At 43.7% G+C, this 276834-nt stretch overlaps 2 protein-coding genes across 2 annotated transcripts; both read right to left on the bottom strand.

Annotated features, from left to right (window-relative positions):
* Window positions 1-7555: 7555 nt before the first annotated feature.
* IL7R (interleukin 7 receptor) lies at window positions 7556-35039 on the bottom strand. The gene is made up of 8 exons (XM_090037936.1): window positions 34908-35039; window positions 26318-26456; window positions 23105-23259; window positions 22211-22365; window positions 16733-16907; window positions 15952-16042; window positions 12304-12379; window positions 7556-11422 (listed from the first exon to the last, which is right to left on the bottom strand). Exons 1-8 carry the CDS (start codon window positions 35005-35007, stop codon window positions 10919-10921), a joined length of 1395 nt encoding a protein of 464 aa, XP_089894062.1. The 5' UTR covers window positions 35008-35039; the 3' UTR covers window positions 7556-10918.
* A 104736-nt stretch (window positions 35040-139775) lies between these two features.
* On the bottom strand, window positions 139776-250410 carry SPEF2 (sperm flagellar and cilia associated 2). The gene is made up of 33 exons (XM_090037935.1): window positions 250278-250410; window positions 249095-249197; window positions 247685-247937; window positions 245710-245880; window positions 230582-230722; window positions 228039-228121; window positions 220510-220726; window positions 216223-216411; window positions 213370-213557; window positions 208808-208976; window positions 203693-203912; window positions 202984-203114; window positions 198650-198753; window positions 196998-197254; window positions 195226-195325; window positions 194415-194572; window positions 193409-193558; window positions 192737-192823; window positions 191010-191122; window positions 188924-189051; window positions 188681-188819; window positions 185005-185142; window positions 179547-179707; window positions 178675-178861; window positions 178094-178265; window positions 174647-174769; window positions 173171-173309; window positions 171920-172149; window positions 142741-143933; window positions 142420-142637; window positions 142120-142328; window positions 141900-142023; window positions 139776-141776 (listed from the first exon to the last, which is right to left on the bottom strand). Exons 1-33 carry the CDS (start codon window positions 250333-250335, stop codon window positions 141401-141403), a joined length of 6429 nt encoding a protein of 2142 aa, XP_089894061.1. The 5' UTR covers window positions 250336-250410; the 3' UTR covers window positions 139776-141400.
* Window positions 250411-276834: the final 26424 nt, after the last annotated feature.

Raw genomic sequence — 276834 nt, 5'->3', positions numbered from 1 at the left:
TACCACTTTGTTGCCCTTTATCTACTGATCACAATACTAAGAGGTTTGCTTCACCATGAAATAATTTTAAATAACTATTTTAAGTCTCCTTTGTGCTACATTTTAACACATTCAGAATGGAAACCTTGAAAGCCTACAACCAGGTTCTAAATATTTTCAACACAAAAATATATATGCTATAAATACAGACTTGTTTTGACAATGTAGACCCAAATGCTGGAAGTACTCTTACATGTCCATAACTTTGCTAAAAAAACATTCATCTGTACTAATGTGCAGTAATACGCTGATTACAACACATTAAGTTAGTACCTGTCATTACAGGTATTAAACTTAATATGCTGTAATTACAATGCATTAATGAATGTGTAGTTGTGCCCAGTGTCTCCTTGGCCTTAGAGCCTTGTTACACCTTATGCTGCAAGCCACAAAAGCATTGATCAGTGTTAGTGCTAGCTTTAGTTTGGAGCAGTCACAGCCTTAGTCCAGAAACCTTCTCTGACTGTCCCCCACCCACACAACTGTGACCTGCCACTAGAGGCCTGTTGAGCAGGGGGGTGACTAGGAGCTGTAGCTCTGAGGTGCCACGAGAAGGCTGGTGAGCCAGGACAAGCTTCTATTCCTGCTCTGTGGGCAGGGGGGTGAGATCTTGGGATACTGGAGGATTTCAACTGGGCAGCACATCTGTGGGGAGTGGCCACACCTCAGTGGAGCAGGAGCTGGGTAGAGCAAATCAGAGGTAATCCTGCCCTGGAGTGGAATCATGTTGAACTCCATAACGAGAGCTTAAAGCCACTTTAAGGTGTTAATGTGCAGACAAGGACCCTTAGGGCCTCATTACATGGTAATTTTGGGCAGCTCCTGGAGCGCTTAACCTCTGGATTGTCCTCACATTAACATCTTAAAATAGTTTTAAACTCTCTTATATGGCTCACAGTGTAAGGTATAACAAGGTCCTTAGATGCCTAACCTGCATAGGTATGCAAAAATCTGGAACTCTTGGTTCCAAAATGATACCTTGTATTAGACCAACCATAATAAAAGGTATCATTTTGGAACCAAGAGTTCTAGATTTTTGCATTTCTTTTTGTCTCAGACTAACACAGCTACCATATACAACCCTGTAGCCTGCATAGGCACTTTTAAGAATCCCCTTATGGCTAAGTACAGACAGTCAAAAAGCCTGAGACTGAATCAATTCAACCTTTGCGAGTTCGTTTAATTGCAGAGATTAAACTGAGAAACAGCTGGACACACATTTACTTTTGCTTCAGAAAATCAGGCCAGAAGCTGCGGGTGCTAGACCACAGCTCTCTGGCATGTTGCCAGCCTGGGATTTGTGTGTTTGCTTCCTCTTCCTGCTGCCCCCAAGGTCTCTGGGATTTGTAGTCCAGACTCACAACAGCAGAACTCTTCCTGCCTCCAGGTGCCTCTGGGATTTGTAGTCCACAGTCACAGCCAGCAGTAAGTTTGAGATGGGGAAGGGAAGTTTAACTGCCATCCCTGGCCCTAGACCTCAGCTGGGGTTTGCCTGTGGGGAGCAGTCCTTGTCTTCTGGCCCTCCCCCTCAATCCTGCTCTGTGAAGCAGACAGCACTGCCCAGGGCTGGAAAGCATTCTGGGGGACTTTAACTTAAACCAGGAAGGGGTCTGGGACAGACATTACATAAACCGGTTTGACCTAAATCAGTTAAGTCTGATACTACGTTAAACTAGGTTTATCTTAAACCCATTTCAGCCATTTTGAAACTAGTTTATGTGCACTGAACTTCTGTTCTGTAACAAGTTTAAGCCAGTTTCTGATCACTTAAACCGATCTGTGTGTATCTTCTGGCCCTAGCCAAGGTGCCTACCTGCATCCTTAGGCATTGACATGCCCCCACAGTTCCCTGCTGGATCTGGGGAGCTTCTGCAGGATTGAGACTTTACTTCACTGCGCGTTCTGCATCCCACCCACTTAAGCACCACTTGGTAACCTGCTAGGGTGAGATTCTCTCTCATACATAGCACCAAAATTAGAAGCCATTTCATCTTCCTAATGGCCCCTGCAGGCAAAAGTTTATTTCCCTCCTTTCTCATGAACAAGTACCAGAGGAGCAGGTTTGGTAAACAAACTAACAACACCCACAGGGAACAAAGAGCCTGGGGAGGCCGTTAACATTTCTGTCTCAGCAGCCTAACCACAGCCTCTCATTCATTATTGATCTCCTCTTGGCAGGAGGCATTGCTTGTTTCGGACAGGGGCAGGTGTGCCCTTAGAGGTTGTTCACATAATGCAAAGGACCTGTAGATAAATGGGAACATCATTTAGCAGGGACAGATGTGTATTGTTAGCAGAAGCAGCTGCCTGATGGATCTGACATGTACATGTCAGCATAACAGCAGTCTTCTGCCTGAGGCAGGTGGCATGAACCTGCTACATGCCTGTCAATGAGGGAAACCAAAATCTGCTGACAAGACCATGGCTAGAACAGCTTCATTGGCCATGTGTATATGGCATAGGGAAAAAGAGCATGTAATAGGTTGGATGCATCAAAGAAAATGTTTGTGTGTGGCATATCCAGGTATTTGTTTCCTGGGTCTGAGTAATGCCCTATGGAAAGCACCTGAGCTTCTGTTTTTCAGGTGCAATAAGGAAATGGCACATGTCTGCGTAATGGCCGCATGACACCTGTGGCCCCTTTGGCTGTGCAGCGACACATCTTCCTCTCATTGCTAGTGGCAGTGTATTTTTTGCATGATGTCAGCTAGAATTTGACCATGCAGTGCTACTACTAACAGCTACTGTAGAAGCTGCTATGGAGTGACTTTCCCCTTCTGCAAAGAGAAACTGAACATTTATCAGAAAACTGATCTGTTCTCTTGTTTTATTGTACTGAGGCTATTCTGCAAGGCCCTCAAAAGCACAAATACCAGATGATAAAACATTTTCAAATGGGAAATGAAGGATAGTTGCAGGAGCTTGGCACACCTGAAAACACATTCATTTAGGAGCCCAACCTATGGCATATGGCCAGGTTTTTTCAAAGGTTCAGCTTCTACAGTGGAGGCCAGATTTTTAAAAGCACCATGACAGCTGTTAGGTCCTGAGCTATCTGACCAGTGTGCACATTCCTAGACAGTAGCTGGGCTGTTTAGAAAAACTGTCCAGCTAGGGCCTGAAGCAATTGCAATTGTAATCAGTGGCCCATTTTCACTGACTTCAATTTGTTTTGGATCGTATACATATTGAGGTACTGAAATGGGAATTGTTTGGTACCCAAGCTCTTTTGCAATCCTTACTTTCTTGTGCTAATCTCAAAACCATCACATTTAAAAGTGATGGTCACTGCTTCCCGTATACAGGTTTTATCATGTTTCACCTGCCTGCCTTACAAAGATAGCCCAGTGTTTCTAATGAACAACGTTATACTATAGTTTGTATAATTAGCAGCAGTTAGGAACTACTCTTCACCTACATCAACCCTTCAGTTGCATTCATTCAACAACAAATCTCTGTTTTCCTTATTAGTGTATTGTTTAGGTTAAAGGTAGTACATATCTGACACATTAACTACATAGGCATGATTCAGTATATCTGTACATCAAAGAGCACCTCCCAAAGACACTTCCATGGACCAGAGGAATAGACTTCCACCTCTGTGAAAAAAGAAGTTTCTACCTATGGGGCCTTTTTACCACCTTTAATTTTCCCAGAGCCTGAGGAAGGGTGTGCGTGCCCTAATCTTTCAGCAAAAGATATTTTTTTTTGCGAGTTCTTAGTTGGTGAAATAGAAGGTATCATCTCTAAATCAGGTGTTATAGAGTTTCACATTTCCAATTCAGTGAAATGCATAGATATATTGCAGTTTGCAGGGGGGAGGGTGGGGGTTATAACCCTTTCGGTTCATTTTGATCCAGATTCACCACCGCCATTGCTGGGCTGTTGAGCTCCAGGGTTCTCCACTGCAGAAGAGACATGAAAGTACAAAAGGGGCAGGCCAATTCCAGGTAATAGTTTGCAGCTAGAAGGTTCCTGTTATGCTGCTCAATGGGCTGTTACACAGCAATTGCCATACAGAACTGGAGGGTGAAAAGGTGAACTCTTCTGCCCTGACTACCTTTCAGTCGATCCTAGTTTCTGCTGAAAGTGTTACAGATTCTATAGGGAGGCTTCTTTCAGACATGGCATTCAACCCCATTCCAGATCTCCTTGCTTTGTGAGGACCTGACTAAACGCACAGACAATATGTCATATCTGCTTGGACTTTTCAGATTTTGAGTACATGCAAAGCCATCCCTTAGTAACAATATCTTCATTTAAATAAATCAAGCATTAAAATGGAAACGAGTAGTCATTTGTTTTCCATGTCACTGGAGGACTCCACGAGCAGAGCCATTTTATTTATCTGCCTCATTTTAATGCCACATTCCTCCAACATGACAGGGGTTCTAGAGGGAGCAAATGGTTTCCCTTGGCAATAAAGGAAGGGTAACATCTAGAGGAGGAAAGGCTGATCACAAGCAGCCATCATGGATTTGTGAAAAACAAATTGCATCAAACAAACCTGATCCCCTCCTTTGATAAAGCACCTTCTTGGGTGGATATGAAAGGAATGCCATGGAGATTGTATCTGGACTTCAGCAAAGATTTTGACAAGGTCTGTGCGACAGGGGGCCATCCTGAGGCTGACCTCTGTGTCAGCCTACCCACCTGTCTTGGGCAGTCCTCCCACCTATCTAGCCTGCCACACCTTATTAGTAAATAATTAAGTTGTTCATTAGGCAGGCACCTGTCCTTCGTGCACCCAGCTATACCAAGTGGAATATACACACTCTGACCTTCCTTACATATGTCCCATGTCTTGCAAGTGTTACTACCAACATCAACTCTATACACGCCTGGCACTGAGACCTCGGGCTCCTGTCTCTCTGCAACATGCAGGAACCAAGTTCTCTAGTGACTGGTTTTCTGTGCCTTTCTCTTGGGTGCCCGATTCTGTGCCTCTCTCTTCCCTATTCTGGGAGACTCCTTGTAGTCAGGTAACACCTAGACAGCAGAGTAGGCAGTACTGGAAGAGCTAAGCAGGCAGCACCAGGTCTCAAGTAGCTTCAACAGACAGGACCTCCTTCTCCATCAGCTGCCAGAGAGAGAGTACATTGTATGCTGGCTACAGCCAGGGCTTATATATCCCAGAACCCACCTTCTGATGGTCAGGTGACATCGGCAGGTGTGGTCAATTACTTCCTTAGGCTGTTACCCTGGCAACGTGCAGCTGGGGAGCTCTGCTTGGCCTGCCAAGCTCCCTGGCCAGGCTTCTTCAGCCTCAAGGAGCAGGCACATCTTAGTGCCCTGCTACAGTCTGGCATGACCTTCTCATACACAAATTGGAAAAATATAGGTTAGATAAAACTACCACAAAGTGGATAGATAACTGACTCAATAACTGCAAGCAAAAGGTAATAATTAATAGGTCTATGTCAGAATGGCAGGTTTCAAGTGGAGTCCCACAGGGGTCTGTCCTTTATATACTGGCATAGAAAACTCCTTGAGCAACTTTGCAGATGACACCAAACTGGGAAGCATTTTGAACACGTTGGAGGATGTAAGTGCAATTCAAAATGATCTTGATAGATTGGAAAGCTGGGCCAGAGCTAACAGAGTGAAGTTCAATGTGGGCAAATGCAAGTTGCTACACCTTGGGAAGTAATCAAAAACAAAAATACAAAAGGAGTTGCACCTGGCTGGATGGCAGCACTCTGGAAAAGGACTTGGGAGTCTTGTCTGATCACAGTCTCAGTATGAGTCTGCAGTGTGATGCAGCTGAACAAAAGGTGTATATAGTTTTGGGATGCATCAATAGAAGCATAGATACAAGATATGAGGTGATGATGCCTCTCTACTTGGTACTGGTTAGGCCACATCTGCAGTTGTGTGTGCAGTTCTGGGCTCCACAATTAAAAAAAGACATGGAGAAGTTAAAGAGGGTCCAGAGGCAGGCAACAAAGTTGATCAAGGGCTTGAAAAGCAAGTCCTACAAGGAGAGGCTGAAGGAGCTAGGCATGTTCAGCTTGTGGGGGGAACATAAGAGGGGACATGACAATAGTCTTCAAATACTTAATGAGCAGCCATAAAGAAGAGCTTTAAGTTGCAGCAAAGTACGTTTAGATTGGATATCCGGAAAAACTTCTGCACTGTTAGAACAGTGAAGCAGTGGAATAGACTGCCAAGGAAAGCTGTGGACTCTCCATCCTGGAGGTGTTAAGGAAGAAGTTGTACAGCCATCAGTTGGGGATGATCAAGGTTGAGCTATGCCTATGTTCTCCTATGGGTATTTCTCATGCTTCTGAGCTTTTCCAGTTGCCCTGACCCCTTTCTGCTACATGTGTCAGGGTGTTTTTAAATCTTTCTTAGAAGTGTTGGGTATTGGCTACAGACATGGCTGACCTTGACTGAGGTGTGCCAAGCCTCCTGCTGGGATCAAAGCCAGAGGTTCCTGACTAGGAGGTCTTGCCTGGCCCCTCTACTCAAGGTCATATCAATCTCCATATCTGGGGCCAGGAAATTTTGTTACCCCATGGTCAGACTGGAATGGGCTCTGTGTATTTTTGCCTTCCTTTATAGTGGGCTGCATGGCCCTCTACCCCTCTATATCTCTAGAGAATATATTGGCAACATTTCATAGTTGGATGTTGGCTGCCATGGGTCAGGCAGCTGCTGACTATGCTATGGCTGCAGCCTGAACCCATAGCCAGAGCTGAGCCACCATCTGCCCTGAGCTGGGGTGGCTTGTGTGGCGGGGCGGGGGGGGGGGGGACACATGGCAGAAGAAGACCACACAGGAAGGTGGGGGGCACAAGGGGAGACTGTGCAATGGGGAATGGGTGTTGGGGAGACCTGAGTGCGTAGCTTGGGGAGTGTGTGGGGGAGACAACACAGCCTGTCCCACCCCAGCTACCTGCACCCCGCACATCTACTATTTACCTTTGGCTCCAACTCTGTCCCTGGCTCTGGCCCTAGCTCTAGCTCCCACAGAGCTGGTCCTGGAGCAGCTGTTGCTGCTTCTGGCTGTCCAGGCTGAGCCAAGGATGTTGCCACCCCTCACTGCCCTGGAGCTAGAGTCCCCACAAAAGGTAAGTGGAGGGGAGGCCAGAGGCCGTGAGGAAGCAGGTAGCAGGGGGAACCGTGGGAGCAGGGAGTAAGGGGACAGGGGTAGGCATGGGGGGGCAAGGAGTAGGGGGACAGGCAGAGAGACAGAGTGTGGGGGCCTGGCTATCTGCTCCCCGCCTCCTCTCCCCCCCGACCTCTGCTTTCCATTCCACAGCAGTGGAAGGGACAAATTTAAGACAACCTTCCACCATTGGATTCTATATATTGAAAATTATAACAAATTTATCATTTTCCATATGTAGAATCTAATTATTAGGTATTCATCTTAAATTTGAATTTGCCTTGGATTCAGCTACAATGGTAGCTTCTGTGACAGCAGAATCAGACCTTTCATTTCTAATAGTAACAGGTGGTTATACCACAACAAAGATAAGTTTAAGAGATGTGAATATGAAATGCAGTTACATTCTTTAATATGGTAAAAACATAAAAAGCATGGTTACATGCTATTCAATTAAATAAGACAAAAGTATAATGAGTATTTAAACAATAGCAGCAATGCAAAAATATACCTACTGCATATGAAGATAATGTCTGTGTCTGTATATACACACACCCATGTAGATAGTTTGTTGGTATTAAAATAATTAGATAAATGTTTACAAAAAGCCTCCTTTGTAAAAGAGCAACCACATTTTGTCTGGCATGCACAGTAGGGCTGTTCTTTCATAAATGCCTTATTTTTTGAAAGTGCAGATGCTTGTGTCTCCTTAAAACAATGTGTGTGAATTTAAAATATGTATAGCAGGCTACATGAGTTGTGTAGTATTAGGTTTTTACATGTTCTTGCTTCCTCTTTGTATTTGGTGTTGTGTTCCCAGGACCAGATACTGTATGTTCCCGACACAATGTCTACGTTCGCACTATGCTTATATCCAAGCATTAGCAGCAGCTTTTTTAATTAAACAGAAGCATTATCAAGCAAACCAATTCACATCCAGTTTGATCAGATGATATTGTCTTACCACTTGGCAAGAAACAGGAATGAAAAACAATACTGAAAAACACCATGAATGTTTGGAGCCACATTCCCAGCACTTCTGCAGAGACTACAACACTGTTCCTGGCGGAGGATCCCCACAGGACGAGGTGTCTGCCAGGGTGTGGCCAGCTGGGGTCCTGATGCACTGTAGCCGTCTCTGTTAACGCAGTGGTTTTTCACAAGTCCTTGCTAGCTGTTTAGAGACCATCTGAGCAGCCCAGAGGCTGACAGCCACTTTTCCATGTTCTAAGCTTCTGTGCTTAGCAGAGTTCATCCAAACACACGTATATACATGTAAGTGGGTGTTTTTCTTCATTTACTTTGGAAAGGAAAAGGCATATAACACATATAGACATCTAGACTCCAGTGTGACTGGGATAGCATGATGACTGCTTTCTCTCTCTTTAATATGAGAATGAATAAAAGAAGGATTTGTGTTCAGTACTGTCTGTGGCATATAATACATAAATTGCCCGTAGGAACTACTTTGTATTGCACATAGATAGACATCCCTGAAAAAGACCTTAAAGCAGCTATGGGAACTGATACATTGGAAAGAGAACTGATACACAGTAAAGCAGCTGGGATCTCCCAAGGCCCTACTCATTGGCTGTCATGCAACCATGAGGCTATAGCAGCTCCTGCAACTCCCATGCACCTTCGCCAGGCTGACTGTGATCCCAGTGGGTGCGCATAATTGATATGTCTGTGTTGTAGCATATAGGTACCCCATGTTCGGATGCTACAGTAGGGCAAGTAGGCAGGGGCAGGTTTCCCCCTTCAGTAGTAAATACTGAGTACTCCTTGGCCATTGGCACTGGACAGATTATGAGATGTGCAGAATGCCCCTTGAAAAACAGACCCTACAGCCAATAGCAGAATCCATTAATTTATTTTCCATTTACTAACCCAACTTTTGCAAAGCAGTCATGAACAATTACCAGCCCAGGCACACAGTCTACAAGACCTAAATCAAAGAGCCTGGTGATAATGAATGAATCATGATAATTCAGTCCCACCCACCTGAGAAATGCTCACAGGCTGCACTAATACATCATCAGAGGTCAAAGAAAACAGATGTCACACATCTCCTATATACACATCTCACTGCAGCTAGGCCAGTTTGCACCCACCAGGGATTCACCATATTATTTTAATATATAATTAATATTAATTCATCTTTACCTGTGTTATGTGGTTTTTATGTGTATTTCCTGTTTAGACCAGTGGTGCTTTTGGTCCTGCGGTGCAGGTCTGCAGGATGAATTGGGCCCCCCATGCCAGGATTGGTCCCTGCACTGCCTCTGCTGGGCCTGCACACCTGGATCAGGTCCTGTGCAGTCTTGGCTGGCCCCCCCAGTGCCAAGATCAGGTCCTACAAGCTGAGATCAGGAGCTGGGAGCCGGCATTGCCCCTACCTGACCCCAGACACTGGTATCAGGCCCCATGCCACCCTGTGTGCCCAATCTAGTGTGTGGGGCCACACTATATGGCCCAAGGGGCTTATCACAAGTCTGTAAATTTGGCAGCAGAGGAGTGGAGACAAATAACTTGGTGCTGGGGGTCAGCTCTGGCCTGCAGGCCAGGGATTGAGAACCCCTGGCTTAAACTAATAAAAATGGGTTAGTTGATCTGTAATGTTGTTTCTCTGTAACTGTTTCAATTGACACTAAAGGACTCAAGTATACAGCAAGAAGCAGCTATCCTTCACACAGATCATTGGAAGTTAACAAAACCAGTTGAGAATCGGCTCATTATTTTTGCCCTTCAGTAAATAAATAATAAAGCTCCAGGGTACCTAAAACAAGAGGATAGTCCTAAATTTGTATCCCAGAGTTGAGGCGTGGTTCCACCAAAGGGGTTCTTTTATGTCCATCTCTACATAAAACCAACATGAGAAAATTTACATGTATTAGACTTGTTCCTTCCTCACCACTTTCCACATCTTCCCCATGGGCTCCAGGCATATTTACGCTTTTTTTGGACATCAAGAAATAGGATTTTTTTTGTCTCAAGCACTATGCATCTGAAAAGCCCTTCCCACGGCTATGGGAGGATGGTTCTAGGTATCTTAGCAGTATGTCAGCATTACGTATGAAGTTATCAAAGATGTTGTTAGAAAGTAATTCCATGTCCTCCCTTTCCTGCTGGAGCAGAGCTGCCTCCATCCACATTTTGCTGAGTGGGCAATGATCAGACTCAGATTCTGAAACCCAAACTAATCCAGCCAGAGTCTGGTCTCAATTACAATTGTTGTAAAGCAGTGTAACTTCACAGACTTTACCTGAGTTACTCCTGAGTTACCCCAGCATAAGAGAGATCAGACTCTACTTAACCAAGTTAGATTCTGTAGCATTTTTTCTGCCAGGGATTTTATGACCATCAATAAACTGGTCATAAATTATAACTCTGAAGACTGAGAGCTTACTAACATGTGAGAACTACCTTCTAATCCTCTGATGAGATCACTAAACAAGTGCAAAGTTGCTATTATGGATTAATCAAACTTCATTAAAGCTATCAGTGATTGGGACAAATCTGTTTGGTTTGGGGTTTTTTTGCTACAATGGATTTGCTACAGATCATCAATGGTATGACTGAGACATTAATTAACCATGGAATCCTAAAGATGTCCACTGTCTAATGAGTCTGGCATTGCACAAGATAAGTACATTGTTGAGTTTTGTTGTTTACTGAGACAATCATCCACAGGTAGGAGACCCAAACAAAAAGGTTCCTTAGTCTGCTGTATGACATCACATCCTATGTTGCTATATTTTTTGCGGTTTACTGATTTTTGTAGAAGCTGGACATTGTGACATAGGCTTCTTCTTTATTTGATGACCTAATTTCATTATTGGACTGTGTCTGGGACTCTATGCTCATATTTAGGGGTCCAGACCTGTGCTGAGCAATGGCACCCATTGCAGAACTGGAGTGGGTCCTGAGATCATCGTTATGCCAGTGCTTGCCTGAGCTGCTGCCCTCTGGATATGTGATGGCATTGCTGAATCCAACACCATTGGGAAGCAGAGTTGGACATGAGCACCTGTTCAAAGCATCAGATGGCCAGATTCCTCCGTAAGTGAACAGCAGCTTTAGGTTACGTGTACCTGTTCCAATGGGGCTGCTCTTCAGCTCTGATCCACTCTTAACCTTTTCAGAAACATCTGCATCTGGAGGAACTGAAGGCTGCAGGAAACATTCTGTTTCTGTTTTGGCTTGAATGTCGTCAACTTTATGGATATCAACATATCCAAAACTTTCCGGGTTAAAGCTGGTATCAAATTGCTGCATGACAAGGAGAATAATAGCAGGAACTCATTTTGGGAAAGGTATTCCTATAACTCACCAGATTTTAGGAGAATACTTGTTTATTTTAAAACTTTTATAGTGAAAAAGATTATTCTAAAAGCTATTTAAGATCTGAAATCAAAAGCAACTCCAGGTATAGCAAATAATGGCATGACCAGCAGTTATAAGAGAATCAGCTACAGAACTGACTCCAAAGCTTTTCCATACTAGAACTAGCCAGGATCTACACAAGGGCAAACTCTGATGTAGCAAGAGTCAGATGGTCATGCCTCCAACACCTATTTGTCATAGCTATCAGGTAGGGTAAAAATGAGACAGGAGACCAAAGACTAAGTATCGTGGACACGTCAGAAGTGGCATATTCTCAAACAATGCTCCATGTGAAGAGAGGTATTCCATTTACAAAACACCACTTCCTCAGTTAAAAAACCAACAGCCTAGACTGGAGAATAGTTCAAAACCAATAAGCTAATCACTCTGGTACCTTAGTCAATGCTCTGTCTGCCAAAGAAACATGTACATGCTTACCTTTATACACTGAGAATTGTCCTACTGGCTACATAAGAACAACTGGCCCCATCATGGGACATATTTTGAAGACCCTTAACCCCAGCTCTAAGTCCAGCCTATCATTTGTTTTTTTTACAGATCAAATATGACATCTCAATTTGCCAATTAGGTAGTTAAGTTGTCTGAGTTTCCCATCTGCCCTTGTTAGTGCTAGTTCCTGTGAATGAGAATTTAGAAGTTATTTTGGAATATCTGGTCCACTATCTACAGAGTGCACTATACTTTATGAGAATTATTCATATTCATTATGCATATACTCATGCCATAAAAGCAGTGGAAGAACATACATTTTTTGGCTTTTTGCACAGCTGTTCCAAGGTTTTCTTGTGGTCAGGAAGATTTGGCCACACAAGGGGCTTGATTCTGAAATAAGATATAAGAATAATAGTATTCAAAAGAGATTGCTACAACAACTATTGTGGAAGATGCTGAGCTGTACCAGTCATCCTTTGAATCATCATACCAATCATTAGAGCACTTGGGTCATTCATACTACCCAGCATGAAATACTGGTTCAAGGATGGCCTCCTTAGAACTCTTACTCCAAGGATGGAGATTAAAGATGAGATGTAGAGTGAAAATAGCAGTCACTGTTCTTTTGAATGTATTGAGTGGTATGGAGTATATCTTACTACTTCTTAATGATAGTAATATTGTATTGCTACACAGCTAGACCACTTCATCCATACTAGGCGCATCTACACAAGACATAACAGTGCTGTAGCGATGCACTATGGTGCCATAGCATATGTTGGCAAAAACTATAAAGCCACCGCTACATCACTATAGCAATGCGTTATCTCATTATAGTGCATTGCTATGGAGATGTAGAAGCCAAAAATAACCATGTGAGGCTGGAACGGAGCAGTACAGGCTGTTACCAAGAAGTCTTTTACTACTTCCAAAAGGAAGTACTAAACGACAGCGATGACAAAGGTGCCATATGGCCATGAGTAGACATGCCCAATAGGGGTGTGCCAAATGGGCCCTATTTGATTTAGATTCAAATTCAGCCCAAATCAGGGACAGTGATTCAATTCGTTGATTTGGATCACTGTCCCCGATTTGATTTGGCCAAATCTGAATCTGAAGATTCGATGCTGATCAGAGATTCGGCTATAGACACACCCTTAAATGTTTTTTCTACATACCTTGAGGTACCAGGTGTGGCTTGTGAATGCTGCGATGGTGGGATGGATGGAGCATCCCACAGGAGTGCAGGGGAGCCCCCACGTACTCGGTGGTGAACTGAAAAGTGGACTGGAAGTACTGCCGGTCCACTTCCAGGTCCACTGGGGAGCATGCTGGAGGGGCCCCCGTGTGCCCTCCTGGCTTGGCAGTTGGCTGCGGGGGGACCCTGGGTGCTTTGCAGACCCAGGAGGCACCAGTCACCAAGCCAAGGGGGCATGGGGGGCCCTCCTGAATGCTCTCCGGCAGACCCGGAGTGGACCGGAAGTGCTTCTGGTCCACTTCCAGGTCTGCTGCTGAGCATGCTGGGGAGCTCCCTGCACTCCTGTTGGACACTCCATCCACCGCAGCATCACAGCATTCACAAGCTGTCTGGTACCTGGAAATATGTAGAAAAAAACATTTAAAGCTGTGTCTATGTCTGAATCACTGCATCTTTCTGAATCTCTCCGAAACGATTTGGAGGGTTCCAATTCGAATCAGAGAGATTAAAGGGTCCTCTGATTTGATTCAGATTCAGAGATTTGGCCACAAAATTGGGCCTAATCTCTGCTGAATTGAATCAGGGACTGAAGCGTCACACAGCCCTAGTGCCCAATGTATATAAAAAATCATTGGTTTGCAACATTGAACTAAGACAAATAACTTAGGTGCACAGTACCCTCATTTTCTAATTGTGATATTGAGGTAGGGGTGCTAAGCTCTAAATTCATCAAAATAGCCACAAAATCTGGGTACCTAATTTATCACAGGGACAACATGATACATCTAAGAAGAAATTCAGAAATTAAAGGGAAATTAATCTAAGCCTTAATGGAGCACTGCTGAAAACTGCATTTTAGGTTTCCCATGTTGAGTATCCATAAATAGCACGACAACTTTTGAACATGTGGAATTCCATGATTTGTCCAAGCTCACAGAAGGAATCAATATCAGAGTAAAGATTATATTTCAAAAGTTGTTCATTCATACTTCTGTGTTCCGATTATCTCTAAAATTTATTCAAATTTTTAATAACGTCTATAAACCCCCAACCAGTGCTCTGAGCAGGTATTCTTGAAATTAAAAATATCAGTACAGACAATGGGCTACCCATCAGTGTATACTCCTCAAACAACAACCTTTGTAGCCTTAAAAGTGTACATGGATTTTTTAGCATCATTAACTAATCTGATTTTCCAGTAGCAAGGACCACTTAGTGGAGAATATCCTGTCAGCAGGTTCCACCTGAGAAATCCCATTTGAGCATCTCTGCCCAATGTGGCAATACACCATGGAAAAAGGCAATCTCTTAGGCAACCAGCTCCCTAATAATTTAGAATATTTATTGGTAAAAACATACATTTTCATTTAATCTCAAAAGCTTATTGGAAGCCATAGTAGATCATGCCCCTAATTTTCAGTTTTTCTTTTTAAGTGAGCGTCAGTATTCTGCACTGGCTTAAATTTCTGAATGTTCCCAAGCCATAGAGAATATGACTGCAATCTAATCTTGAGGAGACAATGGAGCTAGACTATCTCCTTTGCCCTACTTATGGTCTTGCCCACAAACGACTGGTGCCTCCTGCTACTAGAGGGGCACCATGGCAGCAAGCGGGAACTGCCCACAGCCAGCGGTGGCTGTATTGATGGCAAGGCAGGGTGCTGACTAGGGCTGTGTGAAGCTTCGGCTCCTGATTCAATTCAGAAGCGGTTCAGCCCAATTCTGTGGCTGACTCTCCAAATCTGAATCGAATCAGAGGACCCTTTAATTTTTCTGAATCAAATCAGAACCCTCTGAATCAATTTGGAGAAATTCGGAAAGATTCAGAGATTTGGACATAGACACAGCTTTAAATGTTTTTTCTGCATACCTTGAGGTACCAAGCGACTCATGAATGCTGCGGTGCTGGGGCACATGGAGTGTCCCATAGAAGCACGGGGGGCTCCCCAGCATGCTTGGCAGCAGACCCAGAAGTGGGCCAGAAGCACTTCAGTCCACTTCCAGATCCACTGGAGAGTATGCTGGGGAGCCCCCTGCACCCTCCTGGCTTGGCAACTCGTGCCTCCTGGGTCTGGGGGGCACCCAGGGTCCCCCGTGGCTGATTGCTGAGCCGGGGGTGCGGGGAGGGCCCCCCCGTGTACTCCCCAGTGGACCTGGAAGTGGACTGGAAGTACTTCTGGTCCGCTTCCAGGTTCACTGCCAAACACGCGGGGGGCCCCCCACGCTTCTGTGGGATGCTCCATTTGCCCCACCATTGCAGTGTTTACAAGCTGTGCCTGGTACCTCGAGGTATGTAGAAAAAACTTTTAAAGCTATGTCTATGGCCAAATTGCTGATTCTCTGAATCAGCATCGAATCTTCAGATTCAGAGTCAGCTGAATCGAATCAGGAACAGTGATCCAAATCTATGGATTGAACCACTGTCCCCAGTTCGGGTCAAATCTGAATCCGAATTGAATAGGGCCTGTTTCACACACCCCTAGTGGCAACCATCCGCAGAAGCCAGTGGCAGCTTTGGCAGTGGCCAATCTCAAGGCGGACACTTGACCTCCTGTGCCCCCGCTATGTGTTGTCTATGGTCTTGCCTGCCTTCCTGCCTGCCTCCCTTCTTCCCGCCTCCCTCAATTTGTTCTGCAATGTGTTTGTTTATTTTGAAAGGGAAGCTGGGGAGGGGAGAGAATTATTGGCTAGTGAAAGAGCGGAAGGGGAACTTTGCAACGGGACTGTCTTAAGGATCTTTTTGACTAAAAGACATTAAAATTACCTGTTTTTCCAAAATGTTAGGATCAGAACAATCACGATGACTGAAAAGATGAAGCCCACAGTGCACAGGGTAACCATTATCATGTCACTGTCTAGCAAAAAAATAAAGAATAAATACCGTAAGTTTACTCCTTCTGTATACAGTATTGTTGTGAGCTCTTGGAATATATACTTTCATGAAAGAACCAATTTATGATTAAAAATAGTAGACAATATTGCCAAATGGTACAGTCCCCTGCTCTGGATTACGCACCCACTCAAATTCTTTTTTTCTATCTGTCTGGAGGTGACCAGACCTCACCTTCAGCCCTTGGATGGCCAAGCAAGAAGAGAGCTTTCTAGTTCAGGCTAAGGGCTGTTCAAATATGCCTCACCAGCTCATGTAGGTTATAGTAACTCGGAAGGTGCTCTGAGTTATGTCCAAGGCCAAACTAGCCCTTTGGGATTGGAGGCCCTATGGCGAAGTATAGGAACCTTCTGCCTTTTGCATTTTATCGAGCACACTTCAGTTTTTAGCCTCCGATTTCTAAGACATCGGTCTGAATCTGGCCTGGCTTTGGAGTGACACAACAATCCATGCTTACAAATGAAATGGTGACATTTCAACCACAATCTTGTTTGTGATTAATTATAAGCTGATTTCAGCTGTAATGTGTCTGGCACTCGACAGAAAAAGAGGGAGCAATGAGCATCGGCCTGACCCCCAACCTCTCTTGTATCAAGTATCTTAGTCAGGTTTTAAACTTTTTACAAATGTAAGACTCTGGAGACTCTCTGCTTACTTTTCTCCAAGGAAAGTTTCGTCTCTGTGGTGAAGAACTCAGAGGTGCTCCAGTCACTCCATGTGCCATTGAAAAATATTCCATTGGGCTTTGAGCGCACCTTCAGTTCATACACTGCACCCATTTCAAGGTTTCTCCCCAGTAATTTTACCTGAAGATACTGAGAATCTATGTTCTAAACAGGGAAAGATGCAATTGCTTTTCTCAGATAAAAAATTATAGTTTTAGATTCAGTAAAATAAAACAATCAATCAATCAATTCAATTTGTACACCAAACATGTTCAGAAACATCAAAGTCCTACCTAACAGAGACAGGTCCCCTGCTTTTTATGGATGTGTATCCTAGCAGTAACTTAATGAAATACAGCTGATAGAGGAGCCACAGTCAATCACCTAGTCAAAAGGCCAAGAACTTCCTGCAAATACTGTCCAACATGAGAAGGTCAGACAGGCAGCACAACACACTGTAATTTGCAAGAGAGCTGAAAAACAGACTCTATTCCTTCATGACAAATCTATGAAATATTAGATTTCTGCTGCAATAATCTATGAAAATATTAGCTTGCTGCAATAATCTGTGAATTTATTATATGGTCTAGGTAGCGTTGAAGTGATGTTGTAGCTGCAATGGCCCAGGAAATATGCAAGAGGCAAGGATTTTTGTGGATGCTATCTTTTATTGGACCCACTGCATGGTTGAGATAGATTCAGACAAACTTTTATTGCATGGTATGCTTCAAGTCTGAGAGAAATTTGGGAATAGCTTGAGCTAAGTCTATACCAGGGGTAAGCAAAGCTGTGATCAGCTTCAGGGATGTGCAGGCACTGGATTGCAGCTCTTCCCTGGCTCTGGTCCACACTATCACTGCTACAAGATCCCAGCCCTGGCTGTAGAGCAGCTCTCTGCCCAGCCATGTGCCCTGCTAGAGTTGCTGGGGCTAGTTTCCATGGAAACCCCAGCCCTGCACTGTCATGGTGCTGCTGCTGCTGGGGTCTTCAAGTGCACCAGTGCACCCCCATCCTGGATCCACCCCTGATTATGTACATATCTTGGGTTAGTTCAATATAAACTGCCTAGGAAGACAGACAATAGCCCAGATAAGAGCTCTTCAGCAAACACTCTGGACTTTTAGCTCTGATATGCTAACTCAAGTTTCCTGATGGGGCATATGTTACTGGGTGACAGCGACCATGAGCTGAACACCTTCACCATCCACCGTAAAGCTGGCAAGTCAGTCAGTAACATGGGAGTCCTTGACTTCAGAAAAGCCGACTTTGACAAGCTCAGGAGGCTTGTCAGTCAAGCCCTAAGGGACCATGACCCCAGGGAGAGGGGAATTCAGGAAGGGTGGTTGCTCCTCAAGGGAGCGATCCTCAATGCACAAGCTAAGTCTATTCCATCTCAGAGGAAAGGCAGCAAAAGGGCACAGCAGCCCCCCTTGCTCTCGAGGGACCTAGAAGACCTCCTAAGGCTAAAAAGCCTGCAAAGGATGGAGGATGGGATTCATCTCTAAGGAGGATTATTCTGCTCTGGTCCGGTCCTGCAGGGAGCAAACCAGGAAAGCCAAAGCTGCAACTGAACTCCAACTAGCTTCATGCATCAAGGACAATAAAAAGTCCTTTTTCAGATATGTGGGGAGCCAGAGGAAAAGCAAGGGCAACATTGGATCCCTGCTGAACCAGATGGGGCAACTGACAACTGATGCCCAGGAAAAAGCCAACCTATTAAATGGGTATGTGCCCGCTGGGCTTTCTCTATCCACGTGGACATGGCTCTGATGTTCAGCCAGGTGTTACTCCGCGTCTGGGCCCTTAGAAGCGTCGAGGTAACTCTCCCTCCTGCATCGACGACCCCGCCCTCGCCTGCCACGTCTTGATGTTCCGCAATGGGCGGGTCGCCTGGCAGGTCCTTCAATGTCCGGGTCCGACCCAGCAGTTGTACATGGAGCTCCACCACCCCTGCACTCCGGCCCCATGCCACCTCTGTCAGGCCATCTTAGCAATGCCTTGTGGCCTACCAAGCAGATCCAGCTTCTCCCGCCCTCGTACTGTTACCTGATGGGGTTGGGTCGTGCCCACTCCTGGCAAGGCTCGCTGCTAACCCTGCTCCCTTAAAGGGTCCCTGCAGGACCAGTCCTCTGATCTCTCTATGCCTAGTATCCCAGGTGCCTTCCCCAGACTTCCCCGACGTGGGGACAATCACCTTCAGCCCCGACAACAGTGCTACTCCCAGCTTCCTGTGTGATTCACTCCTCCTAGCCCCCTAAGCCTGAGCCCGTTCTTGCTTAGCCTCTGGGACTTGGACGGCGACCCCGCCCCAGTCACAACGCTTCGTCCAGATCCTCCCGAGCTCTTGCTACCCCGTGGGCCGTTCTCCACTCCCCACCAGTCCAACCTTTGACCTGGGTCTTGTGAGGTCCTTGTGGCTGCCTCTGCTCCCAGATATCCAGCGCTCACTCCCTTGACATTCGATATCGGAGACCGACGGGGTATTTCTCTCTCTGGTGCTCCTCGCTCCAGCTCTCCAATCCCCTCAGATGCTTCCCTGGGACCTGCCTCTCCCACGGCGCCTGGAGCAGCTCCTCTCCGGAGCCATCTGCCCCTTCTGCCACAGCTGCCGCCATTTTTATCTTTGCCAGCGGCATCTGGTGCTGACGTCACTGGCCGGCCGCAGCTGCCTGTAGAGTTGGCTCACAAGTCGCGCAGATTCCCTGGGAGCATTGTTCTGGGCTGCGGGTAAGTAGTCGGCATCACCCTGCTCCCTGGGACAGGGCACTTTGCATCGGTCTTTCATCAGTCCCATGGGATGCCCATGCCTACCATGGGACAGGGAGGTCCGGGTGGGGGAGATCCCCTGCCTTCCATGAATGCTGACCTCGTGAAGGAACATCTTGAGAAGCTGGATACCTTCAAGTCAGCCAGCCCTGACAATCTACACCCCAGGGTACTCAAGGAGCTGGCGAGTGTTATAGCCCAGCCCCTGGCACGGATCTTTGAAAACTCCTGGTGCTCTGGTGTAGTGCCTGAAGACTGGAAGAAGGCCAATGTGGTGCCGATCTTCAAGAAAGGGAGGAAAGTGACTTATATCCGGGGGAAGATCTTAGAAAAATTTATTAAAGAGGCCATCCTTAATGGACTGGCCAACACCAACATCATAAGGGATAGCCAGCACAGTTTTGTTTTGGGTAGGTCTTGCTTGACCAACCTCATTTCCTTCTACAACCACATGACCTATCACCTGGACAAGGGAGAAGAGATTGATGTCATATATCTTGACTTCAAAAAAACCTTCAATCTGGTATCCCATGATCACCTCTTGGCGAAACTGGCCAATTGTGGCCTTGGGTCCACCATGATCCGCTGGCTGGGAAATTGGCTCCATGGTTGGACCCAGAGGGTTGTAATCGATGGCAGTCACTCATCATGGTGTCCCATGACCAGTGGGGTCCCCCAAGGCTCTGTCCTTGAACCCATATTGTTTAACATCTTCATTAATGATGTGGACATTGGAGTCAGGAGTGGACTGGCCAAGTTCACCGATGACACCAAATTTTGGGGCAAAGCATCCACGCCAGAGGACAGGTGGGTGATCCAGGCTGACCTGGACAAGCTCAGCAAATGGGCAGATGAGAACCTCATGGTGTTTAACACCGAAAAATGCAAGGTTCTCCACCTTGGGAGGAAAAACCTGCAGCACCCTTATAGGCTCGGCAGTGCTACGTTGGTTAGCACTACAGAAGAAAGAGACTTGGGGGTCATCATTGACCACAAGATGAACATGAGCCTGCAATGCGATGCTGCGGCTAGTAAAGCGACCAAAATGCTGGCTTGCATCCATAGATGCTTCTCGAGCAAATCCTGGGACGTCATTCTCCCCTTGTACTTGGCCTTGGTGAGGCCGCAGCTGGAGTACTGCATCCAGTTTTGAGCTCCACAATTCAAAAAGGATATGGAGACACTTGAGAGAGTCCAGAGAAGAGCCACACGCATGATCAGAGGTCAGGAAAACAGACCTTATGACGACAGGCTGAGAGCCATGGGGCTCTTTAGCCTGGAAAAGCGTAGGCTCAGGGGTGATCTGGTGGCCACCTATAAGTTTATCAGGGGTGACCACCAGGATCTGGGGGAACTTTTGTTCACCAGAGCACCCCAAGGGATGATGAGGTCCAACGGTCATAAACTACTGTGAGACCATTTCAGGCTGGACTTAAGGAAGAATTTCTTTACTGTCTCAGCCCCCAAGGTCTGGAACAGCCTGCCATTGGATGTGGTTCAAGCACCTACACTGAACACCTTCAAGAGTAAATTGGATGCTTATCTTGCTGGGATCCTATGACCCCAGCTGACTTCCTGCCCTTTGGGCGGGGGGGCTGGACTCGATGATCTCCTGAGGTCCCTTCCAGCCCTAATGTCTATGAAATCTATATACATTGATTGGACTACAGGCAGTCCTTGGACTTACAACACAATTGGTTCTTGAAAACCACATCTTAAGTCAAAATGTTGTAACTTGGAACCAATTTTCTCATAAGAAACAATGTTATAAACGGGATATTGGTTCCCCAAGGCCTGATACCCTATTTTCACTAAAAATACCCCAGAATTTTGTACTCGATCAATTATAGATGAGTAACATAGCTAAATTAATGTATTTATACTGTAAATAGCAATCATATTGATTTGGAAGGACTTCTTTGAGGTGACTTTGCTGGACTTTTTGAAAGGCTCTTGGTTGGACTTTTTGAAGGGTTGTTGGCTGGGCTCTTCTCAGGTGTCTTGGCTACAGGTTTTTCTGGAGTCTTGTCTGCTTTCTTCAAGAAAGTGTCCAAGGAAGTTTGGACTGATGTTCTCCAGGGAGATGGGTGATGCAGCAAATTTGTTCGCTGGCAAGGCGTGGCATCGGATCAAGTGTTGTAAAGTCAAAACTGACGTCATAAAGTTGAAACAGGGTGTCAATTTAGAAATGTTGTAAGTGTGAAATGTTGTAACTTGAAATATTGTAAGTTGAGGACTACCTGTACGCTCAAGGGATAATAGGAGAACAAAGAATTTTGGGGTGGGTAAAAGGAAGAGGAAGGATGAGAGAGTCACTAGCTCAGTTGTATTGCCAAGTGGACTCAGAGAATCTGTGAAGTACTGCACAGGCATTTCTTTTGCCCCTTACTTCTTTGATAAGGTATTTAATCTGAATCACAGTCCAGTCTACCATAGTTGTACTCATTTAAACATGTAATGCACATTTCTAATAATACTAATGCTGATATATATAAAGCAATACAAAGTAATTCTAACAATCCAGAATAACTCCAGAATGGACTGGAACTGACGATTGAGAACTGAAATGATCTAAAGACATTTATTTTAGTTTCTTAAATTTTCAGCTCAATAAAAGCAAATTCGATCTTTTTGTGTGTGTTTTAGTATTTTAAATAATGCGAACTTTAGTAACTAGCACGTCACTACAAATTTTTACTTACAGTCCAACTCCCTTTTTGCCACCGATAGGATATTTGGTGTATTAATTTATCACGTAGATACCTCTTTGTTGAATGTGGCGTCTTGTATTGAATAAGGTACTCATTTGCAGCCTCTTGGAATGTGATTGTTACATTAAATGGTTTTTCAGGTTTTACTGTAAAAGACAGTAACAGAAAGACAAGTTGCTGTGTCATACATTCATGCTGATCTTAATGCAGAACTTCTTAATAAATTCAATCCATTCTTTAAAAAGACTTACTAAAATAAAACCACCTCCAGAGTGACCTAATTTGCTCCAGGAACCATTCTAGCTCACAGCCCTCCTCTCAGTATTTCCTACTTAAGTATTTCCTAACTTAAGTGACTCCCTGCTCAATATGTTGGCTACTGTGAATCCCATGCTTAGGCATCTATCTGACTATGCGAGAAGTAAGGTTTGGTGTAGATGATAGCTTTTATAGTATGCATTGTTTAGGTGGATTAGGATATTGATATAACCCTTGCTCACTATGGCCATACTAGACTTTAGGAGAAAATGGTCATCTACTATCAGCTCTGTACTAAACAATTCCTTGGCAAATTTTTATCAAAGCTACTTGCCAAATCCATTTAATGCCCTCTACATCTAGGGTTGGATTAGAAATACACATAGGTAGATAAATAAGCTGCCTACTATAAATGTAGTTTCATTATATCTAGTTTTGAGGCAGGGGGACTTCACATTTTTTCTCTGTCTAGGGCCATAAATTATCTTAACTCAGCCTTGTCTCGAACTTCCCCTCAAACAGTCATCATTTCCTCCAGCTTATCTGGATTGAACCTTGGGCTTTGCAGTTAATTTTTCTTCAGTCATTTACATTGCCTAATACCGTGCAAGGTGTTTAGCATCTTACCAATACTGGTTACTTTCAGATTATTGCAGTACTTTCTTTTTGACTCAAGGATGACACAAACACGTCTAGGTGGGATGACTTGGGAAAACTCCAAAGAATATGTGCTTTCCTGCTTCTTCATTTGTGAACACTTCTCTATTCCTTCTTCATTGATACTGTTGAGCCAACATGACACAAATTTACTTTCTTATTAGTCTTAATGTAAAACATTTTAGTAAAGGTAACTCCCTATCTCTATGTGAGGTTGGATTTTCAAGTTCTTTTCCAGTACATCTCGCAAACATTAACTAATGGATGAAGCACTCACTAAGACACAGTCCTTTTGAAACCAGTGCATTGACTCACAACAGTGAGTAATGTTATGATTCCTGTTTGAATAATCAGTTCCTTTGATACACGGACAATTCTTATGAAAGGCCAGATTCTAATATCTTTGCTTATATTGACTTCGGCGAAATGGCATGTGGAGCAAAGTACCATATAAATAATAAAAAACCTAGTTGTAGTTTAGTAACAATCATGTGTAGGAACCTACAGAAATTTTGCAAGCCAATCACAGGGCTGACTGCCATGTTTGCGGGATTATCCTGGTGGGGGCCCCCCATGCCTCTGACTGGCCAAGGGGCCCCCATCGCCCTGCCCCTCAATGCTGATTGGCTGAGAAGGCTGCCCATTATATGGCCCTGTCCCTTGGCCCCCTCCCAACAGGCTGCAAGGCTGGGCCATAGCAATGGTGAGGACTGCTAGCTCTCACTGTGGAGCCAGCATTTTATTTTTAGTAAGCTTTTTTTTTTAATTTTGCAGATTTTTGTGGTTTCTGTGAAATCTGTGAAATAACAAATTTAATAGTTGCTAATCATGTAGTATCAGTATTAAAGCATGGTAGGAATTATAAAGCTGAGTAAGAAAATGGAAGAGAGATTTTGTATGCTAATAAGAGATATTTGGGCTAAAGTAGCTGTGTGTTTTTAAACTTGATCTTAGTATTACAGTTTTCAAGTGCAGTACAAATGTATCCCAAAAGGGTATGCTCTGGGCACCACTGCAACCAAGACAAAACTTTCACTAGTTTCAGCAGAGGCAGATGAATGAATGAATAAATGAATGGAGAGAGGGAGAAAAATTCAACAGCAATATTTCAAGGACCAAGGAACTTCCCTATATTCCTCCCTCCAATTCACCCATGTTCAATGAATTCTAGAACAGTTTTAATCTAAAACCCAAAAAGGCACCAGCTTTCTAACTAAAATAAGGTGGAAAAGCTATCAGGATAGCTGGATGCTAAACCCCGCTTATAGCTGGCTGTTGCTGCACTTTTGGTTTTGGGAAAAACAAGGCAAAGGACAAAGCAAAAGTAGGCCATGGAATTAAAATCTGAACCTATTCAGAGAGGTGCCTTTGTGATAAAACAGAATTGAAAATGTTACCGGTCCCTGTCTCTTGATCAGCAATTTGTTTGATAACTGTACAGGTCTTTATAAACAATATTCATTCTAATGCATGTTTTCATGGAATGGAGATGACTAATTAATATATATCTTGATTTAAATAATGGAGCATCCAGGGCACCCTTTTTAGCCTCACATACCCTATTTTAGTAAGTGAATTATATTCTGAGTAAACGGCAAAGCTCACAGTCATTTTAGTGGGCCGAGCTGCAGTGGGCTCAGCTGCAAGCCTCCATCAGGACAATGCAGAGTGACTGCAGTTCACAGTACTCATTGGGAGGCATTCAATGCTATGCACCAATGGCCACACACTTGGTGGGGTATGCTTACATGCCTCTAGGTCTAACTAAATATTTCCTGTCAAAACCTTTTGCTGTGGAAAACTGTCTTTGATGCATTGCAATGTGCAGAAGGTATCTGCTTGCTTTGGCAAATGTTAACTTTTCAGCAGAAAAAAATGTTTTTTAATCCTAAACATTTGGGGAAATCCTTTCCTTTTTGTCTACTTTTTCTGTAGAAAAGAAAAAACATTTTCCAGCAAGCTCTACGTCCTGCACAGGTGGACAGCTCTGCTGGATGATGCATAGGACAGAGGAGGGCACAGAGATATATCTCCCAGTACTCCCCTCTTTGAGCTACCTGTGCCCTTCGGCCATAGGGAGGGAGTACTACAGGGGTGGGTAAAGTCTAGCCCACAGTCCAGATAGGGCCTATATAGACTTCATTTCCCAGCAGACCCTGCCCATGTCACTGTGGTCAGTTTCCATGGAGACTCCAGAAGTGGTGGTGCCATCACAGCATGGGGCCAGGGTTTCGTTGGAGACCAGTCCCAGCAATGCTGGCAGGGCATGCAGCTGAGAGGGGAGCTGCTCTGGGGCTGGGATCTTGCAGTGGTGATAGTGTGGTCCAGAGGCAAGGCAGAGCTTCAATCCACACACCCTGGGCAGGGGCACGTGAGCAACGGATTGCGGCTCTGCCCCAGCTCCAGACCACACTGTCACAACTGCAAAATCCCGGGTCCAGCCCCAAAACAGCTCCCTGCCCAGCCACATGCCCTGCCAGTGCTGCTGGGGCTGGTCTCCATGGAAACCCTAGCCCTGTGTTGTCATGGCACTGCCGCTCCTGGGATCTCCATGGTAACCAGCCTCAGCAACGAAGGCAGGGGCTGCTGGTAGATGGAGTCTGACCACTGAACCAGGGCTCCCATCAGTACAGGGACTGTAGGTGTGGCCGGCAAAGGAAAAGGAAACTCTGTCTGGGAAGTCCCATCCTTGCAACTCAGAACTGGAACAGCAGAAATGCCAGCTGTCCGTCTGCAGGGAGCAAAATGAGATCCATTGTGTACATCACCAGTGATTTGCTTGCTTTTATACTTCCTTTCCATTCTGATTGTTCCTATTTGGGGCGTGGCTTCCGCCCAAAACCAGCCCTATTATTTTTGGAATAATATGTTAAAAATTGGAATGAAAGTGACAATTTTGACCACTTCCTGTTAAATGCTGTAGGAAACCTACAGTGTTTGTGAAATCTCCATCACTTGAAGTTTTTAAGGGAAAGTTAGACAAACACTCATCTGGGATAGTTCTGGCAGAAATAAGCCAGGGTTTGGTCTACATGACACCCTGACGTCCCCTTCTAGCCTCCCACCCCCCCTTTTTTTGATTCTATAACTCCATCCATGTTCCCTAACCTGTGACAAAACAATCGCTTACTGATGTAATGCCTGACTATTAATGTGGCAACTGATATGCACATAGCCGCTTACCATGAAACAATTTGAAAGTTAGTGTTATTAAGACTTGGCTCTGAAAAGCTACAAATTAAGGCATGAAGGGACGAGATAATTTCCAGCTGGCTGAAACAATCAATCTCAGGGTTGTCTGGTTCATCATCTCCAAAGGTCCCTAAGGAAAGATATACAGAATATTAATGAAGGGAATTAATGTGTTCACACAGGCCCACTATAAGAGGATTTTCCCACAGAAGCTGATTAGAAGAAAGATCACCAAAATTTCAGTTAGGTCCATGGTTTTGAAGAAAAGAATCTGTATTTTTAATGGTATCCTCCTGCACCTGGATGGTTTCCATTCCCTGTCAGACTCATGGAATTAAATGCATTTATGGTAGTTTATATGAGAACTAAAAAGTATCCTCTAAGAGTTAACTTATTTTTTTAGATAGAGTAAGTGTCCCGGTGAAAGTATAAGACATGGACCCCAAAGGGTCAAGGGGCGACCCTGGGGGACATCACATCCCAGGAAAAACATAGCAAAAGAGAAAACAAACAAAAACACCCTACCTGCTGCAGGAACCGCGGCGGGACCGGAAGCGGCGGTGGGACCCGCATGGCTCATTAGCCACGGTTTTTTTAAAATGCAGACAGCTGGAGAGAAGGGGGAGGAGAGGCTGAGAAGGGGCACGGGGGAATTATCCCCAGGACCCACCATAGAGGAGGGAGTGTATAAGAACGCTTCCCACAGGGCAGGAGATTGCCCTGGGAAGCTTCAATATAAAGACACCGTTGCCGGACCAAGGAAGACGGAGGTGACCAGGCTGCATATTACCATAAAGCCATGGGGAGAGACTACAGAAGGATCCCTACAGGCAGAGCCTGGCTCCTGAGATCCATCCAAAGGAGAGGTGAATGTCCAAGGGACAAACGAAGACTGAGAAGTACAGGATTGATGACCCGGGAGAGTCTGTCAGAGGAAGGTTTTTATTCCAAGTCGGAAGGGACGTCAAGGGTCGGTCCCATACATTCCACACTAGGGGGAGGGAATAGGTGGCACCAAGGGAGTAGTCGGTGGAGGGACTGCACGATTGTGGGGCACGCAGTAACTAAGCTGCCCAAGAATAGTAATTAGAGGATCACGGGAGTTGTAGGCGGTTTTGTTGTTAGCTTCTTTTTCTTTGTCTCTGTTGCCTGTTTCGCTTTATAAAAATAAGGCAGAGGACAACGTAAAGCCTAGAGCATTCCCGGTGGTCAGGAAGGTCCAGCAGGGCATAGGACCTAGATGGGCAAGTAAGCCCTTGCCATATAGCCTAGGCTCGAGCAAAACCCAGGTATAGGATCTCATAGAGGGAGGGCAGGCCGCAAAAGTAACATCAGCACTCTGTCATGGCTGGGTGTACGGCAAGGTATAGGGGAGGTTGGAGCCTCGCGAAGACCACCACCCTTAGGCCTGGGATAGTCAAACCCCTGGTGGTTGGACCCCACCACTTAGAGGGTCATCAAAGTCATGGCAGGCGGGACTGGGGATAAGACTGCCCAGGGTGAGACATCAACACCCTAAGACCATTGGGACGGAGCAGAGAACCATCATCCAAATCCAGAGCCGAGTGGCGAGGGACTGGATGATCGAGGCCCAGAGGGTGTGGTAAGTTTCTAGTGTTGATGTGTTTGCTGTCAGTCATGATATAAAGGAATATTTATGTGAACTTGGAGGTCCTGTAAGTATAGACTTTCCATAGACTAATACAATGCAGACATTTTGTGTGACTGCAGTATATAGTTTTACTTACCATGAATTAGAGGTGACCATATTACTCAGAGGTAGATGAATATTGGCTTTAAGAAGCATGTGTGAACCTTATATCAAGAGAAGAATAGTAACTAATTTAGGATGAATTAATCTACGAATGGGAACTAGGAATAGAAACTAAGTTAAGAAAGGGATCTAAACACTCAAGAGTTTTCCAAAATAGATATTTCCAGTAGAAATACTACTTCTAGATTCAAAGGTCTGCTATTTCATGGTCTGTTAGGGATAGAAGAAAGAGATACTGCTGGCAAATCAGAACCCAGTATCAACCTCTAGGCCTAAATCATACATGAAAAGGAATTTGATTGGCATCCTATAAATTGACTCAGATATTCATAGCACAATATTGTTTAAGAAGGTTACAACTGCAATAAAAGAGGAGTTTCTGGTCAAGACCACAGGCTTGTCTACTACAGTTATTGTTACTCATGCTTCAAATTGCAATACTTAGCACTGGAAGTAACCCCTTTCTATTTTGGTATAGCACATCAAAACTGGAGGACCACACCACTGCCACTGACTGTAGCTGCATGGGTACAAATAGCACCTGTATGCAAACACTTCTACATAGCTGAGAATTTCAGTGCAGCAGCTCTCTGCTCAGTGCCTTCTGCTCCCCCAAACTCCTCATCCCCTCACACCTCTAATGTCAAATGGAACCAATGCTTGTGCTCTGCTCTCTGATTCTTGACAAGGGATAGAAAATGAAGGTAACATTTTTGGAGTTCTCATTTAGCACTTCTTTGCCCTGTTGCACATTTCTGTCAAATGTCATAAATGAGGCTTAGCAGGGAAAGCTGAATTTTTTTTGCCATACTACAGTTTCCTGCAAGTTGTGTCTTGATGATTCATTCTACCAACTGCATTTTGACCACAAGGGATAGCAACTCATATCCAAAGCTCCTGTAGGCAAGACCAATGATAGCAAAATAAGAGGAGGATGTCACTTTACCCCAGCTTCATGAAATCCCACTTGTCATGGCAAACTGGCGGTGAAGGGTGAGATCGTGACAGGCTCTTCAGTAGGTCTGCAAGCGAAGAATCCCAGGAGCTTCTTACCCTCATCCCCTGCTAATGAACTAGCTACAAAGTGGGTAGGAAGAACAGACCCTGTTCTGTGAGTATCAGTTTAATAGCAAGTATGTATGACCTGCTGGTTCCCTACTATATTCTGGAAGAGATGGGCATGATTAATTGCGCATGGATGTCAGGAAGCTACTAACAGCTTCTCCAAGTCCTGTAGCTGATCCCGCCTTTTTGATTCTCAGCCATTCCTCTCTGCTTGTCTTGGGGAACTTGTAAAGAGCCATGATTCCTGCCCAAGCAATGTGGGGTATATGCCTGTCATCCCTCTACCCAGGGGCAAATAACACAGGACTGTGTCATTATCACTGATTTGCCATTGCTAGAATTGACTCACTGATTATGGTTAAATTGTTTGGATTAAAGCTGATCTCATAACATTCCTTGTCACAGTCAAATTATGCTAGATATAATATAAACCAATTCCCATCCAACAGAGAATACATTCTGAGGAAATCAAGACTCAGCCACTGGTTTCAGAGTGAGGGAATGTGCGGGAGGAAACATAGAGATAAGAGGATTTAAGGTTATTTTAAAATAGAGATAAGTAACAGCAATACCCATCAATGATTTTCCTAGCCATTGTGAGTTGTGGGCATCAAGGCAGAAGTGCATCTTGAAGGGAGATTAGAGGGAGAACCTGGCCGAAGTTTAAGAAGGACACTGATAACAAGGGGACCTGCATCCATGGAAGCAGCAGCCTGGAGAAAAGCTGCAGCTGCACTCCCAGCAGAGCTCAGGAAGTACGGGTGTTTGTATTCGATATGGCATCAAACACTCAGTGGTTTGAGTCTGTTTTTGTGACGGTTCAGATTTACACCTAAAGCTAAGGCTGTAGAAGCTTGTTCTTGTGGGTATCTGGGTGCCAGGAAACTATGAATTGCTTCTTTATCATAGTAAAAACCAGTTTCAACTTTGTGTTGTGTTTCATACAGAATAAACTAACTTCCTGTATCAGGAGGAGAAAAATGGGATCTGAGGACAGCCAGTGCCCACTCTTTATCTTGCATTTAAAGTGGGATGCAGGATACAGGGAATTTTCTTTTAAGGGGGAGAGAGGAGCTATTTTTTTTACTAAAGATGAAATATTCTGCCCAACAGTTCTAACAGGCAAGTGAGTTCAATGCAGGTGAACAATGTGGAGCTGGAGCCCTTGAAGAATGATGCTCTCTTTAATCTATAGGAAAGGTACAGCATGAAGAGCAGCAGTTCAGACTTCCCCCAGGCTGCTCTGCTTCAACTGTGAACGGTGAGGACCACTGCTAGAGGTGAGAGGCATGCTACTGTGTTGTGATTTGTGTTATACGGTGCCCTAGAAGCCTTGATTCAAGATAAGAGCTCTATGGCTCTAGATGAGTGGTTTTCAATCTGTGGTGCAGGGACCTATGGGGGTCCACAGACAATATCTAAGGGGCCCACAAAAGATGACTTTGATCAATCAAAAGTATGTGAATACCCACACTTACAATTCAAAGGGGTCCACACCTCTTATTTGAAAATGTTTAGAGGTCTGCAAATGAAAAAAGGTTGCAAACCACTGTTCCGGATAGTCCATAAACATAATGAGAGAACTATGCGCTGATGAACTTGCAGTGTAAATAAAACAGGTAGGTGAAACAAACCACCAGGTATAGAGGAGAGAAGGAAAGTTAACAGCAAGAAATAGCACAGACTTTAGGACAGATTGCTACATTCAACAGAGGAACCAAGAATTGACTGGGCATAGAAAACATCTGCTATGGACTGAACTATTCCAGCTACAGATTAGGGTGGCAATGGTGAGACTGTCGATGAAGTCTGCCTATTAGGAACTGAATTAATGCCATCACATTTATTTCACATAAACAATTTCAATCAGTATTGCTTCAGAGTTGATACTGGAGTAAAATCATAGACTCATAGAAAAGTAGGGCTGGAAGGGACTTTCACATGTCATCTAGACCAACCCCCCTGCCTGAAGCAGGATCATATCTATTTAAACTATCCTATACAAATCCATTGTCTAACCTATTAGCAAACTACACTAGTCAACACCCAAAAGTTCTGAGGGAGGTGAAACTTGCCCTTCACACACAGACGCAGCAGCAGGAGGGGAAACTTTTTCTTCCCAGTCCTTGCCACAGGCATGTGAAGTCATATATGGCTAGAGACTATGCAGAATGTCATATAGTAAGCACTCTCAAGATTTCCAATTCAATTATTCATAAATTTTCCTATCCACAATTCTGGTTACATAGAATTAGCATTCAAACTGTTATAGATTAATACTGCTGTTTTTTTACTTATATAGTGACACTGCCAGATGCCTTATGTCTATAAAGATGTTGTCATATTATACATGAATCCACAGACTGCACTTGATTCATAAATATTTTTCTTATGTAAGCATTCTCTTGCCATCTGCTAACCATTTACTCATGGAAAGAGGCTCATAAACAGAGGAGTCAAATGCCAGAAAACTTGTAAATCAAAACCCATCCTGCTGTCCTTGAGAAATCAAGCTTCTTTGTTTACCGTTTGAACAGACTGTTTAATGTTTAACTAGCAAAGAAGCTCCTTGGTTGTTAAACGAGTATTAAAGTTGAAACAGGTCTCTTGCACTGTCTGGCATTGAACTTCTCACACTGTGAGTATGTTTCATGACTCAGGACAAACAGTATTCTACCAGTAAAAATACAATTAAAATAACCTAGGATTATCATTACATGTGCAATTTTAAAAGCATTTGCAAGTACCATATTATACATATTAACATTGTGTTTTGGTATCTGGTATGGGCTTTTATTTGTGTGTGTGTGTGTGTGTGTGTGTGTGTGTGTGTGTGTGTGTGTGTGTGTGTGTGTGTGTGTGTGTGTGTGGTTATTTGCATCTTTCTATCTAACCAGAATGGTATATCCTTCTTTGTTCGCCCTGGATTTTCCACCCCTTTTAAATAGCTCACAAAAAAGAAGTGGTTGCAGGGACTCCAACATGGTTTCTTCCATGAGTAACAACTGTTTTGGGGAAGTAAAACTTGGAAGGATCACAACTCTTTTTCTAGATCTTAGGTATTGCAAACTAATGGGTTTATCCTTATTTCCCTGAACTCAGTCAATGGGCAACTCAGACACTCAGATCTATTTATACTGTATGCTCTTCAGGGCACAGGGTTTTTTACTCTCTCTTGTTTGCATGGTGCCCAGCACAAGGGGGTTCCAGTCCTGATAGGGCCTTTTGGCATTACCATGGTATAAATATTTGCAGAGCCTCACACACAGTTTAACTTCCTACATTAAAATCAATGGGATTATCTACAAAACACAATCAAGCAAAGACAGAATGGTTTGACAGGATCAGGGATTAAAATTGCCTTGGAAGCCATCTTCATTGCCCCAGATAAGGACAGCTATTTTGTGTAGTCTTTTTGGTATTACTGCTACTTGAGAATGGATGATGTATTGAGAGATTATCTGGAGAAATCTGTAATCAAAATAATGTTGATGTGGGTTGGTCCAGTCTCATAGAAAGAGGGCCACTCAAGTCACCAGTTCTGTCCAACCATCACTGGTACCCCCACATCAGTGCTACTTTCCTGCCAACCTCATATCTGTTCTCTTCTTCATGTACCACATCAATCCTATTCCCTCCCTCAAGCAAAACCTCTGTTTCTCCTGCAGCTTCTGGGTTCTTCATCCCTCTCTCAGGCTGGGTGTTGCAAGGAGAGAAAGTTGGGGGTGGAGGGGAGAGCAGGGGAAGGAGCCATCTTATTGCTCATTGGGGTGATGGGGAAGACCTTCTTGAGCTGCTCCTTCCTCCCCTCCCCTGTCTCAGGACAAGGGTATTGGTTCCTCAGGAGGAGAGAAGAGTTTCGTTTGCTCTGTTTGCTTTCTGAAGTAGCTCAGATTGGCTGCTCTTCCTCAGGAGATGGAGGAAGTGGAGGGTGGTCAATTGTGGTAAATATTCCTCAGGCAGGGCTAAAATTCACGAGGGTGGAGCTGTTAGTACCATGACAGACCAGTGCCAGCCCTGGCCAGACTTCCTGACTTAAAGAATCGAGAAAACTGGCAACACTGAGTAAGGGTTGCAAGGAACTGTTTCTCCAGCTAAAGAGGTGCTCCACCTTGCTTTTCTCAAAGTCAATGGCAATAAAGAGTTCAATAATGTGTCAGAGATGAGTGGTCCCAATGATTTCAAATTCATTGACTTTAACTTTAAAAGATTAATGTTGACTTCAGAGGAACCTTTCACCTAAATAAGGTTTGCAGGTTCTTTGCTCATTCGCAAGTCTAAAAACAGAAGAAAATAGAACATATGCATCAGACTTTGTTTGAGGTTCTGGAAACCATCGTGTCCTCTATATTCTTCTGGCTTGCAAACCTGCCACACACTACATCTTTGCTCTAGTATTATAAATATAATTCTTTCAAGCCAGAGAGAAGGAGAAGGAGCTAACAGAATTATAACTGAAAGATAATGTAGGTACAAGGTAACTGCCTAATTATTAAAAACAAAACTGTACCCTCTAAGTGTTACTCACATTATAATAAATATCTATTACCCTAAATGACTGATTATTAAAAGAACAGCTATGTGTCAGTAGTCTTTTAATATGACTTCTTATATGAGTAAAGATTATGGCATATGTGACTTCTTATAGGGTAAAGATTATGAGACAGGTATTCAGGATTCGGCTCCAGGGGTTACCAAAAGGACCTAATTTTGGAGTTCTACATATGGCAAAATTCTTGGTGTCAAGGGAATTTTTTCCTGAATGGAGATATAGAGTGAGGCACATTTCTGCTGTCAAGGGAATTTTTAAATAAAAATGTGAGCATTCATCTCCTATCAAACACTTCAAAGTGTGTAGACCTGAGGAAGAGAGTTTGTGCCTAAAATGTCTCTAACTTCTTTCCCAACGATACAGTTGGTCCAATTAAAGACATACAAAAGAACCTCGTGTACATTTTGTGGACCATCATGACTATACTGAAACTCTAATCTCACTACAAATAAAGTAATGCAGTTCACAGGAATTTATGGACTTGGAGTTGTTATGGAGTCTACTGTCTATGAGTGAGAAACAGCCAAACATTTGTGGTCCTCTCCTGCTGATTTCTAGGAGTCCCTTATTTAAATGTTATTGTGACCACACGAAGAGTGGAAGAGAGAGTGCCCCTTGTACTGTGGAGTCACTCCCAGCCAGAGATAACTCAGTCTGGGCGTTCAGAAATATCTTTCTAGAAAGGAAACTGCTTATGCTGGAGCTGAGCAGGTTGGACTGCATATGTACGTAATAGGTTGGCTCTGTTGCTTCATACCCAAACTACAGCAAATCATTTTCTCTTGACAAGGTTGCCTACAGAGATTATAAAACAAAACATAATATAAAATATACTGGAACCAAACGATTCTTCACTTACAAGCCTTAAATAATCACCATTCTTTTCACAAGAGATAAATACAGTGCTAAAGGTGAAATGGGTCCTGTGTTCCTTCCTCATGCCACATTTTCAGTGATTTAATAAGATTTGGGCATATGTAGGAAAGGCAAGTTTGAAAATAAGAGCAGATCCATATCTGTATAAATAACACATCGGCATCACACACGTCCCATGACCTGGGAAGAGGACAGGCAAACCTAAGGGCTAAAATTCTAATAACTCCCATGTAAAACAATCCCAGTAAAGGCACTTCCAAAAACTGTGCTTTCAAGATTATTCATGATTGTAAACACAAACATAAATGACTCACCATCCCCATCTGCCGAGGTACAACAACTCTCTCCAGAAGCAGTATGAAGTAAAAAGAGTAAAATATTAAATGCTGCACTTGTCCGTGTCATCCTGAGCATACTTCATGCATGCTCTGTGTGAGTGTGCATTCCCTCAATGTGCTTGCTCTCTTACTTTATACTCAGCCTACAGCAGAAACCCACTGCTCTGATAAAGCAACCACAGACGGGGGAAGTGTAAACACGTTGAGAAGGATGACAAGTGGCAAAGAGCAAACCAGGAAGCCAGAGTGTAAGTATTTGTGGAACTTATATTTCAAAATGTGGCAAACAAAAAGCTCCTGAATTCATTGGAAGGACTCCTACTGACTTCAGTGGATTCAAGGTCAGGTCCTAAGAGCCCATTTCTGTTCCCACAAATATCAATGGAATTTTTGCTAGTGTTTTCAGTGAAAGCAAGATACAGCTCTTATGGAAAATGGCTTAAAACCTAGGAAGACCACAAAGCTGCGAACTAAATTCTATGCTCAATTATAGCTGTGCGACTTTCACAGAATCCTAGAAAATCAGGGCTGGAAGGGACCTCAGGAGGTCATCTAGTCCAAGCCCCTGCTTAAAGCAGGACCAGCCCCAACTAGATCATCCCAGCCAAAGCTTCGTCTAGCCAGGCCTTAAAAACCTCCAAGGATGGAGATTACACCACCTCTCCAGGGTAATCTGTTCCAGTGCTTCAGCACCCTGCTAGTGAGAAAATCCTTCCTAATATCTAACCTAAGCCTCCCTTGCTGCAACTTGAGAACATTGCTCCTTGTTCTGTTATTTGCCATCACTGAGAACAGTCCAGCTCCATCCTCTTTGAAAACACTCTTCAGGGGATTGAAGGGTATATCAAATCCCCCCTCAGTCTTCTCCTCTGGGCTAAATAAGCCCCGTTCCCTCAGCTGGACACAGTACTCCAGATGTGGCCTCACCAGTGCTGAAGAGGGGAATAATTACTTCCCTCAATCTGCTGGCAACACTTCTACTAATGCAGCCCAGTATGCTGTTAGCCTTTTTGGCAACACGGGCATGACTCATATCCATCTTATTTCCCACTGTAACCCCCAGGCCCCTTTCTGCAGAGCTGCTGCTTGGCCAGTTGATCCCAAGCCATTAGTGGTGCCTGGGTGCCCCTGTGCTGATATATGGGAGGGAGAATATACAAAATGCCTTGAGATCTTCCAGATGAAAAATGTTATATATGACTGCCATTATTCATTATTTAATCACTAATAGTATCCTTAGCACTATACTAGAAGCAGATAAAGAGACTACGCTCCAAAGAAATTACAACATAAAAGGCAAATCCTGCAACCAATGACTCACACTATCAATTTGTGAGCAACCGGAGCTTCTTGCAGTTTGCAAGATCAAGACCTAGAAGACAGATACAAATAAAGCAAAATGAAGGGAGATGCAGAGGAGGTGTTACACATTTCCTCTCTCTTTTTTTGTATCTCCAACCCCCACTGCACCAACACACACCAAAATTGCATAGGGCTATATCAGTATCGACTGATGTGGGCTAGTGTTCGTGAGCAGGAGTTTGAAAAGAAGAGTGAAGTCCTGCCACAATGAGATTGGAAGCAGTTAGATGGCTCTCAGCTGGTAGTGGTGGAAGGAAACAAACTGTGTGGAGCAACTGACATCACTGGCAGAGCAAAAGGGACAAGAAGACAAAGTAAAAAACAAAATCCAGTGGTAGGCTTGGCTGGAGCTGTCCAGGGGCCCCTGAAGCTGCAAGAAAGGAGATAAAATTAGTGCCAAATGTCCACGACCAGAGACATAATGATGAGGCAGGTGCCTGGGGCACCTGCCACACATGGGACAGAGGTGATTTCTGGTTACCATCACTCTACCAGCGCAATAATGTTGCTGTGATAAAGCTGTTATTTTCCAACCCTCCTGCCACAAAGTTGGTGCCTGGGGCGGCTGCCCTGGTTGTCCTGCCGTGGTTACTGCTGTTCACAAGGAATGCTTCTGTCTCAATTCTGTTGCACGGAGACGTGGGCTTAGCACTCAGATCAGCAGTGAAGCGAATACACATTTGGCCTTTGGTGGGGGACAGGGGAACAAAACTTAGACTGGTTCCACCATTTTTTAACCAGTCTATGTGTGCCTAACTTCTGTTCTGTTACAGGTATCAACCAGTTTCCAATCACTTATACTGGTAAAAGTGTAATGTCTGTACCTAGCCTCAGACTCCTAGTTTGGGCTCCAGTCTCCCTTGCTTTAGAGGAAAGTATTTTCCTTTACCAAACACAAATTACTTCACTCTTCAGGTCACCTCAGCTGTTTTGACTAGTACCTGGTGGAGCAAATATAAGGCCTCATCACTTGTTTCTTCTCCTCTTGCACAGGAAGGGGAGCAGCAGTTGTGTGGAAGCAGCTGTCGGCCTGTGCTCTGACCCATGACAGGACAGACGTGGAGAGGAGCAATGGGGCAGGCACCTCTAGATAAAACTCATTTCTTTTAACTGTGTCCTAACAGTTGATCAGGTATGTGTGTGTGTGTTCACACACGTACATGCTTACCTGCTGAGATTTAACCCTTGCTTATGTGTAACTTGTTCCTTTTTTGGATTTTGGATTTTTACACTTATTTGTGTTTTGTTCTAATCCTTTGCTATTTCATGCTATTTCATGTTTTTTTGTGCAATTATTAGCACTAGCATTTTTGCCTCAGACCTGGTGCCCCTCTTTGACAGCAGTGATTCGTAACCAAGGTCCTGCAGCACCCTGGGGTGTCATGAAATATTTTTAAGGATGCCACACAATATGGACACTGTTAGGTGTGCAAACACCTGCACATGATTCACAAGATAAACCCAGAGATTTCAAAAAGGAATCAATAGGGCTCATCTACATGAGATGCTACGTTGCCATAGCAATGAGCTACAGTGACATAGCTTGTCACTACACTGACATGGCATCAGTGGGCACAAACTATGACACTGTTACCGCGCAGTAGCAACAAGCTCATTGCTAATGTGCAGTAGGGTCAGAAACAATAGACGCGCTGCTGGGACTGCACAGTAATGGTGGTTAGTGCACAGTCGGGGGCATGTGTAGATTTCATAGATTCATAGACACTAGGGCTGGAAGGGACCTTGGAAGATCATCAAGTCCAGCCCCCCGCCCCAGGGGCAGGAAGTCAGCTGGGGTCAGCAAGATAAACGTCCAAATGTCTCTTGAAGGTGTTCAAGGTAGGCACTTGAACCATCTCTGGTGACAGTCTATTCCAAACCTTGGGGGCTCGGACAGTAAAGAAGTTCTTCCTTATGTCCAGCCTGAAACGGTCTTGCAGGAGTTTATAGCCATTCAACCTTGTCATCTCTTGGGGCGCTCTAGTGAACAAATGTCCCCCCAGGTCCTGGTGAACACCCCTTGTAAACTTTTAGGTGGCCTTCAGATCGCCCCGAGCCTGCACTTTTCCAGGCTGAAGAGTCCCATGGCCTCTCATCGTAAGGTCTGTTTTCCTGACCTCTGAACATGAGCGTGGCTCTCCTCTGGACTCTCTCAAGCTTCTCCACATCCTTTTTGAATTGTGGAGCCCAAAACTGGATGCAGTACTCCAGCTGCGGCCTCACCAAGGCTGAGTACAAGGGGAGAATGACGTCCCGGGATTTGCTTGAGAAGTATCTATGGATGCAAGCCAGAGTTTTGGTTGCTTTAGTAGCTGCAGCATCACATTGCAGTCTCATGTTCATCTTGTGGTAAATCCTGACCCCCAAGTCCATCTCATCTGACCCCCAAGTCTATCTGTAGTGCTAGTCAGTGTAGCACTGCCGAGCCTATAAGGATGCTGCAGATTTTTCCTCCCAAGGTGGAGAACCTTGCATTTTTTGGTGGTAAACACCATCAGGTTCTCATCTGCCCATTTGCTGAGCCTGTCAAGGTCAGCCTGGATTGCCCTCCTGTCCTCAGGTGTGGATGCTTTACCCCAGAGTTTGGTATCATTGATGAATTTCACCAGTCTGCTTCTGACTCCAATGTCTAAATCATTAATGAAGAGATTAAATAAAATATGTCCAAGGACAGAGTCTTGAGGGACCCCGCTGGTCACAGGGCACAATGACAATTGACTTCCATCAACCACCACCCTCTGGGTCTGACCGCGGAGCCGATTCCCCAGCCAGTGGATCGTGGTGGACTCAAGGCTGCAGTTGACCAGTTTTGCCAAAAGGTGATCATGGGATACCAGATCAAAGGCTTTTTTAAAGTCAAGTTATATGACATCAATCTCTTTCCCCTTGTCCAAGTGATAGGTCACTTGGTCATAAAAGGAAATGAGATTGGTCAAACACGACCTACCCACAACAAACCCGTGCTGGCTGTCCTTCACGGTGTTGCCATTGGCCAGTCCATTAAGAATGGCCCCTTTGATGATTTTTTCTAAGACCTTCCCCAGGATAGAGGTCAGGCTGATGGGCCTGTAGTTTGCTGAATCCACTTTCCTCCCTTTCTTGAAGATATGCACCACATTGGCCTTTTTCAGGCACTTCACCAGAGCACCAGAATCTCTCGGAGATCTGTGCCAGGGGCTGAGCTATGATGGAGGCCAGCTCCTTGAGTGGTCTGGGGTGTAAATTGTCAGGGCCAAATGACTTGAAGGTGTCCAGCCTCCCAAGCTGTTCCTTCATGAGGTCAGCATTGATGGAAGGCAAGGAACCACCCTTACTTAGACATCCCTGTCCCATAATGGGCAGGGGCTTCCCATGCGACATGTGAAAGACTGATGCAAAGTACCCATTTAGCAAGTTGGCTTTTTCCTGGGCTTTGGTCGTCATGGGCTCCATCTGGGTGGAGGTCTCTGAGGTGCCAGAGGGGAGGGGGCTGCAGACCCCAAGGGGACCCTCAGGGTGCGGCTTGTGCCCATCTGCATCATGCCGCTGGTGGGCTGGCTACAGCTGGGACTGCTTACCCAAAGGGGATCACAGGCAGGGCCTTGGGCCCTCCCGCTCACCCTCCTGCATGAACTCCATGCTAACTCACGTGCTGGACAGACAAGCACACCTGTTTGCGCTGCCTGTTCGTGTGGCTCCCTGGGGGGCTAGGGAGAAGTAGGGGTCGGGGCCGGGGCTGGGTGAGACCCTCCCCAGTTCCCACTTAGCTGCATCCTGCAGCTGAGCTGGGCTAGTCCCCTCCCCCACGGGCCCTGCTTACCTCTGGCTGCTGCTGGGGGTCAGTGGGGGGGCTCCATGGCAGTTGGGGGTAGCTGAGGGGCTTTAGGGCATGGGGGCATGACGGACTTTCACCCATGCATCTTGCACCACTCCCTAAACCTCTCTGGGGCTTTTTTCCTTTGGTATGCCCTTTTAAACTATGCGTATGTGCAGTGGGCCCGCTTCCAGCACCTGTCCACTCCTGGGCAAGGGGGAGCCCTGCCCGGGATTTGTGGGATCCTGCCTGCCTGGAGAGGGGTCAGTCAGTACCCCCTTACCACCCATAGAGTTAAAAACAGTCTGACTTGTTGTGGTCTGGGTTCTTTGCAACAGAAGAATTGCTCTATTTTTTTCCTCTGGTCAAAGAATGAGTGAAAGCTAAGAGCTGACATTTTCCAAGGGGTTCCTTGAGTCTAAAAAGGACTGAGAACCACTGCAGTTCAGCATTGTCTTATGAGCATTCTCCCCTTGATTTTCCAAGGACCTGATTGAAACCCGTTGCAGTCAGACAGGTCTTCAGTCAGGCACAACAGCAGGACTCAGCGGGGTGTCCTGCTACATTTCCACCCCCCTCTAATTCCCACTCCATTCAAAGTTGAAAACCCCTAGTGTAGTAGTAAAACTTCTAATTTATTTTTAATTGAAGAAAAATATGTGTTGTTTTCAGATGTGATGATGCACCTCACCATCTGAACTCCCCTTTTCAAAGCTCTAGATCTACCAGTGATGGGGCAGGTTGGGGCTATGAAACATTCCTGTCACAAGACCTTTGGATAAAGGCAGCCTCCCCTATCCTTAACCTGCTCCCAGCTCAAAGGTCATTCTGCCTTAAAGAGACTGGGAGGATTTCAGGATCTGGCTTACTAAAATTATGTACAAATATAAAGGACAAGAACTGTTTCACTAAATACAATTTCTACTGCATTTTCCCCTGTTAACAAAATATTGGATCGCTCCAATTAATAGTATTTGTACTGTGAATCATACAAAGTTATATCACTGCTCTTTAAATTTTTATTGTTTATCATTTCAGTGTGTAGCAGAGCACTGGAGTGCTCACTACTAGCAACAGTAATAAGGATAGCTGCCAATTAATAGGGCAGCACAGGTGAGGGTTGCCAGGGCAACTAATGTTGGTCAGCTGGCTAGAAGTGGGCTGGGCCAGGCCTTTATAAACAGCCGAGGCCGGAGCCTAGCTAGCAGTTCCCCTCTGGCAGCTGCAGGAGCAGGAGCACTGCGGGCGAGCTGAGCAGCCCGGGTCGATGGTTGCGGCCTGACCACTCTGACCGGCTGCAATGATGCAGGGGTAAAGGGAACTCTGATGGAGGTAAGAAAGGGCCAGCATAGAGCGGAGCTGGGTTTATGAGCTTGGGAGCTCATGATTGTGTTATGAGCCGGTAGGCTTCTTGTTTATGTTGCAGCTGCTTGGCTCATGGTTTCGTTATCGTTACACCGGAGGACCGGGTGAGGCTGTAGGGGAGTGAGGAGGCCTCACGGGAGCTCCCCAGTAATCTGGGGGTTCCCGGTGCCCAGTGTGGCACAGCGAGCGGTGCCAGTGGAGCACAGCTGTTTGCTCCAGAGAGGTGCAGTGTGCGGGGTTTTGGACCCCAGCCCGTGAGGGCGGTACTTTGCCCAGTGGGGCAAGCGACCCAGGAAAGGGTCAAGGGGCCAGGCACAGCTGCGGCCACCTGAGCCCCAAGCGCGGGAAACACGCGAGCGAGACCCCTGAGGGGGCAACGAGCACGAGAGGCGCGGTATAGGCCCCAGAGGGGGGGCAACAAGCATGAGAGGTGCGGCACAGACCCCAGAGAGGGCGAGGCTGAGGGCAGCTTTGTTTGGGGGCGCATTGGCCCAACCCTGGAGCTAAAAGGGGGCAGCGAAGACCCCTGGAGCTAGTGGAGTATCCCGACCCCAGCCCAGCGGGGCAGTATCGGGAGTAAAGCCCAAGTAGGGTGTAAGACCCCAAAGGAGGGTCAGGGGGCCAGGCACGGCTACGGCCACCTGAGCCCCGACTGTGGGAAGCGCGGCATAGGCCCCAGACAGGGGGCGCTGGTGGTGAAACCAGCTCGGGGGCGCCAGGTAGGGCACTGAAGTGTAAGGGTTTGATAACGCCCGGGAATAGCTGCGAGGCTTGGGGAGTGCTAAAGGGGAGGTTGGAGGCACGCATCGCCCATAAGGCAGGGGTGCACTGGGGCACCCCATTCGGAACGGGGCATAGTGCAGAGTAGTGTCCAAGGCAAGACAAGGCAGCCTCCCTTACTGAACTTAGAACATCAAAGACGTGGCGGGCGGGTTGAGGGTGCTGAATCACCTAACTGGACATGGCAGGGGGCGCTAGCGGGATCACGGCCGCCCCTGCACCCACTCCATGACACAGTGGACCATCACTTTTGATCATTCTTTTTTTTTCTCAAGCAAAGCAAACTGAAAGAACAAGGCTTTTTAGACATAATATTTTGGCTGAGCCCATGCAATCTTATTATCAGAACAATGTCATTTAGGGGATTTCCAACTTGTCACTTTATCACAGTTGCATTTTCTCTGGGTGGGAAAACAAGGAACCACAAAAAAAAATAAAATAAAATAAACCAAAGCAAAAGTATATTTTGTTTTTACTTCTGAACTTTGCTTCAAAAAAACAATTGCTCTGTGAAAGGCATTTGTTGTCTGGTTCAGCTTGTTGCCCATAACTAAGGTCCTTATTTAGTAACGTATTTTAATACCTGCTTAAATCTATCCCTGATCCATTTAGCACTTAAGTATGGACTTAATTCTAAGCATGTAAATCTTCAAAATAATGCCAAAAAATATCAAGAAACAGGAGTATTTGCATCCTAGAGACAAACTGTAGGGCTTGGGTCCTGGAGGGCTCAAAGTTTGAACTAAAACTCAGGGAAATTAATGGAGCTCTGAGATAGGATCCAGGAACCATACTAGAATCAGTTTTTCACAACAGGGTGATCATCTTCTCATGCACATGCACATGACAGGGCAACCGTCCTGACTGGGACCTACAATTACTATAACTGTTAAATGATAATATTAACATTAACACGACAGGGAGATCCGGGTGAGGGAGATCCCCTGCCCTCCATAAATACTGACCTTGTGAAGGAACACCTTGAGAAGCTGGATACCTTCAAGTCAGCTGGCCCTGACAATCTGCACCCCAGGGTACTCAAGGAGCTGGCGAGCGTCATAGCCCAGCCCCTGGCACGGATCTTTGAAAACTCCTGGTGCTCTGGTGAAGTGCCCGAAGACTGGAAGAAGGCCAATGTGGTGCCGATCTTCAAGAAAGGGAGCAGAGTGGATCCGGCTAACAACAGGCCCATTAGCCTGACTTTTATCCTGGGGAAGATCTTAAAAAAGTTTATTAAGGAGCCCATCCTTAATGGACTGGCCCAGGCTAACATTCTAAGGGACAGCCAGCATGGGTTTGTTGCGGGTAGGTCTTGTTTGACCAATCTCATTTCCTTCTACGACCAGGTGACCTATCACCTGGACGAGGGAGAAGAGATTGATGTCATATATCTTGACTTCAAAAAAGCTTTTGATCTGGTATCCCATGATCACCTCTTGGCCAAACTGGCCAGTTGTGGCCTTGGCTCCACCACGATCCGCTGGCTGGGAAATTGGCTCCGTGGTCAGACCCAGAGGGTTGTAATCGATGGCAGTCACTCATCGTGGTGCCCTGTGACCAGTGGGGTCCCTCAAGGCTCTGTCCTGGGACCCATACTGTTCAACATCTTCATTAATGATGTGGACATTGGAGTCAGAAGAGGACTGGCCAAGTTCGCCGATGACACCAAACTTTGCGGCAAAGCACCCACGCCAGAAGATAGGCGGGTGATCCAGGCTGACCTGGACAAGCTTAGCAAATGGGCAGACGAGAACCTCATGGTGTTTAACACCGAAAAATGAAAGGTTCTCCACCTTGGGAGGAAAAACCTGCAGCATCCTTATAGGCTCGGCAGTGTTATGCTGGCTAGCACTACAGAAGAAAGAAACTTGGGGGTCATCATTGACCACAAGATGAACATGAGCCTGCAATGCGATGCTGCGGCTAGTAAAGCGACCAAAACGCTGGCTTGCATCCATAGATGCTTCTTGAGCAAATCGCGGGACGTCGTTCTCCCCTTGTACTCGGCCTTGGTGAGGCCGCAGCTGGAGTACTGCGTCCAGTTTTGGGCCCCACAATTCAAAAAGGTTGTGGAGAAGCTTGAGAGAGTCCAGAGGAGAGCCACGCGCATGATCAGAGGTCAGGAAAACAGACCTTACAATGACAGGCTGAGAGCATGGGGCTCTTTAGCCTGGAAAAGCTCAGGCTCAGGGGTGATCTGATGGCCACCTGTAAGTTTATCAGGGGTGACCACCAGGATCTGGGGGAACTTTTGTTCACCAGAGCGCCCCAAGGGATGACTAGGTCGAACGGTCACAAACTCCTGCAAGACTGTTTCAGGCTGGACATAAGGAAGAATTTCTTGACTTCCTGCCCTTTGGGCAGGGGGCTGGACTCGATGATCTCCCGAGGTCCCTTCCAGCCCTGATGTCTATGAAATCTATGAAATCTATTAAGAGTAACTGTTAAATCAGTAACAAGAAAGAATGAGTCAGGTATAAATTACATACCTGTGTAGCCCAGGTAACTTGGGTATATACTCCTCTTCTCCAACTGAAGGGAACTGTTACCTGGCAGGTGTGCCATGTGGGAACAAGTACCGTAAGGTCCTTTCAGCACGCCGCACGCGTGCGCCAGCCCTGCCTCCATGTTTTGATATATACATGATATCTAAACAAATAGATATCTACACTCCAAAATAAACATAGATGGCCAACAGATAAACTATAGATAAGTATGGGTGAACAGTAAACAAGCCACCAGTAAATATAAATAAACAACAGATGAAATAATAACAACAGATTGTTAATATAGGGATGGGGCAAGTCATGCTTTGTCATGTACAATATTGACAGCCCCAAGCATTCAAATGTTTTGAGTTAAGCCCCCAAATACATGTAACTCATTTAAAAAATACTTTTTTTAAAAAGAATAATTTTAGAGCACCTTTTATTTGCATTCTGCTTTTCTAGATCTATAGGACATGATCAGGAAACACTTTCAATCTATTCTCCATAGCCATGAAGGATAAAAATGTGTTTAAACATTAAATCTAGATCCTCTTAACATCACTTATACTGGGGTTTTCTGAAAATATAAATATCATTAAGCTTATCAGGACATCCCTACAGCTACATTAGCACTTCCAGAACCAGTCCCCCTAAGACTCCTAAATAAGTCTACCAGAGCTGAGCAACATGTTTGAACCAAAACATGTTTGATTAAAATTGCAGATTTAGCCACATGGAAACTTCTGTGATTCAAAAAAAAAAATGCTGCTCAGATGTTTGCTTTGAACGTACCCAATTCTGACATAGAAAAAAATGTTTTGTTTCTTTTCATTTTAAATACAATGCTTTGATTTTTTTAATTAAAAAGCTACTTTTAGTTATGAAATGTTCTCTACACCTATTTTAAAAAATAAAATAGTAAAATATGGTCCAAATTAAATATTTTGTTTTGGTTTGAGAGAAATGTTTTGACTCAAATTAACTTATTTTGGTATTCTCAATTTACCAAAAAATGTCTTTTTGTACTTTTTACCAAAGTACTTTTGGTTTGACCTCAAATTAATTTTAAAAAATCAGTTTTTAGCTATCAAACCAAACAGTTGGTCATTCCTGTTGTCCTGGTTGTCACCTTTTCATTATTTTTCTTTTCAAGAGAAGTGGAAGTTTTCACTTTAACTTAGAAAGCAGAAATGTTGGAGCAAAGGGGCCAAGAATGCTCTTAGAAAGAGTCTATCTGCTTGTCTCCTTTTCTTCTTCTTTGTTAGATTAAGCTGTTTCAAATGAAAATGCAAAAAACTGAATCACCGGGGGTGGAAACCCCCCTGCTCTCACCATAAATAGTGAACTGCCCAGCCAGTCTATCACCATGGCCACTTGTGGATGTCACTGCTAGTGAAAGTAAAGTTTGTACTGCTGCTGGAGCCAGTAGGAATCCAGTACAAGTGCTGCTATTTGCAGGGTTCAGAAGAGTTCTGCAGCATTTCCTCCAACATCTGTACTGCTGTCAAAAGTGAAAATAAAAGGTTCAGGCCCTCAGTAGGCAGATGTAACACTTACTAGACCAGCAGGGGCCAACTTTTTGTGGCAGGCATGGCATAAATTAAGCTCCTTGCGCTTCTCCATGCCACTCTAATCTCCTTCCCCTGCCTAATCTGATGCTCTGCTTTCTGCTCCCTGCCACACTCCCAGTTTGCTGCATGCCATGCACATGACACATGCCTCAGGTTGACCACCCATGTAATACACACTAGTGCAGGATTAATCATTATAATCCCTTCTGCTTAGATTCCAACTGAAAAGTAAAAGGTGTGCCTAAGAGAATAGTAGAAGGGAAGAAAACTGTGAAAGGAATAAAAAATGTCCTCTACACGCTATACGGTTGCAAAAGGGCCAGCAGAAAGAAAAATGGTGATATTGACTTAATCTACAAAGAATTAATGCTGGTCTAATGCTACAAGAGCATGGAGGTCAGTTTAAAAATTGGCCTGTATTATTTATAGCTGGTAATAATTTGGGATGGTGCTTGGCTATCTTATTACTGGATGTATTTGGAACGTTGACATTGGTTTTTTGCTAATAGCCACCGAAATGGTATATATAGAGACATGAAGGATGCTGTTTTACAAAAAGAGTTGGGCACTTGGGTCTTTGTGGCTTCACTGGGTAATCAACTTGCAGCTGAGGTCTGGGGAGGAGACCACCTGAAAGCAGCCAAGAAAAGTAAGAATTTGAAGGAGGAAAAGTTGTGCCTCAAAAGCCAACTTGTGTCACTCAGCGTGTTACCTTGATGGATGAGGAAACCTCCATCAGCATTGTAAGATGGTCTACATGATAAGGCACTAAGGGATTATTTCCCAGGTACCTTTCTTGCTCTCTGCCTCTTCATTCAAGGAAGGAGACCTGTAAGACAATTCCATACTGCAACCACGCCACGCCTGGGAGCACTGCCATGACATACTTACATTCCTTGTGCATCTACTCCTAAAAACAATGTAATGTGGCCACCTAACAGCATGGCTGAGTGCCCTCTAACTTCCCTTTCCAGGAGTGCTCCTTGGCATTCACTCAGTGCCCCTCAAAGGAGGCTACACTACTTTATTTCTGGGATTTGGTGTGCATGGAAAAAGAGCAAGTGGCCAGCACCAATTTTAAAAGCAGGGGAACAGTAGTAGTATAGGCATGCCCATAGGTTTGGTTCCACGATAGTTGCAAACCTTTTTACTCAGCAGTTTTACAGTATCTAGGTGAATTTGAATGACAATAAACCATAACCACATTTTGAATAATTTTGGTAACACAGCTTACTGTTTCAAGTGACCATAGTTTGAGCATAGTTTAATCAACCTGGCTGAAGTGTGATAAAACTGTTTTTTAAATAAAAGAAAGATTTGCTTGTCATTAAAAATATTTTTAAGGGCATAAGCAAATGGGAATGCAATAAAAATGACACAATTGTAGTTAAAAAGACAATTTCATGTTCTTAGTTATTGATTGCTTCAATTTAAATCACATCAGTGTCATCTAAATTATAAAAATAGGACTGGCTTTTGAGGTGTCCCTAAATTTAAATATCTGACAAGAGAAAACCACAGTAATGTAAATATGATTAACGGAAAAGGTCATCCCTCCTTATAAATACAAGTGTGGTGGTGGAGGCAGCCCTCAATGAGAAGTGCAAAGAAAAGAATCACATTTCTTCTCCCTATTTCTCTTTCAGAAAACAAAAATAGATGCATAGCAATAACACACACATTAACTTATTGGGTCCAAATGGCTTGCTTTGATATTGGCCAGCACAAATGCTTCTGAGGGACTGGTCCCATGCCTTTCACATTCACCCACAGACTGGTCCCATGCCACTTATCTGGTCCTCAGGGGTATAGACTCATTGGCTGTGTTTTCAGTGCCTAATTCAGTTCAAAATTAGGCTATCCCAATATTGTGTTTAGATAGACATTTAGCTAAGTCTTGTGGTTGAGCTTGCCTCCAGCCAATCATAGTTGCAACTTTAGTAATTTGTTGTTTATGCTAACATGGCTGTTAAACATCCTGTTTATAAGTCTGGAATCACAGTTAAATGCCTGGTTCATATATCTCCCCTACCTAAAGAAGTCAGTGTAATGAATAGTCATGTAGTAGATCTAAAAGCATTCAAGCAATATTGACTGAGCTATTGCTAATGCTAAAAGAGGAGCGTGGAGGAATTACTTGCCTAAGGAATCTGTGGAGACCCTAAAATTTCACTGATACTGGGAGCATGCAGTTTACTATTATGCATGTGAGTTGTTAGTATGTGTGGTGTGTGGTGCATAGGGTGTACCCAAGATGGTGGGGGAGTCCCGTTAGCTTTGACTTTTCCTCTGAAACACAATATTTTCCTTTTTATGGTTCTTCTTCCCTCTCCCTTTCTTCTTCACTGTGTGATTTCTCTCTCTCTCTTTTTAGTGGGTTTGTATAATGGCAGTGGCATTCAGTTTATCAAAACCACATTTGATAATTTTCTTAAAGGGACAGTGCCAACCATTTCATGGCCTAACAGAAAGAACCAACTTAAGTAAAAGGGCTGACTCACAGGTGCCTCAACAGGAAGGAATGGGATAGCATCTACTCTAACAGTTAGTTTATGGAGCAGTAACAGAGCTTGCAGCTCCTATCCCTTTATGCCACTGGTGCAGGAGTTTTGCTATATCCTGGATCCTCTGTGCCCATAAGTGTGGGAAGATTTCATAGATTTCATTGACATTAGGGCTGGAAGGGACCTCGGGAGATCATCGAGTCCAGCCCCCTGCCCAAAGGGCAGGAAGTCAGCTGGGGTCATAGGATCCCAGCAAGATAAGCATCCAATTTACTCTTGAAAGTGTTCAATGTAGGTGCTTGAACCACCTCCGCTGGCAGACTGTTCCAGACCTTGGGGGCTCGGACAGTAAAGAAATTCTTCCTTATGTCCAGCCTGAAACGGTCTTGCAGGAGTTTGTGACCATTCGACCTCGTCATCCCTTGGGGTGCTCTGGTGAACAAACGTTCCCCCACATCCTGGTGGTCACCCCGATAAACTTATAGGTGGCCATCAGACCACCACTGAGCCTGCGCTTTTCCAGGCTAAAGAGTCCCGTGGCTCTCAGCCTGTCATCGTAAGATCTGTTTTCCTGACCTCTGATCATGCGCGTGGCTCTCCTCTGGACTCTCTCAAGCTTCTCCACATCCTTTTGGAATTGTGGAGCCCAAAGCTGGACGCAGTACTCCAGCTGCGGCCTCACCAAGGCCGAGTACAAGGGGAGAATGACGTCCCAGGATTTGCTCGAGAAGCATCTATGGATGCAAGCCAGCATTTTGGTCGCTTTACTAGCCGCAGCATCGCATTGCAGGCTCATGTTCATCTTGTGGTCAATGATGACCCCCAAGTCTTTTTCTTCTGTAGTGCTAACCAACGTAGCACTGCCGAGCCTATAAGGGTGCTGCAGGTTTTTCCTCCCAAGGTGGAGAACCTTGCATTTTTCGGTGTTAAACACCATGAGGTTCTCGTCTGCCCATTTGCTGAGCTTGTCCAGGTCAGCCTGGATCACCCGCCTATCTTCTGGCGTGGATGCTTTGCCGCAAAGTTTGGTGTCATCGACGAACTTGGCCAGTCCACTCCTAACTCCAATGTCCACATCATTAATGAAGATGTTGAATAGTATGGGTCCCAGGACAGAGCCTTGAGGGACCCCACTAGTTACAGGGCACCATGATGAGTGAATCACAACCCTCTGGGTCCGACCACGGAGCCAATTTCCCAGCCAGCGGATCGTGGTGGAGCCAAAGCCACAACCGGCCAGTTTGGCCAAGAGGTGATCATGGGATACCAGATCAAAAGCTTTTTTGAAGTCAAGATATATGACATCAATCTCTTCTCCCTTGTCCAGGTGATAGGTCACCTGGTCATAGAAGGAAATGAGATTGGTCAAACAAGACCTACCTGCAACAAACCCGTGCTGGCTATCCCTTAGAATGTTAGCCTGGGCCAGTCCATTAAGGATGGGCTCCTTAATAAACTTTTCTAAGATCTTCCCCAGGATAGAAGCCAGGCTAACGGGCCTGTCGTTAGCTGGATCCACTCTGCTCCCTTTCTTGAAGATCGGCACCACATTGGCCTTCTTCCAGTCTTCGGGCACTACACCAGAGCGCCAGGAGTTTTCAAAGATCCGTGCCAGGGGCTGGGCTATGACGCTCGCCAGCTCCTTGAGTACCCTGGGGTGCAGGTTGTCAGGGCAAGCTGACTTGAAGGTATTCAGCTTCTCAAGGTGTTCCTTCACGAGGTCAGCATTGATGGAGGGTAGGGGATTCCCCTCACCCAGATTTCCCTGTCCCATAGCAGGCATGGGCATCCCGTGTGACTGAAAGACTGATGCAAAGTTTGTCCTTTATACATTTCAGAGTCAGATTCCTGTTTCCTAAGGATTAGCAGATGCCCTTTTGCCACCTATGTGCTAGTCATCCTATAGTCTACTGGTGAATATGTCTTAGGGGGGTCTTTCCTCTGAGTCACAGATATGGATTATTACAGAAGCCTAAGGGGGAACTTGATAACAGACTCAAATGTACAAAATGTTGTTATAAAGAGGGCATTGGTCAAATGCTATTCCTGTCCACTAACTGTAGGTAAAAAAGTAATTGGCTTAATTTGCAGTGGAGAAGGTTTTGGTTGTATATTAAGAAAAACATCCCTAGTTATAGCACCAGTGAAACTCTGGAGCAGGCTGGCTACCCATTTAGGTATGCTATCATTATCATTATGAGCTCCAGTTTTTGAGAATAAATGAAGCAAACTTCTGTCACAGATAGTGTTGTTGTACTTCATACTGGCTCAGAGGAAGAGGGGTAGACTACCTGACCTCTTGAGGGCTCTCCCAGCCCTACATTTCTATGATTTTCTATAAGTCCTACACAATTGTTCCTGATTCTCTACTTTTGACCAGTTGCCCTTACCTGGGCTTTACTCCAGTTAGTCTACCATCTGGCACCATCTGTTACCACACCTGCAACTTTGCTGGATTCTTTCTATGAAAGGACATTCAAAATGGGGCATCACGACAGTTTCAGATCTGAACTGGAGGGTGTTTACGTCTAAGCTGCCACTTCACAAATAGCTTCATTTCTATATAACGTACTAGTTCCTCACTTCTTCTGTGCCCCCAATTACTGGATAATCCAGCAGGTCAAACTGTTCCCTGGAACAATTTAGACACACCTTAAGGCTGCTCAAAATTGTGATGGCTGCAATAGCTCCCAATGGGCCATGCTAGCAAAAGGGTATTGTCGAAGCTCTGCAGCCTGGCCTTCTCACAGTAGCCTATAAGCAAGGATTGAAATTACAAAGATGTTGGGCGACCTGAGCATTAAAAGAGGAAAAGATCATGGCTTGGTGGACAATGGTAAGGAGATCATGCAAAGAGGTTGACATGAAAAATGATATGGAGTCTCTTAATGGCAAAACAAACAAAGTAGGTATGGAAGGGTATGAGTTACTATTGATCTGTTCTGTTTCATTTTGTTGGCACACAGATATTCGTTTTTAGAATACTGTGATAGTTTAATACTTTCATAGTTGTTAGGAACTGGAAGGGACCTTACAGATCATCCGGTCCAGCCCCACTGCACTTGGGCAGGAAAGACTGTGGGGGTCAGGTGACCCCAGCAAGATGGGCATCAAGATACTTTTGGAAGATCGTCAGGATGGGTGACTGTACCACCTGTGGGGAGAGCCTCTTTCAAACCCTCAGCACTTGACATGTGAAGAAGTTATAAGAGAAGATGTACATACCTGTGTGTTCAGTATGTAATGATGCTGTTGTGATTTAGGTGCTACTTTCATGATTATCCCATGTTTTTTTATGTTTAGAACAGGGCTGCCCAACTAGTGGCTCATGGGCCAAATGGTTAAATTGAGGCCTGCGGGGCCTCACAGTGCAGCCTATACATTGGTGCAGCTCCGGAACCCACTGCTGCCACTCACCTGCTACCCACACACTTCCCCTCCACCAACGTCAGGGGTTTTGGTCACTGTTGGCAAGTCAAACCAGTGGCAGGGGAAAGGTGGGGGTGAGCAGCAGCGATGCTCACTGACTTTTGGAGCCACACTGACACAATGGCTCTGGCAGCTCCTCCTTTTATTTAACCATGGCCCCCCTCCTCCCCATCCTCTCTGTGACAATGCCTATCCTGACAGACACATGGAAGAAATGCTGCTTATGCTCCTCTAAGCAGAGCTTTTCCCCCTTACACACAACAGGTGCTTTTGTTTCCGTTTTACCCATACACCTGCAGGAGGGTTGAGGGTGACCTGGCTGATAGTCTTCTGTGTCTCCTTATCAACACAGACCATATCAGCATTGGACTATATAACTCCCATTAGAACATCTGAGGTTCCTTCACCTGCTCCTCTACCAAAGTCATAAAGTCCATCACCTGTTTACAATGCCCTTCTGCTGTCTATGTTGGACAGACAGGGTGATCTCTACATGAACAAACACAGGGACACCGATGTGACATCATTTCCAGAAGGACACACAAGTCTGTGGCAGAAACTTTAACCTCCCTGGACATTCCACTGTTGATCTCATAGTAGCTGTTCCTAGACAAGGAAACTTTACAAACTAACTTTAACAGGACATTGCAGAGCAAGAACTCATCCATGCACTGTGCGGTGTTACAAATGGTCTAAACAGAGACTACAGATTCTTATCCAATTACTTGGATTACTCTTATGTCCCTCAGTGGGTTAACTGTTTTGTTTTTGTCTCTTCTACCCATCTTGCTTCTCTCAGCAGTGTCCCCTCCTTTTTCCTCCTCCTTCCCTACCCTTTGTATTCTAATCACTGCTTTCTATTTAGAAGCTCTGCTTTATGCAATCCCTTCTTAGCATCTATGAAATAAGTTGTACTTTTGACAGTTTATGTATCTCTGCTTTAGTCAGTTTACAAAGTGCAAAATATCTAGCTTTTTTATCCACATTCTCTTGCAGTACTGCACAGACTGTTCAGTTTTCTACGTGAACATTGATGGGTTTTGTATATCAAGAACAAATATTATCTGTGCTTTTAATCTATGGTAGTTCAAAGGCCAGGAGTGTTGCTTTAAATTTCATGCCCACATTAAAGGTCCATGCTATTCAAATCTGTGTCAAAAGTCATTTAAAAGCAGGATAATATTCATGCAAAACAATAAGCACAGCTTCGCTCAGAGAGCTTGGCCAACACTTCAGCAACCTCAGTCTGAGCTGGAGTTTGTAACAAAGCATGACAATAGGCAAGTATCCACAGGTTTCAGGTTTTTTTAATACCAACGTTGCGCATGGTACAAGTACTGTCACTGTGGCCAAGTTATAGTTGCTCCAGGAGCTATCGTTTTGTATGTGTTTATATTTACAGCCATCATGTCACATCAGCCTGAACTGAATTATGTTAGTTCAAAGAGACAGAGAGAAAGAAAATATAAAATGCAAGCAAATAAAGAGAAAAAACAAACCACAAAAAACAGCAGGTTGTTGAACCATGCATATTTGTTGCAGCATGAGAGTCAGCTGAGAGAGTGCACAAGAAGTAAAATGCAAACACAGAAAGACCAAGAACAGAAATGTTTCCCTGTGCAGGGGATATGGAAGGCATAAGGGACCTACTGATTTTCCTGAGTGACTACTCACTTGGTGGAGTGAAGAGCAGAATTCAGGGTGCTGCTACTTCCTTTTCAGGTAGGTGATCACATAGTAAGAGCAGGACCTCAGTTTTCTCCCTCTCCAAAGCATGCTGGTAATCAGAACAGAGGCAGCTCAGAGTGGGAAATAATCTGCATCAGCTGTGGAATAATAATAGGTTACGTCTGCCGTTGGGAATAGGAAAAGTCAGGGAATAAATTGTGACTCGGCAGGTTCTTGCAGATATTACCTTTATGGCACAATCAATGTTTCAATTGCACCAGAAATGGCAACATGTCACGTGTTCAGTCAATTTATGGCACCATAAATAGCAAACCAGCTACAAAAATATTCCACATATAATGTATGCATGTAAACCACCCGTGCGGCTCCTTTGTTTGGAGCCTTAAATTGAAGGTGTGGCATGCCCGGGTCCCTATAGTTTGTCAATATTGCAAGGGGCAACCCTGGCCTGGTTGGAGATCCCAGGCTGCCAGGTTCCCATGATAACAATCAGTTGTCCTGCACATGTGGCATGGCAGGAGACGCAATTATTTGGATCAAGCATCAGATTCCATCATGCCTTTAAATTAATGTTTGGCAGATGTTAGAGTTACATGGCTGTCCCCTGCTGCAGTTGTTGGGCAATTCATGACAATCTAACCAAAGGAAAAGTGGCAGGGTATGTGTATTTGGGTCTTTACATCTTTGCAACATGGAGATAACATTGTATATACAGTCCTAAAGAAGGAGGGCTGTAAGGCACCTCTAGAGGTCATCTAGCCCAACCCCCTGCCTGAGGCAGGATCATCCCTATCCAAACCATCCCACAACTATAGATTCATAGATTCATAGATGCTAGGGTCGGAAGGGACCTCAATAGATCATCGAGTCCGACCCCCTGCATAAGCAGGAAAGAGTGCTGGGCCTACATTACCCCAGCTAGATACACATCCAACCTTCTCTTGAATACCCCCAGGGTAGGGGAGAGCACCACCTCCCTTGGGAGCCCGTTCCAGACCTTGGCCACTCGAACTGTGAAGAAGTTCCTCCTAATATCCAATCTAAATCTGCTCTCTTCTAGCTTGTGGCCATTATTTCTTGTAACCCCCGGGGGCGCCTTGGTGAATAAATACTCACCAATTCCCTTCTGTGCCCCCCTGACGAACTTATAGGCAGCCACCAGGTCGCCTCTCAACCTTCTCTTGCGGAGGCTGAAAAGGTCCAGTTTCTCTAATCTCTCCTCGTAGGGCTTGGCCTGCAGGCCCTTAACCATACGAGTGGCCCTTCTCTGGACCCTCTCCAGATTATCCGCATCCTTCGTGAAGTGCGGCGCCCAGAATTGCACGCAGTACTCCAGCTGCGGTCTGACCAGCGCCCGATAGAGGGGAAGTATCACCTCCTTGGACCTATTTGTCATGCATCTGCTGATGCACGATAAAGTGCCATTGGCTTTTCTGATGGTTTCGTCACACTGCCGACTCATGTTCATCTTGGAGTCCACTAGGACTCCAAGATCCCTTTCCACTTCCGTGCCACCCAGCAGGTCATTTCCTAGGCTGTAGGTGTGCTGGACATTTTTCCTCCCTAGATGCAGCACTTTGCATTTCTCCTTGTTGAACTGCATTCTGTTGTTTTCTGCCCACTTGTCTAACCTGTCCAGGTCTGCTTGCAGCTGTTCCCTGCCCTCCGGCGTGTCCACTTCGCCCCATAGCTTAGTGTCATCTGCAAACTTGGACAGAGTACATTTCACCCCCTCGTCCAAGTCGCTGATGAAGACATTAAAGAGTATCGGTCCAAGGACCGAGCCCTGCGGGACCCCACTGCCCACACCCCTCCAGGTCGAAACCGACCCATCCACCACGACTCTCTGGGTGCGACCCTCCAGCCAATTCTCCACCCACCGGACTGTGCAGTCATCCAAGTCACAGGCCCTTAACTTGTTCACCAGTATGGGGTGGGATACCGTATCAAAGGCCTTCCTGAAGTCCAAGTATACGACATCCACCCCTCCTCCTGCGTCGAGGCGTTTTGTGACCTGGTCATAAAAAGAGACTAGATTGGTCAGGCACGATCTACCTGCCACGAACCCGTGCTGGTTTCCCCTCAGCATAATTTGTCCTGCCGGGCTCTCACAAATGTGAGCCTTGATGATTTTCTCAAAGATTTTGCCAAGGATGGAGGTGAGACTGACTGGCCTATAGTTACCCGGGTCCTCCTTCCTCCCCTTCTTGAAAATGGGAACCACATTGGCCCTTTTCCAGTCCTCCGGGACTTGACCCGTGCGTCACGAGCGTTCAAATATTCCCGCCAGTGGCTCTGCAATGATGTCGGCCAGTGCCTTCAGTACCCTCGGATGGAGCTCATCCGGGCCTGCCGACTTAAAGGCATCCAGTTCTTCCAAGTGACCCTGCCCCACCTCAGGGTCCACGCATGGAAGTCTGGTGCCTTGCTGCTGCCTCCCTACACTCCCAGTGAGAGACTTGTCATGCCTCTCGCTTAGGAACACTGAGGCGAAGAACTCGTTGAGGAGTTCAGCCTTGTCCCCTCTGTCCATCACCAATTGTTTCTGCCCATTTAGCAGGGGTCCTATTCCTCCCTGGGCCTTCCTTTTACTCCCTATATATCTAAAAAACAATTTCTTATTGTCTTTTACTTGGGTTGCCATCCTCAGCTCCATGGTAGCTTTGGCCTGTCTAACTGCCTCCCTACAAGCACGAGCAGAAGAGGTATATTCCTCTTTGGTGATCTCTCCCTGTTTCCACTTTTTATGTGCTCCCCTTTTGGCCCTTAGTCTGCCCTGGATTTCTCTGGTCAGCCAGGGAAGCCTCCTGGCCCCTTTCCCTCTTTTACCTCGCACGGGGATCGTCTCGCTTTGTGCTCGAAGGATAGCTTCCTTAAGGCACAGCCACCCTTCTTGGGCTCCCATCATTTCAAAACTACTACTCTGCAGTGCATCCTTCACTAATCGCCTGAGTTTGCTGAAATCAGCTTTCCTAAAGTCCAGCGCGTTCACCCTACTGGTTACCTTACCCACTCGACGCCTTATGTTGAATTGTACTTTTAGGTGATCACTGTCCCCCAGATGGCTACCGATCTGTAGGTCCCCTACTATGTCATCCCCCGTTGCCAATACCAGATCCAGTAAGGCATTCCCCCTAGTGGGACCATGTACCTCCTGCGTCAGGTGGAGGTCCTGTACACAGGTTAGAAACCTGCGTGAGCGGTGGGACTTTGCTGTCTGTGTCTCCCAGCAGATGTCCGGGTAGTTTAGGTCCCCCATGACCACCGCCTCTTTAGCTTTTATGGTCTCTGAGAGTTGCCTCAGGAGCCCCAAATCTATTTCTTCTCCTTGATGTGGGGGTCTGTAGCAGACCCCTACCACCAAATCCTTTTCTCCTTGCCCCCCATGTAGCCTAACCCACAGTCCTTCTACTTCCTCATCCTTTGATTCTGTCTTGATGAGGGTTGATGTATATTGCTCCTTAACATAGAGCGCAACCCCTCCCCCCCTTTTCCCCACTCTGTCCTTTCTGTACAATCTATAGCCCTCAATATGTACCGCCCAGTCGTGGGATGGATCCCACCAGGTTTCCGTCAGCCCCACTAAGTCGTAGTCGTTTAGTGCAACCAGGAGCGCTAGTTCATCCTGCTTGTTCCCCATGCTCCTAGCATTAGTATATAGGCACTTGAGCCCTGTGACTGGTGCTTTTGCTACCCCCTGACTGGTGCTTTTGCTACCCCCTAATCTAAACACTAAATAAAACTACCATTAACCCTGGCACAACATAGACCTAACACTGTAACCTACAGGGGAACCACAACAGCCAGTTTCCTGCTTCTATAAAATACTGTCAATATACACTCAAGAGGTCCCCTGTAGAGGACCACCCCTCCCCTCCCCCCCTTCCCCTGCAGAAGAAGACAAAAACCTCCATAGTCCATAGCAATTTGACCATGGGGTAAAATTTCTTCTTGTCCCCAAATATGGTGATAAATCTGACCTCTAGCCAGGAACCTCCAGTTTTGCTCCCAGCAGAAGCATTAATATGCCTGCACACAGGGAAGGCCTAATGGTATGTTAGATTTCAGGCATTCCCACTTGATGAATCACATTCATCCTCTGCCCCTTTCCAGAAAGATATAAGGATTTCCCCTTTTATTAGAGAAAAACACAGATTTTTCATTTTAACAGAGAAACACATAGATTTTTCACTTTTGCAAAGAGTTCCAGCCTGCAAAGGGCTGGGGGGAGCAGGAGGAGGGCGGTCAGGCAGGGGGTGCCGTGTACATGTATATGCACATGGCTGCCAGGCATTCTGGGCAGGTAAGTCTGGCAGAGGGAGGAGTGGGGATTGAGGCGCCTATAGGAAGGGAGGGAGGGAGTTGGGCAGGGCTGGGCTGGGGCTGCTGCCCAGTTGGGGTGGGCTTGCGGCCCAAGACCAGAATGCATGGCCACAGGGCCCCAGTAGGGAGTGGGCTGGAGCCACAGGTGGCTTGTTTGGGGCATGGGGGGCTAGGATTGGCTTCCTGCCACTGCATGTACTCCTGAGGGTGATGCGGGGGGCATGTGCCACCCAGATCTGTGCATGGGGTAGGGGTGGGTGCAGGATGCACACTGTGGGCTTGAACCCCCACACCCTGCTGTCCTCACCTGGAGCCTCTGCAGCCTGGCAGATGGGACCTGGTGCAGCAGGGAAGAACAGGGCTGGGAGGGGAAGTTCCTTGCTGCTGCAATCCGTGAGCTGCCCTGGCAAGGCACCCCCTGCCTGCCCAGCAGCAGCAAGGGTGATGGCGTGGAGTTGTGCCCTTCACTGGTTCTGGGTGGGCAGGAGGCATGTCACCAGGGCAGCACAGGGCTTGCAGCAGCGAGGAGCTCCCTGCCCTGCCCCAATCTGCTCTGCCATGCTGGGTCCCACCCCCTGGGCTGTGGTGGCAAGAAGCCTAAGTCCGCAGCAGGCAGTCTGCAGCCGTTCCCTCTCCCCACCACCGCCCTGGGCTCCACTTGGGCCATCCATCCATGGGGGAGGGAGAGCTGGGCTCTGTGCTCTACTCAGCCACAGCAGCCGCTGCCTCCTATGGGCGGCAGCTGGGACTTGTGTGCTGCTGCTGAGGGCAGGGGGCTGTGGACCCCAGTCCCTGGCAGCTGCAGGGGACAGGTGACTGTGGGTAGGGAGTGAGGGATACCAACAGGGCCAGGGGGGCTGTGGTTGGGGAGTGAAGGGTACTAGCAGGGCTGGGGGGGCTGTGGCTTGGGAATGAGGGACCTCGACCTGCATCCTGGAGTGAAGGGGGCAGAGGGAACTCTGATTTTCCATGAAAACCCAAAATCAAATACCAAAATTTATAGGCATTTAGAATGTAGTTTATTATAGTGATTGAGGCACTGGGAGGCTTCCAAATTGCTTTAAAATTGTAAATAGATCAATAAAACATGGTGTTCAGTTGATACCTATATATATAGTGGTATTTCATTTTAATCGTGGATTTTGGAGTTTTATCAGATAATTTGTGATTTCTTTATCAGAGAATCTGTGATTTTTTTTATTAGAGAAAACCAGGATCCCTGCCAATGATCAATGACCAACACTATTGTAATTTTCATCACTGTTTTGACTTTTTTTCAATTAAAATAAATAATTGTGTGTGAAGCATTGTTGCAAAATGCACAGGACTGGTAGAAGTTTTGTTTGGAATTACTGAGAATCAGACCATGAATGATGATAGTTTCCTTAGACAGAGAAGTCACAACGTGGGTGTCAAAAGAGATACATGGAAATTAATTTTAGTTTTTAAGACCAAATGGAACAAAATGGAAATAGATATCACCATAAAAATACTTTACACACACATATAAATAATTGAAATGGCCCTATGTTACACTGGCTCTGAATTTGACTCGCTGATTAAATAATCTATACTACATCCCTTATAAGATAGCTAAGTATTATTATCCCATTTTGCTTTGGAGGAGAGAAGGGAAGGATGGAGTTGGAGCTAACCTTTGAAACCAGAGGTGGGTCCAATGTCCCAGCTCTCCATCTCCCCTTTTAACCACTAGTTTTACTTTATATTTAGAAGTAAGATGTGAATACTCAGAATGATCACTATCCAAAAACATGGATAAGGTCTGGAAAGATTCTGAATATCCTTGATCTAAAAAGCAGAATGGAAATGCCAGAGACAGAGTTTATATAAAACATAGGGTATGTGATACTTTTTACTTCTATTCAGGCTGGATACTTCATGGAAACAGTATTTTTAGTAGGAAACCATTTAATGCAGGGACCAATAATGTTTAATAAAAACTAGTGGAAAAATAATAGCCTTCCTTCTCATCCTTGGCTGAAACAAGAAAGTTCAGAGATTCGTGTTCAAAGATTCATGGCAAAAAAATAACGCTTGCTTCTGGACTTTTTCATTTTAGGAAAACATGGGTTGCTTATTTATGTAAGTTTCACACTTCTGTTCTGTCTCAACAGGTTCATCCATATCTAACATCACAGCATTTAAATATATATGAATGTACGGTGATAGTGGGTGCAACGTGAAAAAATGCATCTAAAAAGACTTTTTCATTCCACCAACATTGAGCTTTTTGTCTTACACAGACAGGTCTGCTGAAACTCTTCCAGTCATCATCCACTTATCTTGCAGTGGTTTACACTGTTATAGAAGTGGTATTTTAACCAACACAGTCAGCATCTTGAAGTTTCCTGATGATTTTTTCACATGTACATGCACATGAGAAAATGGCATTCAGGTAGGAGGCTACAGAGAAATCATGTTTTCCTGTCTACATAATTGAACCAACACTTATGTCTTGAAAACTCTGTTTAAGTTTTAAGGTTGTACACATAAGATTTCTTGCTTCAGTAATCATTGACCATACAGAAAGTCAAAGAACCTCAGCTCGTATAAATTGATGGAGGGAGCCATCTTAACTTAAACCAACCATAGATCTGGTCCAGCGCATTGGGAAAAGATTTGACAAAGATTGAGAGAAATAAAGGTTGCTTCATTTATATTTAGAGCTGGTTGAATATTTCACACACAATGCATGAAACCCTAACCCCATAGAAATAAATGGGAATTTGCTAATGACTTGAGTGAGGTCAGATTTCATTCAGTGTGAGCAAGCTTCCATTCAAATCTGCAGTAGCTATTTGAATTATGTTAATTTCTTACTTTAATATACAGGCAACCTCCCACCTAGCGCTCTTAATTGGTTCCTGGAAAACAGAGTGTTAAGCAAAATGAGCGTTAAGTGAAACTGAAAGTATTTGACCACCCAAGATGGTGACCACAATTGTTTTTAATGACCCAAGATGGTGACTGCGAGAGTTATAATGAAACTCAATGAACGCTGAGTGAATCAGCTATCAATTTCAAATGACCGTTATAGCAAAATAGAGCTAAGTAAAACAGTGTCAAGCGGGGGTTGCCTGTATTCATAAATATTGGTAATAGTAGGCTTTATTTATGAATGAGGAATAGCTTGACATAAATGTTTGAGGACATATTGTTTTCTTGTTGGTAAGTAGTACCTGTTTGTAAGTGAAGAATGGTACTCATATTCATGCATAAACTAAGGTATTTCTGTTTGGAAATCTTTTGTTATCTAAACAGGAAGACTATTTGTGATTTACATGATCATAGAATCATAGAAAATGAGGGTTGGAAAGGACCTCAGGAGGTCATCTAGTCCGACTCCCTGCTCAAAGCAGGACCAGCCCAACTAGATCATCCCAGCCAAGATGAATGTTATACCACAGATTGTATGTGATCAATATATGCAAACCAAAACTTTTTTATCTAAATTTTCAGATTAAGTCTTCTGAAATACAAGCATATTTGGTGATAGCTGAGATCAGCTTGTGAATAATTTGTAAACAGGAGATGGACTGAAATTTGTTTGACTATTTATTTGCAATGAATAGCTTTACTTGTGCAATGTATTTGAGTGCTCTGATTATACTGTTAGCACGTAATTGTTTTGTCAGTACTTCAGCCGATAAAAAAAGATAGCTCCATTGACTTCAAAGTAGCTAAACCATTTTATGGTTGCAGAGATTATATTTAGTTTAGATGTTTCAGTTCTTATTACAAGATCAAGGTTCCCTGAATCAATAAAAAAAACAAATTTCACTTATATACTGTTTTCTCATCTTCAAAGGTTTGTACAGGTATGAATTTTTGCCCATTTTCTTCCCCTTCTCTTTCAAGGTCATCACCTGCTAGATTGTTTTGTTGTGTAGACACGTATAAAGATAATTTTGAGAAAACATTGACCAATGTAGATTTTACCTACCCTCAAGGATGCGTGAGTGGTTCCATTTAGGTGTGGGTGCGACGTGACACTTTTGCCTGTGGTTTGATGTGTTAAAAAAGCTTCATCTATTAAGCTACTGGTATGCAGTCAGCATACTGTTGGTTGAACAGGTTTAGAATGAACGATTGTGGTCTGTATGTTTCTCATGTAGTTTAGCTCTTAATTGCATAAGAAAAATAGTTAATGTTTCTTGAAGTTTCAAATGTCACAGGTAAGAAGGTAGAGCACTTTTGTTCATCAGGCTGTGAAAACTCCCTCTTTTATCTTTAATTTCAATAAAAAGAAAAAGACACCCACTGGGGAGTTTTAGATTATCTAGGGGTTTTTTTTTAATTCTGTGTCACAGAAGAAAATTTCTAAATTAAAAAGACTTGACATTTTTTCTGTACTAGATTCCTAGAACTCTAATTTGAAATTGCAAGTACAAATTTCAACTATTGTAAAATGTTAAAGGGTGAATTATAGAAGCATCAAGGTTTCTCTTACATCCATAGAGAATGGGCAAGAAAGTTATATAAAGTTATATAACATATAATTTATATCTCTATATATCTCCCTCTATATATTATATATCTATATATAGATACACATTTGATCTGAGCCTTCAAAAGGCCGAGAAGCAAGAAGTGATTGGTGTTTGGTGAGAAAGGAAAGTAGAATCAGTTGTCATGGGATATTGAAGAAAGGGAAGTAGTTGTGATTGTGTTTTGAGGTTTAATTACTAGAAATTAGGCATTTCCAGTAAGCAAGCAAATCATCTGTTAGTTTTCATAAAGCTGGCTAATACATCTTATTTCTCAGGGTTTTTTGGTTGTTCTGGCACCCAAAATGCAGTTGATTCCTGTTCTATTTTCAGTAAGTTTGAAATCTCCTGATCAGTACTGAAAAATGCAGTGTGTTCAGTGATCACAGTTACCTTGTGAGGAGAGGAGACTGGAGGGTTACCTTGCTGGGGTCGCCTGACCCCAACTGTGATTCCTGCCTAGTGCAGGGGACTCGGCCCCATGATCTTCGAAAGTCCCTTCCAGCTTTACAATCTATGAATCACCAATATCATTAATATTATTATTTAGATTTATATCTCACTCTACGGAAAAAGGCTTGGAGTGATTTACAATACATGACAAACAATAACAGTAAATTCTGTATATAACACTCCTAGATTGGTTTGGATTGCTCAGTTGTTTACTTCGCAGACAACATGGCACATGAATTTATCTAATTCAGTATGCCCAAAGTTGAAGGAGATGGTGTGAAACCAAAAGCTGCATAGAATGAAATAATAAAAATGTTCTTATAAGTTAAAAATTCATTATTGTCAAACATGTTAAGTAATACAAACCAAAAAGACTTGTGCTTATCTCAAAAAATGCAGAAAATCTTTTCCTTTGGAGTCTTCAGCACCAGTGTATCATTTCATTAAGTGTTTTCCAGGATTTTCTTCAACAGGAGTAAAAAATTAGGCTCCTAGATTCTTTTCAAGGCAATTTATTTTTCCTAACCTGAGCATCCAAAATCCTGCTTACTTCAATAAGACTTTGGATGTCCAGCCCCTTTGAAAACAAGGCTAGTTATTTTAGTGTTTCAGCTGGAATGTAGGTGATCCTGTGATTTTAAAATGAGGCTTACACTTCACTTAAATCTTGTTCTTCAGAAAAATTTAAAGCACCAGGCCCACTATTAGGTGATGATGTTGAAGTAAAGAAAAAATATGCATTTGTTTTAAACATGAGAAATCATTCAATAATAGCTACAGATGTCCAAGAAAATAAATGGTCCTAATTAATGCTATTGCTTCTACAACTGAAAAATATCACCAAGATGGTACGAAAGACTGAAGATGCCCTCCAGCACTGAAGAGGCAAGTGTCACACAGGAAGTCTGCCATTTGTTCAGACCATAGAACAAAATAGAAAAGAGGTGAGAATTTTTTAGGTGAAATCCCTAGGTGTTTATTCTGCATACTTTTAAAATCAAATGAAGTAACTAGCACCAAACAGTCTTGATGCACATTGTAGTAGCTCAAATATTCAAATGATTATATCTGAGTCATTGTTCATGCTGATATGCATGAGTCATTGCTGCTACTGAATCTCTATGGTAATAACTGAGGCAAGACTTTTTAAATTCGTTGTCCTCCTTCTGTATGTTTGAAAAACTACATGAGAAATTTCCAAACCTAGCTACATTGAGGTAAACACAGAACAGAATTTAATGTACCGACAGTGTTGTTATAGTAATGCATGATATGAATTAGGTCAGCTTTCATGTGTGTCTGATACCTGCCACCTGCTCCCTTCAAAGTAGGTTAGCTTGCAATGTCCAGTTTACTGACATACATTTCTATAACAGGGGGTACGGACTGTAAAGCAGCAACAACTGAGGAAGCCAGAATGAAACAGATCAAAATAAAATTCAAGAGTAAATTCTCCCCTCCTTATCAATCAGTGGCAGTCGTACAACTATATCTCAGCTTAGTTTAGTGATGGAAAGACACATAAGTAATAAAACATCCTCTGGCAATTCAGGATTATTCTTGACCTTCACACTAATACTATCTACCTATATCACCATTCTGCAATGGTATTGTATCCCTTCCTCTCTTGTATTTGTGGACTACTAAAGCATGCAGTTCTCAACAGGAACTCATATTAATAACAACAGTAGCTTGAAAATCTCAGTAATAAATCAAGTCAGAAAAGAGTGTGCACTACTTCAGCTCCTGTTAATCTAATCTAATCTAATCTAATCTAATCTAATCTAATCTAATCTAATGCGTGAATTTGTTATGCTATGATCTGTGGGGAGGTGATTTTAGTTCTATAACAGAATTAGTAAATTACAGGAATCCTGTGTAGAGGCCTGGAAGAGATACTGAAAAATTTCAGGAGGTTTCAGAAAAGAAATGCAAATGGGAAGTCAAGTCTAAAAAAACCTGCTTTACAAGGTCACTCTATTTTATCAAAAAGAAGGTAAAGAAATCACTTGGTCACAATCTATATACACTGGTACAGTTAGAAGAGGGCTTTTGTTAATGTACCTAATAAAGGCATGATAAAACTCAATAGCTGAAAGTGGAAGATAGAATTAATACTGGAAAAGTGTAGATTTTTAACCATAAGGGCAATTAACTTTTGGAATAACTAAATATCGTACCAAATCCCTTTCACTTGAAGTCTGCAAATCAAGAATGGATGTTTTTCTAAAAATGCTGTTTTGATTCCAGTGGAAGTTCTGGGCGTTGTGGGGAATCGCTCCATCAATTCCATTCCAGCCCCTGGGCAGGAGACGACTTGAATGAAATCTGGACTGAACTGAGGTCAATATGAGAACTCATATTGACTCCAGTGGGGCCAGGATTTCACTCTGGGTATATACAATCCCCAAAGTGGATTATTGATAGAAAACAATCTTTGATTATATCTAATCTGCAAATCTTAAAAAAAAGGTTTGCCCTTATTTTGTTCCACAGCTGACTATTGTTTTGCTTTCAGAGAGTTCAGATGTGGGTAATGGTAGTAGAGAGGAAATTTGCTTTTTAAATCTAATTCAGCTGTTTCTGAGAAAATTCATTTTGATTTAATCTGGAGAAGAGAAGACTGAGAGGGATTTGATAACAGCCTTCAAATACCTGAGCAATGATTATTAAGAAGACAGAGATGAGTTTTTCCCTGTGGAAAAGGGCTAAGAGCAATGACCTCAAACTGCACCAAAGGAAATTTATGTTGGAGATTAGGAAAAATTTTATGGGAGTGACTAAGCACTAGAACAGACTATCTAGAGACATTGTGGAATCTCCATCAAGAGCAGTTTAGATATTTACTTCGCTGGGATGGTGGAGTCAGGGATGATCCTGCCTTGAGCATGAGGCTAGATTAGATGACCTTGTGAGGTCCCTTCCAGCCCTACTTTCCTGTGATCCTATACCAGGCCAGATATCTGTGTGGGTGTGTGAACATGCAACACACACATGCACACATGTGATTTTAAAGTATGCAAGGCCACCATCTTTTAGTAGCATTGCTGCCTCACTAACCTATTGACCCTGTGGAACTTGTCCACTTTTTACTATATTCTGTGATTTAAGACTATTCTAACTTTTCTGGTGAAGCCTAAGGAGTGTGGAAGTAGTGAGAGGGAAGTGTTACCTATAGATGACACAGAGAAAAAGAAAGGGAAAAAAAGAGAAGTGAAATGCAAAAAAAATTAGTATTCACAGATAACTAAAGTTATGAATAGGACACTCACTTCAGGGAAGTGCTAAAGTGTTGGCTTTGCATAGATTTAATAGATTTTTAGGGTCAGAAGGACCTCAGTAGATCATCAAAGAGCGCTGGGTTCAGATGACGCCAGCCAGGTGTTTGTGCAGCCTCCTCTTAAAGACCTCCAAGGTAGGGAAGAGCACCAGCTCCCTTGGCAGTCCATTCCAGATTTTGGTAACCCTTACTGTGAAGAAGTTGCAGTATTAACTCTGTTATAATGAATGCACTTGTTTATTCCTGTTCCTTTTAGTAAAACTGTATTGAATCAGCTATTGTGATATGTTACTAATGTATCCATAAAACATACAGGCTATATAATATAGCCATGCTAACATTGTTGGGTGCCTATAAATGTGATAGGCCAACCAGTGCTGTTTATAGAGAGACATTTTCAGAGTTGAACTACACTGTATTCTTTGGAATCTCCCAATTTTTTGTAATGTTACAATAATGCTTGTGGATTACACCTCATTTTAAGTTTTAGTTAACATGCTGTGTTCTTTTACAGCTTAGAGAGTTTGCTCTTTCTTCACTGATTAGCAAAATTAAACAGAACCAGGAGGTTTTTAACAAGATGACTTCCTTCTCTTGTGAACAGGATGAAAAAAGGCAGTGGTTGAACCTTGTGCTCAATGGAAATTTTGAGGTATGGACCACAGAGCAGGCTGAGGAACTCAGCTTGCTATTATAGCAACAGCATGATGTCATCCAGCCACATTTTAAGTTGAGAAAAAGAACTGAGTGTTTTGAAGCTTAGTCCAGATATCACCTCTCAAGTGTTCTGCCTTTCACTAGGCCATATTGAGGGTATGGAAGGGGTGCATCATAGAGACTAACTGGGTCAAAGAGGCATATGCTTTTGTAGGCAACTACTTTGTCAGATGCTGTGAATGGAGTAGCAGAAAGAAAGAGTTTCAAATAGAGAGGAATTTACATACAAAAGAAGGGAAAGGGAGAGGGAACACTGTTAAGCAAGGCAAAAGGCGGGTTAAACAGGTCAATATGGATAAACAGGGTTGTTAACACGTTAAGGTTAGGAACAGATGTTGCATTTCTCCCTGGATAAATTGTGCCTGTGTTTGTCCTGGAACAAATATATCTCAGGACTGGCATGTAAATACATTGCCTTCTTAATCAAGAATTAGTGAGGAGGGGCTGAATGCAGTGCTATTTTTCTGCCATTGATTCAATGATATGATGCAATCCAAGGTTAACTGTACATACATACTTTGCAATATTTGGGGATAAACTGTTACCACCTTTTATCCAGGAAATGTTTTTAGGATTTACCCCAGGACAACAGGCATGGACATCTGTGCGATTGTACCTTGTCACAGAATAAAATGGTTTATCCTGGGATAAATGTGATGTCTGTTTGCAGCCTGAGGGGCATAGGAATAAAGAGCTGAAGTTCATAGCCAGTCCAGGTAACACAATAAGATCCTAGAATTTCTGGTGTGACCATGTATAATAACACAATCCAAACTATGTATGATTTCTGGTTCCATAAATTCATGTTCAAGTTGGTCTTTAAAGTTATTTTTATTGAAGCATAGGTTACACTGAGGCCTGTGATTGAATGTCCAGGGAGGTTAAAAGATTCTGACAGAAGCTTTTGCATGTTTCTGGAATTGATATAAAATTATATCAATCATTCTTTCATGTAGGGATTGTCCTGTCTGGTCATTGTAGACAGCAGAGGGCACTGTTAGAAGATGATGGCATACATAATGTTGGTAGAGGAGCAAGTAAATGAACCCCCAATGTTATATTTCATGTGGTTCGGTCTAGTGATAATGATGGGGCACAGCTGGCATCTGGGCAACAAGGCTTGATAGCTTGGAGAGCATTGGAATTAGGTAGACTGTTGCTTGAGAGATGCTTGAAGTTGGGGATGCTACCTACAAGCCAGGACAGGCTTGTCTTCCAAGGCTATCTTGAGAAGATCATCATTTTCTGGATGGAGTTGGAGGGTCATTAAATGATGTGTTGAAGTTGGGAGCTGTAAGTGACAACCAGAGGGATTCTGTTGTCCTTGTTGCAGTGTTGGTATTGTAGTAGGTTAGTGACCATGGTAGTTGCCCCGAGCACCCCACCCTCATTATGCCACTGCTGCCATCTGCCAACTTATCAGACGCCTCAATACAAGTTTAGTGTAACAGATGGGCAACAGTAAGCAACAATGAGCAAAGGTGATTGTAGTCAAACATGACTGGACCTAAAACAAAACATGAATGCAATATTGAAAAGAATAGTTTAAGTTGTTTAATCTTGAGAGTCCTGCAACTCATCATGAACACCCTTGGTTTGTATTCCCAGTTGTCCACAGACTAGGAGGATGCTGAAGCCACGTTATACACTATGCAACTATTATACTACCTTTGTTCTTGCATCTTTGCATAGTTCTCTGCTGAAGGACAAGCCATCACTGCATCTTCCAAGACTTTTCAGAAACAATTCAACAGGGTGCAAACAGTGTCAGTACATAAAAGAATAAGTAAACAGTGATAGTTCCCAATTAACAACCCAGGAGGGTGTAATATAAAAAACACTAATGCACACTGTAAGGAGGTGCTTAGCCTGCAAAGGCTGAGACCCAGGCACAGGTAATCAGCAGTTAGGGTCTCCCTGGCTAGAAGCCTGGGGCTGAGCTGTGATTGATCAGGAAATGAGGGAGAAGCACAGAGCCTGTCTCACTCCTCCCAAGGTACGAAGTAAGACAACAAATTTGGGGTTTGTTGGTTTATTTGCTTGCTGTTGCACACTTGCTTGGTTTGTTGTTTGCTTTTATTGTGTATTCCCTGTAGATAAACTGCCTGGAAACCTTGGACACAGTGATCACTGGCCTTAAGGCAGCTGGGTAGGTCACCCACATACACACACACAAAACACTGTAAAAGTATAAAACACAGTAACCAGTATTTGGGATACTTATAAATGACTTTCAAACAAGAGGCATTAGGCTGCAAATTTAACTGTTGCTGAACTTTTCAGAACTGCCAGCAGCATTTCAGACTTTATGTTAATAACTGACCGGCCCTCAGCTGGTGATGGAGCAGAAAAGTATTATCTTGCATTCCAAGGGAAATGAATATTGGGACCTAGCCCTCCAGCAGACATGTCTCTTGGTGCTGCCCTGGTCAGTGATTGAGGGTATGGACATACGCACATTTTATCCACTTTAAAAGTGTAGGGAGAGCTGCCACTCAGGAACTCCAGCTGTTATATCTGTGTACTCCTGCAGCAATACAAAGTGAGCTAAATCTTCCCAACTACAACACTGAACAAAGCAGGGATTAAAAGAGTAGCAAATTTGCTATAGTTGTACCACTAAACAATATTGATGTCAACTCACGGGAAACTATCACCCAGGACCACCCAAAATGAAGGAAAAGTCGGCTGCAGGGATCTCAGTTCTTTGAAACCTCATGACAACAACAGGAGATGGAAAAGTGGGAGCCACAGAAACAGCACGTCACAGACCAAATCAAGAATCCAGTGCCACTTTCCCCACATGGAAACACATGTCCAAGCTGCAGTAGAGTCTGTTGATCCTGGATAGGCCTCATCAGCCCTCTTTGGACATACAGATAAGACAACCATGAAAGACAACCATCCTCGACTGCAAGGGATTGCCAAAGAACCACTAAATAAAAATGCCACTATACCAGTTGCATCCTAACAACTTATATGGGCATCCTTTGATATTGATATAGTTATTATATCAGTCTATACCTTGAATCTACAGACTTGTCCTTTACTCTACATTTTGTCTCCCCTGCCTAGATTCTGTCTTATCCCTGAGTTATTCTGAACTTCCTTGCTAAGGTGCCTGCTACTTGAAAAGCAGCAGTATGGGCTCAGGGGCAACTAGGAGGAGCTAAAGGCCCACACCTGGTGAGTCAGCTGACCGGAAGGGGCAGGGCCGACTACTATAAGACCGAGACTGGAGGCTACGAGTGCTTTCTCTTCGCTGGCAGCCAGGAAGAAGGAGTACTGCCTGACTAAGGGAAAGATATCGGCCCTGAATGTGGGAAAGAGAAAAAGGCCGGGATGTGTAAGCTGCTAGTTACATGGGTGAGAGATGTGGTGTGGTTTGGAGAACGTTTAGCCATGAGGTTTAGTTTTGTGTTATAGCCCAGGGGCTTGTGTTATTGTTTTTATTGTTGTTACACCGGAGGACCGGGTGAGGCTATAAGGGTTGGAGGAGGCCTCATAGGGGCTCCACGGTAGCGTGGGGACCCCGGTGCCAGAGAGGGCACAACATTCAGGGGTGCACTGACCCCAGCCCTGAGAAGGGGAGCAGAGGATTGGGGGGCCAGGCAAGGCCGAGGCTGCCTGAGCTCCACAGGAGATTAAGACCCGAGGAGGAGATTTGGGGGCCAGGCACAGCTACGGCCACCTGAGCCCCAAGGCAAGAAGCCCCAGAGCGGGGACAGAGATTGACGAGTGCCAGGGAGCACGGTTGCGAGGCAAGCCAGAAGCACTGGTGAGGCGCCAGAGAGTGAAATCAACCAAATAACATCCGGTACATCTGCGAGGCTTGGGGCGTGGTACAGGGGTGGTTGGAGCCACGCATAGTCCATAAGGCTGGGGTGCACCAAGTCACCCAAGACAGAACAGGGACTGAGATGCATCAGAGCATTGTGTCAGAGAGCACAAAAGGCAGCCTCCCTTATACATTGTTGACATCAAAGACGTGGCGAGCAAGATGTGAGGGTGCTTTAATACCACATTGGCATGGTAGGGTGCGCTAGAGGAACTCATGGCCACCCCTAGGACCCCGCACTGCTACACCCCCCTTTTATGCTTTTCTTCAGCTTTACTCCTTCGATGACTCCTTGCTTCTGGATTGGTCTCTCTGCGGTCAGCATGCCGCCCATCTTTTATCCTGCCAGCATATTCCTTTGTCTAACAGACCCATCACAAGCACATCACTTAATTTGACCTTTTTCCAGTGTCTTACTTTGGGTATTGTCCATTGGTCTCCCTTATCAACTTCCATTAATATATCTAATCCTTTCATCCCTCTGATTCAGCTGGTTAGTCTCATGTTCAGTTAACTGGAGCTGGTAACAAGGCCATTGCTATGTTATGTTAAAAAAACTTCTCACAATGTTAAAAATAAAAAGTTAATAAAGACAAAACTTAAGCAATGATTAAATAAGGCTAAATATAAACAATACTGTAAGCAGGTGCAACTTCAAAGCATTAAACATATCAAGCTACCCTAACAACAGGGTACTTCAAGCTACATTCCACATCATTTCCCCCGTGTTTCTCCTTTCTTTGGCCCACAATAACGTATCAGATGCTGAAGTATATATAAAGCATGTGGGTTACATTTCCATTCCTACTTATAACTATTAGAAAGTGGAGGTTTTTCAAGATTTATTGTCATATATGCATTTCACATCTCACCATTCAGCCTCCCTTCTTTGGATCCTTAATACTTTTTGGATACAGTGATAGAGAGAAAAGGGTCTAAGAGGCATGCACTGCTCTTTATGCCTCCTGAGTATGAGAAGAAGCAGGGCTCATGTGCACCGTATAGGGATTGTAATAACAAAAAGTCTCGGAGCTCAAGTCCTTGAGGCACATGCTTCCCTGCAGTGGAATGTGGAGTGGACAACACATCATGAGGAAGTCCAGTTGTCTTTGATAAAACTTGTTTCTGTAAACTGTAGACCAGGGATAGCCAACTTCTAGTGGCTGGGGACCAAACACCCACCAAGTTGCATGCCGCCCCCCTTCCCTGCACTGCAGGTGCACATGCCTCCCCCATGCTTTATGGTCTCAGTGTCCCTGAACCCTGTATGCATATGGGTTTCTCCTACTGCACCATGGAACAGGCACACTGCTCTACCTTGCCAGTGTCCAACAATGTGCCACACAGGGTCCCTAGATCTCCCTGGACCATCTGGTGGCAGACTCCCTTGGTCCCATCCCCAGGGGTCAGGTTAGGGAGTGGAAGTCACAGAAAGGAGCCCCAAGCCTCCAGCAGTAGCTACTGAAGTAATGAGGGGAGCAGCACGCAGCCCGGGAGTGTCAGGGGCTGCATGCAGCCTGTGGGCTGTTAGTTGGACAGTACTTCTGTAGATCACTTTGTGAGCAGCTTCCCTGGAATTCCCTAGTAAGAAAACATTCTTTAGCTTTCCAGTGATGCTCATTTTAATGGGATCTGTAGTTTTTAAGCCACCTTAGTAACACCCATAACACATAGATACAGGTGACTATCAAACTTACAGAGACTAATATGCTTATTTTTTTAGGACCTGACAGAGAGAACTTTTGCTAATGATGCATCTTTCTTTCTCGTTGGTTTATTAATCTGGCAGCACACTCAAGAAGTAACCACTTCCAAGAAGTCTGCTTCTGGCCACCGTGCTATTGTGTTGGTTTGTTCTCTGCACTTGACCAGTGTTGTGAATCCAGTGATAACCAGTAAGTGTTTTATTCAAAACTTCCCCTTTTCGGGAGTGATTCAGCAATCTCCTCAAAGTGTTTAATTGTAAGAATATGAGTAGGCATATTAACTGCTCATGTGGAATTACTCATGCTTAAAGAGAAACACATGCTTAAATAGTTTGCTGAATCAGAGCCTCGAAGCTAAGGAGATGAATATGTTACTAACTAGAGTAAACAAACCTAACATCTTGTTTTTTAAATTTCCTTATATAATAGCACTTTTTGTTTCTTAGCTCAAGACGATCAAAAGCTGAAAAAAAAAGTTATAGACATGTGATATGATCAAACTGTCTGCATGTGATATACAAAGCTAAGAGCAGAACACAGTAAGCACATCACTTCAAGCAAATTATGTATCTATACTCTGCATACATTATACTAACCACACTGGCATACTATAACTAAGTACTAGCTTAGAAACAACTTTGTTGTGCCCCCACAAACTATGGTGAAACCTCAACACCCTCATTTTACTTTGCCAACTGAGTTTACAGATTAATCTGTTCTATTAACACCTTTTCTTCTTCTAACAAAATACAGCTCAGTCAAAATCTCCTTTTATTTCATCCAATATTTTAACAGTCTATTCTTATAGAAGTTGCAACAGACATTCCACCTTTTTCACGACATGAGGCATCTCCATGTATTACTTTTCATTCCAATTTAGCTTCTTGTGCTTCAAGCAAGCTGTAATTCCAAGAGTAAAGATGTTATTTTACCAAAAATGGTAAATCTTCATTCTCAGGTTCTTTCCATAAACGTGAATAGCCTTAACTTCAGCTGCTGGAAATCAGAATCCAATAAGCTTGTTTCTAGGTCTGCAGTGATTGGTTTTTAGTTGTCTGCAATTAACCAATTTTATCAATAATCTGGAAAAAAAATTTCTAGGATAATTAAAAAAGAAACAGCTGGGATGGTTTAGACAGGGATGTTGCTGCCTTGAATAGGGGGTTGGACAAGGTGACCTCTGCTGTCACATTCTGCCCTATTTTTCTAAGATTCCATGATAAATGCCTGCAAATGCCACACAGACTGGTGGTGGTGGGGTGCTTAAATAATAAAGGGGGCAGGACATTGATTCACAGTGCTCAGGATTACTTGGTCAACCGGATGCAAAACACTGTGGTAGTAAAGGGCTAATGTGATCCTTGCATTAATAAAAAGGGGGAACATAAAGTAGGAGTAGAAATCTTGTTACCTTTGATTTGGCAATGGCACTACTGGTGTGTTCTCAGGGTTTGAATTATAGGGGGAGTTTGGGGGGGACTGAGACCCCTCTTACGAGATAGGAGCCCCCCCTGTAAGATTTGAAAATCATAACCTGAGGGGGTCTCTGATTTTATTAAGGTGTTGTGATGGGCAGTCCAATGTATTTTACATACCTGCCCCTCCCCCCTCCCCCACAAAGTCACAGTGTAATTCGAACCCTGCCTGTTCTGTCCAATTCTGGTCTTTACACTTCAGGAAGGATATCTAAAAATCAGACAAGGTTCAGAGAAGAGTCATAAAAAAGAGTAAAGGATTGGAAAACATGTGCAGTAAGCAATCTTGGTGTTGACATGTGCAGGGACTAGGCAGCAAATTTGCTGCCAGGTCCCCACAGCCCTGCAATGCATCCCTGTGGCCACCAGGGGGAGCCTTGCAGCCCTTTTTAAAAGGCAGACCTGCTCTGTGCTCTCTGGACAGCCTCTTCCTACACACAGAAGCTGTGTGGGAAGTGCAGCGGCAGCACGCGGCACCTCTGTCTGTGCCCACCCTGCCTCCCTGCACTGTGGCTACCCCAGTCCCTGGCCCTAGCAATAATGAGCAGCATCCCAGGTTCCTGCTGGCTGCTGCACTGACCAATGGCTGGCCCATGGCCGTCTCGCCCCACCCAGCTCCCCCATGACCAGCCATTACCTTCCTAAATGCAGTGCGCCCTCCCAGGACTGCTACCATCATGCAGCTGCCACTGCCAAGGATGTTGACAATTGGCTCCATGAGGCCACCGCCAGGGCTGCTGTCACCCTCCTGGACCTCCAGCCCCACCGCCTCCGGGCCCACCGCACCAGCCAGCACTGGTGGCAGCACCCAGTCCGTCAAACCTAGGATGACAAACCTAGGATGACAACTTCCAGCTCACCCAGGCCATGTTTGGGGACTTGCTCCAGCAGCTCCAGCCCCACCTGGAGTACCAGGACACTTGTATGCACCCAGCCCTCCCTGCTGACACTCACCTGACCCTGGTGCTGCCAAAGCTGGCTATGGCCACAACTTCCAGTATGTGGGCCTCCTGTTTGGCGTGGGCAAGGCCACAACTGGGGAGGCCGTTCCATAAGGCCTGAGGAGAGGAGGCACAGTGCGCAGAGGTGGTCTGTTAGCAGGAGCACCAGAATTAGCAGGTCCCTCCCACCAAGGCCCCAAGACAGCCAGACACTTAACAGCGGGGATCAGGGCACTGAGTGCAAGAAGCTCTAGTAGACCACCTGCAGCACTCCCCACTGTAGCCCACCTACTCCACTGGCCACATACCCCTTTGCCCCCACCAGCACCACTTTTATGCCAGACACATGTCCAAAGGAGAAATCTTTATTCCCCTCACAGCACACACCCCCATTCCTCCCTCCCCCTGAACACACAGAGCCTCCTGCCCCCTCCCTCCCCAACAAACAGAGCCCCTCCACCACCCTCCCCATCCACCAACAATAAACCCTCTTCCCAGTGTGAAAGCTATATACAAAGTCTGTGTTTTGCTACCCCAGAGTGGTGGTGGGGGATTGTGGGGGGGGCACCTAGGGTATAGCCCAGGGGAACACATCCAGCACCCTGGCCTTGGGGTGTTCTGCTGTGGGTGTGCACATCTCAGTGCATGTGGTGAGTGGAGGGCTCGCCCAGGGTTGATGGCGCCTGGTGCTCCTCTGGGGAGGGTTCCCCTCTGGCTGGTGGAATCCAGGCCATGCAGGGCTGATGTCCAGTGCCAGCGCTACTCCAGGCAGCTCCGGCTCCATGTCCACATGAAGCCGGGGTGAGTGGTGAGGCTGGGATCAGGCAGGTGATGGTGGACCTGGGGTTCTTGTGAATGGGAGGCAGCAGAGGACCTCCTCCCTGGCCCAGGCACTGGCCTGCTGCAACACAGTGGATGGCTGCTAGGGGAACTTCCAAGGCTAGAGATGGGGGCCAGGCATCAGCAGGCATGCATGAGACCACTAGGCCCAGGATGGTGTCTAGGGTCCAATGGTAATCGTCTGTGGCCTCCAAAGCCCAGCCCAGAATCCTATTCTGATTCTGGAGGATCTGGAGCTACTCTCGCTCCAGGGCCAGGAGGTTGGCTCAGAATGCCTCTTCCTGGGCGATGTCGTCCACCCAGCACCTCTCCTGGTGGGCCAGGTTCTCCTCCTGCCTTGTCTTCTCCCATGCCAAGTCCTCTTCGTGGGAGGCCTGCTCAGTCTCTTCCCACTCCTCAGCCACTGCCACCAGCTGCTGGAGGAGTAGGGTCCAATCTGTGTGTGCCTCCGGTGCAGCTGTTTCATCTGCAGGGATCTGGCCCTGGGTGGTACTGTCCACAACCTGGCATCCCTACTGGGCTCTGTGGCCTTTCCCCCACCTCCAGATGCTGGATCTGAAGAGGCAGGAGACAGAAGCCTTTTGTGAGATTTTGTGACATTTCATAGATAAATTGCCCTGCTCCAGGGGCCATGAGCAGCCCAGCCACATATTGAGCATCAGGTGTGCTTGGATGACCAGGGACCATGGTAAATTAGCCAGGGAGGCCCAGGCTCAGGGTATGTGTAGCTCTTGGACAATTGGGACGAGGAGCTGGTCATGTTCCCACCCTCCCGGCAGGGGGCCTCTCTGGGGAGGTGCCCCAGGGCCAGCCACCCACCATGCCTCCACTGCACCCCAAATTTGCCCCCTCTGCGTGTGCTATGGGCAGTGTGCCTGAAAGATGATGGGAGGCAATGCTACATGTCCCTTCCCCCCACTGCTGAGGGCCAACCTCCTGGCCCTGGAGCAGGAGACACCTGGCTGGGGCCCCCCAAGGGAGAAATTGGTGATGCTGACAGCTGGTGGTGACATGGCTGGCAATTCTGTGTGGCAGGGTTGGGGCTATGCAGCTGCCAAGGCAGGTGCTGGACAGGGTTCTCCATGCTGTTGGTAGACTGCACAGCCAGGGAGCTGGGTAGGATGGGATGCTCAATGTCAGAGGGCCCCTTCTCCAATAAAGTGTCACTGAAGGGAGTTAGGGTGGGGCAGGGGTTTGGGCAGGCAACCTGTGCTGGTAAAAATCACATAGTTGCAGCCTGGGTCCTGGGGTATGAGAATGCTGGTCAGCTGCTGCATAAAGGGCATAGTCTTACAGTCATGGCTGGACTGACGGTTGTGGTTAGTCATGGCCACCCACTGTACTTGCAGGACCTTGACCTTTATGTGGCACTACTGTGTCAACCAGGAGTGCCCTCACTCCCACATCCCACCTGACAGAGCCTTATAAACGTTGGAGCGCCCAGCCTGCTCAAATTTGTGTTGCACCTCTGCATCGCCCCAGAACACAAGCAGGTCATCAACCTCCTCCGGGCTCCAGCTGGGGCCCTGGGTGGAGGGCATGGGCATGCACACATGGGTGGGGGCAGGTCTAGGCGGGGAAGAGGAGGCCATCTTGGGTGCCAAGCTGGCTCTCTGGGTGCCTGCATGGCTGTCCCTCTGTTGCCAGACTTGGAAGCTGCCAGCAGTGCCCAATGCAGGGGTACAGCAAGGGACTGGCAGCTGCACAGCAGAGGCTATGCCCTGCAGCAGCTGCAGGTGCAGGGCAGGATGCTGGGGCTGATCAGCCTGCAGGCAGTCCTGGGGTGCTGACAGGCTGGCTAGGGGCTGCAGAAGCCTGAAGCAACTCTTATGTGCCCACTTGGCCTTACAGGAGTGTCCTGGCAGACACAAGGCTGTGCAGGGCCAAGCAGCAGTGTAGGTCTCTAGAGAGGCAGGCACAGCCTCAAGGATACATGGGGCCTGCAAAACCCTCAGGCTGCCTGTAATGTGTACCCCCAGGCACAAAATATCTGCAGGCTTTTATAGCCTGCAGGCAGGGGCTGTGAAGAAGCCCAGCCTTGGATCGAGAGGCTCCCAGATAAGAGCCCTGGGGCTGGCCTCAGACCAACCCTTTAATGGCTGGACAGACCTGGCAGCAAATTTGCTGCTGGGTCACATCTGCATGTCCATTACTGCGCAGTTATTAATTGTGATTAAATTTGCTACCTGCATTTGGAGGTAGGAAATGTAATTGTGATTAGGGATTTTTACTGTGTAGTAAGTATGCGCACATGTAGATGCGCATGCTTACTGTGCAGTAAATAGGCAATAGCACAATAAAGCATTTTGTATAAACATGCCCACTGAGTAGATTTAAAAAGGGGAATGCAAAGTCGTTTGTTAAACCAGTTGTACAAAATGTCTAAAACCTGAGTTAACAATCAGACCATTTTTCAGGTTTGTACCTCCAAATCCATGTTAAAATAATTTCTGTCAAGATGGAGTATATGTCTTATTGTGGCTGTTAGATGATACTTCTTACTGGGGGTCATGCCTTGGGATTTTGTTTAGGCAGGATTGTGCTGATTGTGCTGCCCAGCAGTGTAGCAACACAGCTGGGTGCCTGCGGTATAGGGGCACTGGTGTGAAGATTTTTTTGATGCTTGTTCGAAGGAAGTACAGAGAAGGGACAACATCCTTCTCTGGAGAGTAGAAGAAAAGTGGGTTGGTTTCAGGTAAATACCCCTTCCTGGATCCTGAGGATAAACATCTTCAAGGTGTGGTAGGCCAAGTCTAGTCTGGGTAGGTTAGAGGAAACATGTCATTTCAAGTCAACAGATTAAGCAGAACAAAAAAGGAAGAAACTCATTCAGCTCCTTATGGCACTGGGTAGCACTATGAAAAGAGGCAAGGGTGATGCTACGTAGGTCCTGGTAGGAGAAAGTCTCTGAGTTCAGAGTGTTCTATGAGTAGGGAGAGACACTATGGGAATGTGCATATAGAGAAGCTCCAAAGGAGAGGAAATAGTTCCTGTCAAGTCATCATTATTTCTCATTACCCATCAGAGAATGGAGAAGCAGAATGAAACTATTAGGCCTGTGCAAAGCTGTGCAAAGCAGCAAGTATTTGCTTCAGATTTGGATTTGGCTGATTTGGAGGAACAGTGATTCGACTTGGTGATGCGAATCACTGTCCTGCTTCAATTCGGTCAATTCAGATTTGGAGATTTGGTGCTAATTCGGAGATTCAGTCATAGACTATAATGGGGAATCACTAAAATACCCATAATGTTGTCATTTATTTGCATATTCAGATGAAAACAGCAGGGGTGATAGCCCCTTCTGAGGGCATGAAGCCTGCCACGTTTCAAGGAGATAGGTGCAGGGTTTTCTGTGAAAGTGTACCTCAAACTGTTGAAAGCAAAACTCATATCACTTGTGGGTGTTAAGGCAGAGTGGGATGAAAACTGCAGGGATGGTAGCCCCTCATGCAGGCATGAGGACTACCAGGTTTCAGACATAGTGGTGCAGGGGTTTCTGTGAAAGTGCACCTCAAGGTTCTGAAAGCAAATTAAAAAAGCAAATAGGGATGGATTGAGGAGGGTGGCACTCACTCCATCTGCACGTGGAGCTTGGGGAACCCCAGCCACGGGAGGTTCACCTTGAGGAATACCAGCTGCTCCACCAAACCAGGATACAAGGAGGTGCAATGGGGTGTTTGGTACAAGCCTTCCGACTCCAAATCAATTCAGAGGCTTCTGATTCAATTCAGACCTTTTAATGGATCTCTTGATTCGATTTGGATCGGTGGCCAAATCTCCTCTGAATCGAATCAGCTACTGAAGTTTCACACATCCCTAGAAACTATACAGAAATATAGAAATCCTACTGACAAGCAAAAATACTTAATACTTAATTACTTCTGTTTGGAAAAGGATTTTGGTTCAGTGTTTCCATTCTCATCCCAACTATCACATGAAAGGTCACTTAAACGTCACTATCCCTGACAATTTGCTGCACTTGAAAATGAACTTGGAAATATTCTAACAGGCTGCAATCAGATCTTAGTTTAGAAATGAAAAGTTAGGAGCAGAAGGGCAAGAGTGGAGTCTCCACAGTGATCTGTGCTGAGCCCGGTTTTATTCAATATTTTCATAAATGACACAGAAAAGAGATGCACAGTGAAATCATAAATTTTGCATAGGATATTAACTTATTTAATATGGTCAAAATCCAAAATATGGGTAAGGCATTGCAGACAAAAGTGAAGTTCATCAGCCACTTCATTACCCGCTCAACAAAACCGAGTGAGCGGGCAATGAAATGGCCAATGAACTTCAACACTGACAAGTGTAGTGATGTACACAAGGAAAAATAACCTGAACTATACATATACAATGCTGAGTTCTGAACTAGTTGTTATGACTCAGAAATGAGACCATAGAGTAATTGTAGATATTTCTCAATGTGCATTGGCTCTATGTACAGCAGTGATGGAAAAAGCCAATAAAAAAGTTGGGCATCATTAAAAAGAGAACTGAAAACAAAGCAAAGAACATTATGTGACTTCATAAATCAATGGTGCACCCATTTCTGGAATACTGTATGTAGTTTTGGTTTCTACATTTTAGAAAGGCTGTACTGGAAATGGAAAAGGTACGCAAAGGACAATAAAGATGATGAGAGGTATGCAGTAGTTGCTGTACTAGGAGAACATAAAAAAGCTCTCTTGAAAACTCTTCAGTTTTGAAACTCTTGAGCTGACTGCTCAGTGATTGATGATTGTTGAGGGATTGCTGATTGCTGAGTGATTGCTGAGTGATTGCTGCCTGGGCCTGACAGAAGCTCTAACAAGGCGGATGAGTCAGCCCAGGCCCAGAAGGTATAAAAGAAGACTGCCCAGGTGACCAGGGAGCTTGTGACCAGGAAGCCAGTGAAGAGGGACTGAAAACAGGGGAAGCAGTTTGTAGGCCAATTCCTAGGCCAGTTCATGGGTAGTAGCATAGCCTATTACCACGCAATGGTGGGGACGCATCATGCCTCATGACTTGCCACCTCAGCCTCGACTGGTGCTCCCTTCCTTTGCACCACTGATGCCTCCACCCAAACAGAACCCATGGTTCTGGCCTCTACCCAGACGCAGCCCCTGACTGGGCTGTGGGGGTTGCCTGGCATGGCTGTCAGCAACTGGGAATGGGAGCAAAGTCACCTCCACCTGTGGTGTATGCTCCTTAGCGAGGTCCCTGGATTCCCACATAAATGAGCTCCAGGCCCAAGTAGGCGGACTTTGTGCCATCAGGGCCCACAAGCAGGAGATTGATGACTACTACAGTCAGCCTCTCATCCTGAAGAATGAAGAGAGAAGAGCACAGATGCCCCACTACATGAAGATGGACAACAGACTGGCTGACCTGCTCCACTGGGCTTTAAACTAAGCCCGCCGGGAGACAGAGGGACTACCGCCACTGCTGGCCCACTGAGCAACCCTTGCAAAGCCAGCAGGCCAAGGTGCTTATGGGGGCCCACCCCTGCCCCAGCCCTGGAACAACCGGTAGACAAGGCAAGGGCCCCCAAGGGGACACTTCCTTGTCTGTACACAAATGCCAGGAGCTTGGGGAATAAAAAAGAGAAACTTGTCCTCCTGCTTAACGCAAATAATTACAATGTCATAGGGATAATGGAGACCTGGTGGGACTCCACCCATGACTGGACCATGGGTATAAATGGCTATACCCTGTACAGGAGAGGCCGAGTAGACAAAAGGGGCAGGGACGTAGCTCTCTATGTCAAGGGGAGCTACGTGTCCCTGCTAGCTGACACTGGTGACCAGGTTGGATGCCTGGAGACCCTCTGGGTTAAAATCCCTGGGGAACATGGCACAGGGGAATTGGCTGAGGTCTCATGCTCTAGGTCCATGGTTGTCATGGGAGACATCAACTACTCAGACATCTCGTGGGATGAGCACTCAGCTAAATCCAAGCAGTTGTAAGGCTTCCTTTCATGGGTGGATGACTCTATCTGACACAAGAGGTCTATGGGCCAATGACAGTTAAAGCACTGCTCAACCTGGTACTGGGAACTGGGGACAACCAAATCGGCGACCTAACAATTGATGGGAAGCTGGGTGACAGTGACCATGAGCTGATTACCTTCACCATCTGCCATAAAGCTGGCAAGACAGTCAGCAATACAGAAGTTCTTGACTTCAGGAAAGCTGACTTTGACAAGCTCACGAGGCTTGTCGGTAAGCCCCTAAAGGACCATGACCCAAAGGGGAGGGAAGTTCAGGAAGAATGGTTGCTCCTCAAGGGAGCGATCCTTGATGCACAAGTTAATGCCATTCTGTCTCGGAGGAAAAGCAGCAAAAGGGCACAGCAGCCCCTTTGGCTCTCCAGGGAACTAGCAGACCTCCTGCGGCACAAAGAATGGAGGATAGGATCCACCTCCAAGGAGGAATATTCCACAATGGTCTGGACCAGCAGGGAGAGAATAAGGAAAGCTAAGGCTGCAACTGAATTCCAACTAGGTACAAGTATCAAGGATAATAAAAAGTCCTTTTTTAGATACGTGGGGAGCCAGAGGAAAAGCAAGGGCAACATTGGACACCTGCTAAACCAGAAGGGACACCTGACAACCGATGGCCAGGAAAAAGCCAACCTACTAAATGTGTACTTTGCATCAGTTTTTCATCAGTCCCATGGATTGCCCCTGCCCATTACGGGACAGTGAGGCCCAGGAGGGGGAGATTCCTTGCCCTCCATCAATGCTGACCTCATGAAGGAACACCTTGAGAGGCTGGACACCTTCAAGTCAGTCAGCCCTGACTGTTTACACCCCAGGGTACTTAAGCAACTGGCTAGCATCATAGCTCAGCCCCTGGCACAGACCTTCAAGTGTTCCTGGCACTCTGGAGAAATGCCTGAAGATTGGAAGAAGGCCAATGTGGTGCTTATCTTCAAGAAAGGGAGGAAAGTGGATCTGGCAAACTTCAGGCCCATCAGCCTGACCTCTATCCTGGGGAAAGTCTTAGAAAAAATCATCAAAGAGGCCATCCTCAATGGACTAGCCAATGGCAACATCCTGAGGGATAGCTAGCCTGGGTTTCTTGCAGGTAGGTCTTGCTTGACCAATCTCATTTCCTTTTATGACCAGGTGACCTATCACCTGGATAAGGGAGAGGAGATTAATGTATATCTTGACTTCAAAAAACCCTTTGATCTGGTATCCTATGATCACCTCTTGGCAAAACTGGCCAACTGCGGCCTCGGGTCCACCACAATCCATTGGCTGGGGAATTGGCTCCGTGATTGGACCCAGAGGGTGGTGGTTGTCGGAAATCAATCGTCATGGTGCCCTGTAACAAGTGGGGTCCCTCAAGGCTCTGTCCTTGGACCTATATTGTTCAACCTCTTCATTAATGATGTGGACATTGGAGTCAGAAGTGGACTGGCCAAGTTCACTGACGATACCAAACTTTGGAGTAAAGCATCTACACCTGAGGACAGGAGGGTGATCCAGGCTGACCTTGATAGGCTCAGGAAATGGGTGGATGAGAACCTGGTGGTGTTTAACACCAAAAAATACAAGGTTCTCCACCTTGGGGAAAAAAAACCTACAGCATCCTTATAAGCTCAGTAGTGGCTAGCACAATGGATGAAAGGGACTTGGGGGTCATGACTGACCACAAGATGAACATGAGCCTTGAATGTGATGCTGCAGCTAGTAAAGTGATCAAAACGCTGGCTTGCAACCATAGATGCTTCTCAAGCAAATCCCAGAACGTCATTCTCCTATTGTATTCAGCCTTGGTGAGGCTGCAGCTGGAGTACTGCATCCAGTTTTGGGCTCCACAATTCAAAAAGGAAGAGAAGAGCCACACGCGTGATCAGAGGTCAGAAAAACAGATCTTACGACGACAGGATGAGAGCGATGGGCTACCTGATGGCCACCTGTAAGTTTTTCAGGGGTGTTCACCAGGATCTGGGGGAACGATTGTTCACCAGAGCCCCCCAAGGGATGACAAGTTTGAATGATTATAAACTCCTGCAAGACCATTTCAGGCTGGACAGAAGAAAGAATTTCTTTACTGTCTGAGCCCCCATGGTCTGGAATAGCCTGCCATCAGTTGTTCAAGCACCTACTCTGAACTCCTTCAAGAAAAAATTGGATGTTTTTCTTGCTGGGATCCTGTGACCCCAGATGACTTCCTGCCCCTGGGGTGGGGGCTGGACTTGATCTTCTGAGGTCCCTTTAGGCCTTAATGTCTGTGTGAAATCTGTGTGAACAGGAAGATCAACCAGGAGCTGCACCTGGGGGATGCTTGAAAGATGGTCACCTCGTGTCCCAAGACATGCAGTAACAGGGCCACTCCACCCTTGGAACTGAGCAACAGGTATGCACCTCTCACACCACAGAAACATTAGCAGAAGCACTGGCTTTGGATAAGGGGAGGCAGCTACCTGTGAGGGTGGGCGAGTCCCTTCTGAGAGGGACAGAAGGAGTGATCTGCTGTCCTGACCCCCGGCTCATGAGGTCTGCTGCCACCCAGGGGCCCACATCCAGGATGTGGCAGAGAAAATTCCTAAATCTGTCTGGCCCTCTGATCACTACCCCATGCTCATCCCTATGGGCACGAATGACCTGGCTTAGAGCAAGCCTGGCCAGGTCATAAGTGACTATGGGGCTCTTGGGGCTGGGCTCAGAGGGTTGGGGGCGCAAGTAGTTTTCTTCTTGATTCTTCTGGTTACAGGTCACGGGCACAGGAGGGAGAGATGTACTGAAGAAGTCAACAGAAGACTGTGGTGTTGGTGCCATCACAAAGTCTTTGGTTTCTTTGATCACAGTCCACACTTCAGAGAGAGGCAGCAGTTTGTGGGGAAGGGATGGCTTGCACCTTATTCCAATGGGAAAGAAGCTCTTGTAGGACAGAATGGCTGACCTGATTGACAGGGCTTTAAACTAAGATTGCTGGGGGATGGGTGGACAATCACTAGTGCAAGCCTTGGAAGAGACAACCACAGAATCAGCAGGTCAGATAATACAGGGAACTCACTCCTTCCCTGGTCCAAAGACAGGACTCTTCTAAGACGACAGGGAAGCCCAAGGCTTGTGATGGCAGGTTTAGCTGCCTGTACACAAATGCCAGGAGCATGGGAAACAAACAGGAGGAACTGGCCCTTCTGCTAAGTCAAAATGAATATGATCTCATAGGGATAATAGGGACCTGGTGGGATTCCACCTATGACTGGACCACAGAACACAGGTATTGTTGACTATACCTTGTACAGGAGGGATTATGGCAATTCAGGCCAACCTGGATGGGCTCGCAAGGTGGGCAGATTAAAACCTGATGACAGTCAATATGGAGAAATGCAAGATGCTCCACCTCGGGAGAAAAAACCCACACCATATTTATAGGTTTGGCAGTGCTACACTCAGTAGCGCCATGACTGAAAGGGACTTGGGGATCATGACTGACCACAAGATGAACATGAACCACCAATGTGATGCTGTAGCTGGCAAAGCAAATAAAACACTGGCTTGCATCTACTGATGCATCTCAAAGAAGACCCAAGGTCAAGAGAACAGGCCTTATTAGGAGAGGCTGAGAGGCATGGGATTCTTCAGTTTGGAGAAGCAAAGGCTCAGGGGTGACTTATACCTACAAGTATAGAAGGGGTATAGAAGGGGCAGCCTATAAGTATAGAAGGGGTGTGCATCAGGAACTAGTAGAACATCTGTTCACCAGGGAACCCCAAGGGAAGACAAGGTCTAATGGTCACAAACCACTGGAATACTGTTTTAGACTGGACGTAAGGAAAAACTTCTTTACTGTCTGAGTCTCCAGAGTCTGGAATAGACTCCCTCCAGAAGTGGTGCAAGCACCTACTCTAGATACCTTTAAGAAATGCTTGGGTGCTTATCTTGGTGGGGTGATTGATCCCAGTTGACTTCCTGCCCCTTGGGCAGGGGGCTGGACCTGATGATCTCACAGGGTTCCTTCCAGCCCTAATGTCTATGAAATCTATGAAATGTATTAAAAGAGAAGGCTCAGGGGGAATTTGATAGAAATGTATAAAACCATAAAGGGTATGAATAAAGTAATAGGGAACTGTTATTTATGAAGTTCCAGAAAACAAGAATTAGGGGCTCCCACTGAGGCTGTTTACAGCAAACAAAAGAAATTACTTATTTACACAGTTGGTGCATCTACACGTGCTATTAAGGCAATGCGATAAAGTCCAGAACAGTTTGTGCCTGGAACCGCAGTAATTAATGCTGGGACAGAGCTGCCCTGGACTGGCAGGGGACACCGGGGGTCAACCCCAGGCCCTGACCTCAGGTGGCAAAGGGGTTGGCAGGAGCTAGGGGTCACCATACACACAAGCATTTGACAGCAGTTAATTACTCTGCCATCAGACAGTACTATTGCTGACAGTAGTATCTTATGGTGCAGTTAATTAATTTACTGTGTGCTTATACCAGCACATATGATGCTTTACTATGGAGCTAATTAGTCATCTCTGTAGTAAAGCATGTGTGTAGATGCGCCCAGTGGCCGCATCTACGTGAGACACTGACTGCACAGTCATTACTTGTATAAACAAGTGCTAACAAGATGCTGATTGTGCACTAGCTCATGACCACTGCACAGTAGTGTCCCATCATGCTTCCTGCCATGCAATGCTACTGTGCAGTAGTCATGGGCTACTGTGCAGTTAGTGTCTCATGTAGATGTGGTCAGTGTGTAGTTAAGTTGTGAAACTTGTTACCACAAGAGGCAGATGGTATGACCAGTTGAAAAAGGGTTAGACAAATTAATGGAGAATAGGACCCTTGGAAGCTGTAAAATAGATCAGTCAGGGATATATCCGCTAACATTCTTAAACCAATGATAGTTGATGCCATGGAGGGATGACAGGGGATGTATCACTCTAGATACTCTAGATGGGTCCTGTTAATGTGGTCTCCCTCCTGAGCATCTACAATTGCCATTGTCAGACCTAGATGGACCATTGTTGGGCTAGATGGACCATTGGTCTGACCAAATTCAGCACTAATGATTTTATGCACATTTAAGTAACAAGGGTTCATCATCTCAGCTAGTACCAATAAACTGTATTTTCAAATACACTTTGTATTCATCCATCAAGTTTAACTGAGAATATATATTTATTTACATTATCAGTTTATTAACTAGCAATTGCAAAATATATTTTATATTATGTTAATAAATATCAGCATGTTTGTGTTATAATACTATAAATACTAACAAAAGTTATTATTTTGCATACAAAAATGGCATGTGCTATCCCCTCTACAGTGGACTCTACTGTCCCATGTATTAATATGCATTTTTCCCCTAAAAAGCATAATAATGGAAAATAAATGAAATAATTGCAATAGAAGTTGCCCAAAATCAATCAAACTTCTGTTAAAACTTTCCCCACACAGTTTAATCCTTTTGAGGAGTGTTTATACACTGGAAAACACAGTATTAAAAATTGCTATTGATTCAACTAAAAAATCAGCTCCACTTTATTTAGAAGTATTATCAAATATCTAAGTAGAAATAGACAAAATCCTTAATCAAAAAAGTATTTATTAAAAGCACAGTATATATAGCATACGATACATTTAATTATTTTAGTGTTTTATCTTGCAACCCTCAAGTGAATAGTCCTTTCTATGTGAGTAAGATTTGAAGGACTGATTCTTACAAAAACCTTTGGAATATTTACTTAATAGTAAAAAACCCCTTTTATTCATATTTTAATATCTTTAGATGTTGTGGTCTCTCTATCTGTAGATTGCTTTTGTTCAGCCCTTTGTAGAATCAGTTTAATATTCTATGGAAAAGAAAAGGAAAAGGCAGTTAGAAAAATAGGTCAGATAAGTTAGGTTACAATTTGATGCAACTTAAAACTGCTGTAAATTAATCAGTAATCATCCTTGCCTTTCCAGGAGCTTAAACTACAATGAAGGGACAGAAGGTTTATGAATATCACCTCCATTTTTATGGGGATTCATTCATATAATTCTCTCTTTCCATTTATTAAACTAAATACTAAATTATTTAAATTGAAGATACTGGCACTGTCACTAGAGCTCAATATAGGGCTCAGTGGAATATTTCATAAAAAGCAAGCACAAAAACTATTTATATAACATGCTTAACGCCAGTACAATACAAAGTTCATAATACTGGGCATGTTTATATGTGCATTTGATCTGAGGTCAGTTTGCTTGCAAGTGAACTACTTGCGAGTAAACGCTCCTGGGCAGGCGTCTTAAATGTGCAGGGACTTGGCAGCAGATTTGCTGCTTTTAGCATTTTTCTCTTCACTGCACTTTTGTCAGCACAGCTCAAAAAGACACTCTCATGGACAGCCAGAGGGACAGCATTCCATCTTCAGCTTCCTCTGTGCAAAAATAAAGTTTATCGCCTACCTATGGGGACTTTTTACCGTCTTGTCCCATCTATACCAGAGGCAGGCAACATTTTTTGGCTGGAGTGCTGAAAAAACCACAATGTCTATTTGGAAGGTGCAGGAGTGCCAACATGCGGAGCCCGGGGTAGCTGTTTGCAGACTCCTGTCTGCAGCTGGCCCACAGAGCCCAGTCTGTTTGCAGCAGGGCTTGCAGCCTCCCAGCTGTCTGTTGGGAGCAGCCTGGGCTCTGTGGCTGGCAGCAGCTGCTTAGAGCGTGGACTGGCAGCATTGTGCCATGCTCGGCACGTGTGCCGGGGGTTGCTGACCCTTGATCTATACTTTTCCCAGAGCCCGACAAAGGGAATTTGATCCCAAAAGCTTGAAGGAAAGGACAATTTTCTTGTGATTTTTCAGTTGGTCTAATAAAAGGTATCATTTTGGAACCAAGAGTTCCCATTTTTTGTATAACTTTAACATGTCATTTGAGTTGAAAGGTATGACTCAGAACACACAACACCAATTTCTTGAGTAAGAAGATTTCTTTTTAATAAATCAAATATCAGATTAAAACACTTTGAAGAAATGGAGAAAAGATAAGGAATAAGAAAAACTAACTATGTTTTGAGTAGTATATACCTACATCCAGACAGTATGAAATTATATTTTTGTGTCACACTTTGTACTTATAATTCATAGAATAACTTAATTAATCTTATTAGTCTGACACTTTTATTGAGTGATAAGACACAAAATATTTAATTTCCATAATATTAGTAGTTCTACCAAATGAACAGTTAATTAAAATATGTATTTTTGTTTAACTATAAACACAAGTAGCATTTTGTTGGTTTCATCATGGAAGTCAGTGATTACTTATTATGTTTTACTATCACCAGCGAAAATAAATGCAAAATATTTTCCAGATTATAGAATATAACCAAAGACTTGATAAAATAAATAAGATAATGTACAAATACTTCTTTCAGACCTACTTTATTTTGTCTAAATTTTTCAAGGTTGCCTTTACTTTTGTTAGGCAGACAATCACCCTGAACTTTGAAATTTCATTTACTTTGAAAAAAAGCAGCATTGAAAAGAATAAAGGAAAAGCAGTAAAAGGAAAAAGATTCAATTTATTGAAATTTTGTTTTAGAAGTTAGTGTTAACACATTAGGCTTAACTGGAAAAGTTCTTCAGATTTAGAGAGAGGCATCTTCAGTACATTGAGTCAGAAAAAGAAGCTTCATTTCCGGCTATATAAAAGCAAAATGTTAGCAAATGGAACCTTGAGCAAGTTCATTATCAGTACTTATCACCACCACATGAAGCAGATACTGGTATCAGTTAATTGTAGTCTCCTGACATGTTAGAATGTGCATTTCATGACTTGATTTTTTTACATTCCAATATATTGTGTATATAGATGTAAAAACCAAAATCAAAAAATGGCATTTATCTAAATGGAATAAATGCTATGCAGAGGGGCATGTCTGATGTGTTCAGCATGGGAAGTGGGAATTTTATATACTAGACAATACTGCACCACTACATCTTAAATAGCCTTGTAAAATAAGCAATAATAATAATAATAACTACTAAAAATTCCAGTTTTTTCAGGTCACTTAAATATTCTTCTTTCCTTTGAATATGTACAGATAAATTAATAATTATTATTATTAATTTTAAAATTATTATAATTATTATTATTATTTTATCTGTACATATACAAAGGAAAGCAAAACCTTTAAATGACTTGAAAAAAACTGGAGAAGTAATATTCTCCTAAGATTTACAGAAAGTAACTCCTTTAACATGTCCAATACACAAAATATTTTCCTTCAATTTCAGACGAACCTATTTCTTCATCTGGTTCTTTCATCTGAACAAATGTTTGCTTGATTAGAAATGCAAGAAACATACTATTAAGTCATGCTTATGTCCTTGATGAAGCAGATAACACACTGAGACCACATATAGGTAGCATTTTAAGAAAATGTACTTAAAGGCCCTTTTAGGCACCAAGTTAAATTTACCTTTCCTTGTCTACTGGAACATACAACATACCACATGAAAAAGGTTTCACAAGTTTCAGAAGTATCATATGAATTATCTAGGAGTAGACAGTGATTCAGCAATGCTCTTTCTGCCCTTAGTATTAGGTAATTTATTTAATAGGTGCTCTGGGCCCCGTTTGCAGTTCTTACCAAGTAAAAACTCTCCCTATGTATTGATGCAGTATACTCCTCCATTGTTAATTGTCAATTGTTAATTCTGTGACTCGGATGGAAAAATATACTGGAAAACTACCAAATGAGATAGTAATTATCATACTCTACATATTGTTCTCACTAACAATAAGCAAAGTATTGTACTGGAAATACTGAATATTCTAAACATTATGGAGGTAAAAAAAAATTAAAAGGTTTATTGTTGACTGTTGAAGTTAAAGACTTAATTTTAGCTTCTTTCGTGATGCATTGAAAATGCATTCAGTGAAAATATCTGAATTTACTTAAATTAACACACACAGGCGCACACAAATAAGAGTGTGTGTTTCAGGCACATATGCATGTGTGCTTCCATGTGCATAATGATGAAAGACAGCCCTGAAGAATGATGTTTGCTGTTAAACCAGAAGTGTGTCAGCAGTGACAGAGAGAGATGGAAGTTTACCCCACAGTTCTATTGTGGACAGAAGAGACAAGGTAAAACAGAAAGTATAATCTTCACACCCTTATTGCTGAGGCTAATAAAAACAGCACCAGCAAAAGTGGTTGCTTTTGATGTCATCGCTGGTCCTTTAGTACTGGATTATAACAACAAATTCATTTAAAATAGATCAGCAAACTTCCCATCAGAGCCTGTTTACTTTTTGTTCAAAGGTGACACGGATAGATTTAGACTGATGATCATAAAGTGAAAGCTTTTCAATTCATGACCAAGAGAAACTACTTTATCTACACATAACCAAATACTTTTCAGCACCCTGTTATATCTCCCACTGTTTACGATAACAGTAGTAGAAACATTTTAACCTTAGAAACCACACCCAAGCTTTGCTATGCTTATCTTGCAAAAGATCTCAAAATAACAGCACTGTGGTTCAACATCATTTTTATAGAGATTTTTATATTCACTTAAGAATTTTTGGGAAAATCTTTCATATTAAAAGTACTATATTATTAATTTTGTTGTTTTGGAAAAGGAAAATTTCCCTAGCTAGCTCTTTGAACAGATTGTCAGCATAAACTGTGTTCCTGGAAGTGCATGCGTTTTTGATACTGAGGTCAGAATTCTATGGAAATAAATACTGGCCACTAAGGCCACAAGTATGTTTCTTGATGACTATGCAAACTTCATGCAAATGGTACTAGCTCTTCCCAATTAAATCAGAAAATGGAGATTATGGGCAGAGAACATGGCTTCATACTTTTAAGAGCAGTTACTGACTATATACTTCCTTTCTTTATGGGTGTAATTTTGTTTCTTTATCGACAGTCAGGACAGATGCCCACATTTAAGAGACTACTTAGCTGTAAACTGCTTGTAAAGGGAAAAGTTAAAGGATAATAGTCAAAGATAGATGGTCTGCATCAGTTCTGACTGCCAAAGCAAGAGATATATGCATTATCTTTAACTGCAAGATGAAGAGATAAATGTATTTAATTGAGCACAAGACTGCTTGACATATTTTTAATAGTAAAAGTTTTTCTTAGACATACTTTGGAAGCTGCTTTGGACTAGGGAATGAGTTCTAATGACCTGAGCTACTGTGCAGGTTGGCATACCAAATCTGATCTTCTGAGGCAGGGCTGTCCAACTGGTAGCCCATGGACTTAAGTTGCAGCCTCAGGGCTTCTACCTGGCTTCTGCTTTCCCTATTGCTCTAACTGCAGCAACAGCTGGAGTCTCCAGACTCCCTTCCCTCCGTTGGCTTTCACTGCCTGCACTTGCCCCAGGGGGCAGGCACTGCAGTATGTGCCATAGAACAGCTGGGGGAGCTGAGAGCAAGTCTGGGGCCACAAGGAAGTGCAGTGCAGCAGAGAGAGGCATGGCATAGCGATGAGGGTTGGAGAGGGCCAGTGTAGGTGGGCAGTGCAGCAGCGTTGGGAGGCATGAGTTGGTGGTGCAGCAGGATGGGGGTTATACATGTGACTTGCAGTCTGGGTAGCCTGTCTCTTGCCCTGGTGTGGACCTTGGACATGCAACGCCCAATGGTGTGGCCAAAGGGGTGTTCTGTTTGGCTCCCCACTGCTTAGAACCTGGACAGCTCTCTTATTAGGTACATTTTGGAGATTATGTCCCCACACACTGATCCTATATGTCACAATGTAGGTGTCTTGTATATGTAAGTTTGGTTATATTTAGATAATAGTTAAGAACTCTTTTAACATGTATTAAATTCCAGACTTTAAGCTATGTATTGCAGCTTTTCTGAGAAATGAGTGAGGGCTAGTTTAGACTACTGGAGGTTAACTATTTGGTAAGATCAGAATCAGAAATTATACTGATTAGGGGTTTACTGTGCTTAAAATATGCTCAGCTCTATGATACCCCTGAACTACTATGTTTTGCCTCTTAATATTTATCTTTGCATGGATATTTCAACACTGGGGGAAAGACGGTCTCTTAGAAATAACATCTCATCAGTGATATGTGACAATTGGCAGGGCACAATTGTACATCTGCTGACGACTTGCTTTGTAATACTTACGTATACTTTACATTTCTTTTGATAGAGAGCTGACAGTATTTGGTTTTTGGGTTTGTTTGTTTGTTTTAAATTATGGCTGCACATGATCCAAAAGTAGGACATCAACAAAGAGGCTTAAATTTGTCAGGGAACCTTGATACTTTTTATTTTCCCTCAGTGAGAAAATTAGTCGAAATGCAGGTATGAGATGTGGGTCTTAAGCTGGTTCTAGGAGACCTTTGTAGCTCAGCTGCAAGATTTTAAGTAATCAATAGATCTCTCCCTGTCTCTCCATAATTCCATGTCCGGAGCTTCTACCTTATACCCACATAATTTATCAAATTCTAGAAATCATACAATCATGAATTTGAAGGGCCCTTAAGGGTCATGTGGTTCAACACCTGTAAGAAATGCCGGAATGCTATTCCTAAACTATTCCTATCAAATGCTTATCCAGTCCCCTCTTCAAAATGTCCAGGTTAAAAACAGATTGTGATGGTGAGATACCCTCACAGGCTCCCAAAGGGGAGGGAGTAGTCCTCACAGGCCCCAAGCAGCCCCACCCCCGCACTGGGGAAACTCACCTCCAGAGGCACAGCCAGAGCCAGAGCAGGAGCTGTGGCCACAGCTACAGCTGCATGAGCCAGCATTATGCCAGCTAATTAATCAGCTGTTCCCTATGTGGAGAAAAGCTAGACCAATCGCAGCAGCCGGAACAGCTGCCGTGGGAAGATTTAAAAGCCCTGCTGGGACCTGGGGGGAGGGGAGTCAGGGAGCGCACTGGCGCTGAGCATGCCAGGTGCGCTGAGGCTCTTGTGGGAGCAGGAGCAGTGCAGCCGGCATCCAGAGCAGGAGAGCTGAGCCCGGCTGAGAAGGGAGAAGGCAGTTCCAAATGCCTCTCCTCTCCAGCGATCTAATTTTTTTCTGGCAAGGAACAAAGTAGAGGCATGCCATCCAAAGGCAGCGAGGAGTACACCAACCTATGGAAGCCCAGCTCATCAGCATCCAAGGCGGAGATGCTAGCTGTCAGGACAGCCAGACTAGCTCACCAGGACCCATGCTGATGCTGGTCCCCCTGGCAAAAAAGGGTTGACTGAGCACGATCAAACCATGCAGGTGGCATCCATCTGGTTGGCAAGTGGACAGGGTGTAGGGGAGGCAGAGCCCCGCGGAACATCACGACCAGACAGTGCATACTACTGTCCCCGGGTTCCCCCCAGAAAGATCTCCACTGAACCCCTCCCTTTCATTCAATGACACCAAATCGTGGCAGGCGAGTTGAGGGGAGGGGCCCTGCACCAGACGGAAAGTACGTCACCCGACGCAAACCCTACCTAAGACACCTTTTATCACACCAATGTTGGGTTCATCCCTCAGTTTATTGTTCTGGGCTTTGACTATGCAACAGACATGGGACAGCCATTTAGCCATGCAATTTGAATAATTAACTTGAATTAGGCATTATTGCCCTGGCAAAAAGTGTTATCTCAGTACTTCATAGGTATTTAAACTGGGATCCCAGTCAAGAAAATCCTGAAAATTTATGTGGTTTTTGCTCAGGATGCTTCACCATTGATATGATAGCTTCAGTCAAGCAACTATAAGAGAAGCATAGAGAAAAATGAATACCCCTGTACATAGGGGTGTAGGTTGTAGCTGTGTTGGTTTAAGGATATAGGCAGACAAGGTTCTTTGGGTAAATCTGATATCTTTTATTAGACCAACTAAATAGTTGGAAATCTTTTTCTTAGCAAACTTTCAGGTTTAAAAACCTTTGTCAGGCTGAGGAAGTATCTGCAGTTGGTGTGTGCCCTTCCTGGATGGAATGAATAGTAAAGAAGCCAGAGGCTAGGTTGGTGTGCATGCAAGAAAGCCTGTCAGTGAAGATGTAAACTGAGGAGTCAATGGGTGAGAGACAGGCTGGGGGATGAATGTAGCAGGTAAATAGTGGAGAGGTACCTGGGGGTCAGATGTCAGGCAGGTTATAATGTGTTATAAATTCAATGAATATGTCATACTACATGGATATCGCATTCAATTAATATGCCTTAAATCAAATAAATCATAAAACTCCACTTCATCAACCTGCTGGATAAAACAAAATTATGGACTAAATTTAGACATTGGATTTATGACACATTATAACTTGGGGGAAAAGGGAAGAGTGGGGAGGGGGGTTGTAGCCAGGCTGCTTGGCACGTCTTGGCATCCCCATCTCAGGGCAGGGGGTGTCAGAAGCCTCTCCTCCTCTTCCCTCTAGCCCGCGCTAGGGCTGGACACACTCCGCTGCTGCCTGCATGAATTGGAGCCAATGTGCTCTGGCCTGGTCAGGATGGGGACAGCTACGGCCCCTTTGGCAGGGCTGGGGGGGGCAGGGAGCCGTGGGTCAGGCGTGAGGGGCACTGGCAGTGCCAAGGGGCTGTGATTTGGGAGTGAAGGGCACTAGCAGGGATGGGGGGGAAATTGAGGGTTGGGAGTGAGGGGCACCATCATAGCCCTGGGGATCAGGGTGCTGCAGTTTGGGAGTGAGGGGCACTGGCAGGCCTGGGGTCAGTGGGTCAGGAGTGAGAGACAGCAGCAGGGCTAGGGTGGGGGCTGTGGCTTGGCAGTGAAAGGCAACAGCAGGGGCAGGGCATCAGCATGTTACTGCCCCCACCCCCACTGTCATATTCCCTCCACTCCTTGGCACATAACAGGTGTCCTCTTTTTAAACCTGGATATATGGTAACCCTACTTCTATACAGTCAACAGACAAGGCCTTTTTACAGTTCCAAAGGAACTGGGTGGCCTCCAAGATGATAGACATCATTCATTTGTAATATCAAGGTATGAAGGCAACTGAAGTATATGGAAACAAAGAATCAAATGCCTGTCATCAACAATGGGTGAAACAGGGGTGTGTCTTAGCCCCATTCTCTTTAACATTTACTTTTCATTCTGCCTCTTCATGTATTCAAGGGCAGCAAAGATGGCATTTATCTTCAAACCAGACTAGAGGCCTGGAGGCTTGTTCAAGATCACAAGGTTTAGAGCAAAATTGAAAGTGCAAGAGCTGGTTCTCAGAGATTTCCTCTTTACGGATGACACAGCCTTGCATCGATGACACAGTTGCCCAGAGTGAATTTACCGTGTAAAATCTTTTTGGCAGATTTTCTGTCATGCATGAACTTTGGGCTAACAATTAATCTCAAGAAGACTATGATAATATACCAAGGTACAGAAGAACCAGTGTCTCACATGACTTGGCAGAATAAATCTCTTGGCATCTCTTGACAGCTTTTGCTACTTGGGTTCTACAATCAGCAAGAATCTTGACTTTCAGACTGAACTGATTCACAGAACTGGAAAAGCAACTAAGAATTTCAGGCTGTTACAGAAATGTGCATGGAATAACAACAATCTATCAACTAAGGTGAAGATGCAAATCTATGAGACTTGGGTGCTGTCGTCTCTGCTTCATGGTTCAGAAATGTGGACTACGTATGCTAGGTAGATCAGGAGGCTGAACAGCTTCCACGTGAGATGCCTGTGCAAAATCCTGAAAATAAAGTGAGAAGACAAAATGCCAAACACAATTGATGGAGCAAGCAGGACTGACACATTTAGAAACCACCAGTAAGAAGAGAAGGTCATGATGGTTCAGCCATGTCAGGAGAATGGGTGGAGATCGTATCCCCAAGAATATTTTGTACAATGAGATTCCAGATGGCTCTAGAAAGTGGCATTGCCCTCTATGATGGTACCATGACGTACACAAATGATATGAAGCTGGGAGAAGTGCACAGAATCCCATTCAACCTGAAAGGAACATCTGGCACTGGGTGCAGCTCAGCATGAAGTGACTTTGATCCGGAGGATGGAAGCAAAGTGAGAAAGAAGAAAGCAGCATGCTGTAAACTTGGACTCCAATTCAGACAACACATAGTTTGTGAAACTTGCAACAAGCTGTGTCACTCAAATTGGGCTTGTCAGCCACAAGTGGATTCATCAGGCACCTGACTAGACCTTTTACACATACACCATGATACAGAGGATTGATGGTTGCCTACTGGGAGATCTGACATCTGTTTTTAGCCCCTATGCAGGAGACTCAAAACTTCCCTCGGCAATCTCTTCTACTATTCTATTAGTAACCTTACTTACCTTTGTCTGCATTGAACTTTCTGTTGTCTTGAACCCAGCCTTTGCAATTGATCACAACCTTTTGAAATCTCTTACTATCCCTCCCAGTTTCATGCCATCTGCAAACTTGATTAGGAAGCTCTCTGTTCTGCCATCCAGATAATTAATAAACATGTTAAGCACTACTGGATTTAGAACACACCCCTGTGGAACTCCATCTGAAATGTCCTGCTATTCTGACATTGATTCATTTATAATTACCTTTGACTGTGCTTATTAAGCCAATTACATACCCACCTAATAGCAATTTAATCTAGCCCACACTTCTCCAATTTATGTAGATTTACATCAAAAGGTCATCAGATGAACAGAAAAACCCTAGATTTGCATGTAGAAAGAAAGACTCTGTTCTTGCTCTTAATCGTCTCAGAATTCTTATTATTTCCATTTTCATTTCCATCTCAAGAATCAAAATGTTTATGGGCATAGTATAAATCATAATCTTTTCATTTGTTGCGCAGGACCAAAAAACATTGAAAGAGCAGGACTCTTAGAAGTCTTGAAAGAAGACTTTTCTTTCAGTAACTGACCCCCAAAAAGGCAGACCTATGAAATCTAACCCAGAGGGACAATAATCTTGTACCACCCATCATAAAATGCAAGACAAGGTCAAACCAAAAGCACTCCTGAGTCACTGAGAGCAGGTTTCAGATCTGAAAATGCACACGTGTCACAGTTCAATGCAACCCCATCCAGGGTGCTTGTGCTAATAACATTTTCACACACAATTGCCTTTTAAACCAGGTTTCTAATTCTTGCCTTGTTTCTTTTAGTTCTTCTTGTTCTTGTCTTCCTCTTGCAGCTCCCTTTAACAGCTCCTGCATCTTTATTTGTAGTGCTCTTAGCTCTTTTGTTCTTTTCCCTGTGCATCTTTGGCCTTCCTTTCTGAAAAATTCTTCCATCTTCTTCTTCACCATCATCCAGCATTCTCTGGTACTCCCAAAATATTTCTACAGTGTTTGTCACACCTCATACTGTCTCGTGTAAGTTTGACACTTCTATTCATCCTGTAACAACTGCCCATTTAACTTCCACAGTCCTTTCTCTTTCATGGGGCTCTTCCCAGAAGTGATGCATATGGGTTACATGCGGGTGCGTGTGTACCCCCTGAATGTGGTGGTACACCCCCTAAAAAAAGGTGCTGCCAGCCTGTGGGCAGTTACTGCTCACCACCCTGCCGCCAACACCACCGGCAGTGTGTGCGGCTGGTCCGCAATCGCTGCCACTGACACTGCTGGTGGCATCTTGAGGATGGTCACCGACCCCTGGTTGATGCTCTCCCCCTCTTCCTCCCCCCCTGCCAACACTGTCAGTGGCATTTTCAGGAGCTCCCCCACTTACTGCCACCACGCTCACGCTGTTGCTGTGCCCCCACAGCTGCCCGGGACATGCAACATTCATGGCTCTTCCCAAGACTCATTTCCACCTTCAGCATCCAGTGATCACTAAAAGCCATATGTATGGGTTTTTTTTCTTTATCCTTATTTCTTTTGATACAAGCACAAAGTCAATTCTTGATTTTTTTCTTTCCATTGGGGTCTGTTTTAGTGGAAACGATCTCCTCTGCCCACATATCTCCTAGAGACTCTTCTTTTATTATATTTGTTAACAGTCTGGATGAGCTGTTTAAATCTCTGTTTCCTCCTTCCCCAGTTCTGTCACACGCTTCAGTTATACAATTGAAATCTCCCACTATTATGCACGGTCTCCCTCTGACCACATAAACCACTAGCTTTCTACACAATGCAGTCCTTTCCTCCCTCTCAGGTGGTGCACATACATGGAAAATTCCAATTCTGTTCCCCCGACTGATAGTATCATTCGTTGCAATCTGCCACTCATGACTTCTTCTTCTTGCTATGCTCTCAGTTCTGGGTTCTTGAATAATATTGCTACCTCTGCTGCTTTGTTCTTATTTATCCCTCACCACCAGGATGGTCCCAGCTCCACCTTTTCTCAAAGTATGTATGATCCCTCTCCCCTGGTATACCACATTTTTGTAGGCAGATTATGTCTGCCCTTACTTGGCTCAACAGTGGTTCAATCTGTTCCCATCTTTTCCTTGTTAAGATACCTCTGACGTTAAGCAAAACTATTGTCAATGCCATTTATGTTTGTTTTAAAATGAGTGCGCCTATCCCTTTAAGGTTCATTTGTGCTACTGGTTGCGGGGGTCAACTCCTCCCCCTTCCTCACTCACATTCCTGTAGCCTTTGAAGCTGCCAGATCGCTTTTGCACTTAGGAAGGCTTGCATATTCCTGCCTTCCTACCTCTTTCTGACTTCAGGTCTCCGTTCTAGGTTGGAACCCAGCAGTGTTAGCAGCAGGAAACTGCTCTCTGGCGCTTCCTCTGATTCACCTCCCTCAGTATCACGTTTCCTTTTCCTGGTCTTCCGCCCCTGCATTTTCTTTTTTTTCCTGGCTTGTCTCTCTGGTTCTTTCTCTTGCTCCATCTCCAATTCTGTTATCTGTAAGGTGTCATATTTCTTCCCCACCCCTACCTCCATGTCCGAGCTGTTTGCTGTTTCTGCTTTCCCTTCCATTTTGTCTCCTATCTCATCCTGCACTGCCTCAATCACAGACATTTTGCCTCCTTCCTTCTCTGTTTCACCTTCCTGCAGGGCTTCTTCAACCATGTCTACATCAGTGGTCCCAAACCCTCCTCTCCTCTGCTCTTTTGCTCTGGGTTTTGCTGTTCCTCAGCCAGTCTGATCATACTTGCAAAGGTTTGGGACACTATGATACAAGTGTCTCTCTCCCTTACAAATAGTGCATTTTAGAGACCCTTGGCACTCTGCTGCTGTATGCCCCATCCCCTCACATTTGTAGCACATTGTGAGGGGGCAGGGTGTGGACAGGTGCATGACCTTTCTGCATTTGCTGCATTGCTTTGGTTGGCTGTGGTACATTATAAAACCACAGTGCATCCCAATTTGGATCACTGCTGGGAGGTGTAGCACGCCACCTGGGCTCCACTCATCTGCTTGTAACACTACTTGTGCCCTCCAAGACCCCACCCAGGTACCATATTTGTCCCTTACTTTCTCTACCAACATGGCCCTTTCGACCTACTTTTCCATCCATCTTTATATGTCTTCTACCTTTAGTAAATCCATGTACATTTGAACTCTTGACTACCCCTGCTATGAACATTATGCCTCTTAATTCCTCTTTCCTATGTTTCTCTGCATATGCAGTGTTCATCAGTGGCAGGTCCTGTCAGACCAACCTGGTGGCCTTCTATGATTAGATGCAGGGGTAGCAGTGGACATAGTCTTCCTGAACTTCCAGAAGGCTTTTGACACTGTCTTTCACCCCGTTCTCATTAAGAAACTGGGAGACTGTGGTGTCGACGCCCACACAGTCAATTGGGTCGCCAACTGGCTGGAGGGCCGCACCCAGAGAGTGGTAGTGGATGGGTCCTTCTTATCCTGGAAGGACGTGGGCAGTGGGGCTCCGCAGGGCTCAGTCCTCGGGCCCGCACTTTTCAACATTTTCATCAGTGATTTGGACGAGGGGGTAAAAAGCACCCTGTTCAAATTTGCTGATGACACTAAGATATGGGAGGATGTGGGCACGCTAGAAGGGAGGAACAGGCTGCAATCGGACCTAGACAGGTTACAGGGGTGGGTGGATGAGAACAGGATGGGATTCAACACTGACAAGTACAAGGTAATGCACCTGGGGAAGAACAACCGGCACCATACCTACAGGTTGGGGAACTCCCTTCTCGTCAGTACAGAGGCAGAAAAGGATCTTGGAGTCATCATTGATGCCAAGATGAACATGGGCCGGCAGTGTGGGGATGTAGTCAGGAAGGCCAACTGCACTTTGTCACGCATCCACAGATGCATCTCAAGCAGGTCCAGGGAGGTGATCCTCCCCTTCTATGTGGCACTGGTCAGGCCACAGCTGGAGTACTGAGTCCAGTTCTGGGTGCCGCACTTCAAGAGGGATGTGGACAGTATGGAGAGGGTCCAGAGGAGGGCCACTCGCATGATCAGGGGGCAGCAGGGCAGGCCCTACGAGGAGAGGCTACGGGACCTGAACCTGTTCAGCCTCCAAAAGAGAAGGCTGAGGAGGGATCTAGTGGCCTGTTATAAATTAGTCAGGGGGGATCAGCGGGCACTGGGGGAGTCACTGTTCCCCCGTGCACTGCCAGGAGTGACCAGGAATAACAGTCACAAGCTGGCAGAGGGCAGGTTTAGGCTAGATATCAGGAAGCGCTACTTCATTGTTAGGGTGGCTAGGATCTGGAACCAACTTCCAAGAGAGGTGGTCCTGGCTCCTACCCTTGGGGTTTTTAAGAGGAGGTTGGATGAACATCTTTCTGGGGTCTTTTGACCCCAGTATTATTTCCTGCCATGGCCGGGGGTCGGACTAGATGATCTACTCAGGTCCCTTCCAACCCTAGAAACTATGAAACTATGAAAAAAAGAGATAAAATGTGTCAATTCATCCATCAGTGTTTTCAAATGTACCCCTACAGGTTCTAACAGTAAGAGGGTGGAAGGGGAAGTTGCAGGGGGAAGAAGTTGGGGGGAGCAGATGACAACGGGTCTATCTGACCCGCTCCCCAGATCTATTTTCTCTGCTGTAGCAGTGAAAAGGGGACAAAATCAAGGCAAACCTCCAATAAGTAGATTCTATACCTGGAAAATTATAACAAATTTATAATTTTTCCATATACAATAAAATCTCTGCTATCTGGTACTTGACCAACCGGAATACCAGAATACTCCATTAACCAGCTTTGCCGGCTGGATGCAGGGTGGAAGGCGGGGTGGGGGAAAGCTCACAGGTGCCCACAGCTGCCACACACCACCCTGTGCTGCTGCTGCTCTTCCCCGGTTATTTCAGATAACCAGAGTTTTTATGTAATCAGCAATCCCCTCACCCTGGGGACGCCAGATAACAGCAATTTTACTGTATAGAATCTAGTTATTGGGGGAGGCATCTTATAGTCAAGTAAATATGGTAGCTACCAAACACCACAGAAATAATTCTAATTTGGGAGAATATTGTGCATACCACATGGTGAACCCCTAAGGCAATTTGGTTTTGGGGTGAATCCATGAAAGAGCTAAAAAGCATTACAGCTGATGAAAATCTTATAGAATAGGAAGAAATGGGCACATGAGGAAAATAAAAATAAAATTTATTCTAATTGAAAACTACAAACAAAGTGGGTGTGTCTGCTTTTCAAAGGGTGGGCTGCCCTCTCTAGACCTCCCTATCAGTACAGTGACAATCTTGTCATGATGTGAATGTCGGAAGCTGTATATTTCATTACTGATAGGAAGAAGCAGCCTTGCCTCCTGAAGCTGTCTTACCCAAAATGGTATTTATCAAAGTAAAAGCCTTGGTTACATTAAAATCTGTCTATGTAGGTGTTGTGCACTGATGTTACTACTGAGATGGGAGGTGTACTAATGAAAGATACTTTTAGAGTGCTGCAGCACATCTATGCCAGGAATTAGCACCAGATCAATGAGGGCTTCGCTACTTTTGAAAGTTAATCCATTTTAAGGGGAGGCAGCGATTAAAAGTAATAACTATTCCTGAACAATTCAAAGTTAATTTAGCTAGAGAAGTGGTGCCCAAACTTTTTGCCCCATGAATCAGATGAGTGGTGCCAGGCACCTCTGCAGGCTGGACCTGACTGGTGGGCCCAATCCAGGTGTGTCTGTGGCGGGGAGGGGTGCACATCCCAACAACCTGCATAGACTGAATTGAGAAGCAAGTGAATAAACATTCACTTTTGATTCCAGAAATGCAGGCACATGCCTGCAGTGGCTAAGGCTAGAAGCCAGAGGGCACTAGAATGAGCCCTCCCTTCCCTTTTGCAGCAGCCTAAGGCTGGAGGGAAACTGGCTGGGGAGGGCAGGGGGTGGTGGGGGGGTGGGGGTGGGGATGGCCAGGCCCTGGCAAGCTGCTGAATATAACTAGGGATGGGTTTAAACCCCAACACTGGCCTGCAGGGTCCACAGCTAGGGCCTGCCTGACTATTCCTGCTCAAGCAGCTGTGGCAGGGGAGCCTTGTGTCAGGGCTGCTGGTCATCTTAAGTAGAGCTTAGAGTATGGGTGTGTACAGGATGGTCTGGACATGAATGCTCCTGCCTCAGGCAGGGGCTGGGCTAGATGTGACAGGACAGGTCTCTCCCAGCCTCACTCCTCTAGGATTCCGTGACCTGATCTAGAGAGGAGCCCCCTGTGCTGTTCCTCCAAGAATGGAATGTTTCAGGCCCCTGTTCTACTGCAGAAAGAAAAGTGGGAAAGGCCTGGAGCCTGTTTCCCTCCCAGGACAGTTACCTCTGCACTGGGACATGCACAAGGAGCTGCATGAAGCTGATGCTCCCACCACCCATGAAGTGAACCAGGACCCAGTGGAGCGCACTGCGCCTGCTCTCTGCCTTCTCTGCCCCATTGGCTTCCGGCAACCATCAGCAGGGGTTGGGACCCTTCCCCTCAGGGCCCTTCCCCTATGCAGGCTGCCAAGGTCGGGTGGTCTGAGAGAGAAGGCTGCAATCTGGTAGCTGCAGTGCCTGATAACTCTGCGGTGAATGCTGGCTACTTCCCCAGTGACAGCTGTGGCTCTGCAGAAGTGGGTGAGAGTGACTCAGGCAGAGTCAGCAGCAGGAGTTTGGGAAGAAGGATCCCAGCTTGTCTCCTGATCTGTGCCACTGCTTTCCCCTGTCCCTTTCCCCTGTCCCAGGGACACCTGCCCTGCACTGGGCCTGGGCCCAGGAATGGCCCCGGTGGGAAGAGAAGCCACTCAGCAAGTGCCCCCAGGTCCAGTGCCCGCTTCTGAACACCCCACATTCTCCCCATTGCTGTGTCACAGAGGGGAGACAGAGCTGGGATCCCTCCATGGGCATCTCTGCCCCTTCCTGCCTCCCCTCTGCTTCTACCCATGACAACACTAGCCAGACCCTCCTCTTCCCTCCTTTGCCTCCAGTCTATCTGGCCACACCCCCTGTGACTTTTCCCCATCCCCTTTCTCAGCCATCCAGAGCAGTGATAGTGCTTTGCCTAGGGAGGAGAGGGGTGGGGCCAACCCTGCTCTCCCAACCCAGCCCAGCTCAGGGCTGCAGAGCATCCTGGGATGCTGGGGGACTGTAAGTTAACTTAAACCAGGATGGGATCTGGGACAGAAGTTCCATAAACCAGTCTGACCTAAATCAGTCAAGTCTACATTCAACCAGGTTTATCTTAAACCACTTTTGGCCAGTTTGAAAGTGGTTTATATGCACTGAACTTCTGTTTTGTTACAGGTTTAAACAGATTTCCGATCACTTAAACCAGTTCATGTGTAAATTCTGTCCCTAGCCCAAGAGTCTATACCTGTGAATATGAAACATTTCATATAATCACATTTATATATCTATAACAATATAAAGTCTAGAGCTTTGTTCTCAGAAAAAAAGATACTTACAGGGAGTGTGTATTCTTGGTAGGTTTTAATTAAGTCTTGAATGAATGGATGCTTCAAAAGAAGTGTAATAGGAATGGGTTTCAGGTCCTCAGAGCCCAGTTCCTTGAAGATTTTTATGAAATTCTTTTAAAAAAAGAAATGATTCTTGCTTTATTAGGAAAATTGAAAAAGAATGACTAGAAAAGCAAATATCAGAGCAAGCATTTCTAAAACACATTTTTGCTGAGAAGTTAAAATATTAATTTTAAAATGTGCCATTAAATATTTTGCATTCTGATGATTCATTTACATGTTGTTTTCTTTCTAATGAAATATGAAGATCTTTCTTGAAATTAACCAACCCACCTTATTGTAACTCCTTTCTTTTTGCAGATCACTAAATCTATTATTGTCCTCATCTTTACTTCCTTCATGTTGGAACACTCTAAGCAGGGTTGCCATAGAAATTCTTCCCTCATCTGTGTAATTTGGTAGTTCCCCTTCTTCTCCTGAAGGTCCTCCATTCATCTGTTTATCAATATTGGAAACAGACTGTGAAAGAAACCATAATCTATGATGCTTCAGTGGAAAGTGGTCTGTCAGACAATCATATGTTTCAGCTTGACATTTATTAAGAAACAAAGTGGATGGAATTGCAAACTTTGAATCTCATGAAATGGAAATCACCTATATACTCAAAATTAGTCACTGGAGTATAGCCTAATGACCTGATACTGAGTGTGCTGAGGTACCCCTGCCTGACTTCTTTTAATGAATGCTCATCCCTTCCTAAGAACAAGTCCAAATTTCTGTTGTAGAAAGAATACCTTCCAGAATGCTGGAAAATGCTAATGCTTTCAAAATACAGCCATAACTTCCTCAACTAAAGAAAAAGATATAAATTGCCATTTACTCTGAAATGAATATTGTATTACATAAAGACTAAACTCAGTAATTTATATTGTAGATTGCTACACCAAATGCAAATACAGAATTAGGAGAAAGAATAAATCCTCTCTTAAGGCACTGGAAATGTAAATGTATGTAAATGTAGCAAGGTATTATCCTATTCCTGATTATGGAGCCACTCCTGGGGGCTCCTCTAGGCTAATTGGTGGTGTTACTTCTGCAGGGAAACATGGAGGGAGAAAAGAGTTTAGATTTGAAGTTCAGTTTTTGATAGGTTTAGTATAAAGAACTGGTAGAACATCTGTAAGTTAGTAGCAGATACAAGGAGATGGGAGAACATAGATAGGGAAAAACCAGTAGTGGAGATTTATGAACACAAAGATGAAAAAGACTCACTAATATTGATAGCTTGGTCACCAGGAAATTAGACAGCTTAAGGCACTTTACCTCTGGCTAACCAGAGGGCACAAATCAAGGGCAGAAAGGAACACTAATTAGTGTAAAACATCCCCCCCCCTCCCATTTTTGTGTTTTCTCCTTACTGGTACATTCTTTAAAATCAGCTTAAGGTCTTAACGTCAAGTTCATTCTCCAAATGTAAAATTCAGTCAAGAAAATTCTACTTTCACTGCATCTTTGCTTTCCTTTTGAGTGTTATGCTAGATATGTAATAATAACTTAATAATCAGTAATAAAAAAACCTAATGTTTATTACCAAGTGAGGAGATGCTACTATGTGGCACTACTACCACTAGTGGACAGGTGGTATAAAACCAAACCATTTTTAACTCATTTTTCAGAACAGAATTGTACCATAAGTAGGTTAAGAATGTAGTAGTTACTGTGGTTGTGCAACTGTGGTCAGACATTTCATCATGTGCAGTGAGTGCATTACAAACATATGCACAAGAAATACACCGTGGGTTGCATGCTTTAAAAGGTCAGTCATGACTTTTATATTTTTATAACAAGAACAGACGATTATCAGTATATTACCGAAAGCTTTAGATCAGGAGTGTAAAAAATATCTTGGCTCCATGAGCCAAATGAGTTGGGCAGGATGTGTTTACTGGCTGAATGAATAGCACCAGGTTGGATCCAGCACCCACTCTGGTAGATCTGGGACTGCACTTCATGCAGTGTCTGCCCTAGCTGGTTCAGCATATGACTTGCATGTGGCACCTGCTCCAGCTGGTCTGGAGTGGGCGCCATGTGCATGGGTACTGAACTGGCTGGAGTAGGTGTCACATGGAGACCCCTATCACCTGCAGGCCAGATCCAGTCCCCATTCTGGCTGGTCTGAGATTGTGCTGCACGGTGCCATAGCAAGGGGGAGTGAGTGTGGTGACTACCCTGGGTGCCTAAGTGAAGGGGCCTCAACAGGCGCTGCCCAGCCAAGGCAGGGTGCAGAACAGAGCCATGACCAGCTCATCTGGGAGGGCCGTGGGAACGAGGGAAAGGCAACTCCTGCTGCTGCATGCACTCCTATGAAATCATGTCTATAAAATCTATGAATCCTGGCCAAGCATGGAAGGGGGGTGTGTGCCCCCCGTGACAGGTGTATCTCTTTGGGGTCTGTCCACTAGTGGCCCCACCCACCTGTTATGGGCAACTGCCCGCCTTCTCGCTTGCCACGTCTTGTTGTTACTTGCTTAATTAGAGGATGTTAGTGAAGCAGGAGGCTACCCATTTTCTGCCCCGATACCAGGGGGTGCTATCTGCAGCTCCTTTCCTCCCCTTATACCATAGCCCACGCCTTGCTGATGTACCGGACATTGTTCGGTCAGTCTTGCTCTCTGCGCCCCCGGCGCTCAGGCTTTCTGTAGCCTTGTCTCACAACTATGCCTCCTCTGGGGCTCATCAATCATCACTCCCTCTGCTCTGGGGCTTCTCTCAGCCTTGGGGCTCAGGGGGCCGTAGCCGTGCCTGGCCTCTTCCTTGGCGCCAGGGTCTATGTACCAAAAAATGCTGTGCCCTCTCTGGTGCTGGGGTCAGTGCACTCAAAACGCTGCGCCCTCTCTGGCACTGGGGTCAGTGGACCCCAAATGCTGTGCCCTCTCTGGCGCAGGGGTCAGTGCAGCCCAAATACTGCACCTTCTCTGGCGCCGGGGTCCCCACACTAACGTGGAGCCCCTATGAGGCCTCCTTCAACCCCTAATAGACTCACCCAGTCCTCCAGTCTAAACAGCAAACCCAAAAACACAAGCCCCTGGGCTATAACATAAAATCTATGCTGTCCGGCTAAACAACATTCAATCCCTACCAGGGAATTCTCCACCTCGTAACAGCAATCAGGAGCTGCTCATGCAGTCAGGCTTCTCCTCGCTGTTTGCTCTGGCAGAGCTCCTTCTCGCTTGACTGCCGGCAGGGAACTCCCTGCCTGGCCTCGGCCTGGGGTTATATGGGAGCCAGGCCCTGCCCCTTCTGGTCAGCTGACTCTCACTGGTTACCCTGGCAACCTGCAGCTGGATTCCTTACTGATCGCTCCACAAGTAGCAGGCACCTCAGTGCCCTGCTACACCCCCAGATCTGTGTGTAGGGCAAGGGCAGGCTGCCTCTGCAGGCTTTGCTCCAGGTGCCAAATTTCATAGCTATGGCACTAGTGCCATAAACAGTGCCTCCTTCAGGACCCATGCTGCATGCAGCACCCACCGCAGACTGATTAGAGTGGGTACCATGCGTGGCTTGTGTCTTGGACTGGCCAGAGCAGGTGCCATGTGTGCTGGATCCAGCACATGAAGGGGAGGTCCTGGATTGACCCCACACAGGTACCATGTGCAGCATATGAGTCCTAAATCTTGTGTGCGGGGCCAGTCTGGCATGCGCCATGTGTGGGTGACCTCGAGACCCAAGACCAGCACTGGGTTGGATCATATGGTCCTACAAGCTAGATTCAGCCTGTGGGTAGTATGTGGATATCTTTAAGTATAAGTTGTTACATTGGCCTGAGGATTGCAGGATGGAACCAGAGGGAACACCATATCAGTAGGCTAAGAAGGCCTACTGAGCCTTCTTAGCCTACTGATATGGTGTTCCCTCTGGTTCCTTGCAGATGCTGTGGGGGTTCCCACAAACCCATGCAATGCCTTGCAACTGGTAAGCACTGCAACAAATGCAAAAGATTCAATCACTTTGCAAGAGTTTGTAAAAAGGAGCAGGATGCAACATACAAGAAACATCAGGTTCATGCTCTATTCAACGAAGATAAGGAAGAATTCCTCATTGGCATAATGCAAGAATAGTTCATTCTTCTGAGGACTGGACAATCACCCTGGATACCAATGGACTAATGGTAACTTTTAAATTAGATACAGGGGCACAGGTTTATGTAATACCAAAATACATTATTCAAAAATGAAAACTAAACCTGTGTACTATGAGAATATGAAAGTGAAACTTAGAGCATATAATGGGAACTTAGAGCATATAATGATCGTAACCAAGGTGTTTCTGCGCTGCATGTTAGACATGAGGGTAATATAGTAAAAGTTCGGTTTGTAACAGAGTCTCAGAAAAACTAGTGCTAATTATTAGGTTGCAAACATGTAAAACTCTAGGTTTTATTAACAGTATAGATGCCATTGAGGAACTAGAAAGCAAGAACATAGAAGAAGAGTTTTATGATCTATTTCAAGGCATAGGGAAACTGTCAAGTAAGGACAAAATAGAATTAAGAGAACCAAATACTTCCACCATACATGCTCCAATTACTGTTACCATTGTACTAACGGAGAAACTGAAAAAGGAATTAATTTAGTTAACATGGACATAATAGAAAAAGTAGAGCAACCAACTGCTTGGGTTCATTCACTGATCATAACAAAAAAAAAGATGGATCCTTGAGATTGTGTCTGGATCCTAAGCAAATGTACAGATACATCAAAAAGGAGCATTTTTCTATTTCCTTTAAAGAACAGGTTTTTGGCAACTTGGTAGAAGCTAAATATTTCTCCACATTGGATGCCTCTTCTGGGTTTTAGCAAGTTCCCCTAGAAAAGAATAGCATTTCAATATGCCCTTCAGAGGGTATTGCTTTAGTAGGCTTCCTTTTGGATTGTGTTCTGCATCTGAAGTATTTCACAGAAAGATGCAATGCATTTTGAAGGTCTTGATGGAACTATGGTTTATACTGATGTATTAGTTTGAGGAAATATTACGGAAGAACATGACTTGAAGCTAAGAAAGGTACTAGAAATAGCTCACAGAGCAGGTATGAAACTGAGCAAACAAAAATGTAAATCCAGGCTCAAAGAAATAATGCATCTGGGAGAAAAACTTTCTGAGAAAAGGGTGCAAATCGATCCTGCAAGGGTTAAAGCCATTACAAACATGCCACCCACTATGGGTAAGGAAGGAGTGCAAAGATTATTGGGAATGATCAATTTTATAGGGAAATAGCTACCTAACTTAGCAGAGCAGACCAACCATTTTAGATCATGCCTATATAAGAATGCTCAGCGGATATGGGAACAAGAAGATGAAGCTGGATTTAACAACTTGAAGGAAAAAATAATGAAAGTTCTTGTACTAAAATACTATGACCCTAAAAGACCCATTAAATTGTCAACAGGTGCCTCTAAAGAAGGCATCGGAGCAGCTTTGCTTCAAAAACATGGCGATAGCTGGAAATAAACAGCATACGTACCTAGGGCATTCTCCAAGTTAGAGTTTCTATATGCACAAACTGAGAAACAAAGTTTAGCTTTGGTATATGGCTGTAAGAAATTTCATATATTCATCTATGGGAAGCCTGTGACAGTTGAGACTGATCATAAACCTTTGGTAAGTATAGAAAAGAAAGGGTCATCAGACATGCCACCCAGATTACGGAGACTTTTCTTTCAACTGCAGATGGATGATCTAGACATACAGTACATGCCAGGAAAACATCTACTTATTGCAGATATGTTGTTCAGAGCATATGACACAACAGAAAATGACAGAATTCCAGACTCAGACATAGTGCACGCTAATTTAATTAAAAGAGTGATTCCTGTCACAGATAAAATGTAGACACTAATTGTAGAAGCTACTGCTTAGGACACCACACTGCAAAAAGTGACAACAACTATTTGTGCTGGTTGGCTTGGAAAAAATATACCTAGCCTCTACTATCAGTTCAAGAAAGAGCTGTCAGTACTGGAGGGCATTTTGTTCAAAAGCTCATGACCTGTTGTTCCAGCAGAGCTAAAGAAAGACAAGTTAAACAGAATATATAAGAGGCATCTCGGCATTGAAAAATGCAAAAGGAGAGCAAGGGGTGCTCTATATTGGCCCAACATAAATAATGACATGGAAGATGCTGTAAAGTCTTGTACAATGTGCCTTAAGTACAGATCATTGAAAAAAAGCCCATGATAGTCATAGAGGAGCCCATATCTCTGTGGTATCAAGTGAGCATTGACTTATTCATACATGCAGGAAAAAATATGTTTTAGTGCTGGACTATTATTCTCACTATCCTGAAATTGCATTGCATGAAAGCACAACAGCAAACCATGTCATAACACACGTCAACTTACGTCATAACTCCATCACAACATGTCAAGTCCTAAATACTCACAATCCAATCACCTGGTGAAAAATGGAGTGAAGAAATTGTTGAAAAAAGCTACTGATTCACACACTGATGTTTACCTGTCACTCTTAAACTACAGGGCAACACTCATGAAGCATGGATTGTCCCCAGCAGAAATGCTGTTTAACAGGAAACTCAAAACCAGGCTGGCAAATCTTGTGAATAAAGCTCATCAGAATGAAAAGCAAAACATGAAAACATTTTTAAAAAATCGACAAACTCAAACAAAAATGGTACCATGACAGGGGTCCCAGGGAATTACCACAACCGCACAACAAAAATATGGTGCTTATTTCAGACGGACTAACATGGAAATAAAAAGCATTAGTGTTGCATCAAGTGGTTTCCAGAACCTATAAGGTAGTCACATTGGAAGGGCAGGTGTTAAGGAACAGACGACACTTGCAGCTCACAAATGGGAGAATAAAAGCAGCATCATGAGATTTACCAGAGGAAACAGAATAACAACAAAGCAACAAGAAACAACAAAGGAGACTGAAAATGGCACAGAAGTAAAGACATTTGAACAAGGAAACCAAACAAGAACTGAACCAATAAGGATTGAGAAAGCAGAGAAATTGAGATCATTTAGAGCTAAAAAGCCAACACAAAGACTAATAGAGACCTGTTAAAATGTGCTTTAACACTGGGTTGAACTAAACTTCCAATGTTAGTATTATAAGGGGAGATGTTACAGTAAAGGGGGAAGATGTGTGATACATATAAGTTGTTACATTGGCCTGGGGATTGCAGGAGGGAAACGGAGGGAACAACAGATCAGTAGGCTAAGATGGCTCTCTGAATAAACAAGTGTTATCGTTCTATAACTTTAACTCCCTGGTCTTTTGAGAAAAACGCAGGCTGGATGTTTGACACCCTGCTTTAGATCAGTAAAGACTGGAAACACTGCACATAAAGCAATGAGTTATGAAATCTTCCGACTTAAAATGTTCACTGGGATTTTTGAAAATAACAAAACTAAACCTTAGAGATCCTAAAAATACATACTGTAAAGGAAAGTTAGTACCTATGGCAACACAATTTTTCCTTTTTTTTTAGCTTACAATAAAAATAGTAATAGAAAAGATGTATTTTACTGGGACTCAGTAGAGAGCTGGGTTTAATAGTCTGTGGTAAGGCCAAAGGATGTACTCAATTCACCCTTACTGCACACTAGATACCAGGAATGCCATATATTTTTGTTATTGCTGAAGAGGCAAATTCTCAGACTCCTCTTTATATTTGTGAGGAAGGGTCATAGCAACATGAGAAATGAGAAAGGAACTGACCCCACATCTTTAGAACTTAAGTTATGATTATCTAGTACCATTATTACCCAATATAATTATTTATAGCATGATCACGTTTTACCATGCAAGAAGAAATCTCTTTTTTTCTATGGATATATGTGCCAGTAGCAATACTAAGTGCTCTGTAGACTCCTTCAACAGCATCAGGGTGGGAGGCAAAATAAAGCAGCATCTTAATATACTCAAGTTGAGGTGGATCCATTCTGTCATCAGCAAATAAAGTGAAGAAAAACTATTAAAGGAAAAACATTTAAATTAATTCTTGCAATAGATGCTTGACAAATTTTAAGTAATATTTTACTGATCTGTGAGAAGTACAGCTATAAGAAGTCAGTGGTTTTCAGCCTGTGGACTGCTAAGCACCCACAGACTATGTCAAGGAGGTCTGTGAAAGATGACTATGATCAAGCTAAAGTCTGTGAATACTCATATTTACAATTAAAGGGGTCCACACCTCCATTTGAAATTTTGAAAGGGGTCTGCAAATCCGTTCAAAATTTTTAGGTGTCCACAAATGAAACAAAATTGAAAACCACTGTGCTAGATAAAGATAAAAACATAAGAAGTGACAGACTGGGTCTGACCAATGGTCCATTTAGCCTACCATTCTGTCTCTGACGGTGGCAGAAGTGGATGCTAGAGGGAGAGCATTGAACCAGATATTTCTAGAGTGATTTATCATTATCTAATACCCTCCTGGCATATGCCAGCATTAGTTCAGAGATGCCAGAGAAAACAACTTCCACAGCTATTAATAGATCTATCATCCATTAATCTGTTTAGTTCAGGTGTGGGCAAAATACGGCCTGTGAGATCTAGCCTGCCAAGGGATGTTGTCTGGCCCAGGCAGGTGCCTTGATTTCGTCCAGCCCAGGTGCAGAGGGCAGCCCAAGCCATGGAGTGTGTGGCTGCTTCCACTACCCCTGGCCAAGTGGGGCTGCTTCTACCACTCCTGGCCCAGTGGGGCTGGGGCAGTGCAGCAGTTGGACTTGCTTCATTGGGTGGTGTTTGGGTGCAGGACAGGTAGGCGGGGCCAGGATCATGGGCGCAGTCATAGGGCAGTGACAGTGTGGGGCCAGGTCTAGGCCACGATCTGCTTCCCGCATGTGCCTGGCCACAGAACTGGCACCCATAGCAGAGTAGTACAGGCAGAAGAACATGGCTCTGCCCCAGGCCCTGGCCCCATGCTGTCACTGCCACAATCCCAGCTCTGGTCCCACCTACCCATCCTGTTTTTTGATGTCACTCCCTGCACACTCACGTCCCCATCCCAGCCACCCAAGCAAGTGTGCAGCAAAGACACTTAGGGAGTTTTGGTGAGCTGTTGCACTGAAGGGAGTGGGGTTGCTGACCTGGCCCACAGCAGTTCACCAAAACTTTCTTTGTGGCCCATGGGCCCAATTGCCCATCCCTTTTTGAACCTGGCTATGCTATCTGTTTACACCACTTCTGGTGGCAGCAAATTTCACAACTTAACTATGCATTACATAAAAAAGTAGTTTCTCTTGTTAGTTTTAAATCTGTCTCCTACTAATTTTAGTGGGTGCACCGTAATTCTATCATTCTGGGACTTGGTGAACAGCAGTTCCCTGTTCACTCAGTCTACACCCTACATGATTATAGAGGTAGTGAAATAGTTTTTGTTGCAAATAGTTTCTCTTTAAGAAAGAAAATGTGTTGAGATTCTGCAGAAAATTTAAAGAAATCTACATTATAATATTTTGTTTTCTCAAATGAGTATTTCATAGAATGACTTAAAAGGTAACATGTTAACAAGTTAAATCTCTTGTAGTAGAAATGCTTCATGTGTATACCTATACCCAATGTATTCAAATTTAATTGGTCAAGCTACATTTTCCTATTCCTGGGTGTTTTCTTATGTTTTATCACAATAGTTATTATTATTCTTAAGTGATTTACTTAAACTTCACATTTGCAACCAAAAACTATGCTTATAGTTTGAAAAGCATTGAGCAACGAATAGCTCTCACTTATTTCCCTTAGATTTGGGTACCCAAATATTAATTTGAAATCTAAGTAAGGGATCCATTTTTTTCAGTTTCGGCTTTAACTTGCAATGTATGAAAGTTTGAATTCAGGACCAAAAGTGGCTGTGCATTGCAACAGAAGACACCATCAAAAATTAGAAGCAGGAAGTTTGATTCAGAATGACAAGTGATATTCTAAAATTCTTAACAGATTTCAACAGTTACCGTTATAAGATGCTCCAGCCTGTTAAAAGGCAAAGGTTCTGTAGGACTTTCTGGAATTTTTAGATCTTCACTGCCTTTAAACCATAAGCCAACCTACAAAAAAAAATTGTTACTCATTGTTTAAAGCAAAATGAGTATTTTCTTCTCAAATTATGGAACATCTAAGGATTTATTCTGATTTAGAATTTATTTTTGTTGGCAACAATTCACCATTAGCAATTTAATCAGAACTCTGAAGACTTGCAACAAATTACTTTTGTGAGCGAATGGCTACTAGATGTCATGGCAGCAATTCAAAACCATATGCTGTTGAAGGATGAAACTGATTGGTTTTCAAGGGATTGCTCTCAAAATATCAAGTATTGAAACTATTTTTTCACACACCTACAGAGCAACACATGCTTTGATACAGGCCTCTGCATTTGCACTGCTACATGAGCAAACTTATGATTCTCCAAGTCATTATCAGCCTTGTGGTTTCCTGCTCCTCCAGGCTCGGGGTACGGCTAGCTATCCCTGAGACCTGGCACTAAACGTGACCTTTGAGAGGATGTGTACCCTGGCTCTGACTGATATGTTGGGGGCAGGGGTTATGCACACAGATTAGGGAAGGTGCCCTAAAGTAACTCCAGGAAGTCAATGGGTTGCAGAGAAAAAGGGTCAAGTTTATAGTCCATTCTTCTCCAGGACAGACATATTGTGTGGGATGTAATCTGGTTGCTAATTATTTTTGACCAAATCTTGCACCTCATTAAATCAGAAGTACAAATGACTCGATGTTAACATTCACTTTGGTCAGTAGCCATATGCAATAGGAAATTGCATATTTTATACATAATGTTTTTATTATTCTCACTGATGTTTATTTTTTAATTATTTGCTCATTGGGATGGTGAAGCAGGGAGCTTGGTGAAGGCACGCTGTACGAGAAGCAGGCTGCAGGTGAGGCAGAGGGCAATAAAGGGAGCCAGATGATCCAAAAGGGGCTGGGATTGCAGGATATAAGCCCAGGGCCTGAGCTGGGTAGGCAGTCTGACTTAGAAGTCATGGAGAGAATAGCTCCTGAGCCAAAGAGCTGCAGCAAGGTTCCTGACTAACACCTGAACTGGGGTAGGCAAGACCAGTGGTTTAGGGATTGAGACTGTAGGGGATGTCGAGGTCTCAACTGGCCAAGGAGCAGGGCCAAGGCCCTGAGGAATAGAAGCCAAGGCCAAGGATCAGGGTTACAGTCATAGAGTGATGCAAGCAGGTAGGGTCAGGGACCTATAGCTCAGAAAGGGCAAAAACCAGGGTCAGGGACCTGTAGACCAGGAGGGGCAAGAATAAACAGGGCCAAGGATGGGCAAAGTCCATTTCAGATACAGAGGCCTAAGCCCAGGACAGAGAGAGGACTGAGGTGTGGTCCCTAGAGGGACTGGGAAAGAGTTGGAGGGACCAGGGAAGAGACAAAGGCCTGAGCCAAGGCGGGGCTGAGACTGCAGGCCTAAGCCCAAGAGGAGTTGAGATTGTTCAAGGTACAGAGGCCTGAGCCCAGAAGGGGTCAGGACAGTTAAAGGCACCAAGGCCAGAGGCCCCAACAGTGATGAAAACTGTATCAGGTTTAGAGGCCTGCATAAACTGCAGTTGAGATGGGGGCTGGAGGGCCGTGGATGAGTGAGTGACCAGATTGGACAATGGGGCTTAATGCCCAATGATGAGCAAATGATGGGTAACATCTGCAAGGTTTGGGTGTAGCTAAATGCAGGGAGGCCCCATAATCAGCTCTTAAGACACTAAGTAGCAACACCCATGCTAATTAGTATGAGACATGGCTCCAGAATCCCTGGGACAGCCTCCCTTTTCACAAGTATACATTTACATCAAGGTGTAGCAGGTAAGCTGAAGGGGAAATTGTCGAAAGACAGTAAAGGTTTACTAGGGCTGAAGAGTGAATCCAAGGGTTCCAAGGCCACCCCTGGGGTGGAACCTTGTTATAGATGGCAACATAGGTGGTAACTTAATCTGATTTTCATGACATTTTGAAAATCAGTTACATTTTTGTATGAAATAGAGAATGAAACTTTACTGAACTGTTACATTTAATTTTAAAATAATAAGAAATTACATTCTGAGTATATTTCTTATCTGTTTAATAGAATAATATGATTATTACAGGTGTAAACTTTCACAGATGGTAAAGAAAGGCTGTATAGCTTATCAATGTATCCATAAAATTAAAACTCTATTTGGATTAGGTTTTTAGGTTTTAAGTTTAAACCTTAGCAGCATTAAGGTTTTTTTCCCTTCACAAAAGGAAGTTCCTGAATTTAAGAAGGGAGGGGGTTACCACATTTACTTGAATACAAGATGATGTTTTTCCCTGAGTCAGCACAGGGAGAAAAGCCCTTCATCTTCTATTTGCATAAGGAAACCTCATTAAATACATTGTCTATTTTTAAACTACTACCAAAAACAATATATGCTAAGTAATGAAAACCAACGCTGAAGTCAATTAAATGTAGCCAACACTAAGCATGACTACAGAGTACATGGCCCACATTAGCTGATGGAAACCTTTTTTTTTTTGGTCCTTAATAAATGGGTGGGTTCCTTCCACAGGGAACTGGCAGTGGAGGTACTACAATACCAGTCTGGAAGTTGGAGGGCCAAAGCCAGCCCTGACACCCTTCCCTTGGTGCTAAAAATGCTACATTTGATTTTAGCCAAAAGGCTGAGATGCTCATGGGAACCTACCACAAGGACAGGTTAGCACAACTCACCTAATTAAACTATATGGTAGTGCCTATTAAATGCAGTCCCCTTGAACACTGTCTCTTTATTTTTTTCAAGTCATGGTGAGCCACTAACACTGCATTCATTTTTACTTCTTCACTGCCATGGCTGATCTGTATCTTTCTTTCCCATTTCCAGTGATTCCTGTTTCTTTACCAGCCTTAAATATCTGGCAAATATCACCAAATGGAGTCTCAGTTTACCCAGAATCATTCTGTTTCTTCCTCTCTCAGCCTGGCACATATGATTGGTGTGGCCCCACCCTCCATAAGGTGAAGCCAAACCAGGTTGCCTTGCACCTCATCCTTATATAAAGTTTGGAAGTATCCCAAGACTCATGACAAAAAAACCCGGTTCCAGTTGTAAGTGGGGGGCTAATTAGTATATGGATCCTTTGAGAGGGCAGTATCTGGAGTACATACACATACTAAACAGTGCTGAGCTTTGGGATCACCATGGCTTTAAATGCTGTTGACTCTGCTGGGGCCCAGCCCCATGAACTATATAGTAAATCATGAAGCTTTGGCTTTTGGCTAATAACATGCATAGTTTGTACTATATTTAAGTACATACAAAAGATGGAAATATGACTGAAGCATATCTAGCCCAGATAAAGGCAGATATTATCTGTATACAAGAATGTGCAATACCAGCAGTCAAAAATTACACAGAATATGAGAGACAGTGGAAGTGGGAGCCATCTAGCTGGTCTGGCTCAACTATTAACAGAGCAACAGGTATAGTACAGCTAATTAGGAATGCAAGCATCAAAATTAAGATCATAAAGGAATGGAGGGGGGAGGAAGCGAATCCTGCAAGTAGTGTGTGAAATAAATTAGAAAATATTTGAGATCACAAGTATCTATGCACCAGTGGATTGAAAGGAGAGGTGCATATTCCTGGAAAAACTGGAAATCAGCATGACTGCTGGAGCACTGTGTATATTAGTAGGTGATTTCAACTAAAAATGACAAGCACAAGGCAGAAAGGGCGAGAGGCAAGCAGGAACCATTGAGAAGTCATCAAAGATCCTAAACAGAATAATCACACACACTGACCTGCAAGTTATAGAAGAAAGAAGACAGAAGGAAAAAATTGCCCTCACAAGAAGATACTGGGCAGGGAAAAGGTTCTTATGGATCGACTTTATCCTGACATCAAAGCAATGGACAAAGAAACAGAAATAACACCAGCTTTCTTATCAGACCACTACATGCTTACAGCAGGGCTGGAAGAAGGGAAATGCATGCAGAAGTGGGAAGGAATCTGGAGGCTAAACACCAAGCTACTTAAAGAAAAGAAGACCTGAGAAGAGAATGAAAAACTGTACACAGGATGGAAAGCACTAAAAGGGTGTTTTGAAACAGTAACCAATTTGTGGGAGTGGGTAAAAGAGTGCACGAAAGACTAATTTATAAGAATAGGAAAAGAACAAGCAAAAAAAGAAGCACATAGGATGCAACTGCAACAGAAACTACAGAAACTACAAAAATTACAACACCACAGCATGCTAGGATTCAAAGTGTAAGAAGAAACTGAGGAAACAAAAGGGAAATTGGAACACTGGTTTAAAGAACAAGAAAGAAAAAACGTGTTTCTAGCATGAGCACAATGGGTGGAGGAAATGAAAAAATGGATGGAGTTCTTCAACAAGATCAGAAAAGAAGGGAAAGAGGAAATATGGTGCCTCCAGGATGAGAAAGAAGAACAAATATCAAAAGAATCTACTGCAAATAGTAAAACATTTCTACCAGGAACTATACAGAGAGAGAGAGAGAGGTAGAACTGAAGACCAGAAAGATCTGACCAGAAGGACTGCAAAAGCAGCTAATGGGAGAAAACCAACAACAACTGGAATAAGACAGGAAGGTGCAGAAAGTCTGAGACACCCTGAGAAGTTTTAGAAAATGGGAAAAGACGGACAGCCAAAAGAATTCTAAGTAACTTTCTGGGACCAACTGGGACCAGACCTGATAGAAGTCTACAATGAGAGGAGAGAAAGAAGAGTCTCAAACAGCATGAAAGAAGGAATAGTAATTCTGATATTCAAGAAAGGGGGTAAAACCCAGATAAGGAACTGGTGACCAATGATTTTGTTACACTTTGACTACAAGCTTCTAGCCAAAGTGGTAAGTGAACAGACTAAAAGAAATAATCTGGAAAATGTTAGTAGAAGTTCAAGTATGAGCAGTCCCCTGGAAGAAGATTAATGAGGTCACAATACAAGTAAGAAATACCATACAATGCTGCAAAGAAAGAAACCTAAACCTGACAATATTAAACACAAAAAGAAAGCCTTGAAAGGATCAACCACAAATTCCTATGTCAAATGCTGGGAAAGCTAGGCATCTCTGCGGGATTCCTCAGTTGGTTGAAGATGTTATATGCAGGTGCAAAAAGTCAGGTCTTAATAAACAGACACCTGATGGAGCCAGTAGAAAAGAGCTCAAGGGTGAGGCAGGGTGCCCCCTGTCCCTACTGTTCTTCATCTGTGTGATAGAACCTCTAGTAGAGTAAATAAAGAATCATGCCATTGTGGTAGGAGTCTAAACACCGGGAAGAAGCAGAAGGCAGACCAAGTGCATCGTGTACATGGATGATATAAGTGGGGTAGGTAGGGACCAATGGTTCACCAGGAAAGTGATAAAGCATTTTCAGCTATGTGAGGAAGTGGTGGGGGCAAAACTCAACATTGCAAAAAATACTTGTATGGTATGAAGGAGTCAGGGTTGGGGGTCATAGTGGTAAAAGAAGGGATATGGTACCTGGAGTATATTTTGATGCACAGCTCAAAGGGAGGGAGGTGTGGTAGAAAAACTACTGTGAGAGTCAAGCAAAAGCTGGGACTCTGGAACTTATAAGAAGGTGGAAGCTAACACTTAAGAAAATGGTGCATCTGCTAAAAAGCCATGATCTTCTGTGTGTTCTTATATACAGGATTGGTGCTTTCCCTGACATGGAGCACAGCCTGTGCAATACAAAGGAGCATGTATGTGTACTTCTGGGAGTCACAACAGGAGAGACTGGCACAGGACATATAAATACAGAAGAAACACTGTGGGAGAGACCTTCAAGACATGTTTTTGTTCATGATGGCCAAGTACTTCAGTCTGTGTTGTACTTCGATGGTAGGAAGGGAGTCTAATTATTAAGGGGGTCATCTTATAATGAGTCGTCTTATATTTGAGTAAATATGGTATTACGGTATTTCCTTGAATACAAGACAATCCCCCCCGCCCCCGCCCCCCAGTCAACATCGCTGCCACTGCTGCTTCTGCTTACCTGGGCTGGGCTAGGTCCAGGGTCTCCCTGCCAAATGCCCTGGAGCTGAAGTCAGAATCACCACGAGTGGGGGGAGGGGCGGATTGCAGCCAGCAGGCAGGCAGGGGCAAGGGCAGCAAGAGGTGGGGGTCTACCTGCCTGCCCCCATTGCTGCTTTCCCTGCTGCAAATTTAAGACTACCTTCCAATAATCAGATTCTGTCCATATAAAATTATAACAAATTTAGAATGTATAGAATTGAATCTTTAGGGAGGTCATCTTAAATTCAAGGCTGCCTTGGATCTGGATAAATATGGTAATAAAATCTCCTTATTTTGTGCTGGATACCTTCTGCAAACAGATTAGCAGAGACAATTCAGCAGGTAATTCTGAAACTAAGTAGATTTTCATATTATTTTTGCAGGTTCTTCAAAGCATAAAAAGTCAGAGGACTCTTTTTGCATTTTTGCTCTTTTCTTAACTTTCTGGACTATAACTACTGGGTCATTTACTCGATTCATTCTGATGTCCAGGAGATGACACAGTAATTCTACATCAAATGAGTTTTATTAAACAAATGTAAATGACAAAGGAAAGAATACTGAGTTTGTCACATGTACTTCTGAAAGTAGTGGAGAAAATCTGACTTCCATTTCCCTATGCAGCCCATTTCTAAGGGGTATAACCAAGAGCAAAATTTGGTCATCTAGGCTAAGTATAGACATTCAAAAAGCCTGAGCCTGAATTGATTCAATTTTTCCAGGTTAGTTTAACCTGCATAGTTTGAACTAATTTGCAAGTGAATAAACATTCACTTTTGATTCTGGAAATGCAGCCATGTGCCTGCAGTGGCTCAAGCTAGAAGCCGGGGGTACTAGAGTGAGCCCTTCCCTTCCTTTCAGTAGCAGCTTCAAGGCTAGAGGGAAACTTACTGGGGGGGGAATGTGGCCAGGCCCTGGCAAGCCATTGACTATGATTGAGGAGAAGTTAAAACCCCTACCCTGGCCTGCAGGGACACCAGCGGGGGGAAGCAGCCCTTGTCCCCTGAGGGGGAGGGGACATAGCTAAACACCAGCCAGGGCAGCACCTCAATTGAAGGGGGGGTAGGGAGGAGGATTAAACTCCCCTGCCTCCCCTCTTGGGCACAAGCACAAGGACCCCAGCCAGGGTCCCCCTGGCTTTCCACCCTGCTGGCCACTTGTGCAGTGGGAGGCATGGTCAGAGCCGGCCGACATGGCCCTGCCATCAGCCTGCCTCTCCCAGGGCTGGGAAGGGCTCTGCCACTGTGGTATGGCCAGGCTGGCTCTGCCATCTGCCCACCTCACCCGGAGGTTAGTGGGGCTGGCTGTGGGGACTGCCGAGGGCAGGCACGGAGGTGTCAGCCTGGGCTGGGCCATGGGAACAGGGCCCTTTCCAGGCAGCTGTGGCTCCATGACAGCCTGGACTCGGAGAGCTGGAAGCAATCCAGGTGCACAGCTCCCATGGCCCCAGCCTGAGCCACAGTCAGCTGGAAAGGGCCCTGCCCCCATGGCCCAGCCCCTCCATGCCCACCTTCAGCAGCACCTGAGGGCCAGGCTGACTCAGCCCCGCAGCCCCAGCCCCAGGCAAGGTGGGCTAATGGCAGGGTCAAGCCAAATGGCATCTGGCCATACCCCCACCTCTGCCACTGGGAGTGGGGGAGTCCATGACAAGGACTGCTCTGCCCCGGCCAGGCAGATTCTGGCTGCGGTTCCCCGGGGGAAGAGGGGAGGGAGGAGGAATACACCCCTTTAGGGGGCCATGCCAAGTGGAGTCTAGCCACACCCCCACCTTTGCTCTGGCCAGAAAGTGGAGAGACGGTGTCAACCCTGCTCTCTGGAGCAGACAGCACATTCCAGCCTAGGCTGAAAAGCATGCTGGGATGCTGGGGAATTAGATTTAATTCAAACCAAGAATGGGTCTGGGACAGAAGTTCTGTAAACTGGTTTGACCTAAATCAATGAAGCTCGATACTAAATTCAACCAGTTTTATCTTTAACTAGTTTCAGTCATTTTGAAACTGGTTTATATGGACTGAATTTCCGTTCTGTTACAGGGTTAAACCAGTTTCTGATCACTTACACCATTTTGTGTGTAACTTCTGTCCCTAGCCCTAATTGCAAAACTCTCTTTCTTGGGATAACCAATCTGAACTTTCCCAAGTCTGAAAAGCTTCTGCCTTCATTTTTCCCCTGAGGGAATATACAGAAACATAACTTTAAATTTTGGCACCTGGGGTAGCATAGGAGTGCTCACCTCTTCACACTGGCCCTGGGATGCTGCTTCGGCACAAGCTCCCACAACATGAGCTAAAGCTGCCATTCTGTTGCCCTTCTAAATCAGTGTCCAGGGCTGGTGCCCAGATCATCCCCCTACAAGTTATGCTACTGGAAATATATATTTGTGTTTTAAAATGATAAGAACTACAATTAGCAGGGCTGTCAACAGTATGGTTTGTACGAGTTTGTGGCATTCTACAGATTTTGGTGAGTATTCTTTAGAATTAAGTAGGCTTTTGTTAAATCTGGCTAGAGCCCAGTTTTAAAAAGGACTATGTGCGCTATACACCTTTTAGTCATAATTTACATGCATGGGACTTAATTATTAAGATTCTTAGATTCAGCAATACCATGTATTTTTGCACCTAAATGTTGGAATCTGTACCTATAGGAAGAATTCAGAAAGAAGACCTATGTGACTGGTTCTCCACAACTTGAATAAGACATCTAAGCACATTTTATTCAGGATCCACGGTAACCAGTGCACTATGTAGGGGATCACATAAGCCACCCAACAGGAAGAGGATGTTGCATGTCTGGGACCACAACTTTACTCCTGAAGTTAAGCAGCATTTAGGCTTTTATGTTGCTTGCAGCTTTAACATATAGAAGCAAAAGACATACAGCATAGTTTTCTGCTAACATAAAGGTTAATACAATATCTTAATTATTTATACTCTGCATAACAGATACTTCTTAAAATTGCCAACCAAGTTATCTTTTCACCAGGAGCTTTGTCTAGGTATAAGACAATAATAGCCTCCCACAGTCAGCAAAACAAAAATTACACTTGTAAAAATTCAACCAATGACACTCCCACATTTAAAGCTTGAAGAGTGTCATGAGACACAACATAAACCACACATACACAGCTATAGACAGATCTACTAAAGGGCTGAGGACATAGAAACTAATAAGACTGAAAAAGCATTGTGGTCAGGAGAGTCAAGATGCAGATTGACCAGATAGGCACTCTCAGATACACCTAGGAAACCAAGCCTTATAACACTCAAGCGTTCCACTGCTGAATATCAAAAATACTTACGTTTACCATACATGTGTCCATGTGGATCTCAATCAAAATGGAAGACATCACAGCCATGCATAGTAGGTGAACTATGATGCCTAGCTATGTTTAGTATAAGTGTCAAAATGTATCAGAACTTCATAAGCACATACCAAATAGTCAGACCAACCGTGATTTGCATATTACATAAAAACCACACAAAATCTAATTAAACATATGATCCTTTTAGAATTTTCATTTGGCCTTAATGTGTGCTTGAGCTAAGTCCTGCCCAAAAGTTTACATGGATGTGAAGTCCTAGGTATTTCACCAAAGATCTATGCATTTTAATACTTATGTAAGAAGAGGCATAGGCCATGAAAAATCATGACTACTACACATGCTCCAAACATCTGCTTTGTTAAAAGATAACCACCTGAATCCTAAGGCTATTTTGGGATTCATATACTAGACAGCCTGTGCCTAATCCCCTTGAAGGACCCAATGCATTAGATGTACTTATATTACCCATAACTTTAATGGACCACTCATCTTCTACCCAATAGCTTTGTGGTTAGGGCACTTTCTCAGGAACTGGAAGACCTAGATTCAAACCTCCTAAGCCTGAGAAGGTTTTAATCCATATCTCCCACTTTCCAGGAATGTGCCACAACCCCTAGGTTAAGAGCTTGATAGGACTGAGGGATTCCATAGCAATAATGGATTAATCAAAGGAGTTACATTTAAAACATCTTCAAATATCTTTTGAAGACCATTCCATGTATTTCTATAGTTTTACAATGTAAAAACCACTTGGTAGAGGCAAGAGATAGATACTATTATTATAGCATTTTAAAAATGAAAAATTCTAACCATCTTCTTTCTAAAAATTTCCTAATGGTTTGTAAGTTTGGCTGCAAAGCAACTGCTAGCAAGTTCAGCACTCGCATCATTCATATCAGATACTAAGTTAAAAGATCTTCAACTAGCATCCTGTGTTAAAGATGCCACCTGAACATTCTGTTCACTGTGGAACTCTCCACACTTCAGTGAAAAATACTCTAACAATGTATAAATGGGTGAACTGTATAGAGCTGCAGTTTTTGTTGTTTTTGCAGCTCTGAGAAAGGTTGAGTGTCTATACCCATGCTCCAGGGTGGTGGTGGTGAGGATGTTTTCATTAGAGTGGCTCCTGGACAACTGCTCTAATTAAAATGCTGCAGTGTCACATGTATTCTGCATCCTGTATTTCAAAACGGCATTGGGGGCACTTTAACTAAGGCTTGTTCAACAAGTTTTAGTTAAAGCATCCCTGTCTCCATTTTGAAATGTGGGGTGTTGAATACACACATTGAGCATGCTTGAGCATTCTAGAACAAGTAATTGAATGTGTTAGAGCACATGTATAGGCCTTTGTTTCTTTATTTGAAAGGAGATGAGAGTTATAGAAGGTTTAAGTTAAAGAAGAGATACCTTGGGTAAAGAAATTCTGAAAACCTCATGATTCTAGAATTTCATAGGCAATATTTCATTTTCCAAGAGGAGTACTATAGATACTTTTGGAAGGAAGCTATTGCAATAAGTGCTGCAGAATTTATTAAAGCCTTCCTGAAAATTCTTTCATTATCACCAGTTAACTCTCAAGTGACATAACTATATAGTTTTTATGTGCATTGGATGGTTTTGCAAGATAGATTATTGCTCAGTAAGAATTGGTCCAAGACAAATTTTGTGTATAATTAAAAGCAAAACTAAATGAAATTTTAAAAAAAATAGTATTTTGCTAGAGGAGAAAGGTAACATCTGTATATTCAGCAATTTATATATGACACATTTGCATGAATTTTTTAAAACCTTACCAAACTATGCAAAATAAAGGCTAAAAAAAAAAGATTTCTTAAAAAAAAAATAAAAAATACAAAAATCTTGCAATTTTGACCTGGCTAGTCAGAAAGTAGAAAGCAAAAATTTCATTTCTAAAAATTGTTTAATTAACTAAGTGAAGATAAAAGTCCAGAAATGTTACAGTGAAAATAAAACTGTCAAAACAAAGTCAAACCAAAAAAACAGAAACAAACAAAAATGCTCAGTATGCCTATTTCAGTTTGGGGTCATTTTTTCCCATAGTCAGTATAGGATCAAACTTAAATAGGCATTCTGCTTTTTATTCTTTATTTTTTGCTTTGGCTTGGTTTGGACTTTTTTACACAACTGTGACACCAGATGTATTAACAAAAAATATAGCAAACATTATAAAATAATGTTTATTTTCCTGGAAAAGGGGAACATTTAATTAGAAAGTAGTCTCTAAAAGAAAAAAAGTAAACATTAGGAGTTAGTGTAATTATCCCACAAATTATGATGGGATTGGCAGTTACTGGGCATAGTTCTGAAAAGTTTCATGTGTTCTTTGCACACAAGATGTTTCACAAAAATATTCTCAGAAAAGCAAAACTTTCAACATTCAAACTGAGCTTGTGAAATGAAGTTCCTTCCTTTTTTGGGTCCTTATGACAAGGCATTTAGCAGAACTTGCAGATTAGTTGGAATTTGACAGGTATTGCCATAAGCACTTTTGCTAAAGCCTCAAACTTGCAATCTCTGGGCTATCAACTGTGCGCCTTAGCGATCATGCCACCCCAACCTCCATGAAATGAACAAGACTAATAATGCACTACCCAGTTTAATCATAGTCCTGCATAATCTTGCAAAAGATTCATATTCAAAAGAAGCATAAATTAGAACCTGATTATAGTATTCATGTGTAACAAAGCCTGATGCAGCTTCATCAACAGCTTTAAAGCCATGTAGGGTTTTAAGGAGCTGTATCACAGATGGAATTGGCCACGGCTGTGAAGCTGCTAGTAAGAATCGTCGCCAGTCAATAAGCTCCGAGTGCACTGTTAACATAGATGCCAGGTTTTGTAACTATAAAAATAAAAACATAAATAGTTTGGAATACATTATCGTGCACAGAATTTCCTACATAATTAAAGTATCTATATTGTCAGTACTATTTTATGCTATTATTCAGAAGGAATTTTCTTTAATCTGACAGAAGATACTTCTTGTCATATTGTGACAGTTTTAGACACACTTAGTTTGTTCCTTGTTATTGTTGCTGCCACTGGACATGTTTACATGAGATTTAGGAGACTAATTAGCTACACAGCAGGCACATCTACACAAGACACTAACAGTACAGTAGACTAATTCTATTGTGCTTTAGCATGGCACAAAAAAGCCATGCTAATGTGTTAATGCACAGTAACATTAACCTACTGCACATCAGCATCACCTAAAAGTGTGTGCCAGTGCTAGTGTGCACTAGCGCCAATTATGGCACATTTAGTTAGTACTTGTTATTACAGGTACTAAACTAAAGGCACCATAATTACAGCACATTAATGCATGTGTAGACATGCCCAATAAACATCCTGTGTCTGCACATGTGGCCCTGCAAGAAACTAATTAACTCTCTAGCAAGGTAGTACTTATAAATACAGGTACTGCTCTGCTGTGGAGTTTTTTTACTCCTTTGCACTGCACATGTAGATGCTGACATGGCTGGCTGGCGCACAAGGTGATACACTGTGGGTGCTGCCTACTGGTTAGTCCCTTAGGCCCCAGCTAGCCCCTTCATAGCATGTTGAGCTGGGTCGGAGCAGCCGCAGGCTAGCAGGCTGACCCCTTGGGTCCTCTGCCAGCCGGGGCAGCTTCACCCTGACTCAAAGTGATGCGGTCACAGGACCATGTGTAAACACAGTGCTCTGGGATATGTTCCAGAGTTTATTACTGTGCATTAATAGCATGTGTAGATGTGCCCACAGAAGAGTAAAATGTCCTTTCATACCATGTGTGGTCAGGTTAAGGTTCCCTGGCCCTTGTGTCCCCATAGGGAAGGAAGATTTATGAACTTAGTACTGCTCCATCAAAGACAGTTGGTGCATCCAAATGAGACGCTTACTGTGCAGTAGCCTAATAGCACTGTGCAGTAGCATGTTGGTCAAAAGTTATGTCCAGTATGCTACTGCACAGTGTTATTAGGCCACTGCACAGTAAGCATTACAAAAAACCTGTGTGCTGGTGCTACTGCACAGCAACTCTAGTTACTGCACATTTTAGTTAGTACCTCATTAAGCAAATACTAAATGTGTGGTAACTACTGCACATTAATGAACATGTGGACATGCCCATGGGTAACAGGGAGTAGAGAGGAGGGATGGGTGGAGCTTTGGTTCTGTTCAGAACAGCCAGGCCACATCTACATGTTACACTTAAGATGTGATTAACAAGTTAAAAGTTTGTCTGCAGCCCCAATTATAAAGAACCAGAACTGGACTGGAAGTTGAGTGAGCCTTTTTTAGAAGAATGGAAATTTGCTAAATCTGGTAATCCTCTTTATCCCATAGTTTTAAATAGTGACTTTGAGTGCATATTTTGTTAATTAGGAATAACATGGGGAATTTAATTCTTGACATGGCTGCTTCCACAAAGTAATAGAATGAAAAGAATAGCAGTAAATAACTGGCAATGCCCTTTAATAATTACTCTCTTGGCTTTTTCATGGTAAAAATAAGGATGCATTTACTACATGTAAAACAGAACTGAGTTTATGCATCACACTGAAAAAATGTTCAAGTTATAAGAATTTACAGAAATGAAAATAGCACAGAAACTTACATCTGAAACTGTTAGGCGCAACCATATATCAGGAAGGTTGTTTGTTCCAAGGTTCAAAGTAATTAAGTCAAGAAAAATGTCAATAAATGTTTTACTTGGTATTAAGCCTGGAGAAAAATAAAAACAACAAAAATAAAAATGAACATTCCACTAAAATAAGAATATTCATATCAAAATACATGTTTCTAGCATTCATATCCTATTCCAATAAGGTAACTTCATGGTACTATTAATACATTTTATACATAATTATATATAATCACATGCTGTGTATACAATTTACATCATATATACCCATTTAATATCCAAAGATCAGATCTAAAAATGAACCTAGATGCAACCAATCCACAGAAGCACCTAACCACTTAGGCACCAATTTTTACCAATAAAGTTATTTAGGCTCCTAAAGTTCTCCTCCTATACATACTCAGTGGGCATGTCTACATGTGCATTTACACCAGCTTACACTTACTGCGCAGTAAGTTACTGTGGAGTAAGCGGGAATAGGCCAGTGTCTACACATGCAGGCGTTAAAGTACATTAAAGTTAGTTCCAAGTCAGTCCACATACACATGCGTTACTGTGCAGTAAGTAATCTAGCATAAATTGGATACCTGAATGATGCAGCTATCAAATTCATGCTCAAGTCACGGTAAGTCACCATAATTACTGCGCAGTATGGGCATGCATGCGTAGATGTGCACCTGTGCTGCACCGTAATTTTGGTTACTGTGCAGTAAATGTGCATGTGTAGACATGCCCAGTGATACATCCATCTTAGCATTTAGCTTATATCTAGGCCATTTTTGGGATTTGCAAATTAGGTAACCTTGAACCCACAACAGCTGAGGGCCTGATCATATAAGCCTAGCCTACATGGACAACACTGAGATAAGTGCAAAACTGCACTCATGGCCTAGTCGTTAGGAGCGTCTATACATGTGCTCGGGGGGGAGGGGGGGAAAGGGTGCACTTTAATGCCCACGGTGTCATATGTATTCAGTGTCCTATGCTTCAAAATGGAATGGGGGCGCTTGAACATTTTGAAGGATGGGGGGTGCTAAACAGATGTGACACAGAAGCTGCTGGAGTGTGTTAATTAACACACTCCAGCAGACTTGATTAATTGCATCTGTTCTGAGAAGACATCTGGCATGTGTATAGGTGACCAAGAGCACTTGTCTAGGAAGCAGGATGCCCAAGTTCAATGTCCTTCTCAGCCCAAGTGGTTCAAACCTACATTTTCCATCTCCCAGGAGAGTGCCCAAACTACCAGCCTATAGGTAAGGTTCTCCAAACTTCCTGTTGAACCTGAGCCACTATGCAAAAAGGGTCACTATGCATAATTCATAGGGCCACAGAGAAACCAAGTGAGGGGGAACATTCTGTAGCCCAGTGATAAGGAGCTCCCCTGGGAGAAGGGAGATAAGGATTCTGGTCCCTTCTGCCAACACCGTTTATGCATTTTATCTAATTACTCTTTAATATAAATAGCATAATCAGTTCCTGGAGCTGGGTGTGGATCTGAGCCCAACTGATAAAACTTCAGAACTGTATGATAAATTGCAATTACTTTACATGTGACCTCCTTTTTTGCACTACGTTCACTTATCTACCTCATCGTATTCTACAATGATAGCTAATAAGTAAAAAAGCCCTTTCACTAAAGTCCACCACCACTACATACAAACCCATTCTATGTACGTGAATCTATCATAGATACCAACTGTTGCTTTTTTTTCAACTTTTTAACTGTAGTGTATGTTGGTTATATACAACTGCAGATATCTACAATATTTACTCAAGTTATGGGGGAGTGTGGTCACGCTTAAAGATAGGCTACACATACAGGCAGACCTAGACAGCTAGCAAGTTGGGTGGAACACAACCTGATGAAGTTCAAGGTCGAGATATGTAAAGTGCTCCACCTTGGGATGAGCAACCCCCAACACACCTACAGGCTTGGTGGCACCAAACTGACTAGCACTATGAATAAAAGGGACCTGGAGGTAATAATAGACCGCAGTATGAATATGAGCTGACAATGCAATGCTGTAACCAATAGGCCAAAGGTACTCTGACATGTATCAATCAATGCATCTCTAGCAAAACCAAGGAAGTGATTCTTCTGCTCTACTCTGCACTGGTGAGACTGCAAGGACGTGGACAAACTTGAGAGAGTCCAAAGAGGGGAGAGGAGGGGAGCCAGGTGTCCAAGGAGAGTGGTCGCTCCTTAAGGAGACGATCCTCCAAGCCCAAAGGAAGGTAATTCCAATGAGGATCAAAGGGAGCAGGAGAGCACACAAGCCTCTGTGGCTCACCAAAAGAATCCGGGAATGTCTCCTTGCTAAAAAGGAGGCTTATACCCAGTGGAAAGAAGGGGTCATCACTAGGGAGGGCTATTCTGTAGTTGCTCGGGGATGTAGGGGGGCAGTTAGAAAGGCCAAGGCAGAGATGGAACTGGGACTAGCTTCCCAGATTAAGGACAATAAGAAGTCTTTTTTTAAATATGCAGGGGGTAAAAAGAAGGTCCCGGGTAATGTGGGGCCCTTGTAGGACGACATGGGTAACTTGGTCGTCACACCAGACGGCAAAGCTAACATGTTTAACGATTTCTTTGCCTCCGTCTTCCTAAGTAGGGACCAGAACAGCCACCTCCCTGCTGGGTTCCCCTAGGGCCCCGGGGGAGGTATGCCTGGGCCACAGGTTAGTGAGGATTTAGTCAGGGAGCTTCTGGAGGGGTTGGACGTATTCAAGTCAGCCGGCCCGGATGATCTCCACCCTAGAGTTCTAAAGGAACTGGCAGAGGTCATTGCAAGTCCCCTGGCACAACTTTATGAGCACTCGTGGTGCTCTGGTGAGGTACTGGAGGACTGGAAGAGGGCCAACATGGTCCCCATCTTCAAAAAAGGCAGGAAGGAGGACCCGGAAAACTATAGGCCGGTTAGTCTCACCTCGATCCTAGGCAAGTTGTTCGAGAAAGTTATGCTGGCACACATCCAGGAGGGACCAGCAGGAGACTGCATGCTTAGGGGCAACCAACATGGGTTCATCAGTGGCAGGTCCTGTCAGACCCCTGGTGGCCTTTTACGATCAGATCACCAGATCATTAGATGCAGGGGTAGCAGTGGATATAATCTTCCTGGACTTCCGGAAGGCTTTTGACACTGTCTCCCACCCTGTTCTCATTAAGAAACTGGGGGGCTGTGGTGTAGATACCCACACAGTCAAATGGGTCGCCAACTGGCTGGAGGGCCACACCCAGAGGGTGGTAGTGGATGGGTCCTTCTCAACCTGGAAGGACGTGGGCAGTGGGGTTCTGCAGGGCTCGGTCCTCGGGCCCGCACTGTTCAACATCTTCATCAGCGATTTGGATGAGGGGGTAAAAGCACCCTGTTCAAATTTGCTGATGACACTAAGATGTGGGGGGATGTGGGTACATTGGAAGGATGCAACAGGCTAAAATCAGACCTAGACAGGTTACAAGGGTGGGCGGACGAGAATAGGATGGGTTTCAACACAGACAAGTGCAAGGTGATGTACCTCGGGAGGAACAACCGGCACCATACCTACAGGTTGGGGAACTCCCCTCTTGTCAGCACAGAGGCGGAAAGGGATCTGGGGGTCATCATTGATGCCAAGATGAACATGGGCCGGCAGTGTGCAGAGACAGTAAGGAAGGGCAACAGCACCTTGGCATGCATCCACAGATGCATCTCGAGCAGGTCCAAGGAGGTGATCCTCCCCCTCTATGTGGCACTGGTCAGGCCGCAGCTGGAGTACTGCGTTCAGTTCTGGGTGCCACACTTCAAAAGGGATGTTGACAGCATGGAGAGGGTCCAGAGGAGGGCCACTCGTATGATCAGGGGACAACAGGGCAGGCCCTATGAGAACAGGTTGCGGGACCTGAACGTGTTCAGCCTCCAAAAGAGAAGGCTGAGGAGGGATCTAGTGGCCTGTTATAAACTAGTCAGGGGGGATCAGCAGGCACTGGGGAAGTCATTGTTTCCCCGAGCACCGCCAGGAGTGACCAGGAATAACGGTCACAAGCTGGCAGAGAGTAGGTTTAGGTTGGCTATCAGGAGGCGCTACTTCACGGTCAGGGCGGCTAGGGTCTGGAACCAGCTTCCAAGAGAAGTGGTGCTGGCCCCTACCCTGGGGGTGTTTAAGAGGAGGTTAGATGAACATCTTGCTGGGGTCATTTGACCCCAGTATTCTTTCCTGCCATGGCAGAGGGTCGGACTAGATGATCTGCTCAGGTCCCTTCCGACCCTAGAAACTATGAAACTATGAAACTAAGAGCAACCCATATGATCAGAGCCTTAAAAGGCAAGCCATACGAGGAAAGGCTGAAGGATCTGGGACTCTGAGACTGGATGTGTCAGACTCTGAAATTGGATGTCAACATACAGAACTCAAGAATTCAAATACCATAAGAGAGTCCCAGTGGGCAGCAGAACAGAACAAAAATATGTGTAGGATAATGGCCTAAAAAGGGGGTCCAATATCACTTCTGGATGAAATCTGAGTTAGATAATCTCAGAAAAAAACTCTCTAAAATCAGCACTTGATGTACCATTTGCTAACTCATACAGAATCCTAATAAATTCCTAATTTACTAAATTAAAGTTTAATGAACCAAAAAAAGACATGTGATGAAAACCGTAGGCTATAGGAATCACATGATCTTGCCTTGAGCAGGGCATCAGGCTAGATGACCTGCTCAGGTCCATTCCAGCCCTACTTTACTATGATTCACAAGACACTGTGGAGTAGAAAATTTAGCTCAGCAGTAAATGTCTCGTGTCTACATGTGAGGCCCTATTAGGCTGCAGGAAACTAATTGACTGCACAGTAGCACGGTACTTGTAAATACAAGTATCATCCTGCTGTGGAGTTTTTTAATCAGTCAGTCTTCATTTTTCTAATTTCATTTCAGGTTGTTGATCATTCTTTTAACTTTTACATGCTTTAGATTGTTTTATGAATTTTAAACAATATGGTCCCAGCATTATACTAACTTTGCTTTATACAGTGTTTCCTTTTAGTGTGTAATCTCTCCCACTCTTGACATTAGCCTTCCTTTTTTCCTAAATCATTCACCTCCCCCAGATGCCTACCGGACAGAGCTTTGCAATGTAAAATGTACATGACCCAAATTAGCTCTATGGTCTCTGAAACCCAACTGCTTCTTGCCTATCTGCAAAAACTTCCCAAGGTGCAGATGCCCCCATCTTCACCTTTTATGTAATACTATTTTGTACACGGTACTGGAAGTGATTGCATGAAAAGGGAATTCAAGGGAACTTGAGTCAGGAGATAACTGATATCTGAGCTGGGGTGAAAAGAAAACTAGATAATACAATATTAATCACTATTATTGCCAGATGGGTATGAGTGCATGAGATTTCTGTTTTTCTTTATTTACTTTTGAAATACTACATGCATAGAGTTATTTTAGAACCACATTGAGACAGTGGAAGTGAATGCATGGCTACTGAGATGGCTCTGGCTTCTGAGACCCCAAGATGGTAATCTTTCAAATAGAAATGGGGGGAAAAGGCAGGGCCTATCTGACAAAGAACAGGAAGGAAGAATATCCTTCAAAATTAACTTGCAGCCTAGGTTGAAGGCAGCTGGAGATAAAAGCCCAGATGTGAGCAAAAAACAAACACAACCCTTCCCGTCCCCCTCCCCCACCAACCAACCAACCAAAACAAGTTAGCCACAGGGCTAACATCTGAGGGGAAAGTCAGAAATTGCATTTAAGCATTAGGAAAGGCAAGAGGAAGAATAATGGGGCAACCTGATGAGCAGTAGCAATGTCTGTGTACAAATGCTAAGACTACAAAAGACAGAATTACAAGTCTTAGTACAACACCAAAACTATGCCATCACAGGCACAGGCACAGAAGAGTGAATCATATAGGACTGGAATGTTAACACAGAAGGTTCTAGGTTGTTTAGGAGGGATGAGAAAGCAAAAAAAAAGTGCAAATATTGCAATGCATATCAAGAAAGTATATGCTTGCGTCGAAATCAGAAAGATATAAAAGGCAGGTTTCTGAATGTCTCTGAATAAAGAAAAAGAAGAAAAGAGCACAGGCAATGTCTGCTACAGATCAATTGTTTGCTGCCTTACCAGAACAAAGAGGTAGGGAGCACAGCTCTTTAGAGTAACTATCTGAAGTATATAAAGGACAGGATTCTGGCCATAATAGGGACCTGTATTGTCTGTCCAACAGACATGTGGATAAAGTTGGACATAGATAGTCTAGCAATTTCCTGAAGTTTAAGAGAACATCTTTCAGAAAGTGAAAGGAGTGAATAGAGTGGTTATTTTATAGTTCGTTCTAATTAGAAACTGACTGAAAAATGTGAAGGTGGAAGGTAGCTTGTGTAATAGTCATACTGAAATTATAGAGTTTACAATTCTAAGAAAAGGAAGAAGTAGGAACAATAGAATAAGGATAATTGACGTAAGAAAAGAAAAGCATAAAGCAAACTCAGGAAACTGACAGACTAAGTTTCTTGAGAAGATAATCTAGAGCAAGGGTGGGCAATTATTTTGGCTGGCTCCAAAACACTTAATGAGTTTTGGTGAGCTGGCGAGGGCTGCATACATAAAATCACAAAAACAGACAAATAATAGATAAAAAACATATACTAAAAATCAAACATACTATAATGTATTTTAACTTTATATAAAAATATTTTTTGTCCTGTTGAGTAGTCTATATAAAGGACATTGCATAATAGCTCAAAATAAAGTCTTACTCTTGTATATTGTGCATATGGAATGGTGGGAGGTCGGATGTGTGGGAGGCGCTGCCTGTGCACTAGGCCCAAGAAGCTAGCAGTAGTGGCAGCAGCCCTCCCAGAAACCAGTTTATGCTGGCTGGAGACAGGGTCAGGGCCATCGGTAGGTGTGTGGCAGGTACAGTGGAGTGGGGAAGAGCAGTGCGGGCTGCCCTATGTGGAAGTGGGCAGAGCTCAGCCCCATGGAGAGTGCTAGGCAGCTACGAGCTGGATACAATTAACTGGTGGGTCACATTTTGGCCTGTGGGCCGTATTTTGCCCACCCCTGCTTTAGAGGAAGAGCCAGGAAAGCTAGCAATCACTGAGACTACAGTAAGTGTGCAATACAAGCAATACCCATGTGATGCAAAGATAAGAAGTATAATGAGAATGCTTTGGTTACATCAGAAACTCTTTAATTACCTGAATATAGTAATCAATAATAGTAGCAGTAGTAATAAATGGCTCAATATCTAGTTGGCAGCCAGTATCAAGTGGATCAAGAGATTGGTTCTGGGGCCGGTTTAATTCAATATCTTCATCAGTAACTTAGATGATGGGATGGAATGTACCCTCAGCAAGTTTGCAGATGACACCAAGCTAGGGGGAGTAGTAGATATGTTGGAGGGTAGGGACAGGATTCAGAGACATGTTGACAAATTGGAAGATTGGGCCAAAAGAAAGCTCATGAGGTTCAATAAGGAGAAGTGCAGTGTCCTGCACTTAGGACAAACAATCCCATGCACTGGTACAGGCTGGGGACTCATTGGCAAAGCAGCAGCTCTGCAGAAAAGGACCTGGAGGTTACAGTGAAGAATAAGCTGAATATAAGCCAACAGTGTGCTCTTGTTGTGAAGAAGGCTAATGACATACTGGGCCACATTAGTAGGAACACTCCTAGCAGATGGAGGAAAGAGATTATTCCTTTCTATTCAGCACTGGTGAGGTCACATCTGGAGTACTATGTCCAGTTTTGGGCCCTCCACTACAGAAACGATGGGGACAAATTGGAGAGAGTGGAGGACAGCAAAAATGGTTAGGGAGTTAGGGCACATGACAACAAGGGAACTTTAGGTTATATGTTAGGAAAAAACTCTCTCACTAGAAGAGTAGTGAAGCACTGGAACAGGTTACTCAGAGAGGTTGTGGAATCTCCATTCTTGGTGGTTTTAAAGACCTGGCTAGACAAAGCCTTGGCTGGGATGATATAGGTGGCGATGATCCTGCTTTGAGCAGAGGGTTGGAGTAGATGACCTCCTGAGGTCCCTCCCAACCCTATTTTTCTATGATTCTATGATAAAAAGAGGAAGTATACGAAAATTGGAAACAATGCACACGCAGAGGGAGGAGTACAAGGGAATAGTGTAAGTATATAAGAATAAAATCTAAAAGACTAAGATACAAAATCAGTTTTAATTAGCAAGAAGCTTTAAGAAAAGTTTCTATGAATATATTAGAAACAAGAGGTAAACAAAAGAAAGTATTGGTCCATTATTAAACAGGATAGGAAAGCAAATAACAGACGACAGAAGAGTTTTGTATAATTAATGCTTCAGTCTTCACAAAAAGCTCAACTGTGATCAAATCAATTTTAACAAGGAGACAGGACTGCAAGCCAAATTATAAAATGAATAGGCTAAAGAATATTTAAAAAAAATAGACGGATTTAAGTGGTAGAGCCTGGGGCAAATCATTCCAGAGCACTTAAGAAACTAGCCAAAGTAATGTATGAACCACAAGTCAATTTCTTTAGTTGGGTTTTTGACACTGTCCCACATTACATTCTTGTAAGCAAACAAAGCAAACTTGGTCTAGGTAAGATGGGAACACAGCTGGATGAAAAGTTACTCTGAAAAGTAGATATCAATGGTGTGCTGTCAAATTAGGAGACCACTTAACACGAGGTTTTAAACAGTTGTATTAGCAACTCAGATGATGAGATACACTTATAATCTGCAGATGAAACCAAACTGCAAAACAAGATCAGAATTCAAAACGATCTTGAGAGGGGGGTCTGAAATTGACCATCAAAATTCCAGTAGAGACAAGTACAGAGAACTACAGGGAAGAAGAATAAATCCAAGGGACAAATGCAAAACAGGGAATAACTAGTAGAAAAAGGTCTGAGGTTTCTCATGGAACACAGACTAAATTTAACTCTGGAACATGATGTTGCTACAAAAGAAAGAAAATCTCATTCTGAGGTGTATTAAAAGGAGTCTTGTATGTAAGACACAGGGGGCCTTACATACAACATTTCATTCTACTTTGCCTTGGTAAGGCCTTACCTAGAAGAATGAGTCCAGTTTTGGTCACCACACTTTCAAAAACAAAGAGTCTAAAAGAAAGCAACAAGAATTAAAAGACACAAATGTATCACCTATGAGGAAAGGTTGAAGGAATTGGGTTTGTTTAGCCTAGAAAAAGAAGATTGAGGAAAGACAATATAAAAATCATCAGTTGTTTTCCAGGGCTACTTGTGGAAAGACCCATCCTCCCACATACACCCACCTTAACTTGCAACAATGAAAATTTAGTTGCATATAAGGTAGAGGTGCACCAATATATCAGTCCTTATCAGATAGGCACCTATAAAAGGAAAATTGACATTATTGTCAATGGACTTGTTTTGGCCAGTGTGGCCAATAATGTCACTGATAAGTGCCATGCGCATGTGCACAGCTGCAGCATGCACGTGGCCTTGAATGCAGCCCAGCAGTTTGGAGACTAGCGTCCAGCTGGCAAGTCTGTGGAGGGGAAGGAGCATGGGAGAGGGAAGGGCCATGGAGGGCAGATTGCAGCCCCCACAGTGAGGAAGGGAGTGAGGCTGGGGCAGGTGCCGCCCAGACAGAGCACATGCAACCCCAGAAGTGGGGTGGAACTGTGGCCAGCTTATCCAGGAGAAGGCGGATGAGGAGGGTAAGTTGCTCCCTGCTACCGCATGCACCCCCAGGGGAGGCATGGGGACATGTGCCTCCTGGATTTGTGTGTGGGGCAAGGGTGGGCTGCCAGCTGCAGCCTTGGGGCCAGGAGCTGTGCTGGCCTCTTCCCAGTGGGGGAACTGGGCTGGGGCTGCATCCAGGGTGGGTGGGGGCGGAGCAGGCCGCAGCAGTGTTGGGAGGAGTGTATATGGGGTGGGCTATGGTGAATTTTGGGGTGGCTGTAGCCCACTCTGTAGCCCCTCTCCCAGTGCCACTGCCTGCCCCACCCTGAATGGAGTTGAGCAGGGGAAGAGGCCAGCACAGCCCCTGGCCCTGAGCCCACAGCAGGCAGCCCATCCTCATCCCGTGTACAAATCCTGGGGACATATGCTTTCCATGCCTCCCTCCGGGTTGTGTGGGCATGCATTCATCACCCTGGCTGGGCAGTGCCTGCCTGTCCCAGCCCCAGACCTACTGCCTCCCTCACCTTGGGGGCCTTGATCTGCTCCCCCATGCCCCTTCCCTCTCCCACACCCCTTCCTCCCCACAGGCTTACTGGCTGGATGATGCTCCAAGCTGCCAGGCTGGATATTGACTATTGGATCGGTATCAACCAATATGGCTGGTTAATAATCAGCCATCAGTATCAGCTAAAAAATCTTTATAGGTGCACCCCTAGTATTAGGTTAAACTTTCTTATTGTCAGCATGATAAAACAATGGAAAAAGCTACCTAAAGATGTTGTAAGATCTGTACTGGAGGTTAGCCAAACATCTCATGGAAATGGTCTCAGTATATTTGTTTCTGGTATACTACTGGGAGTTGGACTCGATGACCTTTGGGCCAAGTCATCAAAAACATGACACTTTTATTGGTATAAGTGATTTGAAACTGGTCTAAACCTAGAACAGAACAGAACAGAAGTCTGGCACTAGAGACAGGTTTAAAAAATGGCAGAACCTGGTCTAAATTAGGCAGCTTGCATACCCACCCAACCAAAGGGTAAATGTGTGTTCCATTTGCTATCAATCTAAATTACACTGCTTATGGAAAAACATGTAACTTAGATCAATTCCATCTTGAGCTTTTTGAGTGTCTGTACCCAGCCTTTGAAGTTCCTTGTAGCCAAATATTCTATGCTTCTATGATTTCAGAATATGTTTCATGCTGGGATGGTACTTTGACACTTTGCAAGAATCATCCTAAAGCCAAGTACCAAGTGCTGTCAACTGACAGTATTTGAAAATCATAACTCAGACATAAATCATGAAATGCCTTTAAAATAATGAGTTTTAAAAACTGTAAATTTTGGCTTGTTTTTATTTGCTGAAACTTTTTCACAACCCTGGTGGCTTGAAAGTTCTTTTAAAAATTTCTGAAAATCTCAACTTCAGGAGCTATAGGTTTAAGAAAAACATGAAATATCGTGAGACTTGTGATAAAATCATGAGAATAGGCAACACTATATACCTAACAATGTACCCAGTACAACACATACCAGGTTGTTTTTTGCTGTTTAATAGGATTAGCATACTTTAACATTTTAACTATAAGAAAATGCACAAGTCTTAAAAAAGACATACCTTTACAAATGTGCTCTATCTTATGGTTTACAACATTAATCTTTTGTTCTGATGTTACCAGGTTATGTGCACAAGACACAACGTAGCAGCACAAAGAGGTACCCAAGCTAGCTCTAAGTGAATTAGTTTGGTACTAGAAACAAGATAGTTATATTTAGGCTAATTAGCCACACAGAAATAGGGACTACTAGCTGCTATGGAATGCCACATTAACACAGTTATATTACTTCCAATAATATAAGCTAGCTTGTTTAGAGCTAGTTTGGGGATTCTACCCAGCATTGCACTGTGCTATATAAATATATATAAAAATGTAATGATTAAGTAGCCAGTCATACATTTGAGTATGTGTAGATTCAATGCTTCTGTGAATATATCCATTTATTTTACTCCACTATCAAATCTTGTAACTGCTTAGATATAGAAACAATTTGTATATGTAACAGGGCTGTGCAAAGCTTTGGGTGATGATTCAATTCAGAGGAGATTCGGTCCAATTTGGTGGTCGAATCTCCAAATTTGAATCGAATCAGGAGACCAATTAAAAGGTCCGAATTGATTCAAAGGTCTCTGAATCAGTTCAGAAAAGATTCAGAGAGCTTCAGCAATATGGGCAATCTCCACTCATTGCAGCAGGGAGCCAAGAGCTGGGAGAGTGGGTGGGGAAGCCATTGAGAGCAGGCGGGAGATGGGGCTGATTTGGAGATTTGGCCAATTCAGCAGTGGCTGAATCTCTGAATCAGATTCAGCCAAATCGATTCAGGACAATGATTCGAATCACTGTCCCCTGAATTGGCCCAATCTGAATCCAAAGTGAATATTAGCTGCTTTGCACAGGCCTAGTATGTAACATATATCCAAGATACCTTCTGCAGCTATGTGCATTGTTGCCTTATACCCGCAGTACACAATGATCGCCTTCATTTAGAAGTTAGTTGCTTTAGGAGTGGCAAATTTGTTTCACTTTAAGTCCTGTCAGGGTCTTAGGCCTCCTGAAAGTTTTGATGTATAGAAATATCAGGAGTAATCTCACTCTGTTTTCCTTGTCATACAAATTTGATTGCATTATTTGAGAGTAGAGGTTCCATTTCCTGGTAGCTCCTTCTCTAGGTAGCGCCTCCTGGCCAGAAAGATACTAAGACACATCTAACTGCCCCAAGAACTACCAATAGCATGAACCCCTCTAAACCACTATGCTGTTGCATGATCTTGGTGTTCTAGATCAGACACATATGCACACATGGGAAATGCTTTTGGAGGTCCAGCAATAAACATAAAATGGCATGTGATATGTAATGAATAGCCACAACAAAAATTGCATTAATTAAATACTACAAAAAAGTTAATGCATGCTATAAAAATGGCTGCAAACTGAAATTGTGACTTTTGCACAATTCTAATCGCTTCCATAATGACTATCCAAATCAGAGTCCGAAGAGCAATCTGATATTTCAGTAGTTATCACATGGCTAGTCTGTAGTCTTCTATTCCTCTGACAAGTAATATTCCACAGGCGAATAGCCTTCTCTGGGTCAAACTTTCGGATGTCTGGAGAATTCATTTGAATTACCATGAGATCAGTTACACTGTCAGACATTAGTTTAGAGTGCTGTTGCATTGTGGTAAGCTTCATTTGACTGAAGCCTCGTTCTGCTTCAGCTGAACTTGCAGGCAGTGTTAGGATCAGATCTATTAGTGTCAGGATGTTAGGATACTTATGTGAGTATTCTAAGTTCACTGAATCCCATGTCAAGCTCCGGATATTTTGAAATCTAAAAGAGAATAAAAATAAACTAAAAGTTGGTCACAGCTATAGAATTTCCATAGTCTTTCAAAACACATACTTTAGGCATTTCTAGTTCAATAAATACACATAATTTCAGTATTCTTATTACCTATCATATAGCTCTAATTTCAGCATGCTCCATTCAGTCTCAACCTCATCAACTTTTACACTGGCACTTTCTAGTACTGCTTCAAAATGTTTAGTTAGGACAGACACCTCCCTTTCACCAAATTCTGTAACAGAGGTAAAAGAAAACAGCTACATAACTTACAGCAATATATATTACAAATGTGTATTTACTCAAATAGACAGTATATAGCTTTTTGTACCTTGTTTGATTTTGTCTGGCCATAGCTTAAAACTTCCAATGATGGTTGCTCTCAAAACATCTTGGCTGGCATCACAAAAACAATCGTGTAGTCTCTTCATCAGATTGCTTAGTACTTTCATTCGTAATAGTAAAATATTTCCATTCCCTAAAAGCTGGTGACCGTGAAAATGTGTAACAGTCTCCACTAGGCGCTCCTTTGGACCAGATCTGAAAGATATAAAGACACAGAACACTATATACTATCCTTTTTCTATAATTTAATGTAAATTGTCTGATTCAGTTTTCAGATACACCTCACCTTGTTTGATACATATGAAGTGTTTGTAATGTTGACTGCATGGTTGCAAATATATCTGCAATGGAAGAGTTACAATCCTGTGTAACACGGGATAGAATATTGAGGACATTAATGACATCCAGTAAGAAATGAGAAAACTTGACAATCTCCATTTTGAGAAGGAGCTTTAGAAAACCTTTGACTTTCTGGTGGTTTGTGGCACTTGGATCTCCTTGAATCTGAAATTCAACAGGAAAGATAATACATGTAAAAAAGTCTGGAAAATGAGGATCCATTAACTTCTTTTCCCACTGCATTACATCCAATTTTTGAAGAACTTACCTTACTCAGATGTAGGACAATTGCAGCATAACCCTTCAGGAGGATTTGAAGAGCTGTCTGTAGGTGAGGTAGCCATCGGGACCCACCGATTTTAGAGGGAAGAGCTAGATGTAACTTAAGGGCTTCATATTCGGATTTGAGATTGCTCTTATTTAGAGGTGAGTTATGATAGAAGTAATATATATTTTGTAAGAGATCAGTTAAAACAGTGTACAGCTGAATGCTTTCCAATGCTCCTTTGTAAGCCAATTCAAGGTGATGAGCAAAACAATGTACAGACTGTACACAAGGCTGAATTTCCTGCAGAAGTTTAGCTACTCCATTGTTTTCTCCTACCATGACATCAGTACCATCACTTCCAAACCCAACTAGTTTTCTGGACCAGTCTTGACTTGACAGATTGAGCTGAAGATTAATCTGCAATATTTTCTCAATCACATTTTTTACCATCAAAGCATTAGACTTATCAACTGGCTGAACTCCAACAATCTGGCAGTGGACTCTTCCTTCATTGGCAAAACGTACATATACAACTGCTGTTTCTTTAATTGAATTGTCTGTGACTCCATCACTAATGAGGGAGAAGAACTTACTTTTTTCTAGTTTCTCTTTTAAGGCCCTTCGTTCCACTTCAGCAATAAAATGTGTAAACATTTTTGCATACTTGTAATTTCTAAATACAGAACCAATGTCCACACCTTTCATATCATCTAGCTTGCACATCCAATCAAGGTCTGTGAAGGGACGTCCAGATTTGGCAATAGCATGACATGTTCTAAAAATGTTTTCAATTCTTCCTAATGTTATTTTGCTCATGTTCTTTAACATCTCCTCAGCAGGAGCAATATCTGGAGTAGCACTGCTGGCAGCCTCCATACAATTAGCCCAGGCATGAGCTTCACTGCTGTGATGTGCATTTATAAATTCAAGCTGAAAGTCATCAGTTCCAGAACAAAAATTATGTACAGTTTCCCCTAAGTTAACACTATGTTTGCGACACAGAGCACAGAACATTATCCCTCTTTCTTCATCATATTTTAGCCAGGGGTATTTTGTTAACCATATTTTTGGAAACTGTCGATTCCTCTTTGTTTGAAGATACTCCAACCCCTTTTCCTCTTCTCCTCCATCACCAACTTTTTTCTTGTTAGCAGAGATATTCTTGCTTTTAAATTGCTTCAGTACTTTTATAGCTATAATTTAAAAAGAAACAACTATATATAAAATTGGTTTTATTGATATATTTTCTAACTTTTTTTTCTTTTTTCTTACACCTTTATTTTATTCATTTGGTAACTAGATTATGACTTGGTCTATATAGCTGTACAAGGAAATAAGAAAGAATCAGAGTTCCCATAACACCCTTTTGAAAGTTGAACCCATACAAATAAGTAGGTGTTGAATGACCTCTTAGTCATTCACAGTTGAATGACCTCTTAGACCTCAGACAGCATAGGGAACAAACAGTTTCAGCAAAGCTCCAGAAAATGTCTGTTAATATTTGCTGCTGGTAGAAAGTAGGAGCAAATCATGATTCTCATGAAGCAAACAAAGAAGAAGGAGTGAGACTTAGAGGGCATATCTACATGTGTGCCAGACTGTGCAGTTGTTACTGTGCAGTCATTTAGTACTTGCTACAAGCTGTGCAGTAACGTTTGCATCATGGTTCTTGCCTGCTGAATCCATGCCACCATAGCAACGAGCTACGGCAAGATAGTGTCTCATGTGGATGTGCCCAGAGTGTTCCTCACAGGCAAATTATTCATGAGAGCTATTGCTGAAGTCATGATACTTGCACAACATTTGTTATTCACTGGAGTGCTTATAAACACAAGCTAACTCATAACATTTCCTTTTCAAGAGGTGTCTTCTTCTCTGGATGTGTATGCATACAATTACTTGTCTAAACTTACTATATCTTGAAGATGTACGTTACAACAAATCACTAGTCTGGGACCTATGCTCTTGCATGTGGACATGGTAGGAACCTCTCAAGCTCAGAGTTTAAAACCACTAGTGTCCACAGAAGACATTTGGAATGCAAAGTTTTAGGGAGTTGGCTGCAAGTTCCTATTTAGTGAGAAATTAAATATTTTAAAACATTTTATTAAAAATAATTACAGGTAAATCTCAAGGAACACAAGATGAAGGCAGAAGACTGATGGACTATCACAGCACATATTATCTGAGATCAGAAATTTCTCTCTAATGCAAAAACGTATTTTTGGTAGACTGCCCATGCTTATGGTTTAAAATAGTCCAGGAATGTCTGTAAAGTGACAATAAAACCACTTAGTAAACAAACAAACATGCATACATACATACACATACACATACACGTATATACAAACATACATATATACATATATTCATAAGCTATAAATAATAAAAGATGAGACAAGAGATGAGGAACATGGGAAAATAGATGAATTACCTTTAAAACAAAATAATTAAAAAAATAGACACTCACTGCTATTTAAAAAATAAGGAGGCACTGATTGAGATCTGGACCACCTAGTACAGAAAAGATTCTGTAACACAGATATAGTAAGGGCTAAAAAGGCTCCTGCATATACTGGTCCAAGTTTGTTGATGCCAGTAGGATTATGGTTGCTTGAAACAAACCTATAACAGTGATTTTCATCCAGGATGTTGCAGTACAATGTGGACAAGGCCTGGTCAAAGAAAGGAGAGCTCTCAATGCCGTTGGAAGGAGCATTTTGTAGACTTTCTCAATTGAAACTCTGTTGTTGACAAGTGTTCCCAATTCCATCCCACAACATCCAGACAGAGATGATCTCAGAATCCATCCAACCCTTGAAGAGGTGAGGAAAGCTATCAAGCAGATGAAAAATGACAAGGCATTTGGAGCTGATGGAATCTCCATGGAAATCTTCAAGCATGAGAGACAGGAGGTCACATCACAGCTTGATGCCCTCATTCCCAGATGACCTCATGGACACTGATGGTGACAAACTCCAAGAAAGGAGACAAGCCCAACTGTAGAAACTACAGAGGGATTGCCTTGCTGTCTACCACGGGAAAGATCATTGTGAGAAAATCTCCTTCCACTTGCTGAAGAGCTCCTCCCAGAATCTCAGTGTGGGTTTAGGGCATCAAGAGACACAGCCATGATCTTTACCTCTTGCCAACTGCAGGAAAAATGCCAGGAACAACATAAACCTCTCTATATGGCCTTCTTTGACCTCATGAAATCTTAGGCTGTCAACTGAGAAGTGCTATTGGTACATATGGTAGGGATGTCTATTGAAATTTGTGCGCAGATGGTATTGGTATTGGTATTGGTACAGATGGTATGGATGCTCACTCTTCTTTGCCTGCTCCGTGATGGTATGAGATCAGTGGTTCTCAGTAATGGTTCTATCACAGATCTCTTTGAGATTAAGACAAGAGTTAAGCAAGGCTCCCCCACTCTTCTCAATATTCCTTACTATGATGCTATGTCTGACCATCAACAAGCTTCCAGCCAGAGTGGAGCTAAACTACTGAACAGATGGTAAACTGTTTAATCTCAGTTGATCCAAGTCTATTCCAACCTCAATCATCGAGCTCCAGTACACTGATGATACCAGTGTATCATCATGTACGAGCTCCAGTACACTGATGATACAAGTGTGTGCTCACTTGGAAGCAGATCTTCAGACAATTGTTAATGCCTTGTCAAGGCATACAAGAAAATAGGACTGATGTTTAACATTCAGAAGAATTCAGATTGACAGTGGGACTCTGGAGAACAGTGAGAATTTCTCATGCCTCGGAAGCCATCTCTCACCAAAGGCTGACCTCAAAGAAATCTAACATCACCTCAGATATGTAAGTGCAGCCTTTGGATGCCAGAGGAAATTGATGTTCAAAGATTGCAACATCAGATCCAAAACCTGGCTATGGTGGAGCACCTTCGAGGGTGCTTGCCACTTGGGGCTCCCACAGGCTCCAGTGGGAGCCAGCTTTGGAGGAGCAGCAGGGGGAACCCCCTAGGTACCATTTAAAGGGGGAAGGGGTGTGGCAGGGCACTGTTGGTGCTTGCCACTTTAAGACCAAAGCTAAGCACCCAGCAGGTACTTGATTAAGGCAGCCATTTTAGATCTCTGGCTGCCTATATAAAGAGCTCAGTTCCCTGCTGGCTGGGCAGGCAGCAACACTGCCTGGCTATGAGGCTTTATGTACCATCCTAGAGGTAAGGGAGGAGCTGTAGGGGATCGTGAGGAGGCTCCTAGTCCTGTGCATGATTTAAAACTGCACCTTGCCAGGAGTGGGTGGGCTGGCGGTTCTCTCAGTGGCACGGGAGCCCCCAGGAAATGCCAGGCCAGTTATCACCCTGGTGAAAGGCGGGTAGGGGTGCTTTAACCCTAGCCCTCACCTTCAGGTAGGTTTGTGTAATACTGGAGGCAGTTGGGGCCAGGCACAGCTATGGTCACCTGAGCCCTGTGGGGTGAGAGACCCCTAGGAGGGAGAGTTGGGGCCAGGCATGTTTGCAGCCACCTAAGCCCTGTGGAGTACAAGACCCTGAGGAAGGAGAGTGGGGGCCAGGCACAGCTGCAGCCACCTAACCTCTGTGGGGGTGCAAGACTCTGATAGGAAAAGCTGCGGCCAGGCACAGCAGTGGCCATCTGAGCCCGCTGGGGAGAAAAGCCCCATGGTCCCAAGTGAAGAGGGAGGTGTGGAGCCCCAAGTGAAATGGGCAGAGATGAGTAGCCCCAAGTGGAGGGTGCAGCATGGAACCCCAAGTGGAGGGAAGTAGGCCCAGGTAGGTCTTTGGACTCCTGAGGCTGAAGTTTGGGCCAGAGGCCGAGTAAAGGGGGGCTCAGCCCAAGACAGAGATAGGTGAGTCCTGACCCTAGTAAGTCCTCCATTTCTGGGAGGCCGAGCGTGGATCAAAGGTAAGATCTTAAGTAGCACCATGACCTGCTGCTCCAGGTGGGGAGTGAGAGTCCTCTATGAGACCCTGGAGCACCAGTCATGGTGTGAGGTACCCCAGCTCCCACATCCAGGAAGGCGGACCTGAGAGAGAGTGTGGGGCTAGTGAGAGAGGCCAGCGGTAGAGTACCCCCTCAACTGGTCAATGCTGGGGCCAGGACCAGAAGGGTCAAAAGGGCCAGGGGCCCACCGTGAGGGACGCCTCAGAGCTGAGGGCCTGGGGTCCTGCCTGGCCTTGCAAGTGAGGCCAGGGCCTGTGCAGCTGAAGGTCCGGGGGGACCATGCCCGACAGGGGAGATAGCTACAGGGAGCTCGGCAGCCCAAATGATGGCGGAGTAGGCTGCCTGAGTGGAGGGATCAAAGGGGGACCCTAATAGGAAGATTCTGGAGCCCAGTGTGGGGCTGGTGTGACTAACAACTGGATGCCATCTGCGAGGCATGGGCTGCGGTATAGGAGAGGTACGGAGCTGCAGATAGCACCCCCTGGCACTGGAGCGAGAAATGGGCAGCCTCCTGCTTAATTAACATCCTAGTTAATAAGAACAAGGCGTGGCAGGAAAGTCAGGTGGGAGGTTTGCCCAAAGGCAAGTGGGGAACCTAGCACTGTGGCTAGGCGGGGAGCCCCACTTTGCCACACAAGCTTGTAGTTTATCAAGCAGTCATGATCCCTAGCTTACTGTATGAAGATGAGACATGGACAACATGCTGGAGACACCTAAAGTTGTTGGAAAAGTACCATCAACAGGGAAGATATTTTGAATCCAGTTGGTAGAACGATGCACCAACATTACCATCCTCTTGCAAGAAAACACCATGGACATTGAGGCAAAGATTATCCAATATCAATTTTGCTGACTCGGCCACATCATCCAGATGTCCAACTCCAGACTCCCAAAGCAAGTTTTATTCTCCAACTCAGTCAAGGCATACATTTAAGATCAGGGCAGAGGAAGTGCTTCAAGGATATCATCAAAGCCAACTTGAAAAAATGCAACATTTGCATCAACTTGTAGGAGACTATTACCCAGGAATATCCCAAATGGAGGAAGAATCTGCTGCAAAGATCTTAGTACTTTGAAACCTCATGACAACAGGAGACAGAAAAGCGGGAATGGCATAAACAGCATGTTGCAGACCAAACCAAGAATCCAGGGCCACCCACCCCACATGGAAACATATACCCGAGTTGCAATGGAACCTGTTGATCCTAGGTCAGCCTCATCAGTCCTCTTCAGACCCATGGATAAGGCAATCGTGGACAACAATCATCCTGGACTGCAAGGGAATGCTGCTGCTGCTGCTAAGTGATTCTTAGCCAGGATGCTGCAGCACCCTGGGGTGTCTTGAGATGATTTCAAAGGTGCTGCAAGGTGCCACACAATGTCAGCAATGTTAGGTGTGCAAATGTAATTCACAAGATAAACCCAGACATATCAAATAGGAATTCATGGTGTTAAAATATTTTGACATGTAAAGAATTGCTTTATTCTTTTTCTGTAGTGGAAAAAATGAGTAAAAACTAAAAGCTGATATTTTCTAAGGCATGCCTTCAATCTAAAATGGTTAAGGATCACTAACCTATCATTCAATTCCCTTCTAGAGCAGAAAACATAACAGTTCTTTGTAAAAGTGTACAAAGAAGAGTTTGTTGCAATTGTATCTGTACACAATAGAAATTGCTTACAGAATGAAGATAGCTTAAGCTGTGGAGAAAAAAGCTCATAGCTTTGCTGATTGCATTACCAAGGAGAAATATAAGAAATGTAAATACCTTCCTAACAGGGTTTAAACATAGCTAGACATTGCGAAGAAGCGAGAGCAACTGCCTATAGCCCTGTTATTTCTATAAGCCTTGGTTCTTGTACCCACTCTGAATACAAAGAGGCAAGAACACTGAAAGCTAGCAACACATTTCTGTTTACTTTGATGCTATTTCAACTTGTATATCTAACAGTACAGGAGGGTCTGGTATTTAGAACAGAATACTGCCTAAATGGCTGTCTGAAAAAAAAATCCATAGGAGTTGTGGCATAGGTCAGCTCTGTAAGGTCGAAGTCCATTACGTACAAAGTAATTCTACTATGGCAGCTAGCCTTTATTTTCTTTCCCTGCAAAAGATCTGGAAAGCAACCATATGGCATTTTCACAAGGGCATTCTATTGTCCCAAGTCACAATGAAGGAACACTTCACCGGGCCAGTTGCAGTTCTAGCTGTTACAGTGCATGTAGTGTATGTCAGCACTGAGAGACATAGCTAGCAGCATAAAAGTAATCATATAGCTTCTACTTGCCTTAGCATCCGTTAGAATGGGATCAGGTTATTGCTGAAAATGGTCAAAAGAGACGAGAAGAGGAAATAGCTGCTACAAACCTATTCAGGATGTTCTAAGAACTAATCAATTTTAAGTTACTCAGAGTAAGGGTGGCTTCATACAATAGGTTGCAGTGACAAATATCAGACTAGTTGTAGAGTAAGTTGTACTGAAATGAATGACTGGCAGAATCAAGTCCTAAAACAAAAGTGGTAACCTATTCATTCCAAAAACTGGGGAAAGGAGAAATCCTATAGATCAGAATCTTTACATGTGAAAATATATGAAGCTCTTGAGAGTCATTATCTTATTCTTCAGCAAGGTACCTTCTACCCCAAACTAGCAGAAACTGCAGTGCACTAGTAGGTCATACATTCTTATCAGCTCATTACAAGCCACTGAAAACACCATCACAATTGGGCAATGGTAAATATTATCAAATCCTTCCTCAGTCTGTTCTTCAGACTAAATCATCTCAGTTCTTCCAACATTTTCTCATAAACTGTATTTCCTACCTTCTAATCATTTTATGCTCTCTGATAGATTCTCGCCAATGTTTCCACATCTTTCTTGAAGTGTGGTACCTAAAACACTTCCTTTGACTTACAAGTGACATGCTTATTAATACAACCCTATTAATCCTATTAATACAAAAGCTGAGGGTTTGGGGGGTGGGGTTTTTTTTTTGTAACAATACTATCGCAGTATGCTGCTGCCTCATACTTGGTTTACAGGTCACCATTATCCCAGGCCTTTTTCTGTGGTACTGATGCCAAGCTATTTGAAGCCATGCACATTTGATTGTTTCATGTTAAGTGAAGTACTTTGCACTTGCCCTTACTGAACTGTGTTCAATTAATTTTGGGCCATTTTTCCTATTAAGGTCATTTTTTAATCCTAATCTTATCATTCAAATAGTCTGCAGCTACACCAGTCTTGTTATCACCTGCAAATTTGCTCAATCCCATCCTCCAAATCATTCATGAAGATAGTAAACTGTATCAGACACAGGACAGAAACCTAGCCAAGCCCACAGTATCTCCTCCCAAGTAGACAGTAAGCCATCGATGACTACTTTGATCACACTGATCCAGTCAGTTATGTATCTACTTTACAATAGTTTTATTTATACTGTATTTCCTTATCTTACTAATGAGAATATCATAAGAAACAGTGTCAGAAACTTTGTTAAAACAAAGATATTTTACATTCACTGCTCTCTCTGCATCCACAAAGCTATCACTTTGTCATAGGAGGAAACCAGGTTGATCAAGCATGGCCTGCGCTTGACAAATCCATGTTGGCTGTTTCTGGCTCCCTCATTATCCTCTAGCTGCTTAGACATAGATTCCATGATGACACGCTCCATAATATATCCAGGTACTGATGTTAGACTAACTGTTTTGTAAAGAACTTCCTTCTTCCTTTTTTAAAATATGTGCACTGTATTTGCTCTTTTCCGATCACATTATATCCTGAAACCTCTACAGGTTCTCAGAGATAACATGCAATGGCTCTTTCATTACCTTGGCCACTTCCTTGAGTACTCTAGGATGCATCTCATCTGGCCCTGCTGACTTTAAAACATCCAGTCGCTCTAATCTGTTCTTTCCCTACTCTACACTGATTAGTGCCTTCCTTATCTTCGCTGCCAACTGTACTTTGTTATCGGATACCTGGCTTCATTCATTAAGACATAAGTTAAAATAGGCATTAAATACTTCAGATTCTTCTATTTTGTCCATTAGTAGGTGGCCCTCTGCATTCAGTAAGGGACCTAATGTTTTCCTTGAACTTCCTCTTCCTCTTAATTTATGTTTATAGAATGCTTTTTTGTTACCTTTTATGCCCCTTGCTACTTGTTTCTCAATTTTTGCCTTGGCTTTCTTGATTTTTCTTCTCCCTGCATACTCAGGCTATGTAATATAATACGGACAGTTTGTATTTATGTAGAATTCCTTTTTAAATTTCAACTTCTTGAATAGCTCACCAGTTAGCCAGGACAGTCTCTTGCTTCACTTTTTTCACACTGGGATTGCCTACTCTTGTGCCCTTAAGATGGTCTCTGTTCATTCTCCTTTTGTTACATCTGTCCAAGACCACAGTTTACATTAGTCAAATATCTGTCCCCAAGTAAATTTTGTCTCAGTAAAATGTTGTTAAAAATAAAGACTGGTAAAACTGAAATATAAATATATTATAAATAAAATTGCTTTTCAAAGTAAATATTGTTTACTGAAGTATTTTGCATTTTTCACAAGTGGTAACATACAATTTCAGTAAGTAGTGAAACTAGATAACATAAGAAAATGACTTGTTTCAAATAAACGTGAGATGTCATAACAATAAAACAAAACTGCGAATGAATAAAATATATTTTAAGGTAGTTTTAGAACAATAATAAATAAGATAATTTTCATTATGCATGCCAAATAGGCATTCTAAAACAACAAACAATAAAGATAGAAGTAGGAAAGAGAAATGATACAGCCCACATTGTGAAAAAGCACATAAACATGAAGCAAGCTTTGCAAATACAACGGCCAATTTTCAGAGACTTAGAAGTCAGTAATAGATTTTGAACTTAAATTTAAATCTTAGTGGTAACCATATATTTGGCACAGAAAGAACAACAAAGGCTACCATAGGCATAATAGAAATAAGAAATTATAAGAGCAGCAAAATATGAACAGAAAGTAGACCAACTAGAGAGGAGGCTGAGAGATGAGCAATAATTAAGGCAAGAGTTACTAAAGCTGGTTGAAAAAAAATAAGGAAACTGATTAATGAAATTTCACTGGAAAAAAAATGTCAAGGATGTTTTTGGCCATCACTTGAGATTGCTAAAGACTGGGAATATTGAAGATTGCAGACAGTGATGTTTCAGTAGTGGATAAATGAGTAAAGTACTCATTGGTTGATACTCCACCCTGAGCAAAGCATGCATGTGTGTATATATGTAGTGAGGTTGAATGGGTGCTCATATGCCATTCTGATAAGTTTCTTGATTCTTAAATCAATATATAGATTATATATGCATGCATGTGCATGTTTGCCAAGCTCTTTAAGAACCTGTCAGATGAAAGGCATTTCACAAAAGTAATTATGTACAAAGAAAGATTTTAAAGATTTATATACAGGCAAACATTCACAGACTTTAAAAATATTAAATAAATGACACCTATACAATTTTGTGAGAGGTAACAGGAGAGCTAAATAATAAGTAAGTTTCATAGTTTCATAGTGCTTAGAGTCGGAAGGGACCTAAACAGATCATCAGGTTCGACCCCCTGCCATGGGCAGGAACAAGTGTGGGGTCATAAAACCCTAGCCAAATAGCTGTCCAGTCTCCTTTTGAAGACCCCCAAGGTACGAGAGAGCACCACCTCCCTTGGGAGCCCATTCCAGAGCCTGGCAGCCCTAACTGTAAAGTAATGTCTCCAGTCTGCAACTTAATTTTTTTTCAACGTGGAAGGAAGAATTAGCCTTAGGGAAAACAGTACTAGAGATGGAGGATTGATTACCTTTGCCTATAAACAAAACTTCAATTTCTATTCATTATTTGTGATTAAATTGGATTCAACAAAACGAAACGAATGATAAGATTATAGTATCTGGAGTTTTGACACAAATAATGGTGATAATGCCAGCCACTGACTGTCTATTATGTTTGGCAAATCTAAAGTCATAAGGCTTGGGAGAAATTCTTACCAGAACTAACTGGACATAATGGATTAGAAAAATAAACATCAAATTACTGTATATATCCTGAATATCAGAGCTAAGTAGATTATTTTAAACTGCTTCAAAACTTTACAGGTATTCTCTTTTCTGTATTTTGAATGTAGAGGAAAATAAAGACCTGATTCATAATTGTTTCTACTGAATGTATAGATCTATAAATAGGAGCAATCTGGCTCATCCAGGTCACGATTGTGAGAAATGGCAGAATATGACTAAGAACATGTTTATGTATTTAAGTTATAAGCAGATTAAAAGAACTGGGAAATAATGTATTTTAGTTAAATTGGTAAAGCAAAATGGTGATTTCAAAGTAGGATTAAGTAGGGTACATTTGGAATAGATAGACAAGTCCCAAAAACAAAGGCATATTGATGCAATTGACAATAGATGCAGTTATAAAAGGAATATATTGCTAAAGGAAACCAGAGGAAGTAAGATCAGACAAACAAGTAGTCAGATTTTCCTGATAAGGAAGAATATATTCAAAGACACTGCTAGAAAAAGGAAAAATATATCAACTAGGCAGTAGTGGCTCAAAGATCTATCTCAGGTCTTCCATTACAGAATTGAGGCATCTTCATTCTAAGAGAATAAAGCAGCACATTCATTTCACATGAAAGTACCATTGGAAAACTGATCAAAGGACTTAAAGGAACTAACCAACACTGAAAAGCCATCTCCAATACAAACAATGACACTCAGAGTAACCAGAGTATATCTTGGGTGTTCCTTGTCAAATGTGTCAGCAGGTACGAAGGTCCAGGGCAAGCCTGGTTTTTCTCCATCGATGTTTAGAGTGGTCAGTTATGTGACTCCAGAGAGAACCAAGGGTGAAGGACACAACAAAGTTGCTTTTGATGCATCAGCACTTCTTTAATACTTTATATTCCTAGGAAACATAAAACTGTTTAAAATTTGACCTTTCTAATATTGAATTTTTATGGGTCTAAACTATTTTAAGTGTATTGGGCTTCCCCTTTGTTCTGTTCATTTGGCAATCTATCAAATATAAGCACCAAGATAGCCTCTATTTCCAAAATATCTGCTACCTAAGTTGACTGTGGAGATTTAGATGTTTATTTTCACAAAAGTAATAGTCTCAACTTCATTTTTCTTCTTCTATGGTTTCCCAGACTAAAGAAATGGGAAAATGCAAATAATTAAAATTCTGCTACAGGCAGAAGCTCCATTTTCGTGAGGGAGATAATCCCTGTGCTAGGCCTGGAAACATTAGGTTTGGAACTCAATTTGAAAAGTGCAGCCTATATAGAGATGCTGGGAGTATTTTATGTATACAGTAATAATTAAAAACACTAACTGATAATGATGATTATTGATACCGCATTCAACACCAAACCAAGACCGTGGTCATTCTTTATATAACATTAAGGTTTTAGGGAAAACGCAGACTAACCACAGCAACAGCATAAACAATACCACAACAAAGTTGACACAAAAAAACTTCATTAACTACACACAAAAAACAACAACTGCTTTGTAAGTGTGTTAAGATTGGTATCTGGGGTATTATATACCTGTAGCTATCTATATCAGCGCTTGATTCTGACTCGGCCTGTGCTCATAAACTGTTAGATGACTTCCCTACCACAGGTAATCTGAGGAGTACTCACGTGAGTAAGGATTGTAGAATTAGACACTAGTTGGGGGTCAATAGTTAATGGTGGCTTTAACTGTTTTCTCTAGACTTAGTGTTTGCAGCAAAGAGCTAGGAGCTCCTCTCTTATTTGTTATGAAATCTGTAAGAAGGATTTGCATAATTACTCTGTTGGGTAAAAGAAGTTGGATATAGAAATGTAATGGGCTGTGGGGACAGGAATGAAAATCCTTTCTGTTTCCTTCTTTGTCAAAAGGAATAGAAGATTTAACTCTCCTTGAAAGGTTGAGACTATAAAAAAATAAGCCTGTCTCTCTTGGGAAGTCTGGGAAATGTTTTGATTTGGTGGTCACTTTAGGGTGGTCAATAGGTTAGAACAGTGCTACTTTATCCTTAGGATTTAAGTTCTTGGGAGGGGAGTGTCACTGATTTCAATGACAAGGGTCCTTCATTCTTGTGCTAAAGGCAAGAGAGAGACATTTAAAAAGTGTCCAGTCATAATAAGGCAACATTGGGTTAGACCAATGGCCCATCTAGCCCAGTATCTTTCACAGCAGCCCATCTAGCCCCATCTCTTACAGTGGCAGAAGTGGAAAGCTATACAGGGAAAGCATTGAACCAGATACCTCTAGAATGATCTATTGAATACCCACCCTGGCCTCGACCATTTATTGGGTTACAGATGCCAGAAGAAGCATCACAAGCCATTCTTAATAGATCTCTCATCCGTGAATTTATCCAGTCCCTTTTTGAATCCAGTTATGCTATCTGCCTCCACTATCTCTGATGGCAATGAATTCTAGAAGTTAACTACACATTGCATAAAAAAGTACTTTGTCATATTCGTTTTAAACCTGTCTCCTACTAATTTTAGTGGATGCCCCCTAGTACTGGTATTCTGAAGAGTCCTAGCCTTTTTGGACTCTCCTGGTTTGGCAACTGTTCTATGCCCCTGATCACTTTAGCTACCCTTCTCTGTACCTTTTCTAATCCTACTACGTTATTTTGGAGATGTGGGGACCAGAAGTGCACACAGCATTCAAGATGTGCATCATGGATTTGTATAATGGTATGGGCTGCAGACAGAAGTGCAGCTTCCCGCTGTAACTGAGAATGCTTTGCAGGAAGCTTTCTGAGTTACAACCATCTCCCAGAATGAACAGAAGTTCACTGTTGGTTCCAGGGAGAGGGGAATCTAGTGGTTCGCTGCGAGCTGCAGCTGGTTTCCCTTCACAGCAGCCGCTCCTCTCTCCCAGCCTGTCCCTGTTTCAGAATTGGAGGGGGAAAGGGAGCAGAGGGAGCTCCAGTACACCTGCCCCACCCTCCAGCAGGGGCTGACAAACCCCCAAATTAACTTCCTTTGCTCCCTTTCCCCAACACCATTCTGAAAACAGTGACAGGCTGGCAGACAGTGCAGAGAGCGGATACAGAAGATGCTCTGTTTTGAAATATTTTCATCTGACCCCTCGTGCAATGTGGGTTCAGATTTTCACCCGATCGGCTTTTTTTGAAGCTGTCTGAAGCCAGGCACTTGTTTGGTCATGGCTGTAAACTGCTTTCTGTGGCAAGATTGGGCAAAAATTTGTCACTTCTGCCTGAGCCCATGGTAATACCCTCTTTTTTGTTTTCAATTCCCTTAGTGATCAACATGTTATTGATTTTTCTGGTTGATGCTGCACGCTAAATTAATGGTTCTAAAGAACTAGCTATAATGACTCTAAGGTCTCTTCCCTAAGTCATAACAGCTAGTTCAGAACTAGCACTGTATATGTATAGTTAAGGTTATTTTTCCCCAGGTGCATTACTTTATACTTGTACACATTGAAGTTCATCTACCATATTTTGCCCACTCACTTAGCTTTGTGATATCTTTCTGCAGCTCCTCTCCATCAGTTTGGAACTGAGATGTCACTGTGCACCCTCATTCTAGGTCATTGATGAAAATGTAAAACAAAATAGGACCAAGCACAAATGCCTGCAGGACCCCAGTTTTGACCAGCCTCCATCTTGAAAAGTGACCATTTAGCCCTTCCCTCTGCTTCCTAATTTTTACCAGCTCTCAGTCCACAAAAAACATTTCCTCCAATCCTGTGGCAACACAGTTTTTCAAAAAACCTTTAGTGAAGGACTTTGTTATATCTGAACATTCAAAAAGCATTTATGTCAAATGGATCACTCTTATCCATGTGCTTGTTGACACCCTTGAAGAACTCAAGCAGGTTGCTTAGGCAGGATTTCCCTTTCTAAAAACCACATTGACTCTTCCTCAACAAATCATATTTGTCCATGGAGCTACTGATTTTATTCTTTATTATATTTTGTATCAACTTTCCAGGGATGGAATTGAGACTTTCTGTAGATCTGTAGATCCCAGGAACTGTTTTTGAAGATGGTTGTTATGTTGGCAACCCACCAGTCCTCTGGCACAGGGGCCATTTGTAACAATAGGCTACATATTATTGTCAGCAATTCTACAATTTCACCTTTGGGTTCCTTCAGAACTCTTGAGTGAATACCATCCGGTACTGGTGACGGTATTCACTGGGGCTGTGTGAAGCTTCAGTCCCTGATTCAATTCAGCGGAGATTCAGTGGCCAAATCTCCGAATCCAAATAGAATTACAGGATTCTTTAATCTCTCTGAATCGAACTGGAACCCTCTGAATCAATTTGGAGAGATTTGGAAAGATTCAGACACAGACACAGCTTTAAATGTTTTTTCTACATACCTCTAGGTAGCAGGTGGCTCATGAATGCTGAGATGCTGGGGCAGGATGAACGTCCCATGAAAGTGGGGGGGCTCCAGAGCATGCTCGGCAGCAGACCTGGAAGTGAACCAGAAGCACTTCTGGTCCACTTCTGAGTCCACTGAGAAGCACACGGGGGGCACCCCAATGCCCCTGGCTTGGTGACTGGTGCCTCCTGGGTCTGGGGGGCACCTGGGGTCCCTCACAGCTGATCGCCGAGCCCGGCATGCTTGGTGAAGGACCCAGAAGTGGACTGGAAGTAGTTCTGGTCCACTTCTGCATTCGCCGATGACCACATGGAGGGTCCCACTGCACTCCTGTAAGATGCTCCATCTGCTTCATCATCGCAACAGTCACATGCCATGCATGTATGTAGAAAAAGCATTTAAAGCTGTGTCTATGTCCAAAGCACTAATTCTCAAAATCAGCATTGAATCTTCAGATTCAGATTTGGCCAAATCAAATCAGGAACAGTGATCTGAATCAACCAATCAAATCACTGTCCCTGATTCAGGCCAAATCCGAATTGAATAGGGCCCATGTCGCACATCCCTAGTTATTCAATTTATTGATTTGTTCTAATGCTTCCTTTTCTGCTACTTCAGTGTGGTCCAATTCTTCAGACCCATCCACTAGAAAGGATTTATCTGGCATGGGAATTTGCCCAGTTTCTTCTACAGTAAATACCAATGCAAACAATTTTTTTAGCTTCTCTGCTATGGTCTTATCATCCTTGGATGCACCTTTTACATCTTGGGCATGCAAAGGTCCAACATATTCTCTAGCTGGTTTCCTGCTTCTGATGTATTTTAAAAAAAATGTATTATTAACTTCAGCATCTTTTGCTAGAAGCTCCTTAAATTCTTTTTTTGGCCTGCTTTATTTCACTTTTACAACATAACTTGCCAAAGTTTGTGAGTTTCCTGTTTTCCTCTTTTGGGCATGCCTTCCATTTTTTGAAGGATGCCTTTTGGCCTTGAATGCCCCCCTTAACTGTGCTATTGAGCCATACGTGGGTTTTATTGGGCCATTTGGTACCTTTCTGATTTGTGGTACACACTTTTCCTGAGTCTCTAATATCGTATTTTTAAACAGCTTACAAGTTGCCTGCAGGCCTTTTATATTTTTGACTGCTCCTTTAAACTTCTTACTTCTTGTTCTTGTATCATTTCCCTTCCTAAAGTTGTATATTAGCATGGTAGACTTTTTGACTTAGTCCCTCCAGTCCAAATGTTGAATCTGATATATTATGGTCACTATTACAGAGTGGCTTATCAACAAATACCTCTTGAATCAGGTGCTGTGTGTTACCTAGGATTAAGTCTAGACTTGCTTCTCCTCTTGTGGGTTCCAAGATGAGTTCTTCTAGAAAGCAATCATTTATCACATGCAGAAATTTCATTTCTGTATCATGCCCTGATGAGGTATTTACCCAGCCTATGTCAGGAATCCACTATGCTGTAACAGGTGCTTAAAAGAATCCTAATTATCTTACTATCGCCACTGGAAAATTGCAACCTAAGTAAACCAGCAAATATTGAAAAGCCACATCCAGTTGAGACAATGACACTTAGAGAAACAAAAAAGAATAGCTTAAGTGTTCCTTGTTAAATGAAAACTTGGGCAGAAAGCATAAAAGGCCAGTACAATCATATCATAGAGATTAAGAGCTAGAAGGAACCTCGAAAGATCATCAAGTCCAACCCCTCTGCTCTGGGCAGGAATATTGCTGAGATCAAATGATCCCAGCAAGGTGTCCGTCCAGTCACCTCTTGAAGACTTTCAAGGTTGGAGACTGGACCACTGCCTTGGGAAGTCTATTCCAGATTCTGGTCACCCTTACCATAAAGAAGTTCTCTCTTACATCTAACCTGAAACCACCATCTAACAGTTTATGGCCATTGCTCCTTGTCCTTCCCCTGGGTCAACCTAGTGAAACGTTTTTCTCCCAGCTCCCCATATTCATCCCTCACATACTTATAGATGGCCACCAAGTCCTCCCTCGGTCTTCTCTTCCCCAGGCTGAACAGTCCTAGATCCCTTAGTCTTTTCTCATAAGGTTTGTCCTCCAGGCCCTTAATCATTCTTGTGGCCCTTTTCTGGACCCTTTCAAGATTCTCCACATCTTTTTGAAGTGCAGTGCCCAGAACTGGACACAGTACTCCAGCTGAGGTCTCACCAGTGCTGAGTAGTGAGGACCTATCACTTCCTTAAACCTGCTCATGATGCATCAGCCAATGCCTCCCAGTAGGGCTGTGCGAAATTTCACTGGGTGTTTTGTTTCAAAGCTGTTTCGATGCATTTCGAGCTCGAAACAGCAAAATCGAAACAAAACAAAAGGCTTTGAAACAAAATGAGGGCACTTGAAACGACACCTCTCAAAAGTTTCTAAATGTTTTGAGTTTTGAAGCCGGGCTTCCTTGGCTTCAGCGCCAGTCAGGGCCGGCAGCGGCAGCCTGTCATCCCGCACACAGAGCCGGGGGCCCATGCCCCCTGAGAGAAGTCTAGCACAGTTCCGCAGCCCCCCCGGGGGTGTGGGAGCCTGGATCTGCACGTGGGATGACACCATGCTTAAACTGCCAGCTGTGGCCAGTGGTAGCAGCAGTTTTCCCGGCGTTTGGCTTGGGCTGTGCCCAGCATGGGTCCCAGCTGGCAGCGGCAGCCTCCTGTCATCTGGCGCACAGATCCAGGGCCTCACACCCCCGGGAGGAGTCCGGCACAGCCCCACAGCCCTGCCAGGGGTGCAGGCCCCCAGATCTGCCTGCAGGATGAGAGAAGGCTGCTGCTGCTGCTTGGGACCAGCACTGGGCACAGCCCACACCCAGCACCAGGAAGATTGCTGCTGCTACTACCCCCAGGCAGCAATGGCAGCCTCCTGTCATCTGGCGCACAGATCCAGGAGCTCACACCCCCAGGAGGGCTGCAGGGCTGTGCTGGACTCCTTCCGGGAGTGTGGGGCTCCAAACTGATCTATGCGCCAGATGACAGGAAGCTGCCACTGCCAGCAAGTGTCACAAGTTTTGCTCTGAACAGTTTGAGGTGCAGTTTCCAAGAAACCTCTGCACCTATCTCCTTGAAACTTAGCAGTCTTCATGCCCTCAGAATGGTCTACCATTCCTGCAATTTTCATCTGAATCAGGCAAGAAATGACACACTTTTAGGCATTTTCATGATTCCCTATAATAGTCTATGGGCAAAACATCAAAACGCATTGAAACAGTTAAACAGTTTCAATGAAACAAAATTGTACTGTGCTTCGAAACAAAATGAATTGATGAAACAAAACACTGTCCTTTCGAAATGGTGTAATGGAAGTTGAAACAAAACGGTGCCGTTTCCCACAGCCCTACCACCCAGTATGCCATTAGGAGTGTTGACTACAGCATCGCACTGGCAATTCATGTTCATCCTGTGATCAGCCATAACCCCGAGGTCCCTTTCAGCCATCGTGATGGCCAAGACATCTCCACCTAACCTATATTCATGTTGCTGGTTACTTCTCCCTAGATGAAGTTGGACGGACCCAGAGGGTTGTGATTGATGGCAGTCACTCATTGTGGTGCTCTGTGACCAGTGGGGTCCCTCAAGGCTCTGTCCTGGGACCCATACTGTTCAACATCTTCATTAATGATGTGGACATTGGAGTCAGGAGTGGACTGGCCAAGTTCGCTGATGACACCAAACTTTGGGGCAAAGCATCCATGCCAGAGGACAGGCGGGTGATCCAGGCTGACCTGGACAAGCTCAGCAAATGGGCAGATGAGAACCTCATGGTGTTTAACACCAAAAAATGCAAGGTTCTCCACCTTGGGAGGAAAAACCTGCAGCACCCTTATAGGCTCGGCAGTGCTACGTTGGTTAGCACTACAGAAGAAAGAGACTTGGGGGTCATCATTGACCACAAGATGAACATGAGCCTCCAATGCGATGCTGCGGCTAGTAAAGCGACCAAAATGCTGGCTTGCATCCATAGATGCTTCTCGAGCAAATCCCGGGACGTCATTCTCCCCTTGTACTCGGCCTGTACTGGTGAGGCCGCAGCTGGAGTACTGCGTCCAGTTTTGGGCTCCACAATTCAAAAAGGATGTGGAGAAGCTTGAGAGAGTCCAGAGGAGAGCCACGCGCATGATCCGAGGTCAGGAAAACAGATCTTACGATGACAGGCTGAGCGCCATGGGACTCTTTAGCCTGGAAAAGCGCAGGCTCAGGGGTGATCTGATGGCCATCTATAAATTTATCAAGGGTGACCACCAGGATGTGGGGGAACGTTTGTTCACCAGAGCGCCCCAAGGGATGACGAGGTCGAACGGTCACAAACTCCTGCAAGACCGTTTCAGGCTGGACATAAGGAAGAATTTCTTTACTGTCTGAGCCGCCAAGGTCTGGAACAGTCTGCCAGCGGAGGTGGTTCAAGCACCTACATTGAACATCTTCAAGAGTAAATTGGATGCTTATCTTGCTGGGATCCTATAACCCCAGCTGACTTCCTGCCCTTTGGGCAGGGGGCTGGACTCGATGATCTCCCGAGGTCCCTTCCAGCCCTAATGTCTATGAAATCTATGAAATCTATACGAAGCACTCTGCATTGATCCTTATTGAACTGCATCCGGTTCTGCTCCACCCACCTTTCCAGTTTGTCAAGGTCTACTTGGATCTGCATCCTATCCCCTAGCATGACTGCTTTTCCTCATAACTTAGTATCAACTGCAAACTCGGCCAGCTTGTTTTCCACATCATCATCTAAATTGTTGATAAAGATGCTGAAAAGCCTGGGGCCCAGAACCAGTTTGTTTTTTTACAAGCCTGGTTTTTCTCTAGCAGTCCTTAGAGTGGTCAGTTATTTGTCTTCAGAGAGAATCAAGAATGAAGTACACAAGAAAGCTGATTACGATGCAACTGTCTCTATTGTATCCACTTGTTATTTCTTGCTTAAGAATATATGCCTAGGGAAAAAAGGAATTGTCTTTTATAATGTTATGTTTCATTCATGTTTAACAAAATGGGGCCCTTGCCATGTTGGAACCCAGAAGGCACTACCATACTATAAACACAACTATTTTATTTGTTGCTAATAAAGATGTAAACTGGGATCCTTGGTTTTGATCTCAATAGTTTCTAATGATGAGTATGTGTACACAAGGACTGCAAATCACAATTTTGGCTTCTGCTAATATGGCTTGAAAACAAAGTTCTCCACTTTATAAATATCACCATAACTGGGTTGGACAATACTGCAGGCCATATATTGGGACAGCTAATGTTAGCTGATTATTTGATACAGCATGAACTGAAAGGATGCAACAAGGAGATGGTGGTACAGTGCTTTGAGATTTTCATAAATGGACTGAATACAATGAATTCACCTTCCTTCAGTGTGAAAGGATGGGACTAAAGTTGGTATACAGATCATCTCCACGTTCCTGCATGCATAACTCACTGATGTTCTGTTGGATTTACCCAGACTGTTCATACTTGGTGACTTCATCAGATATAGGGATGACAATTCTTCTGTGTCAGCTTGGGATTCTTCCAAGTCAGTTCAGGTGCACATGAGGATCATGGCTGGCCACAGTCTTGAGTATCTGGATAAGGATTGGGGGTAGAATAATTGATATACTCTTCATGTCATGGAGGCCATTCCCTTCTGAGAATGAAGTTGTAACACATCTTGTCTATATGGAAACAGTTTTGATGGTTTGCCCTCGAAGACTGATAGAAGATTGTTCCTTCAATTCTGTCATTCTCTTCAGAGGAGGCGCTACTTCACGGTCAGGGTGGCTAGGATCTGGAACCAGCTTCCAAGAGAAGTGGTGCAGGCTCCTACCCTGGGGGGTTTTAAGAGGAGGTTAGATGAACACCTTGCTGGGGTCGTTTGACCCCAGTACTCTTTCCTGCCATGGCATGGGGTCAGACTAGATGATCTACTCAGGTCCCTTCCGACCCTAGAAACTATGAAGCTATGGCTGCGCAAGGGAAAATAAGAAGCCATTTTGCTTCCTACATACCATCCACAAAATACCATTCCACAGATTTTTTTTTCAGATGATGGATTACAGATCTGCTCCCTGAATACACTTGCTTGACACTACACACTGACTCCACTCAGAGGCTGACATAGTCTGTGTTGTGAGAAGACTCTTCCTTAATTTATGGAGCTGGATTTTGCTTCTACAGACATAAGATAATTGTTTGGGGGACAAATTCTGTGTTACCTGTACCTGAGTTTCAGTCAGTGGTACTCTCTTACAATAGATATGGGGGAATCTTTGAGATGCTTGGGCTCTGCCTTGCCTTTGAGAAGTTCTGAGTAAAGTGTTAATGTAGATTGTCAGTTGTAGTCTTAACATCAGGCTGTTGGTTTCTCTTAAAGATCTACTGATAAGCTCTTTGTTTAAGATAGCAAAAAGTTAATATCCATTATCTGGTAACTATTATTATGCCATCTAATCTTCTCCTTGTGCTTCAAGTTATCTTGATAGCTCAGATTTCCTTGATTTTTGTCAACTGCAACCAACAGGGGTACAGGATAGAAACTGTGTTAACTGTATTGGTTGAAAATGAAGGCTAAGTGCATTTGCCAGTATTGTCAAATAAATTCACTAGTTTCCATGTCACAAACTATTGCACATTGTTATGGATCTCATTTGTGGGTCAGGAAAGAGTGGGTGGGATTGTTCTTGATCCCTTTTCTCAGACTTTGCAAAGGGAAAAGTTTGACCCAGATGGTACAGTAGAATGCTCTTCCAAGCGTCTGATTTAAACTGAAGCATGGATGATACTGAACAAGCTGAAACTTAATACTGATATACTGAGGGATGGAGAAAGTAACTGGAAGACATGGTAAGGAGTGTATCTGCTCATGTATTTGAGATTATCCCATCTCCCATATTTGCAACTTGAACATTTGGTTGGATTCTTAATGACTGCAGGATGGCTACATTTCAGCAAGAACCAGGACTGCTTTCTTCTATTAGAAGCTCTGACTAGGCAATTAAGACCATTTTGTGGATGTGGATCTTAGTCACATGATTCATGCCTTTATCACCTAAAGGCTAGCTACTATAATGTGCTCTTGGCACTACATGTTAAAGCCATTTAATGTTGACAGAGATTCAGAAGGCAGTAGCCCAATTTTTGTGAGAAGAATATCTTGACTATTACACTAGTGCTTTCTTACCTGCGCTGGCTACCTGTAGGGCTCTACATTAAGTTTAAGGAGCTGTTTTTAATCCTGTGGGCTCCTGGCCACTGGCACTATCATAATATAAATAAATAAATAAATACTACTACTAATAAAGCCATAAATGGTCTGGAACATGCCTATTTGAGAGTTCACACCTATTCCTATGCTATGCAGTACTATTATTGTTGAGATCAGTGGAGGATCTTGAGCTTTGGCTTAAAAGAGATGGACCTGCTGACAGGGTAGTCTCGGCTAAGGCCTCTTGATTGAGAAACCTGTTTCTTGCTTGGTCTGCAACACCTTGAGTCTGATATGTTTCAAGACATATCACATTAAAAAGTTTATTTTCATGTTGGGGTTTTTTAGAGGCAGGTGTTGCTATGTTAGAGGCAACACTGAGGGATAGTGGAATATTCATTTCAATTTTTTTGCTACAAGGATTTACTGGCTATTAGCAGTACACCATGGAAATATTGCTTTGTCTTTTAAATGGCATAGGTGTTATTAAGGCCTCTATTATAGCTAAGTATGGGTATAATTTAAAAACAAAATTGTAAGATCCTTTAGGGATTGACCAATAAAGTCTGACATCTGGAAAATTTGCTTTATGCTGGCATGTCTACACATGCATTTACCATGCAGTAACTTAGTGCACAGTAAGCAGTTTTAAGCCCGGTGTCTACACATGTAGGCACTACAGTGTAGTAATGCTGTGTGTGCACTGACTTGGGAGTAATGTTGCTCCCAAGTTAGTCCACACAAATAGGGTTACTGTACAGTAAGGCATGTACACATGCCTTACTGCACAGTAACTACTCAAGGGTAAATTTGCTACCTGCATTTGCAACCCGAGTTGGCATAAGTCATCTGTACTGAACAATCATGTCTGGTTAGTGTGCAGTAACCTAAGTTACTACACAGCAATGGTGCAAGTGTAGATGCACCCGCTGGTGATACTAAATTAATACCAATAGTCAGGTATTCTGAATAACACCATGTTACATGCACAATACCATATTTACTCAACTACTCAGATGACCCTGAATATAAGATGACCCCCAATAATTAGATTCCGTATTTGGACAATTCATACATATGTTATAATTTTCCAGGTATAGAATCAAATTATCTGTGGTTTGCCTTTAATTGGACCTCTCCCACTGCTACAGCAGGGAAAATAAATCTGGGGAGTCAGCTAGCCCCCTTGCCTTCTGGCCCACCCACCTGTTCCCCTTGGAGCCCCTTCCCCCCCCCACTTCTTACTGTCAGACTCTGTTCTCCCTGAGCACTTGGAAGTAAGAAGCAAATTTGAAAACCCTGACCTTGAAATAAACATAATATACCATACAGGCAAATCTCTATAGGTACCTGCATATTTACTTCATCTAAAAATTGATTCATTTCACCTTTTTTTCTTTAAACTGCTGCACATTTTAGCACAAGATCTGCATAAACACACTTTTAAGCAGTGTACCTTCTTATATATCATACAAACTTCATGATACTAGTTTAAAGCCAAACGGCTCATGATTTGCCATATAGTTTTTTAAGCTGAGCCCCAGCAGGGTCAACCATGGTGACCCCACAACTCAGCACTGCTCAGTATGCGTATGTATTCCAGATCCTCCCACCCCCCCATAGTATTCATGTGCTGATTAGCCCCCGTTTATGATTGAAAGTGGGTGTTGTCATGAATTCTGGGATCCTCCAAAAATGTATATGCAGATAAGGTATAGGACTGCCTGGTCCAGCTCCACTTCATGGAGGGTGTGACCACACAAATCATATGCAACAAGCTGGGGAGGGGGAGGAGGTGCGGCAAATGGTTTCTGGGTGAACTGTTTGCGTCCCAATTTGGTGATGTTTGCAAGACACTTAAAGCTCAGTGATCCAGGCTAGTGAACCAGGCTGACTTGGATAAGCTTAGGAAGTGGGCGGACACAAATCTGATGACGTTCAATACTGATAAATGCAAGGTACTCCACCTCGGGGGAAGAAAAACCTGCAGCATACTTATAGGTTTGGCAGTGCTACACTTGCTAGCATCACTGCTGAAAGAGATTTAGTGGGTCATGATTGACCACAAAATGAACATGAGCCACCAATGCAATGTTGCAACTGGCAAAGCAAACAAAACCCTAGCTTGCATCTGTAGATGCTTCTTAAGTAAATCTCAGGATGTCATCTTCCCACTGCACTCGGCCTTGGCAAGGCCGCACTTGGAGTACTGCATCCAATTCTGGGCTCCACAATCCAAGAAGGATGTCGAGAAGCTTGAGAGAGCCCAGAGGAGAGCCATGTGCATAATCAGAGGGCAAGAGAATAGGCCCTATGGAGAGAGGCTGACAGCCATGGGACTCTTCAGTCTGGAAAAGCACAGGCTCAAGGGGGACCTGGTGGCTGCCTATAAGTACACAAGCGGTGTTCATCAGGATCTGGGAGACAGTCTGTTCACTGGAGTGTCCCAAGGAAAAACAAGGACCAATGGTCATAAACTCCTACAAGACTGTTTTAGGCTGGACATAAGAAAAAATTCTTTACTGTCTGAGCCCCCAAGGCCTGAAATAGACTCCCTCCAGATGTGGTGCAGTCATCTACTCTGGGCTTATTCAAGAAACACTTGGATGCTTATCTTGCTGGGTTCCTTTGACCCTAGCTGACTTCCTGCCCCTGGGGCAGGGGGCTGGACTTGATGATCTTCGAAGTTCCTTCCAGCCATAACGTCTATGAAATCTATGAAATCATGAAGAAAAAGGAATCACTAGACATGCAAAAGAAAGGTGCAGCTCAGCTGCGGGAGTGAAAAAGCTGAATTTTACTCAATGTGGTGGCTTACCATGACTGGAAAAAGAGTTGGTACTTAAGGGAATTGTGCAATAGGTACTATCCACACATCTCATTCAGATAGGTTGTACTAACTTATCCTTGTGATAGGCTCCCAGGTATCTAGCAGGAGAACTAGCATCTCCTCAACCTTGAGTGACTCAAGTGTTAAAGGTAGAGGCCTGTCTTCCTTGCAATGCTGGCAAGCTGACCTTGCAACAGTCTCCAAATGTCTCCAAATGTGAGGATTTCACTATACACAATTTATGGTGATGGCGGATTGGTTTTGGGTGTTTCCTCTAGCTTGCTTCTTCAGCATTTTGACTAGGGACAAGCAAGACTAAGGGGTAAGCCCAAACCTCCAGGCCTTGGGCTTGCCACATGGGATGCTTGCCATGGATTTCAGAACATCTAAAGTCCAGGCTGATGAGTCTGGGAGGTACGATACTTGCCTGTGTTGGTGTCACACAGACTTGAATGATTGGGCTCTTAGCTGAAATTTGGAACTTAACTCGGAACTTATTTGGCCCTGGAAGAAAAATTTTACTAAAAAAAAAATCAGTATATTTGTCCAATGTGGGCCATGTGTTTTAAAGTCATGTTTGGTGTTGGCTGCATTTAAGCAACTTCATAGTTGATTTCCATTAGTGAGTACATGCTGGTCTTGGCAGCAGTTTAATGATAGCCAATGTATTTAATGAGGTTTCCCTGTTTGTGAATGTAACATGACAGCCTTTTTCCCCCCATGCTGATTGGAAAAAACATTTTGTATTTGTGTAAATATGGTGCTAGCTATACTTTTAATTTCTACACAACAGTTTGGAATGATTAGATGTGCTCACACACCTCCACACACCCACGTTATAGATAGAACGATATGTATCTCTTTAAAGGAAAACTGTAAACATGTTTCTCAGCCAAAGAGAGTTCAAAAGGTAAGTTCAAAAGTATTTTCAATTTCTATGTAAACATACAGTGATAGGCGTTTCAACAAAAGGGACCAAATTCAATCTTAGTGGGCCACAGAGGGCTTCAACCAAGTTATATTAAGGGAATTTGATCCTAATGTTAAATTACACATCCTATTTCAAAACCTCCTACTGTTAACAATTTGCTAAAAAAGTTATGTAATTTGTGACACTAGCAGAAATGAATCTCTGTCAGATATTTTTAGTTATTTAGTTCTTTTCTATCTTGCATCAGTACTGGTTTAACTAATCAGCAGGAATCTGGGTTTTCCACTCGTCAAGAAAAAATGTAGATTTTCTCCTTTAGAGAAGAACAATGTAGATATTCTCCTTGAAGTTTTCCCTTGCAGGCTGGCAGTGTTCCAGCCTGCAAGGGACTGCTTGGGCCTAGGGGGAACAGGAAGAGGCTGATCAAACACAGGGGGTACCATGTGCATGTGTGTGTACATACACATGCACGTGGCTTTCAATACAGCCCCAGACAGCGTGGTGCACAACAGCTCCTCCAGTTGCCTGCAGGTAACTCTACGGCAGGGGCATAGGTGATGCATGGGGGAAGGCAGATTGAAGTGGTGGTGGTGGCTCACACTCAGCCCCCAGGATGAGGGAGGGAGTGGGGCAGGGTTGGCAGCTGGGGCTGGAGGCTCTGGCAGCTAGGACACTGCACAGAGCCTGATGCTGGAATGCACAGCCGTGAGGCCCAGCCAGGGAGCAGGATGGAGCCATGGGCAGCTCATCTGGGAGAAGGGGCTAATGAGGTGGCCAGCTCCCTGTTCTTTGCACTCCCAGGGAGGGGTTGGGTGCCACAGGGGATGTATTGGGGGGCACACGACTCCCAGATTTGTATGCCCACAGCAGAGCATAGAGGTGGAGCCTGGGGATGGGGAACAGTTGGTTGTGAATGAGGGGCACCAGCAGGGCTGGGTGGGATGGGAGGCTGCAGGTTGGGAGTAAGAGGCACTGGTGGGGACTGGAGGCTGTGCATCAGGAGCGAGAGGCACTAACAGGGCTGGGGGGGCTGTGGCTTGGGAGTGAGGGGCACCAGTCTATCAGGGCTGCTCAGCACCACAAAGCAGGGGCAGAACAGTTACAACTGGACCCACGTCCTTGTGAGTGAAGGAGGCAGGGTGAGCTCTGATTTTTTATGATAAAAAAACCAAAATCAAATGCCAAAATATATAGATATTTATAATTTATTTTATTAAAATGATTGAGGCACTGGTAGGCTTCCAAATTGCTTTAAAATTATAAATATATCAATAAAACATTGCATTCAACTGTTATATACATAGTGCTGCTTCATTTTAGTAGCAGAAAAATGTAGATTTGGGGGTTTTTAGTCAGAATTTTGAATTTTTAAACAGAGAAAGTCAAGATCCCTGCTAATCCAAATTGGAAAAAAATATTAAAATGCCTAATCCATAAAACACTTTATATCATTCTTGAACCAGAACTAAATTAGCCTGGAAGCTTGATCATCATCTTGGATCTAGGATTCTTATACTTTCAGGGTATATTTACACTTATGGTATGTCTACACTGTTGAGCTTACATAAGTACCAGGTACTGCCCATGTTTTAATTACCCAGGTATTGTTATTAACCTTTTGAATTTCCACAGACAAAAAACTGACTCAGATTTTGTGGTCTAAACAGGAAAATTGGTATGGCTGGAATATAGATTAGAGCCCAAGTTCTACTTTAACCTAAGCTGTGAAGTACCCACTTTACTGTAAGGCCATGTCTAAGTGAAAGAACCCCCCCAAAATCTACTGCAGGATTATTGATTGCATGAAGTTGTTGGTCGGCTCCAATGTAAAATTTCCTGTGGTATAAACTATAATTGCATCTGCTAATTCAGACAGAATTGAGCAACATTCTCATCTCCAAGCAGTGTAAGACAAATATAAAAATAAAAAAGATATAATTGCAGTGTGTTTTCAGCATCAAGTCAATTTGTGTGCTGGAATGGAAGGATGGGGATGCTGCTGGGGACTGGTTCCCTCCTGGCCACATGGAGGAGGGCATAGTTTATTCCTGAGCATCATTCGATCTCTCTTTGCTGCTCAGCCAAAAGCTAGAGGTTTAAACCTGTCACAGTCAGTGGTAAATTGAATGCAGCTTTTGGCTGAATAGTTGATCCAAAAGCTGTGACAGGGTTAAACTTCTAGCTTGTGGCTAAGCAGCAAGGGGAGGACAAGTGATGCTAGGATTTGGCCATAACTCTGGAAAAATCTTTTTTTTTCATTCTACCTTCCCAAAACAAAGTGCATGTCTTCTTTAGGGTCATGTGGTATATGATAAACTATGTTATCTGAGTAAACGCTTGGAAACTGGCTTTTGGCAGTGTTCAACCCAGAGGTGGGTTGCAATACCTTTTGACAGAGTACTAGTTGCCTAAATTATACTATTTATAATAGCGTGGTACTCATCAGCACTAAGCTGAGAAGCATAAGGTTCTTAAAGACTTCTAGTTGGACACAATTCTTGGCTCATGACTTTTCAGAATTACATTATGGATGGATACTACATAAAAGCATATATAACACCCAGATAGATAAAAAAGAGTGAATAAAAGTTGCCATGAGTTGTTAGAAGGATATTAAATGTAAGATCCCAGATCCAAAGATTTAACAGCTTACTTGCATTTAAACATTTCACATTGACAGGAAAATGAATGAATAGCATTATGACTGCTCTCTGCAACAATAAATGTATCTTTACTTAGTGGTACAAATTTGTGTAAATAATGTTATTGCAAAGAGGAAAAATGGCTTAGTAGTGTCTAACAGTTGAATCTTGATTAGGTAGCTAATACACATTATGAACATATGAGAATATTTTTCCCTACCTTTAGGTGCCAGCTGCAGAAATTGCTTGTGGAGCATGCTAAGCTGTGAAGTAGTTAAAGCACTATTTGCAGATGTCTCTGCAGGTGGAGGGTGTGGTTGAGGGACAGGATCTGGAATTACTTTTACTTCACTGCTAATAAAGAAGTCTGTATCCTCTAAAACCATTTCAAATGGGATTTTGGTAGAACTTTCGATGTGGTGGCGTGCAACCTCAGTTAATTTTTCAACACTGTAAAATTGAAGTATAGCAATTAGGATATTAAAAATATTAAGTAGTACTGACTTAGGGTAAGGTTTGTAGATCTTTCATCACTTGCAGGTTTTCTTAACAAAGCACACATCCTCTATGTGAATCAAGGAAAAGGAATGAACCTCAGGAGGCCTGTTCCCAGTCCCTACAATATCTTGCTTCTCTACTAGCAGCATGACACCATTTGTCACTGCTTTGTGGGCTCCACATAAAGGGGAATCTCATCTATAGAGGGGGCTTGATGGAAAGATGACACAGACATAGCCAGAATATGCTGGGTGATGGCTACTTGTTTGAACACACCATCTACCCACTATTTGCTCATCTCTTCTCCCTGTTCTCTCTGCTAGTGTACACTCCTGGATTTATAGAGCACTTCCCACAGGAAAAGAATAATACTGGTGTTTTGACATATGAACTCTGATTACAGGTGGGAAAATATGACCAATACACAGAAGATCCCTTCTTCATAATTAAAGAGGGTAACAAATATACTCATATTTGTCCAAATCTATTTCCTCCTTAGACAGTGCAGACTAATTGTATCAGAAAGGATACCTTTTTCTTTTGTGATCCTTAAAATATCTCCTGATAACTGCTACACATACAGTGGCAGAAACACTAGGTGGAGAATTCTGAATGGGAAAAACAGCAAAATGACCCCCAAATTTCAAAGTACAACTGTTCTGATACAGTTTCCTAGGAATAAATTACAGCCCTCTACCAGGATTCATAAGTCTGCTAATTCTGTTTTTTAAGAAAAGACTAAGATTAGTTGTGTAACACTTCCATGGACTAATTTTCCAAGACATGCAGCACTACTGGAAACATCAAGTGTTAAGTCATAGGATCAATATTAGCAAATTAAAAGAATAATTTTAACTCATTTTTAAAAGTTACTCATGCTTACCTTATCTGAACAATTATCTTCCTCAGCTTTATTATAGATTTTTTTTCTAAAGGGGGCACACGTTCCACTTAAAAATTAGGCATATATTACCTGGACATCTCTGCTAGAAACCTGGCTCCAAGCCATTTTTCCATGTCTTTGTAAGTTTCTTCTGCTTTTCTTACTAGGTCTTCAACAAATGCTATTGCTTTTATTTTTATCAGCTCTAGTCGAGATTTTGCAGCTTCCTCTGTTTAAACAGTTATTTCAGAATTACTAATATTTATACAATCCAAAGCTATTTGTCAAGTTTAGGCACTTAGAAGTTAAGCACCTACACCTGATCTTGTGTGTAAAAAAAATACCTATTTAGGTTTCTCAAATTTTTGTATTCCTTTATATTTTTCAATGTTCACTCAATTGTCGAATTTTACAAAATGCACCCACGGTACAGATCAGAATATGAGGTTAAAGAAATGTTAACCAAATTGATGTATAGACAGGAGATGACTTAGTCTTAAAAAATAATAATGTGCACCAAGATTCATATAATGCCCTGTCACAAAAGTGTTAAGCATAATGATAAATGTATAGAAGAAGAACATTGTGAATTATTTTAAAACATTTTCCTTGGACCTCAAACACAAGATCATACAGAAGTAAGGCTGGAAGGAACCACAAGAGATCATCCAGTCCAACCAATTGTACCTGTGCCCTTGGTAGAGCACCACGCTTTAACCAACTGAGCTAAACAGCCACTGTTTGAAAGAGGAAGTTCATTATTTAATCTCTAAATCATATGAAATTACAGTCTGGCAGAGAAAACCTATTTGGTGCTCAGGAGGACAGGATTCACAAAAGAAAATTTATGCCAGATGTAAGGCATGTTCATTGTTCTGTTCCTGACATCCCACTGAAGTCAATGCAAGTCTTGACACTGACTCCAGTAAGCATTGGAAAAGGCCCCATAAGCACAACTGTCTTATATCCACAAAGTTGTACTTATAACAATTTCCACTTTGTGAAAATGGGCAGTTTAATAGGGACTGAGAAAATATTTCAACTCTACTGAGGTCTATATTTAAGTTTGTTTTCACTGAGAGAGTGAAGGATGGAGGCAATACACAGGATCCTGGGAACAGAGAATTATCAGTATCTTGAAGATGGGTGCAGAGTGGGCAAAAGAGAAATAAACTGGGGTAACGCATATTGAACAGATAAGGGTAGGAAAAGGCTTTGTAGAAAAAGGGAAAACCAAAGATGATAAACTCAACTTTTTTAGAACTTAATTGTACATACTATAATTTAAAAACTATGGTTGCTAACAACTTCAACAGTTAAAATAGAAACTCTTACAATTATAGTCCTTATTTTTTTCCAAAGCATTCCCCTCTTGGGCTGAAATTTACTTCAAAAATCTATACACAAAAGTGAACTTATCTGGAAAATGTGAAGCAAATCCCTTCAAGATAATCTCTGAGATATAGGAGAAAGCAAAAATACACATTTTTTGTTCAAATACTACAAAACGTTTACTAGTAAATAACGATCCATTCCTACAATGTACTAAATGAAATGGCTATATACCTTCAAGTTCAAGGGCCCTAAAATATTCCCGCCTCATTTTATGCTTCAATTCTTGTTTCTTTAATTCTTCTGGTGTTAATGGAACAGGAGTGGCTTCAACCACAGGTGCTGGAGAAGGTGCTCCTACAAGAAATAGAACCGTTTTATCAAAAAATAAAATGTTAGGATGCGTACACAGCACAGTACAATTTGATTTACAGGAAATAGATCCTTTCATGTTAACTTGATATTTTTTACAAGATGAAAAGTTTGCTTGATAACATACCATACTTAGATTTTGGTCAGGAATTTGATTTAAAACTATATGACATCCTGATTAAAAAAAAAGAATCATATTCAAAATCAGTTTAGCATGTATTAAATGAATAATATTAAATGAATAAAAACCAAGAAAATAATCAAGCTTAAAATGTTATTCTCAGTGGGGAATCACCATCCTTCTGGCTTCAAAATCAAGTAATCTATAATCAACTGCAAAAACACACAGTACCCCTGCATGGCAAATCTCTATCTTGGGGCCAAACTGGGAGATACAGTAAATAGTACTTTACTTTTACTAATGATAGTTTACCAACCTAGTACTTACACCAGTAAATACTAGGTTGATTAATCAGCATCAGTTATCACCAATGCAGTAAGAGGATAACACTGCAGGAGGAAAAGACAGATAATAGAAGAGAAAAGACTTCCGCCTCCTTTGTTTAATTTACTGCGTTGCCAGATATGACTTGAATCTGAAAGGATTATCTGGCAGTGCAGTAAATTAATCTATCTTGCCCAAATTGCCATGCACGTGTAGACAGTGATGCTTTACTGTGCAAAAAATTAGTCTGCTGTGCAGTAAAATGTCTTGTGTAGATATGCCCACTATGTCCAGTTCCAGTCTGAGGGAAGACACAACACCAGTAGTGGTAGTACCCATTGTTTCCTAAACAGTCCAATTGTTAGAGCACCCACCTTGGAAGTGGGAAACCTGGGTTTTAGGTGTCTTCTCACCTTGAGGGGAACAGAACTCACATTTCCTACTTCCCATACTACCTCTATAGGCTGGTTTGGGTGAAGACCCTCCCCATCTCTTCTGTTGAAGCTAGGCCACTGGGTAACCCAAACTGCCTGATTCATGTATGGAGCCAGAGGGACAACAAGCAACAGGAAACATGATTGTGTAAGCCTAGTTGTTATAACTAGTCCAGGCATTGGCAAAATAGAGCCCATGGGCTAGCTGCACTGGCCAGGCACATGGCCAGGCAGATGAGATATGACCATGGTCGGACAGGGAGGTGCGTCCAGGGCCAGGTCTGGGATCTGGAGCAGTGACAGTGCAGGACCAGGGCCAGGGCAGAGCTGCAATCTGTGCCCTGCACACCCCTGTCCATGGTACCACTGCCCATTGCAGGAGTGTGCGCAGCAGACTGTGGTTCTACCCTAGCCCTGGCCCCACGCTGTTACCACCCCGTGTCTCCACCCCATGGTCCTGGCCTCACCTGCCTTTCCCACTCCCAAATACTGCTCCCCACACACCTGCAGCTCCATCCCACAAACAAAGTTTTGGTGAGCTGTTGCGTAACGGGGTAGGGGATGCTGATCTGGCCCGCAAAAGCTCAGCAAAATTCCCAATGGGGCATTCAAGTGCAAATAATTGCCCACCACTGTTCTAGTCCCTGTTGCCAGATCATTTCTATTTTTTAACCTATGATTATCTAAGATAAAATGCGTAAAGAGTTCTGGAAGCAAGCAAGAGGGAGCATGACTCTAACTTTGTACTTAGAGGATTCAGTTTGGAGAGTCGATCTTGATCTCTCCCCTCAAACTCTTTATACAATGGTGGTCAAGTGGGAGATAGGTACCTAGAGGTGCATCTACACATGCCATCAAGGGAATGTGATAAGCTGCAGCACAGTTTCCACCAGAGTTTATCATAGCACATGTAAATACTCAAACTGCTGTGGTTCAGGGTGCATGTGCAGATGCTGCATCCAGGACTGCAGCAGTCTGAGCCAGGGCGGAGTAGCCCTGGGCTGGGAGAGGGCCTGGGGGTGATACTGGTCAGTGCTAGGGTTGGTTGGAGCACAAGAGTGCCCCATTATATGAAGCCCCATTATACGAGTCCACCACAGCAAATTAGTCTACTGAACAGTTAACTGCACGTGTAGATGCAACCTAGGGCTGCATCCACGCGAGCACAGATGTTTGTTTCCCTAGGGACAAGAAGCAGTGGTACTCTTTGTGCCGCTGCTACTTGTCCGTAGGGAATGACTGTGCAACAAACCCTTTGGTGCGTGACAGGTTACCCCGGGTAGGGTAGAGGAGGATGGGGCCAGCACCTGTGCTGGCCCCAGAAGCTTTACCTGGGGTCCTGGGGGCCTTGGGGAGCTGCAGCCATGGTGCTCCTGCAGCTGGAAGCATGGGCAGCAGCTGGACCATGGCTCTGGCAGGCCAAGCTCCAGTTTTGGACAGCATGTGCTGCCGCCATGTGTGCTACCCCACTTTCCCACATAGGTTTTTTTTGAAAAAACTCCATGTGCTGCAAGGCAGCAACAGGGGGAATGCCTGAATGTGCAGTGTGTGGCATCGCAGATGGGTCTGTAGCACCACATATTGCACGGATGCGGTTGTCTGGATGAAATCTAGGTGATCAAATGACACTGTTTATGGGCAGTGCTCTAAAGCTCGTAGGTAGGCACTGAAAGGACTTTGCTTAAACTGAGGAGCTACTCGGTTGTATGGTCTATGAGGTGCCTCTCAAACCAAACTGGACCAGACCAATAATTTCATTTTTAAAACGGACATATGAACATTTTTCTCCACCATTTGCTTATTCAGAATTTAATTTCTGTTGGACAGGGACTCTCGTATTAGTTGTATGCGCAGTACCTATCACATGGGGGGGCCCTGATCTTGCTTGAGATTCTTGTTAATCCTAGACTTAATTTTTATATCTTTTGTTTACATATTGTCAGATAGGTATGCCATATACACAATGGATCAATAAAATCCATCCCTACTATTATAATGACTGATAAATTACACTGGAAAGTAATCTTTAGCTGCTTTATATATTTGTCAACTATTTTTACTGTGATAAGTACTTGATAAGCTTTTACCTACATCAGGAGATTAAAGTAATCAAATCATTTTTTTAAAAAGTTAACATATTTTGACACAAATGTCTTTATGTATTTTTCCAAATCAATACACAGAAAAAGAATAACAGTTTTCTTGGTGGTACTTCAAGATTTATCCCTAAATCTCCTTTCTATGGTTTATTTCAGTCAGTAGCATTCTATAGTCTTTGAGTTTCTTTGTCTCTGCATCTCAAAACATATCACTTTTTTAGGCTATCACAAGGAAATACAGAAAAGAATTAAACTTAGCTTTCTTTTTAATACACATGCACTAAGCTTTAACTTTTTTGCTATTTTTAAAAGGATCATATGCTTCAGTTACCTTTCTTTTTGGTGGGTGACTTTGGAGGTTGTTTCTTAGTATCTTTGGCATCCTTACCAGCTGCCTTCCCTCCTGTTGCCTGAAAGGATTTTTGACATTCCCTTTCTTTTATTTCTGTTTGCTGGTATTCTTTTTCTTCCTCTGTTTCTTTTGACTGTTTTTCAGCAGTTACCTTAAAGTCATATTCATGAGTTTAGTGTAATATACAGGATTGATAACATACAATTAATGATTTGAAGCATCTGTCTTTCATTTCTCACTTGGGTTTACTGATGTGTATGTGAAATAAATGAGATATTTTGATTTGTGAATATTATAGCGAGCTGAGATGTGCATTCTGATTAGGTCAGAAAACAACTGTTAAAGCAAAAAAAAAAAAGGAAGAAGGAGAAGGATGAATATCATAAAGAAACAAATGGTTTAAGAACCACAGGGAGAAAGGTAGGCTAATCCAGTACCCCAGCAAGCCTAAATTCAGTGGAGGCTAAGAACCCGAGGAACTCAGTAGAGTTACTTTAAGATTTTCACATTAGAGGATCTAACTACTAGATAGCCTTCAAGTTAAAAAAAGCATGTCTTACCATATTTGATATGGCTAATACTGCAGTTTGCCACGTATCAATAATGAACTTCTCATCCATGCCAAAACTAAATGCTACATTTTCAGAAGAATTCTCATCCTTATTGCTCTTCAACTGAGTTCCTCTGCTTTTTGGTTTGGTGGTATTTATTTCAGGAGAAGGAGCTCTACGAGGAATCACAGGAATCCTTAAAAAACAGAAAAAACAAACAAAAGAAATAATTCACTGTCTTTGTCTCATAGCACATGTTTATGTGGTACAAAATAAATAAATAAAGGAGCTAGGATTCTACTTGGAAAATTTGTGGTAGCTATAGAAAAGGGAGGGACTTTGCCAGTGGTCAGAAGGACATGGTTTTGTGAATATATATTTTATTATAAATAGTATTACAACATTTTAAAATATATTTAATGTTATGATCTTACCTTGAATACTGAATTGTGTTCTGGGACCTCTCAAGGTTGCTTTAATTTTGGTTTAGATATCCACAACCTAGGGGCTGTGGCTGTCAAATTTTAAATTTATCACTGGTCCAGAATTGAATGTTTAATTTCTAATTGTTATTAGTTGAAGGTTTGTTGAGAAATAGTCACAATTTGAGGGAAAGAAGGAAACATTTCTATAGCAGTTCCTTTTGCATTGGGAGGTGTTCATGGTTTGGATTGTTAAAAAATTAAAAGCAGAGATGAGTGAGTGTATTCAATATAGGTGAAACAGTTATAAAGAAAAGTTCTAAATGAAATGTACTACATGGCTTAATATTTAAGTGACAGATATAATCAACATACGGTGCTTCTTCTCAATCTATCTGAACAATTTATATACGTACAAAAGTAACTTTTTATTTTTATAGCAAATATTGCAGTTTTTACCTCCGTGACTTGTTTTGATCTCCAGATTGCTCTACATTCACAATATCTAGTAATGGGATTCTTGTAAACTCTTGACTGGCCTCTGTTGGGATTTTTCCTTCCATTCCCCTATAATAGTCATGAAGAAGTCTCTTTGTATCTTGGAAACGGTCTACTTCAACCTTAGAGGGAAAGAGAGATTTACATTTGAAACAGGATAGAACAAAGCAATTCTTGTTTTTTAAACTCAAACTATATTGTATAAAAATAATGCCCATGAAAATGCTTAATGGAGGGTACCAAATGCAACTATTCAATCACAAATATTTGAAAATATGTAACACATTTAATGCATACTTCAAAGGATACTGAAAAAACATACTTTTAGAATTTTTTGTTAATTTTAACATATAAGCCTTAAAAACAATATTTAGTTATTACATTTAAATTTAATCGACACACAACTCCTGATACATGGATTGATCTTGTGCACTGGGATGCCCTCAGAAGTCCCTAGGGGGTTTCTCAAAACCTGTTTGCTGACTGTTTGATGGAGAACGTCAGATATGTTTTCTGTCTTGTCCTGGTTATCTGGCTGGGGGTCGCAATCATGCAAATTGTTAAGACATGTTCACAGAGATTTTCAGGAACACAGTTTTCAGGACCCTAAATGGCCAAGACCAGAAGATCATGGCAGCTGCCATTTCCCAGGCTCAGGGGTTTTATGCACTGCCAGGGCTGGGAGACCCTAGCAGCTGCGATCTTCCAGCCACAGGGGCATGTGGGATGCCCCCATGGCTGGGAGCCCCACGGCTGACAGGGCTCTCAGCTGTGGGAGCTTGCTTCTTGCCTGATCTTGAGCTCCCCCTGCACCAGCAATAAGGCACAATGGGATCTAATGTGTGATCCCACAATCACGCTTTCTGCCATGCCACATGTGGCACGTGTGGCATGGCAGGAGGTGGAATTTTGTGGATCACACATTAGATCCCACTGCATGTATAGAGAGACCCTAAAGTTCAACATAAGAACACCAGAGTCATCTAGTCCAGCTAAATCTATTGTCATCAATCTTCATTCTACCTCAGTTTCTTCATTATAATGCTGTGATACTCTGATTTTATTGTGATATTTCTGGTTTAAATGTTTTTGTGTAATAATATTGCATACCTCAGGCTTCCTGACAAGTTTGTACCCTGGGAAAGAAGGGGTTACTTTGTTTGGAACTAGAGCTGTGGGGATCTGCCTCAGTGCTCTATTAGTTGGTAGCAACAAGGAGTTAATCCATCCATTTTGATAAATCAAAGGAACTCTGAAAAGACCCCCTGCTGTTTCTGGTGCCAGGGAAATGCTTCCCAGAAGGACAGTGCAAAAGAGTATTGAAAAACAAGACTCAGAGACAAAATGGGGAAGAGGAGACTGAGAGGCTAGAGAGAGAATGGATGGTCTTGTTTTTGTGGCCAAGGACCCTGCCTGCTGTATTGCTATTAACCAAAAAATGTTGCTTTTGCTTTAAGAAGAGCCATCTGCTTCACTGCATGCAATTTTGGTGTACCCTGTACCTCTGAAGAGGTAAAACCCCTCACTTGAAGCTAAGCTAAAAAATAGCACTCTGAGTGGGCCAGGTACAACCAGGGAAGTTAGAGACCAAAAAGGCCAGGAATCCAAGAAGTCATGGTCTCACCCCCTCTAGACTAAAAGCTACACCTAGGTTGGCTTTGGGAGCACTTAGGAGACTGTATAAGACTGAGAATCTCAGCAAGTGGCTGTCTATGGAATCCATGGCATGGGATTGACAGAAAGATATATATTAACTCTAGGGACCAAGGGGATGAGAGGCACTGTCAGGGAGCCTATGCTTGTACTTCTGGAAGAGGACTGGGCCTTTGACAGGCTACCCATGGTTGCTAGTCATACACGCTACACACTGGTCGAGAATAACATATTTAATGCATACTTCAAAGGATACTAAAAAAACATGCTATTAGAATTTTTCTAAATTTTAACACACAAGCCTTAAAAACAATATTATTTCATTTAAATTTAATTGATACACAACTTCTGATAAACATGCAAATTTGTTTCTATGAAAAAAAGCTACCATTCACTTTGAAATTGTAATTCAATTAAATTATAAAGTAAGTTTAGAAAGTTATTTTGGGCCTTTAATTCAAATTATGAAAAAATATTAATAACAACATAAACAAAACTGCTAAGTGACCAAAGGCAAGACTGTTAAAGATGTATGAGTGACCACTTTTCACTGAGATCAATAGAAATAGATATTGAAATACCTTAAAAAATATTGCCCATGTGCTTATTGTACAACTTGTTTAATGAGAAACCAGGAGGGGGGGTTATAAAGCTCAAAACATCTATACATTTCAGAGTGAAGCCAAGAAGCATTAGCACCTGTCATAATTTGATTTATTAAACCAGCAATGTGTTAGTCTCTAACTGACAAAACGGCACTAAATATTCATGGGAAAATGCACAAAACCACATTCACAATACAAAGGATAAAATTCTCATAGAGTAAAACAGACACTTGGCTAAAGTTAAGGATTAAAATTCTTTAGTTATAGCATAGAAACAAAGAAACAAATATAAAGGTACTGATGTAAGTTTGTTCGAGATAGAACACCTTGCTAAAATGAACATGTAAACATTTACAAGTTGACACAGTCATATAGCCACATGAGGAACATGCTACAGGAATTACCTCCTACAGAGAAATTAAAATAAGGGGAGCTTTGAAACCAGAGATTATGTCCTCATTTTGTTCTTTGTTTCTAACGAAGTTATTGAAGATACCCTGTGAGGTTGGCCTGCCACTTTTCACTCTAACAGTTTTCTCCATTCTTACCAATGTAAATTGTTGCAGATAACATTTTTGGGGTTAAATTTTCAAAAGTGCCTATGTGATCTAGAAGCCTAAGTTGGACTGACTGTCACTTCCAGGCTTGTAAGTGCCTCAGCTGCATATGAAAATAGGACTAAGCTAAATCACACAATGGCTTCTTAGTTTGAAAGAACTAAGAATGGAATTAAGACAGCGTGAAAGAGCCACTGCAGTTCAAATTCATATTTTACTGGTATCTTATTTCCTATTTTTACTGCATAAACAAGTTATAGGGGTACAACTTAATAGAAAGAGGATTTAACAGAAGAGGAATGTGTGTTATGGAGATTATAATACACTGTTGTTCTCCAAAAGTCAGTCAAGACAACAGATCTAATTTTTGTTTCTCTTCTTTTTTTCCCCACTTATTTTTTGTAGATGTCAAGGTAGAAGGGGTCGTTAAGAAGCACCTGAAATGTGGAAGAAAGTGAATTTGCAGAATACCCTGGAAAAAATGTTAAAGAGCTGATCCTAAATCATGGAAGTCAAAGTTTGTATCTCCATTGATTCCAAAGTCTTTGAATCAGGTCCTCCAGATCCAGAGAGAAAAGAAAAAAGATGTTTAAAGTTAGTTTTAGAAGAAACCAATGACCATGTCATTGAGGGTAGCAATGATGATTATTAAGGGATGACACCTTGATCTTAGTGGTCACTCACACTGTTGTTGGGAGGCACCTAAACTTCACCTACATCTCTGGAAGGACCTGATCTGTTAGATATGCCCACAGCATGTCTAATTTGATTTGACAGCATCAAACAAAACTCAAAAATAGTAGTTGAGCCTGTGCCGACCTTTTGCCCAGTAGCCTAGTGATAAGAGTTCTCACGAGGCTGGAAGAGACCTGGGTCATAAACTCTCATAACTTGAGAAGACTTAAACACATGAGAAGACTTATCACTTCCCAAAAAAGTGGCCTAACCACAAGTCTTTAGGCTAGTCTTGTTGAGAACCCCTCCACCCCTCTCATTTAAAGTTAAGTTCCTGGGTAGCAAAGTGTGTAAAATCCTTAGGCTCAAAAGAAAAACAAACAAAAGGCAGCATGACTGTATAACTCACTGGGCTGATTTTTTTGCCCACAATGGGGAAATCTGTTTTCTGCTCCCTGCTGCCAGGATTATTTCCATTTTTAAACCAATGACTGTGTAAAGCAAAACATATAAACTTTCCTGGCAGCAGGGAGCAGACTTCAGATTACCTCCTCCCTGAGCTACCAAGGAAAGGTTCTGTTTGTTTGTTCTCCTTTAGCCCAATTAATCTTAGCTGTCCAGCGATGCAGCTTAAATAGAAATGGTAGAGCAGGGTGAGAAAGACCCCCTAAGATTAGCTTGTACTCTGGTAAATTAGGGATAGCTCTAGAGTAGTGAGAGATGTGGGGTTGAATCCCTTACACTTGTTGAGGGCTTAGAACCCAGGGGCACTTTTATATGTGCTCTGGGGGTAGGGGGACCACCCTTTAATTAGAGCAGCTTTGAGAGTCACACTAATTAAATCACCACTGCATCTGGTGTATCAGTGCCCCTGCACTTAAAAATGGAGGCAGGGGTGCTCATTTGACGAGCTTTAGAAAAAGCACCCCCACCTCCATTTTTAAGCATGATGACTCTGATACACAAGACACAGGAAGTTGCTGAAGCATGGCAATTGCCACACTCCAACAGATTAATCAAGTCTGCTCTGACACGCTGGAATTCTAGCATATTGGAGCAGCCTCTGCACACGTGTACAGGCTCCCAGGTGAGTGGTCTAGCTGGTAGACTATTGGGCAACAGATGGGCAGCTCCACCACCTAACATGATGGGGTTCAGTCCCGAGTTTGACACCTAAATTATGAGTTCTGATTGTGCTTCTCATTTCTCTCTCTCAAATGTGTCACATTTCCTATTAGCTACTTGTAGACATCTTTCTGCTCAGCACCCAGACACACAGGCAGACACATGATTTGAGGTGCTAGAGAGTTATGTGTACGAAAAACAGGATGGTCTTAATGTGCAGCATCATTGGTCCTGCATCTATGGAAAGTATTATTTTGATTATATACTTTTTAAATATGATACAAAGATCTCCTAAAAGACACAGGCGGGTAATATCTATTTTTATAAACCGAGTAGATAGTATAGTAGCTAATTTCTCAGGTTTCTCTGCTGAGCCTTTGTGAACTGGTATTTTCCCAAGGTTATACCTTGGCCAAACTTAAGCAGGTTTTCTCAGAAACAGCAAAAGACAACTAGCTGAAACAAAAACTGGTCACTCCGAAATTTCAAGTTTCTGCTTTAAAGTTTGGGAGCATTAGAACTTCTCAAAAAAGGTTGCTAGAATTATTTTATATGAGAAAACACCACATTTGCCCTTTGCACTAGTATTTTTCTTTATCACCTTCGTCTGCAAGGTGATACAGTGTTATTACTTTTACTTATTTTTATTCTATTAATGCTCAATTGTATGTACACATAGGAGGAAGATGAAAAGGTCATTTGGTAATATTACATCTGATCCTGCAGTCATACATGTCTACACAAGTGAAGACTCAGTAGAACATGATCTACTGCAGAACCAGGACCCTACTGGCTAAATCATACCTGCATAAGTGATAAGAAATGGTTCATCACTATTCCCGTATGATCTGGTAACCACCCATCATTCATGAAATCAGCACGTTCTTGCTCAGCTTCTTCCCGCCTGTTATCACAAATGTCCCAGAGACGGTCTCTTAGGTCCTATAATCCAAATGCAAATACAGTTACAAATAACTGATGTGTGAGGGCTTAGGAACCTTTTAGAGATTTGTTATTAGAAATTATATTGGTGCCCTGGCAGAAGAATCTGCCCAAGAGAGCACAATGGATGCCCAGTTGCATCACTACTCTGTAAACTCTAATAGAGTGAGTTTAAAACAAAGGAGGGAATAACAGCAGTTCTCAGCTTAAATGATCAAAACCTTACATTCTTAATCACTATGGCTTAGAAGATCACCTAGTAAGGTACTATTTGTTAGGAAAAAAATCAAAAAGCTATCTGATAGTCTGCAGATCTTTTAACTTTCACAGTTACAGTCCTTTTATATTTAATGTAGATAATTCTTCAATACCAAGTATCATGAATTTTAGTATCTCCTGGACTTGTATACTTCAAATCCCTTTTATTCTTTATATGGTTTTACATTTGTTAGAGACAGGAAATACAGTACTTGACTGACTGGACTTGATTTCCATCTATTGAAACTGTTTTTAATTGGTTACATGCTGTTGTTCTGGATAAAGCACACTGTGGGCATTTTGGGACATAAGACATAAGTGTTCATTCCAGTAGCTGGGTCACTGATTTGATCTGAAGAGGCACAGTGGAGACATCTTCTGAGGATGCAGCTAGGATGAGATCTCACGTGGGAAGTGTTCTATGTGGCCATTCTCTTTTGTTGTTATATATTGAAATACATGTGTAGGAGTATGTTCTTTATCTATGTATCCTCTTATAGGAAGGAAGGTTGGGACTGTCTTCCAGTCTGTTACCCTAGGAGCCTGAAGGTGTGGAGGAATCAGCATAGCCTTCAAATTTTCATCCACAGGTTTAAAACCTACTGGGCCACCACTGCACCAACTGTCCCAGAGCACCCTGCATATATAGGTGTGTACTCCAAGCTGAACAAGTAAGGTTCATCTGTCTCTGTATTTAACCGTATTATGGTGCCTGTGTCACATTTTTTGTGTGTCCACTTTAATTAAAAAAAAACAAACTCTGACATTTTGCCTCCCAACTGAGGTGAACCAATTCTTTTGTGGTAGATTCTTTTTGGAAAATATTTAGTATCAACTACCTAAAATGACAGACACCCAAGGGGCCAGTGAGTAGGATTTCCTAATATGTATCATAACAGTAATACTGTCGGGTAAGAGGTTCCATGTAACTTTTATCACGTCAGTGGCTGCATCCAAACAAGCATGGCCATGCAGGTACATGGTGCCACAGACCTGTCTGTGGTGCCACATACCATACATTCAGGCATTTCCCGTGCTGCTACCTTGCAGTGTGAGGGGGAGGGAGGTACTGACCCTTGGAAATCCAGGGGTCAAAAAAACTGGCACAGGAAAAGCTGGGTAGTGCATGCGGAGACAGCATGCACCACCAAAAAACAGCCTGGCCAGCCAGAGCCACATTCTGGCTGCTGGCCATGCTCCAAGTTGCAGGAATGACACAGATGCAATTTCCCTGACCCCCAGCACCCTACGTAAGACTGCTGGGACCAGCAACTGTGCTGGCCCCAGCCTCCTTTACCCCAGCCAGGATAACCTGCCATGTGCCAGAAGGCACATGTCACAGGCATTCCCCAGGAACAACTAGCAGTGGCACAAGGTGTCCTGCTGCTAGTTGTCCCCAGGGAACCAAATGTCTGCGCTCGTCTGGGTGCGCCCAGTGTGTACAACCATGATTCCACCAGTGTTCCCTTCAAAAACAGTTTTCCTCGTTGTGGGATTTTATAGCACCTCAATCTCTGTTTTTGCTTTGTCCATCTGGACTTCAATAATAACATTTCCTGAAATGATTTCAGCCAAAAATCACTCAAATATGCACCATCCAATAGCAACAAGCAGTAGCAATTTTGCTGCCGTTTGCTTTTAAGTGGGAGGCTGGCCTGCTTATAGCTCTTTATTACATTTCTCAGAGGCATTTATCTATGTTTAAACTTGGCCAGCTCCTGTTGGGATACTATTTCACTTGGAAGGAGATGGTGTTTCCAAGAGCACAATAGTTAAGCAAGGCAAGTAAGTGGAGAGGAGTTTGAAATTATAGTATGTAGGGAGCAGAAGAGTCAGGGATCAGAAATGCATGTATGCCACCTCCAGCCAGGATTCACAGGATCCCTAGTGATACAAAATTTCACAGAATGACTCCCATACTTTGTAGATGCTAGGGCTGTGAGAAGCTCTGGTGGCTGATTCGATTTGGAGAAGATTTGGCCTGATTCGGGGGCTGAATCTCCGAATCTGAATCGAATCAGGAGACCTGTTAATCTCTCTGAATCGACTCAGAAGCCTCTGATTTGGTTCAGAGAGATTCTGTGATTTGGCCATAGACACAGCTTTTATGGTTTTTCTACGTACCTTGAGGTAACAGGCGTGGGTCATGAATGCTGAGATGGTGGGGCAGATGGAGCATCCCATGAAAGCATGGGGCGAGTGTCCCCCACACACTTGGTGGTGGACCCGGAAGTGGACTGGAAGTACTTCTGATCCATTCCTGGGTCCGCCATCAAGCCCATGAGAGACCTTTCTGCCCCCTCAGCAAAGCGACTGGTGCCTCCTGGGTCTAGGGGGGCATGTGGGGTCCCCCCTGTGGCCGATTGCCAAGCCAGAGGGATGTGGGGGGGGTCCCCCATGAGCTTAGTGGCAGACCCACTCCCACATTCCCGTGGGATGCTCCATCTGCCCCACCATCTCAGTGTTCACGAACTGTGCCTGGTACCTTGAGGTACGTAGAAAAAACATATAAAGCTATGTCTATGTCTGAAGCACTGATTCTCCAAATCAGAATAGAATCTTCAGATTCAGCCAAATTGAATCGGGACAGCGATCGGAATCAGTGAATCAAATCACTGTCCTCCGAATCAGGCTGAATCCAAATCAAATACTGCCTCCGTTGCACACCCCGAGTAGATGCTATCATCTCAGAATTACAGGCAAATCAAGTCCATGTTTTATAGAAATGAACTTGAACCCACAGCATATGAAACAAACAAACTTTATCCTATCCAAATGTCAGGAGAGGGGCAATTTTAGCTCTGGGCCTCTCCCTAGGACATCAATCTAACCTTTTCTGCATTCCCATTCTAGAGTTCTTATACTTCTGTGGTTTTACTTTCCACTGCTCATCAGTTCCAGATAGTCCCTAACCTCCCATCCAGGAAGGCTATTCTGTTGACCACCTGCAGCTAGGGTCCTAGCCCTTTAGAGGCTGAGTACCTTTTTATAGTCCATCTAAGAAAAAAAATAGCTGAATGCATGCTGGTATATGAGGAAAGGGAGAGAAGGTGACTAGAACACTATCACACAAATAAAAGGGAACAAAACCATATAGTGGTAAAAAACTGACAGAAATACAGATATAATAGAAAAATAGTATAAAGGTAAAACTGAAATAACACCAGAAAACTGATAAAATAATTAAGATATTAGAAGTCCTACAATAATAATTTTCTGAGAGTTCAAATCATTGAAGCTTCACAACTCATTAGACTGTAACATTTGCCATTTTACTTACAGTGACTCTTTGGTGTAATTCTGCTTTTGTTTCCTCATCCTCCCACAGGTCATCAGCAGTGGAGTTAAAATCAGCTTGCCACTGAGATACAAACTCTTGCTTATGATCTGGACGTTTCAAATAATTCAGGAAATTGTTTCTATGAACAGTGAGTTTAGAGAGTTTTAATGCTAAAATTTACCTTGACTGGCAAAGGGAATATATGAAATGTAAATTTTAATGCATTAAGCTAGTAGTACTCACCTAATATCTGCTAAGTAATAAATAAGAGAATGCTGTTCATCTCTCAGATGTCTAAGTATAGTTTTGATTGTATTTACATAGTTGTTTTCTACCATATCCCAATAAGGCACTAAAAATTCAGGTATTTCCTGTTAATTATTGAAATAAACAATTCATTACTTCATACACTTTCTACTGACCTGCAAAATATAATCACCAGCACATAAAAAAAGAAGTTATATCTGGATAATAGACTACTTGAAATACGTTTCTTTTACATTCTTGATAATAAATTACAAATATTCTACCAAAGTTTGTTTACTATCTGTATGTCTTTCATAATATTAAAAAGTAGTAACATATTGTCACCTATATGCTACTGTTCACCCTGATTCTTAAAGCAGTGATTCTCAACCAGAGTGTGATGGGTCCCTGCAGTGCCTTGAGCTCCTTTAAAGATTGCTGTGGCAAGCCACACAGCGTTAGCACAGTTGGGAGTGAACATGATTCACAAGATAAACCCAGACATTTCAAACAGGAGTCTATAGTGTTAGAAATATTCTGACCTGTTGCAGCTTTTCTGAGTTCTTTGCAAAAGCATAATTGTTCTATTATTTTTCTATAGTCAAAAACCAAGTCAAAGCTAAGAGTGGCATTTTCCACAGGGTGCCTTGACTCTAATGATGAGTCCCTTGAGTATAACAAAGCTGAGAAGCACTGCTCTAAGGAATTTATCTTAAAAGTCTTAATATTCTTTTATTGCAGGGGGGTACCCTTGAAGACTGCCTGGAAGACTGGTGGAAAATGTGGCAGACTGCCTTCTGATGAGGATGGATCATTGCCAACACATTACTCCATCTCTCTACAGTCTGCACTAGCTTCCAATAGCTTTGCAGGCACGATTCAACATGCTGGTTTTCATGTAACTGGCCTTATACAAAACTGGCCTAACTGTCCTGGCCCCTACCTAACTAAGGGCACAGACAAAAGTGACAATTTTTGCCAGATCTGGCAACAGAAAGCAAGCTACAGCCATGACCAAACACAAGTGCACGGGTGCAGAGTGCTTCAAGAGTGACTGATCAGGTGAAATTCTGAACCCTCATTACATGAGGGGTCAGATGAAGACATTTAAAAACAAAGCATCTTCTGTAATTTCTGTCTGCATTGCCTGCCAGCCTGTCGCTGTTCTCAGAATGGGAGTGGGGAAGGGGAGCAGAAGGAGTTTGGTCTGGGGGTTTTCAGCCCCCACTGGAGGCTGGGACAGGTGTATTGGAATCCACTGAGGTGGGAGGGCTCCAGTTCATACACCTCACCCTCCAGTGCCAGTTGGGGAACTCCTAGAATGAGCTCTCTCTGCTCCTTTTCCTGCCTCCCACTCTGAAAACTTTGCAGCCTCCCAGGTAGGAGGGGCCAATGCTATGGGAACCTGGCTGCAGGCTCCCAGCCAGCAGCTAGATTCCCCTCTTCCCTGGAACCAACAGTGAACTTCTGTTTGCAATGGGCAATCGTTGCAACTCAGAATGCTTCCTGCAAAGCATTCTGTTACAGCGGGGAGCCACCCCGCAACTGCGCCCTACGGGATTATTTCCTTCCTTATGTTTCTTTATGTTAGCTGGGAGCAACCTCTTGCAAGTTCCATCTGTGTGCCAAGCATGAGCAGCAAAAATACGTGGGAAATTATTCTCAGTAGTCACTTGTCAGCTTTGGAACTCTCTGCCCCTTGAGGCCCATCTTTTGGAAGCACTGTAAGACTGCCCTATCTGGAATCACTGCCTTATTTGGGCAGGTGTTTAGCAGGCACAGTTAACTTTTCAGGTATTATCTGGGGAGTCATTTTCTTACTCACTATTATATTTTAATATTTTATCTGATTTTTTAATTTATCTTCTTTTTTTTTTGCAAGGTGCCCAGAGCCTTTTTTGGTGAGGGCAGCATATAAACCAAATAAGTATCATATAAAATGCATGCAACAACTTCTCCTTCACTCTTTACCTATTGAAAAAAGTCTTTAAAAACAAATGATTTTGTATTATGACAAAAAGTGCATGGGAAATTCACTGTAAAATTGAGAAAAAATTTTTAAAATAATCTTGAATTCCTGCACCTTTGGAAGTGGTTCATCTATATAAACCCATTTATCTGAGCCTGGTTTAGTTGGTGGTGGTCCAACTGCAGTTGAAGGGGGTAGATCTTCAGGTGATTTTCCTCGAGCAGAGCCTTAAATAAGAATGAACAATTAGTATGCTGTACATATTTTACGTAAAAAGAATTAATAGACTTGCATTGCTTGGTTGCCTTCAAATGAACTTTGCAGGATAAGCATTTTATTGTTCAGACGTATCTTTCTTTATCCCAGAGCTGTCCAACTGGTAGCCTGCAAACCATATGTGGCCATGGAAGGTTAATATGTGGCCTGCATGCTCCCACTTGGCCACCACTCCCCGTATAACCCCTGCTGCTATGGCAGCTGAGGGCTGTGGGCTTCCCCACTGTCTTCTGGCTCCTGCTTCCTAACCTGCTTCTGGGGGCAGGCTGGGGCAGTGGAATGGAGGTCAGGGAGGGGACTGTGCTACCCATGCTCTGTGTACAGCCAAAGGGAGAGGAGCTGGGCTCCTTGGGCTGCAATGACCTAGAGCAGAGCTGGGCTGACTGCAGAAATGGGGTGAAAGGGAATGAGCTGCCTGTACAATGGAAGAGAACCCCCAGGAGGGTTGCCACAGGGTGTGCGAACTATGGGTCTGGGGCCTGCAGGACATGCAGCCCCACACCACCCCACGCAAAAGTTGGAAAACCCAGCTTAAACGAAGACAGACAAAGTCAGTTGCATTCCATTTATATCAGGTTTCTTTTGCATTTGGCTTTAATTTTACTTTAAATTAAACTGAAAGTTAATAAATAAATATACATACATAAAGAGTCAGAAAGGAATAGGAGGTAGGGCAAAAATGCTGGACAGATTCATTAGAAAATAATGGGAAGGTATTATGTACATCTAGATTTAAACACATTAAGAGAGAAGATACACTAACACCTGAAGGAGCTTATTTAACAGTCCCTTTTTGTTGAAAGTCATGTAACATTTTTAGTGAAGATACATCTTGATTCACTTCTGTAGCTATCATAACTCTGTGCTTTTCAAAAACAGTGTCTTGCCCGCTGCCCAAAGGAACAGTAGCTTTTAACAGTGTTGATTTTGCAGGACAGAAAACAGATAAGTTGATGGTCAAATAAAGCATTCTGATTTATACCTTAGAATACCTGTGCTAAGCATTCTGAGTATCAATCTTTTATTTTTCCCTAGTATGTCCGTTCAGTGGCCAAATGAGTAGTCAGTGGTCTCCTGTTGAACATTCATCCCTCTGCTTTGCCACCATTATCCCTCCGAGCACAGAAAACTGGATTAGACTCCATTGAGAATCCACTAATATAAACCTGGAGTTGCTGCTGATGACTGACCCAACATATTATTTCCTCATAGGACATGAGTGTTCTGTTTCTGCAGTACTTCCAGTGGAAAATCCTGACTCCATTTAAGTCAGTGAAAAGCTTGCCATTTCACCCCAAAATTCAATCACATAAATCTGACAGGGTGTCTCTTGGAAACACAAAAATATTTGTTAGGTATGAAAATTAGAAGACTCCATCATCAAATGGCATGCCGACTCCCTTCACTGAAAAATTACTCTAAATTTTCCTTGTTTCAGCGTGTTCTTCCAATTAATTAACAGTTACTAATGCTATTTTTAAAGAGAGGAGTTGAAGATAACTACAGACACTAAATAGTCTTAGGTTAATTTCTAAAGCAGTAAAAAATGCAAATGTGTATTTAACCTGGTTTATTTGCTCCATCTTTTCCCTTGGCTGCTTCGTCTTTCTTTCTTTTTTTGTCTTTAAAGGAGTCTGACTTTTTAGGTAACTCTAATGCACGCACAGACAAAAAAAAATAGATACACCATTAGTATGCTGAGTTACAAGTGTTTTGAGTGTTAGCAATAAAAAAAAAATATTGTGTTATCCTATCCAGTGAAATACTAGTTTTGAGGCTTAACACAGGAAGCAAAGGATGAAATTAACACTCAGTTATTCCACAGGGCTAAATTATATATATTAGACATTGTATGTTAAACATTCTAGTATCTCTTATTAGATTTGAAACTGATTTATATAATCTGAAAAGGTAGATAGATTGAGGGCCATTACTTTGCAGAAAAAGGGCTCTAGTTATTTTATCTTGAAATATATATAGTATAAGTACTGTTCTCCAGCAGTAGTGTAACAAAGGATGGGCAACTGGAACATCAGGCCTGGGCATCCACTTGGAGGGGACTAAGAACACTGCCACTGCCACTACTGCTAGCCCACCTGCCACCACTGTCACAGCCAGCCCTGCCTCTGCCACTGTCCAGGGCATAGACCTGTACTTATGCCTCTGTTCCCCAACCTCTGTTATAAAGAGCTGAGAAAAAAAGGTCAAAATCAGTTAGTTTACTACTGCTGACAAACCTTTGGGTACTTTGGATTTTGTGGGTGCAGGCTCCTTATCTTGAGAAATAAGTTCAGTTTCCTTGTTTTTATCTGTTAATGTCTCAGTTGGTTGCAAAGGTGTGAGAGTTCCTTCCTTTTTCTCAGCTTCTCTTTTTTCCACTTTTTCTCCTTTAAAATAATTGCAACAAAAAATTAATTAGATAAAAGCAGCATTAGTATAATGCTATTAATTTTGAACTGTAATTCACAGCAAGGATTTTTGTGATTATTCACTGTTACACCATATATTTGTGCAAACAACAAGTACTTTTGGTTTTATTTAATATATCTAGCTGAATTCTCTTTAATAGGAAATGATCCTGAAAATGCTTGGATCTATTTAGGTTCATAGAAACTACATAGTTGTGAGGACTTGTCAAAATAATTTTTTTTTAAATAAAACATTACTGGGCAATGTTTTTTCAGTTATGCCACTGTAGCACCAGATTGAGCTCATGTAACTTAATCCTAATTTATACCAATGTATCTAGGGAGAGACTTTGGCACACGTTTATACAACGTTTACTTAAGTACTCACAAAAGAGCCAAATAAAATTAGCAAAAATGTCCAATTTGCATAACAGCATTGAAATTGATATTTCTAATTATCACTTTCTAAAGCCTGATTTTGATCCAACATTGACAGCATTTTGATCTAACCAATTTCTACAAATGAATATAGGTTTTTGTTGATAAATTGACAACATTCTAACTAATGGGGAAAAAATTCTTTGCATCTGCAGTATAATACTGTTCTTTGCCAAAAGGCTAATGATTAATTTAAAAATATGCTTAAGTATATAAAAAAGTCTGCCAGAAGAATAAGAAAGGTCACTATTCAACAAATATAAATATTTTTCACTTTCATGTACTTTTAATGTCACCAGCAATAAACTTTTTTAGCATATACCTCACTTAATTATACAAAAACCATGTATATTCATATTAAAATCTCAATATGAAAAATAGAAATTAAATACCTTACTTTTATTTTGTTTTTTGAAAATTTCTTCCAATATGATTTCCTTTACTCTTCTGCACAAAAGATTCTCTTCTATCTCTGCATTTACTTTCACTAGAATATTTTGCTGCACTGAAAACCATTTCTCCAGTTTGGGCCAGCTCTCTCGAAAGCCTGCAATTCTGTGAAATTATATCAGTACGGTATGTTTAAATTTGTAAGTCTAAATAAACATATTAAATCAAACATTAGAAAATGTAAAATATATACAACTTTATTTATTTATTTATTTTTGCAGCCATCTAGGGAGTCTAATAAAAGATATCACCTCCCCAAGAGTTCTGAATATTTTATTTATAAATATTTGAAATATTATTAATGAATATTATAGGACTTCTATATATTGATATATGACTATTTTATGTATGAATACTATTTTTATATGCAAAACAGTACATTTTAGGAAATGTGGCCAAAAGAGAATTAAGAGACAGTATTCAGTTATGTTTGACACAACATTCTAATATCTTACCACATCACTGAAGCAAATGTAAATAAAGAAAATAATAAAATAGGAAAAATAAAAAAGAAATTCTTTTACGACTTCAACAAGCTGCATATATAAATTACTATCTTTTGGAATTATACTATATCAAGAAATGAGGGTACTGATTCAGGTCTAGGATCAGCAAAAATCTTGAAACTATACTTAACTTTAAGCACATGAATGCTGCAACGTGAAGTATAATCTGACTTCCAATGTGTTTAAAATATCACAAAATGCCCAAATACTCAGATATTAGAGGTTATTATTATTGTATTTAATAAAACTAACCTATATTGCATCTGGTCCCTGATTAAATCGATCTTCTCTCTTTCTTTGAGTTCAGTATCAGAAGCTTGATCACTATCTTCCTGCTGGTCTTGAGTTGACTCTAATGAATTTGTTACATGGAAAAATATTAGACAATCCATTAAAAAGGAACTCTATGGGCTAGTTCTGGGTTCCTATTAAAAACTTTATCAAAATGAAAACACTGCTTTATTTAAAATACTCATATATTCTGAAAATAAAAAGATAGTAGGTAGTACAGGAGATTAACAGGAAATATATTCTCTTCAGATTCTTGAAATTTTAGCATGAATTGTCAATTTTTTAAAATGTTTTAGTATCATGATTCTCTCAAATTAATTAGACTTCAAGTATTAAATTCCATGGGCTTGTCTTTACTGTTATTTGTGTTTTGTCCCTATCCTGACCCTTGTCAAAATATAAATATACCTAAGTTCACGTCTGGGAATATTGGTTGACGCTTGAGTAATGCTGAAACTGGAATTAGTAAATTCCAACAACTCTGTAATTGACTCTGTTCAATCACTCAGTGCCGCTAATGAAAGCACTCTGTATAGCTCACATGGTTTGCAATGTGGTCCCTCTTACCTGAGCTAAACTAGCCAAGTGGAGAATAACTCAAATGCATTAAATTGTGCTAACCTTTCAAGTAAAAGCAAAACCCTCCCTTGTGCCATTTTGAAAGTTTAAGGCACAATCTCCTTAGAGATTGGCAAACGTAAGATCTCTTCATGAAAGTATATCGTCATGTGTCCAGACAGGGTTAGTGAGACGGTAGAGTCTGAGGGGGGAGTTAGAGCTGGCCATTGCTGAGGTTCCTTAAGCTTATGTTGGATCCTAGCTCAGTACTACAAAAAGTTTTGTTACTACAAAGTGTTTTGTCCATTTTGGTCAAAAACAGGTAATTAAAGAAACAGCGAAGGATGTAATGAAAGCAGGAATAGTGCTAATTCTTAGTGAGATGAGTACTTGTCCTGCCCATCCCTCCATACCATTCTCAGTGCATTATGCAACCCTTGAGAATGAAGTTTTCTACCTATGCATAATTAACTGCTCATATTTCTGCTTCTGCTTGGTACTTCATTAAATTATACAAGATATGGCACAACATTGGGTGTTAATACTGTGTAAGATTATCACACACACATACTTTCAGCTGCAGGCAGATTTAAACAGAAAAAAATAATATTTTGAAAGTATCTGCAATAGTATGATGCCAAGTTTATGCATGAGATCTTGTGAGATTAAAAGAAAATTGCAATGATGGTACTTTGCTTCATTGTGTGGAGCTGAATGATCAAATCTAGTAAATATTGGTAAAGCTTGAGATAACATTTATGATTAGAGAGTTACTTAGACTTGGTTATGCACTGTAGCAAAGTGCAGGGTGTGCGAAAAGATCTTAGCAAAATATTAAAATTCAGCTAAAAGCCCTTTCCTTGTCTTAACAGGTGAAAAGCAAAGCTAAGGATGAATCTGAACAAACAGTTCCTAATCATCATTATCATTTAAAGTATAAGTACGACTAAATAATATAAGTTCTTGCTATCTGTGACACAAAATATGTATAAGAAATTTAAGATTCATTCTCAAAACTCCTGGCCAATACGTTACGTGATCCTTGGTAGCATAAATGTAGAGCAACCTTGATCGATATAGTTGTCTCAGCGTCATAACTAATTTTTATTTCCTATTATATTAGGATGTGGATGTCACAGAGGTTTCATAAATGCATTCAATGAAATGTAACTTACTCTTTGAGTCAGCCATGCGCTTTAGCACTGTGATATCTGAAACATCTAGTAACAAAGCAAAATCAAATGCAGGTAGAGGTAAAGGTGGATCTTTGGGAGCTGTTGGGTCTGTAACTAGTAAGGGCTTTCTAAAATGTTCATCCTTTACTTGTGCTTCATCTGGGTCACAGCCTGTAAGTGCTTTTTCAAGTAATTTTGCCTGATTTATTGTCATTGGAAACCCATCCATGATCCATCCTCTCTTCTGTGGTGTTTGTCTAATGAACAATAAAATACAATAAATACCTAGTGAAATTATTTTAATTTAATAAGGTATACCACAGGATCCTTGCATACATTATTAAAATAAACACTTCAAAGTAAAAAGATGGTTAAATAGAAAAACATTAAAGACAACTAAAATCAAACCAAACTCCAAAGAACTTCAGTTTTCTACATAAGGTCAGAAAAACTGACCTTTATGCTATGAGATGAAATGTTGTAGCATCAGTTTTCTCTTCTCTGCTGACATCTAGGCCCCCTCTACAAGTACACATAAAAGGTGCAATGGGATCTAACGAGCAATCCACACAATTGTGCCTCCTGCTACAGCCCATGTAGGACAGCAGCTGGGAGATGCCACTGCTGTCATCTCCCAGTCCCGAGTGTGCGTGGAGCCCCAGGGGCTGGGAGACCGTGGCTGTTGCCATCTCCAGGCCTTGGGAGTATGTGAAACCTGGGCACGTTGCCAGGACCCAGCACCTGCAACAGGCTGAGAATGCAGCTGCTGAGGCTGAGAATCCCCTTAGTTGGAGGACTCCCAGTCCTGGCTAGGCAAGGTGCACTCCTGCAGCTGGGAGCCCCATCGGCTGACGGAGCTCCCAGCCACAAGGGAAACCCTGCTACACATGCAAATTAAAACTCATTTGCAACCAGCTATGAAGTTAGTACGTATTTTCAAGGTCTAACTTTATACTTGGCTGGAGCTCGTTACCGTGTGGAAAGTACTTTGCATGTGTGGTTTTAAGGTAACTGTGCAATTACCAGTTAATTGCATGATACCTGTAATGTATGGAGGGGGCCTTACAGTTAGTAAATAACAGACTTTTATTACAGAATCTTGATGTAATAGCGGGAGGTACATTTTTGAGTGACTGCCCATTAGAAAACTAAAATGCAGTGCCATGAGTAGAATTCAAAAACATGACTGCTTTACTTCAAGAAAAGTGATGCTATAATAGGAAATAGGAAATATAATAGGAAATAAAACCTTAGATGCTGCATTATACATACATGCTTTCTCTCAGAAAAAATTAAAAGAAAAGCATTAGAAAATACTGTACAATTTTATTCTGGCTAAACAGGTATATTTAGCTTTATTAATTGTTGATGAGTTAGGGGTCCCCCCCAACCATTACTGTATTTGATTTTGCTACATTTAAGGGTGGCAATTAAATGGAGTCAGCTATTAATATCCATGAGTCAGAATGGCAAAGTCTGGCCCTAAGAAAAAAGCATACAATGACATTTTGCATAACAATATTGAAACATAGTAAGAGTATAAGGTTTGCCATTATGAACAGTCCATCTAACCCAGGATCTTATCTCTGACAGTGACAAGCAGCAGATACTTTAGAGGAAGAGTATAAAAAGCAAACTACTGTAGCTCGTACTTAACAGCTTCCACCATGATGTTAACTAGCAATTCATCAGGAATATTTTTTCCTTTCTTCAAAAATTTCTCTGATGCTTCACCAAATTGGGCATATATGGATAGCTGTGAAAAAAAGTAGTCAAAAAGATGTAGCGTTAATATGTTCAGGAATTCAAAGTACAAACTAAAATATTTGTTAAATTATTTAAAGAAGTGCAAGAGCTTGGTGAAATGTGGCCTAGCTTCACTGAAGTAACCAGCTCAGGCCCTTGAACATGACTAGGGCCTTATTCAAATTGCAAGTTTGTGGAAATTACAAAATCGGGTGATCTTCATGAAATCCATGGAAAAGCAAAAACAAAACAAAAAAACCTGACTAAAAATAAAATGCTAGCTCCCCAATGGGGATTTATACAACCACAGGTTCAGAATCAAGCATGAGAGTTTACAGCAATACTTAGTTTGATTGATGTCATCAGAGTACTGAAGCCTACATTTCTCAGGAGCTTCCCATTTCCTTAACATACTGGAGGCAAGGGAGTATATATAGAGTAAGCATAAGTTAGCTTTAGCATGACCAGGATAAGAGTCAATTCTGGCAATGTTTTGATATAGCAATCTGCAGCCTTGTAAACGTAAGAGGTGGTGGATGGAAGATATATTTCTGGACAACCAATGACAAAGTAGTCAATAACACAAAGATTAAAAAGAAATTCAAATAAATGTTGTGACTTTGTACAATACTATTAGTTTTCATATTTTATATAGAAAAAGATTACTGAAATATGGCTGACAGTGTAAAAAGAGGAAAAGTGTTCCGCTTAGTACAGGGGTGTCGAACTCATCAGACCCTGTTGGTCTTGTATATTTTTAAAAGTAACTTATTTAATTAGCAGGTTACTTAAGCAAATGCATATTGATTGCTGTGTACATGCCTCATTGAAAAAATATTCTATAGCAGGGCTATCCAACTGGCTCCCATGGGCCATATGTGGCCTTCAAGGGGTTAAGTTGTGGCCCCTGGGCTCTCACCTAGCTGCCACTCCCCCATTGTTCCAGCTGAAATGACAGCTGGAGCCCCCAGGCTCCCCATTCCCTTTTCCAGCTCCCACTTCCTGCCTTTGCTTCAGGGGGCAAGGCAGTTTGGCAGTGAAGAGAGCTGAGAGTGAGTCCAGGGCCATGCTATGAGCAGGGATCAGGGCCACCTGTTGTAGGGCCCCAGGTCATGTGGTCCCCAAGGAGCTGAGAAACTGTACAGCTCTGCTCTATAATGAGAAAGATTTACAAATGTTAAGCTGTTATAAAAGCACTAACCAAATGCCCATCAAGAATAATGGGGTTGGGGGTAGGCAGAGGCTGGGATGGAGTGCCGCTGCCTAATGCCCCATGCTGCCGCAGTTCTGCCTCTTGCAGGGAGTGGGGTGGGTAAGCTAAGGCCCCACCCCCTGTCCAGTTCTTGGTGCTGTTTGCAGGGAGCGGGGTGGGAGAGCTGACGCCAGTGCTGCTGGCCTCGGCTCCCCCATCCTCACTCCACTCCTTGGCGTGGATTCAGAATCATGGCAGTGCTCCCCCATGCTTGGAGCACTCTGATTGGCTGTTTCCATCAGCCAGTCAGAGTGTGAATAAAGCGTTACAGACAGACAGACAGACAGACTTAGGCTTTTACAATATCAGAATTTTTATACTTATGGTAAGTTTAAAAAATGTTAGTTGGAGTGACAGGAGAGAGAAGGTTGTTCAGCCTTTATCCCTGACACCACTCAGTCTCACGTAGACAGAGCACATAGAACAGGTTTGTCCAACATATGGCCCGCGGGCCACCATGTAGCCCGCCAAGCCATTTTCTGTGGCCCAAGGTCCCTCACTCAGGACAGACACGTGGGGGAGGGGAGGGGAGCTGCTCACCCCCACGGGGCTGGGCTCCTGTGACCTCCCAAGTCACATGAGCCAGATCCCACAGCCGCTCTGAGGATTGCACAGCATGGGGCTGCGCCTGACAGGATGAGCTGAGGACAGCGCCCGCTTTCACTTGTCTCCGGCTTGGCCACTTGCCCCCGGCAACCTGCCCGCCTCCCAGGACCCACCGGGCTCAGAGGTCTTGGGGCGGGAACAGGGCATAGCACCAAACACAGGCAGTTGGCAGGGCAGCCCCAGGGGGGGCCTCAGCAGGCAGGGTCCTGGCGTGACCTCTGCGGGGCAAGGCAGTGGGAGCCAGTGTCTGCTGGGCCCTGTGCTCCGGGCTTGCAGCGCTGAGGCCACCAGGGCTGCGTGTGCAGGTGGCCAGGCACCATGGTAAGTACGGCCATGCGGGCAGGTGAGCGAGGGGCTGTGGTGCAATGGCCACCTCACTCCAGCCCCCCTTGGGCAGCGCCACCTTGTGGGGCTGTGCTGCTCAGGGGTGGCCTGGGGGGGAAGGGTGGATTGTTGCTCCTTGCGGCTGGGCAGGGCACAGCTCTCCTGCTACAGCATCTGCCTGCACCCTCCTGGGGGCCATTTGCCTTCACCACAGGGAAGTGTGGAGGAGTGGAGTGGCCTGTGTTCCCCCGAGGCTTTCCCCCACCAGGAGCCGCTCTGGGCAGACAAGGCCTGAGACCCTGCTAGGCTGGGAACTGGCTTCGCTCCCGCAGTTCTGCTGTCCCCCATCTCACACGTTGGCTGGGCCCCAGCCACATCTGCCCAAGCACTGCCAAGACTTTGGGCAGTGGTGTTGCTGATGTGGGCAAGGCCTGGGGAAGCAGCGGCATAGGCGGCCCCTTGGCCTGCATGAGAGCACCAGCTACATTGGTTTGGTCACATATTTTAACCTGGCTGTCAAATATCTTCTGGGGCTACCATCAAATGGTGGTCGTATTAGGCAGAAGGGGGGCCCCAGCTGTTGGGATGGCTGGTCCAGGACATCAGCTGCTGTAGTTTGTCACTAGCTGGGCACAGGTGTGCCAGCTTTGCCTTATTTCAGGCAATATACAGCCCACAGGGTAATAAAATATGAATATGGCTTGCCAGCCCACTGGGTGATAAAAAGTTCATAATCCGGCCCCACATTCAAAAAGGTTGGCCACCCCTGACATAGTCAATGGCACATCAGATGCCCTGTATACATCAAAGAAATCTAAGAATGCTTTCTAAAGGAGTCTGAAATCATTTTAACTGCACTGTCCAGTTCCTGCATTTTCTCACATTCAGATGGAAAGCTCTTGCATTGCAACAAAGTATTCCATCACAAGCCTATACAAGGAACTGATTTATTCTTCCAGAAAGAAAATAAGTTACTATTCCGAGACAGCTGTTCCTAAAAACCACATTCCTCCCCTCCACTTCAATAAATGTTTCAGAACAAAGAAGATAGCTTTCGCTAGATTCTATGCCTTCAGTGCAAACCTCATTATCTTTAAAAATGCACTATTACTAGGCGGTACTTTATTAAAATGAAGCTGGTAGCACTATCAATCACTAAGCTTGCCTGTCATTTCCCACTTTCTCATGGCCGGTCACACATGCAGCTCCACAGGCTGATGGGCGGCATGTGATTAGCCAGGCATGAGGCCCATCAGTAGCCCAGAGAGCCTCATGTCCAACTGGCTGTGGGAAAGTGGGGTGGTGGGCGGCGGTGCAGTGGGTGGCAGCAGCGGTGTGGGATGGTAGGTGGCAGCCCTCCCCCCCGCTTCACGTCCAGCCACCACCACCGGAAGGGGTAAAAAAAAAAAAAAAAAAGGGGGGGCGGGGATTAAAAAAGGTTGAAAACCCCTGCACTGCAATATGTTAAAAAAGGTGGCAGCGGCAGCATAGGGTGGACATTTCAGCTGGATGCAGAGTGGCGGCAGCACAGGGTGATAGCAGCCACTGCCACATACAAGCTTCCTCCCCACTCTCCCCCACGTCCAGCTAACCAGCTGGAATTCCAGTTAATAGAGTATTCCGGTTAGTAAAATGCCAGATAACAGGGCTTTTACTGTACTTGTTTAAGATTTAAGACTAGAATGAAGAAAATGTTTCACTTATATAAAAGGTAATAAATAATAAGAGAGACTACAGAACTGCAGCTTATGTCACTGCATCTGAATTATATCTATATATTTACCTATAACATTGTCCCGTATGGATTACAAGAGCTTTTAACACAGCATATATTTTTGTGTTTATAATTTTAACAAATAGATTAAGAAAAAAATCTACACAAAGCTATTTATGAGGGGGGGGAAAAATCACTAATCAAAACTGCCTTCCAGTTTTTTGTGGGTTATTTCAAGATGAAAAAACATAGGTTATTCATTTTTCTTCTACCCTATTTCATCTTGCTGATCCCTATGAAAATTAAGAACAAAAATCTTACAGGCTATGATGAAGTGCACTTACTTCATTTTGTTTTACAGAAACTTCAGCTTCCTGTGGAATCAAGTTGGTTTCAATTTTAATTTCATTTTCATGGAAAGTTTTGATGGCTTCCTCAACCAGAGTATCAATAGACAATATCTGAATGTTGCAACCTAATACAAAGAAAATATTATTGTGATAGATGTACATAGGGCAGAATGCACAGATAAAGAGAATAAGTACAATTAATGCTGACAAGATGCACTGCAAACATCTTTCTGTTGGAATTTGTTTCCACTGATATGTCTCTGTAGTGACTGTATAATGCATTTTAGTAACTGTGCAGTTTTTTGGCAGCATCTGATTAAGTGAACTTGGGTTCACAAAAGGTTGTGCATTATATGTCTTAGTCAGTCTATAAAGGTGCATATCTACCTGGCCTTCTACCTTTTTTTATAAATATCACAAACAGAAAATTCTATGAAAATGTTTCCTAAACTCCCAATACATTCTGAAGTAAAGCGATGAGGGATAATCATTAACAGTAGACTTTGACATTCAGGAGCTTTATCATTTTTACTTGGGGACGGGAGAGTAAATAAATTATGAAGTGTCAGTTCCAGCCACATACTAATGCATTTGAGTTTCCAGTCTTGTAATGAGGTCTGCATTGGTGCAGGAGACTGTCCACAAAGAGCTAGCTTAAGAGAGGACACTCAGCAAACAAGTTCTAGAGAAAAAGACCCTCTACCTGCTTCCAAGAACTTTGCACAGGTGGTTTTTCCACAAAAAAGTTTTCCCAAAATACATCCCTTGATACGAAAAAAAGGAAATACAGGTGGTGGGGGTTCCGCTTTTGGAGGGTAGACAATGGCCATCAATCTACGAATCACATAACCCAGTATGTTATTATTAGGTGGAGGTTTGTTTCCACTGTTCTCTTTGGGTGGGTGCCACTCCCCTGTCATACTCTGCAGAAGTGACAAATTAGAAAATAATTTGTGAACATGTATTGTTCTTCATCTTTTGAAAGATAAATGCAGTAACTGAATACATTTAAAAACAATAGCCTAATATGATCATGAAAAAACTTTGCACTGCTAGAGTGATATACTTCACCTAAAGAGATCACAAACATTTATTGATTATCTGAGGTAGGAAAGTATTATTTCATCCATTTAACAGACCAGTACTCTAAAGGAGGAAAATACTCATGGGAAATGTGGGCTAGGCCTACATTACACTCTGACTGCCACAAGTGTGTTGGTCAGAGATGTGATAAGGTATAATCCCTGACTGACACAGCTTGGCCAGCAAAATTCCCCCATTACAGACACAGTCATAACCGCAAAGTTATGTCTTTGCTGGTATAGGTTATTTCAATTTTGGTGCACTAAAATAAGCTTTACCAGCTTTTGCTGTTATAAGCTGTGTCCACACAGCACTGGGATATTTCACTGGGATCATTAAACCACATAAGCACCAATAAGGTATACTTGGCAAGGTTGATGCTAACAAAAAAAAGGCATTTTAGTAGGTCAGAACAATTTTAATTGTGTTTTATTGATTAGTGAAGAGACAGAGATTAAACAGCTATTAGTGGATAGGTTTTGGTTACTAACAGTATGAGCCAGGCTCAGGCTTATAACTTTGAATTCAACACTTCATTACCAACCCACTCTTCCCTCTGAGCACTATTGATAAAAACACAGTATTTATTTTTCCTCCATCTATTAACCAGCAAATATTATCAGAATACATTCAAATGTTCCTGCATTCTAATATAAGACTGATATGTACTTATTTTCACTTGGGACATCCTTGCAACCTGTAAATATGTGCAACTTTATATAACTAAGTATTAGTATAATTTAAAAATAGGCATCATTTTAAAATCAATCAAAATAGCAAAAATATTTTGGGTTATAAAACGTACTTATTTAATACTTCTCTGGGCTGATGTTCTAAAATGTAATGATGAACCTTTACCACTTAAAAAGGGCATGCCTGAAGAACAATATTCCCCTTGTTCACACCCATCTCCCTTAAACACATAAGAGATGAGATGGATCACATGACTTTAACTGTATTAGAATGGCAGGAAAAGGGTATTCAACATCGGAGGAATACTCTATTGGATAACTTATGGACCGATTTCCAGATCTTTATGCCCCAAATCTAAAGATTTTTAAATTGTGTCTCTCTGTAGGCATACCCTGTCATAATGACTTGTGAAACAGAGGCAGTTTTTTTGGTTACACAGAGCCCAAATCATCTTAAGTTACATGGAACCAAGTCAAAACCTGGTACTACACCTGGAAGTCAATGTACAATCTTTTGCAATTTATGGAGAACTAGCATTATATGCTTCCTGTGCAGATTAACACATGAGCAGCCTGCTGCATTTACATCAGATTCTACACTGATCTGATATACTTTTACCAATTCTGTTTCTTATACTGATATCATAGTATTTTTGTAGGCCAATAAATATCCATCTGCCTATTTACTCACTAAACCTCACTGTGTCCACCTCCAATATCAAAAGTTACCACTGTACCAGAGGAAATTGGAAAAAATATTCAAATATGCTATTAATGTATTTATCTTCAAATGTGATGAAGCCACTGTATTACAATATTTGCTTTATCATCTATACCATCCATTGTTACTCCAAAGTTCAGCTGAATTGTGTGTATTAGAACCCAATTTCTACTTATGTTTAATTTTATCAGGTGACTATTTTTCTTACTTTTAATAAACACTATTGCATATTCCATCTTATATAATATATAGAAAATATTGTCCCAATATCCAAGAGCTTACATTTTGAATGACTAAATCTACTGTCCCCAACTCAATCTACTGATTTTAATAAAATCTTGCCTAAGAACTTATTAAACAATAAAAGCTTCAGTATATAGCTCTAAATTAGATAAATAAAATGTGTCAGATACATAAGAAAATGAACAAGCATGGCCTTATGCCTGATCAGGTATGTAAAAATTATGGTCCAAGGGCCAGATCCAGCCCAGTCATGTCATCTGGCCCTTGAGACTTGCTGGGGTGGGGATGGCAAGGGGGCAGGCATTTGGGGGCAGGGCTCACTACCAAAATCTATTGCTCAAAGCCCTGTTGGGAATGCATGTTGGCGGTGGGGGGCCAGCAACAGCCACATTAATTCCCATATTGCCACTGTTGCTTGCTCTGCTGTTGCATCTGGATCAAGCCTGTGACGGGGTGGAGTGAATTTGACATATCTGGTATAGACAGTAAGAGAAGTAAGGTATTTTTTTTCACGCTCTCAGATTTATTTCTGTTTTGATATTAGCTGCGTCAGTGATTGCTCAAAACAGATAGTAAAATTTGGGTTAAGTGACGAAGAAGGAATCAGTATTGAAACAGCAGTTAAATGCAACCGGATCTCCAGTGAATTAGGACTCTCAATCCCACCGATAGCCTATTATACTATACTCCTTTTATCAACACTGGTTTTGTTTCTGTTTATTTTCTGTTCAAATGTCTGTAACCAAAATTCGATTTGAAAATGTTCCACTGAATGGTATGCTGTTTAGTCAGCTAAAGGAGCAGGTCTAAACTGAGGAAATGTCAGTGAAGGGAACTGAACCGAGTTAGAGGGATAGCATGGGCCCAGGGGCAGGAAAGGAAGAGTACGCTCATTACCAAGTTTCTCTCCCTCTTTCTCATGCAAAGGATGGAAAATAAGATAAGCCAAGTATTGTGGAAAAGATCCCCACATACCTCTACCAAAACTTTCTATGTTGGCTTATAGCAGTTTTTTTTTTTTCATACCTTAGCTTCTTTTGAAGAGAAAGAAAATCATGTCAGACTGGGCATTTTGTAATAGGAGAAAATGGAGACTACAGGAAATTGGCATAAGGTGACTTGCATTTGATTGCAACTCCAGTTAGGATATTAAAGTAGGTGTCGTGGGGTGAAGTTCTAATGTACATTGGCTCTGAATGATGATATGGTCAAATGACATTAAAGCAAAAAAAAAAAAAAGAGGTGAAAAATCTTAGTTTCTGGATTTGGCTTTGTTATCTAAATTGAAAGAACTCTTAAATGACGCTGTTTTAATTAACCTAATTCACAGATTGCTATGAAACTGATACAATGACAAAACCTTTGCAGTAGTACCAGAATACACCAAAATACATATTTAATTTGAACTTAGTGCTATCATGGCTAGAATGAATTTTTGTGATACGGAAACTGCAAGTTGGGCTCATAACAATGAATGGAAATGGTCTATAACTGTCACACATACTAGACTAGAGATATTGCAATGCATGCTAAAAGTAAAAGGACTGGATTTTTCTTTACAGTAATGTCCCTTTAGACCACTAGCCATGTAAAGTGGCATTATATTTGCATCATATTTAAGGCCTAAGTATTATGACCATGACAGTGCTAAAGGAAATAAAAATGAGAATGTGAACTGAAACGCCATATGCTATTAGGAATCCTCAGTAAGTCCCAGTTGCCTTCTGGCCCCCAGCCAGCAGATTTACTTTTTGCTGTCTTGAGGAGTTATTTTCCAAGTTATTATAGCTGTTAATGCAGAATATATAGGATTCTTGTACGTTACTTTCATTTAAAGAAGATACAAAGGCTGAAAATAATCTGAACTGTCAGACATTCACCACAAACTCCTAACACAAGTTTACTATTCTCTGTAAAAGAAAATGTACCAAATGGTTCAGGATGTGGGTAAAAAGAACACATAGTGTGGTAATCATTTCCCAAACAAGAAAAGTAGAAAGATAGGTTATTTACAATGATTGCCCCATATTATACTGAAGAGAAAAAATTAAAAACAAAGTAGTATAACAGTGAGGTTGTAGCTGTGATGGTCCAAAAATTGTGCGAAAGGCAAGAATTTCTTAAGCTGATATCTTTTATTGGACCAACTATGTAGTTGGGATAAAGTTAGGCAAGTTTTTGAATGCAGGACATTCTCTCTCAGGTCTCTGATCACAGGAAGCCAGGCATAGTGACCTGAGGAAAAAGGTCTTGCATTCACAAGTTTATCTAACTTTTGGTCCAATAAAAGATATCGCCCTCAGAAATCCTTGCCCCTTGAGACATAAAAGGTATCTTTTCTAAGGAAGAGAATTGAGAATACTGAAATCTAGAAAATATTTTAGTAGTACTTTTCAATTGAAGCATTTCAGCATTTCATTTTCAAACATTAACTGTATTACTACAAACTGTACTCTAAAAATACAGAAAAGAGATATGGAATCCTGAAAAAAATCTTATTTGGATTCTTACAGAATATTAACAATAATATCAGCCATCTTTCAGAATTACTTTTTATTTAAATAAATGGATCACCAAATACCATTAAATTCCTTTATATTTAGAAATAAATGTAAAAAATGTATCCAAAATATACCAGATTTTTTAACTAGCACTGCATTTATTTTGCTCTGTGTTTCTAACTATATTCTGTTACATGATCTGCCATGAAGTGGTGTTAGCCATGTTTCTATTTCTCTTTAAATACAAATTATAATGTTGTAATTAATTGATCTGTTGGGAGCAACACCATGGGCATCATATGCAGTAAGAGATGTGTTGTTGTCCTTCAGGTCAAACACCACAGGACTAATTTTTTCAGGGTTGCATAGGCTTTCAAAAGTCAGTGACACACAACTTCATAACAATATGGGGTTAATGTAAAACACGTTTAATTTTGGCATAATGGACATGTATATTAAGTTCAACTGTCTCAAACTGAAAAAGAACAACATGTATTATAGCATCACAGCAAAATGTTGGCTGTTATGAAAAAAACAAGGTGCATTTTCTTCCTTTATGGCTTGCCATTTAGGTGTACCTTATATTCATCATAATCCTTCTCATCTAGCAACTTCATTTTATCCAGCTCTACAAGTTGATCTGCGGTTGGTTCAGTTGGCAGAGGTTCAATCAAAGCTTGCTCATAGAGTGGTTTTCCATTAAAAAAAATTTCTTTCCAATCCCTCATCAGCTTAATTGGAATTTGGCTGCAGAATTAAAACAAATTTAAATTAGCTGTTATACCAAATTAACAGAGAATTATGGATCCAAGTGCATAAATGAAGTAAGCAGGCTCTGCATTAGGTGGTTTGTGGGATTTAGATGGAATTTTCTCTCATAATTAACTGAGAAGTAGTGCCCAACCAGCTATGCTGATATCATGGTGGTGGTAGAAACAGTGGCTTTATTGTATCCATGTGCCATGTTTGGATGGCTGAATGATGTAGAAGTAGTTCCACTGTCTGCTTTTCCCCACTAATCCCCCACCTCCCCAAGCCTGCTTGGGATAGGCATCACTGATGGATCTGTATAGCTATATTCTAAAATCCAGAGGAGATATATACACCATGTCTTAATCAAATCCTCTCTCATTTTTGCATGCTGAGAACCCCTTCTGCATCAACAAGACATATGTGGGCAAAAGTTTCTCATGAAAAGCACTGTGATCAGTGGGGGAAAAAAAAGAAATGAGAGAGGGAAATGAGAAACTGAGAGGGGAACAATGAAATCTCAAAACTATTCAATATTTCCATATTTTTAAAAATGTAGCTTTCAGCAATCTGAAAAGCTGTCCTCCACTTCCATTTAGAATGTGAGTACTATATTTTCTCACCTACAACATGCACCTTTTACCCAAAACCAGCTTCTGGAAATTGTAGTAGAAATACGGTCCTCTTCTGGGTGACTACAAAAGTAAAACCTGAAGTGATCCACAGGGAATAGAATAATGAGCAGATTCAGCTGCACAGCTACTGCTACTCAGTTACTTACTACAAGGAAAGGTGTTTTTTTCTTCATTGTGCCTTTCAAAAACAAGATGCATATTACATTCTGGGGGGGCATGTTCTAGGTAAGAAAATACAGTAGTTAACAGCAGTATACAGAGAACAACAAAAACTGGAGGTTGCATCATCCTGGTTAAATCTATGTAGCAGTGATCTCTCCAAGGAGACAGAATGAATATTTTTGTTAAACACTGATTGAGTTTTCCAAAAACCAGGATCTGCTGATGGTGAATTAGGAATTATACACTGAATTTCTTTTAGTAATCTTTATTATTTCATATTAAGGCCAATGCATTTGTTAAAAGTGTGGTCGCTTTTATTAAGCAAGGTATCTGAAGTTCAGTTAAAGATACACCACCTGACTCATAACCTGAGTATTAATCTTACTGGCTTAATCGTTGAGCCATGAAAGTCTGACCCTTAAGTTTTTTTTTATCTGAAAACCACAAATAAATGTTTTCATTCTTTGAATGGCTTAACCTAAGTATCTAAAAGCTATTTTACAAGGATAGTGACATTAAACCTGATGCAAATTCAGATTTGGATAATTATGTTAGCATCAAAGCCTCAGAGGGATATGCTACTATTTCAGTCTATTACAATTTAGTCAGGCCTTTAAAAGCTAACCCGTGTCCAATTTTGGTCTCTGAAGGATGTTCTGGTCACTGCATTACCAGCAGACATTGTGTGACTGCAGACTACAGCAAGGTCTACTGCAGAAGGAAAAGGACATGTTGTGTCCTTTCCCAGTAGAAGGAGAGAGAGAGAAATTATGGCAGCTTCCTAGCAAGGTGCTCCAAAGTGTAACAAACTGATCTGTAGACCAAGACAGCACATGCAGCATGTGATGAAGACAGAACTAACCCTTGTTCAGACATTCAAAGCTAGTATTTCTAAAAAAGAATTGGAAAAAGTTCTCCTTTACTTCTCTACACCATAGCACATCATGGAAAAAGGACTATTAACTGAGTAGAGGTGAAGGAGGACTGAGAACTTCACAGAAAGTATAAAGCATAGAAACAGTTTACTGAGACATCAAAGGGGACAGAACTTTGCTGTTCCAGAGTAAATCAGAGGCAGTGCATGTTTTTACTCTGTTGGCATGTCTACACAAGATGCTGTTGCCTTAGCGACATAAGCAACGCAGCTCATGGCTATGGCAACGTAGCGTTGGCAGACATGCACCGTGACTCTGCCAGTACTGTACAATAGCCAGTTGCAACTCCGCAGCAGGGTTTGAAATGACCCGTGCAGCGCTAGGACTGTAAGGACTGTGCAGTCGGGCACTCGTGTAGATGCACCCACTGACATAGGCGGTAGAAGGCCGGGGCTAACGGAGCTTAGCTCCCCCCAAATGAAGGACAGCTGGGCTGCAGGCTCTGGGCTGCTGCAGGGTGACAGGTCACACACACACAGTTGCACAGCCAAAATCACAGCCCTGGAGTGTAGATTACTACTCAGCATAGGAGCCAGGCAAGTTTAAGTGTACTCTGTGAAGGGGAAGGGTCTTGTGGGGGGCCAGATCAAGCCCAGATCAAGGCCCCTCACAGTGCAGAAAGGAGTGGGGCAGAGGCAGAGGCAGAGGCAGGGGCAGGCAGGGGCTGGTGTGAATGGGGCCCCAGGCCAGGTCATGGGATGCTTGGACAGCTCATCCAGGGGCACAGGGGGGCTCCTGCCACTGTGCATTTTCAGGGAGGCAAGGGAGGACATGTGCCCCCCAATCTGTGCGCAGGGCGTAGGCAGCTGCCGCTATGGGATGGGCTCTGTGCCCTGCTGCCGCTGCCTTGACAGCTGAGTGATACCATGTGCATCCCTGCCACTGGGCTCGCTCTGCACCCCATGTACAGCAGGCATACGGTGTCACATCACTCCTAGGCGGGGCACAAAGCACAGCCTGCCTCCACCCCACACACAGATCGGTGGGGCACGTGTCCCTAAGCCTCCTCTGGGATGCAAGCAGCAGCAGGAAACCTCCTCCACCCCCCGCTCCTGGATGAGCTGCCTGAGCTCCAAGTGTCCCACAACCTGCAACTGCCCCAGGTCCCCATTCACCCTAGCCCCTGCCCCTGCTCCACTCCCTCCCTCACTGCAGGGTCCTTGATCTGCCCCCACACACCCCTTCCACAAGACAGACTTACCTGTGGGGGGCGGGGGCGGAGGGTTATGTGTGCGTGTGCATGCAAGTGTGTGCATTCTCAGTCTCCCAAATAATACTTTCTCCCTCCACCTATGCCCACTGATAAGTGGAAACTAAACCACATGATGGTAACTTAGTTATCTTTGAAAGAGACAGGGTACCATCCACTAATCACAGGGCCAGAACTTGCATATGGGCAGTTATTGCAGAGCAGCTGATATGCCATAAAGCCCTGCTCCCCATTTTTACCTTAGAGAACACTGTTAGTCCCAAGTGTGGTTGAAAGACTATTTAGACCAGTGGTTCTCAACCTTTTTAGACTCAAGACAACTGTCAGAAAAACCAGGCATTTAGCTCTCACTCATATTTTGACTCTGAAAAAATAGAGCCATTTTTCTGTTGCAAAGACCACAGCAGGTCAGAATGCTTTTAATACTACAGATTTCTATTTAAAACCTCTTGGTTTATCTTGTGAATCACATCTGCACACATAACAGTGCTCACAGCACTGTTGACAGGATTTCAAGGCACCCCAGAGTGCCCCAGCACCCTGATTGTGAATCGTGGGTTTAGACCATAGATGGAGAAGTCTAATGGTATAACCTGTACACAATTCTGAAAACCTATGATCCTATGGGAACAGAGAGCTGGTATGAAATGTCTGCAATCAAGGAGAAGCACATAACCAAGGATGGATGAAAGTTTATTTATGGAAGTATTTTGTTATGAACTTTTATTTGTCTAAGAGAGAGAGAGAGACAGAGAGAGAGAGAGACAGAGATGTGAATATCTGATGTGGCCAGAATTGAAAACCACCAACTCCTTGAAAACAAGGGGAAACTGGTACACTGAGGCGAATGGAAGCTGAAGCATGAATGCATCTGAAGGCAAAACAGGTGAGAAAAACTACCATGGAGCCCTAACATGTTAAGTTAGTGTTAGTGTGTATGGCCAAGATGGCCTAGGAATTATGCAAGGGGCCTTTCTGCTCTTGGTTTTCAAACAACTCCCTAATCTTGCCTGACTCATCATCAGAAGCAAACTCTCAACCGCTCAATAGACCTCAAATGGGACACAGCCTTAACACAACAGATGCTTAGCCCATCAACACATCTCCATTGCTACAACAATCACTCCTGCACAACAAACCATGAGAATCTATGAATTTTATATATGTCTTTCCCAAAATGTGATTCATCTGATCCAATGCACCAAATGCCTTCAAGGTAACTATGCGGGTGAAAATAAACAGCAACTATGCATCTAAATGAACTCTTAGACAGAGGTACATATTCATCAGTTAAATGCGAGATACCTGTAATGTGTAGAGGGGGCCTATGGAACACAACTACAAAGCAGGTCATTTGAAAGGGAACATAATGTACCTGATTAATGTTTTTCTCTTATTTCTTTTGTTTCTAATATATTTATTTTCTCTGATTTCTGAAACATACTTACTTGTTTGTCAACAAACGATATTCTCCTGTTTTGGCAGACAAATCAATAATTTGGTTGATCACCTCCAGGCATATCGAATAATGCTTTTTATAACGAGCCTCAACTCTTTCAGCAGCAATTTTCCTGTGAAGTTCTTTTTCTTTGAGAATCTGTTCTTCATAATCAATTTTTTCTTGTTTTGCAAGAGCCTAAGAATTTTTTTAAAGTAAACTTTTTACTTTGTAAAAGGAAAAAAGATTAAAATCTGCATAATCCTTGAAAAAAAAAAGAACTGGCTCAACCGAAGACAAGAATATGTTTTAGCATTGTTTATATAGCAAGCAAGAGCTACAGTTCTGAATACAATTTTTGCATGTTCTAAGTTCCCACTTTTTTGTAAAATGGATACAGTATAGGAAAAAACTTATTTCATCCACACCAAGTAGAACATTAATTTGTTTAGTGACTTCTGAGAAAATAGGACATTATTTTTAAATAGGACATTATCTTTAGAACATGGAAAGAGTATTTTTGGTATTTATGAGAAACACTCATGTTGAAAACTGGGTGAAGTTCCAGTCGCGTTGATGGGTGTATGGCAAGACACCCATTGTGTGGTAAATAAATAGCAAGGTCTTAATCAGCTTCAGAGAATTAATATAAAAATACTGATAACATCTAAATACAAAAATGTTAATGACTGACTGACCTTTGAAAACTTATATAGAATCTAACTGAAGACAGAAAGCAGATCTTTGTAGCTAAAACTGAAGGGAGAAGCGACAGTGGGGTCAGCAAGTCCCTGTGACACAGTGGCCCCTGCTGGCCAGGAACTGTCCTTACAGGAAATAGTCTTATCAGAACACAGATGGTGAATAAGCAATTTCACCAGCCTGGGAGAATTATGCTCTTTTGCTTTTTAATTAGAGGAAAAGGGTGCAAAAAGAAAGGCTGGCAGATGGTAGAAAAATATATCCTAAGTGCAAATATTATGTCTACAAGGATGCAAGATGTGGAAGGTAGACCTCTGACTGTATCCCTTCACTCATGGATTTCTAAATTCTTTTGGTGAATGTCAGCTTTAGTAACTCCAGACCAGACTGTCGGCTCCAAAAAACAGGGTCTGCCCTGCTCCTCTGCTCCCTATCCAGAGCACTATCACTCTTCTGGGTGGCTGAAGATGGGCTGGGGAAGAAAAACCCACCTCTCTGGTCCAGGACAAGACCCCCAGTCAGATAGAGGGGGAGAGGGGAGGGGGAACCAGACCCGCAGCCAGGTGCTGCTGGCCTGGGGAGAGTAGGGGGAGTCTGCAGCAGGGGTTGACTCTGCCCCCAGCTGGGAGCCATGCCTCCTTCTCAGACCCCCAGGTGGCTGAGAGGAGGAGAAAGCCTGTACTGGGGCTCCCTCAGAGCCAGGAGGAAGGCTGGAGTCCCCTAGCCATGCCCCCTTCTCAACTTTTAGGCCACCTGAAAGAGAGATGTGGCTCCCAGCTCTGGGGGGCGGAGCCAAGCCCTACTGCAGGCCTCCCCACCATCCAGCCTGGAGGCTGAGTGGACGTGGCTCCTGGATTCTAACTGTGGGGGGCAGAGCCAAACCCCAGTGAGGGCTTACCCACACCCCCCAGTCAACTGGAGGCTGAGAAGAGGCCATGGCTAAGGGGTTCCAGTCCCGCTCCCAGCTTTGGGAGGTGGAGCCAAGTCCCCTGCTGCAGGCTTCCCTTACCCCCCTCCCCTCAGTCAGCCCCAGGCTGAGGATGAGGCATGGCTCCTGGCTCCCAGCTCTGAGGGCAGCGCCAAGCCCAGATGCAGACTTCCTTTCCCCACTTCCTCAGTGGGCTGGGAGGCTGAGAAGGGCTAGGTGATTCCATCGTGGCTCTCAGCTGGGGGAGATGTGAGGGCAGAGTAAAGCTTGCACTTCCAGCTTCCCCTCCCCCCTTCACCCCCAAAGCTGCTGCTCCCAGCTGGGGGTCTGGTGCTGGGTGGGAGGGGTGAGTTTTCCCCTCCTCACCCCTTGCTTAGCTAGTGGGGAGGCCGAGAAGGGGGTATGGCTCGGGGAATCAGAGGGCTCAGGCTCTCTGCAGTGGCCAGTAGACTGAGAGGTGTGCTCTAGCACCCACCAGCTGTTAGTATGGGCCAACACAGGGGTCTGGCTGCCTTCCCTATTTGAAAAGTGAACATCAGTTCACTTGCTTATTATTCAATCTCTGCAGTTTAAAAAAACCTGCAAGGACTGAATCGGTTCAGCCGCGGGCTTTTTGACTGACTGCACTTAGTCCTTGCATTTACATGTATGGCCCTATTACATGGCACAAAACTAATTTACTCTGCAGCAGGGTAGTACTTGTAAATACAAACACTACAGAGTTTTTTTTCACTTTGCAGCACTACACATGTAGAAGCTGACATGACTTGCCAGCCCCTCCATAGCATTTGAGCTGGACAGAAGGAGCCCTGGCTGGCAGGTTGACCCACTGGGCTCCCTGCCAGCCAGGGCTGCTCCAACCCGGCTTGACATGTTGAGGTCCTAGGCGCACATGTAAATACAGTGCCCAGGAGCAATAAACTCCAGCATGACATGCACCAGAGTTTATTTCTGCATGTTAATAGCACATGTAGATGTGCCCAGTATGTTTTTTCTTAAATCAGACTTTATTTTGGATTTTTGTAGTTAAAGGCACTATATTTACCACTGGATTTTCAAGCCTAGAAAATCACAAGTGTTAATGTCTGAAAAAGTGCATTTGACAGAGTGGGTGATGCAATGACTGAGTACATGTACCATAGGCCTTCCCCATGTAAGACATGATTACATGTTTTACTGATAGTAAGACAGACTGTCCTACAGAAAAGATCAGTGAATAATTAGTTTTTTTACCGCCTCTCTGTCAAGAGCTTCTTGGAACTCTTTCAGTCGTCTTTCCTCATATTGTTTCTCTCTGAAAATTCTGTTCTGCCATAATATTTCTTTTTCATGACGAACATGCATGAGTTGTACAGCAATCCTCCGCTCTTGCTGGGACTGTCTCATTAATCTATTAATAAGCTGCTCCTCCCGGTAAGCCTCCTAAGAGATAAAGCATTGTAAGCTGAACTAATAGTGATTAACTTGTTGGTAGGATTAGTGTCAGAATACATATTACTTTCTCATATAAAGAGTCTGTACAAAATAGCATGACAATATTCATCTGTCTTTTTCAATATCAAGCCTGTATATTTGATACATAACTTAACACACACACACACATATTTCTATTTATAATGATGATATCAGTAATGCAATGTAAATTTGGTCTTGTAAAGCAGCATAAGTAAGCTTTAAATGTTTCTAAACACCTTTCAACTGAGGTACTTTAATGGTCAGACTCAGTTCCCACCCCACCACCACCCTGATCTCCCACAGTAGCTTTCAGTCCTATTAGCCATGTTCCTCTCTAATTTTCTAACTTAATTTTCTTCCCCTCCACATATGCTTCCAGATCTAGATTCTGTCTCCTTGTTTTTGATACCCTTGTTGTTCTTTCCCATCCTTTCTGGGCCCACTGGTGTCAGAATACATTGGGAAGAGGAGGTACTGGGGAAAGAACACTGAAAACACAGGAAAGGCAGGGCCCCACCTGGACATAGTATAGGGGACAGCAACTGAGAACTGCAATTTCAGGAAAAGTCCTAATCACTCCAGGGCTGAAGCATGACTACTGTGACGGAATTGTTGGAGCATTATGCTCAGTACACACAGAATAGAGCTTCACAGCTTATATAGCAGTTTTCAAAAAGTGTATAACTTTGCCAAACTGGCATATTGTCACATAAATAATAGGCAGAATTTTTTTATTGTTAATTTCCAAGTTTCTTTTTCTAAAGCGTGTGGGTACCAGACTTCAGCAAAGAATTTATTACCATCTTTTTTGAACAAGGAAAAACAAAGCATTTTTCCTTGAGTCTTATTTTTGGAAATGACTGGACATTTTTTGGCTAAAATTTTCCTAAATAATTCAGCCACAGCTTGGTAATTACTGTCCAAACTGAAGCAGGAGGAAAAAAAATAGCAGCACTACATTGACAATGCTCTCCATCCCATGTAAGCCTAGGCTTACTGAAAGTTACTGCTGGCTGTAACTGTGGACTACAAATCCTCGGGGCACCTGGAAGCAGGAAAAAGAAGTGATGAGCAACCCTGCAGAGTTCTGCTTCTGTGATTGTGGACTGCAAATCCCAGAGACCTCAGGGGCAGCAGGAAGATGAAGCAAACACACAGCCCATGCTGACTACATGCCAGAAAGCTGTGCTCTAGTCCCCCCCGGCTTCTGGCTTGAGGCACTGCGCTTCCTGAATCAAACATAAATGTCTGTTCACTTCTGTTTCAGTTTAATCTGTGCAGTTTAGACTAACTTGCAACAGCTACATCAATTCAGCCTTGAGCTTTTTGACTTTCTGTACAATCTCAAACTGGGAACTTCTGGCTGTATAGGAACAGGAGGGATTTGGGGTTTTTTTCAAATCTCCTCCTATGACCAAGTGACACATCACCTGGACAACGGAGAAATGATTGACATCCTATACCTGGACTTTAAAAAAGCCTTTGATCTGGTGTCCCATGATCTCCCCATGGAAAAGTTGACCAACTGTGGCCTCAGCTACATCACAGTCTGATGGCTGGAGAGCTGGGTCCAAGGTTGGACCCAGAGAGTAGTAGTCGATGGCAGTGAATCACTGCGGTGCTCCGTGGCCAATGTCATCCCCCAAGGCTCTGTCCTTGAACCGGTTTTCTTTAATGTCTTTATCTATGATGCGGACACTGGTGTCAGAAGTGGACTGGCCAAGTTCACCGATGACACTAAACTTTGGGGTACAGTGTCCACACCTGAGGATAGGCCTGATATAAACCGGATGTAAACCTGATGAAGTTCAATACCAAAAAATGGAAAGTACTCCACCTCGGGGAAAAATACCCCGCAGCATGCTTATAAGCTCGGCAGTGCTACACTCGCTGGCACCACGGCCAAAAGAGACTTAGGGGTCATGACTGACCGCAAGATGAACATAAGCCACCAATTCAATGTTGCAGCTGGTAAAGTGAACAAAATTCTGGCTTGCATCCACAGATGCTTCTCAAGTAAATCTCAGGATGTCATCCTCTTGCTATACTCGGCCTTGGTGAGGCCGCAGCTGGAGTACTGCATCCAATTCTGGGCTCCAAAATTCAAGGATATGGAGAAGCTTGAGAGAGAGTCCAGAGGAGAGCCACGCACATGATTGGTGGGCAAGAGAATGAAGGCCTTATGAAGAGAGGCTGAGAACCATGGGACTCCTCAGCCTGAGCACAGGCTCAGGGGTGACCTGGTGGCAGCCTACAAGTACATAAGGTGTGTGCATCAGGATCTGGGGGAATGCCTATTCACTAGAGTGCCCCAAGGGATGACAAGGACCAACTGTCACAAACTCTTCCAAGACCATTTTTGGCTGGACATAAGGAAAAACTTCTTTACTGTTTGAGCCCCCAATGTCTGAAATAGACTCCCTCCAGAGGTGGTGCAGGCACCTGCTCTGGACTCTTTCAAGAAACATTTGGACGCTTATCTTTCTGGGATCCTGACCCTAGTTGACTTCCTGCCCCTGAGGCCGGGGGCTAGACTTGATGACCTTTCGAGGTCCCTTCCAGCCCTAATGTCTATGAAATCTATGAAACCCATGCCAAAGGCAATATCATCCCTATCTAAACCATCCTATACAAGTGTCTATTTAACTTATTCTTAAAAAATACACAAACAGCTATATTGCACATCTATTGCTTACAATGCCCCAAAACACCAAGAACAACTGAGTCTACCAGAAGTAAAGCAGTAGGGAAAAGGCACTGACACCATCCTACTACCACTATAGAAAACATATGTTCAGATCTTAAATATGAGAAAGCTTTGTAACAGTAATTACTTGAGAGATAATGCATAAAAAACCCTTTAAATTACATCTGAGACAACAGTGGCATCCAGTGGTCAAACACATAATTGTGTCTGATGTAATACATTAATTCTATATTTATTACCATAAACATTACATTTATTACCATATTCTGATTTTTTTAAATTAAATGGGACTAGAACAACTACGTGCTGTTTTATGAAGAACAGCAAGAAATGGGAAAAACAGAACACAGAACTCAAGCTTCAATAGCAAAAGACCATCTTCAAAGATTTATACATGTACTTTACTTTCTATACTGCGGGCTAAGTTCTGGTCCCAGCACCCAAGCTAAAATTTCATCCTGTAAATATCTGCAGAGTAAAAGCCTAAATAAAGAAATGTCTTTTCAACTCTTAGTTTAAAAGCTATGTATATTTTTATTTAAGCCCTATACAAAATGCAGATTGATACAGTGTTAGTGCCCCAGTCCTATAACAAATTACACCTATTCATTAAGACCCTATAAAACACACTGCAAGATCAAAGTACAAACTGAAAAACTAGATGTAGGGAAATATAAAATTCAATATTAACTCTGACATGTTAGAAGTACTGAGCACTTGTAGATTTTACAAGCCTAACCAGTAATAAATAAATTACATGTGTGATATATAACCTAGTTAAAGTTCAAATTTGCAATCTTAATCTTATGCATTATATAGAATTGTGCAATGAATACATTTTGGAAGTTTTAGTTCAACTTTTCTTGTTATTCTGAAGGGAAAAGTAAGGACTACACCTATTCCTTCCTTGTTTAAAATATCTTAGCTTTATAGACATCAATTGAGCTATGATAGTTCTTAAGGAATCTTTTTCCCTGTCTACTCTTACAATAAAAAAATGTGAACAGGTTTTGTTAAACCTTCCAAAAATAGTAGTATCATCTGAGATAAGAATATAAGCCGTTCCAGCCTATCAACAAGTTCCCATTTGATGTTCCCAACACCAATACATTCAAAAGCAAAATATATGCCAATCAGAATGGCTACACTTCCATCTTATAAAAAGAAATGAGAGACAAGGATGATATTATCCAGTTTATCAACTGCAAGAAGTTCAAATCTCCCTTCCATTCTGAAACTATTCTGATCGCTAAAGTCTGCTGTTAGGGACACAACTAATGCACAAAGTTTTGCTTTGTTTTTCCATTTCAGATTAATAACCCTACGCAAGGTACAGCACATCAGCACAGATATCTCACCTCTTGTGCTTCGTGGGCTATTAGCTGTTCCATTAACATCTTTCGTCGTCGTTTTTCTCGTTGCTCTCGGGCAAAAGTGTCTTCCTCTAGACGTTTTTGAATTTTTCTGATATATTCATCCTCTGAATAGGTATTTAATAGCTCAGTAGTTGTCTGTTCTGAGATATCCTGGGCTGCTGAGTCTAAGTCCAGTGTCTTCAATGACTCTTGTATATTACTGAGAAAATATATACATCAGAAAAAGAGTTATTTTCCAATAACTGTTGTTCTTCAAGATTTATTTCACTGTGGGTGACCATGACTCCCCTGGTTGCAAGACTGAATTCTGTAGCACCCCACCCATCTTCTTAAGGTCCTTGTGCCTCCCACCTATGGGAAAAAGGACTCAGTGGGCTCAACTGTCCCTCAATTCCTTCACCAACATAGAGTTCTGAAGACCTCTGCAATACTGGGGAAGAAGACAGATTCATGAAAACAGCATATCTCTAAGAATTATAGTTTCTATGGGCTAAGTAACCATTCCCGTTTTTTCTGTGTGATATCTATACAGACTAGATCCTTGATGATTAGCAAGCAGGTGTCTGTATATCTGAAAGCAGATACTAGGAGACCATGACTACCAGAGAGCCTGACCAAAACTGCATTCAAGAGGAACCTTTCATCAAAGGGTTGTGTCTTGTAAAATGCATGGACCAAGTTACCCTCCAGAACTGTCTAGATTGTAGTGGAACAAGCTCTGATGCAGATGGAAATACATTTAAGAAATTGTAAGTGCCTAAAAGAGAGTAGTAGTAACAGTAAAATGAATATATTTTGATATAAAAATATAAAATGATTTTACAGAGGCTGAATAGTTTAATGATACATTGGTATTAGTGAAGGGTTTTTTCAATTACTATATTTACTTGACTATAAGACAACCCTGATTATAAGATGACATCCCAGGAATTAGATCCTACATAAGGTAAATGTATAAATTTGTTAAAAATGTTCCAGGCATAGAATCACATTATTGGGGGTTTGCCTTGATTTTGTCCCTGTCCCACTTCTACAGCACCAAAAATAAATCTAGGGAGAGGTGGCCCCCTAGCACATATTCCCCTCCTCCCCCTCCACAACTTCTTCCTCCTGCAGCACCTCTAGTCCCCACTTTGGCCTCCCCCACAACTGTAAGAGCCTGCTCTCCCTGAGCACATGGAAATGAGGAGCAAAATCTGAAAATGCTGACTGATGAACTGATCCATTTTATCTTTGTTTTTTAATCTGATACAAGTTTTTCCACAGATACTCCACAAACAGACTTTTATAGCTACTTATAGAAAATATATATTACATTAAATTGGTTCAAAGTCAAAAGGCTCATGATTTGCCATAGGCAGACAAGGTTCTTTGGTTAAATGTTGATATCTTTTAGTAGACCAGCTAAACAGTTGGCAAAATCAGCTAGGCCACAGCAAATTAACAGCTTTTCAAGCCATCGTGACCCCACAGCTCAGCACTTCTCAGACTATACAAGTACTCCAGATACAACTCCCACCACAACAAAGCATTCATGTGCTAACTGCCCCCACTTGTAACTGGAACCGGGTATTCTTGCCATGAATCCTGGAAACCCCCCAAGATGTATACGCAAGTGAGGTGCAGGGCAGCCTGTTCTGATTCCACCTCGTGGAGGGCAAGGCCACACTAATCGCATACAATAGGCTGAGAGACGGGGCAACAAAGGGATTCTCAGTGAACTATATGGAGTCCCATTTGGTGGTGTTTGTTAAATATTTAAAGCTGGTGAAGAAACAGGAATTATTGGACATGGGAAAGAAAGGCACAGATCAGCTGTGGAAGTGAAAAAGCTGTGAAAAATATTCAATGTAGACTCACCATGACTTTAAAAAGTTGTTGCTGAAGGGGACTGAGCACAATGGGCACTAATATATATCTTATTCAAATGGGCTGCACTGGTCTTTCCTTGTGGGGAAATACCATGACTGAGGTAATGCAGTACAGTGTATAGTGGCACTGTATAGTGGCAGGTTGCACCTGTGTCTGCTTGCAGAAAGGACTCCTTATGAGAGCCTCCACAGTTAGCTTCTTGCTGGCCAGCTTCCAGTGGGAGGATCTCAGCTACACGCTGACTTCATAGAAATGGGAGACCCCCCCCTAGCTTGCTCCTGTGGCCCTCTGGCTAAGAGCAAGCCAAACTTGGGGGCATCCAAACCCCAAGCTTTTCAGCTTGGGCCTGCACATAGGATGCCTATCAAAGGATATGGAAGCATCTGAAGCCCCAGGTGGAGGTGGAGAATGTTTGCCAGTAGTAGGGCCACATTTAGTTCTTACATGACTCATGGATTTGGAATTGATTTGTCTGATTTGACTTGGAACATGAAAAAAAATTTCCAGAAAAAACAAACAAACAAACAAAATGTAGTAGGTTCCTATCAGCATCTCAGCCTTTTGGTTAAGATCACATGGAGGATTTTTGGCACCAAGGGGAAAAAGTGTCAGGGCTGGCGTTGGTCCTTCCAGTGCTGGCCTGGTATCGCAGTACCTCCAAGCCCAATGATGGTTTCCTGTGGAGGGAACACCCACGTGATTTTTTTAAGGGCCACACATACAAGAAAAGAAAGTTTCCCATCAGTATATTTGCACATTATGGCTCATGTACTTTACAGTTACCCTCAGTGCTGACTGCCTTTAATCAACTTTGTAACAGGGCAAAGACAGCCCTCTTCCTTTGATGTTACTAAGTTGCAAGTAGTCAGGTCAGGGACAGGGCAAAGTTAAGTAATTAATAAACGCAGTTGGGAAGGGGATCGCACCTGGGGTGAATATTAACTGATTATCTTTTATTAGACCAACTTAAATAGTAGGAGAACAATTTTTAAGCAAGCTTTTGGGTTCAAAAACCCTTCGCCAGGCTAAGGAAGTTTCAGCAGTTGGTGTGTGCTCTTCCTGGATGGAATGGAAAGTAAAGCAGCCAGAGGCTGGGCTGGTCTGCATACAAGACAGGCAGGCAGTGAAGATGTAGATTGAGGAGTCAGTGGGTGAGAGATAGGCGGGGAGGGGGGGAGAGAAGGGGGATGAATAGTGGAGAAATACCTGGGGAGTCAGAGGTCAGGCAGGTTATAATGTGTCATAAGTCCAATGTCTATATTTAGTCTATGATTTTTAGCATCCAGGAGGTTGATGAAGTGGAGTTCGAAGGCTCGTCTCTGGGAAGTGTTTTGTAAGTTTCCTTTGAGGATCAGGACTGGGAGATTGGAGAGAGAGCAGTTTTCCTGTGAGAAATGTGCCCCCCCTACCAGTAACTGGGTATTCCTGTCCTTAATAGATTTCTGGTGTGCGTTCGTTCTGGTGCATGGTTGTTGTTTGGTCTCTCCTACGTATTTTCCATCAGGGCATTTGGTGCATTGGATGAGATATATTACATTTCTGGAGGTGCAGCTGGAAGATCCGGGAATGCAGATGGCTCTGTTGTGGGGTGTAGCAAGTGTTGGGGTGGTGGAGATGTGTTGACAGGTTTTGCATTTCTTGTCATGGCATTGTTTAGATCCATTTGGTGTGTTCTGGGTCTGAGGAAGTTTGCTTCTGGTGATAAGGTTGGCGAGGTTTGGTGCTTGTTTGACAGCTAAGATGGGTAGCCCTGGGAAGATCTCTTTAAGAATAGGATCTCTTTCTAGTATGGGTTGCAATTGTTTGACAATTTTCTGTATGGTTTGAGGGAGGGGTGATATGTCATAAACAGCAGTGTTCCATTTGTGGGGGGTTTCTTCTGTACTGCAGCAGTTCTTCATGTGGTATCCAGGTGGCTTTTTCAAACGTGCGATCTCTTTCTCTGGAGGAGTGTCCTTGTCGGGTGGAAGCCTTTTTACAATTGGTGAGGTGGCAATCCCGGGTGTTCTCTTTAGTGCAAATTCGGTGGTATCTGAGGGGTTGGCTCTAAAGCTTTTTTGCCGTGTTTACGGTGATGTATGCATACCAGCCCAGCCTCTGGCTTCTTTACTTTTTATTCCATCCAGGAAGAGCACACACCAACTGCTGAAACTTCCTGAGCCTGACGAAGGGTTTCTGAACCCAAAAACTTGCTTAAAAATTGTTCTCCAACTATTTAAGTTGGTCTAATAAAATATATCTGATTCACCCAAAGAACCTCATTTGCCTATGTCCTTAGATAAACACAGCTACAACCTACACCCCTATTAACTGATTAGGAGCCAGCAGCTACCTGAGTCCACAGCAAGGGGTTTTCCTTTGCCGCCTGGGACACAGAGTGGAGAGATTCAGCAGGGGCGCCACGAGCAGCAGACCCAGTGCTGGAGCACCTTGTGGATAAGATCGGCCACCTGGGTGTAGGTAACCACAGTGACCGGTGAAGTAAGGAGGTGATGAAGAGAGGAGAAACTTACTGTTTGAGAGAAGGTCCCACTGGTACCACAGGAAAAAGAAGGGAACCCACTCCAAACACAGCCCAAGGAAAAGTCATATCCCAGCGCACAGGGAAGCCCAGGGCTTCCCCCAGCAGGCTCAACTGCCTCTACACAAATGCCAGGAGTTTGGGGAACAAGCAAGAGGAACAGGCCCTACTCCTGAATGACAATGATTATGCTCTCAGAGGGATAATGGAGACCTGGTGGGACTCCACCTGGAACTGGTCTGTAGGTATAGAAGGCTATACCTTGTACAGGAGAGACCATGTTGGGAAGAGGGATTCAGATGTAGCTGTCTATGTGAAGAAGCAATACCCTTCCCTTCAAACCAAGTTTAGCAAACATGAAGGGCATCTCAAGACCCTCTGGGTTAAAATACAGGGAGGGGAACATGGGGAAAGGGACATAACTGTAAGAGTCTATTATAAACCTATATAGGAAAGCTGACGGCAATATCCTGAGGGATACCCAGCATGGGTTTGGTGCAGATAGGTCTTGCCTGACCAATCTCATTTCCTTTTACGACCAGGTGACCTATCACCTGGACAAGAGGGAAGAGATTGATGTCATATATGTTGACTTTAAAAAAGCCTTTGATCTGGTATCCCATGATCACCTCTTGGCAAAACTGGCTAACTGTGGCCTTGACCTCACCATGATCCGCTGGCTAGGGAACTGGCTCCATGGCAGGACCCAGGGGGTGGTGGTTGACAGAAGTCAATCGTCGTGGTGCCCTGTGATCAGTGGGGTTCCTCAGGGCTCTGTCCTAGGACCCTTACTTTTTAACATCTTCATCAATGATGTAGGCCATGGTGTCAGAAGCAGGCCGGCCAAGTTCGCCGATGACACCAACCTCTGGGGTAAAGCATCCACACCTGAAGACAGGAGGGTGATCTAGACAGATCCTGACAGGCTCATGAAATGGGCAGATGAGAACCTAACGGTGTTTAATGCCGACAAATGCAAGGTTCTCCACCTTGGGAGGAAAAACCTGCAGCACGCTTATAGGCTTGGCAGTGCTACGCTGGTTAGCACTACAGATGAAAGGGACTTGGGGGTTATGATTGACCACAAGATGAACATGAGCCTTCAATGTGATGCTGCGGCTAGTAAAGTGAGCAAAATGCTGGCTTGCATCCAGATGCTTCTCAAGCAAATCCCATCGTACTCGGCCTTGGTGAGGCCGCAGCTCAAGTACTGCATCCAGTTTTGGACTCCACAATTCAAAAGGGATGTGGAGAAGCTTGAGAGAGTGCAGAGGAGAGCCACATGCATGATCAGAGGTCAGGATAACAGACCTTATGATGAGAGGCTGAGAGTCATAGGACTCTTCAGCCTGGAAAAGCGCAGGCTCAGGGGTGACCTGGTGGCCACCTGTAAGTTTATTAGGGGTGTTCACCAGGATCTGGGGGAACATCTGGTCACCAGTGCACCCCAAGGGATGACAAGATCAAATAGGCACAAACTCCCCTGCGACCATTTCAAGCTGGACATAAGGAAGAACTTATTTACTGTCTGTGCCCCCAGGGTTTGGAATAGATTGCCACTGGAGGTGGTTCAAGCACTGACTTTGAACGCCTTCAAGACACCTTTGGATATTTATCTTGATGGGATCCTATGATCTCTGCTGACTTCCTACCTCTGGGCAGGGAGCTGGACTCGATGATCCTCCGGGGTCCCTTCCAGCTCAAATGTCTATGAAGTCTATGAAATCTATGAAACCTCCCAACCAAAAGGAAGAGCTGGACCGAGAATTCAATAGGGAACTGGCTGAGGCTCCAAGCTCCAGATTTCTTGTTGTCACGGGGGACTTCAAGCTCCCCAACATCTTGTGGGAAGAGCACACGGGCTCACAGGCTCTGACTGGTCGCACAGCTTCCTCCCATGCATTGATGACCTCTACTTAATGCAAGAGGTCTACAGGCCAATTAGGGGACAGGCACTGCTGGATCTGGATCTGGTGAATGATCTGAGGGTCAAGGGGAAACCTGGTGACAATGACCATGAACTGATCACTTTTTCTGTTCAACGCTTGGTGGGCAAGTGTCTCAGTAAAACAGAAATTCTCAACTTTGGGAAGGCCACCTTTCAAAAACTCTGTGGTCAACCAGGCACTCAGAGACCATGGGCCTTTAGAAAGGGGAACCCATGAGGAATGGTTGTTCCTTAAGAACTTAATCCTTGAAGCACAAGGAAAGTCCATCCCATCCCAAACAAAGTGCAGTCAGTGGGCTGGGGTGCCCTCTTGGCTCTATAGGGAACTTTTAGACCTCCTGAAAGTAAAAAGACAAGCTTAGGCCAGATGGAAAATGGGAGTCACCAACAAGGAGAACTACACAGCACTAGCACGCACCTGTAGAGAGCAGACCAGAAAAGCCAATGCAGATACCAAACTCAGGCTTGCAATGGGAATCAATGACAACAAAAAGTCCCTTTTCAGATATGTGGGAAGTCAGAGAAAGAAAAAAAGGCAACACTGAACCTCTATTGAATCAAATGGGGCAGCTGACAACTGACGCTCAGGAAAAGGCGAGTCTCCTAAACAATTACTCCGCATCGGTCTTCCACCTGTCCAAAGGGGTCACTCTGTCAGATAGGATGCAAAGCATCCAGGGGGTGGGAAACAGACCCACAATTGATGTAGATCAAATTTTGGGCCCCCCACTTCAGGAGCTTGAGAGAGTCCAAAGGAGAGTCACCCATATGATCAAACACCAAGAGAGAAAGCCTCACTAGGACAGGCTGGAGAAGAGAAGGCTTGGAGGGACTTGATGGCAGCTTATAAGTACATAAGCCTATAAGTGGGGGGGAGGGGTACACCAGGATCTGGGAGAACAGCTGTTAACCAGGGCTCTCCAAGGGATAACAAGGTCCAAAACCACAAACTTCTGGAAGGCCGATTTAGACTGGACATAAGAAAAAACTTCTTTACGGTCCAAGTGTCCAGGGTCTGCAATAGACTCCCCCCAGAGGTGGTGAAAGCACCTAGTCTGGACTCATTCAAATGGTGTTTGGATGCTTATCTTGCGGGGGTCATTTGATCCTAGCAGAATTTCTGCCTCGATCTTGCAAGGTCCCTTCCAGCCCCTAATGTCTATGAATTACCTGTCTGAGACTTGGCTGCTACTAGGTGCAGGACTCCCTTTCCTTATAACCTTCTCAAACTTCTTAATCTCTTTGTGCATATCCTAAAGAAGAAAACTGGCATGAATATTACAATATTATTATCTTTCCTAAAAGCAAAGATGGATACAACTATTATAAATTTGTTTTTACATTGTAAACATTATGTAAAGAAATTTTAATGTCACTTTAGATGACATGATGCTGAAATCATATTGTCTCAGCTAGCTCAGGGATAACAGAAGATAAAGGGTACGAAGAAAAGTGATAATTTTCGCCCAGTCTGCCCACACTGTGACCAAACACAAGTGCACGGCTGGAAACAGCTTAAAAAATGGCTGACTGAGCGAAAATCTGACCCCTCATTGGATGAGGTATCATATAAAGACAGTTCAAAATGTAGCATCTTTCGTAACTTGTGTCTGCAGAGCTCCCTGACCTCTACTGTTTTCAGAATGGGAGAGGAAAAAGGGAGCAGAGAAAGTTCAGTCTGGTAGTTTTTCAGCCCCACTGGAGGGTGGGGCGGGTGTATTGAAGCCCCCCACCCACATGGGGGTTGGGCAATTTACCCACCCTACCCTTCAGCACCCGGTGGGGAGCCCCAAGAATGAGCTCCCTCCACTGCCTGTCCCCCCCACCATTCTGAATACAGCAAGCACTGACACAGAGCCATGACTGTCACTATGGGAACCTGGCTGCAGGCTCCCAACCCCAGCTAGATTCCCCTGAAACCAACAATGAACTTCTGTTTGATCTGGGGTAATGCTGTAACTCAGAAGGTTGATGTGAGGATCCAGGATCTTGACCATGAAGCATACTGCAACAGGGGGCTTTAATGTGACAGGAGAGTAGAACTAAAGAATGCAGCAAAAAAATACCAGCATTCGTGGGTTTGATTTCAGATGTGAAGAGCTTGTTAATCTGAGGTCAGGCAGAGGAAGCATCTGACAAGGGCTGTTGCCTCCAAAAACTCATGCTTCTTTGAACCACTTAGTCTCGAAGGGCTCCTACAGACATGAGTAGAGCCTGCTCCAATGCGCCAGCACATCAGAGCAGACTCAATTAACTGAGCCTGCTGGAGCATGGAAATTGACACACTCCGGCAGCCTTCTGTGTCACATGTATCAGTGTCCCCATGCGTCCCCACGCTGAAAAAATGGTGACAGTGCACTTTGAAATAAAACATGTTCGATGAGCTTTAGTTCAAAGCACCCCATCACCATTTTTTCAGTGAGAGGACACTAAAACACATGGCATACGAGCATTTTTAATTAGCACAGCTCACTAATTAAGGCACCTAGTGCAGTGTCCCAAAACACATGTGAAAATGCCCTAACATGCCACCCTGCTCTGCATTCTGCCTGGTTTTGATTCAAGGCAACTGTCAATTTTAAATCCTACTACAGTTCCTGTAATTCTAATATTATAAAAGCCTTAATCTGTCTGTCTGTCCATAACGCTTTATTCACATACTGACTGGCTGACTGAAACATCCAATCATAGTGTGAATAAGCATTCGGAGAGGAGGTGGCAGTGCAGCGGTGAGCCTCCATGATGGCAGGGACACAGGGGACTGAGCAGGGGTAGGGAGCCAAGGCTTGGGTCTGATGCGGGGGGGTGGGGGTTGAAAAAGTGAGCCCGAGCTGGGGGAGAAGCTGGCCCACCATGACGTGGGTGGGGGAGCAGTGGGCATGGCCTGGCCTGGTCCGGCCTGACCTGGTCCGGTCTGGCCTGATGCGGCAGCAGCAGGGGGAGGGGAGGAGCAGGCCTCCTTCCCACCTCAGGCCCAGGCCCACTTTCCCCCACCCTCCACTCCCCCACATCAGCCCTGAGCCCGCACCTCCTGTCCTCCGGCTGCCACCAAGTCAGCCTAGGCCTACTGCTTGCTCCCTGCCATGGTGACCTGGCTTCTCCCCACCCTCGGGCCTGGTGCTCCCCTGCATTGGGCCCGGGCCAGCTCCTCCCCTCCCTCTGCTGCTGCAGCAGAGAGCGGGCCCAGACCCCAAGCAGCAGGAGGGAAAGGGGGAGTGGGCCCATATGGGGGGAGGAGTGCACAGTGCTCCATCCTCCCCACTCTTCCCCGTCATTCTTGATGGGCAATTGGCTAGTAAAAGATAAGCTTTTATGGGATACAGTACCAGGCACAAGTACAACAGCCACAAATTGCAGGGAAAAATTAAGGGTTTGATTCAACTTTCATTAAATGTCTCTGCATTTAGTGCGATTAGACTACATCCTAAAACAAGGATTAAGTTAGTACATGACCACACACTTTTTATTTAAAAAGAACTTCCATTGATGGCAGTTGGATTGTTCCTTAAATTAAAAATGCAGAACCAGGTTCTAAATTAATCCTTGATATTTGGCCTGATTCACCACTGCATTAGTTCTGTTTGTTGCTAGCGTAACTTTATTGCAATCAGTCAGTGACTTTATGTGTGCACATTATATCCAACTGTGGATTTCTATCCCAAGTTGCTTGGCAGTTACGATTCAGTGCACTAAATAATAAAGCCAACACTTACCTCTGCTTCTTTTTTCTTTTTTAATATTTTTCGGGCTTCAATAGCTTTCAGGGTACGGTTTGGTGGTGGCTTTGGAATCTGTATAATAGCTGCTTGAATTCTGGCCATTATTTCATTTTGTCTCCTCCTTCCCATGCGTTGCTAAACACAAAGATGTTCAATTAAATCCTGGGCAGGAGAAGGAGCAATGGTCATAAACTGTTAGAGGATGGTTTTAAGTTAGATGTAAGGAAGAACTTCTTTATGGTAAGGGTGACCAGAATCTTGAACAGATTTCCCATGGAGGTGGTGCAGTCCCCAACCTTGGAAGTCTTCAAGAGGAAACTGGACAGACACCTTGCTGGAACCATTTGATCTCTGCAGTATTCCTGATCAGAACAGGGGTGTTAGAAATATTATCGAAAATGCATTATCAATAGTATTGTTAAAACAGCTGTTAGCTCCCATCAATAGTGTTGTCAGAAAAGCACGGCTGCCAGCCCTCCCTGTCTCCCCGGTGTAAGAAGGAGGGGGTTGGAGGGGAGGACAGTAAGGGCTCTTTGTATTAAGGTATCACTCCCTCTTTGTTTTGCAAATTTACTATCTTTTTGTTACAGTAAAGCTTATACTCCTTAGCGTTCTCATGCAGATAAGAGTAAATTGCCATTTTTTTGGTTCTGTCCTTGAAGGCAGGAGAGGTTTGAACTTTTATAAACTGAAGTGCTTTCTGGGCAAGCGCAATTAACTAATACATATAAGCCTATCTGCCCCACATACTTAAGTAGTTAATTATAATACACATGCGATGTATGATGTGACGTATTCACATACATGTTTGTATGAACCGGAAATGAGTTGTAAGAGTTCCTGCTTCTGTACACGTGCTCAGGAGAGAGGGGATAAAAGCCTGCTGAGGAATGTTCCCCGCGGGCAGAGTGTTTGATCTTTTGTCTCTCTCTCTGACCCTATTTGCAAATATATATCTTTTGTATTGCTAATGGAGTGTGTCTGTGACTGAGAGGTTTTTTTTTGCCTCCCGAGAAACGAACCATAGCAGATTTCTGCAACAATCCTGGCACCCCAGATGGGACCTTCTCGTGGACGACCCCGAAATCCAGCGGCGGGGTGCCTCCGGTACCAGGGGTTGTGCGCACCGAGCCGACTTTTGGGGCTCGCCCCTGGAATTTGAGGCGCAAGTCGGGATATTCGGGCATTAAAAGGATCCCGTGCAAAATTCTCAGTTTCTGGAGAGGCCAGACACACTTTGGGATTTGGATCGAGATCTCTGGGGTATCTGAGTGAGTATACGAATTCCCTTTGCCCAATCTGGTGTATGGATCCAAAACAAAGGATGTGTATGTTTGCTGAGAAACTCTAGGCTTGGCTTTCATTGTAAATCATCTGTTGTTAAGAGGTCTTTTGGTATTTGGTGTGCCTTGGGCGCACTCTTGTGGGCAAAATGGGTATGGGTCGCTCCCGTGTAGAAAATTCAGATGCTCCCCTACAATTCTTATTATGTCATTTTAATAAATTTGCAAGGCCGGCTGATTACGGAGTAAAAATGAAAAAGGGTGATTTAATTAAGTTTTGTCAATTTGAGTGGCCAACATTTGGGGTCCACTAGACCCCGAAAGGATCCTTTGTGCTAAAAGAAGTGATAGCTATCCATGAAATTGTTGTGCAGAATGGGTATTGGAATCAGTTTCCTTATATTGATTGTTGGTTGTGGGTGGTTCAAAATCAGCCGCCTTGGATTAAGAATTACTTAGCAAAGTCTCATGTGATGGTTGTTAAGACTCGGCGGGGGGGGCCGCCTGTACTTCCTGAGTCTAATGAGGGGGGAGATTCTGAATTGGCTGAGTACCGGACCCGCGCTCCGGTTGCCCTGTCAGGTAGCGAAGATGAGTCAGACGCCTCCTCGGGATCCAGTCCTTCTGCACCACCGCCCCCTCCCTTAGAGAGACCACCACCGACGTACCAAAGCATACCTAATGAGTTAGAGCGTGAGCCTCAGCCAAGTGCCTCATCTGAATCAGGGAATAAGGGTTATTATTTGCGCAAGCCTGTAGAGTCACAGCCAGTGCTGAACTGTCCGATGCGAGAGGTTATTGGAGAGGGGGGCAATGCAACTTTTGTCTACACCCCATTTAGCACTTCAGATTTATTTAACCGGAAGAATCAGAGCTCCTCTTTTTGTGAAGACCCTGAAAAGATGAGGGACCTGTTTCGATCTATTGGGCAGACTCATCGACCCACTTGGGCTGATGTCCAGATGATGCTCCAGACCCTCCTAACCCCGGAGGAGAGGAGATTAGTGTTGGGTACAGCAGAACGTATTGCGGCAGCCAGAGTTGAGTCAGAGGGTGCTGCTGGTCGTACTCTGCGTGATACCTACCCTGTAGAAGAGCCAAGATGGGATAATCATACTGCCGAAGGCAGAGAGCTGAGTGCACGGTATCTGGGAATTATAGTGGAAGCAATGGGAAAGGCAGTGCCTCGGGTTACCAATCTGTCTAAGTTGTATGAAGTGAGACAGGGAAGAGAGGAGGATCCCTCAGCTTTCCTTGGGAGGCTGTATGAGGCGTTTCGCAGGTTTTCGGATCTGGATCCAGAAGCCCCAGATAATCAACGCATGGTAAATCTTATGTTTATTGGTCAATCTGCTGCTGATATCCGTAAGAAGTTACAGAAAACTGAGGGAGGTGCGGGGAAACCGATTTCAGAGCTGGTGGAAATTGCATGTAAGGTGTATGGGAATCGTTAGCAAGTGCAGGAGCGCAAGGAGGATAAAAAGGCTCAGTGACAGATGGCAGCACTAGCAGCTGCTATAACTGGAGGAAACCCTGGAAAGGCTGGGATACAGAAGGGGAAAGGAGAAAGAGTGGGAGCAGACGTTTGTGCTTATTGCAAAGAGAAAGGACACTGGAAGAGGGAATGCCCGAAGTTGAAGGAGAAGAGAGAGAGGGAACCGAGAGGTCACCTCATGCGGGCAGAAGACAAGGGTGAGGATTCAGAATGAAGGGGACAGGGATCTAAGACCACTACCCTTCGGGTTGGAGCCCGAGAAGATCCCATGGTAACCATTAGGGTTGGTGGCAAAAACTTTGAAGCCTTGGTGGATACTGGGGTTACATTTTCAATGATTCCAGAAAAACCCCCCTGTGCAGGAACTAGTGAACAGCATGTACTTGTGGAAGGGATTGAGGGAACACAGACCCGACTCCCTGTTTGTAAACCACTCCTCACCAAAGTGGGGGACCATTTGCTCGAGCACTCCTTTGTGTATTCTCCAAGTTGCCCGGTTGCACTCCTTGGGCGGGACTTACTCACAAAATTGCAAGCTGAGATCTTTTTCAGAGACGATCAGATGGTGGTCCAGCTACCTGTCAAGCAGAGCTCGAACTATCAGATGGCTCTCCTGGAGGACCGATGCCCTGCAGTAAGTCCAGAAGATCACATGACTGGAGTAGACCCCTCGGTATGGGCTGATGGAACCCCTGCGCGAGCTAAGTTCATTTCCCCGGTAAGGATTGTACTCAAGGATGGGGAGGGGCCCGTTCGGGTAAAGCAGTATCCACTCAGCCGAGCGGCCAGAGCTGGACTCAAGCCGTTAATAGAGAAATACAAGAGGTACGGATGGCTAGTGGAAGGGTCCTCACCCTATAACACCCCCATTCTTGGAGTGCCGAAGGCAGATGGGGTCTCATACAGACTGGTCCAAGACCTACGGGCAGTAAATAAGAAGGTCCTTTCAGACCACCCTGTAGTCCTGAACCCTCACACGATTTTGACACAAGTACCGGAGGAAGCTGAAATATTTTCAGTGCTAGATTTGAAAGATGCTTTCTTCTCTATTCCCCTTCACCGAGAGAGTCAAAAATTGTTTGCTTTTGAATGGGAGGATCCAGACACCTTCCATAAAGCCCAACTCATGTGGACAGTTCTCCCACAAGGATTCGTAGCAGCCCCCCATATTTTCGGACTTGCCCTTCAGAAGGACTTGGAGGAGTGGAAGGGATCACACCCCGCAGTGACTCTCCTCCAGTATGTGGATGACCTGCTAGTTGCAAGCCCAAACTTACAGCTCTGCGAGGAAGCCACCAGGTCACTCCTAAACACTCTGGGGGGAAAAGGATATAAAGTCTCTAGAGAGAAAGCCCAGATATGTCAGCCTGAAGTCACATTTTTGGGATATAAGCTCTCAAAAGGAGTCAGAGCCCTGAGTGCAGATCGCATACAGGCAATCCAAGGTCTAACCCCACCTAAGTCACCCAAGGAGCTGCGGGCATTCCTAGGGCTAACTGGGTTCTGTCGACTATGGATACCAGATTATGGTGGGAAGGCTAGACCACTGTATGACTCACTGACTAAGGAGAGTCTCACTAAATGGAAATGGAATAAAGAAATGCAGCATGCCTTTGATCTGCTTAAGGCAGCATTAACCCAGCCCCCTGCCCTGGCCATCCCAAATAGTAAAAAGCCATATCGACTGTATGTTCATGAGAATCGAGGGGTTGCATCAGGGGTGCTGACACAGCCATCGGGCCCGACCTGGAGACCCGTGGGATATTACTCAAAGGTTCTAGATCCAGTTGCACTCGGGTGGCCAGCCTGTCTTCGGGCTGTGGCAGCCACAGCAGTGGTTGTTGAAGAAGCCCAGAAGATAGTCATGGGTGCGGATATGGAAATACTCACTCCTCATGGAGTTCCCCAGATCCTAGGGACTGAGGGAGGGAAATTTCTTAACCCCTCCAGACAATCACGGTATGAGATATTTTTGCTCTCTAATCCAGGACTTACTTTCAAACATACTACAGCTTTAAACCCTGCAACCTTGCTGCCGGAGTCAGGGAAACCGACACATGACTGCCTTGAGGTCCTGAATCAAACTACACAGGTGCGGCCTGATCTTGCTGAGGACCCAATTGAGGACCCAGATGTTGAATACTTCGTAGACGGCTCCAGCTCTGTCATCGACGGAAAAAGACGAACAGGATGTGCAGTGGTAACCTTGGATAAGGTAGTATGGAGGGAGTCATTGCCGAGCTCATGGTCGGCACAGGCCGCGGAACTCACTGCGCTCACCCGAGCATTACAGCTGGGGACAGACCAGCGGGTTAATATATACACTGACTCTCGCTATGCTTTTTCTACAGTCCATGCACACGGACTATTGTGGAAAGAAAGGGGTTTCATTACGGCCTCTGGGAATAGGATTGCTAATGGCCCCCAGATTATCAAGCTACTAGAGGCACTCCACCAGCCTAAGGAGGTAGCAGTCATTCATGTGCGGGCCCATGGGAAGGCTGCTGAGGAAAAGCATAAGCTTGGAAATGCAAAGGCTGATGCAGCAGCAAAGGAAGCTGCATTCATTGGGGGAGAAGCGGAGGAGGTATCCAAGCAGGCCATGTCCCATGCCATATGGCCATATGTCCAGGATTTAGTCCTGCAGTATTCCCCTGAAGAAGATAAGTTTGCACAGAAAGCTTGTGCAGAAAAGAATTCCCAGGGGTGGTGGATAGTACCAGGAGGGAAAGTCATGATACCCAGGCCATTGCTTCGGGAGGTGCTGCAACAGCTCCATGCAAGAACCCATATGGGAGGCTTGGCCATGGGTGATCTAGTGATCCGCCCAGCAGTAGCCCCAGGGCTATATGTAGAAGCTTAGCGCATTGCTACCAAGTGCATCACATGCCAGAAAGTAAACCCTCGAAGGAAACCCCCTGTGCCAATGGGAGGTAGACCCTGGGCAGCGTACCCTGGACAGGCATGGCAGATTGATTTTGCTGAGCTCCCACGGTCCGGACATCACGGGTTTTTACTTGTCATGGTAGACCAGCTCTCTGGTTGGGTCGAGGCCTGGCCCACCAGGACTGCCACTGCGGCTACAGTAGTGAAGTATTTGTTGCAGGAGATCATTCCCCGGTATTCCCTGCCTGAGTCCATTGAGTCGGATCAAGGACAACACTTTGTGGGAAAAGTGGTTCAAGAAGTCACGCAAACTCTCAAGGTTACTTGGAAATTACACACACCATGGAGACCACAGAGTTCAGGACAAGTGGAACGCATGAATAGGACTTTAAAGACTCTGCTCACCAAAATCTGTATTGAAACACGCCTTAAGTGGCCTCAAGCACTGCCGCTCGCTCTTACTAGCATTCGAAACGCTCCCCGACGGGGCCTCAAATTGACCCCATATGAAATTATGTTTGGCAAGCCGCCTCGAGTCTTACCTCCTGGGATGCGAGAGAATGTAACTTTTGAATTAGGTAATAGTGAGCTTCATATGTACGTTATTGCTTTGCAGACTGTCTTGTCTTCTCTTCACAGGTATGCAGCCTCCTTTCAGCGCCTGCCTTTAGACGTACCGGTACATGACTTCTCCCCGGGAGACTGGGTCTTGGTGCAGCGGTGGAAAAAGGAACCCTTGACTGAGAGGTGGAGTGGCCCGTTCCAGGTACTTCTAACAACCCACACAGCTGTAATGATTGCTGGCCATGACCGTTGGATACACCATACCCGTGTGAAACGACATCCACAAGCGTCAGAGGACAACAACTCCCAAGACGAACTCACTCCGGAAGCTGAGTCGTCTTCGGAACAAGAAGCCAGCAAGTGGAGCTGTGAACCTACTGGTGATCTCCAAGTGCGCCTGAGACGGCTTAATCAGAGCTCAGAAAATTAGTCAAGAAAGTAAAAGGGAAAATATGGTGGGAATTTTAATGTGCCTTGTTGTTATCTGCATAATGAAAGAAGCAGGATTGCGTAGCCTTAGCCACTGGCCTATGCCCCCGCTTTCCCAAATTGCTCCCCCAGGGACAAATTTGTATGTTGATATGATGGAAAGAATTGCAGGTACTTTTAATCTTACCAACTGCTGGGCCTGTGGGGGGCTCCGAGAGGCCGGAGAACAGTGGCCTTGGAGGGCTTTTCCTTTGGCCCCAAAATGGTTGGTCAGTGACAAAGCGGATGTTAAGAGTACTGGTCAAGAATGGGATGAGAACCGCAGCTGGGATCTTTCCCAAGTGGCATTGGGAGAGTACTGTATTAGCAGTAATGGTACAGGGAGGAGTTTGGGACATAGTCAGTGTACATGGACATTGAAATGGGCCCGAATATGCAGCAAGTATGCTGATCAATGGAATTCTGCTGCTGTTAGGCTCCCAATCTCCACACAGATGCAAAATCTCAAAAGGACAAGAATATTACCTTTCGATCCTGACCCTACCAGATGTCAGGCATATGAAAAGGCCCGAGGCGAACGATTTACCTACATCTATAAGTGGCAATGGGCACACCCGAATGGCACAGTGGCAAGGTTTAATACATATTGGAGTGCCTTAAATGACACAAATGAAATAACCAAGTGCGAGTATAGGGATAAAGATGGCGTATGGAAATGTCAGTTTAAACTGAGTAACTATCACACTGGCCCTTTAGGGCATAAGGGCACCAAATACTATCCCCTTCTTTTCCACAGCCGTGACCCCCTAGCCTTGGGAGGGGAAAACAGGGCCCTAAAAGGACATTATTGGATTTGTGGAAAGCATGCCTATACGGTACTACCACGAGGGTGGACAGGAACCTGCTATATTGGAGTAATTGTACCATCTTTCTTTTTGTTACCATCTGAGGTCAGAAATAAGCTGGGAGTCTCTTTGTATGATGATTGGAAAAGGGCCAAGAGAAGTATTGATGTAAGTTTGACACAGGGTGGCTCCCAAAAGTGGAAGGAGGATGAGTGGCCTCCTCAAAGGATCATTGAGTATTATGGACCAGCTACATGGGCTAATGATGGGAGTTGGGGATACCGGACACCAATATATATGCTAAATAGAATCATCCGGTTGCAGGCAGTCTTGGAAGTAATTACTAACCAGACTGCCACTGCTCTCGAGTTGCTGGCCCGACAGAGTTCTCAGATTAGGGAAGCCATATACCAAAATCGAATGGCTTTAGACTATTTACTCGCAGAGGATGGCGGAGTCTGTGAAAAATTCAACCTTTCTAATTGTTGTCTCCAAATAGATGATAACGGGAAAGTGGTCTTGGAGATTGCCAAAGAGATTAGGAAAATAGCCCATGTACCAATACAAACGTGGGAAACCACATGGAATAAGGACTGGTGGTTTCAATTATTTGGAGGACCCTGGTGGAAAAAAGTAGGATTTGTGCTTTTGTGTGCTCTGACTGGTTTGATTTTTATCCCTTGCCTTATTCCTTGTCTCACTAGATTGATAACCACCACAGTAGAAGGAATGCAGGTCGCAGCAGTACCTTTAAAAGCACAGACTGCTGCAAAGGTCATGGTCCTCAGAAAAATTCCTCATAATTATCTTGATATGCCCAAATGAAGTAAAGAGCAGAAAGCATCTTGAGGGGGGATATTGTTAGAAATATTATCGAAAATGCATTATCAATAGTATTGTTAAAACAGCTGTTAGCTCCCATCAATAGTGTTGTCAGAAAAGCACGGCTGCCAGCCCTCCCTGTCTCCCCGGTGTAAGAAGGAGGGGGTTGGAGGGGAGGACACTAAGGGCTCTTTGTATTAAGGTATCACTCCCTCTTTGTTTTGCAAATTTACTATCTTTTTGTTACAGTAAAGCTTATACTCCTTAGCGTTCTCATGCAGATAAGAGTAAATTGCCATTTTTTTGGTTCTGTCCTTGAAGGCAGGAGAGGTTTGAACTTTTGTAAACTGAAGTGCTTTCTGGGCAAGCGCAATTAACTAATACATATAAGCCTATCCGCCCCGCATACTTAAGTAGTTAATTATAATACACATGCGATGTATGATGTGACGTATTCACATACATGTTTGTATGAACCGGAAATGAGTTGTAAGAGTTCCTGCTTCTGTACACGTGCTCAGGAGAGAGGGGATAAAAGCCTGCTGAGGAATGTTCCCCGCGGGCAGAGTGTTTGATCTTTTGTCTCTCTCTCTGACCCCATTTGCAAATATATACCTTTTGTATTGCTAATGGAGTGTGTCTGTGACTGAGAGGTTTTTTTTTGCCTCCCAAGAAACGAACCATAGCAGATTTCTGCAACAGGGGGTTGAACTTGATGATCTATTTCACAGATTTCTAGGGTCAGAAGGGACTTTGTAGATCGAGTCTGACCCCCTGCTCTAGGCAGGCAAGAGCACATGGTCCCTTCCAGTCCTTAATTTCTATGATTCTGTGAATTGAATGTATGTGCAATACTAAAGAGGAGAGGAAGCCCAGAGGCAACTGGCCTTCCCCAACACCCAGCCAGACTAATGCAGGCAAAGAGCCCCAGAATAAAATGGCCATCCATACCAGATACAAGTAGTGACTGATAGGCCTGGGGGCAGAACTTGAGGGTCAGGTGACCCAGAAAGAGAGGTATAATCACGGGGCCTGAGCCTGTAAAGAGCTGTATGGGTGTAGGAGCCACAGGAGGCAGAACTCCAGGAGACAGTCAGGACAAGTGGCACAGAGGAAGGACTCTAAGCTGCAGGGGAGCTGAAAGAAACCCTGAATCCCAAACAGGAACAGTGAAGTGCCTCAGGCCTTTGGGGTAGAGCTTCTGCAGGGCAAGATTAATCCTGGGAGGGAAGCCTTTTGTTTTGGAGTAGGCACTCATGTTTTTGTTTTTTGTTTATACCAGAGGAACAGACATGGCTGAAAGGGGTGGATTGGAGGCCATGAGGGTATGGTTAGGGCCCTCAGTGTAGAGCTTAGGGTGACCAGCCATACCTAATTGGGCAGGACAGTCCTAGAATGGGATCATGAAGTCCCAGTCCCAGGCTGCATGACTCTAGGACAGCATTTGTTCCAGATTCACAGCACTGTGCAGGGATCCAGGTTTCCCCTTGCAGGCTGGCAGTGTTCCAGCTTGCAAGGAGCTGCTTGGGGTCGGGGGAGCAGGGCACATGCACATGCACATTCTCAAAACAGTAGAGACTCCCTATGCCTGAAGAAGGGTGCTTGTGTCCAAAAGCTTGCAAAGAACTTTTTTCTAACTACTCTGTTGGTCTAATAAACAATATGACACATACCCAAAGAAGATTGCCTGTCTATATGTCCTTAAACCAACACAGCTACAACCAAAAACCCTTATCAACAGAGAAATACTTTTATAAAAAGAAAATATATTAAAACAAAAGTTCCACTGTTGAGTATAATGCTAAAAAACCTTACTTAAACAATTCATTTTAAAAAGCAGAGGATGAAAAAAAATGTTCAGAGGGTGTCTCTATCTTGCCTACAAGGAAGTCTTATGTTACTGATCATATTTTCAGTTCTTTTCTGTGTATCCCTAACATGTATAGAAAACAATTTTTTTATTTTGTACAAAAATAGGGGCTCTAAGCTAAAGTTTAAATTGCTTTAAAAAAGGTAACACATTCTGACTGCTCAAGAATTCTGGCAACGTACAAGCAAACTATGGATGCAGTTAAGCTTTCCAGGTTTAGAGGGGGGCATACTTTTCAGCAGCAATAACTGAATGTTCTCAATTCACAATGCCTTCTGGGGCATAACACCAAGACAGAGGAGTTCACAAGGAATTTGTCCTTGTTATATCTTGCCAAGTTGCAGCCAACACTTAAAACTGGCTGGTCATCTTTGCTGGTATGTAGAGGTCAGGTCACCATCTCATGTCAACCCCATGCATATATGCATTTTCAGAAGCTGTCACTGCTACCAACCCTGCACTTCCCTTTAGGGACATGCTGCTCTCTGGACTTTTCTTGTCTTGTAAGACCACAAAGGGGAAAGTATAATTTAGCTGTGTGTGTCTCACTGCTTTTTTTTCTTTTTTTACTGAACTCCATTACAGAAAATAGCAATTTTTTTTGCACAAAGGATGGCTATTGATGCAGTAAATGCAGGATTTTCTAATAATTAAGTTTTGAAACATAAACATTTTAATATTATTATCAACATTTACTGATGGGTTCATATTTAAACATAGAATTCTTTCATTTATCCTTGACAGAATCTGGCATTAATTTTCACCATCCTTCCCATGTCGTCTTCTGTTTCTTACATTTTTGTTTCACTTCTACTTTTCCAAACTTAACAATCCTTCATTCTCTCTCTGAGAAAGCATTTCGTTTTAAACTGACTAAAACAATAAAAGCTGAATCTCAGATTAATGCTTCTGATTCAACAATTGATAAAATAAGAAATTAAGAATGCGGTCCTCCACTGACACTGAAGTGCTACTCAGAGTTCATAAGCAACAGTGCACTGAAGGGCCTCCTATTCTCTTCTAAAACAACCTTTTCTTCTCTAGAAACTACAGCTGTTCCATCTGACATTTCCCAGCAGTACTTCAAATAAAATAAGGCACCAATTCTCCAGTCCTTTTTGTACAAATGTAAATATGAACTGGGAAACTGTTGAAACTGCTCAGGTTAAGAAGAGAGACTAAACAGACAAAGTCAAGTGGACTGTATTAGATAAGGCATACATGGGTAACATTGAAGTAGGGTGGAAAATAGCCACTTTCCACTTGATAGTCAAAGAGAACTTAAAAAAAAGAAAAGAAAGTGTCAAATATAATAGCAGTGTCTTTTATTTTAAGGTTTTAAAATGTTTTTATTTTTAGATACATAAAGTAGTTAGTTCTTTCTTTCTTTCCTTATTTGTCTTATACTTAGAGGCACTGGCAGATCTAGAATTCAGAATGGGGGGTGAGGCACACTGTCCCTCAGACGGTGGTTGGGGGATAGGGGCAAGGGGCAATTGTACAGCACGGGATACAAGGGAACCACAGCAGGGAGCAGGCACAGGAAGGGGGGACCTGCCCCCTGCAGCCACTGTCTCTTGCTGACCTGGCAGCAGGGGAAATTCCTCTCACTGGATGGCCAGGGTGCTGGCTTCAGCTGGGGACAACAGAGGTGACGGGTAGGTTCTTCTTTCCTGCACCTGCCTCTCTCCCACTCCCTGTGTCCCCTGCTGACTAGGAACAGGTGCTAGAAGTACTGCCACCATCCCCAGCTGTGTCTGACAACCCATGCAGTCAGTCCCTGCAGCACTCAGCTGGAGCAAGGCAGGAGAAGCTCTGGGGCTTCCTCCCCTGCCTGCATCATCTGGGGACAGGGATAGCAGCAGCAAACAGGTTCCTCCTCCAGTAGCACCTGCTCCCAATCAACAGGGGACATAGGGTTGGGGGAGCAGCACAGAGCAGACACAGAAAGAGGAAACCTGCCCATTGCCAAGCCTGACACCTTTCAAAGTCACTTTCTATGGTGGAAGTGAGGCAGGAGTAACTCTGGGGCTCACCTCATGCCTGGGTCAGCCAGGGACAGCAGCAGCAGTGGATGGATCCCACCATCCTGTGCCTACTTTCTGCCCAGTCCCCTGTATCCCCTGACAGCCTGAGGGCTCCAGCTGCAGGGAATGGCTGTGCAGATTACCAAGCTACACTGCAGATATTGGCAGTGGCAAAAAGGCGGCACGACCACACACCATCCTGGATATACCCCTGCTTACAGGCTCAGTAAGACTCTTCATGTTATTTGCTTACACCATAATTTGTGCACAGAGTACAGATTTTAGTGAAGCTAAAGATTCAGGTGAAATAAGAATTAGGCTAATGCTGGAAATTACAATAGAAAGCAAAGGCAGGAATATGAATAATTAGACAATGCTCTGTAAAATAAGAATCAGTCTGAAAAATGAGATAAAGTTTTAAGACCGTAAGACTATACAACTGATATAGAATAACACTTGGGTTAAGAGGTAAATTGCAAAATGTACTAACCACACAGCTAAACTTCTCAAAGTGCACGACTCTGGTTTTGAGACCCTAGCTCTTCTCAGTCCCTGACTTCCCTGGTGACTTGTAGCATTCCCACCTCCAAGAACTTTTTCTTTTTGGTCAACTTGTGGAACGTGGGGGATGTTTTCATCTTTCAGAAAGGAGTATCAGAATGCCAATGTCCCAAAATAGCACAGCAGACTGCTTCAATACAAACAGTCTTTCTTGTGCAATTTCAGTTCTCTCTGTCCTTCCTTGGACCCCTTTTTGTCTTCACTGGGACTTTTTCCTTGTCTGCCCTGGGACCTTCCTTTCTGTCCTTCCTGGGACTACTTTTTCCATACAGGCAGCCCACACTTAACGCGGTTGCGATTAGAGCTATTTCACTATAACGCTCATTTAAAATTGATGTCTGGTTTCACTCAGTGGTCAATAAGTTTTGCTATAGTGCTCAGTGGAATCAGCAAGTTTTGGCAGGAAGGCGGGGAGAAGCAGCACTGGCAGCGGCAGCAGCAAGTGCAGTGAGTGGCAGTGAATGGAGGGGTGGGCATGAGCATGGTGGGGTGGGGAGAAGCCAGGCAAGGCTGCTGAATACAGACTGGTGGGGCGGTAGTGTCCCATGGAAGGGGGGGCAATTTTGCAGCCGGCTGGGAGCAGGGTGGGGTTTACAGCTGGCCAGGCATGTAGTGGGGACACTGCAAACCCCCCTGCTCCCAGCCGCTGCAAACATCCACCCCGCTCCTGTGGAATGCTCCACTGCCTGAGTTCACCAGCCGAAGCAGCAGAGATGGGGAGGAGGGTGGGGCCTGCGCCGGTGCCCAGGGCCAGGGCCAGCAAGGGCCTGCACCCAGGGTGGGGCAGCAGGAGTGCAGGGCCAGGGGCCCATGCCCAGAGCAGAGCAGCAGGAGTGCCGGCGCCCAGGCTGACATATGGGGCCGGTGAGCAGCTGGGTGGGGAGAGGCAGTGGCGGTGAGAAGTGGTGAGTGGGGGGGGGGACGGGCATCAGCACAGGGTCTGCATTGGTGCCCAGGGCCAGGGCTGGCAGGGGCACAAGGTGAGGCAGCAGGAATGCAGGCCCGGGCTGGCACGTGGGACTTGGAGCAGCCAGCGGGCTAATGGGGAAAGACAGTGGTGGCAAGAAGTGGTGGCAAGAAGTCGCGGTAACCAATTAATTACCTATAGTTACATTCATTTCTATGGGTGAATGGATTTCGCTTAGCGCAATTTCACTTAGTGCTTGGTTTTTCCGAGACGTAATGTTTAATTATATTGCGTAAATGTGGTCCTCCAGGTTACTATAGTTTTGTAACTGTTTTGTTGCAAGTGGGGCTGACTGGGCCAGAGGAGAAAGAGTGAGGCTCTGAGAGAGGTAGGGAGTGCAGTCAACCCCTGCTTAGCACTCTTAATTGGGTCCAATCAAGGAGCAGTCTCTGGGCCCTGCTTGCCAGGCCCAGACTGCCATTTCCCCATGGGGTGAAAAGGGTATGTATATAGGTATCTTGCTTCTGAAACTCTTTGTAGCATAGCCTATTAACTCTGAGCCCTCCTCCCCACCTCTCCCCCATGTGTTCCCCATTGGAACTGCAAGAACTTAGCCCACTTAACCTCTTCTGTCACGCAAGCAATGTTGCATTTCATGTTGAAATATCACAAGATGTGTGAAGTTGCAATATTTGCCTTCTGTCATCTTCCCTAATAATCCATTTGAAGTTTGACAATATATGCACACTGTGAATTATTCTGTTATTTAAATATACACTTTCTAAATACTAATGTTTTAAGTGTCTTATAAAAAAGTCTATTGGTTACATCAGGGTGTCTAATTCATTTAGATTTACAAGCCCTAACCTGACCGCAGAGCTTTTTGCTGACCACACAACATTCATCCAGGTGCAGGGCAAGTGGCAGTGGTGTTAACCCTCACATGCTGACTACACTGCCACTCCCTCCTTGCCCTGCTGCAGAAAGGCATCCATAACAGGGATCTCAACTTGGAAATGCAGTGTTTGGAGCAACCAGCTTTCATGGGTTAATACTGCCACTGCACACCAGGTTGAAACAAAAAGGCATTCCCAACAGGGATCCCAACATGGGAATTCTACAGCGGGACAAGTAATAATGGCGTTAACTCCCACAGCCACTGATCCTGATGACACAGTGACTCTAAATGCCATAGGACTCGGTACTACTGCTGCTTACTCCACAGAATTTCCAGGCCTGGGTTGCTTAATAATATTTTAATATCCATCACCAGCATTACCAATTTTTATGCTTTTTTATAAACATGAGACTGCATAGGCGTAACATAAGGCCAATGAATAAATTTTCAATAGAACTGATCACATGCTTAACCTTAAGAAAATGCATCAAAAAACTGCAGACCTGGTATGAAAAAAAATCATTTGGCTTCTTACCTTTTCAAGGTCTTGCACTCTTTGTTCCTCCTGGAGTTTTTGAACTTTCTGTTGTTCTACAATATGTGCATGAGTTATTTTAGCTTCCAGGTTCTTAGATTTCATTTCAAAATGTTCTGAAACCTGCTGCAGTCTCAAGTCAGTCTGCCGTGGTGTTAAGTTCTTCAAACGCTAAAATGCAATAACATTCAAAATATCCTAGAGTAAGAAGCAGTAACACAAACATTCTATTAACCATTTAAGTTATTGCCAGAACCCAAAACTATTCTAAAGAAGCATTTCAGAAAATGATATATAAATAGGCGTTTCACATGTACTGATATACACAGAACATCAAGACACAGTGGAATATTTAAATAGAAAGGGCCAGATTCACTGAAACTGGTGAAGACTGTTGAAAACCAGGACAGAAAATGTTTCTTTGAACATGTGCTCAATTAGCTGGCAGGGGCTACTCACTGTGGTCTAACTGCACCTCCTGGTTTGTGCCACCAATGCAACATTCTTGATGAATGGGTATGATGGCTGCTTGGTGCTGCTCCCATTCTCATTGGTGAACTTCCTGCCACTGTGGGTTTACTTTGAGGTTCATGCCAGCAAAGGTGGCATCTGGGTGAACTTGATTCACAGTATATAATTGATTTGAAGTTGTTCATCCTGATAAAGGAGTGTGAGCACTGCCAATGAAGTTAAAAAATGTTTCTCCGCTATGACTCACTTTCAGTCTTCTGTTTTTTGCTTAATTTTGTGATAGGTCTACACTTCAGTCAGGAATATAATGTAGAGATATTCAAGTTACAAGCTCATTCAAGTACTGGAAGTACTCCAGTTACAAGTGTAGGGAATATTATGAGCAATGATTTACCCTTCCAAGAATCAACTCATTCAAAATTAGCTTACTTACTTTTCCACTGTACTACAGTTTACAAGAGAGGCTGCTAAAAAAGAGTAAGAAGGAATTGCTCCAAAATGATTAGCCTGCACTGTTCTGTACTTCAAAGCAGGAGAAAAATCAGAAGGGTGCAGCTAAGGAAAGAGCTGGTTAAAGAAAGTGAAAGTGGAGTGACATTTCTGTGAATCAACAAAGTACAGGGAAAACCAGGCGTATATCTTGGAGAGACCAGGCCAGAGAAATATTGTATTTTATGGCGTACAACACACCCCAAAATAAAATCCACATCTTGTTTTTGAAAGGCAGAATGAAGAAAAAAAATCTTTTTGTGTAGTATGTAGCCAAGTAGCAGCAGCTAGGGAGACAAGCCCGCTCACTGAGCTGCTGTTGAGTCTTGCATAGATTTTACTTTCCCTTTTGCCCATAACCACCAGAAACTGCTCTTACTGTATTTCTTGCATATAATGCATACTGTAATTTCCAACAGTTGATTTTTGGGGAGGGAAAAGTGTATGCTGTATGTGAGAAAATACAGTATATTTTTTCACACACATAATATATGTTGAACCAGAGCTGTCCAGCTGGTGGTCCACAAGAAGCATCCAGCCTGCTAGGAGTATACTCATAGTCCCCAGCTTCCTGGTCCAGAGGCTACTCCTCCCATCACTCATGCTGCTGCAGTCAGGGTCTCCAGGCTCCCCTCCCTTCTCCAGCTTCTACTTCCTGCTCCCCCCTGAGAGTGGGGCAGGACAGTCTGAAGAGCCAATGGAGCCCCACAGCCTGGGAGAATCAGGGGGCCTGGGGCAACTGTGCAGGATGGAAGCATCTGTGAAGTGTAGTGAAGGATTGTGCAGTGCAGTGTGGTAAGGGGTAGGGAAGCCAGCCAGCCATGTGTGGGAGGGGTTGTGCTTGTGGCACACAACCTTTGGCCTTTCAGAAATTGGACAGTCCTGTGTTGAAGAAAGGTTTCCAATAAGTGGATCTGCATACTTTTTGTGATCCGAGATGTACAGGTAAGGGTACTGCATTTTACTCTATCAAATATCTAGTGATATGTATGTCAAACACATTTAATTCACCTACCTCTCGATACAAAGTACTCTCAATGTACTTGAGCTTTGCAGGTGCTGCAGGTCTCATTGTTTCCATGGCTACTCCAGTAAGCCCTGCCTTTTTCTTTTTTTCTAGAGCAATATACATTTGATACAAAAGTTTGGTTGCAGCCCCAGGCTGTTCTGTCATGATGCTCTGGGCTACATTCTGGTCAAACTGCACACCAAGGAGTTGAAGTGTTGGTTCCAAGCGAGAGAAATTGTTAAGTTTAGCATTTGCAACCCTAAATGATTAAAAAAAAATATAATATACAGTATAGTAATTTGCTACTGTTAAGTACAGAGAGAGGTAGTTAGCTGTGTCAGTCTGACAGAGAGCAGAAGGAAAGGCAGAGTAGCACTGTAGTGACAAACTGGTTTCGAAAGGCATAAGCTTTTGCAGGCAACAGCCTATTTTGTCAGACTCTCATGTTCATAGCATCTGATTAAGTAGTTTGTCACCTAAAAAAGCTCATGCCTTTCTGAACTGATTAGTCTCTACATTGCTACCCTGTCCTACCTTCTGCCTCATTTCTATATAGTGCTCTGCATACTACTACATACTATAGGAAAATGCTCCTCCGGCACTTTCACTTAGGTGCTGTAATGCCTAATGCCTTATGCCTTATGGAGAAATTAAAAAAAAAACTCCACAGGTGCTTATACAGTAACTAGAGAGGGTTGGGTATCTTCAAAGAGCAACTTGCAAACTCAGATGCTGAGTGAGGAACCATCTAGAGCTAGCCAGTAGGTAACAGTAGACACAAAGGTGCGTCTGAATTTCCACCCTGAGCTGGAGTCAAAGCATCTGTCTCTGGCTTCACATTAGGTCCCCCACCCACTTAGGAGCCAGACTGCCAACTCCCTTTCTTTGTATCAGTCTGAAGTTCTGTTAATCTGAAATCAGGCAAAAGGGAGGGACTGGGTCAGAGGGGTATCAGCTTTTGTAGGCGACAGCCTACTTCACCCTAGGATGAAACTGATTTGGGCTGAGGACACAATAATTACATGAATTCACATTATTAATCCTCATGCTGGGGTGCTCATGACTTCTTAAGGGGTAACTTTATCCAAAACTGGCTTTTACTGGTCTAAAGCTATACACAGAATGTCCACTCCATATTTACCCTGGTGTAAAAGCAGATTATACAAGTATTAGTGTCCAGATCTTAAATTTCACATAATCTCCATTTAATTACCTCATTGGACAATCTGGAGTTTTAGTCCTATGTTTCCTTATATTTTAAAGGGAGAAATTCATTGCAAAAAACTGCCTACATGCATGTGCTAGGGACTGGATGAATTACTTATTCTGTACTAAGAAATCTTTATTACTAAAACAAAAATCTTGTATAATTTATATGGGAAATATGTGTACTACTTATGCCTTAAATTTACTAACCCGCTTTGTGAAAACTGGCTAAAGTCATCCTGAAGCTCGTATTTGTGAAGAAGTTCTCCAATGAGGTACCCAGTAGAAAATTCTTTTGGTAATGTGTTTGGATCTGAGTTAATGAAACAAGCAGTGGTAACAACATACAAAGTGTCACATCAATAATGAAGCATATTATAAAATGTTACAGTATCTGCATCACATCAGAGACTAAAACTTAATTGTAATACCATTCGTTATCACTCTTGTAAAACCTCAAGTGTATCAGATACATTTCTGATAAATGAATGTCTTAAAGTAATTTTAATAATATAAATTTGTCTTCAAACAGCAGCTTTTTTCAGAGGCTCTGACTGGGGTGCGCCAGCACTCCCACTGAGACCAGAACCTGCTGGAAGGTCTTGCTGCTCCACTTAGGGTCGCCATATTTGGGGCCAGGAAGACCTTGTACCACAGGGTCAGGTTGGTACTGACTGTGGGGGTTTTGCTTCCTCTGTAGCAGGCACTGCGCCCTCTACCCAGCATCTCTTGAGCAGATATAGACAATGTTTCACAGAAGCAGGATACTGGCTGCCCTGCCCCACCCTGCTTTACCTGTGGCAGCTCAGGGGTTCGCTCTGTGTTTGGGCACTTTTAGACCAGCAGTTCCCAGTCTGTGGTATGCTTACCACCAGTTGGACACAGACAACCTGCCAGTGGTATGCGGCAACAGATGTTTTATAATGACTTTGTATGCCAAAAATGAGCTGGCAGCCCTTAAGGTGGAACTAAAAAAAGTGCCAGTGGAAATTAGCGGCTTCAGGCTCTTTCATTGTAAACGGACGGTGTGCAATCTGTCTGAGTTTGGGAGCCGCTGGTTCAGACGCTGACTGCACGGGGCAGTTTGGATGGGGCCCATCCTGCCTCAGGCAGGGGTCAGACTAGGTGACCCCAGCCTTGCGGTTCCTGTCTCTACACAGAAACCCGTTCAGAGCAATGTCTGCTTTACTCCACTTCTAATTCAGCTCAATACCAGCCCGGCAGCGATTTCCGTCGGGCTCCAAACGAAACAGTTGAGAGAAAAAGCCCCGAGCCCCGCCGGGGCGAAGCACCCCGCTGCCGCCCTGCCCCGCGCCCCCATGCAGCTCCCGTCCCCCGCCGCAGGGAGCACCAGGGACCCAGCCCCCACGCCCCGCCGGCGCCACGCGCTCACCCACGGGCCGGGACAGCATCACCTCCCGGTTGAGCCACTCGCACAGGATGTCCGACATGACGGCCCCACGAGCGCCGGGTGCGCGTCCCCGTTGCCACGGCGACCGCGCTCCCCGCTGCCACGGCGACCGCGCTCCCCGCATGCGCAGTAGAGATGGGGATGGCACGTGCTGCGCATGCGTCGCGGGAAGTCCTGCGCGCATGCGCCGCCTGAATCCATAGGGCAACGGGGAAGCTGTGGTGAGTTGGGGCGGGTGAGGTCGTGGGCGCATGCGCAGTACAGCGGGAGGCTGGGGCGCGGCAGTAGGCACGTGTAGGGAAAGGAGGTGTGTGGAGGCTGGGGCAGAGGTCTGGGGTGGCACCTGGCTGAGTAGCTGGGGTACGTGTGGGACAGCTGCTACCACTTCCCAGGTGTCTTTATGGCAAGGGTCTTCCCTACATCAGGCATCGGGGCTTTTTTGGTTTTTTCATCTGGAGCCTGACAGAAATTAGCCTGTGTGCTAATTGTGGCTGCAGCCTGAAGACAGCCTGGCTGGACCCTATGTCCTGGGTTGGGCAGCTGCGCAACAGTAGCATTTAGTTAGGGGCAGATGGCTGTGGGTGCTAGGGTTGTCCCCACCAGAAACCAAACCGGCTCTGGGCCAAGTGGCTGCTGGGCTCGGCCACGCAAAGAGTCATGGTGGATGCCGGCCTACTCTGAGTGCTGCTGGTGAGGGCTAATGTATCACCATGCTGCAGAGCCCGTGTTTTGCTGCTGTGGGTCAAGTCACCAGTATCAGGTGCCTCTCCTGGCTTATCCATCAGCGAGGCAATGTTGATGTTTTGGAGTAATGATGACAGACTAGAAGGCAGCCTTGTTGAACTCCTGGGGAAACCGGGTCATGCATCAGCTATTATTGTCCAGACTCTTCTCTTCCATGGGAAACCTAGGTTGTGGGCAGCACTATTGTGCTAGGGGTTTTGAATGGGCCTATTCAGTCTTACAGTCAAGCTGGATGCCTTAAATCAGAGCCCTGAAGGGAGCCCATTAAGTGCAACATGCAGCTTATTAAATTCAGTGATCTTTTCAAGAGCTGATTCAAGCTAAAGATATGGCCAATCAATTTGCAGAACAATTAGGTCCAACTAACTGAGCCTCTTGGCCTTTGTCACAAAGCAGCAAATGGATTCTTTGCAATCTAGTTCTTGTCGCAAGAGGTAGTTTGCTGCATTCATCTGAACTCAGGCAGAAGGCAAAGTGAGGTAGCACCTTAAAGACAGTAACTGGTTCAGAGAGACATAAGCTTTCATAAACAACACCTGTTTTGTTATTTGAAGGAAGATGGCACTACAGAAATGTCATTCCCAACTTCAAGTGAAAGAGAAACCAGTGACAGTTGATCATTAAGGATGATTATTTGCCCTTTGATCTAGCTAATCAAGCCAACTGGTAAGCACTAGAATACTGAGTCTTTGCCGGCAAGATAATTCTGCCTTTTACTGCAGAGTTGAAGAACCCAAGAACTCTGGTTTTTCTTACAAAATAATTTGATGGCACTTTAACAGGGAAACCATTTGATCTTTGTTTTTGCTCTCAAATATGATACAATTTGAAGATGCATTTTCCTTGGCTTCAGCCACTGAAAGCATTTCCTTACTGAACTGTGTCTGACATATAAAGAATTAAGATCTCCACATCAAACCAGCAGCAGTTAATCAATGCCCTTTATCAGCTTGGAAGTGGAAAGCCTCGTGGTCTGGTTATAAGTTTTGGTGGAATTTGTCTAATTTTGAACCATTCAGTGGCTAATGTGAAAATCAGAGATACAATTTTGTCATTAGAGCGAAAGGTTAGTGCCAAACTCTACACCTCTGCAAAGTCAAGTACTAGCAATTGATGATTGCCAACTAGAGTTGATGAGAATGCAATCAGTATCAATCCTAACAAAAGCACACGGGCTGGCCAGAAGTTCAGCTTGTAAATCTTTAGATGCAGAATTGCTCCATGTGGAAATTGATGCATTCACATTGTAAGGCTGTTTCTTCTGAATCTGGCCATCTGCAACAGTTTGGCCAGTTGTCCTACTTGCTGTAATAGCTGCGGGTTTGTTTCTCCTGAGTTAAAATGACAATGGAAACTATTTGAATTCTCCTAGTAATCGATGTGTTGACAACATGTGTAATAGTGAGCCTTGGAATGTACAAACATTTTCTGAAACAGCCAAAGCTGTCCTCAGTAAACAGTTGAAAAATATATTAATAGTTTCATAGTTTCTAGGGTCGGAAGAGACCTGACCAGATCATCAAGTCCGACCCCCTGCCCTGGGCAGGAACGAGTGCTGGTATCCTCAGGAAGTATTGAAGAGAAAATTGAGAACTTTTCTTTTTTTTTTTTCAGTTCTCTGGCTGATGGGGTGGATAGCATATCTTCACCCAGTGCCCATAGGTCATTACAAAGTTGCCCAGTAATTCTGTGCTTATTCTAATAACCTTAAGGCTAACACAACAGAAACTTGAAGAGCTTGACTCTGAGTAATATTAATGATCAAATAGGAAAGAGTAACAATTTTGAGAGAGTATACCTAGTAAGTTCCATATTGGGGAAAAGAGCATGCACAGATGGTGCTTGCTGGAACTGGCTATTGCCCTTAATGGCATAGTGATCACCGAGTCATAACAATTCACAAGATTCCCAAAAGCAGTGGGACTCAAAAGACCTAACTGAGTTGGTTGGAGCCTTTGAATCCCTCTTCCCCTCACCCCTTTCCCCTGCTCCAATACACATTTTACTCATGGATTGAACAGCCAATTAATTCTTTTTTTCTCACCTACATGTCTGCAGAGCTTCTGCAGAGGGCTCCACATGTGCTGGAAGCTTCCTGGCCTCACTGGCTGGTTGGTACAAGATTGCCTGGAGTCCCTGCTTTCAAGCAGCTCTGGAACCTGTTGCTGTTCATTCTTCTCCTCCGTCCTTCTTCCACCACCTTGAATTCAGCAGCAGGGAAAAAGAGGGGATGAGGCTCAGCCCCTGCTTTCAAGTAGCTCCAGAGGCTCTGTTCCATTTCTTATCCCCTTGCCTCCTTTCCCCTGTTGAATTTAGCAGGGTTACGAAGGAGGGGAAAACAAACAACTGCAGGCTCTGGAGCTTCTTGAAAGCTGGGACTCCAAGCAGACAACTTGTTGACCAGCTGGTTCATAGAGCTTTCACCAGGAGCTCTTCTGTCAATAGTGGTGAGCTCTGAGAGTTTACCGGTATCCAGGATCACAGTGAGGGGTTACAGCCAAACTCCCTTTGGCAGGGAAAGCACAATGTGCTTCACTGTGCATATGCCACGTAGCCAAAGGGGATGTAGCAGCACCTCAATTGCTGTGCCTGGATTATAATAATAATACCTGCTAATTTGTGATTCCAGAGAGAAGGAAACAAAATTGTCTTTATTTACAATGTGTCAGATTCTGTGTCCTTAGTTCCATAATGATTTGTTCAAAAGTCACATAAATAGATATAAATTGTCTTTGCTTGGGGATGCAACCAATGAATGTAATATTAGGCCAACACCAGAGTGCTTTTGAAAATCTGTCTTTACATATATTTATGTATATTTTGCCTTTCATCTAATTCATAAGCAGTAAAATCTTTTAGATTGATTCAGCTATTGTTAGTAAAAAAAAATGTCTGAATCTACTGACATTATTATGTTTTCTAGGCTATTAAGCACCTCAGCTTCACTTATGATGTATAACTATTCTTGAAATAGAGATATTAGTTTTCTAATTATATCTGTGTGTGTGTGTGTATGTATGTATTAATATAATCCCTATGATAGTACTCATCATTTTGCAGATATGAAAATGAAAAGAATTAATTTTTAATTCAAAACAAATCTTAGTTTCTAACTTCTTTTGAGACATTTATGACTGCATTGTGAAATAATTTATTTTCTTCAGATACTTAATTTAAAGAAAAAGAAAGCCAAGCTTATATCACTTCCTGCCTCAGTCTTGCTGTAGCTAGCTATGCCTGTGAATCGGTATTGTACTTCTCTTTTCACCTGCGCTGTTTCTCTTTACCTGTGGTCTAACTTGTTCTTGATCCTGTAAGGAGGGATGAGTTCCTCATTCCTGTAACTGGAATTCCACATGAATACAAGTGCTCACTTATTCAAATTAATTGTCATGACTTGGACCTTAGATTGTGCTCTAGTTTATTTTTTTTAAATTACAAGAAATACTGAAATATGTTGAGATCTGTGTGGGACCTGGCAAGCAGTCTCTGCTATAGCCTTACCAGGGAAGACGCATAGTAGACCTGGACATGTATCCTTTCCCCTGGCACACACCTGCCGGCTGCTCTGATCCCTGCTCTGGCCCTTGAAGTAGCAGGCACCAAAGGTGCTCTGCTAGATACCTCCCCCCACTTAAGATAACTACCATGAGGGGGCTGGTGTGCTTGGCTGGTTGGGCCAATGCACCATTGTGACTGGGGGCCATGTCAGGACCAGATCTTAACATCAGCCCACTGTCTAGGGCAGTCTGTCCTGCCTCGCCTGGCATGACTTGCTGGTTAATAAAATGAATGTAAGGTGCGGGAGGCTGCCCATTTAATGCCCTGATACCTAGGGCAAAATACACTGCTCCAGCCTTCCCTATATCATGTCCCATGCCTCACAGATGGCATCCCCTATGTGGCTTTGGCCCCACACTGGGCTCCAAGGTCTGGTGTTCAGTCCCCAACTAGATCCCTGCTAATCAGCTGGCCTCAATCCCCACAATCATGTAGGGCTGTCAGGTCCCTCGACCTTTTTCCCTCCCAGGTGTGGCTCTCTTATGGGACCTTTGGCCAGACAGGCCCTGGCCCACCTCCAGGCCAGTCGGAACCCCAGGCCCCCTGGCCCTGGGCATCCTGGTATTGGGCACTCTAGCCCTTTTGACAATCCTGGTTCCTTCCCCAACATTGACTAGTCAAGGATTTTGTCCTGGTTCTCATGCCGCTTGCCCACTCCCTCTTACATGGGTCTACCTTCTTGGGCCACTGCCTGTTCCTACTACTGGGTAAACAACCAGGTTGTGGAACTGGGGCTTTAAGGTGCCCCTTACTCACCTTTCACTGGGGAGGCAACTGGCCTGGCATTTCCTGGGGACCACCCTCCCATAAGTGGACACTCCAGACTGTCCTTCCCCAGCAGGGTGTAGTTTTCAGTCATTCCCTAGGATCAGGAGCCTCCTGCCATCCCCGTAGCTCCTGCCCTTCCCTACAAGATGTTCCAAGCTGCTCCAGCCAGGCAGTTTTCTTTCCCCAGCTATTTGCAGCAACTGCTGACTCAGCCCTGAGGGCCTGAGCTAAAGTGGGAGTTGCTTAGCCCTCCCCTCCAATCACATGACTCTCCTCTGGTCCTGTGACTGCCTCATCAGGGCTGGCCTGCACCTACCGACTGCTCTCATCCCTTAAAGTGGCAGGTGCCAAAGGTGCTCTGCCATACAGTATGTCCCAGGAGAATTTCCTGACTCTCGGGTGCCATACCCCTGTTGAAACTGGGCCACAGTAGAAAGAATTACAGTAGTCATAGGGGAAGGAAGAAGGATAGATGCACATGGATACAAGTGCTCACCTATTCAGATTATGGATGCATAATTTGTGAATCCCTGATGAGCTGCTCAGCTCAGACAAGATGGTGGCAGTTCTAGATGTGCAGAGTAGCAAAATTTTAGGCATGTAAGTATTTGCCAGAAAATACTTAAGTTTATGTTTCCTTCCAGATACCTTCTGGCTAGGGCAGGGTTTTTTGGATTGCTCACTTGGATTTAGGTGCCAAAACTGCATTTTAGGCTCAGAGCAAGTGTAGTGGCTTCTTAACCTAGCAGGGGATATACCATGTATTGTGTCCTGGAAAACAATTTTTTTGAGCCACGCTGCAAAACTGCTCTTCTGGCGTGGTTCAGGACCTGCTGTGGTGTAGTGGCTTTAAGACCAGTTTATGGAAATGGGAGTCTCCTCCCTTGACTGCTGTGAGGGCCTTGTGGCTAAGGGCAGGCAAAACTTGGGGGCATCCAAACCCCAAGGCTTGGGCCTGCAAGTAGGATGCCCAAGGTTTTGGAAACATCTGAAGCCCCAAGTGTGGGTGGAGGATGTTTGCCAGTAGTAGGGCCACTTACGGTTCTTGGATTTGGAATTAGTTTTGGCTAATTTGGGCTCAGATACAAATTTAAAAAAAAAAAGAAATATCCTAAATTGCTAAACTCAGCCAGAAATTCAGATGCCAGGAATTGTCTCTTTTCATTAATTCTAACCCCATAACACAAATTAGATTTACAGGATTTTCCATTTGGCTTAATGAATAATGGATCTGGAAGTGAAGTCCTGTTTGGTTGAATTCAGTTATTTTGTATCGACTAGAATTGTTTAACGTACAGCAAAGTGACTGAGGGCCATATTGAAATTGTTTCTGTAGACACTTAAATGGGATTTAGATGCCTCAGCCCCAAAGACTGATTCAAATTGACTCTGTGTTGGCTACCACAACATTCATTTGGCATCCAAAATAAATCAGTAAAGGTTTCATTTTTCCCTCAGTGTCTACAGTTGGGCTTTTGCACATTCTCAGAAGTAATCCATTTGGAGCATCTGAGGTCCAGCGTGATTCATATGGGCATTGGGAGATACCTAAACTCTACACAAGTCCCTGGAGAGTCGTAATCTGCTGGTGTACTCTGAGGATGCCTAACATGCTTTGACACTAACTGTCCCTCTCTCAGAGAATGCTGTAACCAGCAGGCTTCAGAGCCATTTTCCTTTTGCTTGCTGTTCTGGCCCCATGGCACTTGCACTCATGGCTATCTAGTGGCCCAGGTGTGGTGGAAGATGTGGGCTCAAATCCTCTCAGAGTTAGGAGTGGCATTACCAGTAGTGGCATTACTTTTTGCCAATGTCCAGCAGTTAGACCACTTGCCCTGGAAGCAAGAATCACACTTTTTTTTTCTTTGAACAATGCTTATGTGAGTTTTCAGCTGAATTTTATTTGATAAACTGGCTGATTTTAGATGACTCATAATGTATGGACCATTAGCATGCTGTATTCAAATACAAGAAATGGAAGGATAATACATCTGGTAAACCTACCACTGGAACACCTGGTCCCATCAAAAAAGATCATTCTCAAAAAACGAGAAAAGACTACCCCATTTTCTCAAGGTTGTAGAGATGGGTGGGCACAATATAAGCCACCACAGTCTAGAACACAGGTGGCAAACTTCCTAACTTATTAGTTGCAAACCAAACATCTTGATACAACTGAGACCTGCAGAACACAAAACTTTGAAGGTGCTCATGCCCTGGAGTCAGTGATCTGTGTGTAGCACCCCAGCTCAAACACTAAGTTGTTTTTAAATGGCTTTCTGCAGGAGCTGCTTTTATATTACCTGGGAGCTACGTGCAGCTCACAAGCTGCCTTACTACTCATGGGAGGCCATCTTCTTCCTTAGAGGTCATTACTTAATCTGCAACACGCCGCAGCTCCCAGGACCCAGAGTCAGCAGTTGGTGGTGCTGGAGTCCCCTCACAGGGGAGACACTGCTACTTGTGCAAACTAAAGCTAGATAGTAACCAGATATAAAAGTTAGTACCTGTTTTTGAGGTCTAACTTTAGAGATGACTGGAGGTTTTTATAGCCTGATAGGTATTTTGCATGTGTAGTTGGTCTCGAGGTAACTGAGCAATTAACCAGTTAATTGTGCAATACCTGTATTGTGTACAGTGGGTCTTACTCCATATCTTCATTCATCACCTTATCAGGCCTATCCAAAATAGCTTCACTGAACAATTGTCACTATAGTCAAATGCAATTGTCTATTACTATTTGTAACAATTCTATTACTGAACAATGACTATTACTGAACAATAGTGACTAGTGAATATTGACTATTGTTCAGTAAATTCCAGTAGAAAGAATTACAGTAGTCATAGGGACAGGAAGAAGGAAGAAGGATAGATGCACATGGATACAAGTGCTCACCTATTCAGATTATGGATGCATAATTTGTGAATCCCTGATGAGCTGCTCAGCTCAGACAAGATGGTGGCAGTTCTAGATGTGCAGAGTAGCAAAATTTTAGGCATGTAAGTATTTGCCAGAAAATACTTAAGTTTATGTTTCCTTCCAGATACCTTCAGCTGGGATGGGCTTCACCTGTCCCCCAAAGGTAAGCGTGTGTTTTCTTCCAGGTTGGCAGATCTCCTCCGGCGGGCTTTAAACTAGGCTCGTCGGGGGGAGGGGAAGATGAGGGTGGGGGAGGCTGTGGACCACCAAACCAGGTGGCACCCACAAGGACAGCCCAGCCTGAAGAAAGAGAGCTTTGGGAACGTGAAAGGCAGGGGGTGGACAGCAATACGGCACAGGTAAGGAACGGGAAGATTAGAGACAAAAAGCCCTTTAGGACTTGGAGCGAGGGGGTAGCAAAAGCACCAGTCACAGGGCTCAAGTGCCTATATACTAATGCTAGGAGCATGGGGAACAAGCAGGATGAACTAGCGCTCCTGGTTGCACTAAACGACTACGACTTAGTGGGGCTGACGGAAACCTGGTGGGATCCATCCCACGACTGGGCGGTACATATTGAGGGCTATAGATTGTACAGAAAGGACAGAGTGGGGAAAAGGGGGGGAGGGGTTGCGCTCTATGTTAAGGAGCAATATACATCAACCCTCATCAAGACAGAATCAAAGGATGAGGAAGTAGAAGGACTGTGGGTTAGGCTACATGGGGGGCAAGGAGAAAAGGATTTGGTGGTAGGGGTCTGCTACAGACCCCCACATCAAGGGGAAGAAATAGATTTGGGGCTCCTGAGGCAACTCTCAGAGACCATAAAAGCTAAAGAGGCGGTGGTCATGGGGGACCTAAACTACCCGGACATCTGCTGGGAGACACAGACAGCAAAGTCCCACCGCTCACGCAGGTTTCTAACCTGTGTACAGGACCTCCACCTGACGCAGGAGGTACATGGTCCCACTAGGGGGAATGCCTTACTGGATCTGGTATTGGCAACGGGGGATGACATAGTAGGGGACCTACAGATCGGTAGCCATCTGGGGGACAGTGATCACCTAAAAGTACAATTCAACATAAGGCGTCGAGTGGGTAAGGTAACCAGTAGGGTGAACGTGCTGGACTTTAGGAAAGCTGATTTCAGCAAACTCAGGCGATTAGTGAAGGATGCACTGCAGAGTAGTAGTTTTGAAACGATGGGAGCCCAAGAAGGGTGGCTGTGCCTTAAGGAAGCTATCCTTCGAGCACAAAGCGAGACGATCCCCGTGCGAGGTAAAAGAGGGAAAGGGGCCAGGAGGCTTCCCTGGCTGACCAGAGAAATCCTGGGCAGACTAAGGGCCAAAAGGGGAGCACATAAAAAGTGGAAACAGGGAGAGATCACCAAAGAGGAATATACCTCTTCTGCTCGTGCTTGTAGGGAGGCAGTTAGACAGGCCAAAGCTACCATGGAGCTGAGGATGGCAACCCAAGTAAAAGACAATAAGAAATTGTTTTTTAGATATATAGGGAGTAAAAGGAAGGCCCAGGGAGGAATAGGACCCCTGCTAAATGGGCAGAAACAATTGGTGACGGACAGAGGGGACAAGGCTGAACTCCTCAACGAGTTCTTCGCCTCAGTGTTCCTAAGCGAGAGGCATGACAAGTCTCTCACTGGGAGTGTAGGGAGGCAGCAGCAAGGCACCAGACTTCCATGCGTGGACCCTGAGGTGGTGCAGGGTCACTTGGAGGAACTGGATGCCTTTAAGTCGGCAGGCCCGGATGAGCTCCATCCGAGGGTACTGAAGGCACTGGTCGACATCATTGCAGAGCCACTGGCGGGAATATTTGAACGCTCGTGGCGCACGGGTCAAGTCCCGGAGGACTGGAAAAGGGCCAATGTGGTTCCCATTTTCAAGAAGGGGAGGAAGGAGGACCCGGGTAACTATAGGCCAGTCAGTCTCACCTCCATCCTTGGCAAAATCTTTGAGAAAATTATCAAGGCTCACATTTGTGAGAGCCCGGCAGGACAAATTATGCTGAGGGGAAACCAGCACGGGTTCGTGGCAGGTAGATCGTGCCTGACCAATCTAGTCTCTTTTTATGACCAGGTCACAAAACGCCTCGACGCAGGAGGAGGGGTGGATGTCGTATACTTGGACTTCAGGAAGGCCTTTGACACGGTATCCCACCCCATACTGGTGAACAAGTTAAGGGGCTGTGACTTGGATGACTGCACAGTCCGGTGGGTGGAGAATTGGCTGGAGGGTCGCACCCAGAGAGTTGTGGTGGATGGGTCGGTTTCGACCTGGAAGAGTGTGGGCAGTGGGGTCCCGCAGGGCTCGGTGCTTGGACCGATACTCTTTAATGTCTTCATCAGCGACTTGGACAAGGGGGTGAAATGTACTCTGTCCAAGTTTGCAGATGACACTAAGCTATGGGGCGAAGTGGACACGCCGGAGGGCAGGGAACAGCTGCAAGCAGACCTGGACAGGTTAGACAAGTGGGCAGAAAACAACAGAATGCAGTTCAACAAGGAGAAATGCAAAGTGCTGCATCTAGGGAGGAAAAATGTCCAGCACACCTACAGCCTAGGAAATGACCTGCTGGGTGGCACGCAAGTGGAAAGGGATCTTGGAGTCCTAGTAGACTCCAAGATGAACATGAGTCGGCAGTGTGACGAAACCATCAGAAAAGCCAATGGCACTTTATCGTGCATCAGCAGATGCATGACAAATAGGTCCAAGGAGGTGATACTTCCCCTCTATCGGGCGCTGGTCAGACCGCAGCTGGAGTACTGCGTGCAATTCTGGGCGCCGCACTTCAAGAAAGATGCGGATAACCTGGAGAGGGTCCAGAGAAGGGCCACTCGTATGGTTAAGGGCCTGCAGGCCAAGCCCTATGAGGAGAGATTAGAGAAACTGGACCTTTTCAGCCTCCGCAAGAGAAGGTTGAGAGGCGACCTGGTGGCTGCCTATAAGTTCGTCAGGGGGGCACAGAAGGGAATTGGTGAGTATTTATTCACCAAGGCGCCCCCGGGGGTTACAAGAAATAATGGCCACAAGCTGGAGGAGAGCAGATTTAGATTAGATATTAGGAGGAACTTCTTCACAGTTCGAGTGGCCAAGGTCTGGAACGGGCTCCCAAGGGAGGTGGTGCTCTCCCCTACCCTGGGGGTATTCAAGAGAAGGTTGGATGTGTATCTAGCTGGGGTAATGTAGGCCCAGCACTCTTTCCTGCTTATGCAGGGGGTCAGACTCGATGATCTATTGAGGTCCCTTCTGACCCTAGCACCTATGAATCTATGAATCTATGAATCAAGTCAATACAGACCATAGTTGAACAGCTGCTTGCTCAATATGATTTGAGGTTTTCTTATAAACTCCAGGCATAAGCAGTATTTTCTGCATGAACTCAAGATCCCAATGAAATTCTGGGAAATTTTCAAGAAACAAACAGATCAACAAGTAAAAACTCCCCATTTATGCACATTTGTCATATCGAGAGGTTTTGATGCGAAAAAAGTTGAAAACATTTCATATCAAGCAAAAGCACACTAAGTTGTAAAGCAGAAATAATATATATGCTTTAGACATAGACTTTTCATTTGCAGACACCTTCCATCAGTTTGGATTAAAACAAAGGGTATATTACTTAAATTTAAATTCTGTTGACCATATTTTTGGCTTGTGATTTTTCTGATGACTGCCAGATCGAGAATCATAGAATCATAGAAGTCGGGTTGGAAGGGACATTGTAGATCTTCAAGTCAGACCCCCCTGCCTGAGCAGGAGAAAAAAACTGGACTCAAATGATCCCAGCTAGGTAGGCATCAAGCCTCCTCTTAAAGACCCTCAGGGTAGGAGCCAGCACCACGTCCCTTGGAAGTTGGTTCCAGATCCTAGCCGCCAACTGTGAAGTAGTTCTTATGGATGTCTAATCTAAACCTCCTTTCCAACAACTTGTGGCCATTATTCCTTGTTATGCCAGGGGCGCTAGGGGAAACAGTGTCTCTCCCAAACCCTTCTGGTCCCCCCTAGTGAGTTTATAGACAGTCACCAGGTCCCCCCTCAGCCTTCTCTTGTGAAGGCTGAACAGGTTCAGGTCCCGCAGTCTCTCATTGTAGGGTCTGTCCTGTTGTCCCTGGACCATGCGGGTGGCCCTCCTCTGGACCCTCTCAGTGTTGTCCACATCCCTCCTGAAGTGGGGCGCACAGAATTGGACACAGTACTCCAGCTGTGGCCTGACTGGTGTTGCATAGAGGGGGAGGATCACATAGCATAGCTACCATATCCCATTTTTCTTTTTAAAAAATGAGGCAGGTGGGTAAAAACAATCAAAGTGCTAGAGGAGTCTGTTACTGAATATGTAATATGCTACTTGCCTATCCAGAGGGGGAAAAAAGACTAAATACGTCATTCTGGCTACATATTTTCCATAAGGATACGTTTCCTTCATGGACAATTCAAGGAAAATTAAATTCTGCTGGCAGAAGCCAAATGGGAGGCATATGGAAGAGAAAGAAATGTATTAGCTTGGGCTGACATCATGAAAACTTGCCTTACTCTTGGATCAGTTCCCTGAAACCACAAGACTCTTTAGGGAACACTTTACTGATACCCAGAGAAAAAAAGTAAGCTACTGATGCGTGATGGTAAAAATGGGGGGTTTTTTGTTTATAGTCAAACTAGCTAGTTTCATTACAGATAATCAAACAGCTTCACCCAAAAGACATTTCCTTGAGCTCTCTCAAGAGCCCCAAATGTATCACAGATGTACAATATCTAGGGCAGTCCAGCTACTTACCCTGCCTTGGATGCATCCAGTTAGTTTTTTATAAAGCAGGAGGCTGTCCATTTACTGCCTGATGCCAAGGGCATAATACATGGCTCCAAACCTTCCCTTATACCACATCCCATGCCTTACAGATGGCATCATTATGTAGCTCCAGCCCCATAATGGACCTCCTTCTACACCCGCTTGGTGTTCAGACCCTGGCTAGGTGTCTATCTAGCCTCCTTTTGAAGACCCCTATGGTAGGAGCAAGAACCACTTCCCTTGGAAGTTGGTTCCAGATCCTAACTGCCCTGACTGTGAAGTAGCACCTCCTGGTATCTACCCTGAATCTACTCTCAGTCAACTTATGGCCATTATTCCTTGTTACTCCCACTAGTGCTTGGGGGAAGAGGGCCTCTCCCATTGCCTGCTGGTCTCCCTTGGCCAGTTTATAGACGGCCACCAGATCCCCTCTCAGCCTTCTTTTGTGAAGGCTGAACAGGTTCAGGTCTCATAGCCTCTCCTCGTAGGGCCTGCCCTCTGATCATGTGGGTGGCCCTCCTCTAGACCCTCTCCATGCTGTAGACATCCCTTTTGAAGTGTGACGCCCAGAACTGAACATGATACTCCAGCTGCGGCCTGACCAGTGCCGCATAGAGGGGGAAGATCACCTCCTTGGACCTGCTCGTGATGCATCTGTGGATGCACGACAGGGTACGGTTAGCCTTACTGACCACATCCTCACATTGGTGGCCCATGTTCATCTTGGCATCAATAATGACTCCAAGATCCTTTTCTGCCTCTATACTGATGAGAAAGGAGTTCCCCAGCCTATAGGTATGCTGCTGGTTATTCCTCCTTAGGTGCAGTACCTTGCATTTGTCAGTATTGAATCCCATCATATTCTCATCCTCGCACCCCTGTAACCTGTCCAGATCTAGTTGTAGCAAGTCCCTCCCTTCCAATGTGCCCACATCCCCCCACATCTTAGTGTCATCCGCAAAATTGAACAAGCTGCTTTTCACCCCCTTGTCCAAGTCACTGATGAAGATGTTGAACAGCGTGGGCCCAAGGACCGAGCCCTGGGGGACCCCACTGCCCACGTCCCTTCAGATCAAAAATGACCCGTCCACCACCACTGTCTGGGTGCAGCCCTCCAGCCAATTTGTGACCCATCTAACTGTGTAGGCATTGACGCCACAATCACCTAATTTTTTTAATGAGAATGGGGTCAGAGACAGTGTCAAAGGCCTTCCTAAAGTCCAGAAAGACTACATCCACCATGACACCTGCATCTAAGGATTTTGTGACGTGGTCATAGAAGGCTACCAGGTTGGTCTGACAGGACCTGCCCCTAGTGAACCCATGTTGGTTGCCTTTAAGCATAACCTCCTCTGCTGGTCCCTCACAGATGTGCTTCTGGATAATTTTCTCAACTTCCCCAGGACTGAGGTAAGACTAACAGGCCTATAGTTTCCCAGGTCCTCCTTCCTCACCTTTTTGAAAATGGGGACCACATTGGCCCTTTTCCAGTCCTCTGGCATCTGGCTAGAGCACCATGTGTGCTCGTAAAGCCATGCCAAGGGTCCTACAATGACCTCTGCCAATTTTTTCAGCACTCTGGGGTGGAGATTATCTGGACGTGCTGATTTGATCATGTCCAGCCCCACCAGCAGTTCCCTTACCAGGTCCTCTCTGACTCTGGGCCCGGCTGTGCCTCTCCTGAGTTCAGCTGGGATCCTGGTGAGGGGGATGTCTGGTCCCTGCTCGGAAAAATGGAGGCAAAGAATTTGTTAAAGAGGTCAGCTCTATCATCTGGTGCAACCACCAGATTGCCACGCATGTCCTGCAGGGGCCCTACATTACCCAGTGCCTTCTTTTTACTCCCTGTGTATTTAAAAAGGACTTCTTGTTACCTTTGATCCTGGTCACTAGTCCTAGTTCTGTCTCCGCTTTAGCCTTCCTAACGGCCCCCCTGCAGTCTCGAGCAATGGGGGTATAATCCTCCTTGGTGACGGCCCCTCCTTTCCATCGGGTGTATGCCTCCTTTTTAGCTTTCAGGCGTTCCTGAATGCCTTTGGTGAGCCATGGGGGCTTTTGAGCACTCTTGCTCCCTTTGACTCACATTGGGACTGTCACCCTTTGGGCTCAGAGGATCATCTTAAGGAACGACCACTCATCTTGGACTCCTCTACCCTCCGGGACCTCAGTGCCTCCCTGACTAATCTTCTTAACTCATTGAAATAAGCCTTCCTGAAGTCAAGGGCTGCGGCCTTGCCGCAGGCCTTTGACACCCTGCGCTGGATGAAGAATTCCAGTAGGCGATGATTGGTATCACCCAGGTGGTTGAGAGCTTACAGTCCCCTCACCAGGTCTTCGCCTGTGGCCAGGACCAGGTCCAGCAAGGCCTTTCCCCTGGTGAGACTGTGCACCTCTTGGGTTAGGTGGAGGTCCTGTATCTTGGCTAGGAACCTATGTGAACAGTCAGACCTGGCTGACTGCTTCTCCCAGCAGATGTCTGGGTAGTTTAGGTTGCCCATGATGACCACGTCCCTTGTTCTAACTGCCTCTGCGAGGTGACCTGAGAATTTCCGGTCCAGCTCTTCCCCCTGGTTGGGTGGTTGATAGTAGACACCCACTGTTAAGTCCCTTTCTCCCCGACCCCCTTGTATTCTAACCCAGAGCACTTCAGTCTGCCCCTCCTCTGACCCAGTGCTGTTTGTTGAGGACGTGTATTACTCTTTGACTTAAAGCACCGCACCGATGCCTTTCCTCCCTGTTCTATCCTGCCTGAACAGTCTGTAGCCCTTGATGTTTACCGCCCAGTTGTGGGTTGGATCTCACCAGTTTTCAGAGAGCACCCCACTATGTCCGGGTTTGTGTTAGCTAGCAGGAGGGCAACTTCCTCCTGCTTGTTCCCCATACTACGAGCATTAGAGTAGAGGCATTTAACGCCTCCTATGCATGCATGCTTTTCCCCCCTGATCCCAGGACTATCTGGACCCCTGTCATTTACCTGGGTACTTCTTGTGCTTGTCACCTGTCTTGGCTGGGAACTGTCAACCTGGAAGAGAAGACATGCTTGCCTTTAGGGGAGAGGTGAAGCCCATCCCACCCAAGCTTGCCCCCTGCGTGAAAATGCAGGTCGTTGTCAAGGAACCGGAGGCCTGTCTGGTAGTACCAACTCTGAAGCCACTGGTTGACTGCTCCAATCCGGGCCTCATGGCACCATTCACATGTAGTTCCAGGAGAAAAGAGGAGTATTGAACTCCAGAGAAAATCTTAGTAAAAAGTTAATATTTTCTTCTCCAGAGCAGGGGTTCAGTAATGCATGGTGAATAAGATGAGGCATGCATTGAACAAAGATAACACAAAATATTTAGTGAGCACCAACTGCCTCTGTTTTTTAATGTAGGTTTTTCCTGTAATTATTAAGGAACCCAAACTGTTTTACAGGCTCTGTGTGTGTGTGCGTGTGTGTGTGTGTAAATAAAACATACACAGATCTCTTTGCTTTCCCCTGAAATTAACATTTTACAATTCCTAGAAGTCCCAGAGCCACTGCCACTTTCATGTCTTCCTCTGCTCGCACCTGTGTCTCCAGGCAGGATGACTGAGCGCTGCCAAGGCTTCCACCTAGATCCTGGTTTGGTGCTGTGCAGACTGAGGCTCGCAGGTTGTGTACAGTGCCAGCTAGGCTGGGGGTGCCCGCAATGGGAGTTGTGCCTTCTGGTGGTGTCCATCAGGGAGAAGGCAAGATAACTACAGGAGGAGGCAGCAAGGCTCTGAAGCATCCTCCGTCACAGGGCTTCATCAATTCCATGCTGGAGGAAACGTCTAGAGCTGTGGAGGAAGTACTGCCAGAGGCGATGCTGGAAAAGGAAGACGGCAGGGACTCCTAGGAAGGTGGAAGCTGGAAGCTTATGACCTCTGGCAGCAAAAAGAAATAGTCATCCCCAGCAAGAAGAAGTCATGGTGGCTGTCTGCTATAGACCAGGAGGATGAGGTAAACGAGGCTTTCTTCAGATAACTAGCAGCAGTTTCCAGATCACAGGCCCTGGTTCTCATGGGGGACTCCAATCAGTACAAAGCGGGGGAGGCGAGCGGGGCAACCACCCTAGGTATTGAAGCGAAGGGGCGTCAACAGGTGCTGCCCAGCTGGGGTGGGATGTGGGACAGAGCCACAAGCAGCTTGTTTGTGGGGTGCGGGGACAGGGAGGGAGGCTCCCACTGCTGTGTGCCCTCTCGGGTAAGCCTGGGGGAGGCATGTGGCCCCCAGATCTATGCGTGGGGTGAGGGCAGGCTGCCTCTGCGGGCATGCCCTGGGTGCCAGACTTATTTCCTATGGTACTGACTTCAATCACCCTGACATCTACTGGGAGAGCAATACAGTAGTGCACAGGCAATCCAGGAAATGCTTGGAGAGACTAACTAGGGGCTGTGATCTTGACCTGCACTTGCAAACAGGGAAGAATTAGTGAGGAATGTAGAAGTTGATGGTAACTTAGGCAGCAGTGACCACAAGGTGACTGAGTTCAGGATCCTGACAAAAGGAAGGAAGGAGAGCAGCAGAGTATGGACCCTGGGCTTTAGAAAAGCAGACTTTGACTCCCTCAGGGAACTGATGGGCAGGATGGGAGGTCAGTCTGAGGGGGAAGGGAGTCCAGGAGAGCTTGTTGTATTTTAAAGAAACCTTACTGAGGGCACAGGGACAAACCATACCAGTGTGCAGGAGGAATAGCAAATATGGCAGGCAACCAGCTTGGCTTAGCAGAGAACTCTTCAGTGAGCTTAAACACAAAAAGGAAGCTTACAAGAAGTGGAAGCTTGGACAGATAACTAGGGAAGAATATAAGAATATTGCTCAGGCATGCAGGGATGAAGTCAGGAAAGCCAAAACATAATTGGAGTTGCAGCTAGCAAGGGATGTAAAGGGTAACAAGAAGAGTTTCTACAAGTATATTGGCAGCGAGAGAAGGATCAGGAGAAGTGTCGGTCCCTTACTGAATGGGGGAAGCAAACCAGTGACACGATGAGGAAAAGGCCGAAATGCTTAATGCCTTTTTTTACCTCAGTCTTCGCAAGCACCCCCAGCTCCATGACTGTGCACTAGGCAGCACAGTTTGGGGAGAGGGTAACCAGCCCTTAGTGGTGAAAGAACAGGTTAAGGTGTATTTAGAAAAGCTGGATGTGTACAAGTCTGTGGAGCTGGATACAATGCATCCGAGGGTGCTGTGGGAGTTAACTGATGTGATTGCAGAGCTGCTGGCCATTATCTTTGAAAACTCGTGGCAATTAGAGTGGGGTCCCAGGTGGTTGGAAAAAGGCAAATATAGTACCCATCTTTAAGAAAGGGAAGCATGAGGATCCAGGGAACTAAAGACCAGTCAGCTTCACCTGAGTCCCTGGAAAAGTCATTGAACAGGTCCTCAAGGAATCCATTTCTAAACACTTGGGGGAGAAGGTGATTAGGAACAGTCAGCATGGATTCACCAAGGGCAAGTCATGCCTGACTGACCTGATTGCCTTCTATGATGAGATGATGCATCTTGTCCACAGGCTCTGCGGATGTGGGGAAAGCAGTGGACATGATATACCTTGACTTTAGCAAGACTTTTGATATGGTCTACCACAACATTTTCACAGGCAAGCTAAGGAAATATCAGTTGAATGAAGGGACTGTAAAGTGGATAGAAAACTGACTGGCCCATCAGGCTCAGAGTGTAGTAGTCAATGGCTCAATGTCTAGTTGATAGCTGATATCAAGTAGAGTGGCCCAGGGGTCAGTTCTGCCACTGGTTTTGTTCAATATCTTCTTCAATGACCTGGACAATGGCATAGAGTGTATCCTTAGCAAGTTTGCAAATGACATCAAGCTGGGGGGAGTAGTAGATTTTTTTTCTCTGCACTTTCTTCTTTTTCTCCCCACTGGAGGATAGGATTAGCATTCAGAGTGACCTAGAAAATTGGAGGACTGGACCAAAGGAAATCTCATGAGATTCAATAAGGACAAGTGCAAAGTCCTTCAAATAGAACAAAATAATCCCGTGCGCCAGTACAGGCTGGGGACTAATTGGCTAGGCAGCAACTCTGCAGGAAAAAACCTGGGAGTTAAAGTGAAGAGTAAGCTGAATATGAGCCGACAGTATGCCCTTGTTACCAAGAAGGCTAACGGCATGCTGGGCTGTATTGGTAGAAGCATTGCCAGCAGATGGAAGGAAGCAAGTATTCCCCTCTATTCAGCACTAGTGAGGCCACATCTGGAGTACTGTGTCCAGTTTTGAGGACCCAACTACAGAAAGGATGTGGACAAATTAGAGAGTTCAGCGGAGGACAATGAAAATGGCTAGGGAACTGAGGAACATGACTTCTGAGGAGAGGCTGAGGGAACTGGGCACATTTAATTTGAAGAGAAGACTGAGAGGGGATTTAATAGCATCTTTTGACTACCTGAAGAAGATGGAACTAACGTCTTCTCAGTGGTGGCAGATGGCAGAAATAGGAGCAATGATTTCAAGTTGCAGCAAGGGAAGTTTATGTAGGATATTAGGAGAAACTGTTTCACTAGGAGGGTGGTGAAGCACTGGAACAGGTTACCCAGAGAGGTGGACTGTCCATCCTTGGAGGTTTTTAAAGCCCAGCTTGAGAAGGCCCTGGCTGGAAAGATCTAGTTCGGGCTAGTCCTGTTTTGAGCAGGGGGCTGGACTGGGTAACTTCTGAAGTTCCTTCCAACTCTAATTTTCTTTGATTCTATTAAATAGGTAGGCTTTTGGCACTTTGAGCACAATTTTTAACAGATTAAGTAAAGGATAGTCTGTCTGCAGGAAGAATGGGAGTAAACAATATAACTGCCTTCTGGGGCCTAGGTCTTTTATCTAAGGTATTTGTTTTTCATCATCATGTTGAAGAGCAGTTGGCAAGGGCATATTGTACTTTAGAAATATTCTTAGGGGAATGTTACATTTTTACAGTCTAGTCCGCCAGGGTTAGCTAATTAGGCAAACTAATGCTACCAACATGCAAAGAATAATTTTAATGCTGTGCATATAGACAGGAGGGACTGCAGGATAAGGTTTCTACCCGTCTGGCTTTCTTTATAATTAACTAATGAAAAGGTAACTCATAGTATCTTAATATTCATGCATAGAGTTGAGGTTTATGAGGAACAGATGTGGGTATATAATTTCTTGTCTTACAGTAGTCAGTTTAGCTGTTTGAGTCACACATTGATCTCATGCCATAACTGTCATAGTCTGAAGCTCAGTTTAGTACAAAAAAGTAAGCTAAGAAATGCAGGGGGTGGGGGAAGGCCTACCCTGTTTTCTGTCTCACAAGGCACTACACAGTTGTGTACACATACACACTCTAATGGCTTTTAGAGCACTTCTAATATTCAGACTTTAAAACAGAAAATATTTCTCAACAATAACCAGAGCAGAGCTGGTATTCTGTTATAATAAGGCAAAAATGTGGTATGTTACTACATTCACTACAAAATACAGTTTATTTAAAAAGGTATTCTTATATTCCCAACAAATCAAACACAAATGGCAGGGATCTGAGCTTCTTCATTCTTGCAGAATTGGTCAACAAAAGCAAAAGGTGATATTTAAAGTCTACCATTTACTGCAATGCAAGCTGCAGTACTATATTTTGTTGTTTTGTGGGGCTTTATATCAAACAGTCCAGATACCTGTTCAGATTCCGACTGACATGTTCCAACATTTTGACAACCTTCTGAATTTAGACTGAATGATGATGAAAATAACTTTTTCATAAATATGTCATTTGAATTCTAAGGCAATTATATTTGAATAACCTTGAAGTAAAGTTTTGTTGCCTGGGTGTTCAGGGCAAAAACTGTATTGCTGTGAAACCTAATTGTTTGTGCAGCCATTTTGGATTGACACTGCCAAGACTATACAACAGACAAAAAGTAGCTGTTTATAAATACAATTTAAGTAGCCTTCTTTTACTATGTTTGAAGTGTGGTAATTTATACAACCAAAAAAAATGCCTTCTAGAAAAAGGAACCAAAAAGGGTTCCTCAGTATTCCCTAAATGTGCTTCCCACAGGCATTTCCATTTTTCCTGGAAGTTCTGAAATACTGCAGATTTATGCACCCACATTTTCTGTTCATGATATTAAATTAACCAGTCTAGGAACAGAAAACATTTTCTGTTCATGATATTAAATTAACCAGTCTAGGAACAGAAAACATAACTTAGGTGATGACTGCGTATTCAGATATTGATTTGTGACTATTGAATGTGAGTGGGAAGTAGCATATAAGCAATTCACAGGCCATAGAATGTTTTGTGGGACTCTTAAAGAAATGCAAAAAAAGTTTTGTGGAAATTAAAAGAAAAGGGTTTCTATACCATTTTTTTCCTCACAATAGATCTCTTCCCCCTTTCCCCCCATCAAAAATAAACTCCCCCAAAACTGGGGTGTTTGTATTAAGTTGGGGAGCTGATGTTTTGATATCCTGGTCTTTCTCTTCCTATTTCACAGCTCTGGAAACAATTTGGCTCTTTTCAGAATCATAGATCTACCCGTAGAGTCCAGTCTTCCGCAGCAGCTAGGATTTCAGCTTTAGTTAAGGCAGGAAAGGGGGGGGTGAGTCAACTAAAGATTAGGTTCTGTCCTTGCTCGATTCAGCTATAGCTCTGGAAACATCTTTTCTTCATTCTGCCATTCAAAAAACAAGTTGTGCATTATATTCTGGGGCACATTGTATGTGAAAAAATACCATAATTAGTTACTCTTTCAGTAGCTTGGGTTTCCCAAAGGTAGATTCTTTGGTCAACCAGTTTACATTCAAAATTATACAGTTGGGTAACTTTTGTACTCTGAACACCTCTTCACAAAATTGATAGGCTGGAACTATCTGTACCTTTCAGAAAGACCACTGAAAAAGTCTGATAATTGCTTTTGATTTAAGTAGAATTTAAACTTGGTGATCAAAAGGAAAAAGCCTCCCAGCATGATTTAGACTGTCTTTTTTGAGTCAAGGTTTGATTTTTTTTTCATAAAGCATTTAAGCTTTCATGAAAACAAAACATTTTCAGACCTTGTTTTGTTAGGTTGCCTTGTCTCCCCTTTTTCCAAAAGCGATAAGGAGCAGGGAAAAGATATTTTGAAGCTTCTAATTAAAACTAATTTTCTAATATCTCACATAAGATCATTATGCTATTGTATACTATATTAGGACATTTATGTGTAAGCAATGGTAGCCTACTGTAGCATTCTATATGAAAACAAAACAAAACAAAAAAATCACAGTTTGTTGAATTATTCTTGAGCTGCAACACTAACAATCAAATACAGTTCTAAGATCAAAGGCAAATGCAGATTATTGGTACATTCCAAGTATTGCTTTCTTTGAGCCTCAGTTCCAGTTTTACAATTTGCTTCCAGGATACTGATCTGAATGATGATCAGCATTTTCAAAATAAAATATGGATTATTAACACATTTTGAATAGGGGTAGATGGGGAAAGGGGGAGGGGGGGAAAAAAAAAATCAAACGGACCCATTGGTCATTCCAACCAGTATGAGAAGTTTCATTGATTAATTGTCAAAGCAAAATTAATAGCTGAGGAAAAGCATAATCTTACAGAACAGGTCTTGACTGCCACAAAGTGAAGCTGGCCAGGCTCACAGTCTCCACAGCGTGAGGTCCTTCAAACAGTCCCGCAGGCAGACAGTTCACCAGGTGTCACAGAGAAGTTCCCAAATTTCCCCTTAGTCTACACCTATTTATAGGTACCTGGTAAACCTAATCTTAATGTTTTAATAAATTAGCCTTGATTGGTTTCATTTAAAATTTCTTTGTTTTACTGAAACTTTCAGAATTGGATTAAACCAGATCTCTTGTGGACCAGAACAGTGTCTATTAGTTAAAATGTATATACTTGAGAAAGCAAAAAGGACCAAAAGGGAGGACTTCCTTATTTCCTTTTCCTTCCCATTTACACCAATTTGTTACCTCTGTACTTTAGTTTATGGTCTGATAAGGCCGCTTTGTTCTTATGACTTATTTAAACATTTTAACAAAAATACAAAAATCTGTTAGAGTAAAATACAAAAATCTGTTAGAGTAACATTTAATACATTTGGCTACATCCATCACTACTTATGGTTCTTTCTTACAGGGTTCCCAGCTTTCACATATGTTAACCAAGTGTCTATGGCTCACTTCGAAATGTAAATGTTGCTTTCTGATTTCTTATGTCACATAAGCCAGTTTAAGCAGTCAGGTGCCCCTCTCCTGCTTCAGGTCTGTTATGTAGCTCCAGTATCAGTTAAAGGGCATGATTCTGATGATTCTACCTGATGAGACTGCCGAGTCTTTGCCAACAGGAATTGTATGGGAATTGCTTGCAAAGTACATTTTTAATCACACTTGTTTGACATAATATTTCAGTGTCTGTGTTTATAGCAATATGTAAATTCACTTTTTAGTCTGAAGTTAAATGCTCCTGGCAAGCCACAGAGGCGGGCACCAAACCTCAGTGGTCCCCAGGGTAAAAGAGGGGACAGAGGGAAGAATTAACTCCCTCCCTGCCTGGCTATTGGCAAGCCGCAGAGGTGCAGCCAGGGCTGGCAAACCCCAGCTGCAATCCACAGGGGGGAAGGGGATGGAGGGAGCAATTAACTCCCTCTGTGACCCCTTCACCTTAACAGGGCCATGCCAGGAGGGCGTCTGGCCACTCCTTAGGTGGAGGTGGCAGGGTGGGGGGGAGCTGAAGGTGCAGCGTAGCCCCATGTATCAGATGCATGGTGCTACCCCTATGGTTTTGCTGCCACCGCCGTCTACCTACCTGGCACATGTGGTGCCTATCGGTAAGCCCAGGGCAGGCTTCCCCTGATAGCACGGTGACAGCTCCAGTGGCAGGAAAGCTGCAAGTAGTGCCTGGCGTCTGGTACATAGGCTGGGCTGGGACCCAACGGCCAGGTAGGGGAAGAGTGAGCAAGGCATGCCCAGCTCAGTGTCCAGTGGCTGCAAGTGTAGGGCTCTGGTCTGAGCCTGTGCTGTGCATGGCTGTGAGGCTCAGGGCCAGCGGGTAGAAGCGGCCACCAGGCAGAAGCTGCTCCCCCAGCTGCATTCTCAGGTAGCTCTGCCCCTGGCTAGCGCCATGCAGGTGGGACAAGTGGAGGGCAAATTAAACCCCCCTCTGTCCCTGTTTGCTGGAGGCAGTTGACCACTCCCCACCATGCCCCTCTGCTGCTGCTCCAGGCAAGGGCTGGTGGGGAGGGGGAGGGGGGGAAGGGAATGCCTGACAGGGGCTGGCATCCCCTGGGGGGAAAGAGGGAAGAGAGGGGGAAATAACTCTCCTCCCTGCCCCCTTTGCCTCAGGGGGCCATGCCAAGCTGGTGTCTGTCCATGCCCCCACCCCTGCTCTGGCTAGAAAGCAGAGGGGCAGGGCCAGCTCTGCTCTCTGGAGCAGACACCGCAGCTCAGCCCAGGGCTGCAAAGCATCTGGGATGCTGGGGGACTCTGGTTTAACTTAAACCAGGAAGGGGTCTGGGACAGATGTTACATAAACTGGTTTGACCCAAATCAGTTAAGTGTGATACTACATTCAACCAGGTTTATCTTAAACCAATTTTGGCCATTTTGAAACTGGTTTATGTGCACTGAACTTATGTTCTGTCACAGGTTTAAACCAGTTTCTAATCACTGAAACTGGTTTATGTGTAACTTCTTTCCCTAGCCTCGGTCAGTACCCATGTGCTTACACCTCACTCTGAGAGGCCTGTAATCTCTTGATCTAAGCTAACTACAAACTCTCAGTGCCTTCCCCAGGTGCTCACATTGACTTCCCTTCACCCTCTAAGCCACTCCTATGTCTCAGGGCTAAACACAAATGCAATACTGAAACAAAACATAAGCAACATAACTTTCCATGGGACTCTCCCACTACGTTTCTGTCATGGGGCGGGGACCTAGGAGCGGCTGTGATCTCTCCTGGCACCCCCTACCATGCCAAGTTGGTGTCAATGCACCCTCGTTCTCGCCCGCCACGTCTTTGATGACAAGTATTAAGGGAGGCTGCCTTTTGCCCCCTTGGACACGGTACCCCTGATGTATCCCAGTTTATGTCCTGTCTTAGTGGACCCTGTGAATTAAAGCCTTAAGGGCTATGTGTGGCTCCTACCACCCCTGATACCACGCCCCAAGCCTCTCAGATGTACCGGATGTTGTCTTGTCAAAAGACCTTGCTGCACCCTCACGGCACCCCCTTGCTTGCTTACTATCGCCCGCGCCCTTGCAGACGCCCTTTGGGCTCATCTCACTCGCACCAGAGCCTTGCCCCGCAATTCCCGCCTGCACTGGGGCCTGTCTCTGATTCCCGCAATCGAGGCTCAGGTGGCCGTAGCCGTGCCTGCCCCCTCGACTCCCTTCCCCGGTCTTACACCGCATTGGGGCTCCTCACCGAGGCTCAGGTGGCCGTAGCCATGCCTGGCCTCCCAGACCCCCTCCCTGGGGCTTAATGCAAGCGCCCTCTGGGCTTCTCGCTGGTGCCCACTCTGGTGCTCCTCACAGTTGGGGCTCAGGTGGCCGTAGCCGTGCCTGGCCCCTAAATCCCCTCCTCACATCTATGATTCCTATACAGCTCAGGCAGCCTCAGCCTTACCTGGCCCTCAATCCATTAGGCCTCTTCTCAGGGCTGTGCCTTCTCTGGCACCGGGGTCCCCACACCGCTGTGGAGCCCTTATGAGGCCTCCTCCAACCCCTTATAGCCTTACCCAGTCCTCCAGTGTAACAACAAAGCAAAACCATAAGCCAATTGGCCACAACTCAAACTAAGCCTCCTGGCAAAATGTAAACCTCTGTGCCGCCTGGCTAATCATCAGTCGGATCCCTACCAGAGCTTTCTCCTCCCAGTATCCTTGAGCCAAAGCTGTTCAGGCCATCAAGCTGCTCTAGGCTGCACTCTCCAGCAGAAGTCCTTCTACCTTAGATGTTAGCAGGGAATTACCTGCTTGGCCTCAGCCTAGGCTGTTTATATAGGCCAGGCCCTGCCCCCTTCCAGTCAGCTGACCATTGCGGTTGCCCCAGCAACCGGCACCTGTACCTTTTCCTAGGAGCAGGCACTTCAGTGCCCTACGACACTTTCCTTTTCCCTTTAGGATCTAGGGCAGAATGAGATTCCACACACGGATTAGGCTTATGTAGCCTTCTGATTCTACCCCCTTCTAGTTACCTGCCTTTCTCTTCTGACCTCAATTAAGTAATTTGCAGGCTTACTGCTCTGCAGCATGCCATTTAGCTCTGCTCCCTCTCTACCAAATAACAAGGAGAAAATTTAAGAGATTCTGTCAAGTTCATCTCATCCAAAAGTTTCATTGTAGAGGAAAGGGAAAGAAAGTCTTCTATCTCACGCATCTGAAAATTACTTGCTGCACACAGCTATGTTTATTGCAATATTCTTAATGCTGCCCAATAGCAAAGTAAGTTAATTAAAAGAATTCACTTATGTGAAAAAGAAAATGTGGTTCCCCTGACATTGTATCACCTATGTCGTTAAAATACATTTTATTTTCATTGCATATTTCTTCTAAATTATGAATGTATTTGACTAAGTTAAACATTTCCTTACCCCAAGACGTAATTACAAGTGAAAACAGTTTTGAACTCAAACAGTTAAATAGAAATAAATATATTCAACTCTGTAAATATATTGCTTCCTAATTAATAGATTGGCACAGATGAAAATGTAGTAATTTTAGAAATTAACGTAATGCCCAAAATCATAAAATTCCCATTGATATTGTTG

This window comes from Crocodylus siamensis, chromosome 3, assembly GCF_052110815.1.
Source record: "Crocodylus siamensis isolate JL-2025a chromosome 3, ASM5211081v1, whole genome shotgun sequence".
Classification (NCBI taxonomy): domain Eukaryota; kingdom Metazoa; phylum Chordata; order Crocodylia; family Crocodylidae; genus Crocodylus; species Crocodylus siamensis.
Note: the sequence above shows the minus strand (reverse complement) of the source record. Positions and strands in the feature narration are given on the sequence as shown.

What these genes read in the sequence shown, in the direction of transcription:
- IL7R (XM_090037936.1), bottom strand. Translation starts at nt 35,007, where the DNA reads ATGCTCAGGATGACACGGACAAGTGCAGCATTTAATATTTTACTCTTT. An exon ending in AACTTTCAAATTGTTTCATG is followed by an intron (nt 23,260 to 26,317) that starts GTAAGCGGCTAT and finishes TTGGCTCAACAG; the next exon opens with TATCAATGAAGAAGGAATAG. An exon ending in TCTGAAAGTAACCAGTATTG is followed by an intron (nt 22,366 to 23,104) that starts GTAAGATGCTAA and finishes TGTCTTTTACAG; the next exon opens with TAAAACCTGAAAAACCATTT.
- SPEF2 (XM_090037935.1), bottom strand. Translation starts at nt 250,335, where the DNA reads ATGTCGGACATCCTGTGCGAGTGGCTCAACCGGGAGGTGATGCTGTCC. An exon ending in ATCATGGTGGAAGCTGTTAA is followed by an intron (nt 197,255 to 198,649) that starts GTACGAGCTACA and finishes ATTGTTCATTAG; the next exon opens with ACAAACACCACAGAAGAGAG. An exon ending in TCTGCAGCTGGCACCTAAAG is followed by an intron (nt 143,934 to 171,919) that starts GTAGGGAAAAAT and finishes TTTAAATTATAG; the next exon opens with CTATAAAAGTACTGAAGCAA.